Raw genomic sequence first — 288,358 nt, forward strand, 5'->3', positions numbered from 1 at the left:
TATACATACATAGATAATAGATATATACAATACAATATTATTCAACCATAAAAAAGAAGGAAATTCTGGCATTTTTGACAACATGGATCATAATGGAGGCCATATGCTAAGTGAAACAAGCCAGAAAGAGAAAGATAAATACTGCACAGTGTCATTTACCATGGATTATTAAAAAAAAAAAAAAAGTCAAAACTTTTGGAAACAGTAACAAGTGGTCACCAGGGCTGGGGGTGGGAGAAGAAGAGAGAGATTTGTAAAAGGGTACCAACTTTCAGCTATAAGATAAATAAGGTCTGAGGATCTAATGTAAAATATGGTAACTATAGTTAATAACACTATATTGTATACTTGAAATTTGCTAAGAAAGTATAACTTAAATGCTATCATAAAAAAGATAAATAAGTGATATATATGTGAGGTGATGGATGTGTTAATTAACTAGATGGGGACTATGATATACACTTTAAATATTTTACAAGTATGTTTCAGTACATACCTCAAGAAAGTGGAAGTTTAGAAAAGCACCAAGGGTCAGCAGGAATAGGGCACAATAGGGATGCTCATACACCGCTCTTGGGAATGTCAGCTGCCACAATCTCTTTGGAAAGCATGGAAAGTATGGAAGTTGGAATGTAAAGGGAAGGTGAGGAAGAACTTCTGGTGGCTGGGACATGAGAATCTCCGAAGGGGAGGGTGGGAACTGGGGTGCAGAGGTGGGTCTCTCTATTCCTCAAACATGTCCTCAATCCCAAGTCAGAAGTGGCCTACCCTCAGAAACATAAGAAGGCTTTTCTTCCCTAAAGAAAAGAAACCCCCTTTCCCACACACTCTTCTCCTCTTGCTGGGGACACTGGGGAGAGTGTGATGCCCAAAGCAGTGGAAGCATCTTGTGTTCACAAGGTGACAAGCGAGAGGACCGAGGCCATCACACTAAGGTAGCAAGTGTGGAGAGGTGGGCAGTGGCCGGGTCCTCGGTTGACAATGTTAGATAATTAAATCTGCATTGCTTAAACAACTATTTAGTGAGCTCTTCTGTAGCCAAAGCTTTCCTGATAGCACGGTTTGCTAATAAAGTTAAAGAAAAGCTGAAAATCCAGGAATTTCACTCCTAGATATTATAGACCTTAAATAATCCTCACATATGTGTCCAGACGTGCACTTGTACCATGGTCTGCAATAATAAAAAAGCACTGAACCATCTAGATATTCATCAGTTGTAAATCTAGATAAACAACTTGAGGGTTAGTCATAGAAAAGAATAGTCGACAGAAATTTAAATAAACTGGAGTTACATGAATCAACAGACCAAATCTTAAAAGAGTGGTAAACAAAATGTATAGGCTACAAAATGATTCACACAGCATGTTACATTTAGAGAGAATTTCAGAACATGGAAAACAATATATGTTATTTACAGATGAATTAACATGTAATACAAAAGTAAACCATGCATGGGATGGTTAAACATCAAATTCATTGTAGTATTTGTCTCTGGGCAGAAAGAAAAAGAAATAGTCTAGCTGTCTTCAATTCCGTCCACAAATGCTAATTATTACAGATAACAACAAGAATTGTCTAAGACTTCTCTAGAGGCACAAAAGCTGTAACATTTTATTATAAGAAGCATCAGGTCTTCCTCAGCTTATTCCAATCATCATATTTCAAAGATTATAGTATTTGAATTCCAAACTTTTGAGGCCTATCATTAGTAAGAAACAGCAGACAGAATAATCTCAGTGTATTAGAGACTCCCAAGGTAATTTCTGTTGGCACAGAACAATTCGGTGAGCTCTAAGTTTCTTTTCAACGCAGGTCGCTGTTCTTCTCAAGTGCACCCACCCACATAGCCCTGGATTCCCTGGGCATTAAAGTATTGTTTCTAAAATTTTTTTATTCTTATAATCCTTTATTTTCAAAGACAAGTTGAAAAATTGTAACATCATCATCATATTCTCAGAAAGACCCTGTATTTCAAAATCACAAACTTTTCTGAGTTAGGATACTAAGGCAAATAAAAAGCTATGAGGGAATTCAAGTTTATTGAAAAAGAAAGAGATGGGAGAAAGCACTGTCTGTACTAGGGAACCAAGATGGTCTTCATTCTACATCAAAAGCCAGATAAATATGATATAATTAATATTTCACTCTTTATGGCAGATTTTTCCAGTGTCTTAAAAATAATACTTCTTGCACAGACATGACAATGAAAACTGCAAAATCTTTTTAGACATTTCTGTGCTAAAAGAATTGTGTAGAAGCAGTTGATGCTGGAAGGGCACAACGGAATTCTATGTCCCATGGCAAGCAAACAAGAAGGGCCGAGGGATTTTGGATGAATGAGAACTGGTCAATGGGAATGCCCCGACTGTGAGTCCAGCAAGCCCAGGATCAAAGACACAAAGACTCATGCCAAACTGGTGGGAAGGGGCTGCTGGGCAGGTGACCTTGACCACTCCAGAGGTCCCAGAACTGAGCAGCTCTGCGCTGCCTCCTTGGAGCAAGTGACTGCAGGTGCCCAGCATTCCCCCGCCAGTTAGGATTCCTTAATAGAAGTACTAATTCCAATAAAATGACTATATTCTGAGTTGAAAGCACCATAAGCCTCCAGAGTTTGGACCGGAAAAACCCATCCCTTGAATCAAGAGGGTGGGAACAGGAGGGTGGTACCATATTTCAGCCCAACCATGGCACCCATTATAAGCTTCTGCTGTGAGGGCTGACTGTCCAGGGTGGGCCGATAAGGTGATACCAGAGCATCCACAAGCGTGGCCCAGGTGTCTACTCACACCAGAGAACTGGAATGTGGGCACAAAACAGGGCTGAAGAAAAGGTGTGCTGAGACAAGAGAATACAGTGAATAAGGAAGGCTCGGACTCCCTAGAAAGAGAGAATCTACAGAGGAAAACAAAAGGTGAAGTTAGGATGAAGAGAGAAAATCACAATAAAGAAGGCCAAAGGTCAAAGTGCAGGAGAAGACAATAATAACTATAATGCACAGAAACCAAAGAAGAAGCAAGTTCTGGTGGGCAGCATTAGGTGTCAAAACTACCCCTGCTTCTTGTCCAGCAGGGCTCTGATCACCCTCGCATCCACAGTGGTGAACGCAGGGTCTTGGCCTTGGCCTCAGGCTCCAAAGCCCTTCTGGCCCCACCAGCTAGAGATCCTGGCCTCTTTCCTCCTTCTTGTCTGTAGCTCAACCCTGCCCCCACCACCCCCACCCTGCTGTGCAGGACTGCTGGCAGGAGACTCCCTCCCGTTTCTCTGTACTGCACTTTGGGTGCAGACTTACCCTGCTGCGTGTGTGGTCCCTGGTGAATCTGAGCTCCCTGTTATTTCCCACTTACCACTCAGTGTTCCCACTTCTGTTCCCACAATCTGACTTCCTGACCCTTGACCTTTGGTATTCTCTGTAAAGGCCAGCCTTTGGCCCTCTTCCCATTTGGGAAAAAGCTTCCTGGCAGATGCTTTGGGGTTCTACTTGCCCTGTAGAATAGGGCAGTCATCGGCAGTCACAGAAAGCAGAAATGTCAAAGAGAAAGAGCGGGATGGAGACAACATCCTGGGCGTGTCTGAGCAGTCTGGTTCGGTAACACGAACTGGAGAGTCCGGAAGATAGGGAGGGTCAGGAAAAGAGGAAAGTAAACAGGAAAAACAAAAGAATCCCTCTGCAAAACAAGCAGGGTAAGGCAGTTTTGTGACCCACTTCGAGCTGTCTTCCTTTCCCTCCTGTCCCAGAGGGAACCGCTCCGAATGAGGGCAGAGGACACTTTCAGGGGAAGGCAATCGGACCTGGGGCCTTGGGGGACCTGCGCGGTGCGAAGAAAGCATTTCCTTACAGCAGCTTGTGATAAGGACGTGCTTTCAGCTGTTGTCTGCTTGTGCTCCTTCAAAGGAAAGTTCTAGTTGTCCTGCTGAGTTCTAAGTTTTCAAAACCCCATCTGTCTGTTTTTGCCCTTTGTAAACAGAGAAGGGCAGAAAGGGAAGCTGAGTGTCCAGGTCGCAGTCGCTGTTCCAGGACTATCTTTTCCAATCCCGTGTGGCAGTCAACTTGCGTTCTCAACATCCTCCTCCTGGCCTTTAAATCTCAGTCTGAAACAAAAGTTACTGTACTGCAGCTTTAGAAGTTCCTCAGAGAATAAAACTCTAAAGTTCTAATCTCAAGGAAAAAAATACAGTAACTATGTGTGATGAGGGATGTTAACTAGATTTACTGTGCTGACCATTTCACAATACGCAGATGCCCCTTGATTTACCATAAGGTTATGTCCCAGTAAACCCATTATAAATTGAATATCCTGCTGAAAATGCATTTATATACAACTGACCTAGCAAACATCATAGCTTAGCCTAGCCTAGCCTACCTGAAATATGCTCCAGAGCACTATACAGGGTCCAGCAGAAATAACACCCTTGAATGTGGTTGGCAGGGTACGGGAATGAACAGCAATTTAAACATTTCACCGAAAATGTCATATCATGTGCTTGAGTACAATATTGTTATGCTACAGAATTGCAGGCTTATGATTCTGTAGTAAAAGATTTGGTGTAGATTACCAGCACATAAAGAGGGGCACTATCTGCGGCAGACCCTGTCTTACTAGCCTGCAGTAGGCAGATCATCGAGCACAATGAACACGCTGTAGTGTTGGTTGTTTCCCATCCTAACACTGCCCCTGCCCAGCACCGCCAGAGAGAAACATCCCTCATACTGTTTTCCTGGGAAAAAAATCAAAAATCAAAATTCAAAGTACAGTTTCTACAGAGTAGGTACTGCCTTCACACCATCGTGAGTCAGGGGCTGTCTGCACGCATATATCCCCCCATTATGTTGTACGCCTGAAACTAATACACTGGTACGTGTCGATTATATTTCAATTTAATTTTTTCAGGAAAGAAAAGCAGTTTTTAAAAAAACAGATAAATTAGCATGGATTGTTCACATTTCCCAAAGTAGTTGCTCATTTTAAAATATACCATTACCATAGGGTCTTGTTCAAACTTACTGAACAGAGATATTTCAGTTGACTAGCTCCCTGACTGAGAGGAATGTGCATTTTCAGGGGATTATAACCATTATTTTCTACTAACCATCCATGGATAAAAATTAACATTTGAGAATAAAAATTAAGTTTACATATAGTTATAGACTTTTTCCCCTCAGGCCAAATTTGGCATCACATTTTGATTTGGAGAGAAGCTTGTGTCATAACTTTAAGTTTGCCAGAACTTCACGGAGTGTAAAGAAACATTCCTAGCTATTAAAGCTGCTTTTCCCCCGAGAAAAAAAAGCAACGCCCAAGAGCCTCAAGGATCCCACACAACACTTGTAAACCTGTGATCACGTGGTGTCTGTTCTTTCATCTGGACTCCCAACATCTGCTGGTTGGCCCGTGCTGTTAGTGCCAGATAGCACATGAGCAAACTGTACAGTTCACATTATTTTTATCCCTTCAATAACTGAACCTCGATTATCTAATTTGTGTCAGTGCTGGTTAAGAGACCACAGAGAGAGAGGCAGGGAGAGGCAGGCAAAGATCTATCAGACCCTGAGCCTCCCTGGGAGTCAAAGGTCAGGGGGAGTGATAAACTGCCACTGAGCGGCTCTTGCTGCCGATTCCAGGTTCCTTTGGTATTTCAAGTGGCCTCAGGGGATGGGAGCAGCTCACAAGCTGCGTGTGTAAGCAGAAGAACAAGGGCTTGAGGGTCCTCTCAGAACTAGGGCTGACTCTCTGCTCACTCTCATAAGAGCTGCAGCCTGTGCCAGTCAAGGAACGATTCAAAACTCCAGTTTTCTCCTCTGTACCTATCAGTAAAAATCTGTATCTTACCCGATTTGGTATGAATCAAACCAGTGCAGTTTAATTTAGTGAGGCCCCTGGAGTCAGATTCCCTGAGGGTTCAAATTCTGGCCCTACCCCTTATTTGCCTTGTGAATCTCGGTAAATTGCTTAAAGTCTTCGAGGCTCTATTTCCTCAATATACATGACATTCATAAAAATGACTCTTACCTTACGAGCCGAGCAGATGAGGTCATCCACAGAAGGAGGGCGGCACGGTGCCTGGCACAGAGTAAGTGTTCCAAGGCAGGGCCGCTCGCACTATCAAAGTACAAGTTTCCTGTTCTCTTACCCAGGTTGCAGGTTAACAGCAGACAGTTGTGCCCAAAGGCAGAGCTTTTCTTTACAAAGCATTTCTTTCTCTCTGTTTTTCTTTTTTCTTTTCAGAAATGTTCTGGTACACATTAGCAAAAGGCCTGGGGGAAGGGTGCCTAGAAAGCCTTTAAGTGTCCCTACTTCCTTCACAATGGGATCCATGTGCTTTCAGAAGGAGCAGAATCCTGGAACCGGGCCAGTTAGAGTAGGAGCCTCGGACGGGAAATAAAGCTCCAAAGAGACTTCATGGATCCAAATTAAAGATAAATCATTATTACCATTAATATCTGTGTTAATGTTTCTCTATGTATGCTTTTTTAAAAGAATAAATTGTGGTTAGTTTAGAGATTACATTTTAAGAGGTGTTAGAAAAACAAAGTTCAACTTTGTAAATTAGAAGATCTAATTGGCTTTATCTAATGATTCATGAATTGGGCAGCGTTCCATCTAGCAGATAGAAAGGAGCTCCAAAAGCTTTACATTTTATATTATGTTTTATATTTTAAAAGCAAATTAATCCTCCTAGAAAAGCATAAATATTGTTGAAGTTCTGATGCTTGAATGATATTGGTGAAATCATCTCATCAAGCTAAAATGGATTATTTTCTCTCTTTCAGAGGAGGTTGGCTAGAGTAAAGATGAGAAAGATGTCTTCACATACCTTTGTCTGACTGCAGGAAGAACCGTGCCGGGGGAGCTGTGCCTTTCTTCTCTGTTTCCATCTTTGAGTCTTTTCCTCGGCCGCCTTTCCTCTCCTATAACAGCGCAGGTGTGCACAGTGCTATAATAATTGCACTTTGTGCACATCCAGCATTCTTTTCTTCCCATTTGTTCCTTGACACAATCCTTTGAGGTAAAGGGTAGTTAAGGCAAATGTTATTATTGCCATTTTTCAGATTTAAAAATGAGATACAGAAAGGATAGTGACACATGCCTAGGTACAGGAATAGCTGGTCCTAAAACCCACGTCTTGGGACTGGGCCAGTGCTGGCTCCTCGGCTGCTGCCAGGATTCTGGGCATCATGGAGAAAACAGGGGCACAGAACCACCAGACATAAGGCTCCAGTGACTTTGACTACAGGCAGGCGTGATGCTCAGAACAACTCACCATTCGGTTCTGAAGATGCTCCTGGGAACTCCCATCCTGGCTGTTGAGTAACGTCCATCCTTCCACCCATCCAAAATGGAGGGGGTTTGGGGGGTATTTAGTGGGGGGAAGCCAACAGGCACGGTGCCCCCTGGATCTGGAGACTAGGACGCTGAGCTCCTCTTAAAGTAAAAATTGCAACTGATTTCAGCCATTTTTATTCCACATAGCAGGGGAGATATTACAATAAAATTATTTCTCAAAAGATAAATTCAGCTGTCATTTTGTATTATTATCCAGTTAATTCTAGCTACACAGACACTGGATTTGGGTAACTTAAAAAGCATGTTTCTATTTCCCTTCTCTCTCAAAAGATAAATTTATTTATGTAGAAATGCAAAAGGTTAACAAAATCACCTGATATTGTGATTATTTGATATCTGTCATGCTGAATTGTCATAACTTAAGAACTCTTCATTGGCTTCCTAAATCAAATTTCTATTTCCTCTTTTTATTATATTAAAAAATACAGCCCTGGCTGGCATAGCTCAGTAGATTGAACTAGGGCTGCGAACCAAAGTGTCGCAAGTTCGATTCCCAGTCAGGGTACATGCCTGGGTTGCAGGCCATGACCCCCAGCAACCACACATTGATGTTTCTCTCTCTCTCTCTTTCTCCCTCCCTTCCCTCTCTAAAAATGATAAATAAAATCTTTAAAAATAATACATATATATCTCCGTCTGAGAAGCCTGAAATTTTCAAGGTGCACCAAAAAGTGTCTAGCTTTTATTCTCCATCACTGTTTGCAATTACCCAAAGAAGAAAAGTTTTGTGAGAAAAATTCCACCCAGAACACACTTGGGTCACAATTCACATTCTTTTTCTTAAGATGCTCAACGGTGGCAAGCAGAAGTGAGTTCAATTTCCTCTTTGTGGCGCCCTCTGGTGGCAGTGAAGAGTCACAGACTCTGTCTGGACCCGGAAGGCCACTGCTCCTTGAGGCTTATTTTAACAATGGTCATCACTAAAGTTTCCATTCAACAATGAAAATGTGTCCAGCTCAGGAAAGCAGGAGGAAGTGGAAGGAATGTGCAATCACAAGACTTAGACTTGAGTCATAGCTCTGTCATTTACAACCTATTTGAACCTGTGTCTGGCTGATCCCCGTTTCTGCAGAGCTGAGGTTGAATCTGGAATTTTTCATCAGAAATAAGAGGCCATGTAAAACTGGAGGGGCATATGACAACATTTATTTGTTGTGCCCGGAAAATGCAACTCTATAGAGACAGAAAGTAGGTTAGTGGTTGCCTGGGGCTAGGGATGAGAATGGGGTTAACTGTAAATAGACATAAAGGATCTTATTGGGGCAATAAAAACATTCTAAAACTGGATTGTGGCGGTTGTTACATGACTCGGTAAATTTACTAAAAATCATTGCAATGTACATTATAAATGGATGAATTTTGAAGTATGCAAATTATACCTCAATAGTGTTTTAAAAAACAGCTGGAGGATGAAGCAGAGTAGATAACCCCTGTAAATCCACACACATAACTAGGAAGCCTGTCTCTTGTAACTAAGCGGGAAGAAAAGGGAATGTGGGGTGGGGAAGGGGGTGAGCAGCAAAAATGCCTAGGACTGGTGCTGCTGTTTTTTATATTGTCAGTAGCTGGTGCTCAGGGGAGTCCCCCGGAGTTAGCAAACTGAAAGGACGCACCCTCCCGGCTCAGCCTCCTATTTCAGGTAAAGTCACAGCGTCCCTGGACCCAAGGCAGAAAGTTCTGACCACTCAGGGATATTACCAAAGGAGGAAAGACTATTAAAACCAACTTGATGCCCTTGCATCAAAATGATCATTTTGAAATGTAAAACTGTAGTTTCTTTGTAACATCTCTCAGTAAGTGGTAATTTAATGTGGCTGGAGAATTAGATGAGATTTAAGGAGTGAACTGGAGAGAATGTCTTTTCTCCCCACATTACTTATTAATAGAAAACTTGAAAATGTGAGGATTTATAAAAGTTCAGGAGAATATTTCTGTAGAGTTGGGTAGAGAGAAATATGTTAAGAATAAAATTCAAAACAGAAACTCTAAAAGAGATGATAAATGTATTTGGTTAGGAGAGGAAGGAAGGAAGGGAGGAAGGGGAGGGGAGGGAGGGAGAGAAAGGAAAGGGAGAAAGAGAGTAATAAAGAAAGGAAGAAAAAGAGAAGCAAAGAAACAAAGAAGAAAGAAAAAAAGGAAAGAGAGAAAATGAGGCACGGGTGATTATATTATACATACCAAATAGATTTACTATTCTGAATATAACAGACACTTAGAAACCATAGAAAAATGGGCCAAAAAATGGGTACAAATAATTCATAAAATAAAAATAAATGAAGCAATATAATTTATCAACATATGAAATAACATTTAACCTGGTTACTAATTGATAAATGTTATTAGGAAAACAATGAGCTATCTTTCACCAAAGAAGGTAGCAAAGACTAGAAAGATCACACTGATCATTCTTGTGCCCAGGTGAGTTGGTACAGCTTTTGGGGGTAATCTGGTGCTCTGCTTCAAAGCACAATAAATATGCACACCTTCTGGCCCAGCAATTTCATTTTGGGGAACAACTTTAATTGGTAACAATTAGACATAGGTGAAAAGATATCCACATTAGAGTGTTCATGACTGACTTATTTGTAAAGGCAAAAAAAAAAAAAAAATCCAGAAAGGTTCTTAAATGCTCACCAACAGGGATTAGATAAATACTGTACAATCTATTCAATAGAGTATCTGCAGTAATTAAAAATAAATATGATTTATATTTTGCTGCATGGGGGAAATGTTTACATTATTTTGCTAAGTAAAAAATGTCAGTGTCACAAGAGCATAAGTGATATGATTACATTTTGTTTAAAGTTATATGGTGTGTGTGTGCGCATGTGTGATATGGAACTGGAAACGCACTGCACAGATCTCCTTCCAAAATCAGAGTTGTTGCTGAGCTGTGAGCCCTGCAGGAACCTGCCTCTGCTGCAGCGCTGCCTCTACCAGCGTTCTCCTCTCCCAAGGGGCGGTGGGCACGCCCTGAACGAGGCTAGTCATTTCTGCGGGACAGAGAACAACAACAACTCGGATGGGCTGCTACCACTCCAGAGCTCCCTGCGGGTCAGCGAGGCTGTCACTGGGCCTATCCTATATCACGGCCCGATTTCTCTCTACCCAGTTCCGCTTTCTTCCCCTTCCTTCCACAGGTGCTGACCTCAAGGACAGTTCTTAAGAAATGTCCAGCACAATAAACTCCATGTTAAAATTTGAGTCTCAGAAAAACCAACCAGCAATTTTTATAACCTATCCTGTGGTCAAATTCTAGAAAAAATACGCACATGTGTTCTGTGTTAAATGGGCTTTGTTATCATTTTGGACATAGAGCATTTAAAATGGGTATTTATTATTTTTTGTCATCAGCTAAAATAATAAAGTGGTTTTCATTTTGGAAAATAAAAAACATAAATGATTTCGTTTTATTCTGGTCAAAATGACCACATCAAGCCTCCATATCACAATGGCAGCGCCCGCGCCAGGTGGTGCGCACTCTCCTGAGCGGAGAGGTGGACGATTCCAAACACCCTTCCTACTGCTTTTGGTCTGGGTAGTCACAGCTTTCCTCTCCGTCACCCCGGAGGAAAACGCTCTTGTTTTCTCTCAGCATTCCACACACTTCACCCCATCCCAATCAAAAGGCATACCATTTTTCAGATCAGATCCATCCACGTAAGCGACGCCACTGAAACGGCAGGTTTGTGTCATCAAAGGCTGAGAGAGGGAAGCAGGGCCCGGAGGCTGAGTAAGCTGCAGGGTGCGAGAGGGGAGCCTGGGGAGAAGGAAAAATGTTTTAGCAAATGAGACTGGAGACGATGAACTATTTCCTTCTTAATGTCCCTGGAGAGATGCAAGTACGGATCAGAACTAATTTCCATTTGATTGCTGTTCTGTGTCCTCTGACAGTGACACCACTGAAGAGGACTGGGCTGAGGACAGCAGTTTTCTCCTACAAGAGTAGCAGCTCAAGCTCCACTAGGTTTTAACCCACCTCTTCACAAAGGGCTTCAGCTCTTCCCTACTCGTCATTTTCCAATGTGGTCTCCCTTGTCACCATACATGCTAACCCCCGCTGTGGCAGTGCTGCTCATGAAGTCACAGGAAGGCAACTCCCATCCTCCACGATGGCCACGGGGGTCCCAGTCTCTGGGCCAATGTCTCTGCACGCAGCCTGGTCTTCCTGTGCCCCGAACACCTTCTGTCCTGGTCCCCTGCTCTCTGGGACTGACCAAGGAACTGGTATCTGAGATGCAAGTCCATGTCATCTTAACTTTTCTATCAGATGTATATGTAAAAATTAAAAATAAAAAGTTCTTCTTTTGCCCTGACCCGTGTGGCTCAGTTGGTGGTTGTCAGCTTGCAAAGCAGAAGGTTGTCTGTTCGATTCCCAGTCAGGACACATGCCTGGGTTGTGGCACCAGTCCCCAGTCGGGTTGTGTCTGAGAGGCAACGGATAGATCTTCCTCTCCCTCTCTTTCTCCCTCCCTACCCCTCTCTCTAAAAAAAAAAAACTTTTCTTTTACAGTTGAAAAATGATCATGCAATTCAAACTCTTCTGGCCCTATGCCCTAACTCAAAACACAAGTCTGAATCAAGCTGACTCAAGCTGGGGCCTGGCCTTAGCATAGTTACACTAACCTGCAGCACTAAGAACTAAGCGTGAGATCCTTGTCGGCTTTTGAGTCACAGACTAAACACCCGGAGGTCAGCACCCCTGAGCTGCATGTGGCTGTGGCTCAGGCCGCAGACACAGCTGCCAATGGCTGCCTGGACTTTGGCACCTGGGAGAGGGTTGACAAACCCACTTCTGTAGTGCCTTGGTCTGATGGATTCACAGTAGGAAGACAAAGCTAAAGTTGGTTTCTGAGTTTTATTAAGCATTATTTGGTTGTGCAAATGGGCCAGAAACCTACAGCCAGATTATTACATTTTAAATATTCAGGAAATTAAGTTTAATATATGCAAGACCACTAACTTACAAAAGTGCATGGTGCGCTTGACATTGGGCAAATAGAACTTTGCTTCAGTTACTTAAGATACAGCCTCTCAAGGTGGATAAGGAAACAATCTGCTGTGATGTGCACAGCAGTGACATTTGCGTAAGGCGGGACCTTAGGGCAATCACCATATGGCTCGCCCTGCTGATGAGTGAGTTCCCTGCTAGACTGTGTGAAGAGGCACAGGTGTTAGTGGCATTTCCGTTGTACCAAGGGAGAATTAAGAAGTATTTACCGAATGGGTTTCTTGTCTATCCATATTTATTAGCAGAATTCCAGGGTATATAAGACCACAAAATCACCATTTATTTAGTATTCTGGGTGAAACATTCTGCTGAGTCCCCAAACTAAAACAGAGTATTTGCAATACCTGTCCCAATGCATGATCACCTTATGTAGGCACATAAAGCTTGTAGTGATTTCCTGCTCCCAGCTTGCAAAATCTAGGCAAAAAATGCAAAGTAAAACACACACACAATCAGTGATTTATGGGAATGGAGAAAGAGGCTAGGTTTCCCTCTAATTAAATGATATACTAACCTTTTAGATATTTGAAAGCTAATTTAAGCTCTGGAAAAAAGGTAAGACTCATCTATTAAGTGATCTATGGGATGCCCCAAGGTGACTGTAGATCCTTAATGTAATCACTGAAATGTCAGCATTTTTGGTCTCCCACTCTGCACTGATACAGAGGGTACCATTGTCTCAGGCATTCTCTATTCTCTCAGGCAGCTCTTGCTGGCAGATTCCACACGAACTCACAGAAGGCTGTTCTCCTTGCCTGGCAATGGGAAGGCTGGGGGCGGATACCTCCACTCTGCCCCTTAGTTAAGCTCACACAGCTCCAGCCCCTGGGAGGGGAATGGACTCGAGAGGACTGGCCTCAACAGGTGAGGGGATCTCAGGCTCAGCCAGGTCCCTGCCAGGACTGGAGCCTGCTGACCCACACCTCTGCCCTGACACCAGGCAGAAGCAGGGCTCCCAAGCATCGCAGTTTCACTGGGCCAGCTAAGCCCCTGTGTCTGTGCTGACACCCAGATTTGAGAAGCTCCTCTTGGATGACACTGAGAGATGACAAGGAAACTGAGTTCTGGGCAAATGGAAAGCATTTGCATGGAACGAAAGAAAACATTATATCTGTTTGTGTATGTGTGTGTACCTGCATGTGTGTGTGTCAGGTGTCCTGAGGGTGGAGGTGGGAGTTTTAAGGAGGTAGTAAGGAAGCAAATTAAGGAAGTTTAAAGCCATTCTCAGCAGATTCCTGCTAGCTTCCAGGTTATCTTGACTCTTTTCCTGGCCACTTCCGAGTGAGCATCCGACCAGGGTAATGCCCACTCCGATGAGTGGGCATTACACATTGAATTATATTAATAGTTCAATCATGCAATGAGTGTCTGTATGTACCAAACACTCCTTAATACAGAATCTCTGTTTTTTTGCTACAGTTTTGAGAGTTTGGAATTATCCCTGACCTGAGGCTGAGAAGTGTTAAGAAACTTGTCTAATATTAGGGAGTCCAGTGATAGAGGCAGGATTCCTACTGTATTCACCAGGGAGCAAAGCTCGTGTGCTTCCCACCACAACCTCTAGCCCCCCCAGTTGTGTGACTGAAGTTTCAGAGAAAAACAAGACACGTTAGTGATGATGTTGGTGAGCCTACTTAACTCCCTCTCCTTGAACGGCTACCGCACCCCGTTTCCTTCTTTGCAGCCCTGTGTTATTTGACCCCTGTTATTGTGAATCCACAGTAATTCCTCAGTCCTTTCCCATTACATCTCCTGTTGAATGTAAAGATACTAATGGTGTTTTTTTTCACAGGTGATTAGAAATCGGCTGTGTGAGGAAATGGGCTAAGAGGGATTGAGTCATGCATGATCTAAGACAACAACGACAGGAAGTCTAAGTTGAACTGACCCTTGACAGCAGTGAGAAAGTAATCCATGACCTCATCCCCCAGTCCGTGGGGTTTCACATGCATCCACCGGAAACCTGAGTGGGGAGCTCACTGTCTCCAAGTCTTCTCCGTGGGGGCTCATTTGGGGGATGGCTGCCATCCAGCCCTGCATTTCCAGGAAATGAGGCTTCGATTCCTTGTAGTGTTAACTTTAAAGGAAAGGCACTTGGATGACTCTTGAAAGAAGAGCATTTGAAACAAAGCTGAATGAAAAGAGAGCAACATCCACAACTCACTTTCATTTTCAGTCGCTGGGCACCTGCCACCACATGTGCACTGGCTGTGAAATTCCTTGTGGATTGCAAGCAGGTGGCAGAACACCCAGTAACTGAACCACCAACCCATACATTTCCAAACTCCTCTATAGTCCCAGAATTCACTAAACTCCTCAGCAGTAAGGACGCCTGGGAGCACGGAAGATTTTGAAATAAATATGTATTTACAAACTCGTCCCCACTACCGGTTGCAGTCCTGCAGTGTTTTCCCAGCAGAATTTTTGTTCATAGCTGCCTTCAGGATAATGCCAAGTGTGAACACATTTTAAAATATATAAGGATTTAATAGCTTACTGTTTGTTTGAACTATCATCAGAGTTGAATCAGCAAAAATTATACAGTTAAGAAGCCATTTGGCGAGGAAGAGAAGCCAATAGTCCAGAGAATAGAAGAGGAATAGAGAGATGTTTTCAAATGGCACAGCATGAAAAAATTGGTACGTGGCCATAACTGGATGGATCCGAGACACTAAGGCTGATCAAGGAAGCCCAGCAAAGGGCAAGCGATCTTAAAATCTTCCTCTCCCCCTTTGGGTGTCTCTCTTTCCCCAGCTGATCCCACCCCGTTGAGGCTATGTAGGCCAGGCCTCCAGAACTCACCAATGAGGGAGGAATGATACAGAAAGCAATGACCGGATGGAAGCAGGCAGGGAGCAGGCCTGGCCCAGGAGGGTGCCTCCAAGGCAGGTTCCTGCAAGGAAACAGGAGAAAAACAAGAATGAGAGCAGCTCTGAGTCTGCTTGCCCACAGCCTCTGGGCACTTCTGCACAGTCAAACCAAGCACAGTTTGCAGCCCGGTCAGCCCAGCAGCTGCTGGCCAGTGTTTTGGGAGGATGTGAATCACCATCACCACAAGGCTCTTCTCCCTGACCAGCAAGCCGAGCCATACCATGGTTCACTGTCAGAACAGTGGATTCTTCCATTATCCAAAAACGTCTCGTGTGTGTGTGTGTGTGCACACGTGTGTACGCACTCACTTGTAGAAAGAATGTTAAAGTAAGAAATCCCCAGCCCAGTTCGATTCAGCCTTCAGCATTATTTTATTTTGGCAATGAAACAAGGTTCATTTATTGTTTATGTTTTTAATTTGGGGTGTTTTGTTTTTGATTTCCATGTGAAAAAATGTGACACAGCTTTTAAAGCAATAGTATCTGAAAGACGAGGCGTAGGATGTCATGAGTTGGTATTATGACACCAATATGACCTTATTTCTCTCCTGTGTACACACGTCAGCCTATATGTCTCTGGGCCTGGGCACGCTTTTCTCGGCCTTGGTCTCTGCATCCCTTCTCTTTCACACTGTCTCTTTTTATTTGTCTTCATTTGTGTATTTCTATCTGTCTCCTTGGCTTTTGCCTCTTTTTTACCCTTTCCTCTCCTTCCCACTAATTTATTCAAAGTGAGATTGAGTGCCAACCATTGTATATTGTCACCATGAATTGTAAAATTCCATCTCTCTTAACTCTGAATCGGGTATCTTCTTCATCTTTTTCATGCAAGTCTTACTTTCAATTGATCATATGTTCACAGGTGAGTGCCCCTGAGGAAGAAACAATGCTCTTGCCCATTTTCCTGACCCGAGACGGAGTTTCCCAGGGATATACAGCATGTTGGCCTGCGTTCGTCTCCACGGAGTGTTGATGCCTTTCAAGGCTAGTAAGAAAAAAGTTGGTAAAAGGAGATCCGGGTTTTCAGATGTAAACTCTCCGGGTTTTCAGAGAGAAATGAGATAATACTTTCTGTTGAAATAAAACAGTTAACTGATGGTCTGATTTTGAACTTTTGAAAACATGAACCACATGACTCTATGAAGCATGGGACAGGAGATGCAACCAGAACAACCTGGTCCAAGTTCGAAGTTTTTCAAATCTACAAGCAAGGCTTTTCAATCTCAATGTGACTCAGACCTGGGACTGGCATACTCCCTAGTTCACTTCTCTTAACCAGTCAGGAAACAGACCTTCTGAGGGCCTGGGGCCATGAGCACTCCCAGAATCCTCAACACGAGGAAGCCTGCAGTGCCAGCCCCTCGCCGCCTTGCAGGTAGTCAATATTAACTACATGTGGGTTAAGATTTGTTAGGGAAAAAATAAATACGCTTGAAATTATTTCTCCTCTAGAATATACTATCACACTTTCTAAGAATCTCTCAATTGCCTATAATTACTGGAAGGCTTCAGGTTTCAGACCAATAATTCCAGGGTTAGTGGGACACTCGGAAGACATGAGGGAAGACAAATTCATTATTAATGAAAATACTGCCCCCTCTACGGAAGCACAGTGCACTTAATGCCCAGCCAACCTCATCTTCCCATCAATAAATCCATGCTCGGTAATTGTTTGTGGCGTCCCTTGGTAGGCCCACTGGTGAGGATGACAGCTAATTAACAAAAACACTTTGGCCTTAATTAAGCTACCTTTTCCTGTCTATGATATGACTTCAGTATAAATGGAGACTATCCCTGCTTTATTTTCTTCCCATTACAGAACTGAATTCTAGATTAATTCTTTTAAAGACATGATCCAATTAAGCTTCCTTTATCTAGTAAAATGCACATACTTTGTATTTTAAGTGAGAAGAATTCTCTTAAAAATTAATTTCCCTTTTGCTTCCCCCTTCCTTTGCTCCATAACGGATATTCTATTGAGGGTATTAGTTCGCTAGGGCTGCTGCTGCAAAGGACCACAGACGTGGTGGCTTAAACAACAGGAATTTACTTTTTCACAGCTCTGGAGGCTGAAGATGGAGATGAAGGCACCAGCAGAGTTGGTTTCTTCTGAGGCCTCTCTCCTGGGCTTGTAGTTGGCTGTCTTTTCCTGTGTCTTCATACCACGTTCCCTCTGTAAGTGTCTGTGTCTGTGTTTTCTCTTCTAAGAACATCAGTCAGATCGGATTAGGGTACACCCCAACAGACTCATTTTAATGTAATCACCTCTTTAAAAACCCTTTCTCCAAATATAGTCACATTCTGAGGTACTAGAGGTTAGGACTTCAACAAATGAATTTTGAGAAGACAAAATTCAGCCCCTAGCCGTGAAGAAGAATTGACATTTCTAAGGAGAGACAGTAGAATATGTAGTTAAGGGCGCCACCTCTGGAACCAGACCATCTGGGTTCAGACCTCACCTTCTCCACCTGCCACTTATGTGACCTTGGGCTAATCACTGAAGTTCTCTGCCTTTTAGTTCCTCCACCTGTGACTATGCTATCCCAGGCTTTTATGAAAATTAAATAAATGTTTTATAAGCCCTGTAAAGGTAGTTCAGTTGGTTAGAGTGTTGTCCCGATATGCCAAGATTGCAGGTTCAATCCCCAGTCAGGGTGTACAGAACCCACTGGGTCCTGTTGCTCCAGGTTCTGTTGCCTGCCATTGATAAGAACCGTGACTCCCAATGCCAGAGTCATATGAAAAGGAAAGGAACTATGTATTCAACAGTTAAACAGGTTTAGAATAATGGCAGAATCCTGCCATTAAATCCTGCTCACTTTAGAAACAAAGAAACACCCACAAATGCACAGTCCTGCCCAACCCTTGCCAACCCAGGCCCGTCAGAGGTACCATCTCTCAGGAAAAGAAATAGAAGTCTGTAGCTAAGCTGGGCAGATTCCTGTCTGTACTCTGGTTTCTTCCAGTTGTCCGTGCTCAGCTAACTAGGTTCCTGCTCTTAATCCCAAAACACATCCTCATGGTGGGCTGGGGAGGATCCATCTTCACCCCTTCAGACCACGTGGCTAAAACCCACACGACTGCTACATCCTGCCTTTCTGTGTGGTCCAGAGTGCAATGGCTACCCAGCGCTTGAGTTTAAATCCCAGCAGAGATCTTCCTCTGTAACCCCGTTTCCAACTCCTCCAATACTAGGTTACACCTGCCAGCACACTGGTTTCTTCTGCCTTTCTTGGCTGCCATTGTTAGTGCAGGCAGGCCTCTCCCCATGATGCAAGAGAACTGCCTCCAAGCTGCTTGTGAAGGCACAGCAAGCCCCTCCAGCTACAACCCATCACTGGGTAGAGCCATGCCCATGTTCCTGGTTCCCAGTAGGCAAAGCCATTTAACCTTGGCTTCAGTGTTTAACTAAAACACGGGCCAAGTTCTTTAGGTATGCAAAGTAACTCTCCATGGCCCTGCTCTGCTTCCTTCATCTCCTCAAGTGACAGCTGTGGGGGCTCTATCCATTTTGGGGTGCACCTCTACCTCAGCAGCCTGTTACAAGGGCATATACAAGAATTAACCAACGAATGCAGAACTAAGTGGGACAAAAAATCAGTGTGTATGTTTCTCTCTCTCCATTCTTCTCAGTCTAAAACCAATACATTTAAAAAGTATTTTATACATAAAAGGTCCTCTATAAATATTTGCTGTCAATATTTTAAGCTTTTTCCTTAAAATGCTTACACATTTTCCTCACAGGGTAAATTAATACAGTGTCAATATACAAATAAATTTGGAAGAACACCTTGAGCTCCGGGGCATAGTAAATGCAATACTGTTTTAAAAATTTATGTTATACTTGCAATTTTCTACCGTACTCAGAATATCTAATGCCCCTTGCATTAGGGCATGAAATGAACTTGGTCATATGTGGTGGATTTCAGTCCAGACTACACCCTGTCACCCTCCTCACCTCAGTTCTACGTCTTCTCCCCCTTTTGAACCAAAAGCAGGTTTGAACGGTGTGCCTAGTTCTCCCTAAGCATAACTGGACCAAGACTGGGGCCTGCCTTTACTTTCACAATGAAACCCTAATTCTGGACCAGCAGTCTTTTTACTACTACACATACATTGGTAGCTAACTGCTTCTGGAGAAAATCACCCTACATGGGTGAGACCCACTAAAATACTCTGGTCCACACTGTCTCCCATTCTCCTAAGCAGCTCTTCTCAACTCTTAAGTCTGTGTTCATGCCCTATCTTCAAAGCACACCTCTGTGACAACTTGTTTATTCTTTCCTGGGGAACACAGTGGTTCTAGCAAAAGCAGACTGCTGAATTGCACACACGCCATGCTGATTCTCTCCTCTGGGCCTTTGCTCTTGCACAGGGAAGGACTACTTTTCCTCCAGGCCCCCTTGTCTTTGTCTGACTTACTTTTACTCTTCTTTTAAGACTTGACTCAGATACTGCATTCTTCTCTCCAAAGCCTTCTTAGATCCGCATCACCGCCTCACCTGTCAGGAGTGTACACCTCCCCAGTGCTCCCACCCCACCCCGAGCATGTCTCTAGCACTGTTTTGTGACATTGTTATACGAATGTCGGTTGATCTCTCCCAACAGAAAAAATCTCTTGTCAGAAGGCCCGTGGGTTCATCCCTGAATCTCACTTCAGCATGGCAGATGCCCCAAGCGTGTCCTATCCTGCCGCCAGAACACCGACTGTACTGAAATCACTTGTGTGCTGAGCTCCTGAGGGACAGAGATCAGTTTTAATTGTTCTTCTCTCTGTGTCCATCAGGGTTCTTAGCTATAAGGAACAAAATTTTTCTCTGTTTATTTAAGGACACAAGGATTTTGCTAAAAGTGATTGGAGTAGCTCACTGAACCAGTGGGCTTGAAAACAGGTGTGAAAAAGGGAAACAAAGCAGCCAGAGCCAGCTGGAAAACCACACCACCAAGCCAGGCTACTAGACATCCAGAATGTGCTGTCTTCCCACTGGCATTGCCAACTGTTCCTAGAAACTAGGGTCGGTCACAGCATCTGCCACAGCCCTCCACCTTGGTGGGTAATCAACCCTCCCTCCTTCCTGGCCTCTCTGGCTCCCAAATCACCACAGTGCACACATCTAATTAGCTAAACCTTAGTCAAAGCACCTGTACTCACTGTGAATGTAAAAGAGTGCAGGATGGTGAGTAGCTGATGTTTTCAGCCGGGTCAGAGAGGGTGAGGGAATTCCTCAAACAAGAAGGGTGGCTCAGGTAAGAGTGGCCAGACCATTACAAATATGTTATAGTTCCCCCAGGCTTAGCACAGCCTGGCAAACAGTAAGTGAGAGCCCAGTGATATCTTGAGGTGGGGAAGAGATTGGGCAAAAGGCAGGTAAGAATATCAGAGGGCAGTAAGGAACGTGGTTCTTCTGACTGCATTCTAGGCTCTATCAGAAAGCCCACTCATGAGATGCTAGAAAAACCTCACCTGAAGGTCTCCCAACTGGCTCTGGGGCACCCCCACAGCCCTAAGCACCAAACCCACACCTCCTGTAAACTCCTAGAAGAAAACATAGTAAGTTCCTTAACATTAGTGTTGGCATCGATTTTTTTTTATTTGACATCAAAAGGAAAAGCAACAAAAACAAACAAGTGTGACAATATCAAACTAAACTAAAAAATAAAAAGCTTCTGCACAGAAAAGGAAACCATCAATAAAATGGAAGGACAACTTGCAGAATGGGATAAAATATTTGCAAATCATATGTACAAATTAATGTCCAAAATATAAACTCAAGAGCAAACAAATAAATAAAAATTAAAAGACACCAATCAAACCCCAATTAGACTTAAAAATGGACTGAGGAACTGAATAGACATTTTTCCAAAGAAGACATACAGATGACCGACAAGTACATGAAAAGATGCTCAATGTCACTAATCATCAGTGTTAGATCTGTGCAGGCCTAGGAGGGATGAAGATCACCAGGTGAGAAAATGGAACTGTGGGAAGCTGCCTACAGACCCTACCCAGGAAGATTAGGGTCCGGGGTCAGTTTATCCGGCATAACAGGATGCAGCTTTCACCCAGCAACCAGCTCTAGCCAATCAGACTCTAATACTCCAACCGCAGGTTTTTGCGTTTAAAAACCCTGATCTAAGAACTGAGCCAGTCCCAAGCTCCCTTGGTTGGCCCCACTTTCCTTTTAATCTCCCTACATTGGCTCCACTTTCCCTCTTATTCCCATCCATCTGGTTTCTTGAGCGACTCTCCCCTAACAATCAGGGAAACGCAAATCAAACCCAGGATGAGATCTCACCTCACACTTGTCAGAATGACTATTATGGAAAAGATAAGGAATAGCCCAGGCTGGGTGCTTCAGTAGGTTGAAGTGTTGCCTCATACACCAAAAGGCCACAGGTTTGATTCCAGGTCGAGGCACATACATAGGTTATGGGTTTGATCCCTGGCCGGGGCATGTATGGGTTGGCCGGTGGCAGCCGACTGATGCTTCTCTCTTACATCAATGTTTCTCTCTCTAAAATCAATAAGTATATACTTGGATTTAAAAAGAGAGATAAGGAAAACAAGTTTCGGTGAGGATGTGAAGAAAAGAAAATGCTTATGCACTGTTGGTGGGGATGTAAATTGGTGCAGCCACTATGGAAAACAACGTGAAGCTTCCTCAAAAAATTAAAAATGGAACTGTCATGTGATCCATCAATTCCACTTCTGGGTTTATATCCAAAGGAAATGAAAACAGGCTCCTGAAGAGATATCTGAGTGTCTGTCTTTAATGCAGCATTACTCAACATAGTCAAGATACGAAAACAACCTAAGTGTGAACGGAAAAATAAATAAAGATGTGAAAAATATATATATATATTCAAGTTCAAGGATATATATATATATATCCTTTTCCATTCAAGGATATATGCATATCTATACATATATACATATATACACATACACATACACATACATATATATACACACACACACACACATCCTTGAGGGGATTAAGCTAAAAGAGATAAGCCAGACAGAGAAAACCAAACATTGTAATGATCTCACTTATATGTGGAATCTGGGGAAGATGAACTGGTTAAACCAAGGAGTAGAATGGTGGTTACTGGGGGCTGGGGAGGAGGGGTGTTGGGGAGAATGCTGGTCAAAGGGTATGAACTTGCAGTTAGAAAATAAATGAGTTCTGAAGATCAAATGCACAGCATAGTGATCACAGTTACTAATACTGTATTATATACTTAAAAGTTGCTAAAAGATGAGATGTGAATTGTTCTCACCATAAATATACATATATAAAATTATTTAAGTGATGGAGCTGTTAGTGCTAAGGTGGTATCATATTTTGATACATAAATGTGTCAAATCAACAAGTTGTACACCCTAAATTTACCCAACATTACATGCCAGTTATATTTTAAAAAATAATAATAATTCGACCTACTGATGGTGTGAGACACTGCAATTTTTTTGAAGCTTTTAATCAACAAAGTGTCTGAGGACCTTGCAGACTCCGAATCGGACAGCCTGCTCCCCACCTCCCAGAGAAGTCACATTAGTAAAGGAGTCTTCTTTCACAACACAGGCTTCTCTAAAACGGGCTCGGTGTCATGGCTCCGAGGGTTTCAGAGCGCTGTCCCAGTCTGGCTCGGTACACATTTTCAGAGTCTTCAGAAGACAGAGCAATTTTCCATAGTGATCAAAAGCCGTGCCTCCAGAGGGGGCCTCGCCTGTTCTCCTGCCCACTCCTCAGCTGGACCGTGTGTCTGCTGGAAGCGCCCAAATGAGATGGCTCTGGAGAAAACGATTTCATCAGGAGAGCAGAGCGCAAGCACGCATCCAGCTTTTGCTGGTCACTGTACGCGTTCTAGTCTTTTCAGGTCGTCTAGCAGAGATGCCTCATGCCCTCTAGTGGTGAGAGCAGCAGAAAGAACAGCCGACCTTGATTTCCTTTCCAGAGCCCACTATTTACTTAGAGGAATCACTGTTCAAGGCAAATAAGCACAGGAAACAAACAAATAAACAAAACTCCTGCAAGAGGATTATCTAGGGTCCAGCAACTGAAAACTTTTTAATGAGGAAAAGTGCTCCTTGAAAAAAAGTGCACACGCTTGGTGGGAAGTGGAAGGGAACCGTGGCGGGGCCACCTGCCATCCTGCGGGGGCAGGGTTCCTGTGTTCCTTGTGGATGGTGCCTGGAGCCCAACACACCGTAAATGGCCCCGCTGACACAGCTGCATACGGCCGCCCTGCGGCATTACTGCATTTTCTTAAGTGCCAAGGCACTGAGGGCCCACTTGCTTCAGACAATGGAGCAGTTGCCAAGTCCTGCCTGTCGAGGAAGGGACCTGCTCTCAACCTGGCTCGGGGCTGTCCTAGCTTAGTGACCATTAGCGAGGGCGGTCCCACACTTTCGCTTCTGAAAGCACATGATGACTGAAATGGAGATGAGCGGAGCCCCTGTGACCTCGGCCTTGCCCTGGCACAGCCACGTTTCTTTGGGGAGCTGTCCTGATACAGCTGACAGGGCACTGGCTTCAGACTCACACACAGCTCCTCTTCCACCAGAATCTGTCTGTCAGCTGTATTTTTCAAGCTGTGTCACCTTGAAAAACTTTAGCTCTGATCCTGTTTTCACATATAAATCAGGGTTTATGATACCTTTTCAGAGTTGCTGTGAAAGGTTAATATTTGTCTGTCCATCTACCTGTCATCTGTATCTTAAGTGTATGAGGTCTGCCCAGAAGATATCCCTCCATGTAGTATGAAAGATAGAGACATTTAAGGAAGAAGATACAAGATACAAGAATCATGGTACATAGAACAATGACGCCTCAGTCCCCTTCAAAGTAGGTACCTTGGGACCTCACACAGCTCTCCCAATCCATCAGCTGCCCCATTGTATTTCCCTGAATGTCACTGACAGTCGGAAATCTCTTCTCTTTCAAAGGTGGCTTTAATTTTGGCAGGCCACAATCTCATTTGTCTATAGGGAATGGCAGTTGTCTCTAACCTGCTGGGGTTCTTATCTGACCCAGAGACTCCCAAGTTTTCTTCACTGGCTAAGAAGAATGTTAAAATTGGTTGTGGGTGAGAGAGGGTAGGATGTGGTGACAGGCCTTGCTGTAAGGAGGGGACTTACTAGAATCAGTGCGAGCTGCTCTCACCACATCCTCTCCCAGCACCAGGAGTGCGGCGCTGCCAGCCAGCCCACACCTAGATCTCTCGTGGACCCAGCGCTCCTCTGGGGCCCGGACAGGTCTCCCCGGGACAGAAAGCAAGGAGCAGAGCAGCTTGCGGACCAGTACTCTTTCCATCCGCATCCAAGTTTTCTGTTTAATTTTTGGTCCTGGAACCCTAAATCCACCTGCACTTAGGGGGTGGGGTGATTTTTTAGGAGCTGTTCTGTAGACAGTGTCTCTTAATTACACAAGCTGTCAACTGATAGCTGTAGTGAGTTAGGACAATGACAGGCAGTACATATGTCCCTTAAATCTGACGTTGAAATCAGTTAAGAAATACTTTTAAAGATGTACACCTCAAAATTGACCTTTAGAATAAAGCACACCCTGCTCTGGTCAACGGCTGTCTCTGTAGTCCAGCACAACTCCCGGAGAGTCCCCTGGCTCCCGGCGACAGCGGCCTCCTGTGTGCAGTCAGTGCTAGTGAAGAAACACCAGGGAGGAGAAAAGAGGGGAAATGGGGAAATGTAAATAAGTGGTCATTCCTTCTTCAAATGTCTCAAAAGTCTCATTCAACAAATATTTATTGATCGTAGACTAGGTTCCAGATACCCCTCTAACCATTGGGGTATTTCAGTGAGCAAATGAGAGGAAACCCCAGCGCTCCATGACCTTGTGTTCCAATGAAGGTAGACGCCGTGCTAAACTGTGTTGGAACTGAGGGAAATTAGTGATATTGATCCTGCGTTTGTCTAAAATTTTGATATTTTTCTCACCATGGATTATTTTTGCATTTCAATGTTTTAAAATATTGAATCAAAATATTTTGTTTATTAACATTCCTGTGCCTGAAGCAAAACTTACCTCATTCTTGTCCCAGACACAAGATAGATGCTAGCAGATGCATGGTAGGGTCTGAAGGGCATCGCCCACATTTCCCAGCTGCCAAGTATTGATGGCTGACAGCTCACAGCTGGATCCTGGCGCCCAGAGACTGCCATCAGCTGCCCAGAGCCCTAGCCCAAGGGCAGGCCCTATCCCCAGAGGCAGCCTACATCCCATGATGGATCAACGTGGAGTGAGAAGACCCCAGAATATTAGAGGCCCAATGACAATGCTGAACAGTCAGAAGCAAGATGGAAACAAATGTCTTGCTGAGCAACAAGGTCAGAGCAGCGGGAAAGGAGGCTGTGGAAACGGCTGGAGTCCCTACACCCAAGATCAGTCTAGACCAGTGTTCTCAGAGTGTGGTCCCCCGATCAGTCAGCATTATCCGGAAAACTGCTAGAAATACTGATCCTCAGGCCCCAACCCAAACCTACTCAGTTAAACAACTCTGAGCATAGGGATTAGCAATCTGCATTTCAACAAGAACCTCTGAGTAATTCTGATGCACGGATCTGTGCTGTGAAGAGAAAGGAACAAGGCTGAGGCAGCTGTACCAATAAAAGGTCAGAATTCTTTGAACAGCTTCTGGACCCGAGCTGATGTTGAGACTCAGAGATCACAACTAAAGGAATCACCAGTCCCTTTGAGAAGCCTGCAACGCCTGGACAATAATTGCCCCAGTTCTTCTCCAGAAGTTACTTATTTAGGTAATTGTACCCTGGGGAAAGGAAAAAACCCAGCATTTTGAAGACTGCTGGACATAAGGTCTAAGTTGACAGAGATACTGTCAACGTACAAAATGTCCAAACTTACGGAGAATTTTTATAAGAGTTTATTTTAGCCAGCTGATGGCATATGCCAAGGAGCAAGATCTCAAATGCTTTGGGGAATAACAGCTTTGCAACTTTTTTTTTAAGAAATTAATAGGGCACTATTTTCATTTTGCAGGCATAAATCTGCTAAGCATCAGGAAACTTATACAGCTGACCCTTGAACAACACAGGTTTGACTGCACATGCCCCCTTACACACAGATGTTTTTCAATATGTGCAGTAAATGTATTTGCCCTTCCTGAATATTTTTTTATTGTTCATGTACAGTTGTCTCCATTTTCCCACCATCTCCCACCCTTTTTCATGCATTTGAAATTAAGGAGATGTAAGGAAGACTGAAAACAAGGTGGGCATTGGATTTCAGGATAGTGAAGATTATTTTCTCTTGAGGGTTAATGCCCCCTTCAAGGGGTATTACTTCTGGTATTTCAAAGGTCTGTTAACCCAGATGCACAGAAACAATGGAAGGACTTTCTTAAGGCAAAATATAAGTCTTTTACTAAAGAATTTATGTCTGGGGCATACCGACCACCATAACCTGCCCAGTTAGGGATTTATGATCATATCATCCTGTGAGGTTACTCTCCATAGAACTGTTTTTTTTGTTTTTTTTTTTTTTCATCCACAATACCTGGCATTATATAAACCATGGTCCCTCTGGTAAAGTGGATGGGGGCCAGGTAATAAATGGATTCTTGGCCCAGGTCTACTTCACAGTGGGTCTAGTTGGTCCAGGGACCAACCCAGGGGTTATGTCCCCAGTTCCTGATGTGTAATAAAAACAGATAACACTTGGAATTTGGCAGAACAGCCACATAACTCATGTCGATTCCTTGCCCCGTGAGTAAAAGCTATCATAGTGGAAAGGACAGGTGGGAGCTTCTGAAGCTTCCCTATATCCCTCCTCTGGGCAAGACTGCAAATTACAAACCTCCAGAAGCAGAGAGCAGAGATCAGTATTACCCTAAAGGCCTAAAGAAAGCAGAGTGATGATCCCCATCAAATCTCCATTTATCAGTCTGGCTTCTACAAATATTAGATCATAGACGATGTCAGCAGAGCACCCCAAGTTCTATCCACTGCCAGTGCCAATTGCAGCTGTTGTGCCAGATGTGGCATGAGCACACATGCTGTGGCAAGCCCTCACCACAGCAGCTGATCTCTAGGCAGCAACTGATATTCAGGGTCTTTGTGTTACTGAATGGGGACCAGGCATGGAATGGGTCTGCTATGGGTTGGCATGTAGTGTGTGGAAATTCAGTTATAGTTGATGGGCTTAAGTGATTAATGCAAGTGGAAAGCTATTATTCCAGCAACTGGAAAGCAAGGCCTACCTGACTCCAGAAGGTGAAGAAGCAATGCAACCTTTGTGCCCCAGGAGATCTGCAAGCGATTAAGATGGTATCTGAGCCATTGAGTTCCAGGGAGGGAACATCAGATAAAGAATTACTGACCAGTAGATAAAGAAGTATAGGAAAATCACTACTGGACTGCAACTTTTTTCCCTAAACCCCTTACCTACCCTTTTCTTCTTATGAAAATGTCAGCTTGAGATGAGATGTTAAGATTTTTTTTTAGGGTACACACCCACTGTCTTCTTAGATCACTGATATTTGAATAAACTGTCCATAAAAATTCAATCCTTGTCTCTACGCACTGGTTCTGGTAGTGACAGGCGGTACAAACACCGACTTTTCTGGTTTCAGGTTCTTGACTTTGTGCAGGAAAGATTTCACACCAGGAGTCTAGTGATTTTGACAGTATGTTTACTCAAGCTGGGGACAGCGAAGCAAGGAAGGGCCTAGGGTAGAAGAAGCAACAGGGAAGAGTCCAGGCAGGGCTGCTTTGTCTCTCTAGAAATGGTATAGAGAAGTTAGCCATGCTGGGCAGCACGAACTCATTGAGAAGTCACAGGAACAGAAGTGAGCCAAGGTGGGTCTGCTTTCACCTCATTGGAAGTCAAATAAAAAGGGGGTCTTGGAGACAGGTTCAGGGGTTTAGCCCAGAAGAAGCTGCTGCTGCTTTCTGCTCCCCTAGTTGCAAGTCTCTTGAGGACCCTTAGAGTGTAGGAGAAAAAGTGAAGGAGCACTCCTGAGAGGGAAGAAAGTCATGGGCGTGTTCCAGAGAGAGCCTGTGCTGTGCCTTTGTCTTGAGGGTTCTTATCTGTCTTCTGAAGGTGGGAATTGTAAGGGAAGTCTGAGGGGAGGATCTCAATAGAATATTCATCAGGTTAATGCTAACGCACTAAGATGAGATTTATTTCCCTGACTTCACCTGTCCTTGGGTGTGGTTGGTACAAAAGGCACCAATTGGATTTCCATTATTTATATCCCTGAGTAGGGTGATTTAAGCTATCTACCCTCAGGTTGGGGAGGGGAAGTGTAAACCAATTACTCTTAAGTGTCCTAGGTTAAAGAGGACAGGCTTCTGTGATTCACTAGATAACTGTAAACTGCTTGGCTTTTTGTCTCAGTTTCCCTATTCCACTTGTCCTGCCTCACCAGCCTGCCTCATCTCTCCTTTACTGTCCATTCCAGATTCCCCTCACTCTTGGTTACATCTGTGACAGCAAAACAAATGAAGAAATGTTACCGTATTTTAGATGGCGAAAATGCTACAAAAAAACTGGATAAGGAAAGAAATGCTTTGAAATTTTGAGTAAGATAGGGTAGACTCCTCTGGGAGGTGACATTTGAGCAACATCTTGAAGAGGAGGAGGAGTGGCTGCCTCCAGGAGAAGTGCACTCCACAGATAGCACAGGAAGGGAAAAGGCTGTGAGGCTGGTTCGTGTCTGGAGAATTGCAGTAACAGCATTCAGTGTCAGAAAGGTAGCACAAAGCCAGGTGCATGGAGCCTTAGAGGTGCACATAAAAAGGGGCTACATACTAAACCTGACAAGCTTAGGGGAGGCCTGCACGGAGGCCTTAAAAACTCAAGGACCGAAAGTAACCACATAGGATGGTCTGAAATGAAAACTTAACTGAAAGTGAGTCATGACAGTCATATCCTAGGCTGGTGTGTTTCCTGACAAAGGTCAATCTTTACCTGAACTGAGCTTGTTGTCTGTCTGCATCTAAGATAACATACCTTTGGATGTCAAGTAATCCCTTTTTCCAGACCCCCCAGGGCCATCTCCCACCAGAGAAAGAACTTTTGAGATCTTGCTACCAGGCAAATGTCCTCATTGTGGCTCAGATAAACTCTTGTAAAAATTCTCTACAGGTTTAGATGTTTCTTATGTCAAAAGTTAATACTTCCATTTGTGTATTGAAAAAATGCTTTAAAAAGAGCTACCACATACTAAGCAATCTAAATAACTTTGATCCTTTATCAACAGATATACTTTTAAAGATTTTATTTACTTATTTTTAGAGCAAGAAGGGAGAAAGAAAGGGAGAAAAACATTGATCAGTTGCTTCTCTTATGTGCCCCAACGCCCATTTATCAGGGACAGAACCTGCAACCCAGGCATATGCCCTTGTGACTGAACAAAAGTGGGGTTCAGCTGCCTGCTGCCAAACACTAGCATGAAATAAAGATTGGCAGGGAAGGAAAAGGTCTTTATTAAAATGTTGCACAATTTGGGGAAGCAGGAGACTCCCCAGCTCCAGGCTCCTCTCTTCAGCAAAGTACAGAAAAAAACCCTTGGCTTTCAAAATGGATGAAACCCCAAATCATGCCCAGAGATCCTGCCCCATTCTTAACTGTCCTTCAGAGCTCAGGGCTGCTAAGTGGATGGCTTTCCAGCTTCACGCTGCCTCTCTGGAGTCTATGCGTGTGGGACTGGGACTGCCACTGCCACATGAAGCTTCTCACTCTGGGGGCTAGGCCACTGTCAACGGCTGCAGCTGGTCATGCAGGGGCTCCATCCACAGGGCGGCACCCAGGACTACCCCAGTCCCTCCTGCCCAGGAGCCCTTGGCCATGCATCTGTGCACTGATCCCAGAGGAAGAGAAGGGCTGAGTCTCTGTCCTCCTTCCCTTTAAATCTCCTGGCCCAACCTTCTGTGCACTCTGGAAAGGTCCAGCTTCCTCAGCCAATCCTATCCTTTTCCAGGCCCCATTAGCAGGTCAACACCTCCCCCTGCTGCAAAGTTAAACTTTAAGTACACATAGCTCTGTGACCCCTGGCTTCCCCTTCCATCGGGAACTGGAAGAGGGTAGGAGGGCTCTCCTCCATCATGCTCTAGCCTTGTGCAGACTCCAGGTGGGGCCCCTCCTCCCCAGATTCAGCCCGGGGGATGTGTGTGGGGGGGTGGTGGTAGGAAAATCTGTCACGTACCACACTGGTTTGGTTGCTGGGGCAACACGACCCTGCAGTGCTAGCTTGGCTAGCTTGTTTACCCTTTACCTCGGGAACAAGCCTCTCCTGCACAGCCTCAGGGCCTCTCTCTGGGCCCCTCCTCTGCCCAGCAACCTGGCCAGATCTCCCTGTATCACCCTGACCAGGAATGGGAACGACGGCCTTTTGATTTGAGGGTGACGCCCAACCTAGCCAGGCAGGTGAGGGCCATCCATAGATATTTTTAAAAGGAGCAATAGTGAGGAAAAGAGTTGAAAGATGTATAATCCAGAATCTAGCTTTCTTTCAAATATGGTATATTAAAGATATATGTTTTAAATCACTTAAATGCTTGAGTTTTCTAATTTGTAAAGTGGGGTATCACCTGAATTCTATTACTGGTTGTGAAAATCAAAGGTCATGAGTTGTTTTGAAAACTAAGTACTAGAAAAGTTTCTAAGAAACTGTGAGCCTGAGTTTCAGTGGCTTTTGGAGAAAAGTACTACAATAACTACATATGTAATTATAATAGAATTAAAATTTCCTAGTTCTTGTAACCTTCAACACAATGATATTGGCAAGAAAAATGACTGGACAGTGCCTGGCAGGTACCTTTCTGATCAAGGATGGCTTTTGTTGTACAGATACTATATTTTCTCCTCCTTTACTGGTTCTGAAGGGCAAGGTCTACAAGCAGGAGAATCTTTCTGGGGATTTTTATGCCCTAGGCAACAGTGTCATTCCTGGTTCACATTGAGTCCCCTCAAGGGCAGCAAATCAAACACCTCTGATGTGTTAGATTGTTCAAGGAAGCTTTGGGATTTTAAAAAGCAGTTATCTCCCAACAATGATAAGATAGAATCATTAAAGATCAATATTACATTAATTTATCAATTTAGAATTATTCTGGGCTACTGGTAATTCTAAAAAGGATTAAAGTAGGTCTATAACACATATGTATTTCCCTCTCATTGTAGATCTAGTCCCTGCTTTGTTGACAGTTACAGAGTTAAAGATCTGGAAAATGTTAAAATGTGTCTTAACTGCAGAGCTTATTCCAAAGTATATTTCAGAATGATATCCTTCACATATGCCCATCTATCTGGACTCCCACTAAGTGTTTCTAAACGCTATAATGTAGTGTCGACGATCAGTTTACGCACATGAAAATGTAGGCCTGAAAACCAGTGGGACAAGAGTCAGCTCCCTCTGTGGTCTACAACACAGCTGCACTTGCAACTCTGCCAAAGGGCCTGGCGATCCTGAGACACAGCTGTTTGCCATTGGCTCAGGAATTTACAAGGCTTCCTTGGGCAAGATGATCCTAGTACCTTCAGAGTCATGCTCTCTCAACTTACTGATAGACACAGTCAAGTTTGTAGAGTTATAGACCCTGTAATCAAAACACTTGTGAAGACAGGCGTGATGGACTGGCCAATCGCTGTCTCCCACCCCACACTCTTGGAAGTTCTGGCTGCTGTTTGTTCCAGGTGGCCACTTGCCTCCTCATGCTCCTTCCCCTCTTCCTCGTGAACCAAGGAGAACACAGAGCCTGAATCAGTAAGGTGACAGAGGGTGCATTACCTGAAAGGGTCAGAGAAAGGCACAGCTGAAGCCAGACCCCAGGGCAGATCAGAAGTCGCAAGGTACCTGGTGCCGGTCTTGAGTGAGCACACAGAGCTCCAGAGGGGCAGTGAATGGGAGTAACTCACCAAGCAAGCAGTGCCAAGGAGTGCCGAAGGACCTTGAGGACCCAGGAGAAGCTGAGAGAACTTTCCAGTTCCAGGGTCATGTAGCCTGGTTAGACTTTGTTTCCTGCCCTTAACCAGACTCCCTGATGTACCCTTAGGGAAAAGCCACTTTTATTTCAGCTAGCCTGTGAAGTTTCCCTTCTATGTAACTCAAGAAGAATACCTGGTTCAGGGGTCCCTAACTCAAGGAGAGGGCAGGAGTGCCTGCAGAGCTCACTATGGGACCCCAGAGTCTGAAGCCGCTGTTCACCCAGCTGTTCTGCTGCATTGCTTTCAGTTATATGACTTATCTGTGGTACTCGACTCACCACAAGGCAGCTGGGCTACTGAAGAAAGCTTCGCACACCTTTCAGACTCAGCCCATGCACACACATGTCTGCAAACACACACCCATGTAATATTTGCTGATGGGTTGATGTTAGGAAAGTGCTGCTATCTGAAAATACCTTCACCACACTCTGACTGTAGGTTGCTCTCTTCCCTTCTATAAACAATCCTTTTTTCCTACAAGTGCTTTTATGTTTATATCCTACCAAAAAAATTAACATTTGAAGTTACCATTCAGAGTATAGATTCATCAGCATGATTTTTCTCAGATGTCAACTTTAATGATGAAGAATGTTGCATTAAATATCTTTACATCTAAAAAAAAGAACACTTCACTCAGAAATGCCTAATCCTCCACTTTTATGGACGAGATCATTGCAGACTGTGAGGGCACACTGCAGAAAGTGACCATTCAGTTCTAAAACCCAGTTCGCCCGATTCCCAATTTTGCTGTGCCACCCGATCTCCTTTGTGAATCACCACGCACTGAAAAACAGATCAGAAATCTTGAGCAACTGATTTCAACAACGGCGTGGTTTATTATGAAAATCCTAAATTCAACCAAGTTTGTCCCACCAAAAAATGCATCTGATTCAAACGCCTGCTTTCTGGTGGTTGCACTCAGCCAAGACTTAAGGCTCCAACCAAACATAAAGAGTGGCATAAAAACCATTGGCGCTCACAAGGTGAACAAGTTACACCCTAGTTCTTGGTGAGATCAGGCCCAGTGGGTTTTCCTTCTTGGCTCGCACTGCAGCATTTACCTACACGTATTATCATCAGTTTGGTTAAGCCTAATTTAACACTTGAGTTCACTTTTGTAAGGGTTTTACCATTAGGCATATTTTTAAACCTCAATGAGGGGAGACAGTGGAACTGCTCATCAAAGAACTGGAGAGGGTGTCATGGGGGGCAGCTACCACAGCTTCCTGTGTATGTCCTCGAGGCGGCAGGGGAGGTGTTTCCTGCATGAACTCTGAGTGACTGTGGCGGGAATGGGTGTGGGTAATGGCTCCCCAGACACCTGGGGCACTGTGCCTCCCACAAGATGGGACAGAGATAGCAAAATCCCTACTGGAAGGAGTATTAAGGTGAGCCAGAACCTTCTTTTATCTTTCCTGAATGTTAAAAATATGGAAAGAAGACACGAAAGGTGCTGTCCTGAACACTGAGGAAAATGCACTGGCCTACCGTTCCACGTCATGAGTTTGTTAAATTTGGAACTAGCTTGTCTGATAAGCCACATCTGAAAGATTAACCTGGTTCCAGGGTAGTCCCTGCTTACCTACCTAGACTTTTAGGGTAGGTTTGTCTGAACTCCTCAAGGAGGTGCACTGGCTAAAAGTGAGCACTAAAGATTTTTCCCTAGAATTGGTTTTCCAATAATTCTACCAGTTAGGCAGGTTTAGCACTTGGGAAAGGCATAGAATCAAGTACAATATACACATAAAGAATATGTAGGTTTGCCAGAATTAAAATTTGTCAACCAAGAATAGATCTCTATTATTAAAGTTTTGGTATATCTTCAGAAAAATTTTCAAGTTTGGTTGAATCTGGCCCAAGTTAAAGATACCAGAATAATATGCTTGTTTTGTCTACATTTTTAAGAAACCCTAAAAATTACAATAATAAAATCCCTGTTATCAATTTTACAATAGCACATACACACTGAAGTGTGTATCTTTTAAAGTGTCAGAAAACTCAATTCTTGCCCTGGCTAGTGTGACTCAGGGGATTGAGCACTGGCCTGTGAAGCAAAGGGTCACTGGTTTGATCCCCAGTCAGGGTATATGCCTGGGTTGAGGGCCAAGGAGATTTCTCTCCCTCTCTTTCTCCTTCCCCTCTCTAAAAATAAATAAAATGTTAAAAAAAATATAAAAATAAAAAAAGAAACTAAAAAAAAAGAAAACTCAATCTTTTATATATTTATAACAGAATGAAATATCTGGTTTGGTCTTTTCACAAAAAAAATGAGCTTTTATTGTGTTTAAATAATTTTACATTATTAAAATGTTTCTAAGGAGTTCACTGCTCTGAAATAAAAATACTATGACATGTTGGTTCAGAATTAAGTATTATTTTGACACTTTCCTTTATTGGTCAGAAATGTGATTTCTGAGATTGTACACATTTCCCCTGAGATACCTATGTGCTACCTTGGTACATACATTAAATACCATGTAAAAGACAGTCTTAGCTGTTATGAAACCACAGGCCTATAGCACCATTAGATTCTAAAGGAAATATGTGCCATGGGGTAGCTGATTCTATGATCTGAGACAGGGAAAAACATCAAACCAGGGCTAGAACAAATAGCACGGATGTTTTTAGAAATGTCAGTCATAAAAGAATATTGGCATTACATAAAGGGACTTCCTGCTGACCAAGCCGTGAAACTTTGCGCATCAAATACAAGCACAACAAGGTAGTAAAAACACAAAAGTAGGCTGTAATACAAGTTTAATTTTTTAGTTAGTAGGGGAGGGTTCACACTGAGTATTTTATTACTTCTAGTAATTATGTCTGTTTATAATATTTGCATATGTAGTTGTTTTTATCTGGGAAAGCACATGGAACTTGTTACTTGCCCAAATGATCCTGGCAGAAGTTACTGGAATAAAAAAATAGGGTGGCTTTCCTAGCACAAATAATAGGATGCATGGTGAATACAAATAATAACCAGGTAGAAGGTGACATGGTGGTCTCATACAACTAAGAGAAACAATTCAGCACTGTATTTTAAAAGATAAATTACTCAATGTCCTGAAGAGACAAGTTAACTGTATAAACCAAATCACTCATTACTAAGAAATAAAAGCTCTAAAATCAACATTCCCAATTAAGAATTTTTAAATAGTAAGACAAACAAACAAACAAAAAGAGATCAAAATACTGTAAATGATAAGCTAATAGGTTATGTACTGTCAAACATGTAAAGCTTAATATATCATTACTGCATAAGATACCAAGTTGCAAAAACAAAAATTTATAAGAAAGGGATTTGAAAGGCAGCTCGACACTGTGGCTCAGGTTTGAATCACTCCCTCATCTACACAATTAGACCAAGTCCAGACCAAGAATCAACTATTGGTCAGTAACCCAGTTACTTTCCCTTTCCTTTAGTTTTAGTAAAATACTGAAGCCCAGGAAAGTACTAATGCTGAAAGACTAGGAATATACCACATTAAGAATCATACTACACTAGGAAGTTATTAAGTACAGAAATAACAAAGACATTATCAAAACTATAGTCTTGATGTTTCAGACTAGGTATAAGTGAACACACAATAATAAATTTTACAAAAACTGCTAATGATGTCTTTCATCAGTTGTTTAAGGTGTTTAGAGATTTCCAAAGACTCATCCATACTAAATTTGTACTCATGATTAAAACTTTTCAGTAAATTTAATCAGTTGATTTTGCAATTAATGTTTAAATAAATGCTCAAAAAATTGGGTGCCTAATGTTTTCTGTATAAATTTAATGAAATGGTCATTACACAAAGTACATATAATTTTGAGCACCCTTTACATCTAAAAGTCTCTCAGTGAAAGAATGTAAAGTTTTTTTATAATTTCGTACTTCTGAAAATAAATCCTGTAATTATGGATTCAAAAGTCCCTGCTAGAATCCAAAGGAAGGGTGATTTAAAGAAAGACAGAGCTTGAGCTGCCTTTTACTACCACACACAGTCATTTGCTTGGTTTAAAAGGCACATGAGTCATAACAGTAGGAATCACATTTCCATATTAACTACTTGGGTAGAGACCATGATACATGACTGAGACCACGGCACACTCTCTTTCCTTCCAACAGGGCTGAAGTTGTGTTGAAGGGAGGGCCCCAGAAGAGAAAAAGGATCTGAAGCACAAAATGTAGGCTGGTGAAAGAAACAAAAACTCCAAAGGTTGAGACTTCAGAATATTTGACCAATTGCCAGATCTTTAGGAATACAGTGCAATTGCAATTGTAAGGGTGCCTCTCAAAGAGGAAAAAAAAGGATTAGTCACCTTAAATCTTACACATAGTAAACAAAAAACAATATTAGAAAAATCATATGATTTTGTCAAACCATAAGTACTCACCACACTTGGCACATCAGCAGTAAAAAAAAAGGGCGGGGGGGAAACAGAAGAATTCATCTAACTTGTTAGCTCTAGGATCTCTACCTTCCTGACATTTGTTCCTGAGTGAATGAAGGGCGGAATCCTGGGAAGACCCACTCCTTAAAAACAAAACCACGAGGAACATCTTCAGGAATGCAAGTACTCCATCTGCAAAATTATGCACAATTAATTCAAGTGCTAGTATCGCACTGACCTACACTGATTAAACAACTTTTTGAGTCATGAAGATAAACCTGAAATTTACAAAACCTGACGGGGGAGCTGGTTTTTGGAAGGACACTTGATACGGCCTATAGTTCTGTACATACACAGAGACCATGGTGATATCCTAAAGGTGCTGTGTTGAGTTGGGGAGGATGGAATTTGACTAGCAAGCTTTTCATGATTATGGCTTTTTTCTCATTTCTTCATCCCAATCAAAATCTAATGATTCATCTTCTAGTTCTGGTAAAGCAAAGAGAGATTTTTTTGAAAGACTGAATCTCTCAGTTGACCCCTCTAATTGAAAAGTTTTCCTTTTCCTGCCAAGCATTGTAGCTGTGGTCGTGGGAGGAGAGCTTGAGCCTCTCTCTCGCCAGTTCTCACTTTCAGGAGGAGGCAGGGATTCTGATTTAGATTCAGAGGAGGAAGTAAAGGAGAAGTTGGCCAATTTAGCTAAAGTGCAAGCATGAACCTTGCTGCTTTTATTATTGCATGAAAACTCTTCCTTTTTGTCTCTTCCACATGTAGGATGCAAATGCCCAGTCTCATTCCAAAGCTCAGATTCAGGCTGCCTAACTCTCTTTCCAGAGGCACGTTCCCTCTCCTCTCTTGACTTGTCTTCCTCTGGTGGCTGCTGTGACACCTGTGTTGCCCGCCCTCGCAGCTGCTCTGAGCTGCCGTTTCCTGAGGCGGAGGCCAACTTTTCTGGACCCTTCACCAGCAGAGCTCCTTCTCCTCTGGTTCCAAGATGGGAAATTTTCAGACTCTGAACTGCTATGTCAGTTGTACGAGGAGACACATGGTTGTAGCCTTCAGGGGAGTGGATAAGTTTTGACTTGTGTTTGAAAGTAAATTTTGCTAGTTTGGCCACAGGAGGACCCGGACTTTCAACACTTCCAGGTTCAGGCTCTTTCAGCTGAGGAAGGGATTTCTGTCTCTTTCTTCTGGGAGTTTCCAGCATCCTTTCTGGGCTATGTACAAGGGTGGATGGAGGATGAGAAGGGCTTGTGGGCTGGGAAGGCGCCCTGGTGGGCTTTCTGCACAGCTCCTGGGCCCTCTCCTTGCGCAGCCTGTGCAGTTTCCTGGGGACATGATGAGTCAGTACTGAGTCTGGTTCTCCAGCAGTTCCTGTTGTTTCAGCAACTACTGTTGCCCTTTTTTCCTTTTTCCCTTCAACACTCTCTGGACTCAATGGAGCTTCTGTCTCTCCTGGTGCTGGAGGCTGTCCAGTTTCCAATTTGCTCCTTTGGACTGGCTCACTCTTTTCCTTACCCTGAGATTTATTGGAGCTTTTCAAAGCCATTTTCCCTCGAGTTGTTTTGAGACCAGGAGACACAGGAACAGTGTTTTTGGGTTCAATCTGATGAGTTTCCATGGAGTCAAACCAATCCAAACCATCATCTCTGCCCCCTTTGTGCTGAGCTGAATATTTTCTGCTTGTTGGCCTATTAGGCCCCACATGAGGTAGGGAATCAAGAAGCGGGCTTCCCCTGGGACTGCCTTCGGTATAAGAGGTACGTGTGCTACAATTCACTTCTTGTTGTGTTGACGTTCTGAACCTGGACTCTTCCCCTGGACCATTTCTCGAGGACCCTGGAGCAGACTCTGCCTCCACTGCCCTTGGCTGGGATTGGTACACACTCTGATTCTGTAACCTATAGCAGAAATAAGGAAAATTTGTATTGGGAAGGGAAGGAAATTTTTTTTAACCTTTTCATTTCTTCAGTGTCTGAGATGCCATCTAAGGGTTAATGCCAACATAATTCCAAGTTACCACCAAATACAGCCTCTAAGAACAGCAAGAGGAAATTATCTTTTCCATCAAAATAGAGCTGAAGTGATCTGAAAATCATTCTGATTTGACCCTGAAGTGAAGTAAAATAAAGAAAATAAAGTAATGGATTTCTACATTTTCCTTCTCCCTAAAAGTCCATTTAATTCATGTAAGATTGTTTGAAGATCAGTGTAAAATGCTCAGTATATCTCGTGTGTTAAATGTGTAACTACAAGACAGACTTTTTTAGCTATTGGCACAGTAGCTTATTGTTGATCAAGAAGGTGGGTCTAGTTGCTTAGCAACAAGTTTGCAGATCAGAACAAAAGTGGAAAACTAGAAATTATGATTTCTCACATCTCTTTACCTCATTGAGGTACTGAGTTTTAGTGCCTCTCAAACTCACCTTCCTGAGGAGTAAAGAGGCTGTGATTCCTGTGCCCACAGCTCCCACACTCACATTCACGGCAGCCCTTCCCCAGACAACGGCGGCATCTCTCCTGCAAAGCCCAGTTTCAAATGTGGTCTGGGCACCTACTGTACAAGTTGATAGGAATCAAAACCTACTGACCCTCCCTGAATGATCTGATCAGTGATATCCATTTTAAATCTTGTGCATATTAGAAACAGAACTAAAACCAGGGGCTCGTTTTCTAACGGAGACTGAAGTTTCTCAAAAGCAAATCTGTTAGCAAGCCCTTCCTAACAACCTAGAGCCACCTTTTCAGAGTAAGGGGCGACATGATCCTGCTTCCAAGTTCTAAATCTGCAAGGGAATCACATCAAAAAGCAGATGAATAAATTATTCTAAAAACATGTATATGACAGAAATAGAAGAAAATACATTAAATTTAAATACATTTTAAATTTAAATGTACTAAATACATTGACGTGTTAATGGCAGATCCCTCTGAGAAATAAGATTTTATGTGATTTCCTTATTAATTCATTACTGTTACTTTTCAAAATATTCTACAAAGAACATATATCACCTTTTACTATCGAGAAAAACATTTTATTGTGTAAATATTAGGTTATACCCACACTTGCTAGATTTGGAAACACCAATATAGCAAATTCATGTTCACTACAGTCACAACCAACCGACCAACCAAAAAAAAAAGTAGCTTTCAAAATTACTACTACCTGGTACACTTTCAGCAGCAAATTGAGGTCACAGATACTAATAATTATTAAAGCTCCCTAACAAGGTCTTAAAAGAAGATAATTTTCAGGGATATAAAAATAATTTAGCTCACTATTTTAGTCTAATTCTGACTTTGAGAATTAAATTCTCCCCTACATAAAAATGTCTGTAGTTTTACTATAATTTCGTAAAAGACAGCATCTTTGTATTCTGATTTGAGGTGGGTAGAATGGCCACCATTTGAGGCAGGATGTCACTAAAAGCATTTTCTAGAAGAAAAGTGTGATAAAAATACAAATAGTTTCATGACTGATATGTGATCTTCTTAAGGAATAGAGAATTCTTTCCTAAGGGGATGCTACTTGGGGCTTTCTCACTTGTCAAGATCAGCTTTAGATTGTGTTGTAGAGGTAATTCACTTTCATTTGCAGGGCCCCAGGTTTTGTTGCTTTGAGGATCAACACCCAACAGGCCTCTGCATTACAAAGAAATATCAGAAGAAAAGAACATCTTAAGGCAGAATCCTACCTTTTAGATCATCACCTACTCTTTTTTCTTTTTTCCTTGTAGGAGAGTCATTCTAAATTTAGTTAAGTCCAATTGCTACTTTTCTGTCACATAACACTGATTCTTAGCTTCACATTCCTTCCTTTACTGAATCCAGCATGTTTTTGGTAGTCAAAATGATCAGGTTCTGGTCAGTCTCCAAAAATGAGCAGTGTCTCCAAAAGCAAAGCTAAGCCCAGGGCAGGCCTGGAAAGGATCTGCTACAACAAACCATAAGAGAATCAAAGGAAGGGCTTTGATCTTAACACCCTACTCTCAGTCATTAAAAAAATAGGAGACCAAAAAAGTGGATTGATTTTATACAAAGTACAAGTCTAATGCAGGCTGGCACCTGGTGTATTAGGAGGACAAAGCCAGCCTCACACTTGCCCAGGAAGGCTGTGCTAAGGTTTATAAACTGGAAAGAAAAGGTGCTGGATGAGTGAGTGAGTGAATAGGAGAAAATGCCAGTCCACAGTTCCAACGTGGCCCCCACGTTCTCCTGCAGCTGCTCCACTTCCACATGCACTCCATTCACCAGACTCCAGCTTTGAGATCACCACCACTGCCCAGGTTCAGGGCAATTATTCAGCCACTTACTGATCAAGATGATATCCAAATGGATACACACTTGCTGTTCCTCATTCCTGTTTCACAGGCACAGACTTGAAGTCTAGGATTTTAGAAGCTCATATATTTAGGGACATGCAAACAAACATTCAGTTTCCAGAAACAATTCTTCAGGTAATGCATATGATACAATCCTTGCCCTATGTCCCTATTTTGACAAATCCTTGAAAAGGTGAGTTTTGAAACATTCCTTTTGTCCTTCCTGAGTTGTTACTCTATAGGAAGATTTCCCTCTTCAACATAAAATACATCTTTCTCACTGGGAATTATTTTAGTCTGACTGTTAAACATGTTACATTTTAAAAGGCTGGAACTTGGGCATTCAGGAAAGGAAAAGTGCAGCTCGGGAACCAGGAGGGCCTTTCCTGGCTGATGGTCAGTACTAGCTATCTCTATTTCTGTAACTTGCCGAGTACGCTAGCTTACGCTGGCCTAAAACCAGTCTGGGCCTCAGTCTTCTACCTGTGAATTTCTCTTACCAAGGTTATATAAGGACTAATGATCAAATATTTATTATGTTTGGAAGAAAGCTTTAAAAACAATAAGAAAATTAAAATATTAATAAACACTAAAATTCTTCATGTAAACTCCCTTCCACATGTTCTCTCCTAGTAAGGAAAAATGGAGGCCAAGTAGGTATTTCGTGTTTGGGTCTGGCCTAGGGCAGATTGCTCCTGGAGTCCAGCTCCCTCTTTCTTAACAGCAGCCCCAGCCACCTCTCTGAATGGCACCACTCCACTTCCTACAAGGAGCCAAAGAACGAGAAGAGGAAGAAGTGGTAGTAATGAACATTATGATAAAGCCCATTCACCAGGGTGTCTTGATTCCACAGCAACTGCACATCTTGGGTATGAACTGTAGGTAGCTTACTTTGGTGCTTCTCATATAATTGAGACCCAGTGCTATAAATTTTACTATATATATATATAGTAAAATTATATATAGCTTACTACATATAGTAAAGAACCTAACAGTGTTTTCCATGAAGTTCACTAGACCAGCAAATCAAGAAAATGTAGCTTTCAAAGGTAGTCTCCAAAGATGGTGACCATCAATTCCCCCATTTCCATGTGTCTGTGCCGCATCTCCCACCAAGAGGTGGTGTTCATTTCTTTCTGCTGTGCCTGCAGGCTGACCTTGTGACTTACTCTGATCTACAGAATGTGGCAGAGGCCATGCTGCTGCAGTCCTGGTCCAGCCCATAAGAGGCCTAGCAACTCCCACTCTTATTGGAGTCCTAAGCTACCGTAGCAGAATTCTGACTACCCTACAGCAGAGAGAGCCAGCCAGCCCCCAGCCATTTAAGTCACTCCAGCAAAGACACCACACATGTGATGGAAGCCATCTGGATGTGCCAATCCCAGCTGAGCTCCCAGTTAAAAGCAGGTATACGAGTAACCCCACCTGACATGATGTGGAGATAAACCATCCCCATAAGTCCCTTCAATTTCCAACTCCCAGAAAAGTGAGCACTGGAATGAGGGTAGTGTTTCTTTCAGCCACTGAGTTTTGGGGTAGCTAATTATATAGCAATGGATAACTGAAACAATCACCTACAGATAGCACAGACAGGTTTTCCACTTAATTTATCCTTTGTTTCACAAATGCCAAATAAAGATTTTCCATTATATGCCTTTCCTGGTTTTCTTTTCTCACCTTTCAAGTCTTCTTAGCTCTTCACTCAGGAGGTTGGGCAGCTCAAGTCTTTCTAGAATAAGTTCACACTGCCTCTGGTACTGCTCCAGAGGGTTTTCAGGAAAGGAGGTGTGGAGTGCATTCACACCTCCCAGCAGTGCGCCTCCCTGAAGGTATGAGAAATGGAAAAGACCAGGGAGAGTCACCAGGCCAGCCTGCACACACAGGTACACACTAGGGACCACTGAGCCCAGATAGCTAAGACCAGCCCTTCATACCCCCACCCTGAAATCAGAATCATCTGGGGGCCTTTTTCAAATTTCAGTAGTTTTCTTCCCCTATTCTTGCTAGCAAGCATTGCTCTAGGAAGCCATGTTCTCACTAGTGGGACCATGAGCATCCCTTAGGTGTGACGGAGAAAAAGGACTGAGACCCACTACTTTACACAGATAGGCAAAAGCATACTACTGATGCAGAGAATGTTTCTATCACAATATTTTCCCCTTATTTTAAATGTTTTTTTTTGGATATATTTCCAGGAAGTATGAGGTCTAGGACATGATCATTTTAGTAACTTCTGATACACAATTTTATTTACCATTTGTAATTACAATTTGAATATTAGTACAAAATGTCCTTACCTGCATTGAGGACTCCATTACGGACACCACTGTAATAGCGTCTTCCAGAGTCACAGTGTCACGAAACATCAGGCGAGCATGAGCTAAGAAAATAAGATGCATTTAAAATGATAAAGATGGAAAAGTTTTAAATATATATTTAAATACATATTTGAGGTGATATATGTAATATTCTACCTGATCCCCCTTCAAAAGAATTGTATATTCTAAATGAGCTACTAATGACAAATTAATTTTACCAGAATAAGTACAAAAGTCTAAGTTTAACTCGCTTTAACGTTATTCCTCTAATAAAGGGCCTAATCCTTCTGCACTGCCCATGGCAAGTGTATGTAATTTACATGAAAAAGTATTCTGGGCTCCAGAAAAGAAAGGGGTTATATAAGCATATATTTAATATTCAACAATTTTAATCCTTACTTTCGAGTCTATTATAGAAACATACAAAATTAAACTCATTTCTCATCTCTGGCCCTTTTCTTTATCTGTGAGCTTTTCAAAACTACCCAGCTCCTGAACATAAAATTTGGGTATTTCTTGCCCTAATGTTAGCTATAAATCCTTAAAAAGTAAAGTGTATCTGTTTTATAGAGCTTTTTATTAAGCATATATTATGTCATCATATGGTACAATTAGTTCATGTGAAATTTGTTTGAATTATTTAAACAAGGGCTAATTGTAAAAGCCAATGCTCAAAACAAAAACAAAAACAAAAAAAAACCCCTAAAAAAACCTTGAGATGCATGTAAGCTGTACATTAGCAGGAAACTCTCATACCTTGGGGATAGGATAAGGTGATTTGGTGTTGTAATGTTAGTGGCAGTTTGCTGTACAGGAAACACTTCCAAACAAGGCAGTATCTAACCCAGAATACTAATAGACTGCCACAAGAAACAAAACCACAGTAACTAAGACTTTCTAAATAGATGACATCTTAAGTTATAGGAGGTCCTGAGATATCACAAAGGTTCCTCTTTCTAATGACACTACACTTCACTCAACACCCATAAATGTCCCCATAAGAGTAGAGGTTTCATAGCTCAGAGTCTTTACTTGAATGAGCAACTATGAGCACCTTAGAGTAGAGATTATTCTTATTCATCTTTGAATTCATGGTACCAACCCCCATGCCTTGTACAAATTAGGTACCCAATAAAAAATTCATTTGTCAAATGAAATAAACCTTCTGCTAATCGTATCAAGCTCTCCAACAGGCGGATGGTGGTCCGGGCAGCGTTCCGGGAATCACTCTGCCTCTGCATCTGGTAGTACCGGAGAAGAACCTGATTACCCGCTTCAGACAGTGTGGGCTGAAGACTCCTAATGAGGCAGAAGTAGGTTTTCATCTTTTCCATGCTCCAGAGCTTCTCTGATTTGCTTGGGTAACCTGTACATATCAGGTACTGGGTCAGTAAAAATTGTCACAAAAGGCAAATAATCTCATTTTAAGACTTTTGATAAAGTTCATGCACTCATTTAAAAAAAAATAACATTTAGGTTTTGTGGCTATTGAAACCTAGACCTGTCTCTGTGTAGTTCTAGAACAGTGTTAGGGTCCAAGTTTAATAAAGGTAAGCTTCCTACAAGGGTTAAAATTAGTCAAAATAATTCTGGTCTGCCGCATATTTTAAAATAATACTTGAGAAATCAAGTTTAATTTAACGAGAAACCATATTTAGATTTTTGCTTCATAATTCAGTCCAGTTTTCCTCGTAAGAAGTAAAAATTATATTATCATAAAGTTTTTCTTGCATTCAGGAGTAATAATTATATAAGATTGTCCCCTTTCATCATGAAAAACATATTCACAACTATAACCTCATTAGTGGCAGACAGACAAAAGCCCTTTACTCTCTGATTATTCTGGGCTCACGGGCTCCTCTCACTGCTTTCAGTCTAAGCAGCTTTCTGTTCCTGGTAGGTAGGGTACCTTGGGTATTTATTTAATTTTTCTTCAAAGAAAATTTCATTTAGTTATGTCTACTTTCTTTCTTTTTCAGTTTGAATAATTTGTCTTCACATACCTTTGTTTTCTAAGATAAAGGAAGAAATTATACGATCCCAGTCTTCATTCTTGGTATCAAGCAAAACCAGGATCAGGTCAAATCGACTTAAGAGTGGGCTGCCAAGGGCAATGTTCACAGACACAGACTCGTAGGGGTCGTACTGGCCTTTTGGGTTAGTTGCTGCCAGGATGGTGGTCCTTGTGTTCAGCTTGCACACGAGGCTACAAAAAGAGAGAGTACAATTCACTTAATGTTGAGATTCAAATAAAAAACAAGATTAAACTTGCATCTTGAAAATGTAAAGAAACTCCTGTAAAAGAGAATGTGTAATGATACAAGGAGGTATCACAAACACCAAGTTCAACAAAGTACATTCACACTAGCCTATCTTGTAGAGAAGAAAGTATTCATAAACACTTTTTATGACTATGAGCAGATCCATCTGTAGGGTGCTAGGAGGAATACAAAATCAACCAAACATGGATAGTGCTTTTAAGGAGCTTTCAAACCACTATAATGGTAACACAAGGCAGAATATGGTGAGTTCCAGAACTATAAAGGTGCCAGGAGAAGTAAAGATGATGTATACTCATTGATGTGGATGGAAGAGATGATTGGAAAACATTACAAAGTTGCTTTTGAACCAGGACCTTTACGACATGCGGACTTTTGAAAGTGGAGATATTGCCCTGACTGGTGTGGCTCAGTGGGTTGAGTGTCCTCCCACAAACTGAAATGTTGTTGCTGGTCTGATTCCCAGTCAAGGCACATGGCTGGGTTGTAGGCCAGTCGTTGGCTGCGAGTGTGTGAGAGGCAACCAGTTTCTCTCACACATCAATGTTTTGCTCCCTCTCTTTTTCCCTCCCTCCCCCCATAAAAACAAATAAATAAAATCTTTTTAAAAATGTGGATATATATACACGTGCATGTGTATATGTATTCATGGGGAAGGTGGAGGGTGAGGGTGATTTTGGAGAATTTTGAGTGATTGAAGCAAAAGCTTTGTGTGTTCACTTTGATTTTTTCCTGAAAGTGAAAGAACTAAAAAACAGACATAGAGATAAGGGAGGGAAGAAGAGACGGAGGAAAGGAAGTAGAGGAAATCAAGAAAAATAAAGGCTGATTAGCATCAAGTTTTTGAGGAGCAACAGCAGAGGGAAGATTGAAGGGAACTGGAAATGGTGGCTGGGTTAGATGGGGAGGGCCAAGGATGGACACCGGGAGGGATGGGGGCAATGGTCCAGGAAGAGGCACACAAGTTCTGAATGGAGCAGTGGCAGTGCAGGTAGGGATATTAACTTATAAGTTATTGCTTGTAAACTTATTAATGATGGAAAAGTCCTCAAGATAATATGGCATGTTCATTGACAATAACAAATGTAAGATTCTTCCTCTATAAATTTGTATGCTCTGCAGTCGATGACTGTTTTTAATTATAGTGGCATGTCTGCTTCTCAGCAGTCATAGCCCTATGGCATCAGCCAACATGTGCTATGTTTATTAATCCCTGATCTATTTCCAGTTGACTGTAGTAATTACCTCATGCCCTAAGACTGAAAAAGTTTGAGAATCTTAGTTTGTGGTAAGTGGCACAAGAAGATACCCACTAAAGAAGACAAAGACAAACAAAACACTTTCACTGAAAACTAAATCTCCTTTTAAGAAAAATTACTGAAAGATAAAAATTCTGAACAGATAGATATCTTATAATTTATGTGCCAAAATGGTTTTGTAAAGGCAGAATCCAGCTTGCCATAAAAATAATGTAGTAAGTGAATCCTAACTAATCTCACAAAGCACATTTAATCCATATCTAAGTGAAGCTGTTTGCATCTATCAGAAAAAAGAAATATTGCTGCAATACTGGCATTGAAACAAAATAAAATTTTATGTAAAATACATTTTAAAAATTTATTTCAATGTGAGATAAAAATAATTGATCATTCTTCCTTTCTGGTCAACAGATCTTTATAAGCCATTTCCCATGTGCAAAGGGCTATACTGAGAATTCTGACAGGTGTCCAGCAGGTCTCTGCCCCTCATTAGTGTGCAGAACTGCTGGAGGTGGGGGACATAAGGCTGTGGACAGTGTATGTGCAGCGATGGTGTGTCAGCATGAGCATCGGTAAAGAGAAACTTCTGGGGAGAATCCTGGGTATCTGCAAGGTATGTAACCTTAAAGCAGCCCATGGGTGAGAAGGAGAATGAACTAGCAAAGAGAGAAAGAAGATGGTGAATTATTCGTGGTAACTGTAAAAAAAAAAAAAATTAAAAGAATAAACTTAAGGAAGGGGGCTAAGGAAGAATATGTGTAAAGTAAAATGTCTGCCCAAGGAGCATTAGTGGAAGTGCCAGCAATGAAAAATAGAAGGGGCAGTGGGCAGGGGAAGTGGAAATCCTGCAGGATAATAAGTCAGGCAGCTGCCAGTAGCAAAGAAAGAGGGTGAGAAGAGTGCCAAGAGGGGTGGGATGTCTCTGGTCATTTGAAAGCAGGGAAGACAGTGTATAAGCCTGATCGTAGCAGACCTGTGATACAGACATTACTGCAGTAAAAACTGAAATGAGGCTATTCAAAACACAGGCACAAAGACACAGTCCAATCCTAAGTACTTCGTGCAGAGTAACGGCTCACTAAATAACTACTGAATGATAAACTCACAAATTAGTGTAAGGTAATGGTCATTTTTCCAAACCAATATGAGCTCCATCTTCTTCAATAATAATAATAATAATAATAATAATAATAATAATAATAATAATAATAATAATAATAAAATAATGATAAACATAATACCAAGCACTGTGTTAGGCTTTATGTACATATAGTATTCCTAATCCACACAACCACCCAAAGGCAGATAGTATTATTAGCATCAACTTAGTAGTTAATGAAGCCAGAATTCCAGAGATATTAATAACTTTCCCAAGGTCACAGAGAGGAAACAGCAGAGCTGAGAGTCAAACCCAGATATGCTTGGCTCCAAAACCAATATCTCTCACGTCCAGACTGCTATCTTGGTGGTAAAACATTTTAGATAAGCACTGTCTGTGGTCCTAAAGATTCTGCCTGTTGTTTTTTATGCATTTATTTACTTACCACATTTTTTCCTATTAAATTTATTGTTACAATACTTGCACTGCCTGTGACATATTAAATGCTCAATAAACGTGAACTAAATAAGTGATAAATAAAAAAAAAATAAACCTTTACTTACTTTAGTATCAAATTCAGGGTCATTTTATAGTTACAAGCTTCAACAGTCATAAAATAATCATGCTAGAGACTTCCGGCAAGACGGAGGCATAGGTGGACACACCGTACCTCCTCGCACAACCAAGATTAGAACAACAATAATTTACAGATAGAATAACACTCAGAACTGAGAGAAGATTTATCTAAATGGAAGTCGGACAGCCAAGAAGTTGAAGTAGACCCGTACATCCAGATTGGTAGGAGACGACGAGACGGGTGGGCGGCGCGCGAAGGTCGGGGAAAATTTGGCGCGAAATCGGCGCAACAGCCATCCGGGGCGCAAGAACGCAGTGGTGATCTCTGAGTGCGCAAGCTGCGGCTGGCGGTCCCAGTGAAGCAGCGATCGTGGACCAGGGCAGAGCTCGCAGCCCAGGATCCCTGAGAAGAGTCTGAGCCCAGGAGAATGGAACTACCGCCAGAGTTCCCTCCCATCCCCGCTCCTGCCCCCGTCCCCACATATAACATCACAATCTAGCGACCGGGGTGCCCAGCCCCGGTGAACACCTAAGGCTCCACCCCCACACCGTAACAAGAGCGACCAGACCAAAAAAAAAAAAAAAAGGAGACACAGGGAAAGACATAAGACATGTTTCCAACAGAACAGATCAGTCTCCCAGGACTCATCCTTTTGAGTGACCAAGAAATAGCCAATCTATCAGATGCACAGTTCAAAACACTGGTGATCAGAAAGCTCATGGAATTGGTTGATTTTGGGCGCAATTTAGATGAAAGGATGCAGGTTACCATAAAAGAGATGCAGGAAGATACCCGGAGGAGAGCCAATAGTGAAAGGAAGGAATCTGAGTCTCAAAACAATACAGTGGACCAGAAGGAAGATAGAATCAACCAAGCAGGAAAGCATGATAAAATAAGAATTCAAAAAATCGAGGAAAAGATTAAGAGCATCCAGGACACCTTTAAATGTTCCAACATCCAAATTATAGGGGTACCAGAATGGTAAGGGGAAAAAGCATCAAATTGAGCACATATTTGAACAAATAATAAAGGAGAACTTCCCCAATCTGGCAAAGGGAACAGTTTTCCAAGAAATCCAAGAAGCTCAGAGAGCCCCAAAGAAGTGGGACCCAAGAAGAAACACACCAAGGCACATCATAATTACATTAGCCAAGGCAAAAACGAAGGAGAGAATCCTAGAAGCAGCAAGAGATAAGGGGACAGTAACCTACAAAGGAGTTCCCATCAGACTGTCAGCTGATTTCTCCAAAGAGACCTTATAGGCAAGAAGGGGCTGGAAAGAAATATTCCAAGTCATGAAAGACAAGGACCTACATCCCAGATTGCTCTATCCAACAAAGCTCTCATTTAGAATGGAAGGGAAGATAAAGTGCTTTTCAGATAAGGTCAAGTTCAAGGAGTTCATCATCACCAAGCCCTTATTTTATGAAATGCTAAAGGGACTTATCTAAGAAAAGAAGATAAAGAAAAGACATGTACAGTAAAAGGACAGCAAACTCACAATTATTAACCACCACACCTAAAGCAAAACCAAAAGAAACTAAGTAAACAACTAGAACAGGAACAGAACCACAGAAATGGAGGGCATATGGAGGGCTAGCAGCAGGGGGGTGGGAGGAGGAGAGAGGGGGAAAAGGTATAGAGAATAAGTAGCATAGAATGTAGGTTGAAAATAGATAGGGGGAGGGCAAGAATAGTACAGGAAATGTAGAAGCTAAAGAACTCATAAGTATGACACATGGACATGAACTAAAGGGGGGGAACGTGGGTGGGAGAGGGGGTACAGGGTGGAGGGGAGAGAAGGGGGGAAATGGGACAACTGTAATAGCATAATCAATAAGATATATTTTAAAAAATCATGCTAATATATGTTTTCTCTGGTTAACCTGAACTGAAAGCATTCGAGTCTCTCAAAAATCTACTTTTCCATTTTGAATCTACATGGATTAACTTTCCTATAAACGTAGTAGTAACTTTTCTAAATATTGTAGTTAGATGACATACATTATTTTTAGCATTACTGGCCCTCTGAGAAAGTGCCCTTGTTTTTGTGACTGTCTCTCTTACATCCTCTACGGGGCGATCCCCATCTTCACTCATGGCTTTAATCCCCTATATCCCATCACTTCCAAATTTAACTCTAGGCTGTGGTAGTAGCTGCTCTATGTTTACCAAAACTTACTTCCCTTTCCCCCAGGAACAGAGCAAGATTGTATTTCCCACCCCCTTTTACAGTTAAGTAGGGCTGTAAAGCTAGGTCTGGCCAATGGTGTGAAGGGAAAAGAACCTATGCTCTTTTCAGATCAGGCAACCATCCTGTGTAACTTTCCTGTGCAGCCACCAAATTCATAGAAACAGAAAGTAAGATGGTGGTTGCCAGGGACTGGGAAAGGTGAAAACGGGGGAGTTGTTCTTTAATGGGTACAAAGTTTCAGTTTTGCAAGATGAAAAAGCTCTGAAGACTGGTTGCACAACAATGTGACTATCCTTGACACCACCGAACTATATACTTAGAAATAATTAGGATGGAAAATTTTATGTAATGTTTTTTAATCACAATAAAAAAAAAGTAATGGAGGTTGTTATGGACTGAACATTTGTGTCCCCTCAAAATCCATTATGCGGAAGCCCTAAGCGCCAATGTGATGATATTAGGAACAGGGGCTTCAGACAGGTAATTAGGTTTGGATGAGGTCATGAGGGTAGGGCCCCATAATGAAATTAATGCCCTCATAAAAAGGAGAGACCACAGCTCACTCTCTCCACACTCATGCTCTGAGGAAAAGCCATGTGAGCACATGATGAGAAGGCAGTGGCCACAAAAAAGGAACAAATTATTGACACATGCAACAACCTGGATGAACCTTAAAAACATAATGCCAAGCCAAAGCTGGCAGGCACAAAAAGTCACATCTCATATAATTCTGTTTATATGAAGGGTCCAGAATAGGCAAATCCATATAGATAGAAAGTAGATTTGTAGTTGCCAGAGACTTGGAAGACATGGGACACGGGGAACGGAGGGAACGAGGAGTGACAGCTAAAGGGTACAGTGTTTCTCTTTGAGGTGATGAAAACATTCAGGAATTAGACAGTGGTGATAGCTGCATTTTAGGACTATACTAAAATCCATGAAATAATATAGTTTAAAAGGGTGGATTTTATGTGGTATGTAAACTGTATCTCAAAGCTGTCATGAGAAAAAGAGGAAAGATTCAAACAAAATGTTTGTAAAAAACAATCTTTGCTTCCCTAAAGAGGAGCATGCACAACATGGGGGTAAAAAACTCCACAAAACTATACAGAATGAAAACACATTGCCCTGGCTGGTGTGGCTCAGTGGACTGAGCACTGGACTGCAAACTGAAAAGCTGCTGGTTCAATTCCCACTCAGGGCACATGCTGGGGTGGCGGGCCAGGTCCCCAGTTGGGGGCGTGCAAGAGGCAACTGATCTAAGTATCTCTTGCACATTGATGTTTCTCTCTTTCTCTCTCTCCATCCCTTCCACTCCCTCTAAAAGTAAACGATTAAAATCTTTAAAAATATATACTAATGACAGTCTGTCTCACAATCTATTATATATATTTTTTGATAATCTTAAATGCTGGTACATACACCCTCCCTCTTTTTTTAACAGGGTTGATAAAGTTGACAAATTACCTTTCATGTCTGGATTGACTCAATGAGTGGTAACAGGAGATTCACAAGTGATGGGAATAGGAAAGAGGAAAGGGGTGAGTGCGCTGTTCATATTTGCCATCTGGAAAGAACAGAAAACTCTCCAAGTGCTTGATCTGAACTTAGGTTTTTGTATCCTGGTGGCATGCTTGAGTGCTTATAAGGGAGAATTCTCATAATCCACAACCCTAGCAGCCCATAGGAGCCAGAGCCCTTGCAGGGGTTGGGTAGAAGGGCTGGTTCCCTCCTCTCCTGGCCTTCCCCACTTAGCCTGAGGCAAAATTGGTAAACATGCAGCTTCCCAAGATCCTGGGAGGAAGTGGTAAACAGAGTGCCTAGGTATTGGTCTTACCCTGGAATTGTGGTTCCAAGCCTGCCTCTTCAATGAGAACTGAGGTAGGTTTTAACAATATAGATTCCCAGGTCCCATCTCAGACATTCTACCTGGAGGCCTGGTGTGGCCTAGAAAACTGAAGATAAGCCAGTGGGATTGGTGTTGTTAGAATCACAGTGTTCAGTAAAAGATTACTTGTCTGTCTCACTACACGGTTGTGAGCATCTTGAGTACAAAGACCTTGTCTTTTCATCTTTGTGGTGTCAGTAGTTAGCAAAGACCAGAACACTGCTTAGTGCTCAGGCATATTTACTGAGTAAGACAATAAACTGTCATCTTGCTATTTTTAAATTTTAGACTGTACTACCTACCTATACATGTGAGTATAATTAAATAGCACCAAATATATAATTGCAATGTCATATTTTCTCCTAAGATGTGTCCTCAGCAAACAGTGAGAATATCCTCTATTATTTAAGAATCTATTGACATCCTGCCCTTGATTAGGAGCTATCCCACAGTAAAGTTTGAAAAGAACCTTGCAAATAATGAACTATTATCTTTCCCAAATCATTATTTGCCTTAAAGCTCATCATCACATAAAGCTCTCTCAAATGACTTCACACGGTTGTGTGGCCTTGTGCTGCCACTCACCACGTCCAGTGACTGATCCGTACAGTTTAAAAAGACAGGTAATTCGAGTACTGGTAACCCCTTTTAAGCTCATATTGCGGCATTTGCTTCTTGGTCTCCTTTTCTATTTCATTAAGCTGCCAGAACAAATGTAAGGTATTAAAATCTCAAATTATGAAAACAGTTGCAGATTTAAGTAACATAAACAAAGAACAACAAAATGATTGGCCTTCTCAAACCTGTACCTATTCCTTAAGACATATATTTTGATTAATGACACCGCTAAGTTACCTTTTAGGAGACTGTAGGCATCCTGAGTGTCTTAGCACTTTTTCTATTCTGACTCCCCATAACAAGTTTTACACTGCAGAAATCATATTGACTGGCTCCCTTGCAGCCACTTGCACATCTGAATGGTGGTTTTAGGGCTCATGATACGCCCTTGCAGATACATGCCCACCACATGGATAAAGTTTAACCTCTACTCAAATCACAGTTTGTATGGAACAGTTAAATGCATGGTTCCTAATTTTTAAATAAACTCTCTGATTCTGTGCAGTGTATATAAAATGACACATTAAAAAAAACCTCTGAAGTGTACCAACATTCCCATTATGAGGGTGCCTAAAGGACAAGAGAGAAAGCAAAAAATTAAAAAATATAGTTGAAAAAAATAATAGAAAACTTCCCTAACTTGGTGAAGGGAATACACATACAAGTCCAGGAAGCACAGAGTCCCAATAAGATGAACCCAAAGAGGCCTATACCAAGATACATCATAATTAAAATGCAAAATCTTTAAAAGCAGCAAGAGAAAAGCAGTTTTGTTATCTACAAGGGAGTTCCCATAAGACTGTCAGCTTATTTCTCAACAGAAACTTTGTAGGCCAGAAAGGGATTGGCAACAAACATTCAAAGTGATGAAGAGTAAGGACCTACAACTAGGAGTACTCTACCCAGCAAAGCTATCATTTAAAATCAAAGGATGGATAAAGAGCTTCCAAGAAAAGAAAAAGCTAAAGGAGTTCATCACCACTAAACCAGAATTCCATGAAATTTAAAGGGTCTTCTTTAAGAAGAAACAAAAATACGTACAATAAAATTACAATAAGTATATATCTATTAATAATCAAATCTGAAAAACAAACAAATAAGCAGAACAGAAACAGATTCATAGATACAGAGAACATTTTGATGGATGTCAGATGGGAAGGGGGTTGGGAAAATGGGTGAAAAAAAGTGAAGGGATTAAGAAGTACAAATGGCTGTTACAGAACTGTCACGAGGATGTAAAGTACAGCATAGGTGATATAGCCAATAATATTCTAATAATTAAGTATGGTGTAATATAGGTACAAGATTTATAGGGACGATCACTTAGTAAGTTGTATAATGTCTAATCACTAGGGTATACAACTAAAACTAATATACTATTGCATGTCAAATATAATTGAGAAAGAAAAAATGATTTAAATTAAACAAAAAAAACCTCTGAGAAATTAGGGAGATTATAATTCAAATAAAACTGCTTTACAAATAGTCACTTGAGACATATGAGAGAGAGAGAACAAAAACAAACATTTTCAAGAGATCCTGAAAATGATATTGTAAGGTATCAAAAATTTTAAAGAAAAACTTGAAGTGGTCCGAGAGGATGACAGCTCAATAAACCACTCCTATTTTAGGATACTGAAGTCTTTATATTGCTGCTCAAAGAAAGAGAAGTCTTTGAACTGGGGAGTAAGGAATAAGTAAGGTGCTTTAAGGTAAAACTCAGCTTTTATTTTGGTAGAATACATGATAAACATTCCTTTTCCACACTTAACCTTTCTTACCTGAAACTAATTAACATCTTGATATGCTTTATTACTCAAGAGACATCTCAAGAGTTCTGTATTTGACAATTGACTGTATATTTTGTTTCAGAAATATTAAAAGGCTTCTCATTAGGGAAAATGAATTTAATATTCTGAAAACTGTTAGACCAAAAATTGGATGAGCCACTGTTGAGATCCAACGTTTCTGCAGTTACTGAGTGACACACAGAGTGAGTGCTATGAAAACTGAACATATGAGCTCAAGTGGAACTTGAAGAACATTTTCACTGGTTCCCACCATCGAGCAGATGATAGATGTAACTGTTGATTGAGGGCAAACTAACTGTCAGCCCAAGAACAAAAACAACATGTACTATTCTTGCATTTTTCTGTAAGTAATACTATGTCAAAATAAAAGTTAAATTAAAAGGACAACTTGAATGGAAGGAAAAAAGTCACATAATTGGTGGTAACTATGCTTTGGGGAGAAACTACAAAAAGTACTAGAAAGCTGGACCAAGCCACTAAGCACATGTGACTGAGTACTCACTATTTTTAAAAACCCTGCCAAGCGTTTTGTCTGTCTCTTTGAAACTCATTCAGCTCAAGATTTTTCTCATAAAGATGTATCTCCTATTTAGATTGATTTGCTAGACTCTTCTGTTTGTCTAAAATATTGTTTCCCAACACTGACTAAACTACCAGCACGGAAAATTACTGTCTGACTTGTTCTTTGGTGTATTATTTATGTGACTCATCATAGTCTTGAACAGGCCAATCCCTGAAATGCCCACTATGCACTTAAACCCACCATTCCTTCTATGTAAACTGCCAGACAGGAACAGCAGACTGGACCCGAGATTGGAACCTGGCTCTGGGAGAGTTAATCCATAAACTGGCCACATACTTCTCAGCTGGCCTTGCATAAATCTTCCAATAGGGATGACAATATTTAATTGGGCCTTTTTTGAAGGTATTCAACATAGACACAAGAGGGAGAGCTAAACTACTTAAGAGAGCTGACTGAGTCTAAAAGACCCACAAACACACAAAAAATTGGTGACAGAGAAAGCATCCAAGTCACCACAATGGGAGAGCATATTTGAAGCATACACTTCTTTTTTAAAAAGTGTATTTTATTGATTATGCTATTGTAGTTGTCCCATTTCTTTTTCTCCCTTTTACCCCCCTCCACCCTGTACCCCCCCTCCCACCATCATTCCTCCCCCTTAGTTCATGTCCATGGGTCATAAATATAAGTTCTTTGGCTTCTCCATTTCCTATACTATTCTTAACCTCCCCATCTATTTTGTATGTACCATTTATGCTTCTTATTCCCTGTACCTTTTCCCCTATCCTCCCTCTTTCCCCTCCCCACTGGTAACCCTCCATGTGATCTCCCTTTCTGTGATTCTATTCCTGTTCTTGTTGTTTGCTTAGTTTTTGTTTTAGGTTCAGTTATTGATAGTTGTAAGTTCGTTGTCATTTTACTGTTCATATTGTTGATGGTCTTCTTTTTCTTAGATAAGTGCCTTTAACATTTCATATAATAAGGGCTTGGTGATGATGAACTCCTTTAACTTGACCTTATCTAGAAAGCACTTTATCTCCCCTTCCATTCTAAATGATAGCTTTATTGTATAGAGTAATCTTGGATGTATGTCCTTGACTTTCATGACTTTGAATACTTCTTTCCAGCCCATTCTTGCCTGCAAGATTTCTTTTGAGAAATCAGCTGACAGTCTTATGGGAACTCCTTTGTAGGTTAACTGTCTCCTTTTCTCTTGCTGCTTTTAAGATTCTTTCCTTATCTTTAATCTTGGGTAATGTAATGATGATGTATGTGTCTTGGTGTGTTCCTCCTTGGGTCCAACTTCTTTGGGGCTCTCTGAGCTTCCTGTACTTCCTGGAAGTCTATTTCCTTCACCAGATTGGGGAAGTTTTCCTTCATTATTTTTTCAAATAAGTTTTCAATTTCTTGCTCTTCCTCTTCTCCTTCTGGCACCTCTATGATTTGGATGTTGGAATGTTTAAAGTTGTCCCAGCGGTTCCTAAGCCTCTCCTCATTTTTTTCAATTCTTGTTTCTTCATTCTGTTCTGATCAAATGTTTATTTCTTCCTTCTGTTACAAATCGTTAATTTGAGTCCCAGTTTCCTTCCTTCACTCTTGGTCCCCTGCATATTCTTCTTCATTTCACTTTGAATAGGCTTCACTTCTTCCTTTATTTTGTGTCTGTAGTCAGTCACTTCTGTGAGCATTCTGCTTACAAGTGTTTTGAACTCTGCATCTGATAGGTTGGCTATCTCTTCGTCACTTAGGTCTTTCTCTGGAGTTTTGATCTCTTCTTTCATTTGGACCATATTTCTTTGTCTCGGCACAGCAGTCTAGAAGAATGTTTCTTCTTTAACTCCTTGGTTGTCAGACTTCCACAGTTTGGTTTTCTGGCAGTTCTGGTTGTTTTTTGTTTTTTAAATTGGTTGTTATCCTTCTTTTGGATATGCAAGGAAGCAAAGCATATCTACCTTTGCCTCCATCTTGGCCAGAACAGAATACATTTCTGAAGCTAAGATGGCAATGAGGCAATAATACAGTTGCTATATTATATCTGCTTTAAAGAAACCGCCATCCCCAAATTATGTTTCAATCAATAAAAGATACTGCTTTTGCTAAACCCACGACCCTAGCAGACTTATCTTAGGGTCTACATCAGGTAACTTGAGCTAGTCTCATTATAACTGAAGAAGGCCTTTGTGATTATTATCCACCCTGCAGCATTCAGTATTTCATCCTGGAGCAGGAGCCTGATGATGATAACTATTCATATTCATTTATCACAATTTCAAAATCTAAACGCTCTAAAAAAGCAAGTTTTTTGTAGCTAATTTGGCAGCAAAATCAAGCCTAAACTGATGAGTCTTCATCCCACTTAGTATGAAGTTTTGTAAGTTTCACCACTAAATAATTAATGCGTGTGATTACAGGGTGCTGTCTCAGACACTCCTAAGAGGTTTCACAATAAATAACAGATGCATTGTATTACCTTCCTAAAATTAAAACAAAAAATCTAAATTCCAACATGCATTTGGCCCCAAGGGCTTCTGAAAGGAATTGCAGATCTCTAACACTTACACTTAAATAGCCACGTTCGATCCTAAGAATTCACATGGATTAGCTCATTTAATTTTTACAACAGTCCTATGAAATAGAACACTTCTCACCATCTTACAATGAGGAAACCAAGGCACAGAGAAGTCCAGTCTGCCCAACTAGTAGGTAGTAGAACTAGAACTTCAACCTAGACCTACTAGCTCTAGAGACTCTTGCTCTTAATTATTATGATAATTCTTTTAACACCAAATGTATTCTTAGGTTCATTTTTAAAAAGTGGAAGTCTTGATGTACTTTCTTGAATTTGTTCCATCTCTAGCATAGATCATGTTCAATATTTAATGATATAATATGAAACCGTATTTATGTATGTACATATTCTGCAATATACCAGCCAGCAGTTGAATTTGCTCATCATGGCTGAGTTTGTGGGCAAACCCATAATTTACAACATATCATAGGTGGCACCTTAAAGGTTATCCATTTCCCCATTAGATGCTTAATTCCTTACATAAAATTTTTCTATTTTAACTTGGAAGACCTCTGCAATCCTACAGGCTGCCTATGATCTCTGCTAAAAAGTCTTCCTTGTACTAATTCCAAATAAGCTTCACCAAACCTTGTAGCTATTGATTCTAAAAGATACAGAACAAGTCTAATTCTATTTCTCTATCTGAGTCCTTTGAAATAACTGTAGATAACTATTTCTCCAATTGTTTCTTTCCATAAATGGCTCAAAGAAAACATGGGCAATGTTTTTAAAATATCCAGCAAAAGTTGGTACTATGAGTTAAACAAGAATAACCTAAAATATAAAATGTTGACTTCTAGGTTTCCACAGGATAATGGCAGCTGATTATATCCAAATCTGGGAACATATCCCCCAGAGACCTTACAGGTAAACAAGGAGAGCAAATAAATCCATAAAACAAAACTAAAATATAAGAGAATATCACAATATTCAATTTATATGCAAACAGACAAAGAGACATTAGAAACTAGCAACACTAATCAACAGCCTATACTGAAAAGATCAGTGGGAGACTAAGTGAAAAAAAGGAGAGAGCAAAGGGTCCTCATGGTGGTAGAACACAGATAATATCAGCCTTAGAAAGAGAGTCCCACTCCACTGGAGTAGGAAATATAGAGAACAGGTTTGAAACCTCGTGAATCGAAGAAGTAACTTCTGTGGAATAAAGGGAACCTGAAAGCTCCTGGAACCAGAGGTGGCAGTCCTGCGGAGGGTGACGAGATAACTGGAAGGCTAAAATACGGGTTATGACCTACTGTACAGTTCAAAGAGGTATTAAAGTCTGGATAGTAGCCAAGACAAAAGAGAAACAGTTGAAGAATTTTATCTTGAAAAGATAATCATATAAATGTTTAGCATCATAATAACAAGACTACCAATGCCTACCAAGGTGCAATGGTTTAAAAAAGAAGCCCTACAGAAAAGTGCATTACATCAAAGCACTCAAAGTGCTTCTTAAGCCAAACTTCTTTCAATACATATTATACATCTGACCAATGTTTTAAATAAAAAACAATGCAAATTGACTGTAAATATGAGTAGCAAAATTTATCTCCTAGATATAAAAGTCCTCTCCTTTTCCAACAAAATCCAATCCAAAAATTATTCTACTAATTTAAATAAATTATTTCCTTAGGAAGATGTCAATGCAATTTAAAAAAGGGTTTTACTAATGATAAGTGTATCAGTCTCCCTGGCACTGTTATTCCTTTCCATACCCTCCCCATCTACCCTTATGTGGTGTTTCATTCTGCAAATCGCCATCAGGGCTCACAGCCTGGGCTGCAAACTTGTGCCTGTTCATATGTTGCTACCAGTCAGGGGAGAGATGGGTGCAGAGCAAGCATGTGTTTACAAGCTGTTAGATAGAGTGATTTCATGTCTGCTGAATCTAAAAATAAAATGAGTTTACCTATTTTTTAAATTAAGGATTTTGTGATATAATTTATATACAGTAAAAATTCAACTTTTTTTAGGTGTTCTTCTGCAGTCAATCTCCTCCCCTGACTCCCAACCCTTGCAATAGCTCATGTGATTTCCCTTATTATAATTTTGCTTCTTCTAGAATTTCATATAAAGGGAATCATAAACTATGTAGTCTTTTATTTTTGGCATTTTACTTCACATAGTGCTTTTAAGATTCATCCATGTTGTTGAATGTATCAATAGTTTGTTCTTTTATATTGCTTATTTATATTGATATTCCACTGTATGGATATATCAAAATGTATTTATCCATTCACCAAATGATGGATTTTTGGGTTGTTTACCATCTTGGGTGATTAAGAATAAAGCTGGTGTTTATATACAGGCCATTTTTGTAAATGGATATCTAAGTACCAGCACTATTTTTTGGAAATGACCATCCTTTTCCACTGAGTTATCTTGACATCATTCTTGAAAATCAGCTGACTTTATTAAACCTTTGGTTCTATTTCTGGACCTATATTTTCTCCCACTGATCTATGTTTATCCTTATACCAATGTTACACTGTCTTGATTACTGTAGTTTTATACTAAATCTTGAAATAAATTAAGTCCTCCAAAATTATTCTCTTATGAAACTGCTTCATCTATTCTAGTTCCTGTGCTTTTCCACATATGATTTAAAATCAGCTTATGAATTTCTGCAAAAAAGCTTGTTGGGATTTTAATTGAAATTGCATTGATTTTATAGATTGCTTTGGGGAGAACCTAAATCTTTAACAACATTAAGTCTTCTGATCAATGAAAATCTATCTTTCTATTTATTAGGTCTCTTTAATTTCTGTCATCAATGGTCTATAGTTTTTACTGTAGAAATCTAGAATGCGTTTTGCTAACTTTATCCCTAAATATTTCATGTTTTTGGAAACTATTATATAAAGTAATGTATTTTACTTCAGTTTACAATTGTTCATGGCTAGCATACATAAATACAATGAATTTTTATATATCAGCTCGAATCCTAGCATCTTTTAAATAGATTCTTTCAGATTTTCTATGTAGATGATCATGTCATATAAAATGTAGACAATCTGAACTTCTCTGTTTCCAATTTGACTTCCTTCCTTCTTTTCCTCCCTCCCTCCTTCTTTTCTTTTTTTCCTTACCAAACTAACTAGTACTTTTATTGTAATTCTTACCAGAAGGGGCAAGAATGGACATCCTTGACTTGCTTCTACTCTTAAGTGGAAAATATTCAGTCTTTCATCATTAAGTATGAAATGTTTCTTGTTAACAGTTAAACAGAAGGAGGGACTTCTCTTGTGGTTTGCTGTGAATTTTATCATAGGTGCGTATTTAATTTTGTCTAATTAAATGCAATTCTGTCAAAATGCAACTTTTCTGCATTTATTGGGATGGGTTTTTTCCTTATTCTGTTAATATTGTGAATTACATTGATTGATTTCAATGATGTTATAGCAACTCTGCATTCCTGAGATAAGCCCTACTTGGTTTTAATGTATAATCCTTTTTATATACTGCTGGATTATTTATTTGCTATAGGATTGGTAAGAATTTTCATGTCTACATTCACAGGGCACATTGGTCTGCAGTTTTATCTCCTGTAATGTCTTGGTCAGGTGTTTGGTGTTTTCATGAAATAATTTCCCCCGCCCTTTTACTTTTAACTTACCTATGTTTTAGAACTTAAAGTCAATTTCTTGAGCACAGCATTTAGTTGAGTTTTGCTTTTTATCCAATCTGACAATCCCTGCCTTTTAAATGTTTAAATGATTTATTGCTAATATAATTATTGATCTGAGTGAATTTGAATCCATCATCTGGCTAATTGTGTTCTGTATGTCCCATCTATTCATTGTTCCCTTTGTCTCCTCATCCTGCCTTCTTTTGGATTATTTGTTATTACTCAATTTTATCTCTATGCCTGGCTTATTGGTTAGGTCTTTTATTTTCTAGTGGTGGTTCTGAAGTTTACATATGTAACTTAATACAGTCTACCTTCAAATAATTTTAAATCATTTCGTGTATAGCCTAAGGTCATTATAATTGATCTGGATATTGGCACTGTTGCTGCTATCTTTACACTCAGTGCACCAGACTGCAAAATTCTTTTAGGTTTGAGCTGCCATTATTTTGTTCTTAGTGTGGGGATTGTAGTGAAGTGCTGGGAAGATTATTTTCGGTGTTTCTGCTCTACCTTCAGCTTTCAGCAGACACTGCAGACCAGCACCACAGAAGAGTCTCTTTTCCCACCCCTGTACCTTCCCCAGCAACAGACTACTGTTGCTTATTACTCAGGGTTAGGCTTATTTGGGGGGCCAAGGTAGTTCTCTGTCTCTAGGTCTTAGACAGGGTCTGTGTGTCTGCTTTGAAAGGGGATGGGCTAGATAGTTACAAGTCTTTCTGTCCCACCTGTATCAGCTGAAGCCTGCCATCTCTCTGTGTTGGTTCTTGGGCAGGAGTGTTTTTTCTGTCCCTTTCCCAATGCTACAGGCCTCTGCTTGTATGGGTTCAGAATCCTGGAACCAGGAATGTTGTCTGCCCTTCTTTCAGGGAAAGTTGGCTTTTGCCTCTACCCTCCTACCAGAAGCAGAGCCTTTTTTGCCTGGTTCCTGCAGGGTGGAAGGAAGGTTCTCTAACTTCCTCCTGAGGCAGAGGGGTTTTTTGCTTCTACCCTTCTCCCAGAGGCCCTGGGAATGACACAGTTTGTGAGCCTGTCCCCAGTCGCTTCAGTGTTTGCTCCATTTGAATGATGTGTCTGGGGAAGCAGCAGGGTTTTTGTACCTCTTCCCCAGCAGCAATCATCTCTCAGGCTTGTGGGGCTGATGAGGGCAGGGGAGGGTCTCTGATCTTCTGCTCTGCCCAATTTTTCTTGTGAGCATGTGGTGGAGACCAGTGGAGAAGGGCTTGAAAGTGAGAAATCCCCTTGTGTTTGGAGTTCCTGGTTATTCTAAACTGATATGCAAGCCCACATGTGGACTTCAGGTGGACTTCACGACTTAACATAAATTTTAGTTATTTCTCCCTACTTGCTTCAATGGCAGCCACCTCTTCCTCTCATGTGCTGTCACAGGTGACAGTTTGTGTACCTCCTCTCTTGGAGGGGCTTGTCACACTTTGGAATTAAGTTACCTTAATTTCCTTATAAATTCAGCTCTCTAATAAGTTCAAAGTTATGAATTCTGTGGGCTAACTAGATTTTTCTTGTTAGAATGGGAATGACATACCCTTACAGCTTTCTCCATCCTAAGTGAATGAAAACTTAGGCTTATATTTTATATCTCTTTGCTTTTTAATTTTAAAAATAATTTATTCTATTTTATAAAAATATTGCTCTGTGATAAACTGAAAAATAAGTATTAAAATTAGCCCTTCACCATGAATCGTGTGAAAAGCATTGTTCCAGTGCATAAAGTAGTTATAGCTATGACAAGACTGTCCAAGCAGTGGGTGCCGTCAGCGCGCTCTTTATCTACAAGAACGTTCCTTTTGGAACTTACCACACACTTACAGATAGCATGGAAGATGCATGCTAATTCACACTTATAGAGGGTAAAGGCAATAACAGTGGTTAATAAAATATTTTCACTTAGTAAAAATTTATTCTGTAGCCTATCATATAGCACCGCCAATGTTCTCCCTTACTAAAATACACTCAATAGCATTTGTCCCAATTTTCCCTTATGCCAAGGTTAATTATTTAGGATTCTTTCAAAATGTCCCTGATTTCCTCTGGAAAAGGTATATATCAAAAAAATACCAGAGTCTACTAACTAGCTGTGGTACTAATTAAATGGAGACATAATGAGAGCAGAAAGCAGCCTTGAAGACACTTAGTCAAGTATTATCTCTGATTTTCTCTGTTCAGTAGTTTTGAAACAATCATTATTTTAAAGAATGTTCTCTCATAATAATTTTATAATGGACTTAACACTTTGGTACTCTTTTATCTATCTTTTCCAACAAAATAGCAAACACTTCAAGGACAGTGTTGCATTCATCTTTGTATTTCCCAGCGTCTAGCACAGTGTCTGGCACACAGCAGGCTCTTGATAAATACATACTGACTGAATATGTATTGAATTAAATGAATAGATATAAAAATAGTTCTGTCTACTTTTTCTTGTATGTTTTTACCTTGCAGCCTGCTTTTACCTTGCTCCCTGTCTTTCCCTTTTTGTGAGTGTGCATAACAGCTCTCATAAAATCAGTATCTGCCTGGCTCCCTAGTAACTATTACTGTTTGAAGACTCTGCTGGCAGCCCTATCTGTCTGATCAGCTGGCCTCAAACTTATAGTAATGGCAATAGGTCTAAGATAGTTCTGCCTCTGTCTTTTACTTGGATGACCTGGCAGCCTGCTTAAAGGTCAGACTTTGTTGCCAAATAAATTTCCCATAACCACGTTAGGGCCTGGATTTCTATCTGAACCTCCCTATTTTTCTCTCTCATTGGTCATGTGTAGCCAAAGACCTCATACCTCAACCCTTGAACCTGCAAGCAACCTGAGTCACAACAGGTACTTCATCTTATTCTAATATATATTATTATTTAGTTTTCCATATGCTGTGATCAACCTTCCATTAAGATATGTTAGGAAAAAATGTATAGGGACAATGACATTGAAAGTAGGTATTATGTCTTTTCTTTTCAAATTTTTCAAAATTCCTAACATAATAAAGTCCCCTCCATGAATTAAATCAACTTACATTTGCCAGGCTGGTGTGGCTCAGTGGATTGAGCACTGGACTGTGAACCAAAGGTTGCTGGTTTAATTCCCAGTCAGGGCACATGCCTGGGTTCCAGGCCAGGTTCCCAGTAGGGGATGCCCAAGAGGCAACCACACATTGATGTTTCTCTCCTTCTCTTTCTCCCTCCCTTCCCCTCTGTAAAAATAAATAAAATCTTTTTTTTTTAAGTTAAAAAAAAGTGTTCAGAAAGCTTCCTCTCTTCTAAAAAAAATAAATCAACTTACATTAACACTTTAGTTTTCTCTTTCTTTTTCTCAACAATTCATTTTTACTTTCCTCACTCACCTCCTAGGGAAAATTAATATGTGTCGTGATATCTTGAAGGGTGATAACTGACAGTGCCTAAGAAGACCAAACATACCTTACAGTCCAATAAGGTTCACATTTTTCCATAATCATATATTAACTAATCTCACGACTCCCATAGATTAAAAAAAAACAAACTCTTACCCAGCCTTAGCAACACTTATGGTTTGCTGCTCCATTGCTTCGTGGATACTGGTTCTATCATGCTCTTTGAGGCTATTAAATTCATCGATACAGCAAAGGCCTGCATCTGCAAGCACTAATGCCCCAGCCTCCAAATTCCATTCTCCCGAGTCCTTTACAGCAGTTACCGTCAGACCTAAGGAAACATGCAAGCTGTGTCAGCTTTTACTTTCAAAAGCATTATCTTATTTATACCTATGAAAGGAAATAAATGCCTACATTTTAAAGGAAAGGAAAGGGCATGGAGTCAAGGCTTTTATTTGTAGTCTACCAAAAATGGATGGCATCAGGACAACTGTTTCAGGTTGTCATTGGAATATCCTATGTTCTGAAAATCTAATAGGTATTATTAAGTATTTTGTGGCAACCAGATGCCTTCAAATTATCTATCTCTTCTTGGTAGTAGTGTTTTTAACCTTTAGAAGGAGGAAATAGATCTCCAGAGATCTTATGACAAGAGGTTTTGTATTATATACTGCAGGGTCAAAAGAAAGAGGACAGCAGACATTACAGTCCAATGATGAAAATTAAAAGTTTGCTCCCAGTCACAGAGGATTTCTTCTTCTCAGATTTTAATTCATCCTTTATACCAGTCAATAAAGCAGAGTGGTCAAAAGCAAAGTCTTTGGAGTCACCTAGACTTGGATTTGAAACCTCGATTTGTCATTCTGGCTATTATATAGTAGGCATGTTTCATAATATAGCAAGGCCTCATTACATTCATTTATAAAAGTGGATAACAAAGAAAAATATTTTAGACATTCCTGGATACTCAAATAGGATATAAATAAAGCTCTTTAAAAGGTATATGATACATAATAAGTATTTACAGTAACTATTATTGATTTTAAAAATTTGTGAACCTCTGGCTAAACTGATTAAAAAAAAGACAAAAGTTACAAATATCGGGAATTAAAGACAGAACACCATTATAGATTCTATAGACACTGAACTAATAATACAGAAATAAAATAAACTACTCTATGTCCTAAGTTTAATAACTTAGATGAAAGTCATATTCTTTGAAGTATATAAACTGCCAAAGTTTATCTTAAAAAAGATAACTTGCATAATCTTAAATCCACTTTGAAAATTGACTATGTAGTTAAAAACCCTGCAACATAGAAATCTACAGGCTGAGATGAAGTCATGGTGAATTCTACTAAACATTTACAGAAAAAATAATACCAATTCTATACAAAATTTTTAGAAATGTAGAAAAACAAGAAATACTTCCCAACTCATTCAATGAAGCCTATCATGTTACCCAAAATATATACAGACATATTAAAGAAAATGGCAGATCAGTACACCTTATAAAATACATGCAAAAATACCCCCCTTCGAAAGGAAAGCAAATTAAACAATACATAAAATAAGAGCTCATAACTAAGTTGAGTTTATTTTGGGAATGCAAGGGTAATTCAACATCAAAAATTAATCAGTGCAATTCACCATATCAACAAACTAAGGAAGGAAAAACAAACGACTACCTCAAGAGACAGAGAAATAACACCTGACAAAACTTAACAATCATTCATGATTAAAACATCTCTCAGGTAACTAGGAATAGAGGAAACCTCTTTCAATCTTATACAGGGTATTTATAAAAACCCTTCAGCTGACACTTAATAAAAGACTGAATGCTTGGAGCCTCATCCCCCTTCTACTCCCAAGATTGGAAAAGGGCAAGGAGATTTGCTCTCAACACTCTTTTCCTTGAAAAGTAAGAACATTTTAAAAATATTTATAGACAATATGATTATGTAAAAAATTACAAAAACTGCAAAAAATCTACTAGAATAAGTGAGTATAGCAAAGTTGCAGTTTGCAAGTCAATGTACAAAAATTAATCATATTCATACACATTAGAAAAATTAGAAATTGCCATTTAAAGTGCATTTAGGATAGCACCCAAAAGTATGAAATACTTAGGTAAAAATCTTTAAAATTATGTGTAAGACCTGTATGCAAAAACTGCAAAACACTGATGAAGGAAATCAGAGATGACCTACTCAAACGAGAGATAATCCAATGTTTATTGAATGAATTGAAAAACTCAGTATTTTAAGATATTCCCCAAAGTGCTCTATAGATTCATTACAATTCCAAACAAAATCCTAGCAGGATTTTTCTTTTTATAGAAATTGGCAAGGTAATTCTAAAATTTATATGGAGAAGCAAAGAAAACAGAAGAGTCAAACCAAAAACAAAGTAGATCTCACATGACCCATTTCCAGATTTACCACAAAGCTAGAGTAATCAATCAGAGTGGTACTGAGAAAGGATATAAACAGATAAAGCAGTAGAAGAGACTAGAGTCCAAAAATAGGCCCACACGTACTGGGTCAAGAACATAAAGTAAAAGCAATTTAATGGAAGATGAGAATCTGTTCCACAAATAATTGGATAGCTTTATGCAAAAAGAGAAAATCAGTCTTGATCCATATCTCACATGGATACAAAAATTAAGTCATAATAAATTAAAGATCTAAATGAAAAATATAAAACTTTATAAAAGAAAACTCACAGAAGAAAATACCTGGTTTCTGGTCCAGCATTTAAGGAGCTAAGAAGTTACTACTCCATCTTAACACCGAGTAAAAACCTGAACAAACTGAAAAATCAGTATTTCTTAGATCTATCAGAGAAATGAGGTCACAGGGCAAGCCCCTCCTCCTAAAATTGGAGACATAGAGACAGAGAATCACAACTTACCAGAGCTGAAACCTCCATGGGAACCTGGGCTGGGATAGGAAAATCTGAACCGTAATTGTCAAGCTGCCGGAGACTCGGCGTGGACAATTCTGAGAATTAAAAACTCCAGAGGAACCCAGTCATGGGGTAAGGGGGTCCCCACACTTTTGTGAATTTTAGTTCCAGGAGCTCTACCAGGTTCTCACAGGAAATATCAGCAATTTTTCTTTGATAGTGTAAGCAGAGAGATGGAAAGTCTAAGAAATAATAAAAAAGAAATTCTAGAGATCAAAAACACTGTAAAAGAACTGAAGAATACCTTTGATGGACTATCAGTAGACTGGACATGGCTGAGGGAAAAAAACTCAGAGTAAGGAAAGTCAATAGAAACTTCTAAAACTGAAAATCAAAGAGAAAAAAGATGGAAAATAACAGAATATCCAAGCACTATGAAAACAACTACAAAAGGTAAAACATACATGTAATTTATGTAGTGGGAATACCAGAAGAAGAGAAGGAATAGAAGCAATAATGACAAAAAAATCCTTGAATTAATGTCAGACACCAAACTACAAATCCAGAAAACTTAGAGAACACAGAGCAGGAAAACTGTAACAAATAAACAAACAAACAATAAAATTAAATTTAAGCATATCATATTTAAACTTCAGAAAATTAAAGATGAAAAAATACTGAAGGAAACTAGAGGGGAAAAACACTCGAAGCAAAGATAAGAATATTCAATAATATCTTCTCAAAATATTTTAATATAATTTTCAAAATCCATTAATGCAACGGCATTCACAAATGAAGATATAATCACACTACGTTCTGCACTGGTTAGAGAACATCTAGAGCAGGAGTCAGCAAATCATGATCTGTGGGCAAAATCTGGCCTGGACACCTGTTTTTGTAAAAATAAATTTTTTAAGATTTTATTTATTTATTTTTAGAGAGGGAAGGGAGGGAGAAAGAGAGAGAGAGAGAGAAACATCAATGTGTGGTTGCTGGGGGCTGTGGCCTGCAACCCAGGCATGTGCCCTGACTGGGAATCGAACCTGTGATGTTTTGGTTTGCAGCCCGCGCTCAATCCACTGAGCTACGCCAGCCAGTGTAAAAATAATTTTCTTTGGAACACAGTCATACTTATTATTTACATATTGTACATGGTAGTTTCACGTTAAAATGACGAAGTTAAGTTAGTTGTGACAAACACTGAAGAGCCCTCAAAATCAAAAATGTTTTCATTTGGCCTTTATAAGGAGGTTGCTGACTCCTGTTCTAGAGCATTAATGCCTACTTTGAGGCATCAAAGTTAAAAGGAATACTAATTTTAAAAAAGAGTAAACAGATTATGAAGGACATGTTAATAATACCTTAAATTTAAGGAACAGTTTATAGCATGGGATGAGATTAGCTTGAAAGAGAGATTTAGAAAAGTAAAAATGTTTATATATTTGGAGAACTACCCTATGGAAGAAGAATTAGGCTAATTTGGAGCAAGTTCAAAAGAAATAATCTAGAACAACACACAAAGTTTTACAGGAAACTGTTGTATACATTGAGGTATTCAGAAATGAGTTAGTTACATTACAAAGTAGTGAACTTTTCCTCACAGTAACTATCTAAGCAAAAGTGTAATGTACATTTGTCAGATGGGGTGCAAAAAGGTATCCCTGCAATGAACAGGTAACTGGACAAAAAATTAGCACACATTGAGATGAAAGAAATTGAAGATACAAGATACCACAACTATGGGATGCAGCTAGAGCAGTGCTTAGAGAGTTACCATGCTATAAATGCCTACATTAAAAAGGAAGAAACAACTCAAATCAGTAATCCATACTTTCACCGGAAACAATAAAAGCAAACTAAACCTAAAGGAAGTGGATAGAAGGAAATGATTAAATACTAGAGTAGAAATCATTGAAATAGAGAATATAAAAACAACTGAGGAAATTAATGAAACCAAAATTAACAAACTTTTAGCTAGACTACCAAGCAAAAAAGAAAGAATAATCAAATTACTAAAATCAGGAATCAAAGATGAGATACTATTTTACAAAAACAAAAAGGATTTATAAGGGAACACAATGAGTAACTGTATGTCAACTAATTAGATAACTTAGATAACACTGACAACTTTCTAAAAAGACACTACCAGAACTGACTCAAGAAGAAAATGAAAATCTGAACAGACCTATAAGTAAAGAGACTGAATTAGTCATTTTAAAACTATCTGCACACAGACAGCTTCACTGATGAATTCTACCAAACATTTTAAAAGTCAAACACCAATTCTTCACAAATTCTCCTTTAGAAGTAGACTAACAGGAAATGCTTCCTAATTTATTGTATGTGAACAGTATTACTCACTTACCAAAAATCAGACAAAGGCATTATAATTATACTTAAGACCAATATCTCTTAAGGCCACAGATACAAAAATCTTCAACAAAATATTACAAACCAAATCTAGCAATATATAAAAAGGATTATACATCATGACTAAGTGGGATTTATCTCAGGAATGAAAGATTGGTATAACCCTGGAAATCAAATAATAATAATATCCCCATACTGATACAGTAAGGGACAAAAAGCACATGATCATCTTAATGGATGCAGAAAAAACATTTGACAAAATTTAACAAACTAGGAAGAGAAGAGAACTTCCTGACAAAGGGAATCTACATTTAAAAAAAAAAAGTTAACGTCATTGTAAATGGTGTAAGAAAATGTTTTCCCACTAAAATCAGAAACAAGATAGAGATGTTTACTCTCACTACTTTTATTCAACATTGTATTAGCGGTACTGGAGGTTTTAGGATGGGTAATTAGGCAAAAAATGAAATAAAAGGCATCAGGAAGGGGAAAAGAGAAGTAAAAGTTACCCCTATTTGCAAATGACATGATCTTACATGAAGAAAATCCGAAGGAATTCACTAAAACTTTATTACAACTAGTAAACAAGTTCAGCAAAGTTGAAGGATAAAAAATCAATTTTTAAAAGTCAATTTTTATAGTGTATAACTATACACTTGCAATGAAGAATACAAGAATATATGAAGAAAATACTAATTCCATTTACAATAGCATCAAAAAGAATAAAATACTTAGGAATAAATTTAATAAAACAAGCATAAAATCTTATACCTGAAAACTACAAAACACTGTTAAAAGAAATTAAAGATGACTTAAATGAAAACACATCCTATGTTCACTGACAGGCATACACTAACAGGCATTGTTAAAATGGCAATATTTCCTAAAGGGATCTACAAATTCTCAGCCGTATTCTTTGTAGAAATTGACAAAGTGATCCTAAAATCTACATGGAAATTCAAGGAATCACAAACCATCAACACAATCTTGAAAAAAATTTTTGGAGGACTCAAACTTTCTGATTTCAAAACTTACTACAAAGCTACAATGATCAATGATCAATAGTGTGATAGTGGCATAGGGTACAGACCAAAAGAGCTGACTGTGCAGAGAGGAACCCATACATTTACAGTCAACTCACCTTTGATAAGAGTTCCAAGACAATTCATTGAGGAAAGAATAATCTTTTCAAAAGATGCTGCTGGGAAATTGGACATCCATATGCAAAAACAGGAATTTGGATCCATATACTAAAGAATCATTCTAATCAAATCAAAGACTTAAATATAAGGTGCTGACAGTATAAAATTCTCAGAAGAAAAAAAGAGGTGTAAATCTTCATGGTCTTTGATTAGGCAATGTTTTTGATAAATGACACCAAAAGCAAAATTAAAAAAAAAAAGACTTCATCAAAATTAAAAGCTTTGTACTGCAAAAGACACTCCCAAGAAAATGAAAAAAAAAAAAAAATCCACAGAAAAGGAGAAAAATTCTCCAAACTTGGTAAGTATGTCTCTGATAAAGGGCTTGTATTTAGAATAAAGGACTCTTATAGTTCAACAATAATAAAGAAAAAACCCAATTTTTAAAATGGCCAAGGACTCAAATAGACATTTCTCCACAGAAGATATACAAATAGTCAAAAGCAAATGAAAAAGGCTCAACATTTCTAGCCCTCAGGGAAATGTAAATCAAACCACAAAGAGACACTACTTCACATACCACCCATGTCTATAATCAGAAAGACAGAATAACAATGGTTGAGAGAGATGTGGAGAAATTGGAATGCGCATACATTGCTGGTGGGAATGTAAGATGGTGCAGCCACTTTGGAAAACAGCCTGGTAGCTCCTTATAAAGAGTTACTATATCATCCAGCAATTCCACTCCTAAGACCCAGAGAAATGAAAACATCTGTCCCCTTCAGAAATTTGTACACAAATGTTCATAGTAGCACAGCTGTTATTTTTAAAAAGCCACTGTGTAATCATACTGGGAGTAGGTGGAGGTAGATTCTTCACATGCTGGATTCAAGGCAGTAGCAGACACAAATTTTACCAACCTAAAAATCCACTGACTATTTACCAATTAGTTCATTTATGAAAGCCTTCCACTTCCTAGCCTTTCTAGTTTTTGACCTTTTCTAAACAACCCTGAAAATAATGTGTCCAAACTCACAAAGCTTACGTGCCTAGTTTCTGTCAAGGGTATCTCCATTTAATGTCATCTGTCTCTATAGTAACCAACTAAAAAAGCCGCTATGCTTAGCAGTGGCTTTGTGCAAGCAGTGGTCTAGCCAAGAAATGTTTAAAGATTTGAGGCCTCTCTCTACTGACATTTCTCCTGGCTATCAGGAAAAGGACAAAGCCTCTGATGAATGGGAGAGGTGGACGGTTAGAAAGAAAAGAATGGAATGTAAAATGTGAAGGATGATGGATTATAAGTGGAGACTGAGTTCAAGAGGAAAATGAGTTTAGAAGGAGCTTCATATAAGAGGACTAAAAACAAAGGTAAAAAACTAGATACAAGAAACAGAAAATAATTATTAAGCATTTCCATTAAAATTCTTCTGTCAGAATGTTAACATCATCCCAATTGTCAACAACAAACATTATGGTGCTTCAGAAGTAGACAGATATCATTGATAGCTATATGAAGGGTATTCCACAGTCCAGTCCAGCTATGGATAAGGGCTCAGACACAGCTTGTATCTTCAACACAATTGTAACCTAATGGTGGGTAGGAATGAACATGAAACAGTGAAACTGTTATCAAGGAAGGGGAGCAAAGAATGGGGGAGGGGTACACTAATATGGAAACTTTATAAAAAGTATAAGGATGCATTCCAAGATTTCATTCCATATATTCTCTTGCTCCCCAATCACCTCTTCTGCAACAGGAGGCTGTACATAGGCAGTGCCTCATGGGGAGGCTCTCACAGCTTTGCTTGGCTTGGGCCTGCTCTTACTCTTAGTATTTACCTGGGCCAACCTCATTCATGGACCTTTGTTCCTCAAAAATTAGATTAATCAATTCATTATTACAGAAATTATACCAATTGCTTTTTCTACATATAAAGTCCACTTTAAGTATCTGACACAGTGAACTGAAAGTAGATAATCACTTGGTCAGCAATGAAAGGGACAGGTTTCTGAGCACCAGTGTCCTTATTTGTTATATGGGAATGATAATACAATACCTTACCATCCTACCACACCAAGGTGTTTTGAGGCTCAAAATGTACATATGAGAGCTGTCTAGAAAAAGTCTAGCCATTGTTAATATAATAAAAATGATCTGTGCAACATCGATGTAACCTGACCGCCAAGAAGAGTGGACTGGAATACTCACGGGTGAACAATGACAACTTCAATGTATTAGTCAGTGGGGGTGGTGGACACCATTGAATGAGCATATATACTGTGTGGCCATCACATTCAAAATGACTGAGCAAGTAGAGCAACAAATCTGCATCAAATTTTGCATTAAGTTTGAACATTCATCTGCGGAAACTATTCAGATGATTGAGAAAGCCACAGCTATGGGCAACTGGCGATCTGCAGGTTCATCACGACAATCAGACCCACTCATGTATCACGTCTTATGCAGTTTTTTGGTGAAACATCAAATCACCCAGGTGACTCAGCCTCCCTACAGCCCAGATTTGGCACCCTACAACTTCTAACTTTTCCAAAAACTAAAATCATCTTTGAAAGAGAAGAGATTTCAGACCATTAATGATGTTCAGGAAAATACTACAGGGTAGCTAATGCTGATTCCAACAAAGGATTATGCAAAGTGTTGTGAACAGGTCCTAAGGTGCCTACTTTGAAGGGGAATGAGATGTCATTGTCCTATGTACAATGTTTCTTGTATCTTGTACATTCTTCAATAAATGTCTCTATTAGTCATAGTAATGTGGCTGGATACTTTCTGGACAGACCTTGTGGTATGCATGCAGACCCTATCACCACAGTATGACTCATACTCTAATGCTCACAAACAACTGTGCTTGAGAAAACCATTTTTGGTAGGGCCTATTTGACTGTTTAATCCATTGACAATAAAATGGGACCCCCCCCACTCTAGTTTTCCTAAATGTCCAAGGCCTGGTAAATAGCTGTCCTGTATTAACTCTCAAAAGACCATTAGATGAAGATGTCTCATCAAAAGCAACCTACTTAAGTATGAACGATGCCCAAAGAATGGCAACTCAAAATTCCAGGCACTATACTATGAGAAAACTCTTCCAGTATAGATGATACTTAAGAATTAATTTTCTCTCTAAATTTAATTAGCCAAGTAGTCGTTTCATTCACAACACTTAAAGGAAAAATGATGGTTTATGAACAGCAAGCAGTAAGGTAAAACTCTGTATCACTTTTGTTTAGTAAATATAAACAGTTCAACAATCTTATAAGTGTGTTAAAAGCTCTCCCTTTCCCAACAATGGTAGTTAAGCAACATAAGTTATTCCACATTGCATGTTGATGAATCAAGCAAAGGCTCCCCAGAACTTGTGTTTGGTGCCATAAATTTTTATTTACTGACAGTTTAGGTCATAGATTTTGTGAAAAATTTATGATATGACTTGGTATGCCTTTGTGTTCTCTACTCTCCTTTTCCCTTATATTTGTGGCTCTTTGGTCTCTTGATACTTTCATATTCTCCTTTTACATTCCTGATATGCCCATCAAAGGGCAGAACCGTGAGGTGTAACTGATAACATCTCTAGTAATCTTTTTCTTATTCTAGGACCTTCCAGATTGGAAAGGGAGGAAAAAGACTCAGATGCAGCCCAAATATTCAGATTTTCCAAGCAAAGTGGGTGTACAAATTGTATCTTCTCGCCCCACATTTTGTATCTAACGGTGCTGTCGTGCCCAAACGCAGATATTGGCTAAGAACTAGATTTCCAAAATGGCTTTGCTCCTTTTGAGCTGGCTTCGGTCTATAAAATGTAATTTATTTACACTGCAATCCACGCTTCCCTCTACCGCAAATATTATCCAATACATACATAGAGAGCTAAACCTAGTGCATACAACCCAGCCACGTCTGTTAAATTCGGTAGAGCCGGCATAGCCATTGGACTGATGCAAAAAGAAAAAAAAGAAAACCACGAAGCAAACTCGCGGAGTAGGCATCAAAGATCACACCCTCCCACCACCGATGCAGCCGCGAGCACACCTCCTCGCCTCGGCCACGCCTCCCGCCGCCTCAGCCTTGGCCACACCCCTCAGACCCCCGCCTCGCTCGGGCCACGCCCGATGTAGGGCGCGGGAGCCGCCGGGCCGGGGGGCGGGGCCTGCGCTGCCCCACCCCCCGCCGGCGGCAGCGGCGGCAGCCTCCGCGAGGGCCTCCCAGCCAGTATTCCACTCACTTTGTTCGCCGCCTTTGTCCTAATCCACACCAGCAGGTGGAGCCGCAGTTAAAGTTTCCGAGTCCATTCCGAGAGCGGGAGCCCCTCTTGCTTGCTGCGGAGGCCCTCGCTGAAGGAGGCGGGTCAGAGCTCCGGTGCAGCCAATCGCGAGCAACGCTGCTAGTTATCAGAGCAGAATGGGCTGTAGTTTAGTGAAATAGGAAAGCTGCAAAACACTGTGGAGTGTTCCCGTGTAAATAAAAAGAGGAAAAAAAAGTTTCTCAAGTCGCCGCTGCAAGACGTTGGGCCGGCGCCGGGGCGGGGGTCTGCACTCTCCCGAACGGCCGCGCGTTGGACTTTATTGTGCCGCAACAAGCCCCCGTTCCCATTGTTTGTGTTCTTTTCAAAATATGGCAAAGGTTCAGGTGAACAATGTAGTGGTGCTGGATAACCCTTCTCCTTTCTACAACCCATTCCAGTTCGAGATCACCTTCGAGTGCATCGAGGACCTGTCTGAAGGTGAGTCGGACTCCCGCCCGCCGCCGGGCTGTCAGTTGCGGGCTGCAGACGTTGAAAGTTTCCCGGGCCCGGCCTCGCGCGGGCGGCCGCTGCTTGACGCTGGGCGAGCTGCGGGATCCGGGCTCGGCTCTGCGGAGGGAAACTTGAAGTTGATGGACGACGGCTGCCGAGGCGCCGGAGGCGTCCGGCCGTAGCCCGGGCGCCTGCTGCGGCTCAACTTGCTAGGAACTTATTCGAGCGGAGGTAGCCATGTTGTCAGCTTTGTCTGGCGGGCGGGCGACTCGCGAGACCCGCACTCGCGCCGTCGGCGCTGGCCGGGGGTCGTGCTGGGCTGGCCCCGCGCGGGGAACGGCCTCCGTGGTCTCCGTGGCCCCGACGGGAAGGCTGGGAAGGGAGAGGCATGTGTGTGGTCGCGCCGGCGAGTTAGCAGCGGAGCCATCTTATCCAGAGCAGAGAATTGGGCCACCGACCCCGGCGTCACGACGCCTCCTCTCCGCGGGTGACGAACACGGCGCCCCGCCTGCCCACCTTCCTACCCCTGAGTGGAAAGGCGAATCCATTTTTAGAGCTTACGGTGGAGTTGCCGTACTCTCCTGGGTGGCCATGCCCGGCGGCTTTGGGGAGGAGAGCGAGGCTGTCCTCTCGTTGATTTCTGGCTCCCTCGACCAACCAGCGGGGGAGGCGGGCGCAGGCTCGGCGCCGCGGGCCGGGTGCCGGCACTCCCCGGGGGCCGCGGGTGCTCCCTGGCCGGCACTTCCCGGCGGGCGCTCGGGATGCTCTGGGCGCACAGGATGCTGGCGCGCAGGCTCTCCCGGACCAACGTGGACTCCTTTTTCTTAATGACTGAAATCTTCTCTCCTCTCTCTCAGGAAGAAAAAGATTGCTAAGCTAGAAAGTTACATTTAACCCAAGAGCAGAAATAAGTAAAACACTTAAATAATTACCAGGACTAAGTAGTGTGAAAGAAGACTTTACTTCAAGAACGTGTTGAACTCTAATTAAAATAACTCCACATCCAAACACCCTGAACATAAAACACAAAAATGGGCTAGGAAATAAAAGGTAAAGTCCTAATGGCAATTCACAAATTTTTACTATTTTTTCTAAGTACGTTTTAAGGTTTTCAGAAATATTTTTTTAAATATGTGGAGTAGTATTTAGGAAGCTAAAACTTGCCAAGGTTTTAAATTTTATTAAATAAGTCAGTGCTTTATTTTCGAAATTTGAGGCGGGGTTAATTTCATCAATGGTCGTTTTGCAAATTAAATAGGGGAGGCATCTTTGAATTTACAAACTTATTTAACAAAGTGCATTTAAATTATTGCGCTGATCAAAGCATGTAAGGGATTTTCACTTTAACAACTAGTTTTTAAAAATTTCTATAAAATGTATTTTATGCAGGGTGTTTTTTAAATTATAAAAATATACACTTAGTAAACTTTGAAAAAGTTATACAGATATGAAGTAACAGTCCTCTGTACCCAATGCCTTCCCCATCTCTTACTCCTGTAAGTAACCATAGTTAACACGTTAATCTGTACTCTTCAAGTTTAAAAACATTTATAAAGCACATATGCACATGTATAATATGTAGTGCACATTTTGAAAGGCGTTTCATTTGTTAAACTAACTTCTAAATAGGCCATTGATAATAAAATTAAAGGGGAATTTTCTTACTACTTTGAAACCACTTGATTACTTTCCCATAGTAATACTATAAGCATTTCAGTTACCAGGTCCATTTTTTTTATACTCAAGTCTGTAATTTGTCCATCTTATTGCCAGTTGCATATAAAAATGGATGAATGCAAGTGAAACCATTGATCAATTCATCCCAACGTATACTAGGGTGTTTTTTCTCAAGTGATAACTTCCATTTTACGGGCCAATTCTGAATAAGGAAGATAGATGACTCAGGATGTTGTTACAGGGCCTTCATATTGGATGGTTGAAACCTGCCATTCATGGAAGAAGTGTGTTTCACTTTTGACAGAAATTTTACAATCCTAATGTCAAGAATACACATACTTCTTGTATATGTCACCCCCCAGGGCACCTAGACTGGCCTAGATTGGGCATAGTGTGTGTGTGTGTGTGTGTGTGTTTTCAGAAAGTTAAAGCTGAGTCACACCAAAGCTGCAAAGGAATCTTTCAAAAAGGTGCCATGCTTGTGTACTCCACCTAGAGGTTGGGTGATTTAAGGAAAATACTTTTGTATTACTGCAGTTCTTTAAAAAAATCTATTCTTGAAATGAAACTACAGAATATTCTGAAGAAAAATTTTCGCTTTATAATTTTGTCTCAAGTCTCAAGCCAGAGGTTGGCCACTATTTTTCATACTTGTCAGCAGTTCCCTCTCCCCCCAATTTTTAAAACTTTCCTTTAAAAGCTCTGCTTCAGGAAAAAACCTGTGAGGACTATCTGCTTTTAAAATAATTTAGTTGTTCCCAATATGGCTACATGTCAGTGGAATACTTACAATGTACCAGAATTGAGTGTGGTGCTTCATACTTTCAAACTTGAGGCTCGTTCTAATTCCCAAAGACTATATACTGTTGGGTTGGCCAAAAAGTCTTAGTACATTTTTTTTCCCATATGATGTCCCTAGTAGTGCTTAATTGTCTTTAACTTCATTTGAAACAATTTTGTTATTGTATTGTGACAGCTATCATACCTGCTTGCATTAAAAAAAACTTACCAAAATTCATGAATTTTTGTGCAGCCATTTTAATATTGAAGATAGAAGAAGAAATGCAACATTTTCATTATGTTTTATTATTTCAAGAAAGGTAAAAATGCAATAGCAACACAAAAAAAGATTTGTGCAGTGTATGGAGAAACTGCTGTGATTAATCAAACATGTCAAAAGTGGTTTGTGAAGTTTCTTTAGCCAAGTAATTCTTTGCCATGAGGCTGTCTTTTGCATTAGAAGATGTTTAGCAGCACCCCTGGCCTCTACCCACTAGAAGCCAATAGCAGGAGATAGCTGACATACTCAAATATATCCCAGTCAATAAAGTTATTGGTGAAAATGAAAAATGTGTCTTTTATTTTACAGAAAAACATAATGGACTTTTTGGCCAACCCAATACTTTCCACTAGACCACACGTTTTTTAAAAGTTCCTTTGATGATTACCCCACGCCCAACAGGATTACCCTGATTAAGTGAAACGATGAGTTAACTTTTAAAATTAACTCCTTCAACTGATAACCTGTGCAAAGCATCTGACCCTTTCCCTTCTTCCAATATAGGGGGCAGGGGAATGAAAGCTAGATTTTTTGTTTTTAATTAAGGATAAAACTGATGCTAATATATAAATAAGTACTAAGAATTTGAAACTCAGTATTTACAGCAAGCAATCCATAAATATAAAAATTAAGGTACCAGGTATTCCCTGAGTTACAGCCTAGATTATCCCCCCATGACTAGTAAGGGAAGAATTTTATGTTCTCAGTTACATTTTTGGACAGAGCCCAGGCTTTTGCAGAGACAGCTTGGATTCTGATTCTTTCATTTACTGTGTGAATTTGGGTAGCTTACTTGGCCTCTCAAAGCCTCAACTTTCTCATTTGCATAGTAGGTATATTAAATCCATATGATAAAGCTGTTGGAAGTTTAAACAATAGGTGTGAAGTGGCATGACCAACGCCCAACACATAGTAGGTATTTTATGAAAGATTTATAAATCAGGACTGTCCAACCACAGGTGCCAATTTACAACAATTAAAAGGCCAAGAACACTATGTAGAGATATGAAATGAACAAAATATGAAAACCTCACTTGGCTGGTTTAACAGGTTCACACCCTTAAAAACAGTCCTACCACTTGGCTTTTTGGGTTACGTATTTCACAGGTTTTGTAACCTTTACTGAGTCTTCCTCATCTCCCTGGCCTCTTTAACTTTGGACAGCCCCAAGGTTAGCTCCCTAGGAATCCTACCTATTAAATATTTAAAAGGCTTTACATGTTGACAATTTCCTAACTTTATTAGATCTCTTTATTTCCACTTATTTAGTGAACATCTCAAACTGCCTATGTCTAAAACTAACTCCTGATTGTTTTCCTCCCTTATCCCCTACCAAAAAAAAAAAAAAAAAAGTGACTCTTGCTATATTATCCTCAAGATTTACCCAGAATGTGACTGTTTTTCACCCCCATGGCTATGTGTGGTCCAACCCACCACAACCTTGCCTCATTTGTTGAAATACTCTGGTTCTTCCCTTGCCCTCTTACAGTCTGTACTGAACACAGCAGCCAAAATGATCCTTCTGAAATGAAAGTTGGATTGTGTCACTTCTCCACTCAAAACCCTCCAATGGCTTCCCATGCCACTTAGAGTAAAAGCTAAAGTTTTTATGATGGTCTTGAAAATTTTTCATAATCTGGCCACACCCCTTACCTCCCATGTCCTGGTGGGTAATTTTCCTCTTTGCTCATCCTGTCTCAGCAGCCTTGCTTTTTCTTGCCAAGCATGCTCCTACTCCTGGGCCTTTGTATTTGCTGTTCCTTCTGACTAGATATTCATATTGCTTGTTTCCTCTCTTAATTTCCATGAATAAATAGATGATCTGTTGAGATGTCAGATGCAGAACTCTGCATCTGGAAATGCACTAGAAGCTCGAAATAAATCAGCCTAGTCTAGGACAGAGCCATGATATAATGCGTCTCTAGAAAATGACTACTGACTTCAAAAGAGAAAGTACAATGTAAACCTAAAAGTGTTTTAGTTCCATAAATTGCGGTTAATAAATACTATATGAATAAATAGTACTGATACTATTTCTGATATCTACTTAGGGAATAAAAATACCTACACAATTACACAAAAATGGCAACACTTGGTGGCACCAACTAGATTCTCCACAAGTGATCCAGAAACACCCACCTCCTCTGGGAGGGCAGATGCAGTCTCAGGGGAGTGAATGCAAGAGCCAGGCCACACACTGCTGAACACACTGAGGGGCCCAGGCAGTCTCAGATGATTTGTATTTGTGAGTTTATTCCTTGCCCTGCTAAAAAGGAGGCTCCTTCAAAAGAGAAGTGATTTTACTGTGTTCTCACAGAGCATGCTGTAAAAGGTGCTCAATAAAGTCTGAACTACATACAATTACTGAATTACTCAGAATGTCTTGGGTTGCATTTTGTATGTGTCTGGTTCTTCCTTGTACCTTTTCCCACTCTATATTCTCAAGTGGCCAAAGGATTCTTGTTTTCTTCGTCCCAATTAAAAAAAATGTATGACATGAAGGGGTGCATTTAGCAAGAAACCAGGCTCTGGTCCTTTAACAGTTGATGAGCTGAAGTCCCTCCTGAGCAACAGGGAATTTGGCTAATGATTTTTCCACTGTGGAGCTCTTTGATTATTGGGATGTGTGCAACATAGTATGGGGAAGTTCATACTACCCCATATGAAATGAATAAAGCGGGCAGGGTATGTGATTCCATAGCCAACAAATTTGGGAAATGATGGATTAACATTATTGGTTTTTACTGGATGTCTCAGAACACACTCTGCCAGTGTGCTTTATGAATCCTCAAGACAAGGTTGAAGCATTTCCCAAGTTTTGGGCCATGTTCTTTTGTTTTTGAGGAGTCCTGGCCAGGTAGTAGTGTTTCACAGAAGAGCATTCTGAGAAACTGGTACAAAATGTAAGAATTTCTTAAGGAGCCGTTGTTCAGTGCCTTCCTGGATTTTCTGCTATGAAAAGCCAATTTTAACAGCCAATAAATGGCTAAGTGGACATTAAGAGGGTTTTTTGTGTCATCTTGTAATGTAATTACTGAATATGAAACAATGTTTTGCTTTTTAACCCTAGACTTGGAGTGGAAAATTATCTATGTGGGGTCTGCAGAAAGTGAAGAATATGATCAAGTTTTAGACTCTGTTTTAGTGGGCCCTGTTCCTGCAGGAAGGCATATGTTTGTATTTCAGGTAAGGTTATTCTTGGTCAATATATATGCCAGATATATTGCTAACAGACTGTCTCACATGGTTCTTATGCCTTTCCTTTGGTTAAATCACTTTTCTGCTGCTGCATTCACTTTTTATCTGCTTCTCTCATGTTTTAGGAAGAAGGCTCTGTGTTATAAAGGAAGGCCACCACTTGATTTTGTGTGTTGAGACATGTTAATGTGATGTTTACTTCAGGGATTGCACAGCATGCAGTAAATCTTATACTGTGTCATGGCACACGTGGTGGTTAATTTTGGGCTTTTTCTCTGAATAGACCCTTGGTATCAAGACTTTCAGGGAGGTAGCTGTCCAGCAGCCCAAAACAGGGATTCAAAATGTATTCTACTTATTAGTATAGTTAATATATATGCAGCTTGACTTTATGGTTTCAGTCACTAGGAGTGATGGTGATATAACAAAAACAAATTTATTTTAGCCTAATCAGTAAGTAATCTAGGTTAACAGGTATGTTAGAGATCTACTCTGATCTTGCCTCATTAGAATTGAAGTCTAGTTTACAAAAGAATCTAATCTACACATTTTGTAAGGGATTACTGTTACAAATCTGTTTACAAGTCTGTTTACAAGTCTGTGTGAGGGCAAATTCTAATGTAAATTATATTCTCAGGTACCACTGGCAGTACTTGGGTCTCTGCCAACACTTCATTGTCTTTTGTGTTCAAAAGTTACTTCTTTTAATCCATTTTAAATTGTTGTATAAAAATATTCAGTCACTTTCGAATTATCCATGCTTATTAGAGGGAGAGATTTATAATACTCCAGACAGTAACTAGGCCACAGGTTTTTAAAAAACCGTTAATTTTGTTGCAAGTGTTTCTCCAGCAGAGTCCCATCAGTTCAGTAGAGTCCACAGAAGAGACTTTATCCAGAGAGAAAATTAACTCTTCCTATCCCTGATTCTCCATTTTCTCACTTCACAGATGGGACCAATTTAAGTGAATGATGTAGCTGAGATAATCTCATGACATATGGGCCAAGACTCACTCAAACCTATGGTATCTTTAGAGCTGCTATCATTCCCTCTCCTCTCCTAAATAGAATATTCAGAATTTTGGTCTCTTACCTAGCCTGAGTGCTTTTTAAACATTTTATTTATTTATTTTGAGAGAGGGGGGAAGGGAGAAAGAGGGGGAGAAAAACATCGATAGGTTGCCTCTCATACATGCCCCAACCAGGGACTGACCCTGCAACCCAGGCATGTGCCTTAACCTGGAATCAGCCTTTTGCTTTGCAGGATGATGCCCAGCCAGGTGAGCCACACGGGTCAGGCCTCAGTGCTTTTAATTAAAAAGTGACAGGTAATTTACTGTACTTGAACCATTAAAAAACCTCAAATATATTAAAGTGCTGTTAACCTGGGTTGTGTGAGTGCATAACCTTGGCGAAACACATGGGTAGGTACCAGAGAATGAGTGTGTAGGGGGAATCCCTACAGTTATAGGCCTGCTTCTAATACCGCCTCAAGGCTTATTAGACATGTGTGACTTCAGACAGGTCCCCTAACCTCCTTTAGTCACCTATAAAATGTGGAGACATGCTACCGCATAAAAATGTTATGAGGATTAAACGAGGACTAAAGCAGTCAAGTACAATTACTGACAAAAATAGTGCCCTATTTCTGTATTTAGAATGAACTTTTATTCTTTTAGTTTCTTGAAATTGTTTGTTATATGAAGAAGCAATTTGCTTTGATCCACAAGCCTGGAGAACCTGTACTTCACTGATGATTATTCATGATGCATTGGGTTGGCCAAAATGTCCATTTAGTTTTTCCATAAAATAAAAGACACATTTTTCCACTTTCACCAATAACTTTATTGATATGGATATTTTGAGTATGTCAGCAATCTCCTGCATGGTATAACATTGATTGTTCTCAATTAATACCTCAATTTGATCACTATCAACTTCAACTGGCCTATCCGACTGTGGAGCATCATCTAGCAAGAAATCTCCAGCATGAAACTTCACAAACCACTTTTGACACATTTGATCAGTCACAGCACCTTCTCCATAAATTTTGGGGGTATGAATCTTTTTTTTGCACTTCAGTTGAGTTTTTGCCTTTCTCAAAATAAGAAAACATACCGAAGATGTTGCTTATCTTCTTCCACCTTTAATATTAAAATGGCTGCACAGAAATTCACCAATTTTGCTGTTTGTTTCTTTTTTAAATGCACAGTGATAGGACAGCTATCACAATAGTCTAACAAAATTGTTCCAAATGGAGTTAAGGCAACTAAGCACTATTAGAGCCATCTTATAGAAAAAAAAAAAAAATGAACTTTTTGGCCATCCCAATGGTAAGAAACTTCATTTGACATGCAGTGAGTGATATACCACTGCATGTCAAGAGATTTTTGTGCGACTATGAAAACTTGTAAATAAATCCCTTATTTTTAAAACAAACCCTTAAAAATATTTTCTGTTTATGTTGTTAAGAACATTCCTAAGCTTTGGCTTACAGTGCTATAGAAAAAAATTATTCAAAAATCTTTGCTTCTAGTGGTTTTCCACCGGTTTTACCTTGGTGACAGTGCACATGTGATTTAGACCATATGTTCAGCCTATGCATTTTATAAAATATATCATTATCAGCAGAAGGGTACTAAAATTCAGATTTTGTTTTGTGCTTTAAATCAACCGCCATAGTACTCTCCTCCTCTTCCCTGATTTTGCCTCTCAGAACAAATGTGTTTCTCATGAGTGTCAAAGGCTAGCCTAAGATGTCCACACACCTGCCTAGAACTGCTGATTAGAGTCAAAGATCTCTGCCTATGACTTCTCCACCCTAAAGGATCTGAGAGGTTTACAGGTTTTTCTACTTGATTTTGCTCAAGCTGAAACCTTTGGCAAACAAATTGTAAAACATAAACATGCCTAGAACCAATTTGCTGAGAGGATAGGAAAAACTGAGGCAAAGTCTCCATATCAGTACTGAACTACCTTTATTTCCCACCTGTACCACTTCCAGGGAAACTCTTTAGGTACCCTGTGAGTAACCTAACACCTCTGTGGAGGGATTCTCAGGACAGACCCTCTCTGTCCCTATTTTGGTATCTTTTCAAAGAGATCATGAACCACTTCAGGGCAGGAATTGAGTTATTAATGAATTTCAAAATGATAATATATTGTGTGTTCAGAGCTGTGCCAGACATGAGATTATAAAGATGAACTGGATGGGACTCTTGCCCAAGATGAAGTTTAGAATGACAGGCAAGCTTGAAAGGTAAACATTTAGGTTGTTAGACATCCATTAGTGGAGGATTTATGAATATCATAAGTGCATAAAAATATTGCTATTGATTACTAACTTTTGAATTAGAAAGGGCTTCACTAGGAAAGATACCTTTGGTGCCAACTTTAAAAGATAAATTTATCAGGCTATTAGGGAAAGGACAGTTTAGGCCAAGGAAACTATATCCAAGGCAGTGGCATGAAAGATCACTGCAAGTTAAGGAACCTGTGTGACTCCAGAACAAGAGTAAGATGTGTGGAGTTAATGGAGTGTGAATGGAGATGTTGGTTGAAGACAAACTGTTAAGAGCCTTACCAATGAAATTAAAGAACTGAGATTTTTATCTTAGAATTGGGGGTAATCATTTGAAGTTTTAAAACCTGGTGAAAGAACCAGGAATAGCTTGGAGCTTAGGTAGCTAATGTTGGTAACAGTGTAAATGATAAGCTAAGTTTGGTCTGAAAATTATGACTGGGAAAGGTTACAATCAATAAGACTATAGATTTGTTTACTGTATTTCATGAAAGGTTTTATAATTGAATATTGCATAAACCCTCATCCGAGACAACATGCTGTAGCCAGAACTGTTTTACTCTAGAAGTAGTGATGCTTTCAAGTACCCAGGGTAACGTTAAGTATACTGTGGAGAAAAATGTGAACTATATTTTCTGGCTGTAAATCAATCCCCAAAATAAGCATTTGCCTTCCCCACTATAATTTTCAGGTTTTTGTTGCTATGCCCTTAACTTATGGTGCTTAAGGTAACCAAAATTCTAGTCTTTGTTGCAATTAACAGACTTTTATGATGTATGTTTCTTTTCTTTTAAAATTATTCTAGGCTGATGCACCTAATCCAGGACTCATTCCAGATGCAGATGCAGTAGGTGTAACAGTTGTGCTAATTACATGTACCTATCGAGGACAAGAATTTATTAGAGTTGGCTATTATGTAAATAATGAATATACTGAAACAGAATTAAGGGAAAATCCACCAGTAAAACCAGACTTTTCTAAGGTAATGTTCTGACTATTCCTGTCTAATATTTTACTATGTAGTTTTTTAAGCAATTGCCATTTCATAGTACACCATGAAAATGGCTGTGAGACAAAGTAAATTTGAGGTCCATGTGCCAGCTAGGCAAACTAATAATCATGTTTCCATTACCATGGATGAACTCAAACCCTCTCTCCAGATGAGTCATAGGTATTAATAATTAATGTTGGTCAGGTACATTGAATCTGATGGTTTAGGAAATGGAAAGTGCCTCATGTAAGAAACAGACCTTTGTTTATGGCTTTCTTTATGGCATTTCCCATACATAATGATTCCGTTCATTTCAGTCTTTGGCACATTCAAATTCATGTTTGTTGTACTGATTATCCAATAATATTTTTGTCTGTAACTCCTCCCAAAATCCCAAAATTATGTGTGGGGGGGGGGAGTTTTGCACTTGTTTTTCATATGAGTGTTGTTCTCTCAGAACACCTATGTGCCTTGCTTTATGTGCTGTCCTTAAAGGTTAAACTAAAGGTCTTAAATATTCCCAGTGATGGAAAACAGCTTAGCTTCCAAGGGAGAAGCTAAAATCTATAATTCAGTGTTCTCAAAAATAATTAGTACTTTATGATTTCCATTGGAAACTGTAACAGTTTAGTGACTGGTGATTTTTGAGATTGAACACAACACTATCTGCCAGATTATGTAAGAAAACTTACATGGAGGTAAAAAAGAATGAGGCTAAAATGTTTTTTATGCTGGTGTAGGGACCTTCCATTGATCTAATTTATTAGTTACCTGTATGGCACCTTTATAGAAAAAAGAGAAGAAGCTACAATACTGTTTTTAAGAATGAACCATAATAATTAAAAGGTAGGAAACCACTAACAACAAGAGGTTATATTTGGGGGAATTTTTCATTTTCCTTGAAAATATTACTTAAGAGAAACCACATCTATCTAAAAAGCATATCAGTTTGTTAAAGAAAGCATCCTCTGAAACATTCACCTTCCAAAAAGAAGAGATTCTCTCCCTTTCATAAAACAGAAGTATTGAGGACTTAGATATTTTGTTGGATAGTATTAGAAAAGATCTGGATTCCCTCAGATTCTCCATATCTTATTTCCATTAGGCTAAAGTAATTTCTTTGCTGCAGCCCTCATCCTTGTTTATGTTTTAAGTGCTTTGACATATTAGGCATTTGTATGTATACGAATTTAGCCCTTTTGCAGTATTAATGTAAAGAACCATTTTATTAAGCTTCTGTTTGTACATGGTGATCTAACTTTTGTAGTGTTTACCATTGATATATTTCCTTCTCCCTATAGCTTCAAAGGAACATTTTGGCATCTAATCCCAGAGTCACAAGATTCCACATTAATTGGGAAGATAACACAGAAAAACTGGAAGATGCAGAGAGCAGTAATCCAAATCTACAATCACTTCTTTCAACAGATGCATTACCTTCAGCATCAAAGGGATGGTCTACATCAGAAAACTCACTAAATGTTATGTTAGAATCCCACATGGACTGCATGTGACCGCCTGCCATCCCTTTAGTACAAATTAAGCTATAAAAACACACAGAACTATTTCCCTGAAATTCCGTAATTCATAGTCACTAAGACACAATGTGAAGAATTTGTTTTAAAAACATCCTGTAGAAAGTTTATAAGAAAACCAGTATTTGAGCAAATTGTGGAATATAAATACAACTATTTTTAAGTAATTTTTTCTCTAATGTGTTATTTTGTTTGTTCTAAAACTAATCTGATTAAAACATATTATTTTCTTCTCCTATATATGTAATTAAAGCCCTTATAAAGAAATATGAATTATTAGACCAGATTGTAAAGATGTCTTAGCCTCTTGGACAATAATCTTTGGATCACCAAGTTTACTGGCCTTCAAAAGAACAAAGTACACTTCAAGTAAAATGTTTCTTCCTGTAAAACATAGTTTCGTTTAGTTAAGGAGTGGATTTCCTTTTTTTTTTTTGGCATATCCTCTAGAATTTCTTTAAGACTAAAAATGCAACTATATGCTACTAAGAACATTAGGATCTAATTTTCCAGGCCATCTTGAAGGCTTGTGTGGTTACTATTACAGTTCACATAATGTTAGACAGCATTCAGTTTTGTTTCTAAGATAATAACAAATGTGGCTAAATCTTTTAAAGTCTTTTGGCTATGGTCTGTGCTTTTGTAAGCGTTTAGGACATAAGAACACTTACTCAACCATACACATCATTATCACCCAAAGACGTCAACATGTAAAGAGCAGATACAAACTCCCTCAGTTTAAGAACAGGAATGTATTATGACTTAGGCCAGTTCATTAGCTTTATGATAATATTATAAACCTGACTCTTTAAAATTGTTTTCATAGTTCATCTGTTGGCAGCATTGATATGAAAACAGTGGATGTGGGTAGGTATATAAGTTTTATCATAACAGATAAGTTACTATTTTGGAAATATATATATTTTCACACACATAGTGCTCTTCTCCATATCCCCTGAGACTCATGCAGAATAAGATTAGGCATTTTTGTAGTTGACATATTCTGGATAGCTTTTCCAGATAAGTTTTTTAAAAGCAGTCTTGGAAAGGAATTAACTAAATGGGCCAAAAGGTTCTTTTTCTTTGATAAGAGCTAGGTCCTTCCTCAGAAAGTTTCTTATGCTTCATTAAATTAAGTGTAGAATATTCTCATGACTCTTGCTGCTAAGTAAGACATCAGCCATATGATGCAGAGTTATGCAGTGCCTTCATATCTAAAACTTTTATACTGTACTACACTTTTTAAAACTTTCATTTTGAGGAAGGGAAAGGGCATTTGTCTGAATATGGAATCTAAGTTGTACATATTTCCTGTCATTCTCAAAGAGTGAATTTGTGAAGCAGAATTTTGCTAAATGTTAAACTTTGAAATTTAATATACCAGATTATTAAAATACTGTCCACTAAACTAGTTCAGACTTTAAAAATAAAATACATCCTACTGTTAAAACTATAAAGAAAATTTTCTTTTTTGTCTAATTGCAATTAAAAGAAAATGTTAAAATATTAAAAATAAAGTAATACTTTTCAACAAAGAGCTCAGTGATTAATATAACAGGAACAAGATATGTGCTTGTTAGAAATAAAGCATATATAAACCAGATTACCAATAAAGCATTTTACTGCTGAGTTTTTATTCTGGTAGATTCTATTGGTTTGTATTGACAACCAAGTGTTAGGTTTTCACCGTGAATGGACAGCCAATTTTCACAAAAGCCTGAAACTTTAAAACTATTATTTCTCAGTAAAAGATGGTATGTTCTATAAAATAATTTGAATATTTAAAATTTAAACAGGAAGTTTAGAATTCAAAATGAGGAACAGAGAAATTAGTTATTTTCCCCATTTAGCCTCATTTACAGATACAATCGAATTATGGCGAGGTTTTGAACCGGTTTTACCCCTTTTGATCATAGTAAATAGCTGTGTCTAGAGAATATAAAATGAACAAATGACTTATGCCATGGAAGAGATAGGAGAAGAGGTCGGAGGAGATGAGAATATCATCTGAGCTGAGAAAGCATTCAGAGAGTCTGAGGAGCACACATGCATTTGTTCATTTATAACCTTATGTAATCTTGGGTTTCCGTGTGGTTATACCCTCTGGTTTTAAGATCTGGGGTTTCTAATTTTACAAAGAAGTCTATGGCAGCAGTTTTCAAAACTTCACTGTAACCCATGGTAAAAATATTTTAAAATTATGACTCCAAGCCCTGGCTGGCGTAGCTCAGTGGATTGAGTGTGGGCTGTGAACCAAAGTGTTGCAAGTTCGATTCCCAGTCAGGCCACATGCCTGGGTTGCAAGCCATGACCCCCAGCAACCGCACATTGATATTTCTCCCTCCCTTCCCTCTCTAAAAATAAATAAAATCTTTAAAAAAATTATGACTCCATAACACATGTATTTATATTAAGAGTTCTCATGAAAATGCCCCCTTATACTGCACCTTTACTATTTGCAGTAATTCTGGTATCATTGATTTCATCTTGAAAGCGCTGGTTTTGACTCACTGAATTGACTTTTATGACTCTCTAATGAGTTGTGATACACAGTGTAAAGAAGGGCTAATCTGGCTCTTTGGGTAGATGTAAGTAGCAATAAGTTTTTTATAGTTCTAAAATAACATATTCCCTCTACTTGTCTTTTTCCCTTCATATTTGGATTATGATCTTAGCATTTAGAAAAGGAAAAACTGCTAATACAGCGAATCAGTAGCCATTCACTCCAAAACTATCCAAATACTCTGGAATTACTAATAGTTAACAAGATAGACTCATTTCTTGGCACTCCATATAATTAACTTGGGAAACATTCCACATAACTACTTGGGGGTCACCTTAATGGTTTGTTGCTATCATTTTATACAGCTCTAGAACACTGGGACATACGAATTTTAAAATACATGTGAAATGTTCTTTATATTCCTGCCTACTTTTCTTCCAGTATCTTGAAACTTGTCTATGCCTCTCAAGTCACAAATCCTTTCTTGTTGATTCTTAATGTACTGTTCAGTTATATTCCAAAACCTGAGAGCATCTTAGAACTGAGCTGTCATTATGGAGGACCATTAATGGAGTATTTGCTGCTTTATGATAAATTTAAAATATAAGCTTCTCAAACCTGAGCATAGGCCATGGATGTTAGGCTTCCCTGAAAAGTAGTAAATAACATTTATAAAATGTGTGAAATCAAAGGCCTAGTACAGAATAACAGAAGAAATATTTCCCTAGTGATTGTGGTATAAAAATACAAAATGGCATCAAAACATGTTTTTTAAAATAATTTTTCCTTAAAGTCACTTTGTCATCAAATTTTGACATTCTATCTGCAAAGGCTTTTAAATGTACTTGTTGAAGAATCATTACGATGTATGAATACAGCTCCACACTGCAATGATGAAAATATGCTTTGCACATACTAAAACATTTTCTACCTAAGAATTTCCCATAGGAGTTACCATTGCCTGTGAGATCTATGAGCATGGAAATGCCCTCAGCTTGACATCATCTATTTTATGTAAAAGTAAGACTTTTTTCCCTCCTCTATAATTAATTTGACCATTCTGTTTGCTGTGTCTTTAAAAAATGTCAGGTAATACATACTTCTTCCTGCATAAGTAATCACTAGAAAATGAGAAAATTGAACAGGACAATTCAAAACTAACATGCAAAATGATATATGGAATAAGTTTTTATAAAATAAGTGATGGTGGAACTTGTATTTTCTTAGTGCTACAAAAGACATGCTATATATTTTCTTCAATTTTTGGCAGTAACTCAAAAATTAGCCTGAAATTTATTCCATTGTAGGTACTTTTCCATCGCCCCAATATGCCACGGTTTTGGATTTGATCTCCAGTCAGAGCATATACAGGAGCAACCAATGAATGCATAAATAAGTACAACAACAAACGGATGGTTCTCTTTCTCTACCTTTCCCTTTCTAATTCTACAATCAGTAAATTAAAAAAAGAGAAAAAGATCCACATTGTGTTAGCTTCTGCAGTGCCATTAAATAAAACTGTTATGTAAAATACCTGCACTAGTAGATCCGATTCCTGTGGTGAGCACAGATCTTGGTGTAATCTTTGCTGCATATTTGAGAAATTGAGATTTCCCTGTGCCAGGGTCCCCAACCAATAAAAGATGAGATTCACCTAGGACAGAGTAAATAATGTAAAATTTTAAATTTCTATGAAAAGACCCATAAACAAGTCTAATTAATCAAAAAGAAAAATGGTCCATTTGTATTTTAAATAGTGTTTTTGCTATATACTTAGGCCATGTGAGGAAAGATTAAACTAGAATATCTTTAGAAAATTTAACCGTCATCATAAATAACAACCTTAAATAGTTTTTGAATGCAACATTTAAAGTCAATTCTTTTAATAGATTTTGTGCTATTTCTAGATATTCAGGCCTATGTTGAACACTTTTTAAAAATTTGTAAATTTTCTGATTTTATTTTTATTTAAGCACTTTTTTAAAAGCAGGACTTTGTAAGTGCTTTATAACTATCACATCATTTATTTTTATTTTTTTAAAGACTTTATTTATTTATTTTTTAGGCAGGGGAAGGGAGGGAGAAAGAGAGGAATAGAAACATTGATGTGTGGCTGCCACTTGAGCGCCCCCACTGGGGAACTGGCCCGCCACCCAGGCACGTGCCCTGACTGGGAATCAAATTGGTGACCCTTCACAGTCCGGCACTCAATTCACAGAGCCACACTAGCCAGGGCACTATCACATTATTTATGGTTCCAACAGTTAAGTGAAAACCTTTTCATTTTATGAAAATTTTAGTTTAATGAACTATCTATCTTAAAAGTACTCTTTTTCAAATGTAACACGAATGAACATGAATATAGAGTGGTGTGTATTACCTCACCGATCAAACAAATTTCTTCAGGATTTATTTGAGTATTTTCTAAGTGTATTAACAGGAAACTCCTATTTAGGTGCAGCATTAAGCAGACTGCCTTGCAAACAGTAGCTGATCAAAACACCACACACATAAACCTAATAACACTTACTATTCTATACTGTACTGCATGGTTTTAGAGTACCTGCTAACAGCATGACTGACAAGAATGTACTTGTATTTTTTTGGTTTAGGTTATGGTTATTATGGCTCTCATATGGCCTACACAAAGACCATAATAAACCTTTATGCCAGATTCAGGTTACTTAAGGGTGTTAGCTGCAAAAGGGCTTTCTGCCATTTGGACATAATTACATACTTAGAGTAATCTTTGCCTCAATGCATGAACTATAGCAGCACCACATGGCAGATGGCACATTTGCAATCCACCAGCAGAAGGGGAATCAGCAGGCAGGTGACTGAGAGCAACAGTCTGAGAGAAACACACTGACAGTCACACATGGAGAGACACTGACTTGGAGCCATTAAAAAGTGCTATTTCTAATCTTTTCCTCTTGAAGAGAGATTGTGGATTTAGTAAAAAAACACAATTATAGAAATGTAAAGATTTTATTTTGTGGCACCCTGAGAGGGTAGAGCAAAACTACATACACTCATTGAAAAACTTAGGATTTCTTTTAGTCTTTGGAATTCTAGAAAGTAGCTCCTGATATGTAGATGCTGGGCTAAGTATTATTAGACAACCACACAACTGTCAGCTTTAAAAGATTACATTTGGAAAATGAAGCTCCACAAACAATTTTTATTCAGGAAAGAAACATTCTAGCTTTTCTCCTTATGTGTTACTATTTCTCAGAAATGTTAAATAGGTACTGACCTCTGACTCGTGTTCCTGTGGCATCAGTCCTTTGAATCCCACCAGCCAGCACCATGGCCACAGCCAGCTTTACTAGGTACATCCCAAAAACCTGAGGGCATAAGCTGGCCAGTATTTCATTCCTTCCTAGGAAAGGCAGAAGGATTACAAGTTACAACAACAGTTTTCAAGAAATCATAACAAAAATTTCCTTCCTACCCTATCTCCCAATAACACTCCATCATCTAAAATGATTAAGAGGACCATTCAGTAGGAGTGAATAACTTAGTTCTCCTTATTAATGCCACAAGATGAAAAGTCTGCTTTATTCCTGGTGCTACCTACTTAAGTTTCTATAAATTTATCACACATTGGAAGGGGCAGAAAAGAATCTCCTTTTCTCCTTCATCAGGCTAACATAATCTCTTAAAAAACAATACTGGCTGTATTTTATGTACAGTAATTTCAGTAAAATTACTCCATTGTATAAATAAAAAGAAAGTGTTTGATCTCAGAACTGAGTTGGATTGTGGGAGCCAATAACCTTTAAATACAGATACTTGGAGCTTCTCCAGAGGTGTAAGAAAAGTAGTAAAATCAATCCACCCTGTGAAACAGTTCAGCATATTGCTCTAAGCCACAGGTGGCAAACACAAGGCCCGAGCTCGGGCCAAATCCCTCCCTTCACCTTGTTTTATCCAGCCCGGCACCTTGTTTCTACCTGGCAGCAGCCCCGAGCTCTCACTTAACTGTTAAGGAATAGTTACATTTATACAGTCCTAAAATTACATTCAGCCCTTTGAAGGCAACTGCAAGGCTGATGTGACCCCTGGTGAAAATGAGTTTGACATCCTACTCTAAACAGTTTTGTAAGTTCTGTTTTATTAAGAATAAGTTACTAGGGTATCGGGATACTAAGATCATTATAAATTTCAACTCTAGCAATCAAAGCTGGAGATCTTAGATTCTTCGGATCATGTGCTTTAAATACGAGAATACCAGTTATTCAGTCTGAGACTCTGCCTATCCCATCCATGAATAAAGTTGGTATTTTATTTGGTTACCGGCCTAATCAACCAACAGAGGAACCTATGAGATTCTAACAAGCCTTTCCTGAGCCTCTCTTAACTTAGAAGGAACTCACTACTGTGCTGGTACTGTGTCTATGTTCATGTTACCAGTATTAATGTCTGCATGCTGGTAACTAATTTGCATGTTTCAGGACTTTTACACTCATGTCAGGTTGTACTCATGTTTAGTGATAGCTATTTTAGGAGGAAAACAATCGTACACGCACTCCTTTAGCTGATGATTCCAGTTCTAGAAGCTTCCCTTCAAAACAAACCATCAAAGAAGGGAAAGGGCCTTCCTCCACAATGTATGGCGCAATATAGAAAGGCTACTTTTTGTAATGAATCAAAATGGACTGAGTGGCATTAGCTACAGTGTTATGACCTGGGCTGGCAGAAAGGGTGAAGAAAGAGGGGGACCAAAGTAAACCCTGGAAGCAAGTTCATTAACTCATTAACTCCTGTGGTAGAAAAGCCCAGAGGAGAAAAGATGAAGTCCCAGGATCTAAGCAGATGAGAAGACCTGGCAGCAGGCAGATAAATTCTGACCAGAATCTGCAGATTACACATACAAATAAAGAAGGAATAGCCCCCAAAAGCAACTGGCTTTTGGAAGACATCCAGGCCAAAACTAAACCAAGAAGCCAGCTTTGCTGAGTAAAGGTGGATTCAGTGTCTCTTGTGTCAGAAGCCTGGATTCAAATCCCAGTACTATTACTTACTAGCTGTCTGACCTTGGGCAAGTTTCTTAACCTCTCTGCCTCCATTTCCTTGCCTTTAAAATGGAGACAATAATGGTATCACAAAGAATTATCGAGGATCAAAGGAGTTAGTACGTGTACAGCTCAAAGAACAAACAATACCTGGCACATGGCAGGAGCTATGTACTTAACTGTTAACTATTACACATTACCCACATTACTTGTGCTTATTTCTGAACTTAAGATTTCCGTACCCTGTAGTCAACACAAAGGATATAGTACGAAGGCAAGTCTGAAGTGCCAGAGAATTGTAAAGGGGAAGGGCCATTCCCCTAATTAGTTGTCTAAAGTTGAAAAACTTGATTCTTTGGATGTGACTATAGAAGCTCCCATGGCTATATCATGGAAGAAAATGTGTTAAAATGGATACCAGTTCCCATCCTTCCCTCCCTCCCAAACTTGGTTCTAGACCATGTTCATAGTGTGGCTATGGCCCTCAGCTACCCCAAAGAAGAGAACTTCTTAGATCTAAGATAACTGAGTCACTCCAGAGTGGGGTGATGGCCTAACGGACTCCATCCCTGTGTTTGGGTTTCTATCCAGTATCTAAGCGCCAGGGTCATGCAATCCCTGAAGTCATTATAAGTCAGAATAAAGGTAGGGAGCCTTTGGCTCCTCCTAGTCAACACCTACAGTATTAGGTCTTATTGAAGCAGGTCAGTCTCCAAGAGCTGAGCAGTCAAGTAATCCCTGGCTTTAGACTAGCAAAATGAAGCTACCCTGTCAGATACAGATCCTCACCTTCATCCACACTACCCACAACACACACATATATATTATTCTTCTCAACTGAGGCATTTTATTTGCACATATATATTATATTCCTAAAAAAAGAATCTCAGGATTTGCTCTCCTGTGTGTTTTCATCTCTCTTCTTCATGGCCCATGAAGCCAGCTGAGGTTGCCAGCACAATGCAACCAAACTGATGGGATGGAAGCAGGTTGTTCTGCCATTTTTCTAGATCTCTGAGTTACACATCAAGTTTGGGGCTGATTAAGTGACACTTGGTTAACCTGCCTGTGAAGTTCACAACAATTTTTCCAGATCTGTGATCATCAATGATTTCAAACTTGCCACTGCAACCCATGCTTCATCATTACAGTTAGGCACCGGACAATGCTGGAGCACTGCCTACTAAGAACCTGGCATTTGCCTCTGTTTTGGGCATTGCGGACCCTCTTGAGAGCAACAGGCAGGATGTTTGTGTGCACCATTATGACAGCATGGAAAGATGGCGGAAAGAGCTTAGTGTCACAAAAAATTTTTGCTGTGAAGACAAAGCTTATTGTTTTTGCATCTCTCCATCCCTCATCATCTCTTTTCTAGTTATCTCCTATTTTTAAATCTTCAGAATAGCGTGAAGATGTCCATATAATTTAAAGGGCATCTGAAAAGAAAGAATGGCTTTAACTTTAATAGGATAAGGTGTCATAATAAGATGAGTTTTGCCTATTAAAGGAGGAACTGTATATTTAACTGGTAAAGAAAGTAGAAAATTCTGAAACTATTTTGGTGTAACACAAGATGTTAAAATACTTAGACATAAAAGAAAAATCTCTTGAAATTCGGCCTCAGTCTTCCAGATCTCTAAACAGAAAGGGCTGTGGTAGAAAAGGGCTTCAGGGTAGACAGTGGCTAGAGGCACTGACTGACACTACTGTTGTATGAACTCAGTCACTGAGTTATGGGGCATGTAAGGCTGCCCCCCCAATCACAGACAACATGTTTAACTACTGAATTAAATGTCATTGATAATTATCAGCTTTATGCCCTTAATCACAAACCTGCAAAGGGATCACTCTTGTAGTGTTCCCAAAAATCTTCAAATTCCTTTCGGACTTCCTCATCCAGGATGATCCCTGCAGACTGCTCATTATTTACTTGCACATAGTTGGCTTTCAGGACTATCTCCACTTCACATCGCACAGCTTGCTGAAAGGGCTTCCACCGTTGCATTACGACCCCATAAACGGTGAGGTCATCACCTGGGGAAAAGCACCAAGTGAGTCCAGCAATGGCATCCTGCACGCTAGGCACAGACTCGCATGACAAACACTAGAGCTAAGACATGAACCGCTTCCTGACCAGGATGTAGAGTGTTGTACACTCATCCAACACTCATTCAGAACACAATATGGGTGCAAAAATCACTGGATTCCTGATTTTTTAAAAACAGGTACTTGTATCTGCACAGCTAAAAGCTAAAGTCAGCATTTTTTCTTAATCTGTCGCATTATAATCACACCAAATTATTATTTCACTGGGAAAATAGTTTACTGGATGATTTTTTTGTCATTATTACATTGGATGAAATGTTCACTCTCTCAAAATCTCTAGCCATATAGTTGTCATTTAAAGAAGTGAGATCTGCAACCAGAAGGTTAAACTATAATCAGTTTGCTCTCAGGAAAGAATATTGTGATGACTGATACTAGTTTTAGTTTTTTATATATTAATTTTTACTTAATACATTTGTTAACATTTAATTCACTGCCTTTTTAATGAACAAAGAAAAATGAATAAACCAAGAAATGAATGAATGAATACCTGTCCTACATTAAAGCAACTTTGAATAGACTATGAAAGCCCAGGACACGACCCTGCTTATTCTTTTGTGGTTGGTTCCCTGATGGACAAAGTAATAAACTTTTACACATTTTCCTAAGAGGACTTGGGTAGTTTACAGGAGCCTTTTCCTAACACTGATATCTATGCTTATTATTATAATTCAATGCATCAATAACAAGTCTTTATAAATGCATGGCATTCAATATTTTGGTACTAGAGAAACCCCCCCCCCTCCCCCGGCAAGACATAAACCTAATCCCCAAAGAGTTCAATCTTGTTGAACATAGGATGCTGGACATATTCCAAACCCAATCCTGGTGTTTATGTCTTGCGCAACAATATTGTCTCTGAAATTTATTTCTAAGGCTGTGTAAAATATATATTTGCTGATACAAAATGCCTTATACTCTCTAAATTTCAATGTGCAACATGTAATCCAAAGAGCTTTTGATTTTCTGAAAAGTTCTGCAAAATGCTAAATTTATGGAACTGATGGCAGCAATTCACATAATCAAAAGCCAACTTAGAGCCAAGTGAAAGTTTATTGTAACAAACAAATTAAATAGGTACTTCACAAGTTTTCAAGATCCTTCCTGAGCTACTTCCTGGATTGTTTCCAAACCCAATCAAGAATAATGATCATTTACTATATTGTCTGCTCCAAATTTTTTAGATGAAAATGACCAGGGTGGCCCTGGCCAGGTAGGTCAGTTGGAGTATTGTCCCGATGCACCAAGGTTGTGAATTCAGACCCCAGTCAGGACACATATGAGAAGCAACCAATGACTGTATAAATACATACAACAATAAAGTGTGCTTTCTCTCTCTCAAATCAATAAATTAAAAAAGTTAAGAAAAAATAAAAAGGAAAATGATTGGGGCTACTTTATATGAGCACTTGGAATAGTCCTCTACTATGGTGATTTTACTGGGTCAAATGAGGAACTTAACTTTTAGATACAGCACGTACTAGTAAAAATGTGACTTCAATAAGCAGTGTGATAATGGGGAAGCTGTGGAGTACTGAAGAATGGCCAAGATCACTAACTCATGAGTTCTGGATTCAAATCCCAGCCCTACCACTCACTTTGCTATGTGACCTTGGGCAAGTTACCTAACTTTGCTGAGCCTATGCCTTGACCTACCAAATGGGACTGATTACATTTATATCACAGTAATACAGTGAGAATTAAATCAAATAATGCTCGTAAATTACTTAACATAATATCTAGAAATATAAGTGCCCAATAAATAATAGTTGTTATTATACTAAATTTACTTATGTTTATAGACAACCAATACCTTAAAAAAGCTTTTAATATATACGTGTTTTGAATGGCAGATTCATATGATCATCAGAACAATCATATGTATAGTCCAAGGCAACAGATCCTCATTTAGTTTTCTATCATAAAAATTATAAACAATGTTATTTTCCAAAAGTGAAATTTCTTACTATCACACAATCTAGTCTCTCTGTGCCTCCTTGTCTTCTGAAGTGCATCTTCCACTGTAGCCATCCCTAGTCAGACCTACCTCTGATGTACTGCCCTGAGATGTACCCACACATGACCTCCACTTTATTACTCTGCATGTCAGTTTGGGTTCCTAACCAGACTGTAAATCCCTGAAGAGTGAGGGTTTATTGTCTTTTCATTCTCACAGAAGTTTGTAGCTGTGGATAATGAAAAAGCTGCTGACAGACTGCTTCCATACATTCTTATTTATTAGAGACATTTGAAAGAAAAATATCTTAAGAGCTTTCAGTGCAGAAAAAATTCAGTTAAAGAAACTGTATGGAAACACCTTCTTTTATATTAAACAATATTTTCATGTTCAGGCTAAGCTCATACAAGCATTGCTTTGCTGATACAGATATTACAAATTTGCGTTAAAATCTGGAGTCCTATATGAACAAGGTATTTTGACCCACATTGTCCATTTATCAGGAAATCCATGATCAAAGCTGTCATTTCTTTAGTATACTCTGAATAACTATAAACTGTTAATGTATTTGACATAAATTTCAAACTATGAGTTGGTGATTCTTGGTTGGATGGGGTGAGTCTTTTGATAAAGAATTATTTGACTGTAGATACTGAACTTTCATTTCCATAGTGTTGCCTCATCATTTTAATGTTAGTTCAGTAAGTATTTCATAGATGAGGTATCTGGGGAAGCCTAAGGTTAAGAAAAGGGAAGTGATGGAATTTGATGAAATGAAACATTTTTGATTTGTTCGGTAGGGAAGAACTGGGACATGGAATAAGATCAGATGTAGCTGCTACTGCGCAGCGTACTCACCTGTGCTATTTGTTGTTTATAGAGATAAAGGACATTTTAGAGAAAATGAGAAATATTTAATGTGGAGAATATTGAGGTAAATTAAAAGGCAACTGCTTCTACTCAGCTGAGGTTTAGCAACCATTTCCATTTTTTGACCCACCTTCAATTTAACTTAAATGTTAAAAAAGGAAGTGGAGCCATGACTGGTGTGGCCCAGTTGGTTGGGGCTGGCCCACAAAGCGAAAGGTTGTGGTTTGATTCTGGGTCAGGACACATGCCTAAGTTGTGGGTTCGGTCTCCACCAGATTGCGCACACAAGAGGCAACCAATGGACGATTCTCTCTCACACAGACGTTTCTTTCCCTCTCTTTCCCTCCCTTCCCCTCTCTCTAAAAAAAAAATAAGATAAGTAAAATCTTTTTAAAAAGGAAGTGGAATTGTTAGGCAGTTTTTTTTAAATCAACTTTTTGGAGAGAGAGAGCTGGAGAGAGGTGGGGGTGGTGGAGAGATAGGGAAACATCTATTTGTTGTTGCACTTATTTACATATTCATTAGTTGATTCTTTTTTTTTTTTTTTCCATTGGTTGATTCCTGTATGTGCCCTGACACGGGATCAAACCAACAACCTTGGCATGTGAGAGTAGTGCTCTAACCAACTGAGCTATGTGGCCAGGGCTTGTTAGGCAGTTTTGAGGTTATTTGGAATAAGAGTAAAAAAGAGAAAGGATAAGTTTTCATATCTTCCTCATAGACAAAGGTCTGGACAGGGCCTGGAAATGCATGTAGGGAACAGAAGACAGTGGCTTTAAGGGAACAGATTTCCAAGAGAAACTTATGAAAGATTTGTAGCTCTGAGGACAACTTGAAAGTCTAAAAATCCAGAAGATTATCAAGCTCTATAGTAGAGTCTTTGTCAGTATGGAAAGATGGCAGTGAGGGAGAAGAATGCATGATGATACCTGTGTTGATCTATGGAAAACATCAAGTACTTTAGTTATAAATAGTTTTTGATTAAAACCTTAAGAGAGCCCTGGCCAGTGCGGCTCACTTGGCTGGAGCATCATCCCATAAACCGAAAGGTTATAGGTTCCATCCCCACTGAGGGCACATACCTATGTTGCAGGTTTGATCCTCCTGGTCAGGGCACGTACAGGAGAAAACAGATAGATGGTTCTCTCTCTCATCAATGTTTCTCTCTCTCCCCCCTCAACTTCCCCTCTGTCTAAAAGCAAGGAAAAATTGTCCTCAGGTGAGGCTGGATAAACAAATAACTAAGTAAATAAATAAAAGTTTAAAATCATCACTGTAAAGGCAGTCTGCTCCTGTCTGTGATCTTTACCCTTCACTGACCAGTGCCCTGTAAACTTTACAGCCCTACCCTCTACTAACAGCTGAAGAAGGCCCCCTTTATTCTCTCATTCTCTTTTTGCATTATAAACACAAGCTATCTATTACTAACACATCCATTTCAAAAAATACCAAATTTTATTAAGAATATCTCATAAGATACTGAAGAAGAGGGAATAGTACTGGCTCCCTTGGCTGACACTGCTGATTTACAACATTTTCTAATACTGTAATTTTTCAAATAAAACCTTTCCCTATCATTTAAAAAATAAAAACAATAATTTAAAATTCAGTGTAGAACACTTCCATTTTATAGGCTTGGACTGAGATTAATCCTCGCCCTTCCACAAATACTTTTTAAGTTTGATTCTTCCCAAGCTCCCAATGAGAAGAGTAAGGGGGACAAGGTGATTTGAGAGGGGCAAAGGAAAGCTTAGGAATTGTTTGTTTGGCCTAAAGATAAAGATATACCTAAGAATGGCATCAGAACAACTAGGCTTCTGGAGCATCGAGGCTCACAGAGTCTTTAATTTGCCTGGAACATTTAGGCCATCTGATCATGAGGCCTAAATAGTTAACAAGATGTTGTACATCCTCTGCTTAAACTCACCATCATCCAAGGCCCATGTTGGACACCTCTAATTAGTGGATACTGAGTCAAAGTCTGCCTTCCTGCACCTCCAGCCCACTGAAACCCAACAGCATCTTCTGTAATTCCAATTTCATTTCTATATGTCCATCTTTCAACAAATGAAAGTTGATGGTCATGTCATTTCTGAGGCTTACCCATGCTAAACACCCACAGTTTTTTTCAGTATGATTCAAATTCCCTCCCAATTCAGGCAACCGGCTAGTGGAAATACTGAGGTCCCTTAGAGGACCAGAAGACGAAAATCAATGTGACTCCTACAGTGGTGTCACCAACACAGAACACAGAGAAAAAAACCACTTCCTTTCATTTAGACACCATTAAGGCCGCAGTAGCATTTGACAAGAGTCACATTCTCTGATGCATCTTATATAATTGCCCACTAAAACCAACATCTTTAAAAGATGCTGCTGTTAAGCTACAGTACCCCAAAGAGAGTCCTGGACTAGATGTTGGTAAATCTGGGTTCATGTTCCAGTTCTGTCATTTAACTTTCCAAGTGACCCTAGGCAAGTCAGGTTCTTCATCTACAAAATAAGTGGCTGGACTAGATAGCTAAGCTCCAGCCCAGCTTCTTTCCTGCTATCATGTCCCACCTCCACGCCAGTCTCTGTTCTCAAGGTAAGCAATCAAGTCTTCACACTCACTCTTGGGAAAACAAAAAGTGGTTTTTCCATATCAATATATTAAGACTTCTTGTATAAGTTAACATAAGTTAATTCTTACCAGATTTGCAAGTGTCTACTAAGTCATTTTCTAGGATAACCTTCATAGATCGTGGAATACTTCCAACGGACAGCCGTTGAACCTAGCCAAGAAAAGAAAACAGATACTGAATATGCTTAAATACATGCTAAGTATTCTGAACCTAACAATTCTTCAAACTACCACTTTTATTTCTCTGGTATTGTCATACAATAAAATTATGATGAGGATTTATGGAATTTTCTTGTAAATTGTGCATACTATCATTTTAGGAATTCATAAAATCTAGAGTAAAGTAAAAACACCAATATCTGGAAAATATCTCCAAATATAATTTACCTTATGGGTGGTCAAAATATACACATGTTCCAACTACTAAACATAATAACAAAGTTGCTTATGTATATTATGTATAATATTATGTATAATAAAGCAGCAGTTCTTTCCTGATTTCTAGTCATAAGACCTAGGACAAGTCACTCAGTTCCTTTGATTATTCCTTAGAAAAGGAACCCTGGTTATTCTACATAAACGAGTGCCCAGCAAAAAGACTGTATCTCCCAGGCTCCCTTGCATCCAGCTGTGGTCATATGACAAAGTTCCGGCCAATGAGATATAAGTAAGTATGTAGGATACTACTTAAATGCAGACTCAGGTGAGATGGTGGGTACTTCTGCCTATCTCTCCTTGTCTCTGTTCTCTGACTAGGACACAGATGTGATGGAGCTGTAGGCACTATTCTGAACCATAGAAAACCATAGAAATAGAAGCCATGAGTTAAGAATGTTACAGAAGAACAGAAGGTGTCAGAGTCCTTGACACTGAATAAGCCTTTCTGTCTCGGTGGCAAGTTAAAAAAAAACCAACAGGTTCACTCTCATGTATTAAAGAATTTGGCATACTAAATAAACTTCTGGCCTAAACCCCAAATCCTGCCCACTCCCATGTTTAACAACCAGTTCAACCCATTTAATTTTTCTCCTATCCCTTAGGTAAGTACAACTAATTTGAACTTCTTAAATGTTCACTTAATTTTAACATAATCATTAAGTTATTCCACAATCCTCTTGCCAATGCAAGATGTTTATAAAACAATGTGTTCATATCATGATCTGTAAAGAATGTATTCTGATACACATACAACAGTTTCACACTCGATCTTCTACAAAGTGATGAAACAAGTTTCATTTGTAATCTGTTAGGTGTTCCCTAGTCCTAGCAATCTGCCCATAAATTGGTGAGGGTTTTGTAGAAAACCTTACAAAACTAAGCACATACTTTAAATACAATACTTTAAATACAATATATGTTATTATTATTCTTACATTGACTTATCCATGACTAATGACATGAAAAAATCATCGTTGTATTTCAACTATAAGAATCCTAATGGCCAACATTAAAAAAACCCACCCACTCCTAAAAATCATTAATAGCTCATCTGTAGACCTACCAGCACCATCAAGCGTATCTTCATGATGAAATTTTGGTTCTTTCTTAAGAGTCTGCTTAGCCGAACGAATTTTAACAGGATTATCCCTGGGTGTGCATTACACATCCGATACAGCTACTGCATTCAACTCCGTAACACGTATCTGCCATGACGTTAACTATGGATAACACTCCTTCAAATCTGTCATTTTGCTTATTTATTTGATCATTTACCTGCTCCTGAATTTTGATTTCCTGATAATCTCTACACTTGGTTGGAGATGAAGACAAGCCTGAGAGGCAAGTGAATTTGGAAGAATTACAGCTCTCCAAGCTGGGACATGAGGATGGCCGGCAGAAGGTATAATACTGCTCAAAGTCAGCCTTGACCATAAACACATGCTTGCATTTGTTACACATGTATTCCCGTTCAAACTCCAGGATCTTCACCAGACTTGTTCGGATCACTGTCCCAGTGACAGATAAAAAGTGACCCACATCCTTGGTTTTAGGGATGTGCTCCCTCACCAGCTCAGGACAAACAGGCAAACCTGGTGAAGGAAAAAAAACAAAAATTACATCAACCTTGGCATTTGACTCCATGCAATATATTTTCCTCATATTTCCTGCGGAAGAAAGTACAATTTCAGGAAAAAAAAAAAAAACTTCATGTTTTATTTAAGAAAAAAAATCAGGTGAAATCAATTAAGATAGAAAAGAATTATTTCAAATAATTATCAGTGGACTAGCTTTTAAAAGTACATACTAGACGATATAATAAGCAGGATTAAAAAAAGGATTCATTCTCATAAGAGGGCTATTTCAATAGGATCTAAATAGAGTATATAATTATAACCGCATTCAACAAAGACTATACTTCCACCTGCCACACATATAACCAATTTATGACTCTTTGAGTAAACCACAAAGCTCAGTGATAAAGAGAAGGTAGCACAATGACCCGAAAGTACCACAGTGCTAAAAGAGTATTGTTTTTTTTTTTAGTTAGGTTCAGAACGTATTAATATGTAAGTCTGACAGTGTTTCCAACCTTTGAATTCCCTAGAGTTTTGCCCACAGCATCGTTTTAACTTTTAAAAACCTTGTGGTTTTCACTACTAGTGAAAAGGCAGCTTGATAGGTGCAAAATGCCAAAGAAAATTTTTACGTGAAAATGCCCTATCTCATGCTTGGCTCTAATATATCTTTGGAGTAGAGTAACGCTGGCTGTGATAGTCAAAGGCTGCCTCCTAACAGGCTTATCAAAGCAGCATTTGCTACACTGGTTCATGTGTCATGGTCCACTTTCTGGGCCTCAGAATTTAGTAGCTGTGAAACCTGGTAAGTGTGCACACAGAAGAAGGATCTGTCAGGTTTGTCAAGCTCAAGAGAAATAACTATAATAGATACAATTATACTTTAAGTTTCTATGGTCAGCACATTTTCTCCCCACAGGTATATCCATTCTGAAAGCCAGACAATAATAATCAGAAAGTAGTCTGAGAAACATGGAATTTTTTTAAGAAAATTAATTAGAGGAACTGAATGCTTAAGGCACCAGGCTACATTATACTGGTATTACAGGTTACGAGGTCCCAGACAGACTTGCATTTTCTGTTGTTTGCTGAGACTCTCTCTCCATATACTGTGCACTGTACAAACAAGGGAGGCACCACCAATGTTTGTCACTGTGACTTTTTCTGAGGCTGACTTGCCCACTTTATAATGAAAATATTCTTTATTGATATTAACTTGCATTGCATTTTGCCAGTAAGGGAGCCATACTTTGGCTTGGGAAAACTTTTATATATCTCTGCTTTATTATGTGCTCACTTTACAATTTAACTCTCAGAAAACAAATATTTCCAAATTTCTGGGGAATGCTTCATTAAGACGCCCCTAGGGCTGACAATTGCTATATCAACTATACAATGAATATATTTTTAAGTGTAAGTAACAATTATTTCTTAGTGTTCTATACTCAAAATGTGTTATGGTTTCTCAAAAATCTTTCTAGAGAATAACATAGCAACAAAATTCTTAAATGATTCACCTGATATCCTGGCATGAAGATTCTGCTTCATGGAGACACCCTCAGGCTGAGAAAGGGACTCGAGAATTGTCAAGGCTGATCTTCGCAGTGAGCTATCAAAAACAGTTAGCACTTCATTGGGGAATGCATTGAAATATTCCCCAATTTCCATGTTGGTCTCAAAAAGGGTCATGGCATTAACCACAACTGGGTAATGAGCATCTTCATCTTTTTCCTTCAGGATTAAAAGAATATCGTTCTTATGGTATTCCGAAACATATGATTCAAACACTTGACCAACCAGTGCAATTTGATCACTATTCATCTTGGATGTATGTAACTAAAGAAAAAAGAAAGAACTGTATTATAGCTTTGCTACACACGTTAACAAAAATTGTGTGGATATAAATCATCCTCACTTTAGGTTACATTCTAATCTCAAAATATTACCTGAATTTTAATTTTAATTAGATCTGAGTTATCTGTTACTTAGGAAATGTATTATTTTTAAGTGGGTAAAAATTTTATTGGTACTGATTATAAAATCCAAAATGGTCTAATGTCTTTCCCAGTTCTTCAAAACTTCCTCCTCATTAACCCTGCATTATGTAAAAAGGCCCTTGCTTTTTCTTTAACCAACTTTCACACTCACAGTTGCTCTCAAGTAATCTTAAATGCCAGTCTTTTGGCTAAAGTTACTCCTGGTAGAGTTTTTTTGTAAGAGTCCTGCTTCTGGGTTTTATTCATATAAAGAACATCTCTCTTTTGCTCTCTCTCTCTCTAGTTAGACACACACACACACACACACACACACACACAGAGGCATGTATATTCTGCTACATAAACAGAACATACACTATTACTCAGATTGATAGCCAGTTATGACTTGAATAGTTATCAGATTAGCTTTAGAAACTTACATTTGGAGGTCAATTTATTTGATATTTTCTCTTCCTGACCCAGGAAAACTATTGGCTTCAGCAAAAACAGCTGTCAAGAGTGTCAAAAAACTAGATAATTAAACTGAGGAAAGGAAAATTGGTCTTTAAATGCTGACTACAGATTGAAAATAAGTACAGTATATTTATATTTTACCTATTCCTCTGGCAGTATTTTTGTTAAATTTGTATCTACCATTAAAAGGGCCTACCCCATTCTATTTTCATATATACACACAGGTATCTACCACATAAAAGGTATTATGCTTTGAAATGAAAGCACAGTAAAAGGGTCTCTATCCTCTCAGAGAACTAAAGGACAGATCAATATCATAGCACTATAACAGTGGTAAAAATGCAGTATGAATAGGAGCAAAAAGGAGGGGATTACTTTAAATGCGGTGACAATCCCAAATAAACTGTCCCAACTGGATCATTTAAGAAATCTTTATTTGGTTTGAAAACAGAGAGAGCACTGGAGTACAAGTGTATTTTAATTTGACTTACTTGTTCAACTAACATTGATTGCCCTAGGTTCTATAAAAGAAAAATGATTAAAGAATCCTGACGACTAGAGGATGTCAGTGTGAGATTAACAGATGAGTATATGTGTATCTAAGAGAATAAGTGAAAATACACTACGGCCACTACACTGAGTAGTTTGTTGTAGTTAGGTAATATAAACTCAGCCAAAGGTAATGCAGAAAAGGCACTTGGGAAGGGACTAATCATACAGTATATCTATGATGTGGCCTTTAGAGACTACAAGAGAATCTCTAAGATTCTATAAATGCAGATTAAATTTGAAGCCACAAATTCAGCAATTTAAAAGACTGCTCCACCCAGGGCAGAAAGTGGGCAGCGGTAGAATTCATGGTTCAAATTCAGGTCAGATTCAATTTTGCCTAATCTTTTTAAACAGAGCATCTTGAAAAATACCATTCATTTTCAGTATCTGTACAAAACTGATCGACTGTTTCTAAGCAGTTTACTAACCCTATAAACGTGCCCACCCAGATACAGGCTGGAGGCACTTACTGTTTTACAACTTTCAAGATCCCAATGAATAGTTGAGGGTAAAATACAATCATATGTTATTTTATCCTCCAAAGTGAAGCACCTACAAGTAAAGCCAGGAGGGTCAATAAGTGGTGACCGCTCGCTAGTTCCTGGGGAATCACCGCGGAACCAGTCGCCCGGACTCACCTGCCGTAGCCACGCCCCCTCGCCCGCGCGCGCTGAGTCCTAGGGCCCGCCCCATCCACGCCCGCCTCTTCCTCCGCGGACTGCGGGTCGCTGGGCAGAAGAAGCACAGCCCAGCTCGGAGGGCTGACATCCGCATTTAAATCTCTGGACGCAGCCCTTGAACACGCAGCCCCGTGTTGTAACACGTGGCAGGTCTGTGACACTTCCCGAGCTCAGCTCCCGTGTGGATCAGTCACCAGACCAGTCCCCGAGTTGAATAGTTTTTGAACTAACCAAATGTGGGCGACAGTTGGGACCAACTGCAAAAGACAAAATAAATAACAGAGAAAAGAGGCAGCGGCTATCACTTACCGTCGCATACAGTGTCATAAGTAACCGCAGTGCCCTGCTCTCGACTCGGAGGGGCGCAGAGAACTCTGGCCTGGCGACGGGGTCGCGCCGTGGGCCCAAGGACCCTAAGTGGCCAGTGGAGGCGGGGCAAGGTGCGCACGCGGGACCGCTCGAGGTTCCTCCGGCCGCGGGAGCGCGCAGGCTCCGGCGGGCCCGCCTCGCAAGAGTGCTAAATAGGCGCTACGCGAGCGGTTCAGCCCTACCCGCGCTCACGATGAGCGCCAGGCCGCGCACCGCTCAACTTCGCCGCTCAGGTGGCTCTTCCGGGTGGGGAAGCAGGCGGGCGCGCGCCCGGCCTGGCGCCTCAGGACGCGAGAGGGCCGAGCGCAACGGGTTGGGAGGGGCGAGGAGGGTCCGGGGCGGAGCAGAGAATCGGGGCGGGGCAAGAGACGTCCTTGGGCGAGGCTGCAAAAGGGCTGCCACCCCAGGTGGAATGGGAAGGAGGGGTTGTGCTGAGCTGTTTCAGAAAGGGATTGTGTATGGGTTGGGCTTTAGATCTAGGGACCCTACCAAACCTAAAGCCACGAAGATTTTTCTCCTGTGTTTTCTCCTAGAGGTTATAGAGTGAAGGTTTTATGTTTATACCTATGATTCATTTTGAGCTAATTTTTGTACATGCGAAAAAACGGATTATTTTTTGCATATGGATAGCTAGCACCGTTTCTTGAAAGAACTTTTTCCATTCAAAAACCTTTGCACTTATGTGAAAAATAAATGTCCTTATATGTACGGCTTTAAGACTTTCCTATTCTATTTATCTACAAAAATACCACGTTGTCTTTGATAACTGTAGCTTTTTAGTGAGTCTTGAAATCAGATAGTGTTCGGCATCCAATTTTATTCTTTTTCAAAGTTGTTTGGGCTTTCGTGTTTCCATATGAATTTTAAAACCAGTTTGTCATTTTCTGTAAAAAGCTGGGATTTTTGTTGGGTTTGTATAGCATATATAGATCTGTATAGAATTTACATGTTAATATTATTGAATCATATGACCTTTGAACAAAATAAACCTCACCATTTATTTAGGTGTTAAATACGTAATGTCTCTCATCAATGTCTGATATTTTGTTAAATCTATCTCTAATTCAGATTTGTCCATAAAAATTATGCTGGAGGGGAAATCATACTTGTTAATGCTATGTAAATCATATTTTCAATTTTAATTTCTGAATGTTTCCAGTATGTAAAAATAAAATTGATTTAAATTTTTAAATTAAAAAATAACTTATTTAAAAAATAATAAACTTGTTATAAAAATAATAAATTTCTCAGAGCAGTTTTGGGTTTACAGCACAGCTGAGCAGAAAAGTACAGAGTTCTCATATATCCTGTCCCCACACATCCACAACCTACCCCACTATTGACATCCATTTATCAGACTGGTGCATTTGTCATAATCTATGAACATATGTCGACATGATTATCACCCAAAGTTCATGGTTCACTGTCTGCATTGTACATTCTATGGGTTTTTACATATGTAAAATAACATGTATACACTATTGTAGTACACAATAGTTTCACTATCCTAAACATCTTCTGTGTTCTTTCTATTCATCCCCCCCTCTCCCTCCCACCTAACCCATAGCAACAACTGATCTTTTTAGTGTCCTCGTAATTTTGCCTTTTCCAGGGTGTCATATACAGGCACAAATAACACCTCTTTTTATTACAAAATCTTGTACTACAAAATCATAAGCATGTAATTCTGTAATATAACAATATCACACTCAAGCACACCATACGGCATTTTAGGCAAAATGTTCAAATTAAAACTATAAATTATTACAGCCATATTATTACCCTACCAACCCACTGAAGCAGGTGTTACTTCTGCCACACCCTGGAGGTGAAGTCATACAGTGGGCAGGTAGCCTTTCACATTGGCTGCTTTCACTTAGTAATATAGTACATCCAAGGTTCCTCCATGTCTTTTCATGCCTTGATAGCTCATCAAGGTGATGAGCAAGGTGATTTTTGGTGATGAATAATATATCAGTATCTGGATGCACCACACTTGATGTACTCACCTACTGAATGATATCTTGGCTGCTTCCAAGTGTTGCCAATTATGTAGAGAGCTGTTCCACACATCCATGTGCAGGTTTTGGTGCAACATAAGCTTTCAGTTTCCTTGGGTAAATACCAAGGAGCATGACAGCTGAATCATATGGTGAGTATGTGTAGTTTTATAAGAAACCACCAAATTGTTTTTTAAAGTGGCTGCATCATTTTGCATTCCCAGCATCAATGAATGGGAGTTCCTATTGCTTCACATTCTCTCCAGCCTTTGGTATTGTCAGTGTTTTGGGTTTTGGCCATTCTAATAGGTCCATAATGGTATCTCTTTGTCATTTTACTTTGTATTTTATTTCTCTAATGACATTTGATGTGGAACACCTTTTCATATGCTTACTATTTTTATGTATATCATCTTCAGTTAGGTGTCATTTAAAGTCTTTTGCCCATTTTTACATCAGGTTGCTTGTTTTCTTATTGTTGAGTTTTAAGAGTACTGTCAGATGTGTCTTGCAAATATTATGTGTTTGATAGCATGTGGCTTACCTTCTGATTCTCTTAACATTGTCTTTCTCAGAGAAGCTTTTTAATTTTAATCAAATCCAGCTTATCAATTTTTTTCTTCATGAATTGTGCTTTTGGTGTCATACTTTTAAAAGTCATCACCGAACCAATGGCATCTAGGTTTTTTCCTATGTTGTAGGACTTCTGCAGTTTTGTATTTAACACTGAAGCCTGTGATGCACTTTAACTTTTTGTGAAGGGTGTGAGATTCATGTAGATTGTGTGTATGCATGTGAATGTCCAGTTGTTCTTAGTACCATTTGTTAAAAAGACTATCTTTGCTCTATTTGTAAAAGATTTGTATTGCTTTTGCTCTTCTGTCAAAGATCAGTTGACTATATTTACATGGGTTTAATTGTGGGCCCTCTATTCTTTTCCATTGATTTGTTTATTCTTTCACCACACTATCCAAGAGTGAGTATTATTAAAGTTAGGCAGTGTTAGTCCTCCCCCTTTGTTCTTCTCCTTCAATATTCAGTTGGCTATTCTGGGTCTTTTGCCTCTCTGTGTAAACTTTAGAATCACTTGTCAAGATCCACAAAATAACTTGCTGGGATTTTGATTGGAATGGGATGAATCTATAGATCATGTTGTAAGAACTGACATTTTGACAATGTTGAGTCTTTCTATTCATGAACATGGAATAGTTATCATTCCATTTACTTTTTAGAAATCCTCACTCGAGGATATGTTTATTGATTCTAGAGACAGAGAAAGGGGGCAGGGAGAGAGAGATACATTGATTGACTTCCTCCTGTATGTACCCGGATCGGGGATCAAACCCTCAATCCAGGTATGTGCCCTACCCTGGGAACAACACACCACCTTTTTGGTTCATGGGACAATGCTTCAGTCAACTGAGCCACCCAGCCAGGGCTATTCCTAGGTACTTATTATTTTTGTTGCAATTGTAAATGGGATTTTTTTCCTTCATTTCTCTGATATTTTGTCAGTGTAATATATAGGAATGTAACAGATTTTTGTTTATTGATTTTGTATCCTGGAACTTTACTGTATTTTTTTTTTGTTTCTAATAGTTCTTTTGTCTTTAGGGTTTCCTACAGATGGACTCATGTCATTGGCCAATGGTGACAATTTTACTTTTTAATTCCCAATTTGGGAATGCATTAAAAAATATTCTCTCTGGTTCAGTTTTTTGGAATAGGTTGAGAAGGACTGAAATTTACTAAGTGATGAGAGCCAGAAAGTTATCTTTTGTATATTAATGAGGTGATTTTTGGACCCCACCTAAGGATGGGGATTGGTTGCCAGGGGAACCAACCATGTGATTAGAAGGTTGGAACCCTTTGGCCTCTGAGGAAGAGGATGGGGCTGGAGATTGAGCTGAATCACCAATGGCCAATTAATTTAATCAGTCATGCCTATGTATTGTAATAAAGCCTCCATAAGACATTCAAAAAGAACTGTATTTGGAGAACTTCAGGTTGGGGACCCAGATACTTTCCATGTCCCTGTGCTGGGCCCTAAAATTTACAAGGATAGCTGCTCCATTTGGGGGGACCTTCCCCTTTCTGTTTTCATCTGGCTGTTTGTATCCTTTACTATCCTTTGTAATAAACCTGTAATCTAGTGAATAAATGAGTTTCCTGAGTTCTGTGAGCTGCTTTAGTAAAGTCACTGAATCCAAGGAGGGGGTCATGGGAACCTCTGATTTATAGCCAGGCATCAGAAGTACAGGTAACAACCAGAGCTTGTGATTGGCATCTGCACTAAAGAGTGTTGTTGTAGGACTGACCCCTTAATGTGTGGAGTCTGATGCCATCTCTAGGTAGATAGTGACAGAATTGAACTGTAGAACGAACATGCAGGTGGTGTCCTAGAATTGCTTGGATCCATAGGGAAAGGCTGCCATTTCCCACCACCACCCCAACACACACTGAAAATTTGTGATCAGACTCTAGTAAGGCAATTGATAGTATCTTCCACTGTGGTTTTATTTCTAAAATGTTAGCATACAAATAAAGTATTAAAAATGATAACGGGCATTTTTACCATTATCATCAGTCCTCTGCAATCTTCCCTTCTTCCGTTGTACATAACAAGGATTAGGGTTCTGTTAAGTGTCACCATCCATTCTTATGAACCTGCAGCCAAGTGCCAGAAGATGGCCAGAGAGCACCATCACGTTGATGGGTTTCAATATAAATACATAGCCTCTCATCTCAACCACTGCCTAACAACCCTTCTTCATCTCTCTAGTGTATCTCCAAGATAACTATTCAATATTTACTCACCTACAGTAATTTATACCTGTCCCAAACTATCTCATTTTTGTAGGGAGGTCGGATAGCAGCTATTGGTTTATTTACATGGTCCAAGAGTACAGACCTTACGACACTTGGTGGCTGAGCCAACACTCAGGAGCCTCAGAGGAAGAGAGCTTCCTAACACTGATGTATCAATCAAGTTCAGTCAGGGATGTTATGGAGGGCATTCAAACACTGTGTGGGAGATTAGAAGAGATAGCCTTTAAAGCCTCTTCTAACTCCAGATTCTAGGATTCCACATTGCTTTTTATATTCTATCAAAATAAATGTCCTACTGAAACTTCTTCAATAACAATGCTAACCATTTATATGAGACTCTTAGACTCTTTTAATGTTACATATTACCTAGTGAACAGTTGAAAGTTGTAGAATTTTTGTCTTTTTTGTCCTTTTAATCCCTGTCCTCTCTCTTCCCTGCAAGAAAATACACTAAAGCACAAAAACCCACCTTGACGCTGCATGCCAATCTCACCTCTTTCTCTTTCCCCTTCCCTGCACAGCCAAGTTTCTTCAAAGAAGGGTTTTCATTCACTGTCATCTTTCTTCCACCTGACTTCCCTGGAATCTAGCTTTTGCTAAGGCCATCTTCTAGCTGTCAAACCCAAAGGCCACTTTTCATTATTTCCTTGTCCTGGTCTCTACAGCACTTGGTTGGCTGCTCTCTCTTTGAAATCCTTCTCACACAACACCATGATTTTTTTCAGTCTATAACTCTTCTTCCCATTCTCATTCAAGTGTGGCCTGATCCCGAAATGCCGGTGTCCCCCAAAGTTCTATCCAACCCATCGGCTCTATCAATGTCACATACACCACACTTGTGTTTAACTGCTTAATTCCAGAAAAATTTTAACTTCAGCATACCTGAAATAAAACTTCATCTTTTGTCCACACTTCCTTTTCTTTCATGTCCCATACATATTTGTCACCAACTCTCCTGATTGTACATTTTTATATATTTTGTACATTTTTGTACATTTTTTACTCTTTATCCCCTCATCTCCATTCCTATTAACACTTCTTTGGTTCAGTCCACATCTGAACCAACTTAGTAAGCCTCAAACTGGTCTTGCTATTTAGGTGCCCATCTTTCCTGAGCAAACTGCAGCCAACATGCTGACTTAAAAAACTTGAAGTATCACAGCATGCTGGGGTTTTTTTGCCTGCTTAAAGTTCTAGAGTTTCCAGCTGAATTCCTTACTGAGCATTCCAGTCCATTTGGAACATAATAAAAAAAGCACAGGTTTCAACCCTTTCCAGCTGTATAATTGTGTGTGTTGGTGGCGAGGGGATGGCAAAGTAGAGAGTGCTCAGGTTCTTTATCAGATTTGTTGAAGGGTTAATGTTAAAATTGTAGTGTCTAATAAAAGGCAGGTGCCGGAGAAACGGCTACTCTGATTATGCCACATTAGTCCCATCGGCTGCACTGAATTCTCAGAATGCAGCCGGCTTGCTCTTTCCTGACTTTTATTTTAGCTTGTCCCTAGAACAGCCCTACCTTTGGTTAATTCCTACTCATCTTTCAATATTATACTTGGGTGCCACTTCCATGCCAAGCTTAGGTCTTGACACATTAGGTAGGTAGGTAGCCACCACTTAGGCAGAGTTAACCACTTCCTCTTCCCTGCTTCTGCTACCACTGTGCACCCCATAAATCTTATTTGTGGCTCTGATGTGGGAAAAAAGTTTGGTTCTGGACTACGTAAACAAGTAGGGATGTGTTCCTTGAGAACAGGTGTTCATCATTGTTGTATTCCCACACAGTTGCCTGCATGAGGACTACATCAAAACTCTGGTAAATAAATGTCCAATTACAAGACACGAAGCAACTAGGAGAAGAATGTATGCTTACAACTATATTTATTTTCTGAAATAATTTCTGAAGCATTAACCATTTTCCTGGGAAAAATTCAATCTCTTAGTTTAAGAAAAAATTTCAGAGCAAGTATTCTGTAGAAACGTTTTTATAGGATAAGTTAAAAACATGCTACCACTGTGCCTACTCATATGCAATGGTTTATCCCTTGAAAATTTTGTGAGGATTAAATGAGATATTCTTTCTACCATCCCCTTAAGTACAGTGCCTGACACATAATAACCATTTAAAAAGTCTGTCTTTAACATTACTATAATCTTTGCAGGTCATGTATTTGCATTTATCTTGTTCACCCAGATTTTTCTAAAATCTCTATTACCGAGCCAACTAAATTTGGCACTCATAGAAATTGATGTACTCTTTTAGGCTACAGGACAAAATAGAGTATCCTGCCAAAATGGACTGAAAGCTTAGAGGAAGAAAAGGTCTCTTTAACATGTGACAGTGGTTGCTTAAGTCCACGATCATGGGTCAATACTACATTGCCTATTTAGAAAACTAACAAACTGGCTTTTAAGGCAAATTAAGAAAGAATTAATTGACTGTCTCTTTACCCAATGAATTTGGCCATAAATCATATTAATTTAGATACTAACTGTACTAAAAGTTCTAGATTCTTGACTATCAGCAGCATTTTATATACCTGAAAGTCCACAATTTTCATATGTGTTTTCATTTTAGCTTTGCAAGTTTAGAGAACACAATTTAGTTATAGCTGTACAAAGTAATGGGAGAAATTAAGCAAACAAATTCACCTATCCTGATTTTGTTATGATTACTGATACCAAATAATTTAATATTTTATAATTATTATGCAGTAAAACTTTTTAGCAAATCTTATCTGGAACTAAAACATATTTAACAATTAAATACACTTACTTGAAAAAAATGAGAAGCATTACTGTTTGTTTTAGCAAAATTTATTATGCAGTAATTACAAAGGTTAAAGGCTCTTTCATTTAAAAAAAAATAACTATTGTAATTACACACATAACATAGTACCTTATAAGAATGATTCCAATAAATACCACAGGAAATACAGTGCATTTTCATATTAGAGACAAATACTTTCTCATTCACAGTGTTTGACATAGGAAAGCCTGTTCACATAATGATCTGTAAGGTCATGCTCTTAGTAACAGTCCACACAGAGCTGTGCCAACACAGTTCTTTCAGAACGTGAAGTACCGGGCAAACCACTCCTGGCGCTGGGGATCTGGAGAAGCCGCTGGGGAAGCTTCACTCTGAGGAGGACTGAATTCATAAAAAGAGAGACATGTAACCCAGCATTAAGCTATTTTGCAAAATGAAGGGTAAAGCACATAAAACATCAGTGTAGATGATCACAGGTGGTTGGCTATGTCAGAAGATGTGTGTTAAAGATGTGCTACTCCTTTACACTAGATTCAGTTCCTCACTCCATGAGGGCCTGAGAGTGCATCAGCAGCTCAGATGGAGTCAGTTAAGGAGCCATGTCATAACAAATAAAAAAAACAAAACAACCCACAAAAAAACAAAAACAGTTGAGAAAAATAATGTAATCTTCTTTGAATAAAAAAAAATTCAGGAGGAATGGGTGGGGAGTAAGAGAAAACAAGAGGACATTCCTCTTTCAGCACCTTTTCTCTTTTAGTTAATTTCAGAATCTGACACAAGCAGTTGATTCTTACAGATGTATCCTTAAATGTGAGTAAGTTAAATAACTAAACCACGGTATAGTATTTTTACTACAGGTATATTTACATTAAACTTTCATAATTCCTTAAGCAAATAGTCTAGAGGGGTACATTAAAAAGCTGATTTCCCCTCTATTTTCAAAGTTATATAATTTATACCTATCTTAAGTCAAACTACAGAGTCTTTGTAGTTGAGAGAATAAAAGGGTCCCTACCGTCTTTGGGGGAAATTACAAGGCACGCAACAATGTGTAATGGAAACTCCAGCAGCCATGTTCCTTGAGCGCATGCACATGCATCTTACTGATACCTAAACATGCCCATGCATGGGGGAAAATAAGCAACACAAAATATTTAGCAGGAGACACATTCAAAGGTGTATTTGACTAGTTTTTCATTCTTGCCATTTTTTATTTAAAATAATTAGTCATTAATTGTAATCATTGTCATTAATCACTTAACCTAGAAAAAGATAGTATACCTATCAGACTATTGCTAGTGACACTGCTGAGATTTGATAAAAATAAGTTAAAAGTAAATAAACTTAAAGCAGCACAAAATCAGTTAATATTAAAGTTAAGCATAAAATGATAGTACTTTTTGACTTTAATTTTGAATGGATAAAGAACTGGATTTTGTTTAAATTTTATTTGTTAATACATTTAATCAACAACTCTGAGATAACATATTAGAATGTTAATTACAAAAACTCTTTTCTAAATATATTTTTTGCTTATGTATATCATTAAATTCCTAGAGCTTAAATATTTTTTATTTTGGCAACAAACATATATATTTATAAGTAAGTCTGATAAACAAGGGAAAAAATAAACATAGGAAACAGAAACAAATAAAAGCCATATAAAATTTAAATCCTTTTAATTTAAAATAAATTCTTTAAATTTTGTACTGATAGATTATTAATGAAAAATTGACCATACTAAAAATGAAGAGTCTATAAATATTAAAGTTCCAAGCATGTGAATTACATTACCTCTTTAGACATTTAGAGAATTGACTAACAAATTGGAAAAATCTTTTTAATAGTCAAAAAAGAGTTCTCTGGGGAAGTGATAAACATATATTAAATATATTCCACAGTATTTTCCTAGACTGTTCGTAAAGTAGATTTCTGCAATGTAAGAAGATAAATTTCTCGTTAAAAAAGTAAAGAAAAAAGTCACTGGTGAGACGAGGCTCACCTCAAAAATGTCTTGGGCTCTTTGGATGGCACTGGCTGTGGAAGTGGCTTGCTGCTGTTGAACTCAATGTCGTGGGCTGGAGAATTAGGAATGGGATCCAGGCGGTTAGGATGTCCATTGCCCACTCCACCAGATTCCAGAGCACTTAGATTGGGAACACTCACAAACCTGTTTGTTGGTGATTTATCATTCTTCTTCTTTTGCTGCATTAAAAATAGTACATGTGAGGATAGTCCCTGCATAAGGGCAAATGAGAAAATAGGAATAGTAGAGGATGAAAATTTGTCATAGGAAAATTTTGGAAGCTTTCTGTTAAACTGGGATGTTAAAATGAACCAGTGTTACCCAAAGTGTGGTCTGGGGATCTTTGGAGGTGTTCTTTATCAATATGGAATCCTCACAGGCAGACATGCATGCTGCTAGGACAGAGAGAATGAGGAAGAAACATTTAGGAGTGGTTCATGGGGAGGAGAGGAGGAGGTGGAAAGACTGTCAAGGGGTAAAGAAAACTGAGAGGAAAAGGGGAAAAAAGAGGGGAGAAGAGTAGGTCTTCCAGATACCACAAGGATTTAGGCTAAAATTAGGAGAAGATGTAAAGTTAAATACAATTTTAAAAGAGAGTCCTGTGAACTTTAGCCAGCTGTCAAAGGGAGGCAGTCCTTGCCTGGAAAAAAAAAGGAATGAGAAAATGCTTGGCAACATAATAAAACCTAAAGTTGACTTACAGAAACAATTTGGTTTTAAATTTACTATTCCATCTTTCTGAAGAGAGAAAATTAAATCTGCATAATTAAGTCTTATTTCCAAATTAATTGGTAGTATCATTAATTGGCTCACATCTTTTAAAAAATTTAAAGTTTAAAAATAAATCAATTTTTTAAATTTTAAATTGTTCTTTAAAATTAACAGATGAAAAGGAGAATATAGTTGCAGATTAGCAAAATGTATCATCTTGCAAATTGTTAACTTTAGTCTATTTTATTCACACCTCTAGAATCAATGAGCATCATCTTACTATGCAGAATAAAAGTTAACATGCTGTTTACAACATGAATATATTTTACTAATTAAATGTATGCTAATTAAATTTATTAAATAATCTTTAGAAAATGACTCCAGAGGCTGGAAAAATACAATTAATAGATAAAATGGCTCTTTACTTACAAAGTAATAATCTCACTATCTAGACATTGTCCTCTATATCATAGACTGTAATGATGGAGTCTCTGATAAGGAGCCTATTTCAACGTAAGTAAAAAAAAAAAAGAGAATAATTTTTTCTTCAGAACTATTTGTGAAAATTGAAATCATTCTTAGGAGGCAAAAATAGTTAAAAGTTCTGAGAGATGTATGTTTTGCACTTTCTTGCTCTAGTCACCAGAGGGCATAATTATACCTACTTTAGGTTTCTATTTTAAGAAATCAAAGGTATCTTTGATAAAGTTCTATATTAATGGTTTTGTAGCTAAAATTCTAATTCCAATAAAATAAAAGGAAAATATTTTTAGTATATCTTGTTTTAACTTGTCTCATAATCTTGCTTTATAATTAAAAGCTTAGTTTCACCCTAAGTTATGGACTTAAAACTGAAGCTAAATATGTTCATTTGTTCAACAATTAGTTATTGAAAGCTTTCTACATGCTGGGCAGTATTTTAGCTCTGGAGATACAGCTATAGGCCTCCTTACTTCACTCATTCTATTTAATAAAATATTTAGGTTTAAAGTTTGGAGTGCTTTAATTTGTGAAAGAAGGAAATACTCCATGTTCTTAACAGAGAAGCTTTATGATCTTTGAAAGCAAAAATTTCTGACCAAGGGCCTAAAAGAAATTAGGCATGATGTACAAATCTATAAAATCTGAATTAAAAAAAAATCTTTAGCCTTGGCTGGTGTGGCTCAGTGGACTGAGCAACGGCCGTCAAACCAAGAGTTCACGTCAGGGCACATGCCTGGGCTGCGGGCCAGGTCTCCAGTAGGGGGCGTGTGAGACTCTCACACAGATGTCTCCATCTCTCCCTCCCTTCTGCTCTCACTAAAAGTAAATACAAAATCTTTAAAAAAAATCTGGTCCAAACTTAAAAAAAAAAATCTTTAGCACTAGCACTTTATTTCTCCTACTGATTTCTGCCAAAATATGTGTAACCCTATGAAGTCAATAAACATAACTATTCCTTATTACTTGCTTTCATCACTAGAATTCTGGTGCCTTATAGAAAATGTGATGAAATCTGCAACTGGATCAATATTTGTGAATACCCACTATACCCAAAGCACTATGAGAGGAGCCACAGGAAGCTGGGGTACAAAGATATTTAAGACTTAGCCATGTCCATTTCATTTGTCTATAAGGTAAAATACATTTCTGTCCTAAGAGTAATAAAGTATCTGGATAGGTCGTGTTCAGTTTTCATTGTTAAGGAAAGGTCATAAAGACTGATAAAAGTGAAGCCTTTCTCTCACAGTTGGTCAGCAACAAAATACACGCCCAACCCAATACCTGTTAAGATGGCAGGGGGAAAGAGCTATTGGGGACACAGTGCTGGAGTGCCTTTTCGGACCCGGCAGAGGCTAGTGAACATTAAGGAAATGACAAGAGGTTATTTTGAGGAGACTTAGAAGTTAGTTTCCTTTAGAGGTATGAAAAACAAAATTTTATAATATTAATAAAATATTATTTTAAGGAGTGTTATCAACAAATAAATGAATACTATGGGAACCTCATTCTGAAAATGAATCCATAAAGATTTCAGAGATTTTAGTCCTAGATTATTAAATTTAAGAAACCTCTTTTAGAAGCTTTAACCTATGTTGCTCTAAATATTTTATAAAATCTTAATCAAGCTTTAAACCACAGCCCTATTTTATAGTGTGTACAGCACATACCTTAGTCAATGGATTAATAACACCAACAGTAGGACTTGAATTAAACATTTTGTTGAAGTTAGTTTCTCGATTGACTAATTCCAGCTGATAAAATTTATTATCATCCTATGCAAAAGAATTACAAACATCTCTTAAATATTTTCTATTGAATATTTTAAAACATAATTGTATAAATGCCATTTCATTCAAAATTTAATAAAAACTGAAATGAAGATTCATATACCTTGCTCAAAGATTTCTCACTGACTGCCAGTGTCGTAAAGACTGCTGGGAGTAAGTTTTCAACAGGTTTCAAACCCCATGCTCCGGGACTCTTCTCAACCCCTCAACACCTTTTCCTTAAGGCCAGATCTGAGTGTTTTGTGTGGTCCCACCCCTGTTCCAAAGGGCTGACTGTGCAGTTTGAGCAGGCTTAACTTGCATTCATGAAGCTGTGTGCATGATTGTGTCGCCATATATGAAGATGGCACTAGGATATTCAGTGTTCTTGAGTACTGGAAAGGTATTTGATCTTGTCGAATCTCCTCTCGGAGACATCAACGTATGACAGCAGAGGTAACCACAGAATAGAGAAAAAGCATGTGGCCCACATAGACAGACAACAACATGTGCTCACTGAATAACCAGATGGGAGGAAGTAAACATAAGTGAATGGAAGTGTGTGAAATGTAGGGTTGTGCTCTAGTAGAACTAGATTCTTCATCCCCCTCTTAGTTCCCACTATCATTTGCATCACTTATTTCAGCCCATGTGCCTCCCAGTCCACAAATTCAGGGTGTAAAGGAAAGAGTGTGGAACGACCCTTGGTTAGATTCCTGGCTCTATCACCAACTGTGTTATTTTGGAAAGTTACTTCTCCTTTGAAATCTAATACCTATCCTGTCTGGAGGAAAAAATCCAATTATACCTGCCCAGTAAGAACTAGAAAATTAATAGCTGTTAAATAGGGGCCACAGATGAAATACACGTAATGCATTTGCTAATTTCATGCATGGAATGTAAGGTAATTTTCCACAAATCTCACTGCCATCCGACACAACCCCCTGTGAGGCCTGTCTCATGTTCACAGGGCCTTGAGGACGGGGTGCTTAGTGGGGAGCAGCATGACACACTCTCTGTCTTCCCAGTGCCTGCTCCTGGGTTCACCTACAAACCCCAGGCGACACCCTGTTGCTTTTGGCAGGAACTTCTAGACCTAGACAACAGACTTGCTTTCCTAAATGCTGAAAGAGATATGTTAAGGTAAAAGGATTTCAGACATAAACGCTCTTAGGCTCTTTTTGCATGCTCATGTCCAAAGTTTTTAGCTGAATGGATCAATGAGCAAACAGAATGATTAGCTTTCGATTTCTAGTTTTACTCTGAAAGATGCCTCATTTGTCAGTGGCAGTAAAAAGCAATATTTTAATTACTGATCAGAACACATAATTTTAGAAGACTCTGAAATGTTTTATGAATCTTAAAATATTTGGGTACTTTTTAGTCTTAATAATGGCTTTAACAAAAGTAGTGTATTTGTTAAGTCTGTATTTTTCTCTGATGGATTTCTCAGAACCCCTAATACCTCAATGTGGACTGAGACTCTTCAAGAGCCAGCCCGTGGCTTTTCTTAGGCTACGTCACAGTACCTTTCTTCACAGGCTATCTCCTGGGATCAGGATTCAGTGGAACACACTTTAGGAAACTAAGTGGACAAACGTAGAAGTACAATGCAGACAAATGCATGAATGTGTTGACTGTTCTTTCCTATCCAATTCTAATTCTACATGTATAATACAGACACTTCAACAATATATTAACTGTACATTGACAATGACATGTAGTTAAACACTTGACATGTACTAAAATACTGTAAAAAGAGGTATTAACCCCTTATCCTAATATCAAATATAAATTTTAAAATTACTTAGTATTTCTTTCCCTTATTCATAACATCTTAATAAACTTTCAATCACAATGCATGTTTCATACTTTAAATTTTCATTTAGCATTACTTAAAAATATTTCCCCATGTTCTGCCAATCAACAATCCACTACATGGTTACACCAAAAACAGAATATCTTACAATTAGCTTCTTTATGACATGGTCTCTTTCTGTAAGCATGGCTTTTAATTCTGTAATCATCTGTACATCTTCTGGTTTTGATTCTCTCATTAGATATTTTTCTTCCATTTCTTCTAATCTAAAAATAAGAAAATCTTTAGCTCATTAATATGACTCAGATGCATTCTTTTGTCATAACTACATTTTTCATATTAGTCTAGTTGAATACATACAAAAACTTAAAACCAAACTTTTTCCTTAAAATTTTGATGGTAATGGCATGACTGTCTTAAGAGCTACAGTGTTATTAAAAATTCTCCAAGAATGGATGGTATTAAAGGCTTTGCAGTTTACTTTTTTGAATAATTCACTCATTTTATGTCACTCCAAGAATATACGTGGTTGAGGTGAGGTAAGCTTTGTAGAAGAAATGATATGCAGAATGATACCAACCTAGCAAATGCAGCTTTGATGCTGGAAATGTGGCCTTACTATTAGAACTTACCACAAATACAATATTACATTATGACATAAGCCTTGGAAACATACACAAAAGAGACAAATAAAAAATACAGAGAAAAGAGAAACAAAGGACACACATATAGATAGAATCATTCTTTCCTGGTTTATAAGAAATTTACTTTAAAAATTCTGTATTATCAGCTCATCCATGTAAACTGTAAAAAGGGTTCATCAAGTATTTCTCTGCAGGCCTATTCTGCCTTGAATGAAATGATAAGGAAATAGGACTTAAAGGCCAGTGAAGACTCTAGAATAGAAGCCACATTTTACAAGCAGAGAAGATATAGGCCCAGAAAGGTCTAAAAATACAGAACAGGGTAGAATTAAGAGAATACAATTCTACAATGGAAACTGTTGGCTTACTTTGAAAAAAGCACCTTCAAATTTTAGAAAATTTAAATAATAAGAACAATTAGAATCACTGTTTTTAAAATAAAAATAGAACTTAAGCTCAATAAAATTACAGTTAATGACGACTCACAGAAAATATTATTCACTCAACAAATACTGTGTAACTTCTAGATGATCTTCCAGGAATTAGTGGTCCATGCCTATCCGCTAATCCAGAGGGGTACCAGAATCTAATTTCAGTAAATTCTTCCACTAACTCAGCCTAGGCCGAAGATGTGGGGATAACACATTTGGCTCCCCACCCAGCTCCAGGCTGAAGTTCTAACCTGGGAGTTGGGAGGGATGAGGGTGACAGAAGTGTGGGGTTAAGGAGTGACTGCCTCAAGATCAGTTGGGACTTTGTCAGTTCAGTGTGATGTTTCACTCTCTCTACTTTTGTACTTTTGTGACAATGCAGAATGAGTGAAAAATGAAATTCACTAAGTTCAGATAAAGTGACCTTGCATTTTATCACAATATGACATTTTATGGGCAAAATTTTATATATTTTTATGGGCAAGGTTTTAAATAGCTTGAGAAACAGTGATGCAGTCAAGGAACAAGGCATTTGGGTTTGACAATGGAGTAGCCACAAGATGTCACTGGAGTACTTTCTTTATCACTAAAAGGAAGGTACAAGATTTTTGAACTACTTGCAGCTGAACAAGAATGGTTGGTAATGGTTGCTTAACTAAATTTAAAGCCTTATTTAAAACTGTTATGTCTATCTTTTGTTCTATACAGCAATTTTCAATCTTTTTCATCTCATCGCACACATAAACTAATTACTAAAATTCTGCAGCATACCCCCAATTTTTTTTTCTGACAAAAAAATAGGTATAATTTTGATTCATTCACACTAGAGGCTATTGTTGTGTTGGTGGTTGTCATTTTTTAAATTTGACAATTTAAGGGAAAAGAGGCCAATGCCCCTGACCAAATAGTCAGGTTTTGCATTTTTAAAAATTTCTGTGGCACCCATGTTGAAAATCTCTGTTCTAGTAGAGTAAGAAGTTAACATAAAGTGAATCTAAAATCAGTTACAATCCCTGAACCTCCTTTTTGCATAATAAAGGTCTTCTCTGAAATTTAATTCTAATACGTGTTTTAATTTAGCTTAAACAACCTTTACCTACAAAGTTATCAGTTAATCTTCTCCACAAAATACCTTCACATCATCAAAAAATTTAAAAGACACCTGGTTATTACAGGAAAACACATTCATTAAACTGGAGAAATAGAATCCACATAAACACAAATGGGAAAGCATTAAAGGAGCAAACAAGTAAGGAATGTAACACAGATTTAACTTGTGAACATATTTCCAGAATGACTACTCTTTGGAAATTCTAACAGAAAGAACACTTGGCCCTCTTCCGATACCCGCTTCAGGCCAACGCTAGTCAACAGTCTACCGTTCTCGGTTGCCCCATGCAGCATGCTAAGCCAGCCTCACTACTTATCCTAATTTAGGGCCTAGAGGTGAACGGCCAGAGATAGAGGAGATGAGTTTTGATTTGTTCTCCTTTAATCTTTCTAACCACGAGAAGGAGAAAGTCTGTTTGGTTCCATATATCTTAAATAGCCTTGGTAATATATGCTTCTTACCCTACTTCACAACACTCAGGCAGGCCGTGAACACCAGTGCTAGCTAGAAACTAAAAACGTTATTTTATTTTCACAGAATTTATGTTTAAATAATTATAACTGAACCTTATTTAGGATAATGGGTATATTTTCAGTGGTGATAATGATTTTACTGTAGAAGATAACTGAGTTTTTCTGTTAAATTTTTAAGTAAAATGAGTCAATTAAAATATTAAGAAAATAATACTGTAAGTAGTCAGAAATGACCAAATTCCAAAAGGCTTCATAGGAATGATTACAGCCTGGGAAGCACTACCTTGAGGTAACCATACAAGTATATAAAGCCTTTTTACTTGAAACACAGAGTCCCATCAAAAGTAATATAAAGAGAGAACAGACAGAAGTAGAACATGCAAAATTACTAATTAGGGTCACTGTTGGATTCTCCCTCAGGCATTCATGTTCTGATTTTTTTTTGTTTTTGGCTCTGAATATATAGGTCAATGTATATGGACAACAGAAACCTAAAATATTAACGCCTAAAAATCTGTATAAAACTGTATCTTAAGAAGTTTCCAAGTTGAAAGTCCTCCCTTGCTGTTTTTAAAATAATTGACAAAAATATCAGTAAATTGAATGTTAAAGCCAAACAACAGTATTACTAGGCACACATATATTTTAGAATTTTAATTGTATAAAGACAAAACAACTCTGTTATGCCACCCTTCTCTACAGCCTGAAGGAAGAGTAGTAATGAAGCAGTTTAATGGCAAACATTTTCCCCAATAAATTGTGAACACAGATGACCCGTGCCAACAGGACTACTACATCCTTATCTTGCAAAGTTTATGAAAATAACCTGAATGGTAATTTAGAAGTCGAATGACAACAACAAATAGCAATTAGGGTATTACAGATAAAAAAACTCAAGCAACTTTTTAAAAAAATAAGTAATTCTGCTGTGGTGAAGTACTTCTTTTCAATTAGGGATTCTGACCTACTTAAAGTCCAAGTGCAGAAACTCAGTATTTCCTCCAAGAAGAAATTATCTCTCTGTTTCAGTATAGTGAGAAATTAATGTAAAGTAGACCTAAACAATCAATAATCACCAAATCTTTTTCTGCATAATAAAGATCTGCCATTTTAGTGTATGTTTACAGTGAGCTTAAATAAAGTTCTTAAAAACAGCCCATTCTCTCATTTGCTTCTAATACAAACAAAAATCATGACACTTTAATAGATTAAGGTTTTTTACTAAGATACTGTATCACTCAAGAAAATGAAATGTTTCTATAGAATGTCTGAAAATGTAAGATTTTAACACCCAGCTGGAGAGAAGAGGACTTCTAGTAATCATTCCGTAAGATACAGAACTCTTTTATCACTATTTCTACAATGTTCAGAGGGCACTTTCCATCCTTTAAATTTTTTGCCCCCTCTTCCCTGGAGTCCAGCAGGCTTTGGGGCAGGAACAGAAGCAGCTTCCTGCTGCTCCAGAGACCCCTTGCTCCGGGCTGCAGCCTGGGAGACTGTCCCATGTTCCTCCAGTCCTCCACTACTGCCCACTTCCAAGAATCCAGAGGTTTTCTGATTTTGAAGCTTGAAAGCCAGCATTTGGCAGGAACTTCAACAGTGTACCCTCAGTCCTTTGGAACAGGATGAGAATAGTCCAATGCTGTTCCCCCAGCTCCTAAAGCTGAATGGGCACTTCCTGCTCACCACCTCCGTCTAAATCCAAAACATTCAGCAGATCCAAGCAGGCTTCATTTAAGGATATGGGTCAGAAATATCCAATAGTCTTAGTCTTAAAACTGTGTTTTCCAATATAGCAGCTACTAGCCCACATGTGGGTATTTACATTTAAATTAAGTAAAATGAACGGATATTAAAAATTCAATTCCTCCATCTTGCTAGCCACAGTTCAAATGCTCAACAGCCATCGTAGCAACTGTATTACATACAGCAAACACAGGACATTTTTATTATTATAGGAAAATCTGGACAGTGCTGACTGAAAATATATTTGTTTTTAACTAAAAGAGTAAATATCTAAAGAAAGAGGCTAACTACATGATGGCAGCAGGTTTCTGAGGAAAAAGGAAGTATGATTGATTAGCATAAACCTAGCTGAAGCTTAAAACAAATGGTATAGGGCATCTAGAAAAGTGATAAAATATTTGACTTATGAGTAATACACTTATCAAAACGATCGTAATAGAAAAACTAAGTTATTATTTACTACTGAAAATCCATAATGTGCAAAGCCATATAACACAGAATAAAGTGAAAACAAAGACATAACCTTTACTTTTTGTAAATTCACATTCCTAAGGAGACAGGACACAGGACGGAGGTTACTTGTGGTAAGCAGGCTTGTTCAGAGTACACAGCAGAGGACGACAGGCTCTTGGCCTCTGTCTGAGGAGTAGCACTGAGACCAGGGGCAGGGAAAGCCGGGGCCCTGGTTTTTACTGTGACTCATTTCTGCAAAAAGCCTGAGGATCTGAGCTCCTGAGCTCCTGGTACACAACAGGTATCAAGCAGCAAAAATCACTGCAACTGGGGGAATTATCTCATGAGTCTCCTCATTATTTTGAAGGTAAATTCATGAGGTGGTAAATATAGGAAATCCTCAAAAAGTCATTCATCAAGCAGTCACTGAGTGCCTACTGATGTAAAAATTCTGCATATACCCATTAGAGCGCCTCACCTCAGAGGCCTCTGAAGTAAATGCCAAGGACTGGAAGTCTGCAGTCTGTTTCAGTTGGAGTGAATGCGGGTCTGTGTGCTGCATGCACAACAATATTTACTGTGAGGCTTGATCAGTTAAGTGGGTGAAATGTGAGGAGATGATTTTCAGACTGGACAAAGGCAGTTAGGTGGTAATGACACAGGAAACTATTCTGGACTGTAGAGAGCAACACAGGAGACGTTTAGAAGGCACCCAAGAAGGTCAGGGTAGCTGAGACACGGTGGTGGACAGGGCACGGGGCGACTACAGGATGAGGCAGGACAAGGCACACTGAAGGTGCAAGTTTAAGTCAGAGACCGAGGGTGATGGGATTAGTGACTACTTTGACTTTACTGAAGTGTGTGGACTTTATGGACCTTTCTTTGTTTTTAATGGACTGGAAGAAGAGAGACTGAAGATGAATAAATCATCTGCAGCAACTCAGAGAAGGTTCACTCTGAGATAACTTAAGTTGGACCAGGGTTTGCCAGAGACACGAAGTGAACGCATTGTCTATGGCAGTTTATAATTGCCATAGAAAAGGCAGAGATTATTAAATATTTTTTTAAACTTAAGCAATAATTAGAAATTTGGGTTTTAGCAATATTAGAGTTACTTTGAATAAGTAGTAACTTTATTTGTGAAGTTTCACCTTTACGGATTTTTAAAATCATAAAACAAATGCTTGTTATAGAAATTCAAACAATAGCAGAGTATATAAAATAAAAGGCAAGTCTTTGCTCTTCCCTACCCCCAATACCTCTTCATTCCCTAAAGGGAACCACTATCATTAAAATGTTGTATTTGTTTTTAAAGATCATTTAATATTTTTATAAAATATATATTATTAGTGAGACCCACTGGTCACAATATGCCCCTTTTATTTAACATTACATAGGGGACATCTTTTGAGTTTTCACCATGGCATGCCAGTTCATGACCCTGAGGGACAGTCTTTAGACAAGTATTTGTCCTATAGTAAAACTGTAGCAGTAGCAGCTACTGAACACATCATTCAACTTATCCTAATTTAAAATATACTACAATTACCATGTGTAATATGTACTTGTTTTCTTTTTAAAGTTCATTAGTTCAAAAGAGTAGCTAATCTGAGGTTAGACACAGTACTCCTCAATTTATTATCTGCATATTAATTTTCTTTAATATAATGTGACTTACGACACTTGTAAAGCTGCATTTATTTCCTTGAGTAGTTCGTTAGTCTTATTAAAATCTGCCCGCATGATATTTTTCTCTCTGAGATGGTCTGCTGTCATGACATCCAGCTCTTTTTCAAGTCTCTTGTTTAAATCTTGTTCATGCAACCTGTTTAATTTATTTTAGTTAAGTAAATGTCATTCTGAAGTCAAGCTTTCAAAACTTTCTACATTTTACCAGATTTGAAATGGTTTTAGGTATAATATATAGAAAATTAATGGAAAAAGCCCAAAGCAAGGTACTTACTTTAATCTTCCAGCTTGTTCAAGTTGTCTCCTTTAATGCTTTTTAAAATAACATTTTTTAAGATTTTAATTAATTTTGCTAATTAAACTTAATCATCCACAATTTCCAAAGTGGATGAATGCATATATACCATTCAAAATATAACATTTCATCTATGTTCTAGATCATAACATAGTCCAAAAAGTAAAAAGTGGTCCTCAATATCTTACCACAAGGCAGTCTAGTTACGTAAGTAGGCATGTATTGCTAAAAACCATCACAACAGTCTTTCAGGTAACAGTGCAGATTCCTTCTGTTGTAATTAATGGCATACCTCATCTGTTGGTTAGATTCACTTCGTATCCTGAGAATTTCCTGCCCTTTAAATTCCAATTCTTTGGTTAGGGCACTAATATTTTCATGAAGGTGCTGTATCTCCTTATCCAGGTCAGTGATGTGACGCTCTCTGTGCCTTAATTCCTCTTGTAGATCTGTTATTCTGCACATGTGCTCCTTACTCTGCAAAATGCAAACAATTCTTAAAAGCTTTCTACATATTTGCTCTCTGTGTTTATCTGAGGGAAACAAATGGCAGCCTGGAATGTCGAATGTAACAAATCTGCCATTACTTCAAAAGCGAACTGCTGATATGAGAAAAGCTCAAGGCCTCTTCTCTTTCCATGTATGTAAGAAGTGTTTACATGGATACAGTTTCAATAGTGTCAGAGCTACAAGGGACCCAAAAGACCATAAAAGCACATCTCCCTCATTTTACAGATCAGGGGACTAAAACCCAAGAGATGATTTTACCAAGGATGATTTATAGTAAGTGGCAGAGCTGAGTTAGAACACAGGGCTCTCCCATACTCAAGAAGTTACATACTCTATTGTGTAACATAAAGAATATTATGTTACATAAATTACATTAATAACATAAATAACATAAAGGTTACATGAAATGCTGGTACCATTACCCTTCAATCTAAAAAGGCCCCACACATGTGGAGGCTATCCCCCCACACACACAGGAACACACACACACGTTCCATGGCTTAGAAAGCAGACTTTGCTTCTCTGAAAGGTAAGTTTCCTTATATTTTCATAGAAGTCATTGTTTTCTACAAGTTCTGCAGTCTTGACATTGTCAATGTCAGTGTCAGCCTACCTGAAGAGAACAAAACTTCTGTCCATTATTGTAAGGTAGCTCATTTAAAATTTCCTAGTAATGCAGAGAAAATTTGGGCTGATCATTTAACACAGCTGAAAACTAACAAAGTAAGTTATAAAGTCTAATAAACCAACAATAGTCTTCATTGCACTATGTCTATAAAATTCATCCATCTAGATATATATACATTCAAAATCACAAACTATAGAATTAAAGGAAGTACATGTGGCCAAAGAACAAAGTTTAAAAAGTATAAATAGTAACAGTGCTAGAGTGACATGGAAATAAAAGTTTTCTTTCTCCTTCTTTAGGACCTGCTACTTCTATAGCTATGCTATCCAACATGGCTATTTAAATTCAAATTTAACTTCCTTTCCTTTTCCCTTTCCCTTCCTTCCCCTTTAACTTAATTTAAATTAAATTGAAAACTCTGGTCTTCAGTCGCACTAGATATCCTTGGTCCATGTGGCCAGCGGACAGGAGAGTTAAAAACATCCTGAAAGTTCTGCGGGACAGTGCTGTTTTATAGTATTCTGTGTTCACTCTTTGTGTTGTTTATATTTTATTGTTTACTTTCTCAGGATGCAAGTAAAATTCAAAATATTCAGTTAAAAGGTCATAAAATAAAATGTAAATTTTGTGACCAATATTAGTTACCTATTTACCCTTAAAAATAAAACTCTTTAGTATAGATAGTAAATAATAACTAGTGAAAATACTAGTTCCTATAAAGTATTTTCAGAAAATTGTGAACATTCAAATCTATTCACATTTAGGAAATAATCACAGAACAGAATGCTCTTCCCTACCTGTCTTCTACTGATGTCCATGCTTCTCTCTAATTCCATTTTAGCAGCTGCCAATTCTTGATGGTGATTATGCCGTAACAAATCAATTGCAGCTGCATGCTGATGGTTTAGTTCTGAGCGTAAAGAAGCTGGAATCCAAGAATTAAAAGAGGTTTAGCATATTTAAAAATATTTTAGGTACATACATAAAAATTATGTGTCACAGAATATATTTAAAATCAGGACACTTGTAGTGTGTCCGTTAAAATATCATGGACTTGTGTTTGCCTCTTAAAATATGAAAGACTACCCTGGCTGGTATGGTTCAGTGGATTAAGTGCTGGCCTGCAAATGAAAAGGTCGTAGGTTTGATTCCCAGTCAGGGCACACGCCTGGGTTGCAGGCCAGGTTCTCCAGTTGGGAGTGTGCAAAAGGCAACCAACCGATGTATCTCCTGCACATTGATCTTCCCCTCTAAGAAGTAAATAAAATCCTTAAAAACATAAAAAAATATTATAGACTATCATAGAATATTATGAATTTTGAGGTCATCTAACTTTGATAATAATTTCTAGCTGCTCAAATTAATCGAGATATTTCTATATTGTTTTCAGTGTGCAAGTAAGGCGTTAATGAAATGTTTTTAACTCGTCATTCACCATTAAAATAACATTTTATAGTTGGGCAGTACCATAACATATTTAGGAGGCAACTTCCCACCCAGGTAAGAATTCTTCCACAATATCCCTAAAAGATGTTAACCACGAGGTAGTGAATGCTTTTAGTGATTTGGAAGTCAGCATCTTCATTTGATTTTGAGATTATTTCATATAAGCTACATTTACTGAAAGTCGGGTACTATACTAAGGGAAAAGAAAATGTGACCTTGTTCTTGTAACTGCCCAGGCTAGAAGGGAGAGCATCTTGCTAGGGAATTAAGAGAAATATTAGAGATGAATATTAGTTATAATGAAAGCACAATGGTGGAAGTACCCAAATCTCCTAAGAGAGGAAAACTGAGGTTGCTATCACATAGGAACTTACAGTCACTAAAAGAATGAGTAGTGTTCTCTAAGTGGAAGAAGAGATAACACGCAGAAGCAGAAAGAACCTGACCTCCCAGGCAGCCTATGACAGGTTTGGTGTGGCAGCAGCCCACATGGCATGCAGTCATAATGGAAGGAAAATGGAGCCCAGTCTGAGAAAGTTTTTTTTGCAGTACAAAATGTTTGTTACTCTGTGTTTAGGTTCGTGGTTCTCAGGCTCGGATGTGTGTGAGCACAGCTGAGGGAACCTGTAGAGTACACATGATCGTCCTTGGAACCATGAATTTACGTGAAGAGTTTTGGGAAACCCATTATTTTTATATGAACGCAAAAGAGATATAAGTGAGTAAAATACAAATTATAAATTCTAAAGCTAAAACAGGAATCTTCAAAGAAATGTTGTGTTTGTAGCTAGTCAGTTCAGGCTCCTCCTGAGACCTTCATGTAGGGCGTAAGTTCCGTCTCCTGGTGTTAAGGGTTTCTTCAGTGGAAAAACATGACAGACAGTGAGAAAGGACATGTGGAATCACTGAAGGATTGAAAGTTGGGAAGTCACATAGTGAGATTTGAGTCTTGCACAGATTAACCTCACTGGAGTTTGGAGGAGGGACTGTAAGAAGGGAGATCAGGAAGGAGGTTATGGTAATAATCCAGGTGACAAATGATATGACCACAAACTAGGTATGGCAGAAAGGTAATCAGACATAGGGAACATTTAAAGAGAGGAACTAATAGGATGTAAAAGTGAAAGAAAAAAAGCTTAATGCATCTCCCAGGAACCTGGTTTGGGCAAATGGGTAAATGGTGATAATTAAAGTGGGTACAGAAACAGAAACACATTTTGGACCTTGAAGGAGACAGTGAACTGACATCTAAAATGTAGAGTATTAGAATATCTAATATGCTGTAACAAATATAAACCTAATCTGCAAATAAAGCAGTATGGTCTAGAAACATGTATTTGGAGTCACCAGCACAATAGATGGTAGTCGAACACATGGATATGAGTCAAATCAATCAGAAAAAGCCTGAAGACAAAAAAACAGATCAGAACACTGGGAAACAGCAATACTTAACAGAGAGGTCAGAAAGGTATGAGTAGAGCAAGGACAGTCAACTTTCATGGAAACCACAGGGAAAAAGGATTCAAGAAAGTCAAAGGGGTCAAATGATGCAGACAAGGCCAACAAACGAGAGCTAGTAAGAATACTTTGGATTTTCAAAGTACAATCGTGACCTCAGGAAGAGTAATTTCAATGGAATAATGGAACGGGGCAGGAGGGTGGGTGGTGCACATGCCTGAAATGTAGACCTAAAAGTTCCTGCCAAGTATCTAGAATATATAAAGAACTCTGAAAACTCAAGAGTAAAAATGCAAACGATCCAACTAAAAGATACACAGATGGAAATTAATACGTGAAAAAATGGTCCACATTATTAGCCACTAGGGAAATACTAAGTAAAGTTCACCATGAAATATCACTATATCCGTAAAATACAAAGTAATGACATCATATGCTAGGGAGGAGGTGAAAAACTGTGCCACTCATATATTACTGGAGGGAGTATAAAAGGGTACAACCACTTTAAAAAACAGTCTGGCAGTTTCTTCAAAAACTAAATATATAATTATCATATGACCCAGCACCTGTACTCCTGGGCATTTATCCCAGACAACTGAAAACTTAGTTTACACAAAAATGAAAAAAACCCAGGCATCCTTCAGTGGGTGAAGGACAAATGTGGTAGGTTAATACCACAGAATACTGCTCAGCAATAAAAAGGGACAAAATATTGATGCAACAACCTGAATGAATCTAGAGACTTACACTGAGTGCAAGAAAGCCAATCCCAGAGGTTATGTATCGTATGACTCCATTGATAACATTCCTAACATTCTCAAATGACAAAATTATAAAAATGGCTTCAAGGAGTTAAAAGTGGGGGAGAAGAAGAGAAGTGTAGCTATAAATGGGCAACAGGGATCCTCAAGGTGATGGGATTGTTCAGTGTCTCGACAGTATCAGTATCCTGGTTGTGATATGTACTGTCATTTTTTAAATACATTTTTTCATTTATAGTTTACACTCAATATTATTTTATATTAGTTTCAGGTATGTACTATAATTTTAAAAGATGTTGGTTTTGAAAACCATTGGGAAAAACAGGGTAAAGGGTTCAAAGCATTCTTCATATTATTTCTTACAACAGTATGTGAATCACAATGATCTCAAAATAAAAAGTTTAATTTAAAAACAAGAAAAAACCTTTTTGTCAACAAAGGGGCATTTGAATCATGTCTGAATGGACTACACAACAACAGTGCCTACAGCTGGCCTATTTTTCTCCTCACGTGGTTGCAGAAAGTGTGCTCCCTTGGGCCACATTCTACAGAGGCTGCCTCTGCATTTAACTAGAAGCTACTTGAAGGCAAAGACAGAGCAGAAGTTCATTTCTGAATCCTCCTTGATTAGCAGAGTCTCTAGCACGTAACAGATATTCCACTTAAAATTTCATCTTAGCTATTGCAATGGTTTTTGAATGAGGAAGAGGACAAAGCTCTAAAGACTTGGCCTAGGGCTCCCAGCAACAGTTGAGAGAATCAGCTGGATCAAAGGGCTTTCTCCTTGAAGCCCGTGATATTCACAACACATTGATCTTCCTTGTTCCTAGTTTCTGCTTTGGTGTGAGGGTGCTGCTGACGTGTGACAACATACGTTAAGTATATTAGGAGAATTTGGAAAAAAATCAGAAAGAAAATGAGATGGTAGGAATGAAAAGTTATTGAATGACACTAAAAAACAAACTAAAAAAAATTTTAATATATATCTACTTTTTCTTCAAAACATATCTCCTTATTAAAAAAGGTCGTGATATGAACACCTCAAAGATAAAAATCCCATTAAAAGTATCTGTCCATATTTTTGGATGACCGCTAGTGGAGGCATAGCGGGGGTGGAAGGGTTGAGCAAAAGGAAAAAGGATTTACGGACATGGACTACAGGGGTAGTGATTGCTGTGGGAGAAGAGTGTAAAGGGTACTAAATGGTAATGGAAAAAATACAATAAAGATTTTAAAAATATATCTGAAAAAATAGAACAAAAAGTCAGATCTAAACATGACTTTTCACATTAAAAAGACAAGCCCTGAAATGGAGGAATAAACCAATACGACTCTCTAGTTTACGGGTATGCGGCACCATGCCCCTCTCTCCCTTTCGTCACTGCACAGTCGGAAGCGTGAATGTCCTGACTCCATTTAGTCGGTTAACGACAGACAGAAGCACCAGTGAGTGCTGCTTACACAGCCAGTGCGTGGAGAAAGTCTGTGTTCTATCCATGCTATTCCACCACACTTGCCTCTTCATCTGGTAGCTTCAAATAAAATAAGCAGAACACTCAGATATTCATTGTGATATTTTAAAACTTGAAAATAAACATTCTGATTTTATTTTGACTTTTAAAGTAGAACAATGTTCAAATAAATATGATAATATTATAATCCACACAAAATACCAAGCATAGCCTTTCCTTCATCTTCTAATTCAAACCGCAGAGTCTGAAGTTCCTGTTCCATTTCTACCCGGAAGCCCTCCATTGACTCTCTGTGTGCATCTTTTAGTGACTGAAGCTCTGCAGAATGTTTCTGTTGTAAATGATTTTCAAGAGCCTAGAATAGGAGAAACACATTCAAATTATTATAATACAGAAAGGAAAATACAAATAAAATAATTAATGAAACTTAGTCATTATTTAAGAAAAACAAAGCATTTTTAAAAAGATTTTACTTAGAGATAGAGGAAGGGAGGGAGAAAGAGGGTGAGAAACACTGATGTGAGAAACATCAATCAGTTGCCTCTCGCACGCACCCAGGCTGGGGACCGAACCTGCAACCCAGGCATGTGCCCTCACTGGAAATAGAACACACAACCTTTAGCTTTGCAGGAGAATGCCCAGAAAACCGAGCAAGTCTGGTCAGGAAAAAGAAGGCATTTTTAATTCATTTACAAGAAAATTAAAGATAAGCCCTGGCCAGTGTGGTTCAGTTGGTTGGAGCATTGTCCCATAAACTGAAGGGTCCTGGGATGGATGGATGGGTCACATGCCTAGGCTATGGGTGTGTCCCCCCTGGGAGCATATGAGAGGCAACCAACCAATCAATGTTTCTCACATAGACATTTCTCTCTTCCTCCCCTTCCCCTCTCTCTAAAATCAATGAACATGTCCTTGGGTGAGGATAAAACATAAAATAAAAAAATAAAAAAGGAAAATTAAATATAAGATAATCACCATTAGCAAATAAATTACTAGAGTCACTACCAAACAATAAACTAATAGTCATGAAACCAAAATGACTCAATATATTGTTTTTAAATTGGAATATGGACTCTTGCCTGAAAGCAGTTTTCAATAAAATTATTTTCTAAAGATGCTAACAAGTGTGAACAAACTAACATTAATGAATAATTCTTCTGTGTACACAGACATAGACTTAGGAAAAACAGGAGGAGGAGATTAACATGAAAAAATCTTCTGATCAGGGAATCAGAGAAGGAGGCGTTTATAATTTCAACCTCATCGAATATTTTGTAGCTACTTTCTAGAGTCATTCTTTTTGACTGCATTTGTGAACAGAAGCAAAAGCTTTGAGGCCTTGACTTCTGTTCAACACGGAGGGATGGGTAAGCATGCTTCACCTCCTTGCACAACCACAAGAAGAATCACAACTAATGTCAAAACAAAAAACACCCAGAACTGCCATAAAACTGAACTGTAAGTCCAACAACCAAGGATTTAAAGCCACCACATTTATCCAGACGGGAGGAGAGGTGGAGATGGGGAGCCAGAGCAGAGAGGACACAGTGTGGCATGGAGAGGTGGCAGCATGTGCTGAACGTGCAGTCCCACATTCACGTGTGGTGGATAAAAATCAGAGGGGATATCTTGGGAATGAACAATCCCAGCTCTAGGCCAGACCGCACAGCCCAGTGTTCTAGCTACAGGAAGATAGAGCTTCGCAGCTGCAGGCTGTAAAAACCAGTGGGGATTAGGGCAGCAAAAGCAACTGCTGGTTTCTCAGGAGAGTCCCTTTAAAGGGCCCACAAGGTCCAAGAATATATGCAAACTCACCCACACTCTGGGAATCATCAACAGGGCAGCAGCTGGAAGGGTGCCGGTCACATATGGGAAATGGGTAAAGTGACTGGAAATGGGTAAGTGCCAGGCAAGCCTCCAGAGATCAGGCAGTGGAACTGTCCCCTCTCTGACCCCTGCCTCCCACACAGAACCAGAAAGTAGTGAATGGTGAAGCGGTTACCCCACCTTGGTGAATATCTAAGGCTTCACCCCTTACAGCTTAACTGGTGTACTAAGACACAGAGTCAAAGCAGCTCTACCTAATACACAGATTCAAGCACAGGGAGGCTGCCAAGCTGGGGAGACCAAGAAATATGGCCTGAATGAAAGAATAGTGACTTCCGGCAAGATGGAGGAATAGATGGACGCACCGTGCCTCCTCACACAACCAAGATTAGAACAACAATAATTTACAGATAGAATATCACTCAGAACTGATAGAGGATTTATCTGAATGGAAGTCGGACAGTCAAGAAGTTGAAGCAGACCCGTACATCCAGACTGGTGGGAGACAACGAGCCGGGCGGGCGCGGGGCTGGCGCAGGTCGGCGGAGCGCGGAGGTCGGGGAAAATTTGGCGCGAAATCGGCGTGACAGCCATCCGGGGTGCAAGAACGCAGCGGTGATCCCTGAGTACGCAAGCTGCAGCTGGCGGACCCTGTGGGGCTGCGATTGTGGACCAGGGCAGAGCTCGCAGCCCAGGATCCCAAGGAAGGGCCTGAGCCCGGGAGAACGAAACTATCGCCATTGTCCCCTCCTGCTCCCGCCCCCGCCCACAGATATAACGTCACAATCTAGTGACCAGGGTGGGTGAACACCTAAGGATCCACCCCACACCGTAACAAAAGCGACCAGAGACAGGGAAAGACATAAGACAGTAAGACATGTATCCAACAGAACAGATCAGTCCCCCAGGACTCATCCTTTTGAGCGACCAAGAAATAGGCAATCTATCAGAGGCACAGTTCAAAACACTGGTGATCAGAAAGCTCACGGAATTGGTTGACTTTGGGCGCAATTTAGATGAAAGGATGCAGGTTACCATAAAAGAGATGCAGGAAGATACACGGAAGAGAGCCAATAGTGAAAGGAAGGAATCTGAGTCTCAAAATAATACAGTGGACCAGAAGGAAGATAAAATCAACCAAGCAGGAAAGCATGATGAAATAAGAATTCAAAAAATCGAGGAAAAGCTTAAGAGCATCCAGGACACCTTTAAACGTTCCAACATCCAAATTATAGGGGTACCAGAATGGTAAGGGGAAAAGCATCAAATTGAGCACGTATTTGAACAAATAATAAAGGAGAACTTCCCCAATCTGGCAAAGGGAACAGTCTTCCAAGAAATCCAAGAAGCTCAGAGAGCCCCAAAGAAGTGGGACCCAAGAAGAAACACACCAAGGCACATCATAATTACATTAGCCAAGGCAAAAACGAAGGAGAGAATCCTAGAAGCAGCAAGAGATAAGGGGACAGTCACCTACAAAGGAGTTCCCATCAGACTGTCAGCTGATTTCTCCAAAGAGACCTTATAGGCAAGAAGGGGCTGGAAAGAAATATTCCAAGTCATAAAAGACAAGGACCTACATCCCAGATTGCTCTATCCAGCAAAGCTCTCATTTAGAATGGAAGGGAAGATAAAGTGCTTTTCAGATAAGGTCAAGTTAAAGGAGTTCATCATCACCAAGCCCTTATTTTATGAAATGCTAAAGGGACTTATCTAAGAAAAGACATGTATAGTAAAAGGACAGCAAACTCACAATTATTAACCACCACACCTAAAGCAAAACCAAAAGAAACTAAGTAAACAACTAGAACAGGAACAGAACCACAGAAATGGAGGGCACATGGAGGGCTAGCAGCAGGGGGGTGGGAGGAGGAGAGGGGGGAAAAGGTATAGAGAATAAGTAGCATAGAATGTAGGTTGAAAATAGATAGGGGGAGGGCAAGAATAGTACAGGAAATGTAGAAGCTAAAGAACTCATAAGTATGACACATGGACATGAACTAAAGGGGGGGAACGTGGGTGGGAGAGGGGGTACAGGGTGGAGGGGAGAGAAGGGGGGAAATGGGACAACTGTAATAGCATAATCAATAAAATACATTAAAAAAAAAAAGGAATAACAAAACCCCAGAAAAAGAAATAAGGAAAATGGAGATAGCCAACATACCAGATGCAGAGTTCAAAACACTGGTGGTAAGGATAAGGATAAAACACTGGTTTAAGAATACGGTGATAAATAGAAATCACTGCGTACTGCAAAAGCATAAGGGAAGAAATAAAGGCTACACTAAGTGAAATAAAGAAAAATCCACAGGTTGGAACCAACAGTGAAGGGAAGGAAGCTGGGATTCAAATCAACAATTTGGAACATAAGGGAGAAATAAACATTCAACCAGAACAGAATGAAGAAACAAGAATTCAAAAAACCAAAGAGAGTATGAGAAGACTCTGGGACATCTCCAAAAGTGCCAATTTCTGAATCATATGGGTGCCAGAAGGAGAAGAGAAAGAGCAAGAAATTGAAAGTTTACTTGAAAAAATAATGAAGGAAAACTTCCCTAATTTGGCAAAGGAAATAGACATACAAGTCCACGAAGCACAGAAAGTCCCAAACAAGTTGGAACCAAAGAGGACTACACCAAACACATCACAATTAAAAAACCAAATGTTAAAGATAAAGAGAGAATCTTAAAAGTAGCTAGAAAAAAAAATCATTGAGTTACCTACAAAGGAATTCCCATAAGATTATCTGCTGATTTCTCAAAAGAAACTTTGCAGGCAAGAAGAAATTGGCAAGAAGTTTCAAAGTGATGAAAAGCAAGGACCTACATCCAAGATTACTCTATCCAGCGAAGCTATCATTTAGAATGGAAGGGCTTCTCCATTTCCTATACTATTCTTAACCTCCCCTGTCTATTTTGTACTACCAATTATGCTTTTTATTCCCTATACCTTTTCTCCAATTCTCTCCCCTCCCACTTCCTGATAATAACCCTCCATGTAATCTCCATTTCTGTGATTCTGTTCTTGTTCTGGTTGTTTGCTTGGGTGCCAGAAGGAGAAGAGCAGCAAGAAATTGAAAACTTATTTGAAAAAAATAATGAAAGAAATCTTCCCCAATCTGGTGGAAAAAAAAAATAGACATGCAGGTCCAGGAAGCTCAGAGAACTGCAAAGAAGTTGGACCCAAGGAGAAACACACTAAGACAGATCATAATTAAATTACCCAAGACTAAAGATAAGCAAAATCTTAAAAACATCAAGAGAAAAGGAGACAGTTACCTACAAAGGAGTTCCCATAAGACTGTCAGCTGATTTCTCAAAAGAGACCTTGCAAGCAAGAATGGGCTGGAAAGAAGTATTCAAAGCCATGAAAAGCAAGGACCTACATCCAAGATTACTCCATACAGCAAAGCTTTCATTTAGAATGGAAGGACAGATAAAGTGCTTCTCAGACAAGGTTATGCTACAGGAGTCCATCAGCACCAAGTTATTTATTACATAAAATGTTAAAGGGACTCATTTAACATAAAGAAGAAGATCAAAACTATGAACATCAAAATGATGACAAACTCAACTGCCACCAACTGAATCTAAAAAAAAAACAAACACAAACAAGCAAACAACTGGAACAGAAACAGCATCATAGAGATGGAGATCATTCAGAGGGTTATCAGCTGGGAGAGGGAAGGAGGAGAATGGGGGAAAAGGTACAAGAATTAAGAAGCATAATTGGTAGGTAAAAAATGGACAGGAGGAGGTTAAGAATTGCACAGGAAATGGAGAAACTAAAGAACTTATACACGACCCACTGACATGAACTGAGGTGGGGGAAATGCTGGAGGGAAGAGGGGTAGCAGGCAGAGCGGGGCACAGGGGAAAAACTGGGACAACTGTATAACTGTAATAGCATAATCAATAAAATATACTTTAAAAAAGCTGAGAGTGGGTAGCTGAAAAAGTAAACTAAAGCCTTTCGTGTGATTAGTTTTAAAAGCCCGGCCAGAAAGAACAGACTGCATGTGGCTAGGACTGAGAAGATATATGGCCGCAGGAGAAAAAAAAAAGAACTCAGGGTACTTCAAGTTTAGAGAGACTGAACTGTTTCGGGAAGGGTTTGTCTTTCTGTGACCTATAACATGAAAGGTTCTTGAAAAACGATTCTGTACTGTAAATAGGGTAGCAGTTCTTTAATCATTATCTAAAATGCTGTTTTTAAAAATTAGTATTTGGCTACTTATATTCACTGTTTTAAAAGTGTTTGATTTCTTAAATATTGTTGGGAACCGCCCTGACTGGTATTAGAAGCTGAGACCCCCGCCTAGGCTAGGCTAAGGGAACGCCCTTGGAACCGTGAGCCAGCAAGGAGAAAAAAGCTTATCTCCCTGGCAGTAATGCTGTTTCTGCTGCTGAACCCCCAAAAAAAGCTTGGTCGGTTAGCCAAAGACGGGTAAGATTCCCCACGGGGAACAACCCAAGCCAGGCACGATCACTTTGGGAGGCCCCCCAAAAGAAGGACTTGGGGGGCTGCAGCAAAAGGGGGTGATGGACCCTCACTCCTCGGCTTTGACAAAGTCTGAGTTCTCAGCGTCCGGAAGAAAATCTCCCTTATCTCTCGGTGGCTTTAGTTCCCGCGCTCCACCTAAGCCTGAAACAATGACGGGGAAGTGCAGCTCGGTACTGGGAAGTGCGGATTTCCCGGGGTGATCGGGCCTAAGAAAGAACATGTAAATTACTGTGAAACCTTCTTTGTCCAAGAATGCTCTTAGTTGAATGAGGAGGGTCTTAGGAGGAAGCTAGTTTGTTCCTCAGCCTTACAGCTCTTTGACCCCCCAACTCAATAGACCGGCAGAGTTCTTTGTTTTATATGTTCCTTACTTCCCCTAATGAGTATTGTACGTTACCTGAGTTATTATGTAGCATGAGCCTAATAAAAGCAGGTATGGACGGTGGATCAGCGCGCTCCTCACTAGAAGGGGTGGCCATTTCGTCCCTACTTCTCCACAGAAACTAGTTTGTCTCTGTGCATGTTTTTTCTCGCGTGTTTATCGTCGAGCCATCCACAGTGTGCCGTGGTCACTGCTAGCCGGTGACCCACGCGCAGCAAAATATAAAGCATACATTTATTTGAATATAGGTAAAATGCAGGACTTTTAGTTTAGACAATGTTGGGAACCACCTTGCCTGGTTTCAGAAGCTGTAATCCCCCATGGCTAAGGCTGAGTAAAAAGATCTTGGAACCATAGGCCGCTTAGGAGACAAAGCTTATCTTCCTGGTAGGAGAACTGCCTCTGCCCCTTTCACTTCACCCTGCTTGGCCCTGGTCGGATGACTGGTTAGCCAATGACAGGAAAGACTCCTCAAAGGAGGGACTACCTAAAACAGGCATGGTTGCAAAGGGGCCCTCAGGGAAGGATTTGGGAGGCTATAGAAAAAGGGGGTGATGGACCCTCACCCCTCAGCTTTGACATAGCCTGAGTCCTCATTCTGTCTGCCAGAAGTCTCCTAATCTCTTGGCTGCCTTAGTTCCCCTACCTGATTTAAGCCTGAAACACTGTCAGAGGTGGGTGTGGCCCTGTTCTGGAAAGGGCGGGTTCCCTGGGGCAATCAGGCCTAAGAAAGAATGCATAAAATGTTGTGAACCTACTTTGCTAATACCCTCAATTTAAATGATAAGGGTCTAAGCATGAAATGAGTTTGTTTCTGGAAGTTTATGGCCCTTAAGCTATCTGACCCTAACTCAAAATAAGCCCTCATAGTTCTCTGAATGTTATCTATTGTTTGATCATTACTGCCTGACAATGATTGATGAGCTTTACGTATATATGCCCTATATTCCTATGCAAATTAAACCCAATAAAAGCCCATTGAGGAACAGGCTCCTGGCCCTTCTCCTTTGAGAAATCGGCCACCTTTCCTCCCCAAGCAGATCACATCTTGGTAGACTCATTCTCATTTGCGGCAGTTAGGAGGACCCTGCGGGCGGAGCCTCCCACCCCCAGAAAACAACATTACCTAGATAGCTTGGCTACCAAATGACAGGCAATAAAATGGCAGATTCTGATTTCTTTTTAAAAACGATTAAAGTTTTAAAAAGACTGAATGTGTAAAATTAAAATACTGATACGAGAGCTTATGTGCTATAATAATTCACAAATGGTATCCAGTAAATTTACTACTTAGCAATATAATCAGCCTAACTTTTAACCAAAGGAACTTCCTTGACCAGACCAATAGACTTCAACTTACTGTATTGGTTGGTAAGTTAACTGTTTTTAAAAGGATAAGACTTTCACCCTGGCTGGTGTGGCTCAGTGAATTGAGCGCTGGCCTGTGAACCAAAGGATTGCTGGTTCGATTCCCAGTCAGGGCATATGCATGGGTTGCAGACTAGGTCCCCAGTAGAGGGAGTGGGAGAGGCAACCACACAATGATGTTTCTCTCCATCTCTTTCTCCCTCCCTTCCCCTCTCTAAAAATCTTAAAAAAAAAAAAAAACAACGGATAAGACTTCCTTGGTTGAATTGATTTATAACATACCACTCCTTAAAACAGTGCCTGCTCTCACATAAAGAATTAAGAAACAACTGATATCTATAATGGCTATAGATACTGAAAATTATTGTTAGTAAAACTGTATTTTTCTATCAATCTTTATCATGGTTACCACAAGGTCCTTAGAAGAAACTGGAAAAATGTACTGTTAAAAAATAAACTATACCAAAATTAATCACACTAAGACTGTCAAATTAACTTTTAATAGAACTGAGTAATGCATATGGGGAGATTCCGGCATATATGATTAATCTAATAATATACCTATTTGATTTAAATCTCTTCTGAGTGATTTGTTTGTATCACTACTTTTCAAATAGGCTTTGAGCTATATATAGGGGATTGCACTATTTTAAAATGTTTATAATTTCACTGAGAATTTTGTACATATTTTTTTAAAGGTGAGAAAAAAATCTGGGTTAAAAAATATATAAATTCTTTGGATACGTGCCTTTTGTAGATCTAGCCTGAAATAGAAAAATTAAACTTTGATGAAAAATAATTATAAATTCAAGATAGTATTAAGTGATTATAGTGGTTACAGCTTGGTAGGACGCTGTCCTACCAAGGACAGCGGATGCTAAATTTACTTAATCACTGTTAAGTATATGACAAACCAGATGGACTATTCTCATCATGAACTTGGCCATATAATGGAAAACATGCAAAATGGTGTTCACAGTCTAAGTTGTCTGCGATAGTGTGTAACTAGTGTATACGTTTAAACGCTGGAAAATACACTGAAATAAAGCCATACCTAATTTCTGGGAGTTAAGAAAATGAATTCTTAAGAATTGGAAGGCTAATTATGATTAGGTTATTGGATTCCATTGAATATATGTCACATTAAACTTACTCTTTGTTCCTTTTCCTTCTCTTCTTCCATTGATTGAAATGCAAGGACATGTGCTTCTTTTAAAGATTTATGTCTCTGCTGATGTTGTTCCTCCAACTCTTCAAGCTCTTGTGTGAGTCGTTGTCGTTCTTGTGTAAACTGGGCTTGCAGTTGCTGCAAAGAAGTCTGAGACTGGGAAAGCTGCATCTCCAGATTCTGTTTCAGCAAGGAGATCTATGCCACAGAATGGTACACAATGAAGAATAAATACAAGGCATATTTCACAAATTGCCAATCTAAGAGAAAGAAGGCATTTCAAAGATATTTAGTAAAATAATTGCTGTGAGAAAATGTTTATAATACATCATAGATATTTAAGCTTTAGGTATTACCACTTTCAATTCTATTTTTAGTAGTTACCCTAAAAATACACTGTTTTAGTGGCACTGAAGTTTATAGACTCTAAAGAACACTGCAGCCCACATTTAAAAATACAATGAACTATGCTGTACTGCAGTAAATATTAACAACATGAAATAAAAAAAGACAATGTGTATTTAGTAGATTACTTCAAAGAGACCGTATGAAAAATTAAACTACTTATTTGTGAGGCAGTAATGTTGAGTGGTTAGGACTGCGGTTTCTGAGTTAAAATCCGAGTTCTGCACCTGCTATGACCAACACCTCACCAGGCTGTGTGAGAATGAAGTGTGTTACTAGGCACGGTTCCCTTAGGACAGCCCCTGGCGTGTAGTAAGTGCTCAGTGTCAGCTAAGATTATTTGATGAATGGAAAGGTATTCTTTAAAAAATTTATAAGTTCATAATTTAGAATCCTTGTGTTAAAAATGATTTTTATTTTGAATTCTGATTTAATTCAAAGGATTTGCAAAGCTTTTGAAAAATCATAAGCATCCCACAATCTGCCAGTTACATCCTTATAATGATAGGTGCTTTATTTCACTATTGAAAATTGATTTGTCACTCCTTTTGAAAACAAGTATCACCATTAATGTCTGCATGGCTTCTGGGTGTCCTAAAATACTTAAAATTAAGCCCTTTTAAAAGAATTAATATACAAAATATGTATACATTAATTAATAGACATATTAATACATGTATGTGTATAAGTATACGTATACTTATACATATGCGTGTGTAAGTATATGTATGTTGGATGAAACCATTTAGTTTGATCTATATTTCTCTTCCCCTACACAGGAAATGGTAACTTGACACTAGAGGTCTATATTTTAATGGAAGTCTGAATCTAAGGGAACTTAGGGGAATGAGATAAAAAGTTGTGAAAATGTGTTCCATTAAGTGACTTAAGACACTGTATGTGTTCATATACAAGTATAACAGCTTCTGTGGCCAAGAAAGCCAATGGAAACAGGAAGATTTAAAGTGAGTTTTTATAAATGGGAAAAAACATTCATTTGAGTGATGAAAAGCAAATAAAGGCTGCCACACATGTCTCACAAAGGAAGGTACCGGGAAAGAAAGAGAAAGGGTAGAGAATCACTATATAATTGCAACATAAGAAAGGGAAAAAAGGAGGAACTGGAAGACAGAGAATGTCAGAGGCAAGCAACAGGAAATGGCCCAAGCCTATAGTGACTGTGGGTAGGTGACTCGATGTCTGGAAGGGTTTTGGACCAAATTTTAAATCTGGATTAGTTGTAAAGGTTAGCACCTGCCTTTATGGAGATAGTCAAGCAATAGGGAAAAATGACAGAACTGATCTAGATGTTCAGCTGTTTTAATGTATTTCCAAAGGAGTGACTCCACCTCCTGAAAGTTATATGGATTCTACTTAATGATTTCTACACAAACCTAAGGTTTCAGAGGGTACTTCATAGGACTGGAGCAAGTGGAACTGCCACCAACACTTTTGACTGCCACCCTGACACCTTTAAATGGCAGCAGCACCCGTGACTCACAAACCAAAATAAACCCTGCAAGTGTGAGAAGTGCAGGAGAATGTCACAGCAACAGCTTAGGACACATTTGTGAATTACGAGGACCAAGACATATTATACTCTGACTTCTCACCATTTTATGCCAAGAAAATCAGGATGAAATAGCATTAATGACAACCCAGACATAAAAAATAAATCAAAAAAGGGTAAAGGCAACAAAAACGTGTGTTTGTAAACAACCATATGTGACTGGTAGAGTCATTTCCTTCCCAGCTAGCTGGTTCTTCAAATAAAGAACCAAACCACTCTCTTCCCAAAATTAAATCTAGTTCCAGACCTAGCATGGGGACTCAGGGAACTGCCATATGACAACTTGTTAGAATACATGTAGGAAGGTTAGGAAAAGACTATGTTACATGTACAAAATGACTGAGAGTTCAAGCTATTATCTGGTAGCTAAAGCTATTACCTGGTCCCTGGCCAAGTGAGGACTAAAACCCACCCAGTGAACAAACTGCTCACCAAGCCATCTGCCCTGGCATGCACTGCGTGCGCCCAAAGAAAATGGGCATGTATTTCTGGTTTGTGCCCAGGCACTGCATGGGCCAGCAGCAGCCCTGGGTCCCGCCCTCCAACTGAGTGTGCACTGACGTTAACAAGAAGCTAATCAGTTCACAGCTGTGGATCTGACATTCCGCAATACCTACTTCCAAAATTCGCTGCATTGAAAAGAGTTCCTATATTAATGTGACTACAATTTGACTCACAGTTGAACTATTTAAGGATGAAACTTATGAAGAAATATCACATTTAAAGTGAAGGAAGTACCACAGTAATGTAAGAGTTATGTTTAAAGTCTAGCACTCTTTCAAATCTCACCAGCTTAAATATACTTCAATATTTCACATCAAAAATATACTTTACCTTGAAAGGACTCCAAAGCAATATTTTTCATTTTAGGATCTAAGATTAATCTTTGTCTCTATACTCAAGAAAATATAAAGTATGTACAAAAAGACATTATCATGCAATTTAGTGTTTAAATATACTTGGTTTAGATATTTTACATTAACTTTTAATGCGCACCGAAGTAATATTAAGCCTATCTAAAATCTTTGGATCCATGCAGAAAGCCTTTATCATGCAATGCAGCATCGAAACTTATTTTGCTCCTTTTATAAATAGTCCAATTGCACTGAATTGACAGCCTCTATTCAGCATGAAAATGACATGAGCTTTAAAAAACAAATAATGAGCAAAGCAATGTAAAGTGAACTAATGTTTAACAGCTGAGTATAGTATACTTTATGGAAATACATATTAATATAAAACTTCAATAATTCAAAATAAAAGAGAACATAGATTTCACTTTCAATAGTTTGGGCAAATTTGATCAGTAGGTTTATGACAGAATTATAGAATGGTGTTTGTTCAATAAATGAATGAGAAACAGCAGTTGCTTCAAATTACATATTTAGATTATGGAGAATATGGCATTGGTTTCTACACATGTTGTAATTTTAAATTTTAATGCTTCTTATCTTGTTGGTTTTAAGTAAACGCAAAAAATCCTTATTTCAGAAAAAAATTCAGTCCTCATTTTAACAATTCTTACCACACCCACAGCAGTTTAGATACAAATTCTATAACATACGGGCTTGAGTGATGGGTACCAGATACTTTGCAAATAATTTTAAAGGCCAAACTGCATTGGCATTAAGTACTACCTTCTGATCTCTACCACTTAAAATACTGTTTAAAAAAATAATAAAGTGTTATAATAATTTCAAAAGGATGAAAATTAAAATTAAAACATGAGAGTACCCTTTTCTGAAGGAAGGAAAGCTTTACCTGTTTCCTACAGAGCAGTTTCACAAAGACTCAGGGCCTCACCACTGGGGCCTGAAAAAGAGCTCCCTCAGTGCAGAGGCTGCAATGTCAAATCTGAGGTGCGGTGTGACAGGATGTCAACATGGGGCGTGCCAACAGCTACCTACAGCCTTCAGGTTCTGACGCACTGTGGTGTGTTCTGTCCCCCAAAACATCAGTGTTGTCACAGAAAGTAAAGAACACATAAAGCAGGCCAATAATTTGTCCTCAGAACAAACCTGGCTGTGGATCAGCATCATCTATGTAGATTTTAATAAATACCCTTGCCTGGGACCCAATCCCTTGATATTCTGATTTAGTAGGTCTAGAATTGGGCCCAGGCCCCCTAACATATTATTATTCCAAATTAGCAATGTAGTGAATATTCATTGTAAAAAAATTTTAATATAGCAGTTATAAAGGGGAAATCTCCTTCACTCCCTTGCCTTTCCAAATCCCAGTCCCTAAGGGTAACCAGTGTTAACATTTTGGTATCTCCATAGATATAATGACTTACATCTTTTGATACATATAATTGCCTGTTTTGTTTTCTTTGGTTATTTCTACTACATCATGTGTGAGTGGCTGGACATTTTTACCAAATGTAGAGAGCACACCTGCCCTGATCTGACAGAACAGTGACTAGGTCTTACACTCACAAGTTACTTTGCAGCCCCAGGGCACACCTCAAGAGGCCAGCCCGTGCTTAACAAGCAAAGCTGCTGAAACAGACCCCTGGGGCTGCTGATTGGGTAGACCTTCCATATACTTTGCCCAGAGCAATAAACACCCCTTCAAATGTAAAACCATGAGGTGTATATTCAACATGAGGTATTGAATGTAATGGAGTGGCTTTTCATCCTTCCTTCAAGATGAGTAAACCCATAGATTTAGTTAATGGTGGTTAACTTTCCACTAGGAAGGCCAGTGCATTTGTGTTTTTATAGGTTTTTTTTTCCCTTCACACTACTGATAAAGTTACCATATCCATGATAATTAGGTATACCCCATTCTTTTCCAGGACAGCACAGACTTTCTATTGCAGGCACTGTTTTTTGCCTCCCCAAAAGCTAATCTCCCCCTTTCCTTCCTTCTCAGCTGAACTCTTGAGTTTGTTCAGGGATGGAATGGAAATCCCTGTCTTAAAAAAGGTAAGCCTGTCTCCTAACACCAAGGGATGGATTATGATTAAGATGAGCAAATCACAGAAATCTAATTATAGGGATGTGTCACCTTGTTTTGGTTAATAAACTAAAAGAAAGTATGTGGGGAACTTTGGGGAACAATTTTATTTCCTGATAAAAGTTAAAAAGCACTTAAGGAGAGCCTCTTGCATTATCATAGTTGTTCGAGAACTTAATAGCTGGAGCTGGAACAGCCACGTTGCAACTACAACATGACAAACTGAAGGTCAAAAAGTTAACACACTGAGCATGGCAAAGCAGAAGTACAGAAAACACCTAGTTCTTAATTATCTTGACAGCCTAAGCTACTGTTCACTTGGTGTTCTGCTATTTATGCATCCTAATAGACGTAGTTCCAGAATCTTTTTTAAAGATTTTATTTATTTATTTATTTATTTATTTATTGAGAGAGGGAAGGGAGGGAGATAGAGAGAGAGAAAAACATCAATGTGCAGTTGCTGGGGGTTATGGCCTGCAACCCAGGCATGTACCCTGGCTGGGAATCGAACCTGCAACACTTTGGTTTGCAGCCTGCACTCAATCCACTGAGCTTCACCAGCCAGGGCTTCATAGTTCCAGAATCTTATACACTACAAATCCCTTTCCTTCCTGATGGAAATTTCAATTGTCTCACCTAGTTTCACTATTATAAATATTATGTGCACACACCTACAAAATTCCCCCCAAATCAAAAACCAAACGGTCTGAACATGTACACATATGAGTCTATTGGAAGGCTGCACATCTCTCTCTTTTTTAAGGCTCACAGATGACTTTAATGCAGTCACAGTTGAGAACCATTGCCTTAGAATTCATGAAACTAAAAATTTTGGCTGCTTCTTTTATGATAACCTTAAGGCAATGTCTAGAGAAGTCTCTGAAGCCTTGGCCGTTCACATATCCTCTGCTTTCAGTTCATTGTATAAGATGAAAGAGGAAAACAAAACAAAATATTATTTTCCTCAAGTAATATTACCTATGGCCTTCTCTACTGTAGCTTTGATCAGTTATCAAGATACTGGTAAACTTTATCTGTGTACTTTCTGAAGAAGGTATATATATATAAATCATGATTTTTCAAAAATGATTTTTTATGGGGTTTGGATGAGAGGTTCATTCATTTTTGTAAACAAGAAAATTAGTAAGAAAAATTTTTTGAAAAATAAGATGTATAACTTTGTTTTTTCAATAAATTTTAAGTATGAGATCCTGTTGAGCTGGAATACTTACAAATTTTGACAAGGAAAGTAAAAAATTATTATAAAGTCTAAACCATATGATATGAATATTTAGTTTAATACTCTCAAATATATATAGCAACATTAAAAATTGCTAACATAGGCTTAGTAGAGGACAGCAAGGATAATTTACCACTATGAAACAACTTACATGAATGCTCACATAAAATGTTTAAAGGTGCCTGAATATTTTAATTCTTCCTAGTTTTCTCTTTTTTTAACCAATAATTTGCTATGTTTGAAGAGTCTAGCTAAGAAAAGTACATTTAAGCTTGTAAAATTATAACCATCCTGAAAAAATTCTGAATTGTTCATAATTTTTTAGTATTTTCTATGAGCACCTATAAACTGAGTTCATCAATTAAGAGCCATACAATAATGCTTACTTGATGTCCTTAAGATATTTTTGGAATATGTTCCCAATTATCTCTCATTCTTAGTTGAAAAAAGTTAGAAAGGTTTCAGAAAGAACAGAGGTGTCAATCATCACTTGGTTTTTAGAACAAGACAGGGTATATAGTGGAAACTTCTTGCAGGGAAGACTGGATGGAGACGATGTGCGAAGGGGTGGGCAGATGCTACCATGCTGAACAATGCTCTGAGAAGATCACACTCATTTGGACAACGACAGAGGAAAGAACTGATCCTCCATGACGATGATGTCACAAAAGAGAATTAATTAATGGAGACTTCCCCGTGTTACTGATCCCTTCTACTTTTTCTGTAGATGAATCAAGGCATCCCGTTCCAGTTACCAATAGATTTAACTTCACCAAGGTAGTTTTTAGTTTAATGAACACCTTTTTACTTATAATTATTAAGGAAAAAGTGACTATGTTGTTACAAGTGTTCTGAAGTACAATTCAATGAATTTTTTGACAATAATTATACCTTATTTGGGTTATTTCTATCCCAGTCAGCACATAGGTCAAAAAGGATTAATGTAACAGTTATGCCCAAATTCTTACTAGGTTCTCCATGTTCTGCTAAAAAGAACTTCTAAATGCAGCCTTATTTCACCAATATTGAGATAAATATCTTTGCTGGTTATTTTTAAGTATATTAAAGAAAATGGTGTTAAATGTATTTGTGTACTTCTAATTATTTTTTAATGTAGAAAGCAAAGCTGAATATGAAAGATAGGTAAAATTTTTCTTTCCTTGCATAGCAGAAAGAAGGGCAGTATGAGGAAACAGTTTCACTCTGGAAGTATCAAATGTCATAGGGCACCTCTAGATTCAAAGGTTTGACTCCTCTAGGACAGGAACTGGCCAACTACAGCCTGTTTGTATAAATAAAGTGGTAATGGGACACAACCACATGGCTTCATTTGCGTACTGCCTGTGGCTGTGGTGGCTTTCACACAGCTGCATCAGACTCCAGTGGCTGCCACAGAAACTGCATGGCCCACCCTGACTTGTGTCATCCTGCTAACACAAAGGATACCAGTTCAATTCCCAGTCAGGGCACATGCCTGGGTTACAGGCCAGGTCCCTAGCTGCAGGCATGGGAGAGGCAGTCAGTTGATGTTTCTCTCTCATGTCAATATTTCTCTCCCTCTCTAAAAATAAATAAATAAAATATTAAACAACAACAAAAAAACCCCCTGCATAATCCACAATGTCTAAGTAATTTACTAGCTGGCCCCTTCAGAAAATTTGTTCACCTTTTCCCTTAGATCAGGGAAAATATTCAATAATGTTTAACTCTGTTCCTATTTTAAAGAACAAGTTGGGAATGGATTTGATATGAAAAATCTCATTTTTTTCTCTTCATATATAAAGAAAAAAATTTTAATGAGTGGTTAAAGGAACACTGTTTTGAAGCTAAATTTCTGCATACCTGATGTGTACATAAGTAAAAAACAATAATAATTTTGCTAATTCTTAGGAAAAGGGTTTTACTCCATTTTACTTTAAATCTTTTAATAATTGTAACATTAAAATCTAAAACATGCTCTGAATCTAATAAACTTTCACAACTATTTAATCCTTTTAAATAAAGAAGTCTACTGATACTAGTTTTTCAAAAAAAAACTAGTTAAAAGAAGTACATTTATATTTATTTTCAATTCTATGATACTCAACTAGGTAGTAGTTTTTCAAAACCATTCCTGTATCTTACAAAGCAAACAGTAATGAATTTTATGTGTGAGATATAAAACCTTGCTTAGTGTTATAATGAAATATATGCTTATTAATACAATGTGGTAGATGTATGCACATACATGAATGGATGGCTGAAAGAAAGAAGCTTTAATTACCCATATACAACGCATGTCTTACTGAATGCCAAAGTATATTTATTATATGTTTAAGCTTTAAAGCAGTGATGATGCTTATGCAAAATCAAAAGTGCAACATGCCCTTGTGTATAAACTGTAAGTGCCGTTCACTTACATTGTTGATAGATTTATGCAAAGCTTCACCCAGAGAGTGCCTCTACGAAGAAAAGATCACAGGAATAAAGGAAAATATTCAGAAATCAACTAAGTGAAAGAAAGAGGGAATAAAAGGGAGAGTAAACACAGAACATTAATTATAATATACTCAAGAAAAAAAGGTGAAAACAGTTCTGAAAATGTAATTAGACAAAAAGAACTTTAAGACTTACAGTCTAAATTATCTGCAGTCCCTTAAAACAGTGTCTCACGCATGTGGGCTGGCAGACTTACCTATGCACAATGCCAAAGGCCAGTGCATGTAAACCAGAGTGCAGTTTAAAGAGTGATTGTTACTGAAGGACCTAGAAGGCACATGGCTGCTCTAAATTCTTTCCAGAAATCCATAATATAAGCTTCAAAGTTTTACACACAGTACTGACGTTGGTTGAAGGATTTCTCTTAAGAGAGATGAGTGGATGAAAACTGAAACACTAACCTGATTGACTACATAAGTTTGGAGCCAGAAAATAAGAGAAAAAACACCAAAAATATGAAGATTTAATAATAATCTGGTTTCATACTAGGGGAAAGAAAAAAAAGATGCCTTCCTATCTTTTTTATCCTATTTTCTAGGGCATAACTGGAAAATTTATTCATGATCTGGATTCATTTTTCAGAAGTTCACTGGAATTTCTAGTGATAAACCACTGGAAAAACCACTAAGCACTCTCTTTCCTCCCAAATATGAAAAACAATGTGATTTCTGTTTCAACTGCTTTACTTTTCTTTGCCCTCCAAAAATACAAAATACCATAAAAAATTTTATTACTAATATAAATAGAAAAGTTCCTATAAAATGATATTTACTTTGGACAAATAAATCAACTTTTCAGACAGAACATAATTATCTTTTTTTTTTACATAATGTGATTATTCCTCGGTGTGTCACAAACTAAAGACAGTTTTTATTTGGTAAACAATTTTTTACTAATAACTCAGACTAACATATTCTAGGATAGAGTTTACTAGCTGAGATGAGCTGAGCCGTAGCTGGTGAGGCTCAGTGGACTGAGTGCCAGCCTGTGAATCAAAGGGTTGCTGGTTCGATTCCCAGCCTAGGGCACACACCTGGGTTGTGGGCCAGGTCCCTAGTAGGGGCATGTGAGAGGTAACCACACACTGATGTTTCTCTTCCTCTTTCTCCCTCCCTTCCCTTCTCTAAAATGAATAGATAAAATCTTAAAAAAAAGAAAAAAGAAAAAAATAATTTGAGAAAAAAGATTAACTTTCTATTTGATTACTCCATAACTTCTCAATCTAAACTTTCTCACACTTTTATACATATTAACTAACCATATTTTTTCTTATTCTTTCTCATACTAGTAATATTCTTCATGTAGTAATGATATACTTAACTTCTCCAGATTTCATAAAACTAAGGAAAATCTGAAGAACTTTTAGTTATGGTTTTTTACCTCTTTGTAGTTCTCAGAACTGATGTCCTAGTACTAGAAATTAATATAAAATGTATGGCATTGGCTTATGAAGTAGATTTTATTTTTCACTCTTAAGGTACCATAATATAAAAACATATATATGAAGATTCCTGAACAAACTGAAAAACTAACCAATATGACAAATCAGAGTGGTACTCCAGGTCTTTCCTTAGGGATTTTAGACTTAACACAACAGAAGTATATTTGAATCTAAACTCAAATGGTCACTACCTCTGTCACCATGCTACTGCAGCCATGGTCTGGGGTGTTCAAACCGCAGCCCGCAGGCCACACGCAGCCCCGGATGTCTGTGAACATGGCCCAACACAAAATTGTCAATTTACTTACAACCTTTTTTTTTGCTCATCCATTTCATTAGTGTTCGTGTACCTAATGTGTGGCCCAAGACAACTCTTTTCCAGTGTGGCCCAGAAACGCCAAACGGTTGAACACCCCTGAACCAAAAGGCATAGTCCCTCAGCTATGACATGGGGTGACTTACGCCACAGACCTGGTTGTGGCAATCAGGAAAGGCACAACTAGTGCTGTTGGGTGGCAACGCCATTGTTGGTTAATACATAAATGAAGATGTATTTTTTTACTTAAAATATTTATTACAGTACTACTATATTCCAGGAAATATTATAAGCAGAGTGAGATAAGCAGTTGAATAAGGTAGTAAAAAAAACACATACATATACACAAATAAGAAAAAAGTTCACAATAAATAGCATTATAAAAAGAGAAAAAGATTGCTGTGACAGGAAATGACTGAAGGTGATACTGCGCTGCTGGAAAGACCAGATGTTTTGAAGGAAGTGACATTTAACTGAGAATGAATGCAGCAGCCAGCCACAAAATTAGATGGCTTTGGAGGAAGAGCATACAGGGAAATGGGTCAGTACAAACACCGTGAGGTGGACGTGAGCTGAGTGACTGCACACATGTGTGCGTGTGTGTAGGGTGCCGTCTGTGAGGCGGAAATGAGGTGGGAGATACCTGCAGGGGTAAGATGGCTTAAGGTCTTGTTGGACAACGAAGGAGTAAGAATAATTCAGTGGGGTACTGAGAGAATTTTAAGCAGGGAATGGGCTGATTTGACTTACATCATTAAAGAGCACTTGGAATGCTGTGAAGAAAAGTGAAATTGGGGAGGTCAGGTTGTAGGCCATTGTAACAATGACCTGGACTAGTGTTTACCAGGGGAAATGGGAGTGGATGGAGCTGGGTATGGTTTGGAGGTGGAGTAAAACAGGATTGACAAATTATGGAACGGGTGAAAGAAAGAGAGACAACAATCAAGGACAAATCTTCCTTTTTTGTTTGAGGCAGTCAAGCAGTGCCAGGAAGTGAAGATGTTGGGATGATAGATGGAGTGTGGGAATCGATACTTCTGAGTCAGACATGCTGTTTGAGATGCCCATTAGTCAACCAAGTGATCATGAGTTCGGGGTAAGAGGTCAAGGTTGGAGATTTAATGTTATGAGTCACTGACATATAGATAGTATTTAAGCCATATGACAGGATGAGATCACCCCAAGGGAGGGACTGCTTGAAATAATGGATGAGCTAAAAATCTATATGCAAAAATATTATTTGGCAAGCACTGTACATAAGCAAGACCCACATTAGTAAGAAGTGATGTCCTATATAATAATTTGATCTAAAGCATCTTAAGCTTTTCTTGTTAGTTTCTGAGATGAGTGAAAAGGGCCTCAAGAGATCCTCTTCAACGGACAGCACTCAGACACTTAACACAGAAAGTTTGCTGTACTTGTTTCAGGATTTTTCTTTAAAAAAAATTTTTTTAAAGAATTTATTTATTTATTTTTAGAGAAAGGGGAAGGGAGAGAGAAAGAGAGGGAGAGAAACATCAATGTGCGGTTGCCTCTCATGTGCCCCCTACCAGGGACCTGGTCTGCAACCCAGGCACGTGCCCTAACTGGGAATCCAACCAGGAACCATTTGGTTTACAGGTTGATGCTCAATCCACTGAACCACACAAGTCAGGGCAAAATTTTTATTCTTGAAAGATGAATATAATCATACTTTTTGGTAAGTAAGGAAGGAAGTTAAATATAACTTAAAAAGTTACTATACTTAATTATAAATTTAGAGCTTTGTACATAAGAAACTATGCCCTTAGGTGTAATCCATTGTGCTAAACTTTAATCATTTAGAAACTAGAATGAAGTTTTCCACGTTTATAATTTGCAAATGTACTGGCTTATAAATATTGAAATCCACTGAATAAAAATCTTTTAGAGGACAGAGACACTGTCTCATTTATATTCTGCATCCAAAGTAACAAACTTGGTAGATGGCACAGAGTAAATAATGCTCAAAAAATGTTTATTATATAAATGTTTATCAATAAATGATATGGACTTAAATGACGGAGTTAGTTTTCACTACTCTCTACCTTATTTCTCCCCTCCCCCATAATAATAGAAGCAGCAAAGAGAAAATTCTAGATAACTAAAAAGATCCTAAGACTTAGAACTGTATCTTCTAACAAATGAACTAATGAATATACTAAATATTTTATAGAGAAAATATTAGTCTGAAAAATAAAGACTGCCAAGAGGGACCAATATTCATTGAATGGAACCTATCTTGTCCTGCTCATCTCTATTTTCCATACTGCAGCAAGAGATCTGAAATTACAATACCTAGAAATTTCCCACCACCAATTAACAGCTTTCAATAGCTTCTCATTGCTCTTTGGATGAAGTCCCAACAAGGCAAAAAGGTCCTGCTCCATTGGACCCTGCCTACCTCCCCGGCCTTCTAACCCTCTCCTCTCCAGAACACAGGTGTCTGCGGGCTGCCTGAGGGCCTTTGCACTTACTTCCCTCTCTGTTCAGAATGCTGTTCTCCTTTCCCAGGCCCGACTCCTGCTTCTCTTCCAGGTCTCCGGTACAGGACCCCACACTCACAGAAGCCCTCCCCAAGCTCTGAGACTAGAGTAGGTCCACAAGGTACACATCCTTGTGTGCCATGGTTGTAACAAATTGATGGGTCACTGTTACTTCCATTTGCTTCCTTTCCAGATTGTGGCCCTGAGAAGGCAGAGATCACTGTGACTTCACTACTGGTCTGGCACAGTGCCAAGCACATCAGAAGCACTAAATTTTTGATAGATGTCAAAGTGTCATCAAATGTCAATAGAAAGAATAAAATTCTCTTTACTAAGAAAGGAAGTGCCACTTACTAATTAGTAACTTCCTTGAAAAAAATACCTATACTAATCTTACATTATAACTCAAATAAAACATTAAAGCTTAATAAAACATTTCAAAATTCAATATTTAATATATAATACTATATGGATAAAATTATTTAACCCAATATAGCCAAAACATTATCATCTCAACATGTAATTTTACAAAAAATACCAGTGAGACATTCCATGTTATTTTTCATAGTAAGTTTTTGAAACCTAATACATACTTTACACTGATGCCTCGGTTTTGATGAACCTCATTTCAAGTGCCTGACAGCCACAGCTGGCTGGCAGCTACCATATGAGACAGCACTGGTCTAGAGATGAAAGCAAAGTCTGAAACAATTCTTAATAAGAAACTGGCTTTTCGATTGCTCTGGATCATGAGCATTTGTTTTACTGCTCTAGTTCCTACTTGTGTCATTATTCTTTCCTACTTTGTGCAAAAAATTCTAAAATAGCCTGTGATTATAAAAATCAATACATCTAAAATTAAATTTACCATCTCAATCCCTTCAAGTGTAGCTTATTATGACTTTTTGGTTTCAAATAATGATCTTCTCTGCATTATTCTAGTTAATCCGGAATCAACTTTAACACTTCCTTCTGCTTTTCATGAAATTACATGATTTGTTCCTTTCTGGTTTCTCTCATATTCTCAGTGCCTCTTTGAATTATTTTCTTAATTTGGGTCCTCTTTGGCTAGAATGATTTGTACTTCACGTGTTTGACAACTTCCTCTTTGGTAGCTGTGCCTTGGTTTTTGTTCACTCCATTCAACAGTGCTTACTATGTGCCAGGCACAGTTTAAGCTGCTGGGGATCTAAGAGTAAACAATGCAGTTAAAGATTGAGTTCTCATGGAACTATATTTTAGTAGAGAAGAGAATCAATATGATGCCATGCAACAATCAATGTTGCGAGGACACACAAAGCAGAATGTGGGGACAAAGTGGTGGAGGGTGCTGTTTTAGAGAAAGTGGTCAAGGAAGCTCCTTTTGAAAGCTAAGACATGAGCACAGATTTGAACAAAGTGAAAGAACAAGTCCTGCTGATCTGGAGAAAGTGGGTTCCATGTGGAAGGACTGGCAGGTGCCAAGGCCCTGGGACGGATTAGGCATGGTGTGTGTTCTGGGAACACTGACTGGCCTAGGATGACTGCAGAAAAGGACAAGAGAGAGGGCAGTAGGTAATGTTGGCAATGCTGCCAGAGTCCAAACCCTGAGGCTACTGCAGCCATAGGAAGAGCATGGGTTGTATTCTAAAGGAGGTAAGAAGCCTATGGAAGGTTTGAAGCAGGAGAGTAGCATGATCCAACTCAGTACTTTTAAGAGCCTCACTTTGGCTGGCTAGAAAATAATTTGTAGGCAGGTAAGTAGAAACAGAGAGACCAAATGCAGACTCCAGTTGCAGTGCAGGAAAGAACTGCAAGTGGCCTGGCCTAGGGTGGCAGTGGAGGCAGTGGTGAGAAATGGGCACCTCCTGGATGTGCCCTGAAAGGAGAGTAGTAGGACATGCTGATGGACTGGCAGTCCAGGGGGAGACAGAGTCAGAGATGGCCAAGCAGGAAGTGATGGCTGCGTCTAGGAGGAGCAGTCTTAGGCTGAGCTGGGAAGGCAGGGTGCATGGTGTGCATTCTATCTCAGACACTGGGATTCAGATATTTATATTGAGATGTCTCCATTTCATCCTCACTTCAATATCACAGCCATATTCAACTTCCTAAAATAAAAATTTCAGTCAGCCCCGTATCCATAAACCTTTAACAGAGTTTTATAGTTTGAGTAAACTTTGCACTAAGCCTAGAAGTCAGTTTTTCACTATGACTTCTCTCCTCAACTATCCCCATTTCTTGTTTTTCTATTCCTCATATGCCTGGGAAATAAGAATGTATTCAACAAAATGTTTGTTGACTAAATACAAATATTTGTGTTCATCCTTCATTCTACTCAATAATCACACTCAAACTGATCTTCTCAATGAAGTCTTTCCCAATCACATGGACTATATTACTCTTTCTCTACTCTGTTCTCCTTCCCAGTGGTATGTTAATGAATGTTAAACAGTTCTCAGAAAAGCAAAGCCCTGATTTGTAGAATTTGCTAATGTATGTGCTGTAAACACCCACACCACAGATGACTGCAAACCATCAACAGGATGTCCCTGAATACAGAGCTGGGAGGACATGAACACAATCAGCTATCGTGATCTGGGAGGAGCCAGTTCCAGCACACCATTGCTCCCACAGCACAGACTGTCCAGGTCATTTATCAAGTCACTTAGGCATAGTAAATTTTACTGCAGGTATCTGTATATATATCTTCTTCCCACTCGACTGTGAATTCATGGAGGATAAACTATAGTAGATACATAGCTATCACCACCTAAATGACCTTGGGGTCTCAAAGTTAAAAATGGAGGGTCAGATACAAATTAAAATTCCATTTCTGTGTCTGAATAATCTGTGTGTCATACAAATTTCTCAGTCCACTGCCCTGAATGAGGGCACTGGAATATAAAGTCATCATACTGCAACCAAAATAAAATCAGCCTTAACAAAGGTGAAATAAAGGAATATATAATGGTATTAGAGAATCACAAACAGAAAATATGATCACAAAGGACTCCACATAGTTGCTTTTCTTTAGACAATTTGAAGAATAAGAATGCAGTTCTTTTGCTTTAAGAGAATTCTAATGTTCACAACAATAAACCTAGGAAGCATAATTAGTCTTAGACTAAAGTGTAATTACTGGAAAGAAAAAATGAACACAATAAAATATTAAAAGGAAACCAAAAGATATTAAATTACAATCCAATTTAAGCACAGAATGAAAATAATAGTGTTCAGAAAAACATCTGATTCAAGAGAAGTAAAATTCTTGTGCTTTTCTTTGACTAGTTTTTGGTAGGCAGGCCATGAAGGTTAGTTTAGATCAGGGGTATCCAACCTGTGGCCCAGAATGGCTATGAATGCAGCCCAACAAAAACTGTGAATTCACTTAAAACCCTTTTTGTGCTCGTCAGTTTTTGTTAATGTTGGCATATTTCATGTGTGGCCTAAGACAACTCTTCTTCCAGAGTGACCCAGAGATGCCAAAGACATCCCTGGTTTAAAGCAAATTTAATTCTTAAGAGTTTAAAATTCACATGAAAGAAATTATTTTACTTCTTCTTTGTTCTAAGTGGGATGAAATACAAGTAAGCTAATGCGCTAACTTGACTCAGTTCACGGAAACAGTTAAAATATATAAAAATGCAGATCTTCTGATACCTTTTATAACATATGCTTCTGCCTAAACCCTGGCCACTACAATTCTATTCCCTACTCTCAATCTTCCAAGTATCTCAACCCCCAAACCACATATGCCTTCCCCAAGTGCAGAGGTGTGTTTGCAGTGCTGGGGTCAGGGGGATGGGTGAGGCCAGCAGCCGTGAAAACAGTGAAATGGTCATGGGGCCCCAGCTGGGAGTGGTGGGTGCGAAAACCAGGGCTTAGCAAGAGTCAGGCAAGTGGTAGCACAGGCTCTAGGAATCCATCTGAAAGAGTCATGAGAACAATATCCAAAGGGCCAAGAAGGAGGAGTCCATTGTCCATTACAAAGTTCCATTAAAAAGGCTGCTGGTCCTGATACAATTTTTTGTCGTCTCGTATGTCTAGAAAGAGTGAAACCTTGCTAACATAATAGCCACTTTCATTTAAATGTGGAATCTTTTTTTCAGTTTTTTCTTAACTTTCTTTAAGAGTAGACAATTATGGAGTGTAAAAGTTATTTCCAGTTTATTTATGGTGAAGTGTATGCCCTATATATTGGAGAAGTGGGGAGGAATAAAGATATTGTTTTTGTAGAAATGGCCTAATGGCACACAGTGGCCCAAGACAGTGTTACCTATTACTGTGGAAGTAATTAATTCCTGGTTATCTTCATATTTATGATTAATCTGCATTGAAGATTGACTAAAAAATTCTGTAAAACTGGCAAAACTGGGGCCAATATGCAATAGATTATTTTATAATACATGAAAATAGAACAAGATGCAAAGCATGATGTGCTCTTACAAATGAACAAGGCAGAACCAACATAAAAAAATAAAAAAGAAAGAAAAGAGAAGCATGGATGAAATCTGACAAGACAGGTTAAATGAATAATGAATAAAATGACTTAATAGAAAATAGGTGGAAGAAGTGGTGGGCTCTCTTTACAGTGTAAAATTCAGTCAAAAAATGTCTATGTTCAATATGTCCTGACTGAAAACCAAGGCAGACTTTTAGGGGTGTTTTTCAGTTTTATGATGTAATTGAAATAGTTAAATCTTCCTAATAGAACATTACAAAGGAGGAACACCACTCTATCCAGTAAAATCTGTCCTTCTAGGTCCCTAAGTGGTGCCCAATTTCTAGTGAGAATTCTTGTTCCATTGTTCTTATTGTTGTGAGTTTCAAAGGTTTCAGGTTTATTCACAAAAGCTCATATATACATATACCCATATACACACGTATGTATATCATTATGACTATAGAATTCCAGACACAAACTAGCAAGCCCCTAGTACTTTGAAGGACACTGCATGTATGTACTTATGTAACAAAATAACTTACAAAAAGTCTATCCTGTTTATTTTGAAATCCATCAGGATCACAAATAGAAAGATAATAGTGGATTCCTAGCACTAAATTACTGAGCTGCTGCTTCTCCAAGTTCTGTGCTGGCTTTTCAACTAGTGACTCATGCAGTCAGTCCTATTTAATTACTGGCTTGGCAGGAGAATGCTAAGAATTCATAAATTCAGAAGTTGTGTAAATGAGTGAAAATTCTTTTGAGAATAGATATAAATGCTCTGGAAATAAGCAAGCATGACATAAGGCAGATTTAAGAATACCACTATGTTTTAAGTGATTTTGAAGTGCAACTGGCAACATCCTGTTGGTAAGGAAGAAGTAAACAGCTCACTTCTGGTATGTGGTTTTAGGCAATCAGAGTACAATAAATAAATTCTATCTTCCACTGTCCAAATGGTATCTAATGGTCTGAAAAAAAGATTTTATACTTTCAAAAAATAAGTGACTTTTCCATTTAAAACCTCTAACGTGTTCAAATTCAGATTTAAAAACTGCAAATGTTTCTCAATATTTAGAACTCTATGTGTAACATAATTAGTACAACTCATAAATTTATAAATATGTCTCCTTGATGTTATACATGTAAAACTTTGAGGGAACACCCTTCTAGTTGTTAGATGAGATGTTGCCTAATTCATGAATCACTTAATTAAAGCAAATTAGAGCTTCAAAAAATTTTAAATCTGCCTCATGGAAAACAGCAAAATAATTACCAATTTGTACTTTTTAATTCCTTCACATTTTTCACTCAGCTCCCCATCCCCCTTCCCTCTCTCTGTCACCATCAGTCTGACCTCTGTATGTATGAGTCTGTTCTATTTCATTTGTTCATTTATTTTGTTTTTAAATTCTACATATAAGCGAAAACATATGTTTGCCATTCTCTGTCTGATTAATTTCACTTAGTATAATACCCTCTAGGTCCATCCATCCTGTAGCAAATTGAAAGAGTTCATTCTTTTTTATGGCTGATTAATATTCCATTGGATATATGTACCACAACTTCTTATCCACTTGGCTAATGATGAACATTTTAAGTAACTGTGTATGCTGTCAAGTGGGTACTTGAAATATCACGGGTACTACTTTGTAAAGTGTATGACTATCTAATCACTGTGGGGTACACCTGAAACTAAAACAAAATAATAATGACTATAAACTATAATTGAAAAATAAAATTCAAGAGAAAAGAACAAAATGAATTAACACAAAATGTTGTATAGTATTTCCCTAGCTAGAGAATGTCAAGGAAAATGAAACTTCATAATGTCCAGACTCTTATTACCTGGTTTAACAGATCTTCTACTTTCTTCTGCCATGAGTCCCTGGCTGCATTTTTCTCACGCTCTTTTAACTGCAGAAGTTGAGACATTGCTGACTTTTTATCCTCTTCGTGTTGAAGTCTTAGCTCTTCACGAAGTTTAGAGCACTCTTGTCTAAAATAAAACAAATGCATTTCCTTTGTAAAGATAATATTTTTCTCAATAACTGCAGTATATTTGTTCACATGTTTCTTAAGTATTTAATAATTAATCCTCAAGAGTCAACTCAGAATAAGAGTTAATTACTTTATAGTTACGGACTATGAATTAAATTGGTAACTTACCCAAGATCATGGATTTATCAATTTTATTAATGGCAGAATAGGTACCAGAACAAATATGTGTTTTGATTTCAGGTTATACTCTACCTATTTTATATTCAAGGAAATGAAATCAGAAAAAAAGCAGTCTGCATTTGAAGGCAAAACCAAAGAATTCCAATTTCTTTGCATCTAATCACAGGAAAAAATTCATGAAAAATGTTGCTACTACGTCTTTAACAGTAATACAGTATAAGCCACAGAGAAAAACATTTTCTGCACATCTGCATTGAAGAGATTACGTTACAGAGTAAAAATTGTACCTGAGATTTTCAGTCCATTTTATTTCTAAGTCATGGGCCATTCTGTCCACTCTGAGCTTCTCCTCTCCTTTCACGGCAGCAAGTGCTTCTTCATGCTGTTGCCTTTCTTGTTCTAGCTCACTCTGAAGAATAAAAACTTCTCAGTAAAGACTAATCTTCAAAAGCACAGACACTGCTGGTTACTTTAAATCAGCAGAATGCATCCATTGTAACTTTTAAGTTCTTATAGCATAACAATTGATAGTGCTATCGATGAATAATTACTTGAGATATTATGACAGTAAAACAAATGGTACACATTTTATAATTTAAATGTCCCCATGTAAACTTTTATTAAGGTTTATAATTTTAAAACTATTATATTTTATTTTTAATTTAATCTTTAGTGTATTTTTTACATTGCTATTTAGTCCCCTTATACCTCGCTCCCCCAGTGATCACCACACTGCTGTCCATGTCCATGAGTCCTTTTTCCTTTTTGCTCAATATCTGAACCCTTCACCCTGCCACTGGCTGTCATCCTGTTTTCTGTCTATTTAAAAATTATTTTAAATAGTTTAAAATCAGCATAATTAAAGATCTTAACTAAATCTTCCATATTATGGGTATGTGACTATTAGACAATTATCTTTACATGTACACACATTACATAGATAAGTTATTCAAATTAATTCATATTCAAAAGTATGCTATTTATTCAAAGCTTAAGCATTATAGCTGTGCCCCACTGACATGATTAAAATAATTATGAGAAATTTAGGCTACTGAGTATTTTCTATTATATAACTTCAAACCAGTGAGACATGTGTTTAGTGTTATGGTAATATGATACCATCTGTATGAAATCCCTCTAGATTAGCATAAATCAAGGGGCTCTCTGGAGCCTGGGCTGGCGGTGACCTTTTTCGGACAACACTGGCAACCATCGTTCCCACCAGCAGTATAACTATTCTTAGGGTACAAGAAAAGAACAGATGATGGTCCATCTTTCTGTTATCACAATGACCCTTTCTGGGTCACCCACTTGCTAAATGCAGTTGTTAAGGAGTATATCCTAAATTAGTGGGAAAGAAGCAAGTCAATGTAGAAACTCCCATTCCATATTGTTGACCTGCCTCTTAAGCAGTAAGTATTGAAAACTGAATTCTGCCATGGTAGCCAACTGTCCTTTTCACTAAGTACTCTGCCTTTGGGAACTATTTTTTTCTACTCCAAGTAACATCAAATAGAGCAGAATTACTTAAAGTGTATTTCTTTCTCCGAATACCCAGTACTTTATCAGGCATTACTGGGGTGGAAAAAGGGGGGGGAAACAAAACCAAAAACAAAACACTCACTCTTAAGGAAATTTCCCAAAAGTTGTGGTAAACTGTGATGCAGCACCTATATTTTCTCAATTAAAACTGTCCAGCAGATCAGCAAATAAATAGTTGAGAGTTTTGCTTAAAATTTGTATTATGTTCCAATACTTGACAGAAGAACAATGAAAACATGAGCAAGGACCTTAAAGAGCTGAAACTGAATCCCTACGTCTAATTCTCAGTGCCAGGACAGGAAGGGGAGGGGAACAAGCAACCAGGGTAAAATGCCCTGAAGGCAGGAAATGGGTGTGAAGCAAAGTGAAGGACCTAGACCCTCCACGGTATCTTATTAAGAAATTTTATATTCTGTCAACATGCGTTAGAAATATCTCAACTTTTTATTTTTAAACACATTTTTACTATTTTGTTTTTTTTACTTAAGTATTGTTGACATCCAATATTGTACCAGTCTCAGGTATACCAGAGTGACTCAACATTTATGCACCTTACAAAATGATAATCGTGATCTAGGTAAGTACCTGTCACCATATTTGCTACTTTAAGATACTATCCTCGTGTTATTTTTGACGATGGATAAAACATCTCAACACAGTTTAGTCAGTTTTATGCCAAAGAATGCTAACACTGAGATTACAGTTAATACATTTGCCATCACAAATATATGAAGTTATATTCTTGTACTAGCTCTAAAATCCAGCCTCCTCCCTGTTATATATTAATGCCCTGTTACATATTCACATAGCCTCTAGGGACACATAAACAGAAGGAAGAAAAGATTCAAAAAGAATCAAATAGTCTGATTATTTTGCCATAGAATTTAAAAATAGAACTTAATTAGTATTCAAAGCATATATAAAATATAATTATATCTCAGATGAGATATAAGTAGAATTATATATATGCACTACACACAAGCTATATCTACTAAAGTTTCTTGTTTCTATGCATTTTTTTTTTGCTTCGGATTTTATTTATTTATTTTTAGAGAGAGAGGAAGAGAAACATCGATGTCAGAAGCATTAATCAGTAACGCTCGTACATGCCCCCCCTGGGAACCTAACCCACAACCCAGGCCTGTGCTGTGCCTGGGAATTGAACCAACAACTTTACACTTTGCAGGACAACACCCAAGCAACTGAGCTACACCAGTCAGTGGTTTATATGCTTTTGAAGTGGAATCAATTCTAACCTAAAGAAAAAATTGAAATATTAAATAAAAGGCAACATTTCCTGTGGGCTTACTGTTTTGCTAAGCACTGTTCTATAAATGTTTTATCTCATTTAATTACTACCAGAGTGGTGTGAAGTGTATTATTCCCTGCCGCCCGCATCTCCAGCATTGATCTGATGAGGAAATTGAGGCTTAGAATAAATAACATGCCAAACATTACACACTAAGTTGTGGGTCCTGAATTCATATCCAATGACTTCAGAGTCCACACTCTAATTTACCTCTCTGAACGAAAAAGTAAGAAGATCTCCCTATTATTCCCGTTGCTTTATGGATTCTTTTCTCTCCTAAGGCAGTCTAAATATTCGCTCTGCTCCATGAGAATGGAAGGGGAAGGACAGAACTTTCTGAAACAGGATGTCACAGAGAATCACTCAGTTGCTACACAGGATCCCAACTCATACCAGTAAAAGAACTCTGCATACTAGTTGTTACGGGTTGGACTGTGCCTCCAAAATATATGGAGACGTCCTAACCTCAGTGCTCAGAATGTGACCATATTTGGAAACAGTGCCAGTACAGACGTAGTGAGTTAAGATGAAGACATACTGGAGCAGGGTGAGCCCTTCATTCAGTAAGACTGGTGTCCTTACAAGATGTGAGGACACAGGGAGGACTGCATGTGAAGACAGAAGAGAGTAAAGTGATGCTGCCATAAGACAAGGAAAGCCTTGGGCTACTATGAGCTGCAAAAGGCAAGGAAGGATCTTCCCTTAGAGGTTTAAGAGGAAGAATGGCCCTGACAACATCTTGATTTATACTTTCAGCTTCCAGAACTGCTTCCTGTTGTGTTAAGCGACCCAGACTTGAGGTACTTGGTTACCGCAGCCCTAGGAAACTAATACACTAAATTATATGCAATGGGATGTTTACAATAACCTTGAAGTGACTAAATTATATTTTTACCTTGCTGATGTCTAGGTTACAGCAGGATTATGAAATTACCTCAACATTTAACAGAGCCTCCTTGGTCTCCTTCAGCCTGCCTTTAGTCGAGTCAAGCTCACTTTGAAGTCTTTCCTGGGAGTCCTGGAGACTGGCAATGAGTCCTTCGGCGGAGCCCAGACCTTGTTCGCTTTTCCTCACCAGATCTTGGAGGCGGCCAATCTGCAAGTTAATAGAGTACTTTCAATACACTGCATTGTATTCCACTAGCAAAACCTCTCATTTGTTTTCCTAAAGTCTTCTCTTTAGTTGTAATTTTACTGAACAGATCTTTCTTGATGAATTTAGAAGAAGCACTCAAATAATCATTATGGCCTTCAAGTGCTGATTTTTGAAAAGACCTTCCTATTTATGATTTCCCCCTTTCGTGACAACCATAGAAATAAATGCATATATCTCAAGCTCTTGGTTTAAAAAAGGGAACTGCTGGTTCTATTATATTACCAAATACCTATAAAAAAGAATTAAAGCAAGATTAAGACTTTTTTTGAAGTTGAGAAAAAAAGGTACCTTTTGATAAAAATATTTTTTAAAACTGATTTATAAAATTGAATCACATACTTCATTTGAGCCCAGTTCTGCTATTTATAAAGTTGATAAGCTCAGGTCAATATTGATAAGCTGGTTAAATGCATCATTAATTACAGTAACTTACGATTTCATACAAAATTTGTCTCATGCAACTGTTAATAGCTGAATTGATATACTCTTGAAATTAGGAGCTAATAGACAATTTGTTAAATAAGCAGATCAAATACCCTCAGATTATAAAAACTAAAATCAATAGATGAAATACTATCTCTAGAGATAACAATAGAGAAACAGGTAAATCTTCGCTATGGAAGTATTTCAAAGCACAGAGAAAATGGGGAACTTTCCACCTCATTTACTGAGGTTGGTGCCCCTATGTGGATATTAACTAGGTCTAATGCTGCCATCACCAGCATTATTCAGGATAGCATATGGGGTGTTGGCGCTTGTCTGCAGGGAGAGGAGACAGGAGGGCCTCGTGCTCTCCTGTCTCTATACTCTAATAATACTCTAAATTATCTAGGAAAATATCATGAAGTAAAAATTTCATTTTTATATAACTGCCAAGCCTATCAAAACTATAAAAATGAACACTAGTAAAATTTAAAAGCAGCTGAATATTTCTTGTGGTAAATAAAGACATCACAAAGGAAACTATGAACATTGTCCTCCAACCCTCTCTGATCCACAGCTCCCTCCCGCTTGCACGAGGCCCTCCTGTCTCCTCTCCCTGCAGACAAGCGCCAACACCCCATATGCTATCCTGAATAATGCTGGTGATGGCAGCATTAGACCTAGTTAATATCCACATAGGGGCACCAACCTCAGTAAATGAGGTGGGAAGTTCCCCATTTTCTCTGTGCTTTGAAATACTTCCATAGCGAAGATTTACCTGTTTCTTCAAAATTTAGTAAAATTCATCCATTCAACTCCTCTGGGCCTAGTCCCTCTCTAGATACATGTTGGACTATTTAATTTCTTTTGTAGTTATGACTGGGTTGTCTAGGTTGTTCAACTAATTTGAGTCACTTTAGAAATTTAAATTTTCATATATACATATCTTTTTCCTAATTTTTAAAATGAATGGCTTATCCATATATAGTATTCATTTCATTTACATGTTTTAAATGTTATCTGTCATTGTTTTATGACTCCTTTCTCTATTCTATAGCGCTAACTTGTATCTTCTCTACTTTTTGTGTTGATCTTGCTTGCCATAAAAGTGTATCACAGCAGTGACTGGATGAAAGACTGGATGTAAGGAGAGGTGGCTGTAACAGACTTGACAGAGTACTGACCTTAGCAGAAACTCTAGTTTCAAGTTCTGGGTTGGTCACCATAAAATAGAAGCAATAATACCTACCTTACAGAGTTATTATAATTAAATTTAAAGATACATGGGAAAAAAAATCTCTAACTAGAAAGCAACATACAAATATTGGGTACTGCCAATAAGGAAGAAACACTCAAATTTCTCAACATGGAGAGTTTTCTTCCACAAACCAGAAAATTTTCAGATAAGAATTACATGTACAAATGAAATAGATAAAAAAAACTTACAGAGAACAGTATTGTAGTTACTACATAAGTAAATAGATCTATTCAAGAAACTAAGACTTTAGAGACAGAACAAATGTTTGTTTAAACAGGCAAAAATTTTAAAATTATGCATAATTAAATATAATAAGCAAATAATGTGATAAGCATAACTGATTAAAGTTTGTTTTCTAAAAGGCAGTAAAAATGAACACGTGTGGAACACGTCTGCTGTCTTCCGATACCCAAACCTCCCTTTGTCGTTTGTGGAACCCACTCTGCTCCCTGGGGTCCACGCAGCCTCAGCAGGGCTTCCTCCAGACTGCCTGGGATTCTGGTTTTATCCACTTACTACGTGACTTTGGCAAGTTACATAAATTCTGGGGACTTAGGAAAAACTACATAAAACAATGCTTGGGGCATAGTAAGAACTAAGTAAAAATGTATTATTATTATAGTGGCTATCACACTCCATCTACACAGGCATCACTCCAATTCCTAGAAACCCCTTGTGCTTCAGGGCCTTTGTATAAGTTTTCCTTGGTTTATTCTTCTGGCGAGCCCCACGTTAATCACTTATCACTGTTTTGTAATATGTGTCAGACTTGTAATTACTTGTTTCCACATATGTCTCTCTCCATACAGCACAGACCGTATCTGACTTATTCACCACTGTAACCACAGTGTACAATGCAGTGCTTTGGTACCTAATACCACTCAATATTTATTAAACAAGTAAGTCAATAACCGAAAAAGTTTGTATATTTTACTAACAATTAAATCTTTTTTCATTTCAATCTGTAAATATTTCACTCCTAAAAGGACCTTTGATGCCTTCACTTTCTTGACCTTGTACGCAATCCCCCTCAACTCTGGTAGCAGCCCCAGAGAATGGAAAGAAGAGTAAAGATGCTTCTGTGTGGATTAGGAAAGGATTCCTATTCCTCTAGAAGACAGAATTCTACAGAAATTTAAGTTGTTTCAAAATTTCTTCCACAATAAACAGTGCTGAGATTATGTCAGTAATCCTTAAATTAATTGCTTTGGTTAAATACACAGAAATGAAACTGCTGAGTCAAAGGACATGCCCATCTTTAAGGGTTTTACATATGCTGCTAAATTCCTTTCCAAGAAAATTGTATGTGCTCTGGCTGGTGGAGCTCAGTGGATAGGGCGCCTGCCTATGACCTGAGGGGTCACAGGTTCAATTCCTGGCCAGGGCACATGCCTGGGTTGCAGGCCCGGTCCCCGTCTGGGCGTGTACAAGAGGCACCCATCAATGTTTCTCTCTCACTTCAGTGTTTCTCTCCCTCTCTTCTCTTCTATCTAAAAATAAGTAAATAAAATCTAAAAACAGAAAATTGTATGATTTTATATTCTCATCAGTAGCTTTTAAGTGCTTATTTCTTTACCCTCATCAACACTACTTGGCCTCATGTAATTTTTTAATCATTATTAATTTGATGGTAATGAAAACAACATCTCACTGATTTAATTTCCAGTTTTGAAACTGTCGTGATCTTAAATTATTTTTATTTTTTTAGCCCACTAAAAATGTGTCTTTTTTTTCTTACTGTTTAAAAAATTCTTAAGGTATTAAGGACATGAATTTTTGTTACTTATGCAATTTGCCAACCACTTTATTCCATCCTCCTAGTTTTTCCTCTCTCGTAATTTTTCTTTGATGTGTTTTAATATATGGAAATCTGTACAAATAGTCTATGTTTTTAATTCATGGCTTTGCTATCATGTTTCAAAAGGCCTTAATTGTCTTAAGATTTGTCACCTGTATTTTCATATTTTATTTATACTCATAGTCAGGATTTGCTATTACAATTCAATCCTTTGCCCATCTGGAACTTTTTTGCTATAAGTATACACACACACACAGTCTTAAAAGAGCCCTCTTACCCACTATGACTCAAATTAGACCTAACAACTCTAGCTTCTGTCCTACTTTTCTCCTGAAACTGTAGAATGGGTGTACGAGAGATCCTGCTGCACAGCCCTTTCAGGCCTCACACTCTGACTGCCAAGCATTGTGTGACACTGAGAGGCACTTCTATCCTCTTATGAGTAGCATTTGCTTTCCTGGTTTTCTGATATCCACCAATCTTTGTTCTCATGCTTCTGATTTCGCCTTCTCAGTCTCTTTCCTTGGCCCTATGAAACCAATACTGGTGCTCCTCTTTGTTATTGCAGTCTTCTCATCAGTTACTATTGGGTAAGATCTACTTCAGGGGCTTCAAGGGTCGTCTGAGCTTCAGTGCCAAGCCTGAACTGTCCACTTAGTTCCAGCCTAGATGTCTTGCAGTCCCCTCAAAGTTAGCATATCCAACCAACTCAAGGTCTTGCCATTCCAATGAATTTTTCCTCCTGTAATTCTTATCTTCCAATAGGAGTATCAGCATCTGTCCAAATACTTGAGCTAGATACTTGAGTCACTTTTCTATCAATCACCATATCAAATTCCCTAAATTTTATTTTTGAATAATACCCTCCAGTTCCAGTTTTACTTCCCTAGTCAGGATGCCAATCATTTCTTGCCTGGGCCAATGTAACAGCATCTTAAGTCATCTAGCCAACTCAGACCACCAAACCCTTCCCACACAATTCATCCTCTTGCTGCCACCAGAGCTCTCTTCCCACAATCATCTGATTGTGTGGTTGCTGCTACTCTCTTGCTATCACTTCTTCATTAAGATAAATTCCAAAGTCTTTGTCACAGCACAAGTGTCCCTCACAATTTAGCTTCAACTTTCTTTTCTACTGTATCTTTTGACAAGCCCCATCTCCATCCTGTGGTCAAGTATAGTAGTTCTCAGCTGTGGTCCACTGTGCCTCCAAAGACAGTGTCTGGAGACACTTTTGGTTGTTATGACTTGAGGGGAGAGGGGTGCATGCTGCTGGTATCTAGTGTGCAGAGGCCAGGGATACTACTAAATATCCTAAAGAATTACCTGGCTGAAAACTGTCAGCAGTGCTGATGCTGAGACACCCTGGTGCGCTGAAACTGATTCACTGAGACATTATAACTTCCATACTGATATGACTGTACTTACATTATTCCTCACACCCATACTGTATTTCATCATTCCTATATTTGGCATATTTATATCCTCCTTTAAAAAACATTTTCCATATCACATTTTTAAATTCTCCAATATCACATTCTGTAGAGCTTTTATGAAACCTTTTAGAGATCTTCCTCTGTACTCTAAAAATATATCATATTTATCACTGAATCTTAAAAGCCACTTGAAATTATGAGCTCCTTGACATTTTGTCAAAGTATCCCTACCACCTAGGAGACATGAGGTCAATAAATGTTTCCTAAATCTTAAAAATTGGAATATTACTGGTGTTACTGAACTCTAGTTCCAATTTTTCTGGAGAACAATCTAGTGATAAGTAGTGAGAACTATGAAATTATTCCTACTCTTTGGTCTAGTAATTTAATTTGGGGCAACAGCTAGACAAAAAGTAAAAAAACCTTAAAAGACAAAAGTATTTATAAACCTGATAATTTATCCATTTAGCAGCAAAAACAAAATTCTGATAACCAGGGTTGAGAAATGGCCAACTAGGGTTCCAGGCCCATAAAACATGCCTTGGCTGGTGGTAATCAGGACAAAAGGCTGGCCTTTGGAAAACCCTAACTTGCAACCCTGGCCAGGGTCTTTGCATGATAATCCTTTTACTTAAATAAGAGGAAACCTCCTTAAATTGACCACTATCCATAATTAAAAAATTTAAAATAGTAAATACTCAACAAAGAAAATGTTCAAGCAGCTATGGTAAAGGTGACAGAATTGACAAAATTGACAGAATATAAAGTGAAATAAACAAATCTACCACCATAGTATCAGTTTTAGAAATTGATCGAGAAGATAAAAGTCAAAAAGAAGGAAGAATTTTTTAAGTGAACACCTCGAAATCCTGGTTTAATGAACAGGCACACAGACTGTGGCATATTAAACTGGACGTACCTGGAGCAGCACGGTTCCTTCGTGTGCTGGGGCACAAGGTGAGCAGCCTTAAGAAGTTTCAAAAATTGTTTTTGTCCGATTTCTAACCACAGAGCATTTAAGATTTAAAAAGCATTTCAATCTCACTCAACTCTTTCAGAGAGAAAAGTGAATAAGACCTAATTCATTTTATGAGGCTAGTAATACTTGATTCCAAAACCAGAAAAGGATGTTGTAAAGAAGAAAAAGTACAATGTTACTCAAACCTAGGCTCAAAAATCCTAAAATTAATATTAGCAAACTCAATGTATTATAATATAAAAGGATATATTTCATGGCTAATTAGGATTTATTCTAGAAATCCAACACTGGTATAATATTAGAAAATTGATTAATGTAAGGTACCACATTAAGAAATTAAAGAAAAAAATATAATCTCAATATATGCAGAAAAATCAACATCAATTTGTGATATCTTTTAAATTAAGAAACTAGAATTACAAGAGAATTTTCTAAACCTGATAAAGATCATTTACAAAACAAAGCTTTAAAGAAGCATCATAAAATTAACTGTGAAATGTTGATATTCTTTTTTTTTTAAGATTTTATTTATTTATTTTTAGAGAGGGAAGGGAGGGAGATAGAGAGAAAGAGAGAGAGAGAGAAACATCAATGTGCGGCTGCTGGGGGTCATGGCCTGCAACCCAGGCATGTACCCTGGCTGGGAATTGAACCTGGGACACTTTGGTTCCCAGCCCGCGCTCAATCCACTGAGCTATGCCAGCCAGGGCTGATGTTCTTTTTTAAGAGCAGGAAACAAAACAAGAATGCTACATTGGCTGGTGTGGCTCAGTGGACTGAGTGCCAGCCTGCAAACCAAAGGGTCATCGGTTCGATTCCCAGTCAGGCCACATGCCTGGGTTGCTGACCAGGTCCCCAGTAGGAGGCATGCGAGAGGCAAGCACACATTGCTGTTTCTCTCCCTTTTCCCCTCCCTTCCCTTCTCTCTAAAAATAAATAAATAAAATTAAAAAAAATAAAAGAATGCTTATTATTGCTGGAGAGCCTAGTCAGGAAAGAAAAACAAACAACAACAAAAAGATGTCCCAAGCTGAAGAAAAGGCAGGTAGGTGCACATGGAGAAATAGGCCAGCATATTCTTGGGGAGCCATTCCAACATGGCATCAAAACACTGTCAGAATGCTAAAATAGAACTGCAAATGCATTAAGAAGGAAAATCAATTACAAATTTATTAGAACTCTTTTCAGTGAGATTAGAGTATATACACTTGAAGAATACTTAAAAGCCGTTTAGAACTGAGAGAAGTCCAAGGGATCTTTATGAGAAACACGATTGTAACTAAACTGCTTTCTAATGAGGACAGAACACCATAATTACAAAGACTGTGCTCTGCCAGGAGACGTGTGCAAATGTGCAGCCCATGGGGGATTAACTGGGACAACAGAAGGGAGGCTGTACTGATAATACCAATTCCCACATGATACCTTCTCTGGACAAATGTTTAAATACTTGTGCAATTAAATACTGAGTACAAATTATTTGCCTGCCCATGGGCACTTGTGTGTATATTTCCGTGTGGTTACTGTAAGCATGAACAGAGTGACAAGAAAGCAGGACTTAAAGATAGCTGGGGAAGAAGACTCTAGTCAGGTAGGTACAGCTAACAAGAAGTGTCAAGACAAGAACTTGTTGCAGGAAACCGCAGGAAGGGTGAACTGCAAAAGGAAAAGAGGACAATATTACGAGGCAGTGCTAGGGTACAGCTGGCACAGGGCAATTAAGGGAGAATGGGAAGAAATATAGATATTATGATTTAAATTTTTCTTTACATTTATTTTTTACAACTTTTTGATTTATAACATTGTCTTATATTTTATTCTTAGACTTTTCTAGGATAATACTAATTTCATATACAATTTTAAGGTTACTTTAGATGTCACTATCTAGAACATAGAAAGTCTTTTTTAAATGGAGACAGTAAAGAACATTAGGTCAATGTTTTGCATCTTTTCTTTCCTATACAGTGATATTCTCCTTTGTTTTGTTTTCCTTCCAACAGCACCTTGGTTCTCACGTTTCTGGTAGTAAATTTTTTCCTGGTGAGATACAACCTGGTACTGTGAATAATTCAGCATTATTTTTTGATTACTTTACTCTAGTTATTACTTTCACTGAGGCTCACCTACTTACATAATATTATCAGGTAAGACTTTATCTCTAAAACATAACATAGGTGATAGGCCTAAGGAGTTCTTGCCTCTTGATTGGCTGTATTCAGCTTGTCTTCCAGTTCTCTCTTCAGGTTTTCTAGCTCTTGTTGAAGCTGACTTTTATCTTCTTCCAGATTTAGTTTCTCCTTTTTATATTGTTCCTCCAATTCCTTAAGAAGAAGAATGTTTAAAAAATTAAATTTCAAATATTGTATACTTCATAGGCTCTAAGAAAAAGACTATTCCGTTTATATTTGGCAATTTATTCTCCAAATTAACCTTACCCATAATTAATAGTATCAAAGTTAATAGTAAATCTAATTAATCTGAGAAACTTAAGTGTTATCATTCTGAATAATTAATGATACAGCAGTCAAATGTTTTCAATGGTAAGAATATTTTGTCTAATCAACAAGGATACTGTGGCACTGAATGATACCCTATATCAAATGGAGTTAATTGATATTTACAGAGCATTTCACACCAAAGAAGCAAAATACACATTCCTTTCAAATGCACATGGGTCTTCAAAGATACACAACACGGTAGGACACAAAACAAGCCTCAACAAATTCAAGAAAACTGAAATCATATCAAACATCTTCTGGGATCACAATGGCTTGAAACTAGAAACTAACCTTAAGGAAAAAACTCAAAAACATTCAAATATATGAAGACTGAATAACATGTAATTAAATAATGAATGGGTCAACAATGAGATCAAGGAAGAAATCAAAAAATACCTGGGAACAAATGAAAATGAACAGACAACAGTCCAAAACCTATGTGACACAGCAAAGGCAGTCCTGAGAGGGAAGTTCAAAGCAAACATGCCTACCCTAAGGAAGACAGAAAAGTTCCAAGTAAACAACCTAACCCTACATCTAAAAAACTAGAGGAATGACAACAACAAACCCCAGAACGAGTAGACAGAAGGAAATAATCAAGATCAGAGCAGAGTTAAATAACATAAAGACTAAAAAAAACAATTCAAAGGATCAATGAACATAGGAGTTGGTTCTTCAAAAAGATAAACAAAATTGACAAACCTTTGACCAGACTCATCAAGCAAAAAATAGAGAGGACCCAAATAATAAAATCAGAAATAAAAGAAAAGTAACAACTAATACCACAGAAATGCAAAGGATAATAAGAAATTACTATGAACAACTATATGCCAGAAATTGGACAACCTGGGTGAAGTGGATAAATTTCTAAAAATGTATAACCTTCCAAAACTAATCAAGAAGCAGCAGGAAGCCTGAATAGACCAATAACAACTAGTGAAATTGAAGCAGTAACCAAAAAACTCCTGGCACACAAAAGCCCTGGACCAGGCGGCTTCACAGGAGAATTTTACCAAACATCTATGGAAGAGCTAACTCCTATCCTTCTCAAAATATTCCAAAAATTTCAAGAAGAGTGAAGACTCCCAATCTGTATTTACGAGGCCAGTATTATCCTAATTCCAAAACCAGATAAAGACATAACAAAGAAAGAAAATCACAGGGCAATATCTCTGATGAACACAGATGCTAAAATCCTCAACAAAATATTGGCAAACTGCATCCAGCAATACGTTACAAAGATCATACATGATCTTTGGGATATAGATCCCATGATCAAGTGGGATATATCCCAGGGATGCCAGGATGATACAATATTTGCAAATCAGTATGTGTAATACACCACATAAACAATATGAAGGGCAAAAACCACATGATCATATCAGTAGATGTAGAAAAGCACTTGGTAAAATCCTGCACCCATTTATAACAAAAAACACTCAGCAAAGTGGGAGTAGAGGGAGCACACCTCAACATAATAAAAACCATACACGAGAATCCTACTGCCAACATCATACTCAATGGACAAAAACTAAAAGCTTTTCTCTTAAGATCAGGAATAAGACAAGAATGTCCACTTTCACCACTCTTTCTCAATATAGTACTAGAAGTTCTAGCACAGCGATCAGACAAGAAAAAGAAATAAAAGGTACCCTAACTGGAAAGAAGTAAAACTGTCATTATTTGCAGATGACATGATAATGTACATAGAAAACCCTGTAGTCTCCAACAAAAAACTACTCAACCTAGTAAGTCAATTTGGCAAAATAGCAGGATACGAAGTCAATATTCAGAAATTGATAGCATGTTTGCACACCAACAATGAACTATAAGAAACAAAAGACTAGAGGGAAAAATCCCATTTACTACAGCAACAAGAAAAATAACTAGGCATAAGTTTAACTAAGGTGGTAAAAGACTTGTACTCGGAAAACTAGAGAACACTGAAGAAAAAAACTGAGTAAGATACAAATAAATGGAGACATACACAATGCTCATGGATTAGAAGAATTAACATCATTAAAATGTCCATACTATCCAAAGCAATCTATAGGTTCAACATAATTCCTATTAAAATACCAATGGCATATTTTATTGATATACAGCAAATATTCCAAAAATTTACATAGAACCAAAAAAGACCCCAAATAGCCTCAGTAATCTTGAGAATGAAGAACAAAGTTAGAGGGATCACAATACCTAAAACTATACTACAAGACCACTGTAATCAAAACAGCATGGTACTGACACAAGAATAGACACATAGATCAACGGAACAGAATAGAGAGCCCAGAAATAAATCCATGTCTCTATGGTCAATTAATATTTGACAAAGGTAGCATGAGCATACAATGGAGTAAAAATAGTCTCTTGAACTGGACTGGTACATGCAAAAAAAACAAATCTAGACTACCAACCTACACCATACACCAGAATAAATTCAAAATGGATAAAAGACTTAAATATAAGTCATGATACCATGAAAGTCCTAGTGGAAGACACAGGCAGTAAAATTTCAGATATTCAACATAACAATATATTTGCTGGTATACCTCTTAGGGTGAGGGAAATAAGTGAAAAAATAGACAAATGGGACTATATCAAATTTAAAAGCTTCTGTACAGCTAAAGAAACCATCATCAAGAAGAAAAGGGAACCCACTGCAGAGGAGAACATATTTGCCTATGACACATCAGACAAGGGTTTAATCTCTAAAATATATAAAGAACTCATACAACTCAATAGCAAGAAACAAATAAAGCAATTAAAAATGTGCAAAGAACCTGAACAGACACTTTTCCAAGGAGGACATACAGAGGGCTCACAGACATATGAAAAAATGCTCAACATCACTAGCCATCACAGACACACAAATAAAACCATAATGAGCTACCACCTCACACCTGTCAGAATGGTTACCATTAATAAATCAACAAACAACAAGCGCCGGTGAGGATGTGGAGAAAAGAGAGCCCTAGTGCATTGTTGGTGGGAATGCAGACTGGTGTAGCCACTTTGGAAAAGAGTATGGAATTTCCTCAAAAAATTAAAAATGGAACTGTCTTTTGACCCAGTGATTCCACTGCTGGGAATATACCCTAAGAGTCCTAATAAACTCAAAAGAACTTACACACCCCAGCGTTCATAGCAATGCTATTTACAACCATCTGTGTGCCCACCAGTAGATGGTGGATCAAAAGACTGTAGTACATTTATACAATGGAACACTATGCAGCAGAAAGAAGAATTCCTACCTTTTGTGATAGCATAGTTTGAACTGGAGACTATTATGCTAAGTGAAATAAGCCAATGAGTGAAAGACAAATACTATATGATTTCAGTTATAAGAGGAATCTAATGAAGAAAATATACTAACAAGGAAAATAGAACCAGAAGCATGAAAACATGGAACGAACTGACAGCAGCAGAGGGGGGATGGGGACAATGATAGAAAGAAAGGGAAGGGTCTAGTCAAAGAACATACAGGAATGACCCACGGACATGGACAATGGTGTGGGGTTTGACTGTGGGAGCAGTGGGTGGGCTGGACAGAGGAGGGCAAAGGGGCAAAACTGGGACAACTGTAATAGAATAACAAATACAAACAAATGTGTCTAGATAAAGTTGCAGTCAAAAAACCAGAAGTATGTAATATAAATGATAATTTGATGAGATAAAGAAAAAATTCTGTCTTTTAAATTCATAATTCTTTTTTATTTACATTTTGAAAAAAGTTCAGTAACATTCTTGAACTCAGTGCTCAACTGGAATATAGTGAAGAATTAATGAGTATAGAATCGAGACATCTGAAGAGCAATACCAGTAAAACTGATACTTCCTCAAGAACACCTATTTGCCAGGCATGTATTTAATACCTGTGATACAAATGCAATAAGACATGGTGCCTGTTTTTAATAAGCTCATGGTATCAAGCAATTAAAGGATATGCAATTAAAATGTGATGTAGGTAAGTTCTCGCTTAGTGGGGAAACCTTCATAGAGAAGCAATTCCTAAGTACATTCCGAAGGAGTGCACCAAGCAAGAGGGAAATATAAAGTTCTAGGTAGAAGGAAAAGCATGTCCAACAACCCACGGAGGCACAAAAGAGCACGGTATATTCCTAGTAGTTTAATACTTTAGAGAAGTAAGGTTGGAAGAGTAAAAATTAGGGTTCTTTGTCGGGAGTCCCCAAGACGTGATGTGGCGGTTAAATGCCTCAGGATCTGATACCTGAGATCTGAGTTGAAGGTCTGACTGATTCTTCCTTGTTGCATGAGCCTGAGCAAGCATTTAACCTCTCTGTGCCCCCATCTCCTCTTCTGTAAAATGGGTATTGCAGTGTTACAAGGATTAAATGAAAAAGAGATTAAATGCAAAACATCATTTCAGTGTCTGGCACACAGTGAGAAATACTAATACTTAATATTTATTTATCACTACATGCCAGGACATGTCTGGGTTCTTAACACTTTATCTCACTTAACCATCTCAGGAACATTATAAGATGGGTCTTATCTTTGTCTGTCAGATGAGGAGCCCAAAGCATAATAGCATTGGGGCCCAAGATTAAGCAGTTAGGAAGCAAAGAGGCTCAGTGTTAAGACCCAAAATCTGTCAGACACCTTGCTTTTTCTACTATGTGATATTGTCATTGTATTACTATCAGAAGTTGATGATTTAATTGAGCAGAAACAAAACAAATCCTCTTCCCAGGGAAGAAAACTGCAGATAAGAGAGTCAGCACTTCATCTACCTGAGGCTTCCGGAGGAGCAGACCTATGTTGCTGTCACATGAACAGACAGCCAAGAACGAGGGAGTGTTCCTATTATGGCTTACACAAAATGGAAATACCTCATTCAGCCTAACAAACTACATCTCATATCAAGAGCTTCTATGTACATTTCTCTTTGAACCAAGATTTATGGAGTGATCACAAGACAGCGGCCATCAAAATGAAGCAACTCATTACTCCACAATTAGGTTATACTGGATCATTACAGGAGGAACTCCACCAATTTAAATGCAATCCTAAATTGCATTTTTACTTACCATTTGCAGTTTTTTCTTATCCCTAACTGCATTGCTGTGGACAGCCTCAATTGCCATGTGGTGCTTCCAAGCCAATTCTTCCAAAGTTTTAGAATGGGCCTCATTTAATTGAGCCACCTCCCCTTCCAATCTATTTTGCAGGTTTTTTAGCTCCAACTCATAATATTCTTGCTGAGTTTTCTTTGCTTCATTTACTTTCTAAAATTAAAACAAATGAAGATCAATAACTGGCACCTGCTTTTTTCATTAGTACTATTAGTATTTTGAATACATAAACTTGATTGAACTGAGTGCCACGAGATTTAGACTATGGAACATGAAAATAATACATCACTGGTGCTTCAGAAAATGACAGGGTGGTGCAGGCAAATAAATAATTTTAAAGCAAGTGATAAAACAGAATATTATTAGGTTAGAACTAAAAGTGAATTAGCACATCTACAAACAGAAGAGAGAAAGGCTTCCTATATGTCAAAACTATACTAAAATGGCTTACCAACTTACCCACTCGAATGATATTACTCAATACAATTTTATTGAGTTCCAATGCCTTTTAAGCATTCACAATCTAATGGCAAAAAAGTGAAACAGTGGCAATATAATTGTGTAAGCTCTATGAAAGAAGTGTGCACAGCATGTTGTGAGAGTATAGGAAAGGAGCCTAATCTGGACAGGGTGGGAAAGAGGAAGGGGGAGGAAGGGGGAAGAAGGAGAGGACAGAGGGGAACAGAAGGGGTAGAAAGGCAGAGAGAGAGAGAGAGAGAAAGAGAGAGATCAGGAAGGCTTTTCAGAAGAGAAAACTTCTGAGCTGATGATGGTGACATGTTCTGCCATTTAAATTCTTATATAGGCCCATCAGGAAACTAGAGACGAGAAATTTTCAAACATAGATCAGGTGTCAAAAGCTGGCATTCATAGCCAGGTACAGCATTTTGAAAGATGAGAGGTGTTTAACCAGGTGGCGAAGTTTAGGTGTGGATAGAACATACAATACAAGGCTGGGAGCGGTCAGGAATCAAATGACAGAGGCAGGAGTCAAATGATAGGGGGTCTTTTATGCTAAGAACTCTGGATAATATTCTGACAGGAATGAGAAATCCCTGAAATTTAATTAAATGACATTTTAAAAACCAGTCATCTTGGCAGTAGGCTGGTGAGCTGACTCAAGGCAAGGAGAGCAGTTAGGAGGTTGTAATCATGATCCAGGCAAGAAAGGACAGGTGCCTAAATCTAGCATCTGTGAATGGGTAATGAGGAGGAGAGGACGGAATAAAAATACATTAGGGAAGTGGACCCAATGCGACTTGTAACAGATAAGGAAATAGTAATCAGGAATGACTCCCAGGGTTCTGATTTACCAAATCAGAGAGATTGTAGTGCTATTTGTCCTATTGAGGGGACAAAGTTCTAGGCATGCTGATTTGATGTTTGTGAGATGTAGTGGGTGTTAGATACACAGAATTCAAGTTCAGGGAAAAGATCTGGTCTAGACCAACAGATTTGGGAGATACCACTGAACAGGTGACAGCTGATGCGACTGAAATCAATGAACATGTGGAATGAGATGAAAATGATGGGGAACATCAATGGTAAGGGAACAAATGGAGGAGGGAAGCTCACAAACAAGCCTGCAAGAGCAGGAGATAGGAGGAAAAGGTGAAAGAATGTGAAATACCACAAGAGGACAATGTAAGTCAGAGAGGAACAGAGTAAGTACCACAGTAACACAAGATCCGCCAAATCCAGTAACCAGGATGTCACTGGAGGCTGAGGCAAACGCCGAGTCTGTGGAGTGGTGGTAAGAGAAACCAGACTGCACCCGAGCAAGGACTGAATGGGAGGTGAGCAAGGGGCAAGGAGAACAGACACTTTTCAGTATGCTTGGTTGCTGAGGGAAGGAGAAAGAGTGTCCAGAACTCCCACTTGGTATTGCAGATATCTGAAAAATTGGAATAGATATTCAGAATTACTCTATGAATGCTATGTCTTACTTGTTTAATCTAGAAATTCAATATGCTGGCAAATGAATTTTCAGAACTTGAGGTTTGTTATCCTTTTTGGTTTTGTAGAAGTTTCATATATATATATATATGATAATACATTTCATCCATAAGAAACCAAATACAATTAATCACAAATGTACAGTCCACTCAAACAGGAGTTTATTCAATTTGAAATAGGTTGAACTGCCTTAAGTTTTTACACTATAAATAGTTACTGACAATACATTGAACATATATACAAAATGTGATAGGTCAGATTTATATACCTTTTTTCCTAATACAAAAACAACCAGGGTTAAGTAATAGACTGAAAAGAGAAAAACCGAACTTTTCTTCCTCTCCTTTCTTGGAGGGGGAGGGATCCTCCATCCATTTTTACCTTCTCCAGTTCCAGAATCTGCTGTTTCTGCTCTTCATCCAGACTCTGAGTTTTGCTTTGCAAAAAAGCTCTTTCTTCTTCAAGCTGAGACAATCTCTCATTGGCCCTTGATTTTTCTGATTCTAGATCTTTAATTGTAACTTCCTGGGTCATTTGAGTTGCTTGAAGCATTCCAATATGACCTACTCCCCCAAAAGAAAAACCCCTCCAATTTAAAATCTGTTGCACTGTTGAGATAAAACAGTCTATATTTATCAACACAATTGTACTTAAATTGTACTTAATACCTAAGTGAAATAAAAGGTCTGCATGTACAAATAGTTCTTTGATTTCTCTACTGTGTAAAATGGAAATATTTATCACGGGAATACTTCGTACCAAGTAGAATAACTTCAATTAGAAAGAAGTGCGCTGATGTTGCTCCCTGCACCCGAGACCATGCAACTTATTTTCTAGATTTCAAGCTATACAAGCTGAAGCAGAAGCATCCCCTCGGGGTGCAAATAAAAGTATTAGGAGTAAATCAAAGTGAATGAGGATGCACTGACTAATATGATGGCACCAAAATGAGGAATTTGTTTTTTTCTAATCTCTTTTCAAATTCTACCATAGAAAGGAAGAAATCTGCATGCAGGGAGTGAAGGTGGCAAGCAGCAGTTTGGTGGAAACTGAACTGGTTTGAGACAAGAGACCTGCTAAAGAACTAAAGCAGAGTAAAAGATAAGGCCAGCAACGTTATGAAAAAATAACAACAGCAAATTCTTAAAAAGGAGATAGGGAATGAAGAGAAAGATGAAAAGCGAGTGTGACTGTTTGAGCACAATTTGCACACAGCTTGTTAGAAAGGTACTGATTAAACAAACTCGCAGACACAGACAACAGTATGGTGGTTCCCAGAAGGGGAGGAGGTGGAGGAGAGGGAGAAGAGGGTAAAGGGGGTCAAATACATGGCGACAGAGGCAGACTTTGGGTTGTGAGCACACAATGCAATAGTCAGGTGATGTATTACAGAACTACACACTTAAAACTTATGTAATGTTATTAACCAATATCACCCCAATAAATTTAGTAATTTTTTAAAGTAGTGTGAGATAAAGGTATGAAAAAGCAAGTGCTAGGGCAGCTCTCAAAGCCCCCACACAACAGCAGCACCTGGGATCTCTAGTTCGGAATGACACTCACCCAAGACCTACTGAACCAGAGACTCTGGGGCTACACCCCAGCGTCTGTGGTTGTGCATGCCTTCCTGGCGATTCTCATACATGCTCGGGTGGAAAAAAATATTACTTTAGGGAATATTTTGGATTCACTGATGAACCATCAAATCAGCTGACATCCTCAAAGAACTAGTTCAAATGGCTTCCCCTGGCCAGTAAACCCTTAGGCAAAACATAACTTCAGACCCAGCATGGTCACCCACACCCTCTAGTAAGAACTAGGAAATTAGCAGGACAACCGTATCAGGACAGGCAACTCAGCTTTGGTATATAAAGTAATCCTCATTAATAAGCCAAATGAAACAAGGGTGTTCTAATGTATATATCGTTCCACTAATTTACATACTTTACAATGCATGTTTTTAATAGGCAGAGCCTCTTAGAGTGCATTTTTATTTCAGTGACTGGCTTACTGGTGTTTCAATAACTGCTAACTCTTAATTTTTCTATAAAAACATTTCTAAAAATAAGTTATCATTTCCCTATTTATGATTAGTGAGTAAGACATTAGAATCCTTTAACACACTTGAGTCTAAATAATCTTCGACTGTTAGAAAAGACTAATTTGTCATGAATTAACGCTTAAGTGCTGGTTGTAGCTGAGGGATGCGCCGAGATCTACATCAGACGTACTGGCTTTGAGGACAAGGTCCGAGGCCTGCTGCAGCAAACGCTCTCTGGCTGCCGCTAGCTCGCTTTCCACCTCCTTGTGCTTGCTTAGTAAGGCCATCTCTCCCTCCTTGGCATCATCAAGCTGTTTTTGAAGACCCTAAGAAAGACCAAATAGCCATTACTAACATGCAAGAATGATGCTAAGCTAAATAATTAAATTATAAGCATCAAAAATTTCTTATTCAAAGGTCACACGTAACAAGGCCTAGTTTCAAATCTCTTTTGATAGGTAACTCTTAAAACCATTTTAATGAAGGGAAAAGAAAACACATAAGTAAATCCAAAGTCCAGTATTTTAATTCTCCCAAAGTGCTTATGGAAATTATTAACATGTTATTTAAATAAAACCCTTTCATAGAAAACACTCAGCGAGATTTTAAGCAATTTTGGAGGCCTTTAATATCTTTTCAGGCCTTTTGAGCCTAAAATTCTAGTAGAAAATAGCAATAACTAAAGAGTAGCAAAAAAATACCCCTTCACTGATTTTCCACAAAGGAGTACAAAAAAAGCTAAATGGAGAAAAAAATAGTTAAAGTGGTTTCATTAAAAAGAGGAAAATGGGAAAAAGAAATCCATGTGTTGGATGTAATATTCTTTACTCACCTGAACATTGCTCTCTGCCGTAACGAGGGCTACCTGAAGCTTTTGGCATTTGTCACGGAGACTTCCAGCTTCATCCTGAACCATCTGTAACTCTGTCTTCAATTTCCCTATGGTTTTTCGTAAAATTGCTTCTTGTGCCTGAAATTCCTTTCTAAGATCAGCTTCCTTTTCTTTGCTAGCCTGTAGGCTTTCCGCTGTAAAAAGCTGTGATCTCTTCAAAGTATCCAGCTCATGTTCATAAAAGGACTGAGCTTTATTCAACTTGCCCTCATAATCCTCAATTAGCTTTTTTCGCTCAAGTCGTAGCTCCTCCAGGGTTTTGTTTAAGGCCTCCACCTCCACTCTGTGCAGTTCCTCTGTTTTCTGCCCCTTGTGCACACAGGCGCTCTGATCCTGCTGGGACTTCAACAGCTCCTGGACCTCCCGTTTGTGAGCCGTCCTCAAATCTTCCAGCGCCAGCCTTTTGTCTTTTTCAAACTGTACTTGCAGTTGTCCAAAACTCCGTAATTTTTCCTCAAACTTCCTTCTGATCTCTTCAACCTCTCTCGACATGGTCACTATGCGTTGGACATGTTGCGCTTCGGCACAAAGCTGCATGTCCTCGACTCTGTGCTTGTAGGCTTCAAACTCTGACAAAGCCTGCTGCTTCATTTTCTTGTGGTCTTCTAACGAGGCTTCTAGAACCTGAATCTTTCTCTTAAGGTCTAACTCCTCTGTTACTCTGCTTTTATATTGTAATATTTTTTCCCTTGTGTCTGCAAGAATTTGTTGGATTTCTTCTTCGTGAGCATCTTTGAGGGCTTGAATTGCAGATTCATGCTCATCGTTTTTAGTGTTCAAAGCATATATGACCTGCATGGTTTTAAAGAAGGAGAAAAATTCAGTTAACATTACTCTTTTTAAATTTTTTGCTTATCTCACTTTTATTTATTTATTTTTCCAACCTGGAAGTTAATTCTTTCATTTGAATTGATATTTTTCTACACACTTAATATTGACTGATAAGCAATACTGAAACACCATGTATCATTTCTGAACTCCTAGAATGATTCACTTAGCAAACCGTTACCTTGTAACAATCTTAAAATGTACACTTGAAGACTTTTTAATTAGGATTTTAAAGCATTCAAAATTAAGAATGTTTTACTACAAATAAAACAGTGAGGAGGAGAGAGACAAAGAAAGGAGGCCACCTGACCTCGGAGAAAGGAGTCTGGCTTCCCGGGGGCGGCGGTGGGGACCTGGAGAAACCCTCACAGAAAAGTCTCTGCCCTGCACAGGCGTCCTAGAGCTGGGGAGACTTTGCATGCGTGTAAGCTCTACACCCTGAGAATTCCCAAAGGCCTCTTTCACTGGTTTAATATCATTTATTTTATGAATCAACAACATTTTAAATTTAGAAATTTCCTTTTCTAATTCCTCTGTGGCTTTTAAAGTTGATCCTCTTCTCTCCCAAGTGGTCTTAAAGCTTCCAATAAGTATTTTTCTGCTCGTATATCAAGTGTTGTAGTTTGACTCACTGCCTCACTTTCCCTCTGCCTCCAAGCAAAGAGCTTCCCTACAGCCAGAGTGTTCTGGGCACAGGTCTTCATCTTCATTTTAGTCCTTGGGTTTTAATGATTCCGTTGAGATCTTCCCAACCTTAATTCCAAATGACACGTTCCCTTTATAGCAGCACTCCCATTCTTCTATGTTCCCGAACACCTTCCATCACACACTGGCCCAACAGTGCACTGTTCATGACTATTACTTAAGGCTTCAAGACGTGCCCACCTTCTTCTAAAGTAAAAAGAAGTGAGCGCTATACAATCCAACAATCCAGATGCAAAAAAGCAGTGTCCTAGAACTGCTTGTCCTAAAACTTTGCTTGTTTTAATGTGATCTTACTTTGAGTTTCAGTAGCAAACAGCAGACACTGCCATTTAAGATGCAGAAGTACTGTCATTTTTGCAAAGAACTTGTTTATGTAACCTGGGGCAATTAAGAGAGACTACCTGGCTCCTCACACCATCCTGGCAGCTCTAGATCCTACTGCTACATCTGGGCTGTCACCTGCTGCGCCTACAGCTGCACTTTTGGAAAGAAGACACAATGGGGGCCTCACCTACAAGGGGACTTCACTCTCTCCACACAGGGCTTCGTTTTGCAGACCCAGTTCTCCTGCCATATCCTCCCTTAGTCTGCTATAGCTGGGTCTGCTACGACTATTTTATAACATCTGCTTATAGCAAAGGTGTAAAGGCCCCAACCTTTCTTAACATAGCTACCTTTGTCCTCCAAGGTCCACAGGAAAATAGATGCACAGAAGGGAAATAAATCATTACTTATAGTCTATTTTTTTAATTACCTTAATTCCTTCCAAATCCCAAGTTACGTCCCTAATGAGCTAACACAGGACCCCACGGAGGACTCCTTTCCTTTATATATTTGTAAATCCAGCAGAGCCTGCTACTCCCTTCCCCAGGGTCCTAGGACTGGGACACCAAGAAAAAACATGCCAGCCAGCCCACCCAACAGAAGTCCACTGGACAGAATGCCTGGAGCAGAGCTGGTCACAGTCACAGGTCTCAGACCTCCTCAGGGTAGGTCCGTGTCTCCTACAAACCTCAGTAAGCACATGGAAGGAAAAGAGATACCCCAAAAGACAGAATCTCCACAGAAAAACAAGTCCCGCTGTTAGCACTTTTGCTCGAGGTAATGATCCTGAAAAGGATCAGTCCCTGGTGGGACTCCATCTAACTGGGGATGAAATGCGGGAGGGAAGCAATGTGAGCGTCTCCTTGTCAGTAATTTACTGAAACATTTCCATCTTGTATTTATTTTTTAATTTTTTATGTGATGAGAATTTTAAGATTTAATCTCTTAGCAACTTTCAAATATACAATACAGTACTGTTAACAATAGTCACCGTGCTGTCCATTACATCCCCACGATGTTTTCCTTTACAACGAGAAGTCTGTACGTCCTGACCACCTCCACCCATCTCGCCTGCCTCTGGCAACTACTAGTCTGTTCTCCACACTATGAACTCAGGATTTTCATTCGCCTATCTGTTGGGGCTTTTTTTTTTTTTTAGATTCCGCATATAATTGAGGTCATATAGTATTTTTTTCTCTCTCTTATTTCCTTTAGCATTATACCCTCAAGGTCCACTCGTGTTGAAGCAAATGACAACATTTCCTTCCTTTTTAAGTTTTTTTATTGTTTCTTTTTTAAAATATTTAATTTTCTTCCAGTCTTTCAAGAGTCAGGTCAAGTCCTGCCTCCTTTAATAAGTCTTGCAAGACCACTCAAACCTATGGGAGTCTAGCCTTTCTTTTTGTCCAGCACTTCCACTTCTTTAACACCACTCACTCCTGACACTCAGTACACGTGAGAATAATTTAATGTGGGGGTCTCCACAACAGGTTGGGAAGCTGTGTGAGGATATTAAAGAGCCTGGAAAAGTTGTTGAAGGTATTAAAGTACAGCAGCACGAGTGTGAATAAAATTAATAAAAGGTGAAATTAAAAAGGACAAAAGTACGAATTACAGCCTTAAGTTAGAAAGAAGAGATTTTAAGAAAAGTAACCAAAACATCTGACAAATAATAGGGAAGGAGCTCTATTTCACTTTATATTCTAATCTGGAGGTCAGTAAACGACAGCCTGCAGGCAATACACAGCTGCTGCTTCTCTGAGGCAAAGTTTCAGTGGGGCACAGCTTTGCCATTTGTTCATGTACAGGAGTACTCACTTGTCCACAGGAAATGCGTTCCAAGACCCCAGAGGATGCTGGAAACCGCAGGGAGTATCGAACCCTATATGTACTCTGTTTTTTCCCCACACATACTTACCCATGATAAAGTTCAGTTTGTAAATTCGCACAGTGAGAGATTAACAGTAACTAATAACATAAAACAATTATAACAATATGCTGTAATAAAAGTTATGTGAGTATGGTCTCACGAAATAATTTACTGCACCGCAGGCACAGCATGGAAACACTGGACAAGGGGTGAGTCACACCCTGGACAGCACGGGGTGGGCGACACAAGACTGCAGCACATGGCGCAACTCACCATGGCACACAATTTGAAAAATATAAATTATTTATTTCCAGAATTTTCTATTTAATATTTTCAGACCATGGCTGACCGCAGGTAACTGAAATCGCAGGAAGTGAAACCAGAAAAGGGGATACTACTATGTTGCCTACAGCTGCTTTCCTGCTATAACAGCAGAATGGAGTAGTTGTGGAAAAGATGTTATTACTGACTTCTGATCTGTATGTAAGCAAGCCATCCAACCAGATAAAACGGGTAGCCAGAAATTTTTTTAAAGATTTTGTTTATTTATTTTTAGACAAAGGGGAAAGGAGGGAAAAAGAGAGGGAGAGAAACAGCCATGTGTGGTTGCCTCTTAGATGTCCCCTACTGGGACCTGGCCCCCAACTCAGGCATGTGCCCTAAACTGGGATTTGAACCAGTGACCCTTTGATTCGCAGGCTGGTATTCAACCACTGAGCCATACCAGCCAGGACACCAAAAACTTTTTTAAAATTTCCATTTACACCAACTTTCTTTACTTTCTGCTGAATAATCCAGGGATTTTACCACTACAAATAACCCTATTATGTGATTTGAAAGTATTGATATATTATATAAAAGAAATTCATTATCATAGTAATTATATATTAGTATTTCTTCCAGGAAAGAAATGTTAAAGTTTCTAAAAACTTAAAATGTAGTAATAAAAGGATACCAAACTTAATACATCAATAGCGCTCTTGTAAACAAAGAAGAAATGTATTCAGTTCACTTCAAAAGAAATGTATTTCTTTTGAAATACATCACTATTTAATTATATTATTTTAGAATAAGAATAATATATATAAATTTTCAAGTACACTTTAACTAGAGGTAGTATTCTCTAACTATTCACCTTTCTACATAATTATAAGAGTAAAATTTATTAGTATCTTTCTCTGATTAATTACTATTTCTCAGACCAACGTAATATAAATATTCTATGTTCTTTAAACACATAGCATATATGACTTGAAGTAGCAGAACTGATCCAAATTGGATTATGACCTTAAGTCAAATATCTTCTTCAAGTTTCAAGTTTCTCAATGTTAAAGGAAGATCATACTTATTCTACCCTAGGGGTATTGTTGATATAAGACCAACCTATCTTTGACATTTTTAGAATAATGTTACATAAAGTTTTGTCAAAAAATATAAAGCACTAAGATGGTAAGGCTTCCTTGTCACTGCATCATCCATTTATGGAGAGAAGGAGACTAATTTCAAAAGAAGCTTCAGTAAATGATCATAATTACCCATAAAATTGGATATTATTTTCCACACAGGAAAAGAAAACTCTCCAATATCTCTTTTTATAAGCTATTTTAACAGACACGAAGAGCCATTTACAGGTCTTCTCAAACTATGAACATTTATGTAATGGGATAGATAGTACAATCATCTCAGCAATTTCATACAATTTCACAGTTCTACTTTATTCCAATAATGCATAATTTAGCTATATATTCCAAGATGAATGAGCAATAGTAATTTTAACTTTTTCTATGAAGATTTTTAGATAATCTTACCCACAGATAAAATGAGAACAATTCTAGATCATAGTTTTTAAAATGTCACTTAGGTAAAAAAAAATTGTTTCTGAATAAGTTCTTATTGTTGACTGTTATGGACTGAATTGTGCCCCCTCCCTCAAACCTCCCACAAAAACCACAAAATTCATGTGTTGAAGCCCTAATCCCCAATATAATGATATTTGGAGACGGAGCCTTTGGGAGATAATTAAGTTTAGGCAAGGTCACGAGGGTGGGCCTTCGTGGTGGGATTAGTGCCTTCATAAGAAGAGAGCGACTTCAGGTCAAGATGATGGCCTAGGTAAACATGGCTCGCCTCCTCACACGACCACATCAAAATTACAACTACAATACAGAACAACCATCACTCAGAACCATCAGAAAATGAGCTGAATGGAAGTCCAACAACTATGGAATTAAAGAAACCACATGCATCCAGACTGGTAGGAGGGTCAGAGACATGTGGTGGGTAAAATTCAGGAGGGATACCTTGGGACTGAGGAGTCATAGCCTCACACCAGGGCCCCCCACCCAGGGTTCCAGTGCCAGGAAGATAAATGCCCATAAGTTCTGGCTGCAAAACCCAGTGGGGACTGAGTTGGTGGAAGAAACTCCTGGAGTCCCAAGCAGATCCTCTTAAAGAACCCACACATGGACTTACTTGGACTCACTCCCTCTGTGCTCCAGCCCCAGGGGAGCAGCTTGAAAAGCACCAGTGGCATACAGGGAGAAACTGAAGCATGTGGCATCAAGGCAGGAGCTGAGGGACCGCTTTCCCCAAGACAGAACGGTTGTCAGTGCCTCCACAGAGCCTCAAAGCCAGCAGGCAGGTGCCATGTCAAAGATTCCATCAACCTGGCTAATACAGTTTGCTGCACCATGGAGCTCCCCAGAGACTCTGTCCCACCCAACTCATAGGAACACCCAAACTGTTAACAGTGACTTCTCCATATGAATGGCTGGTCTTGGCTCATGCTTCACAGCTTCCTAAATGGTCTCAAAAAGCAACAGTCAGCCTCAGTGAGCCCCAGACCCATACCTTCTGCTGAGTGGCCCCAGGCAGTCTAGCAGCAGTCAGCTTATATTCACAGCTTGGATTGCCTGGGAATCTCCAAGCTCAGCACAAGTAGCAACTATCTCAGGTTGCTTTATAGGTCAGGCAGCATGGCCCCAGTCAAAACACAGGTCAGGGCTGACCCTGGCCTGCACCACCTGGGAAACCCCAGAGCCTGTGCAGCCAGCAGACAGCTACAGAACATGTCAGAGCACCACCACCCTGCCCCTGCACTGCTGATCCTCCACAGAGGGCAGAGGTTGGTGTAAGTGGTCACAGCCAATCATTGCAGCTGAGTGGCCTGGGTAAATCCATCCCATTGATCTGCCAACAGCAATCAAGGTTCAATTACAAGAGGAGGGTGCACTCAGCCCACATGAAGGGTGCACCTCAAGTACCCAGCTTGAGTGATAGGGGCGGCTGTGTCACTGGACCTATAGGACACCTACTACATTAGGCCATACCACCAAAACAGAGAATCAAAGGGAGGCTACCCTTTACTTTTACTTTTTATTGCAGTATATTGTTGTAATTTTGTAATAGTAAAGAATACAAATAGTAAAGATTCTTATCCCAATCTTTGCTTTTTGTGTGTTTGAAAATTCAGGATGCTTATTTACTTTTCCCTGTCTGATCAATGTCAGTGACAGACAAACAGGCCAAGTGCAGAGAGAGAGAGAGACAGACAGACAGGCACTCCCCCTTACAGTGCACAGGTACTACACTGATACACAAGGGAACTTACAAAGTAGTAAAGGGGAAGTCTCAGACACCATTTTTAAAAAAAGACCTGGTACATTTTAAACAAAGAAAGGATATATTTTCATAATTCTATTTCTATTATAAACCTTCGGTTCTACTAGCTGAGCTAGTCACCAAAAAATTAGTTGGGTTTTAAGGCACCAAAGTTAGAGAACATTGAAAAGAGGCTCTCGGACCTCTCACTCAGCAACAATGGCTCACAGACCTCTGCCAGGCGGGCTCCGTCCCGCCTGCCCTAGAGCAGTAGCACGGTCCACAGCTGTGGACCGCAGTTTATATGGCACTTCCAGGCCGATCTTGTAAATAGAATGTTCACAAATTATCAAACTTTACTGATGAACTGTAAACGGCTTGCTTAGGGAAGCTAATGTTTCTATGGAATGGTTCGCCTTTTAGAACCTGTGCCTTAGTACTACGTAAGGACATGTTAAAACTTCTTTTAGAGGTGACAGAATCATCCTTTCTTTTTCTGAGTAGAGTTTGTAAGCCAAAGACCAGGTATGGACTGTTTCTAACTACAGACAGAATTTTTAAGAGGCTGTGAAAGTAGTGGGAAAAAAAAACAAAAACAAAAACAAAACAAGGCAACTGGCAGGCTGAATATCTAAAGAGCACTTTAACAGTCTTTTATACTGTGATGTGAGAAATGAACCCTTGAACCCATATTCTTACAAAACACTCAACACACATTTATTTGGCACTAATGAAACAAAATTAGATCTAATAGGGAGATGTGCTGGAGATCTAAAGTTCAAGGAGAATCAGAGGGGAACATGTGATACCCATAGTCCTGACAACGAACTACCATTTTTCTTTATATCTCGGTCTAGTTCTCTTGTTTTAAGTTGAAAAAGGAAAAAAAAAAGGCTGCTCTTCATACATTACATAATCAAATTAATTCCAGCTACAGACTTACATCCAAATGAAACATTTACAAGGCAGTTAACAACAAAACAAAATGCTCATTTGGATTTATTTAAGCCAAAGGCACTCTAAAACTCTAATTTAAAAAGAGCTTAAAAATCCAATTGCTTTGGACATTACCTTTAAAGATATGTTTGCTCTTTCTGAGTTTCTATAATAATTATTGGAAAAGTCTTATTGAAAAATACATCGAAGTTGCAATAATAATATTTCCTATATTTCCATGTTCAACTGAAACAAATTATCTTCTCAAATACAATAAAGCCAATTAAAAGAGTTTAATGAAACTTTTTAGCAGAAACTTTTTCTTATTGGAGATAGGTATTGCCCTCTATGGTAATGTAGAATATATCTGTTTCGCCAGAAAATTTAATTTAACTTCTAAAATAGCAAACAGAAGTCTTCTTATAAGGCTTATAAGAATGCAATGGGATTTGGCTACCAAACGTAACAAAAAAAAAATCAATCAACAAACTTGTAGTGAATGCCTTACTATGTGCTCAGTACTTTTCAAAATGCAGTATGGCCAAAAGAAAAAAAAAGGATAAATATTCTCACTTAAATAGAACTTACTTAAATATTATAACCACTTAAAGTAAAACACAAAATAACAGCAGACAATTTCAGAGAATATACGTTAAGCGTCAAACTGTAGAGTACAGAATACTGTACCAAGCATGAGAAGTTTTCAGTGGAGACGACTGGATGCAGACTGCTGTGAGCAGAAGGGTGTTGCGGAGAACTGTGAGGAAAGCAACTTGAGTTCAGGCACGGGACAAGAATGATTTTAGTGGCTGGTGTGGTCACATAATCCTGAAGGACGAGTGCCAGGGAAACCCAGTGAAAGTTAAAAAGTTCCTGGAGACACATTTCGTCCCTGCAATTTAATTGAGAAATATATCTCTCTACAAATTTTAGGAGATTAGAACCTATATATATTTTTCTGTTTTTATGATCACAATGGTACTGAATACTGAATGATTCTAAGATACATTTTATCACATTTAAACATCTCTTAAATTAAATGCATCTTATAATCAATGGTGTATTATAGTTTGACTGCCTTTTTTCTCCCTTAGTGGGACATAAAATTATAAAATAAAGATGCATCTTGAAAATCAATTGCTATTATGAATACAGAGCACTATGAAACCATTAGAAAGAATGGATGAGTGTTTTTACAATTAAGGAAGAGGATAATTCTGAACTCTACAAAAAATTGCCTCAATTTCTCACTCACAAGGAATAGAAGAGACCAGATCCGTAGAGCAAGAAGGAGAAGGAACATCTAAACTGAGTCCTTATACAAAGCAAAGAGTTCAAGCCAGAGAGACCAGAAGATGCAGAAACAGTAAATAATTTGTCAGGAGTAGAGAAGCTGTGAAACGAAACCTGTGTAGAGAGGGAGAAATGCCACTGACAATACGAAAGCTGATTTGACTAGCCGAGTGCTGGAAACCATGGGGTAAAATCTGGGCCTGATGAGGTTGTTTCCAAGGTTGTCAAGAGCAGTTAAGCCCCCAGGTTATCAGTTCGAGCAGGCAGACAATTAACTGTCCTCTTTCCTGGTAAGAAATGGAAGGGCAGTGAATTGAGAAAAGTGACCAGGAAGAGCTCTAGGCTTGAGGACAGTGGGCACAGAGGGGGCAGGAATGAGTCAAGGGACAAAGAGCAAAGGATTCAGTGAAAAAAATCTAACAAGACACAGACTGGGAGAAAACATCTGCAAAAGACACATCTGATAAAGGACTGTTACTCAAAACATACAAAGACCTCTTAAAGCTCAACAACAAGAAAATGAATAACCTGACTGCAAAATGGGCAAGAGTTGAACAGACACCTCAACAAAGAACACATGCAGATGGTAAACAAGCATATAAAAAGACGCTTAACATCACATATCTTGAGGAACATGAGATACCACCACAAATTAAACAATGCAATACCACTATGCACCTGTTAGAATGGTCAAAACTGCTACTTTGTAAGACAGCTTAGCAGTTTCTTAAAACACTAAACACATTCTTACCATGTGATCCAGCATAATGTTTGGTTTTTACCCAAATGACTTGAAAACGTTATGTCCACACAAAAATCTGCAAATGGATGTTTATAGCAGCTTTACTCATAATTGCCAAAATTTATAAGCAGCCAAGATGTCCTTCAGTAAGTGAATGGATAAACTGTGGTATGTCCAGACAATAGAATACTATTTAGTGCTAAAAGGAAATAAACTATCAGACTGTGAAAAGACATGGAGGAACCTAAGTAAAAGAAGCTAATCTGAAAGGGATTCATACTGTAGGCATATGCATTGTGGAAAAGGCCAAACTATAGAAACAGTAAAATAATCAGTGGTTGCCAAGGATGAAAAAAGAATGAATAGGTGGAGCACAGATGAGTTTTAGGTCAGTGACAGTATTTTGTGTGACTGTAAGTTGATACACGTTATACATTTGTCGAAATCCATAGCATGTCCAAACCAAGATTGAACCTTAATGTAAAATAAACTACGGGCTTAGAGTAATTATGATGTGTCACTATGCATTCACCAGTGTAACAAATGTACCTATCCAGCGTAGAACGGTGATAGTGGAGGAAGTCATGTTTGTTGGGGGAGAGCGGTATATGGGAAGCTTGTACTGTCTGTTCAATGTTTCTGTGAACCTAAAAGTGCTCTAAAAGATAAAGTCTTTAAAAACCTGCATCCTGAACAATGAGTCCCCAGTCCTTCTCACCTGCCCAGATTCCAAACGCCAGGAGTCAGGCTTATTGGTCCCAGGTGGTAAATTAAAAAAAAAGACCTATTCATACTGACATTTAGGTGTACTGAATTAAAAAGAAAAAATTTGATGGACTTCCAGTTTCCACCTAGAATGTAGAAGGATGAAGGTAGCAATGCTCTACAATAAAAAAAAAAAATCCAACAACCTACACAATCTTGAGTTTTCTTGGACCCATTTGAGAGCTGAGATCACAACGCAACCTCCTGGCTTTAAATCTAGGACAGGCCTCCAAGGTCAGGTGGTTTACAAGCACTGGCTCCACTATGGCAGAGCACAGAAGGAAGATGAGTCTCTCATACAAGTGGCTAAGAAGAATTCAACTAAAATTTACGACAAATTGTTAAAAGTAAATAAATCATGGTCGTTGAGAGTTGAGCGAAACTACTCCATACTGCTGCCTTGACAGCCATTCTGTGTAGTCAAGGGGCCTTAAAATGACACCAGCCCCTCCCTCAAGTGCTCATGTCCTACATAACAGTCCAAAGAGTGATCGAAGATCACTCCAAAGAGGATCGAAGCCTCTGTTAGGACTACCCCAGCTGCCCTTGTGATAAGCACACTCCCCGTCTCCCAAGGCCTTGTGCTTGTGCATAGTCCTTAGATTAAAACCCCACAAAGCCTACCAAACCTCGGCTCCTTTTCGTTTGAATGGACCTATGTGGACTTAGCCGAGGCACTCCAAAACATTCTACCCATGAACCCCAATAAAGGCATGTGCCCCAAGTCCTACCCTGCTGCCTCTCTCTGTACCTTGCCTTAACCTCCCTGAGTGGCCTGCCAAGGTACTTCAGAGCCTGTGAGCAACATTTTGTTGAGCTGAGGCTCACCACTGGACACTCCAGGGCTCTACTTAACAAATGTTAATTTGACAAAGTCACAACCATGGGCAAGCATGAGAATACAGAACCCATGGATGCTGCACAAACAGGGAACTGCACCTACCTACAACAGTTGCTATAACCATTTATTTACATACTGTATTATCTACTAACTGCTTTCCACGGTAATGGTAGAAATGAGTAGTTGCTACATTAAAAAAAGATTTCAAATAAATAATTTAAATTTACAACTCAAAGATCCAGAGAAAGAAGAGCAAACTAAACTCAAAGTTAGCAGAAGGAAGAAAATATAATAAAGATTAGAGTGGAGATTAATGAAATAGAGAACTGAAAATGATAGGATCAATGAAACCAAAAGATGGCTCTTTGAAATGGTCAACAAAATTGATCTGCCTCAGGGAAGTCCATTTCACCATTGCTAGTCAACATTGTACTAGAAGTCCTAGCCAGAGTAATTAGGCAAAAAAACAAATAAATAAATAAATAAAGCATCCAAATTAAAAAGGAAGAAGTAAAACTATCATTATTTATATATGTAGAAAATCCCAAAGAATCCACAAAAAAATTTTAGAGTTAATAAATGAATTCAGCAAATTCGGAGAAAACGAGGTTAACATACAAAATCAGCTGTGAACCAACAATGAACAATATTAAAAGGAAATTAAGGAAACAGTTCCCTTTGCACTGGTTCTATAGATGTGACTTGCATGCCCCAAATAATTTAATGTTAATTGTTAAGAGTATGAAGTTTACAAAAGTAAAGAAAAAGAAAGCCTTTTGGGCAATGCTTTGGCAACTGCACATAACTCTTAGTTTATCTCATCTACGTTGCAATTTGTAAAGAATGATATTTACTTATATCATTAACGTGTATGGTGATTAGAAATTAGACTGCTTTATTTTCTCTCAAAATTTTACAGGGTTGATCTGAACCAGGCCCTGTCTATTGAACAGCATCCATCATGCATATGGACACAGAAAAGAGATTGACAAGGACCATAATTGTATGAACTCTTCTAATCCAGACTATTTTAACAACCTCTGTCTGCTTTCAAAGCTATATGATTTCACAACTGATTATTGCTCCTCCAACCATTTCTAGGACTTCTGATCTAAGGTGGGAGAGAAGTGGACCCAGAAATGGCATTCCTTTGTTCATCTACTTATGTAGTCAGTCCATGGCTATACGGTGATATCAAAGAGCTATGCAAAAGAAAATTACCCACTAATTACAAAGAAGTTGAGAAACCCTTGCTATATTGGCAAAACAAAATACCAAAAAAAAACAGATTAAGCAAAAAGGAGGGCTTGTTCTTCACTTCCACCCACCAGAACAAAATGCTATGCTATCAGTTTCCCAAAACCCCTTTGCTTTTTTATTGTTCTATTCTTCTCATTAAGTCAAGGAAAGGGACCCTAATAGGAACTACATTTGTTTTCTGTTTTTCAACACTTACTGGCATTGTCCCTCCTCTTCCTAGCTGCTAAGCAACTTACCTGAGCAACTGCTGGAACTGGCTTTGGCTCATGCAGATCCCATAAAAAGCCACTCTGGCATTACTGTATTCCCTATCAAGTCCAATTTCTCCAGTAGAAGGATCATCTCCAAAGCAACAGTGACACAGTGACTTACAACAGGAGACTTCTGTTCTTGGTGTTGTGTCTCAGAGTAGGAGGAAGCAGGAGAGTAGCAGGCAGAGAGAGAGTGTGGTGCAGGCTACAGAAATGGCAGGAGAGACCAGACTGCCCGCCATCCTCATTCGCAAACAGTTGATGCATCATTACCACAATGAATTTAGTAACGAGAGTAGAAATATTCAAAGCTGCAATAACAAAGGTTTCCCCTATTTCCATGCTCAAGTCAAATTATCTTCTCAAATGCAATAAAGTCAAGTAAAAAAAAATTTATACTGAAAAAAATATGGATTAGGAAAAAAGGAAAGTATTTTATAACCAATTATGCCAATACTAGTGTTCTCCCTGAAATGTCCTCCTTTTATTATATCCAGTTATCTAAAACTACCTTTTTTTAACAAAAATTTTTAAAAGATTTTATTTATTTATGTATTTATGTATTTATTTATTTATTTGAGAGAAGGGAAGGGAGAAAGAAAGGGAGAGAAATATCAATGTGTGGTTGCCCCTCACATGGCCCCCCACTGGGGACCTGGCTGGCAACCCAGGCATGTGCCCTGACTGGGAATTGAACCAGTGGTGCTTTAGTTTGCAGCCTGCACTCAATCTAATGAGCTACACTAGCCAAGGCTAAAACTACTTTTTAAAAAGTTATATGTTCTATGTATTTTCTGATTACTAATTGTTGTTCATTGTAGAAACTTTGGAAAATAGATAAAAACAACAAAAAAAAGGAAAAAATATTTGTCACCCTCTGTCTTATTACCACTGCTTTCCTTTTTTTCTTTGCACCTCTCTCCTTATGAGAACTTAATGAGATTGGACATAGGGAACAAAATAAAAAGAATTAAAAGTCACACCAATATCTGTGATCTGAAAAGTTAGCAAAACAGTTGTGTCCATGATGAAAAAGGTGTGCTTTGGAAAGTTACATAATTGCACCAAGTTGATCCTCAGATGAACAATTTTGAAGTAATTGTTATAACCAAATATGCACTATAATTTTTATCCTACTCATCCAATTCCTTGACAGTATTATTGCTATTGCCCACTTCTATTTTTCTTTTCAAAGGAAATTCAGAAAGGTGATAATATATAATTATACCAATCAATACTGTCTAAACTGTAAGATGATGTAAAAATATTTTTTAAAAATCTGTAACATCATCTATGTTCCAACCAGCATTTGAAGTCTGGGGAGACCCACAATATGTGGGTTCCTATAATATTTTTAACACATCTCTACCTATGGTACATATTTAACAAGCTATAACATATTCCATCCCCATATGCATCTATTTTTATCCTATATTTGGTGTCTTTGCAATAACGGGATATTGTAGATATAAATATGTATCGGGCACTATTAGCAAATTGTCAGCCAACACTTTACACAAGGCTTAGATTGGGGGCGTCCAACCCACGGCCCACGGGCCACATGCAGCCTAGGATGGCTATGAATGCAGCCCACACAAAATCGTAAATTTACTTAAAAACTTTTTTTGCTCATCAGTTTTTGCTAGTGTTTGTGTATTTAATGTGTGGTCTAAGACAACTTCTCTTCTTCCAGTGTGGCCCAGAGATGCCAAAAGCCCGGACACCCCTGAAAGGTTCTATACTGGATAAACAAAACAAGAGGACACTAACACTCCAGAATTCCTATGCCACTGAAACAAGATGGAGAGTAAAGGGTCCTCAGTCAGGAGGGAGGAAGATGAAGCCAATGTAAGGTTCCAACAGCTGACTGGTACCTTCCTTTTGGGAAGCCAGGCAGGGAGCCGATTCTTCTGTGACTTTCCTGCCTCTGGCTTCAAGAGGCAGTGCAACAAAGCATGAACCACGTGTGCAACCACAGACCAAGTGAGGGAAGCCACTATGCCTGGAATTTCTACAGTGTTTGAGGGAGGCCATCTCGGACCCCAGCGCTGCCCTTACACATCCTGATACTGTGCCTCTCGACAGCCAGTAATGCAGAACGGGCACTAAGAGGAACAAATGCCACTGCAATGGTTACCTGGTACATCACAGGATCCACAAGACTGTAGAATCTTTATTGGTGAGAACATCCTGCCGTTAGGCTGAGAGGTGGAGTCAGAATGGGAGGGCTAAAATGTGTTACCTCGTTATACTGCAAGGATAAGTGCTTGGATGTCAGCAAAATTTACCAAGCTAAGTAGGGTAGGATCTGGATAAGATTATTCTATGCAACATATATAATATAGGCTGGTGAATTTGGTGAGATACCCTCCTTGGAAAGCCAGGGCCTTCAGAGCCCGTGGGTATCAGAGGCCCAGTTTCCCAGACACCAGTATCAGCCCACAAGACTCAGGCCCCGAGCTGAGGTCCGGACTCCCTGGACAGCTCCTGAGAAAGTCCGTCAGACGGCGGCAGCCTCTACTATGTCAGCCTTTGACTAGCCCTCATGTTCTCCAAGTCACACATTCCCTTCCAGTCCCTGAGGCCTGCTACCTAACTGAAGCGTAATTCAAAGACTTAAAATAAGTTTAATTATCTCTTTTGGACAGACACCTATATTTTAATTTTCTCATTTCCTCCTTTCACACCTACATGTGCTGTTAAAGAATGAAAATATACAAATGTGTCACCTAAGAGTTCCTTCTGTTTCCCTCACCCTTTTAGGTCCTATCAGTTATACTTCCAAAACATGTCGTGAACCTCCTCACATCTCTCCGTCTCCATTGCAACCACCCTAGTGCAAAGTCACCAGTGTCTCTGGCTGCAGGGCCAGGGCCCCTGCAGTGGAGATCTTACCCACCACCCTGCTTCCATTTGAGCTGTCTTGCAATTCATTCCTCACTTAACAGCCAAAGTGGCCATCTCAAAATATAAATCACAACATTAACTCTTGCTTACAACCCTACAATAGTTTTGATCACATGCATACAGGGGGCGGAAAAGCTAAGATCCTTTTTGTGGCCTTCAGAGTTGTACCTGATCTGCTCCCCCCCCCACCCCCGCCTCCCGTACAAAGCCTAAAGCGACTTTCGCAGAATGAACCAACAAACACCACCACAGGCAGGATGGAAGCAGCACCAGCTGAGAGAGACCAGCACCACACAGGCTGTGTTGAGAGGGGCTTTGTGCAAATCCCATGGGTAAGATGAATTTGTATACATTGAATTTTCTCCATACAATAAATAAGCATAATATAATATATAATAAATCAATCAAAAGTCAAGATAGCATCATAACAGCATCTTCTACTGAAATCAACAAATAAGCCTTTCTTTGTAGGTAATGAGAATGAGTGGAGGATTTTAAGCAGAGAAGTAACTTAATTCTACTTGCACTTTAGAATGAAAATTCTGGTTGCACTATAGAGGATATGATGGATGAGGTAAAACTATAAAGAATAGTGAAAAGGCACTGAAATAACTCAGGAAGCAGTCCTGAGGTTTCTAACACAAACCTTGGCAGGGACAGAGGACACATGAGTGAAGAGCTATTTAGGAGGTCAGGCATGGCCAAGGGAATCTGGTGGTTGATTCAAAGCAGAAGAGATACCCTCTCCCAGCTGTTCAGCCTCTCAAGGAGGTCATGTATCTCTACAAATTTCATTCTGTCTTCAACCAGGGCTCGTACCTATGAGTCACAGGGGGGTTTTATAGCACCCACTAACTGAGATTACTCACATGCCACTGACATCCCTGCAGTCCCCACGGTGACTGCTGTTTCAAACAGACTTGGGATGGACAGATGTAACTCAGGAGCCTTTGACTTCCAGGTCTACTGTTCTGTTCTTCACTCCTATCTCATCCAGCAGATCAGACACTTCTAAAAACACATCACCCCAAATTTCACAAGCCTTCTCCAAGGTTAATCATGCTTAGCCATTTTTCTGCCCAACAAACAAGGGGGTTTACACTACATTAATAACTTCCGATACTGTGGCAGCCAACCTCAATTTGATGTGGGGTAGGAGGTGATACAAGACTCACCAAGTGGCCTTTTATAAAAACTACATGTTCAGCTCCCTCCATTATGATGGCCACCCACACACGCACCAAGAGGATTCAGTGAGCAGAAAAAAGGTTGAGAACCACCCACTGCTTTACTTAAATATGAAAATAAGGGCCTATAAAATTAATTCAGCAAAGAAAAAGAAGAAATACTTTGCCAACCTACTTTATACAAATAAGAATTCTAAATTATACAGTGGTATCCCATATTGAATTCTAAGAGAAGTTACTCTGTGCTTTTGAAATGTTTTTTCTGTTTCCTATGGTGATAAACATTTTCAGGTCTCAATCTACTTCTCAGCAGGAACTACATATAGTTTAATGAGATAAATATTATGATGTGCTCCCTACCGAGAAAACCTCAGTGCCATTCTGTAAGAACCCAAAGTTAAGGTAGTGAAATTGTAGGGAAGAGCTTTAATGCTGTCAATATTCAAATTCTTTAGAGAAATAAATATCATATTTAATGGCCAAAAAAACAAAAAATACATATTCCTCTTTCTACTATCCCATCTCTACTTTTTTTACAGAAAATTTTAAAGAAAATTTTGTATATAACCTTGAAAGGGAAGTTAAGGTAGAGGAGGAATTACAATAAAAAATAGAGTATGCTAGCTTGGCAGTTACATAAAATAATTCAGTTTCCCAAAGTGTGGCATGGAGATGACTTTAAGTAACCAATACATTTACTTCAATGGTAACTAGAAATAACACAAGTAAGTCACCACATCTGTGAATCACTTATTACTGCTGAAGATAAGATTAAAGCAGGCAGAGGAGTTCACAGAGACTTCTTGTCTTATAGGCCCTACGCTCGGGAATACTCTCAGCTTTGAGCCTTGGGTAACTGACCCTTGCAACCATTTTTTTAATTAAGTAATAAATTAAGTAATAACTTTCAGACATAACTCACATATCATAACATTAACCCTTTTAAGTGTACAATTCAGTGGTCTGAGTACACTCAAAAGGTTGTACAGCAGCTACCTGTAATTCTAGAACATCTTAGCTACCTTAAAAAGAAACCCATTAGTAGTTACTAATTATTAGTTATTACTCCCAATCCCTTCTCTCCCTAGCCTCTGGCAACAGCTAATCCACTTTCTGTCTACGGATCTGCCTATTCTGGATATTCAAGAGGAACTGAATCATATAACATCGGTAGCCTTTTGTGTTGGGCTCCTTTCCCTTGCCATGTTTCCAAGGTTCATTCACGTTTGAGCACATGTCAGTGCTTCGCTCCCTTTCAGAGCTGACGAGATTCCATTGCACGAACATAGCACATTTTGTTCCCCCATTCATCAGCTGAATGGGTATTTGAAGTGATAGCTATTATAACTAATTCCATTATAAATGTTTCTGCACAAGTTTTTACATGGACGTATTTTCAGTTTTCTTGTGTATATACTGAAGAGTAGACGTGATGAATCATCTGGTACATTTATGTGTGTTAACCTACAGAGACACTGAAACACAGTTTTCCAATATGGCTGTATCATTGTACAATCCCACCCGAACTGCCTGAGGATCCAATTTCTCCATATCTTCACCAATGCTTTTGTTATCCTTTTATATTATTATTTGTTATTATTGCCATCCTAGTGGATGTAAAGTGGTATTTCATGCAGTTTTCATCTGCATTTCCCTAATAACTAGTAATGGCTACCTAATTCTTTGAAAGTATTCATGATACAGATAATATATCTCCTGTGTCCAATCTCATATACTTCGTTTCTTTGGGCATTACGTGCCTTTTTAACCCACTGCTGCTCTCTGCAATGGGTGTGGTTTATTATAGGTTCCTCCCACCCATTTCAGCCTCTGCCTCAGTTACCTCCCCAACAGCTATGCACTTTGACTATTAAGACTCCTTTCTTCTTCAACAGAGCCTGTGGTCCCCGCTTCTCTGAGGTCTGGCCTTGATCATGTCCCTGCTCCCATCCTGAGAATACCTACCCAACTCTTTCTCACACAGCCCTGCCCTCACCCCAGGAGCCTCCCTCTGATAGCCTTACCTCTGCAGACTTCAACTTTCCCCTTCTTCTCAGTTCTCTCTTCTGTTTCTCAGTCTCATTTCCCCATTTCCTACGTCCTTTCTAGCTTTTCCACATGCCAAACCACCTCTCCCCTTGACCCCAGACTCGTCCTGCCCCTCAAGTCCTCTCCATGCCCCTTCCTCCTAGTACGTCTGAGGCTACACGCACCACAGGCCTCGTCCCTAGCGTGTCCTTTCTCCTTAGCACCCGTACATGTTATCCCATTCACTTCGTCTACTCCTCCATTTCCCAACATGGTCTGAATTCTGTCTGCCCTTCGATTTGTGAGTAGAAGCAATGATGGAAGAAAACTGTTTCCAACTGAAGCGCTGTGATGGCTAAGGTATGTTTGCCCAACTGGGTAGTGCGGTACCCAGACTTCATGTCTAACAGGACATGAGATTAATGTCTGAACTGGTAGACTGAGTAAAGCAGATTGCTCTCCCTAATGTGGGGGGCCTCATTCATTCAAGTGAAGACCTAAATAGAACAAATAAGGCTGAGTTAGGAGGGAAGTTCTTTGTCCCTTTGAGCTGGAATATGGGTCTCCTGTCCTGACTGAAGCTACACCATCAGCACTCCTGGGTCTCCAGCTAGCCAACTACAGACCTCGGGATTTTCGGCCTCCACCATCCCGTGAGCCAATCTCTTACAATAAGGCATATTTATATATCCTGCGATGTATTGCTAAAAGAAAAACTGAGGCATATTTAAAATTTTAAGAGTTATTTGAGCAAAAACTGATTAGAGTCTGGCAGCACCACCCAAAGTGGCTGACAGGAGCGAGGGAAAGACTGTCACAGAGGAGAGCGGGAAGCAAAACAAGGAAATTATTTGACTGCCTACAGTGTAAAGACTAATTGGCTGTTTGTGACTGGGTGTCCTTAGGTTTAGATTTTGTAACCTTGAGGCATTTTAAGCTTTAGATTTTGGTTTGCTCACACAGGGCACCATGGTGTCAAAGCCAGCTCGGCCTAATGGCCACCCTGCTTAATTAACTTAACAATCTCAATTAATCAATCTCTCTCTCTGCTACTGGCTCTCTTTCTGCGGAGAACTCTAACACAGGTCCTAAAGCCCTGGAAGCCCCTCACCCCACAAACAGGCAAGCAAGCAAAAAACACACAGAGGAGTTTAGACTTGGTCTAGTGCACGGTGGCACACACAAGGCCTGTGGGCCGAATCCTGCCCTCCTCGTTTCATCCAACCCGGCACCTGGTTTCTACCCGGTGGCATCACTGAGTTCTTGCTTAACAATTAAGGGGTGGTTACATTTATGCAGTCCTAAAATTACATTTGGCCCTTTGAAGGCAACTGTGAGGCTCCTGTGGCCCCCAGTGAAAATAAGTCTGACACCCCTGGTCTAGTGGACAACAAAGAGAAATGAGCACTTACGCAGGGGATTACACTTACTGAGAGCACCATGGCACTAAGCAAGACAAACTGAAATGAGGGAGCATGAAAGTAAGGAGACTACAAAAGCAAGGTCTACAGTGATCCTCCCTGGGAGAATGAAAATGAAAACCTAAAGGATAAGGGAGGGAGGGAGGGAGGGAGGGAGGGAGGGAGGGAGAGAGAGAAAGAGAGGAAGGAAGGAAGGAAGGAAGGAAGGAAGGAAGGAAGGAAGGAAGGAAGGAAGGAAGCTACTTGAAAGACAGAAAAACAGAAGAGAAAAATTTAATTCCAGTGTTCTACTGTAAAAGGAGGGTAGAGTCAGATGGAAATGATAGAATTGAGAAAGGAAAGTAGGTTTTGGGGGGGTTATCTCTTAATTCTTTGGCATGTGGGAGATGTCTGATGGAGAAGAAGATTAATTCAATTTTGGACATGTGGCATTTGAGGTGATGGCAGATATCCAGGTACAGATGACGGTCTTCAAAGATGAAATGGACAGAAGTTTCCTAAAATTAATTTAGAGTTCTACCATCCCATGGTGACCTTTTATGCTCACCAGAATATGTCTTGTCTTATTCAAGGGCATCACTTGACATTGGGCATCAAAGTAACTGGCCACGGTTCTACCGTGCAGTTAGTTTATCAGCTCCATCACTAAAATCTTCAAATACAAGGTAACTCCCACACTAAAGCTATTCAGATAATTTACTGAGAACTTCCTTCCTTTCTGAAGCGATAAAAATTTGGGCACTCACATATCCTGAGCATTTACACTGTGATAAAATGATGCCAAGAGACAAAAACAGAAGAGCTCAACTATCGCAAATATTCAGCATTGGAACTACAAGATCATTACCCTCCCAAAATCCCCCTAGGTGGGACTACGTCCTTACAAGCCTGGTCTGGTGGACAATTCACCAATGTGCTAAAGACTGGGGTTTCTTCCTTCACCACACAACCACCACTTCTGTAGCCACCTGCTTCTCTTTCAGAGGGGCTAAGAGGATAGAAATAAGAGCTTAATCAGATTGAAATTTTCTTCCACAATACGGTTAAAAATTAATGCAGTGTAACTTAAAACCAATAAAGGCTGTTGCCCAAATACTCACATAAACACTATTAACCATTCAAGCAAAGATCCAACATCTTAGAATTAATCTCCAAAGGCCTCGATAGTGTGATCCTTTGCTTATTGGTCCTAACAGGTAAAAGACCGGCAAGTGGCTCGGCAGTGATATAGCCACAGGGCACACCATTGCACAGCGTAAGCTCTAACACCTGCTAAGTTTATAAAAAAAAAGGCCTTCTTAGTGAGATATATTACCATATACCTATTAATACCTTTGTTAAATGCTGAGGGAAACTGTCTGTACTAATCTGGAGATTCTAAATTTGTGTTCAAAAATGACAGAATTCCTTCCTGACAATATGTATTAGGCTATCATCTATTTTATTATTATTATTTTACTCCCTTAAAATTCTGTGGCTAATTATTGAAAAAGATGTAAATGAGGGTTAAATTTTTACCTGTCCCCAGGACATATACATTTTGGCAGACTTAGGCTGTATTTTCCAAAAGTGGTCACAGTGTTTCCCACCTCACATGCATTTCTGATATGTGACCCTGCCACTCCCCCAACAAGAAGTAAGGTCCAATTCTCCTGCTCCCAAATCTAGGCTGGACTCACTGATTCACTTGTAACAGTAGCATACAATAAAGTGATAACAAATGACTCTTGAGTCTAGATTGGTAGAGACCTCAGGGCTTCTTTCTCAGTCTCTGGAAGACTCAGTCTGCAGATGCCACCATGGGGTGAAAAGCCCAAGTACATGGAGAGGGCAAGCCGTCTCAGTCCAGGCACCAGATGATTAAAAAGTCATCTTGGAAGTGGATTCTCCAACCCCAGCTGTTTCAGCTCCCAACTGCTCAAGTCACGCCCAGCCAACTCTATCTAGTCATCTTATCTGAGACTCCAGATACTGTGGAGCAGAAAAAGCACCCTCTCCTGTGTTTTCTTTAAATTCCTGACCCAAGCACTTGTGAGAATAAAATGATAGTTGTTTTATACTAGCTTTCTGGGGGTGTGAAAGCATTGATACCTGGAATTTTTGTGTTAGCTAATGTGGCCATCCCTTTTCTCTATTGACAAGAGTCCACCTTATTCTTTCTCTTGACTGAAACTCTCATCCCCAAACAAAATTTTTTACCAAGGATAAATGTCCACTGTTAATTTCCCCATTTATTCTGAACGTTTAACTTTAGAAACCATCATATCCAATAAAACATTTCCTAGGGTTTGGTGTCTGGCTTATTTGCTTTTAAAAGCTTCTTTCTAACATCCTCTTTACTTACTGGAGTTATTTCAGTTTTTTCACACTTTTATTCCCATCTGTTTGAATTAGGTCACGTCTAAAGACAGGACTTGGAGCAAGATGCTGTGCAGTGAACTCCCATGATACGTGAACACTCTGTTGGGTACACAAATTACTCAGCACATACCACAACCAAAGCACATCTTTTGCTTTTTTAAATATATTTTATTGATTATACTATTACAGTTGTCCTATTTTCTTCCCTTTATTACCCTCCACCCTGCACAACTCCTCCCACCCGCATTCCCTGCCTTTAGTTCATGTCCATAGGTCATACATGTAAGTTCTTTGGCTTCTCCATTTCCTATACTATTCTTAACCTCTACCTGTCTATCTTCTACCTATCATTTATGCTACTTATTCTCTGTACCTCTTTCCCCCCTCTCCCCACCCACGCCCCCGCTGATAACGCTCCACATGATCTCCATTTCTGTGATTCCGATCCTGTTCTAGTTGTTTGCTTAGTTTGTTTTTGTTTTTGTTTTAGGTTCGGTTGTTAATAACTGTGAGTTTGTTGTCATTTTACTGTTCATATTTTTTATCATCTTTTTCTTAGATCAGTCCCTTTAACACTTCATGTAATAAGGGCTTGGTGATGATGAACTCCTTTAACTTGACCTTATCTGGAAAGCATTTTATCTGTCCTCCCACTCTAAATGATAGCTTTGCTGAACAGAGCACACATTTTAATGTTTTTAACAAAAAGACTATTCTTGTTTGATAGATAATCTTTTATAAATTTATTTATTTATTTATTTTGAGAGAGGGGAAAGGAAGAAGCAAGAGAAGAAGAGAAACATCAATGTGTGGTTGCCTCTCTCACACTCCCTACTGGGGACGTGGCCTGCAACCTAGACATGTGCCCTGAATGGGAATTGAACCAGCAACCTTTTGGTTCTCAGGCCAGCACTCAATCCACTGAGCCATACCAGCCAGGACTGATATATAATCTTTATATAAACTCTTTGAACCATTGCGTTTTCATAAATATAGTCTATTTTATAACTTGCTACTATATTTACAAGGTACAAATTTGCCACTCACAAACAACAGTGTAAAAAATCAAGCTCTTCATTTTCCTGATAGAACTTTGTTTTCCTTGCAGTTTTGTAACTAGTTGGCAGAGAAAAACTTAGCCTGTTGTTTCTAAGTGTTAAGCCACTTCTACATTAAAGTTTAGTCTTTTCAGAAGATATTCTGTTAAAATCAGGTATAATCCTCTCAGTTACAATTCAAAGCTTCCTTCTTAAGCTCTTTCCCATGCAAAGGTCTCCCCTCCTAGGGTCACTGCTTCCACCCTGCCCAGCTGTGCCCTCCACGGAAGGCAGCGCGGCTGCCTGGGGATGCTTTTTTACTGGCCCATATTTAGGGTGAGCAGGATGTACATCTATCTGGTCAATATGTCCTCTGGCTGGTTCTGGAAGATGTAGCAGAAAATCATGGGGCAAGGAAGCTACAGGCACTGGCAAGACAGTAGCTGACATAAGAGCCTGAGCATCTGGGACAGATAGAGAACGAAGTGAAGAAAGGAGGGGGCTGATGAGCAGGGAGAAAAATGAAGGCACAAAGAACCAAAAGGACTGGAGACGGGTGAAGTTTGAAAGAGGAAGACAGAGCTGAAAGGTTAAGAATGTCATTCATTTAATCAACTATTTGCAGAGTACCTCTGATGTGGTTATTCTGGAGTTTAAGATCAAAAGGAAAAGTGTTTGAGTAGCGTGAAGAGGTCAAGAACTGGAGGCTCGGATGATAGATAGAACACGCAAGGACAGGGACTCTCCGTGGAGTGTGGGAAGCAACAAGAAGGTGTGCAGGTGGAAGAGACAGTGGCCTCAGCCTCAAGAGCTATATTCATAGGAGTCCAGGAGCAATGGTCCTGGAGCTGCAATGAGAGCTGGAAGAAAGCTGTCATCTCTAGGACCTCGGGTAATGAGATGTGTGAAAAGAGTGGTCACCTGCAAAGAAAGGCAGCAGAAAAAGCAGTATCCTGGGAGGAGAGCCAGGTTTTCAATTAAAGTAAGGAGATAAGAGTAGTTCATGAAGAGATGTGGCTGCAGAGACATTTGTTCCACAAGGAATAAGAGGTCTAGAGAACAAGTATAAAAACCTGAACACTGGGAAAGAGAAGCCACCTCCGCCTGAGGGTAAGCTAGATACTGCAGAGGACTGCATTCTGCATTCAGAGACAGGGTTCTGAGACAGAGACAGGAGCCTGCTGGAACCTTCTGAGATGCATTCTGGTCTTGCCATTTTGGACAAGACAGACTGTGGATTTTACACAGGATTCCAAATATGTTAACAGTCATGACCAGGGTTAGTCTTCTTACTTCCAATAGTGCAACTGTGAAAAAGTACCTTAAACCTCTTTGAGCCTCAGTTTTTTTCTATAAAGTGAATTAAGTATACATCAAGAAGTTATGATAATGAAACAACACGATGTACAGTGTCTGACATGAGTAGTGCACAATACACTTTTCAGTTTGTTTTTATGGTCCTCCCAAGAAATCGTGACCAGGTACCCAGGGGATCAGACTGGTCAGTTCTACCGCCTCTCTCCTTGTGGTAAAAGCTGTGGTGCTGAGCTGAGCAGAGGAAACGAAAGGGCACAGAATGCTCTTCCTGATCTGGCCTGAGTCCCACTCAGTCAGCACTAGGTGGTAAGGGGTCTACAGAACATCTCGGTCCCAGGTATTTTCTCCCCTGTGCATCTATTACACCGCAGGCTCCTGAAGGACGCGCTCCTCCAAACGGAGGAGCCATTCCCCACGGGGCTTAGTCTTTATTAGACACTCAGAATGCCTGCTGCATGACTACCCACACAGAGATAAAATGGAACGGGCCAAGTTCCATTCCTCAGAAATATCAATTCCAGACGCTACATTTAGCCCAGTATCTCTTCTTTTGGTAAATGCTTATGGTAGTGTTCTCAAAGATGTCTAGATTTTATAAAATGTCATTTCCAGATTGAAGATTAAGTATCAACCAACAAAAAGGTGACAACCTAAAAAATAAGTCCATATACGGAGCACCCACTGAATAGGAGAATCCTGGGATGTTCATGTATGTTACTCATTATTTAGGATGACAGGCTATGCAGATATTTTGTATTAACAAATTATCAAATTAATAAAGAAGTTAGAAAAGAGAGTTAGATCAAATAATTCACTTAAGTACATCCCATTTTTCTTAAAAATTCTAGTTTTTAAAAAATTATATATTTTATTTTTAAAGAGAGGGCAAGGAAGGGAGAGAGGGAGAGAATGTCAATGTGAGGTTGCCTCTCACGTGTCCTCTATGGGGGACCTGGCCTGCAACCCAGGCATGTGCCCTGACTAGTTTTTGTTTGACATTTATTGAACGCCTATGATGTCCTCGTTGCCATTAAAGACAAAACTTTAGCATAGCAAGATTCTGGATTCTAAGACCATCTATCCCACCTTATTTGGCCATTTGATCACAGAACACTGCAAGTTAAACCCAGGATCCCTCCTCATCACGTGGTTCCTCCACCACTGACACCCCTCCTATTACACAGGCACATCTCACTTTACTGCAGTTCACTTCGCTGTGCTTCACAGATGTTATGTTTTTCACACGTTGAAGGCAAGACCCTCCACTAGCAAAAAGATTACAGTTTGTTTTACTGTGATGGTCTGGAACCTAACTCACCGTATCTCTGAGGTATGCCTGTGCCCTTTGCAATCCCTGAGCCCGTATTTACATAACACAACACAACACACACACACACACAAATGAAACTGATTCCCTACATCGTCAGAAACCCATTTCTGCCCGTCTCAGCCAAAGACATGAGTTCTCTTCCAAAAGAAGCTGTACATCATGCTGTGCCTAAGTCTTTGTGGGATTCGGAATTGATCTGGGCATTCACCTAGATGCCCAATGCTGCCTCTAACAAGGGCAACTAGCACAGTCAGACCCACTGAGGTTCCAGTCCCAGCTCTTCCAGCAGCATGGCCTAGAGCGAGTCACTTCAACTCTCTAACACCCAGCTTCCTCACAAAGTCTAGTATCAACCTCATGGGGCTCTGACGAGAACTAAATTAAGTATCGTAAGAAAATAGCATGTAATGGTTGCTTTAAAAAGTATTTACTGTTATTATTCTAAATCATTATCCTTCCCCCATAATGAAAAATGCCACTTGCTTGATGGCTCATCCTATTATTTAATTTTGTCACTTGACCTGACTCACCGCAGTAATAACCCCGTCACTGCCCACACTCCGTGTAGGCCTGGGCAGGGACTCACGAGCTTCCCTCTGATCCCAAGCCTGCTACAGTATTATCTTTGGAGGTTTCAAACAATGCGTGAGAAATCTGCAAAACCAGACTGAGTTCTTTGGGATACATAAGCCTGGTAACCTTCTTTGTCCTATAAACATTCTTAAGACTGTGCCCTGGATTTTCTGATACTGCATTCCACCTGAGAAGTCTTAACCTAGCCCCTGTCATCCCTGGACCTCTGGGAACTGTCTATCTACACACCAACGGTCCTGTCAGTTCCTCAGTTTTCCTCAATCTGCTGGCTCCATTCTAGCCTCACTTCCTCCCGGGCAGCACATAACTAAAGGTAAATTAACCAGACTACTCTCTATCAAAGCTCTTTAACTCTCTTCAACCCCAGTCCTTCTGCTCTATCTGGCAGGCGAAACTCCGACTCTGAACTAGTCCTTTAGCAGCCTGCCTCCTCTCCCACATTTGGTGAACAATGCTCCTCCCCGTAGGACTGCATAGGACTTTGCGGAAAACTGCAAAGCATTCAAATTGATACCAAATGTCACATCTAATTTTTCCTTGGGACAACCACACGTCTCACTGATTTTTTATCTTGCCTCTGGTCAGCTATTTTGTCCTCCTTCCTCCAGCAATTATTCTACACGTTTTCTACTCTGCTTAAGGCCTCAAGCACTGATGATTTTAATCACCACCTACATGCTAAGAACTTTTAAATTTTTACTTCTAGTACAGATCTCTCCCTTTAGCTTAAGATACATAACCAAATATTTGCTAAATATTTCTAACTGAATATACATGGTCATCTCAAATTCTCAGCTCTTTGCAGCTCCCCCATCAATTCTGCTTTTCTTTTGCTGCGACCAGCTTTAAATGGCCTCCAACGATCTGTCTCCTCATATTCAAATCCTTGCACAACCACCTCCTCCATTATACCATGGGTGGTCTATGCAACCAACACAAAAAAGGTGATGCTACATCATTATGAGACTGTTATGGAAAGACTACAACTTCCACCTTGGTCTCTCTCCCCTACCCCCTTGGATCACCTGCTGTGGAGAAGCCCATGCAGTGCAAAGTCTCCTCCCAACAGCCCCGTGAGCTCAAAGGTGGCACCTCTGGCCCAGTCGAGCTTCAGCTTGACTGCAAACTCATGAGAAGCCCTGAGCCAGAGCCCCCAGCTAAACGGACACCTGATCTTCAGAAACTGGGAAATAATGTTTGTTTTAAGCTGCTAAAATTAGGGGTGGTTTATTACACAGCAATAGATGTAGGGATAGAAAACAATAAGACTAATTATCTGCCAAAGACAGTCAATATTCAAACAGATTTTTAAAAGCTGTCTTTATGTTGCATAAGTTAACCCAGAACCTCCAACTGAATGTGCTATAATATAGCTTCAGAGAGTATAAGATTCCTAACAGTTATCTTAGGTACCTAGACAAAGACTTCCAACAAAACCAACTCCCACACTGACAGTGTGTGCTAGGAAGGAAGTAACTGCAAACATATTTTAAGCAAATGATAAACATAAAAAACTTTAACAAGATTAAAATGTCAACATTATATTTTTAAAGGTTTCACGTCACCCCATGGAATAATTTATAGACTTTATTTTTGTATGACCTAGGGCAACGTGGTAGATTCAAGTTCAGTTTATGAAGATTACAATTTACATACAAGGAGAGAATCTGTTCGCAATTTTATCCCAGGCTTATGATTGCAGGGTGGCTGCTAGGTGACTGGCAACTCGCACAAAAGATGAGTATTCCCGCCCCCACTGTCCCTCCCACCCCTCTCATCTGACTTTTTTTAGGGAGACAAGAGTCACAGTCACACTCATGTGAGAGTGTTTAAGGTGGTAATGAGAGTCACAGTCACACAGGCCATGACAACAGCTGACAGCCAGAGTGGGGGCTACGGAAACAGCAGGTGCATAGTTCTGCATCCATTTTTAGATGCAGTAGATCCTCATTATTCACGGATTCTATACCAAATCCACTCACTTGCTAAAATTTATATGTAACCTCACAATCTAACACTCACAGTGTGTTAGATAAGCTTCATTCTGGCATGAGTTACAGTGTTGTTGGCTGTGAGTTCACTGTTAATCAAAACTGTATTAAACAAGGTGTCTTTAAACAGAAACACACCTAAAACAAGGTTACATATTGTTTGATGAAGAGGTGACCAGAGAGTGTCAGAAACATAACCCTATACCTCCCTAAAATAATCTGATACGATATAACTACCTCAAATAATGAGAATCAACTGTATTTTTTTTAAAGTTTATTTATTTAGTTTTAGAGAGAGGGGAAGGGAAGGAGAGAGAGGGAGAGAAACATCAATGTGTGGTTGCTTCTCACATGCCCCCTGCTGGGGACCTGGCCTGCAACCCAGGCATGTGCCCTGACTGGGAATCGAACCTTGACCCTTTGGTTTGCAAGCCCACACTCAATCCACTGAGCTACACCAGCCAGGGCAGAATCAACTGTATTTTATATTTGCTGTTCCAATTTACTTTTGGTAGCTGTGGTCCCTAACACTGTAGACTACATCTCCATCAAAACAGAAAAACAATACAAAACACAGTTGTTAGACTGTGTCAGCAGAGGCTAAACCAAGGGGGTGGGCCTTGGAGAATAGGTAGAAATTAACCTTTACCAACCTCCTCTCCTACACAAGTTATCTCATTTAATCTTTACAATAATTCTATGACATGGGCTTTGTTACCTTCATTTCACAGATGAGGAAACTGGGACTCTGAGAGGTTAAAACAGTCAAGATTACATGCTAGTAACTAAGGGAGCCTGAAATCCAAACCAGAGTCTCTCACTCAGCGAACCACATCTCCGGCCCGTCATCCTCTGGGCGCTGCCACCGCACTGGGTCACAGGGCTCTGGGCGGTGGTTCTGACTGCCCATGACAGACCTAACTTAACACAGACCCGTGACCTGCTGGGGTTCAGAAGACTGGAATTCCCCTCTGGACCCCAGACAAAGATGTTACAGAGCAGGTGTCAACACTATTCTTTAAATTATTCTTAAAACCCTCATTAAAGAAATTGGAAGGCACTAGCCTAGTTTTTTTTTTATCTAAGAAAATCAGATGTATAAATTCTATCCAAAATAAACCACACAGAAAAAGTTGCTCATAACTGAAGAGTTTAAATTTGTTGCATAAAATTAATCTACTTAGTCCTGGCCCGGCAATTCAGTTGGTAGGGGCATTGTCCCAGGCACCAAAGGGTGAGGGTACCACCCCTGGTTGGGGTGTGTATGGAGGGTGGCCTATCAAAGTTTCTCTCTGTCTCTGTGTCTCTCTCATCAATAAAAATATCCCCGGGTGAGGATTAAAAATAATGTAATAATCACTAGTTAATTTATTAAAATGTTCACCTGCTTTATTCTAGTCACATTTTCTCAAAAGTCTATTGAAAAAAAGAAAAATGTATAGACTAAAAATGGAACATTAAATTAATATTGTGAACTAACAGTACCTGTATAGTATTTTTCATGGACTAGCCATTCAACAAAAGTATACTCTATTTTGGTCATATTTAAGTATGTCTTCTTTCATTACTCTGAGCAGACCATTAAGTTGAACACACACACAAACAGGCACAACTTCTTCCCAAACCAAACACATTCTGTTTATACAGTGTTCCACCAGGCAAAAGATCTAGGAACAAGAATGAAATACTACTTAGTGCTTTGGTTATGAATGTTTTTTTTTTTTGACAGAAATGAGATTCTGTTAAGACTGTGCTGAAGAGAAAGAGGATGAAAAATGCAAACACCTATGAACCCACAGACACACTCAGCAGAATAAACAAAATCTTTCCAACCAGAAAGTTCAATGTCTAGGATATGTAAATATTCAAACTTTGTACTTCATTTTATAAGAGAGACACCCAAAGAAAGTAACAGAATTTATTCAGAAATAAGATTTCAGTATTTGCCATGGGATTAACAGGGGCGTGGCCTCATCTCCCATGCATGCACCCTGATAGGACAATGACTGGCAGGTGACGAAGGACTCCCTGTAATTCATGAATAGTGTGGTTTCAATATAAGCATGTTACTGTGCTTTGGAAGGTATAAAATTATTAATCCTTTTAGTAACTTCTAGTTAACTAACTCGTTCTCTAACAATTTAGAATAAATAGGAATGTATCCTAATATTTCATTAAAATGCCCAATTATATTGATAACTTAAATATTAAGTGTACTTCATGATCCAATTTCTATTTTTAAACTGCCTTAAGCCTAAAAATAGAAATGATACATATCAATAGGAAAACACAGATTAGTAATTTTTAAGTCATTAAAAAGACTATCTCCTTTCTAGTAAGCAAGGTGGTAAACAGCAGCTGAGTCTAACACCCAAAGCCCAAGTACTATGCTTGGTCTCTGCCTCCGTTTTTCCATCTCCCATCAGTCCTGGGCGGTTCAGACTCCCGTTGTATCTCCAGTGACAGTAGTACAAGACACAGGACAATAACCTTACAGATTCAAGTTCACTACTTTTTATAAACTCTGGTAAAATTTTTGATAGGAAAGAAAATTATAATCCTTAGTGAAATAAATTTGAGGCCTACAAATGACAGTTTTCACTGCTGTAGTTTTAACAGAAAACTAAGAATAAAAGGTTTCTTTTCTCAAATATTTGCTCAGCTCTCAAGCGTTATGTATACCAACATACTGGCTACAACTGGTAATCTCCAGTGGTGCAGAATGGTGTTTCCGAAATTCACTGTCAGGTATTAACAGACTGGTGGCACAAGGCTACTTTCCAATAACATTTTAAAGCACCGGTAAGTTCCCACGTCAATCTAAAAAAGTCTCTATGGCTCGGATCACACTTGAAACATAAAATAGAAATTTGATAATAATATTTCTCCCACACTTATAACACTGTATTTATTTCCAAAAAAATTCCTGTATTCAGTTGGCAGTTTTCTCCCACGTCTCTTCAAGAGTTTATTTCCAAGAAGGCAGGGAAAGACCAATCCTGAAAGCCTCACTGAGGGTCCTTTCCACTGAAAAGTAGCCTGCAGGGCAGACACTTTCTGTGGTAAAACAAACAAACAAAAAAAAACACAAGTATGGCATTGAGAATTTCCATGATTCACATCAATCCTGTGTCATGGCACAATATCTGAATATTCACAGGTAAATTCTTTTTTAAATCTCATAAGATAAATTGAAAGGGCAGATTATCAATATTTTACCAAGTTAACTGGCTTTATAGACCCTGGCTACTTTTCATTCTTATGTCAGATTTAAGATAGATAAAATTTTCAGAAATACTAATAATTTAAGAATAATGTATAGTAATTTACTTATTAATTCAATTAAAATGAACAGATTGCTTCAATCACATTTGGCTAAAACTTTACCCTTCATTCCACTTTTTAAAAGGTTGTCAATTAGAAGACCACAAAGAATTTCCAGAAACCAGAGAGAGAGAGAGAGAGAGAAAGAAACTGGAAAACTTCCCACTGACCCGAACACAGGAATAGTTCAGGAATGGGCCTAAGCAACAATCCAATTAAGAAAGCAGACAGTCAAAAGAAACACATTTAAAATAACCACACAGTAGTAATTTTGACAAGTACGATAGTCTCTAAATCAATGCAATTAAAAATTTTTTTAAGTCTGAAATGACTAAAACTGTTAATAAAAACATGAAAATATTATGACATTTATCTGAAAATACAAAAAAAAAAAAAGCTCTGTTACAAGTTTACCAAAGCCAGTTACATTCTCTAACATCTATAAATCCAGAAGTCCTGTAATGCATGATGGGAGAGGGACAATGGTTTCACTCTCATCAGACATCTGTGATTCAGATGGTCCACAAAACACGGCTCCAAGATGAAGGGAAAACCACCACCACCAACTCTGTGGCCTCTTAGGAACTGAGTGAGTAATATAAGCTAGAAAGAAGGCAGACACAGAGAAAAAAGACCTGCTGTTATAGCTGCCCCTCTCCTAAACCAATCCAGAGACCTGGGTTCATGTTCAGTTTCTGCCAGTGACAAGCTGTGTATCTTCAAATGTCTTTGGGCCCTCGGCTTTCACACCTAATAAAATGAGACGGTTAGGCTGGTCAGAATCTACGGTTTCTTCCAACTCTAAACCTTTTAACTCAAGTTAGTCCCTTTCTACGAATTGTGGACAACTGATAAATATTACATCAGGCTTTTGTGCCATTAGTAAAATATAAGAAATCAATACAGACCACTCAACTATGACTAAAAGATTACACTTAAGCTGAGGCATAATAAAATGGCAAAGCTACAATGTAACAAAGAAAGAAAAAAGATACCGCATTTAGCGTGTTCTAAACTAAAGCAACACAAGCCATAACCAGAATTAAATATATTATGAACCAGTACGCAGATAATTCAAACACGCCAACTAGTGAACAATCAGTTGTATTTAATGTACAGAAAATGAGACTATTAGAAAATTTTGCTGGTTTTAGTATTATCTAAACACATTCTGATTTTGTATATAGTAAAAAGAGTAAGAGTTAGTATAAATAATTAATCATAAGACTTTATTTGTTAAAAATCTCATATATCAATTACCTTTTGAAATGACAAGTGATACTTATATTTTAGGCAGAGTACTTTATATTTTTATTTTTGTACCAAAAATATAAGTATATTATGAAAGCAGTTTAAGAGGAGGCCAATACATATTTAGATATTTAAGAGTAATTTATAACTCAGCTGAAATGATCTAGCATCAACCCGGCAGACAAGCAGACACAATTCCTCAGAATTCTTTACTACTGCCTTTCTCCACTCCGTAACAAAATTACTTGATACAACATCAGCAGCATCACCATCATCATCTTCAATGAGTGTTTACTAAGCTTTTATGCTATGTGCAAAGCATTCATATTAAAATTACAGAAAAATATAAGATATCAGTCTCTATAGCTGAGGATGTTAGTCAAATTAGAGAAACAAGGTATATTTATAAACACAATAAACAGTATTTTACAAATTTGTATTATTAAGTATCAAAGAAGTAATATAGGTAATGTACGTTATAGTAATTCAGAGTAAGGCAAGCTTTACAAGGCCTAATTGGTCAGGGCAGTTTCAGGAGGAGGAATGCAAGCTGGGCAGTAAAAGAGGAGGAAGACCTAACGCTAAGCTTAGGGAACACGAAGCAGCTCCTTGCTGCTGTTCGGAACCTTACAGTACTCTCCTCATACTAATTATGCCTGAAAGGGATAAACAGGCTGAACTACATTGAAAGTGCAGTCAAGTAAAGAGGCACCGGGTCAGCAGAGAACACAACAGGATATTAAAAAGGAAGTTTCTATTGAGAACCAAAGACAACTGATGTTCCAAAGCAGGTGCCAGAACACTCTCAAACTTTCCAAAGGCAGTCTAAAGACAGGAGTGTTTAGGTGTGTTACCCTCTACTCCCAACACCAGTGGGAAGCGTCAGGATCACAGAGGGGGTCCTGGAGAAGGGTTCCTTGGGGAGTGCTTTGGGAATAAGTATTGCCTTCAAGGGGGTGAGTGGAGGTGGGTGCGTGTCCTTCACCTACAGCCTAGGGGGAGAGGCTTTGATGGAACCACTTGAAGAGCCTGATTTGTGTCTCACACACGATGAGGGACATAAACTAAACAGGGACCTGATTCATCCCTGGGAAATCTAAAGATGAGGAGCTGGATGAAGAGGTAAGTGAGGGCAAATGAGAGATGGCTGAGCGGGGACCACTTCCAGAGTTTGCCTGGGCAAAGGAGTGCTACGTATGGAGCAACATGGCCCTATGGAAAAGATACAGAGCAGGCTGGAGTGGGGTCACCTGAGTCCATCCAGAAGGTTACCTGGAGCTTGAACGGACCTCAGCAAAGTAACGTGAAGGTCCTGCCAGATCCAAGAGGCTGAGGAAGGAGTAAGCAACCAGACAGAATTTAGAGACATTCTCACTTCCAAGCAAGTTGAGGGGAGGAATCTTGAGCAACTGAGGTGGGAACTAGAGAAACCACATCTGCTGCTCCTTTTTCTTCTCTTCCCTTCTTCCCTGCCCACCTTGGGAGGGGTCAGAACCCAGGATGGCAAGACAGAGGAAGAGCAGAAATGCCCAGTCAGAAGAAAAAAGTCACTGATGCCCCCTTCCCAGATTTCTGGCTTCCCTCTTGCAACTGGCAGAGTTAGGGAGTGGGCAGGGGAGAAGCTTCATCCTCAACTCAGTCTACTGTGCAGTGTTTATTCCTTGGTGTTAGACATCTTAATAATCAAGCTGAGACCTTTGCAACTTACCTACCAAAGGACAAGTTGCATTATCTAAAAGCAACCAGAAAGTCAGGTTGATCCACGGGAAGGGGACAAACCAATCTCACAGAGTAAATTGAAAGGGACAGTGAGTGACAAAAAAATAAAGCTGCTTCATAATTATATCCCACAAGTGCTGCTTCTCAACAGAATGCATTAACGAGCCAACAGTGTAGTGTAGAAAAAGTACATGAGCGATCCTATAAAACAGAACTCACTCCACCCAGCTTCTCTGCCAATTCTGAGATGCTTCAGTCATTAACAAACCCAGAAATCTGACACAACGTGATTCAAGAATTTCAACATGAACAACCTAAATATAACTGACGCGCTTCAAAAAAAGAGACTGTGTCTCGCTCTCTGCTGTGTCTCTAACACTTAGCAAAGTGCCTTCGGCATAAAAGGCGCTTAAAGAGCTGCTGCTCTCCCATGTGGCAGTGGGTCTGTTGGGTTCTTAGGAAAGAGAATCTCAACAATTATGTCTGCAGCTGAGACGAGACTGCTTTTTAGATAAAAATATATTAAGCCTACTGTGTGTAAAATTATAATATACATTGTTTTCACCCTTATCCTTAAATAGCCAGCCAAACTGCCGCAAAATGCATGTTGTATTTTTCAGTACTGTGCTATGACAAAGCAAATTAATATGAAAAATTTAAACTTCCAACAGAAAAAAATTATTATACATATTTTTTAAAAGTGTAGCAGAAAATTCTCCAAAGAAATACAAGCTCACATAAGCCTATTAAATACAGAATGGCTTATTTTAAAAAGAGAGAAAAATTTAAAAACGTATTATCCAGCGTTTTACTAATATTGTACTTTGTTGGCACCTCTTCTCAGTCACAGCCTGAATCAAGAGCCTACTACCTCAGAGAGTTACAGAAGCATCGCGCCTCTTTAAAGACTAGGGAACTGAGGCTCAAGAGTTTAGTGACCTGCCCAAGGTCACAGAGCAGGAGTTTTAACTCAAGACAGTTTGTCAGGTTCCCAGGCCATGCTGACTATAATGCTGAAGAGTTGAGTTCTACCAACTCATTCCAAAAGAAATAAAATCGTGTTTGCGGTTATTTGAAATATAAGCTATTGTCAAGTTCCAACCACAGTTCTATTAACAAACCTATGCTGATGTGAATTTATTAATGAATTCATTACAAGTGAAAATTCTATATAGCAAATACCAGTAAAGACTAACAGCTGATTTATTTATACTAAAGCTACCATTCTTATGATAGAGTATTTATTTATAATGTGTATGTAACTGTCAAATTTGACAGTTTCCAAAATGGTGCATTAGAGAAGCAGGTCTTACGGTAGGTTTCAGAAGGTGAAGGGTGTTACCTGCAACAGAGTCCTTTTACCAGACTGTTTCATTCTCACACCTTATCTTAGAAATAAAGACAAGAGACAGGGTGGGAGAAACTCTAGATATTTCAGTACAACTCAGTGTTTCTCAGTCTGGGATGACCCCCCCACCCCCACCACCACCACTCTCACTGCAGGAACATCTGGCAATATCTGGACAATGTTTATTGTCGTGACTGTGTGTGGGGAGAGGGTGTTACTGGAACCTACTGTGTAGCATCTGCTAAACATCCCATAATGCACAGGACAGCCCCACCCATTTCCAATACAGGATTATCCAGTCCAAAATGCCAACAGTGTCAAAGTTGAGAAACTCCAGTGTAACAGAATATCTGAAGCACATAGCAGGGTAAGTGATGCAAGTGTAGTGACTGTAACTATAAACACTGAACCTGAAGTCCACGCCACAATCAGTAAAGATCGGGTGCAGTACTCAAGGCAAGATGCCTGACACAGGGGCAGCCGCCTGCTTCCTTAGAATCAAGGTAGGTAGTGGGAAGAGTGAAAGTGACAGCAACTTCTATCAACACTCCCACCTTAAACAATTGTGCGATGTTATTTTTTTCTGATAAAAGAAAAGGAAATTGAAAAAGCATAAGTAAAGAGAAAAGTAGTTTACTGGAGAGATGAGAAACTTCTTTTATAGAACGGTACACAGTTCCACCACCAACTCCTGAGGGTTTCTAGGACTTAGAGCAGAGCTCTGCAGGGTACAGTCTAATAAAATAAGAACAATGGATGTTGTGGACACACCGTAAGAGAACATCAGAATAAATAAATATCCACGTGCTTCGTTCTGGACATCAATATTCTGAAGATCCAATACAATTTCAAGAAGCTTGGCTTTCAGCTCCCAAATGCACACATGATCTGACAGTGTACTACCATTCCTTCTTGGGCCTGCCTTTTTCTGAGTTTGGGGACTCTGTCTTAAGAAGAAACAGTAAAAGCTGGGCCAATAAGCAACCTACAAGACAGTGCTGACATAAAACAAAAAAACAAAACTTTGCCACGCGTTGCCTTGCTCTGCACGGTCGACTGCATGCATCCTTTCCTGTGCTCTTCCTCTCGACCCCTCGTCCTTCAGTTCTTTCATTGTATTTGTCTTTCTACCCTCAATCACATCTGTTCAACAAAATCTTTTTATCCTCCCCATCCCCTTTCACTCCCGTCTCCTTCTTTTCCTCTCTTCCAACTCTATCTTACTTTCTCAAAAGTGCCAACCAGTAATGGAATTACGTGAGAATTTTAGAGATAAAGAATCAGACTTTCAGGCAGGGGTGTCCAATCTTCTGGCATCTCTGGACCACACTAGAAGAAGAGTTGCTTCAGGCCACACATTAAATACATTGTGACACATAATCACATAAATATCTCACAATGTTTTAAGTAAATTTATGATTTTGTGTTGGGCCACAGCTACCCAGGGCTGCATGCGGCAGGCGGGGCTACAGGTCGGACACCCCTGCAGTTTAGAGGTTCCCTAGTAATAAACCCCACAATGCCCACCTTACTTCAGTATACCAACACTCCTAACAAGTGGTTAGCTGAATCAGCTTAATGCAACAAGGTTTGTTACCTCAATTAACTTTCAGAAACCACCAATCTCTTCTTCTCACTTAATGGGTATTGAAAGATTGCACCTGAGATCTCAAACAGGGCACAATACTCCATCTAAATTGCTCCTGCCTCACAGATACCAACTTTCTCAATATCAACATTTACGAAACCTGTAAACACTCACCATCCAAGTACCACCCTGAACTACAGGTGGCCAAATTTGCAGGCCATTTGCTTCTTGATAATTATCTACTGATAGATTAAAACAGTTAACTAAATACAGACATATGACTCATCTAATAAACCTTATTTGACATTCTGTCAGGATAAGGAATGACTTACTAAATCACAAAAATGTCAGGCAAGGTATGTTTCACCCTCCTACACTGCTTAGAACGTTTAAACTCCCGTTAACTATGTAACCAATAAGAGATAATGACTATTCCGAAGATTTCGGGTCATGTTGGGTAAATACGGTACTGTACTTCATAAGTGTAGTGTAATGCCTCGTGGAGGCTTGGCGCATGCATGAAAGCAAAACTAATAGGACTGATTACTGTGAGATAAAGGAATTCGATCCTGAGTTGCTCTGTGCTGGCTTGCCCCTAAATGGCAGAGGTGCCAGCCCCACTCACTGGGTCGTGCCTCTGACCTGTCTCGTTTAAATTAATGTCACCAGCATTCTACTGAAGTTTGAATGCTTCTTGAAGATAAGTCTCTCGCTGTTGCATCCCCGCAACAGCCCCCATCAACTGGTCCCGGGCGCAGGGCTCACAGCTTCGCTGCCCAAAAGGTGATCCACGCGCAGCCCCCGCGGGTCGCCGCGGTGCCGACCCCCACGGCCGCCCTTACCTTGGTCAGCTGGGCGATTTTCTTGCTCATTTTCAGGTGCAGGTCCTGGCTGTAGTCCATGCTGTGCCCCGCCTGCTGCGCAGCGGCCGGCGAGGGCACGAATTTGGCCGTCCCGGCCGCCGAGCCGCCGTAATAGTGCTGCTGCCAGCTCATGCCCGGGGTCGCCATCTTCCCGATAGACCCCGGCCGGGACACCTGTCCCCGCGCCCGGGCGGCGGCCCGCGGAGCCGCGCCGTCTGGTAGGCAGGAGCCGGAGCGGCCGCCTCTGGACCCCACAGCCGGCGCTCTCCAGCCGCAGCTGCAGGCGCCCTCCTGCCCGCGGTCCCCGGGTCACCCCCGTCCAGGGACGGGGCGGACCCGCCAACCTGAGGCCGCGGACGACACCAGCGCGGGGCAGACGCCCGGGTCCGGCAGCGACAACCCGGGGCCCGGCCCGTTCTCGCCCACTCTTCTGCTCGCGCCTGGCGGGGGCGTCGTGGGCAGCGTGTCCCCGCAGGTCCCGCTTCCACCTGGCACCAGGGACCCAGCGGGACGCCGCGGCCGGAGGGCCGAGGGCGGAGGAGGCGGGGCGGGCTGCTGCGAGGGAGGCGGGGACCTGGAAGAGGACGCGGGAGCCGCGGAGCCGCCGTTACCCGGGCGCGCGGCTCCCTGCCCGCGGAGCGCGCGGGGATGGCGACGTCATTTCCCCGCAGCCAAGCCCCGCCCCGCCGCCGCCAGCTGCACCGCCCCGGGTCCGCACGGGCGCCGCGGGAAGGCCCTCCGGGACTCTCCCGCCAGGTGTTTCCTCCTGCTGCGGGAGCTCCCTAGCCCGCGGCGGGTGGTAAGCCATGCGGCCGCGCGTGCGGCTATATGTAAAAAAAATTCGACCAGAGAAGATGGGGTCGTGGTCACCTTCAGTTTGCAGAACGCGGATCGTTGGATGTACTTAACCTTTCCACGTGCAGCGTCGCGTGCGATGGGCCCGACTGGCTCTTCCCCAAGAGACTCGAGCTCACATGCAGCCACCCACCGCCCCCCCCCCCCCCTGCCTGGAGACCTGGGCACTGAAGTCACGGAGAATTAAATAATTCTTTCCAAACACACAAATATGATTGTTACAGTGCCTTAGTCTGACCTATTAGGTGCTACACATTGCTCTTCTTTCAAAGCCAAGTGTCCATGTGTGGAGAGAGCACGCCTCATCAGTCCATTGGTATAGCATCGCTTTTCCCCAGTCGAATGGAGCCGAAGACAATATATATAAAATCTACTTAGCTCAAAGTAAAGGGAAAAAACAAGATGAAACAAGATGTCAACTGGGCCAAAACGTGTCACTGCATGTGCATTTTCACCTTCCTAAATGTGTTTATTTCCTACTGATTTTTTTCCTAACCTTTACTCCAAGGTCAAGTGATTTTTCTTTTATAGTGTACCCCGTGTTAAAGTAAATAGGTCATTTTGGGGCAATCCTAATACAAACTTCAAAAATGTAGAATCGTGCCTATTTTTAAAATACCTGTTACCCATGCACTTCTGCAGAACTGAATCCCCCCATTTATGATATGTGATTTCTCTTTAGCACGAAATTAATCATCATATAAACCTAAGATTATTAACAAATTCAAACAGGACCCAAATTAACAAAGTGGTTGTGATAAAAATCTATACCAACAAAATGAAGATTGACTAAGATCTTGAAATATTTTCCAGAACTGTGGGAATTTCATAAAGGAAACCTGAAATTGGCTCCATCTTTTCCCATGTTCTAGGTACTCAGCCCATCCCCAAACCTCCAACCTGGAATAGACCTCCCCCACCCACCCCCAAAACAGAAACTTGTCTAGTTCCAAGATTCTGAACAGAGCAGATGGCCAGAAACAAACACCAGGAGAATTGTGTTTGCTTCTTAAGCTCTAATGATTAAATGAAATTAAAGAGAATTAGAAGCTAGTATTATTCAAATTCTAGGCATGGAAGAGTCACAATCATTTTAGCACTCTCATATCTCGTGCATTCTAAGCACATGTGTATGCTGAAAAGCACCCACCACACACACACACACACACACACACACACACACTCAGGAAAGAGTATAGGACTAGAACCAAGGAGACCAGGATGTTGTCCGAGCTGTGTCACTGAACCTGCTAACCTCCTTAAATATCTCCCCTGAGATATCAGTCACCTCCCACTTTAACTTGGAGTGAGATGCAACCCTTATCCATTGGTAGCTCACCATGAACCCTATCATGTGAGTTTCCACCATCGGTATACAGTATAGCTCAAGAGGAGCCTTTTTCAAAAGTCATTCAGTGTCACTTCAACGATTTGTTATTTTGCCCTATCACAATAGGATAAAAACAGGTTATCTGATATAGAATTCTATTTAATTATAAGTAATGCATAGAGACATAAAGAATAATATAACATATCCACAATCTTATCACCAAGAATCTTACATTTTAAAAATCCAGTAACAGGGAAAAAATGGGAGACACTAAACAAGAAATCTTTGTTTAGTACCCATTTCTCTCATGGTTTACGTGGAAATATTTAATGAATGCCAGTTGTGTGTCAGGTGCTGTGGTAAATCCTGGGGCTGCAGTGATGACTAAGAATCAGTCTCTGTCCTCAAGAAATTAGGAGTCCAGTGGAAAAGACAGATAAGTAAACAATAAGGTGTGACACAGTGTGGTAAGTGTTAAAGAAAAATCACAAGAGAGGCACTTAGCCTAGGCTGGGGTGTCAAAGAAGGCTTCTCACACACAAAAAGGCAATGCTTGAATGGACTCCTAAGGGACCTGGGGAAGGTGGACTGCAGGCCCTGAGGACAGCATGTGCAAAGCCCTGGAGATGAAAGAGAACAGAACCCATTTAGAGAACTGTACGTGAAGTAGTATGACTGAAACAAAGACTTTGATGGGATGTCAAAATATGACATAGAGCAGAGCAGATGTCAAGATTTGGGAGCAGTGGGGGACTGATTTTCCTTGATAAGGAGGCTAAAACTCTATTCTTAAGGCAATGATGAGCCACTGAAGGGTTTTAAGCAGGAGAATTAAATAATCAGATTTGCACTTGAGTAACATAATTCTTATGACTGTGGGAAAGGGATTACAGAAGCAACGTTATAGATGAGGAGACTACCGTATTTTTCAGACTATAAGAGGCACTCCCCAATTTGGGATGGAAAGGGGCTATGTCTTATAGTTTGAAAAATACGGTAGTTAGCTAGGCAGCTCTTGTGTTTATCCAGGTGAAAGAGAATGGACCACTGACTTAGGAAATGGCAGTGAGAATAGAGGAAATTATGGATCTGAAACATCCATAAGGTAAAACAGACAGGAGACATAGTAGAACTCCTGTCTTGAAATTCTTTGATTAGCAGTTTCTTATACTAAAATGTATTATGATTATGATTTACATTTGCAGTGATGTCTCATAGGCCCCCAAGTCCCCTATATACTTTCTGATTTGTTAGAAATGGTAGGGGCAGGGATCTTCCAGCCAAGATGGAATTATATGTAGACACACTTTGCCTCCTCGCACCATAGAGGCAACCACACATTGATGTTTCTCTCCCTCTCTTTCTCCTTCCCTTCCACCCTCTCTAAAAATAAATTTTAAAAAATTTAAAAAAACAATAAGAACTGCCAGAAAATCAAACTATTGGAAGTCCAACAACCAAGGAGTTAAAGAAGAAATATACATCCTGACTGCCACAGTGTAGTGAAGGGGGTTACCCTGCCCTAACAAATACCTAAGGCTCCGCCCCTTATAACATAACAGGTGTGCCAAGACAAAGAAATATGGCCCAAATGAAAGAACAGATCAAAACTCCAGAAAAAGAACTAAGCAACAAGGAGATAAACAACCTATCAGGTGCAGAGTTCAAAACACTGGTAATCAGGATGCTCACAAAAATCACTGAGTACAGTCACAAAAAAGAGGAAGAAGTGAAGGCTCTTCAAAGTGAAACAAAGGAAAATATATAGAGAACCAACAGTGAAGGGAAAGAAACCAGGACTCAAATCAAAGATTTGGAACAGAAGGAAGAAATAAACAGTTAACCACAACAGAATGAAGAAACAAGAATTCAGAAAAATGAGGAGAGGCTTTGGAACCTCTGGGGCTACTTTAAATGTTCCAATATCCAAATTAGAGGGGTGGCAGAAGGAGAAGAGGAAGGGCAAGAAATTGAAAACTTATTTGAAAACATAATGAAGGAGAACTTCCCCTATCTGACAAAGGAAATAGACTTTCAGGAAGTTCGGGAAGCTCAAAGTCCCAAAGAAGTTGGACGCAAGGAAGCATATACCAAGGAACATCATAATTACATTACCCCAGATTAAAGATAAGGAGAGAATCTTAAAAGCAGCAAGAGAAAAGGAGACAGTTGTCTAAAAAGGAGTTCCCATGAAACTGTCAGCTGATTTCTCAAAAGAAACTTTACAGGCAAGAAAGGGCTCAAAGTCTTGAAAGGCAAGAACCTACATCCAAGATTAGTCTATCCAACAAAGCTATCCTTTAGGATGAAAGGGCAGATAAAGTGCTTCCCAGATAAGGTAGTTAAAGGAGTTATCAGCGAGGAGGGGGAAAGGAGAATGGGGGTGGGGGGAGGTAGAGGGAATAAGAAGCATAATTGGTAGGTACAAAATAGACAGGGGGAGGTTAAGAATAGTATGGGAAATGGAGAAGCCAAAGAACTTATGTGTATGGCCCATGGACATGAACTAAGGTGGGGGACGAGGAATGTTGGTGGGAGGGCGGGTTCAGGGCTCAGGAGAATCAAGGGGAGAAAAAATGGGACAACTATAATGGCATAATCAATAAAAACATACTTAAAATAAGTTAAAAAATGGTTAACCAATTAACATAATGGTAGGGAGAGGGAAGTAGAAAGCAGTAGTGGCTGCTGATCAATGATGAAGCTAATAAAGCTTGCATGGCTCCTCCTAGGAGGCATCCTAGGAAATGATGACATGGGTTCCAAAATTTAATAAAAAGTTATAAAATCACATTTGTTGTATTTTTTTCTATTAAGCCTCTCAGAATACCTAGATTAACCCCAGGCAGTAGTATCTAAAGGCAAGAATTTAAGTTAAGATTTAATGTATTCACGTATCAGATCTGTTCAAGACTTCACAGAAATACATAAAATATTTTCTATTAAACATTTTCCAAATGACAACTGTTCTGTTGGTGCAAGTCTCCAAGTATGAGCATCAAAAGAGTGTCAGAATCCTGGTATTTTTTCCAGGCCTGGTATCCAGGCCTGTTTGTACCACTCAGCCACCTCATGTTCTTCATCTGTAAAATAAGAATATTGGCCTAAATGATCTTGACGATTTCTATTTATTTATTTACTTACTTACTTATTACTGTTGTTCAAGTACAGTTATTTGCCTTTTTCCCCCACCCCTCCCCACCATCCCACCCCTCCCCACCTCCTTCCCCTGTTTCTACCCCCCTTGTTATTGTCCATGTGTCCTTTACAGTTGTTCCTGTAAACTCTTCACACATTGATGATTTCTCATATTTCTGATGGATGACATGAAGAATTACTTCCTATTTTAGAATGTAATTTCACTGTGTTTATTTGGAAATACCACAGATCAGTCACATCCCAACCTTCACTTGCACCTCCTAACACGCCCAAAGCCTGATATGCAGTACAATCCTAAATCAGGTTGTAGACCTATGCAGTTAAATGGTAAATCCAGATGGCTGCAAGCTGGTGTACATCAGTATGGAGGAGTCTGACTGTCACTCACTGATGTCTTCCTATGTGCTCCTCTCTTGTTTTTCCTTTTAGTTTATTCCTTTCCCATGAGTTCAGAAAACTCCTCATTGTCACAACAGTCAATTGAAAGTGATATGGAACACCTTTTAAAATGTTCAATACATAAAAAGTGTTAATAAGGGTTTGTTTAAAAATTTTGGAATACTTAACTTCCTCCACCAAAAACTGTTGTTACCAAACAAGTGTTTGCTGCTTGATGTGCACAGAAGTCAGTAGTATGGCACCAGTTTCTGAAAAAAGAAAGAGTTTATTTGTGCATTGATTGGCCAAAAGACAGGAGGCAAGACTCAAATCTGTCTTCCTGATCCAGGATTCAGGGCAGGGTTTTAAGGAGTAGCAGTTAAGGGTTCAGAAGTTACTTTGTGAGAAGTTACTTTGTGAGGAGTTACTTAATCTTTGGTCCCAGGTTTTGTTGCTTTTCCTTTATGAGCAAAGCCAGCCCTTTCTCTAAATATTATGATCAACCAGCAGCTAACTGTTTTATACATATACCCTGGGTTTCTCCGAAAGCAGAGACTGAATCAAATAGTTTACTTGGCAGGTGACCTTGGAAGCACAGAAACTGACAGAGATAAGAAAGAAAAGCCAGAAGATTTGATTTATTGAGCTGGCTACCACTTTGATCAGTTGGGATGCAATTCTACTGGGGATTCTCTAAGGAACCACACAGAATGCATCTCAGAATTTTTCCTCCCAAGGACAAAAGGCTGGTACATTTATCCACTGACTCCATTCATTCCTTAGTTGAGGGTAGCTCCCTGGTATGTCTGGTCATTCATAATGGGCTTAGGGAGCCACTGAGACTTTGGAGAGAGTCATGGGATGGGAAGGTAGAGATGCAGTTGAACTGAGGGGGACTGTGGCACGTATAGGAACTGTCCAACACCTTTGCTGCTGAAATCAAAGGAACTGGCAAGGGACACCAATTTTCAGTTCTATTTTTGCCCTACATAAAATCCATTCTGTCGCTAGTTTTTTTTTAGCGAATGGCTAGCTGATAATTATCAAAATGATTTAAGCCAAGAAAGTAAATGTAGCAAACGGATGTTCCTTGTTGCAACTTGTCTAAAGGCCATAATTGATATGCATCAGGTCCCTTCTCCACCACCCATTCTACAGTCTCCTCACCCTTGGCAAGCACCCCCCTGGCCCAAGTTATTTGCTTGCTGAAGAGACCCAGGACTTTATCCTCAGGGAGTCTAGGCTCTTGGTTTGCTTGCTCAGGTCAGGCTGAGATTGCTACAGTTTTTCATTCAACACTATCACTAGTCGTGGAAAAGTAAGGCGAATCCCAGTGAAACTTTTGAGATCTAGAAATACTCCTTCTAAAAAGAGTAAAGAAAAAAGAAAAACAAATACTCCTTGTCCCCATTTTTAAGCAACAATCCTAGGTGTTTATGATGGTCTGATGAGTTACCCTGCCAACATGTTTAAAAATGCCGTTCTTTATCTGTTAGTCATCTGGTGTGAACAGCCAGTGTGAGCAGGCGGTTTTCACATCTATTGGTTCTGTGGAAATTTATTGTGTCCCTTACTAGAAGTGATTTCCCCCTCCTACACTCTGCAGTAACCAAGATCTGCAATCTAACAGAGCTGAAGGACGTGAGGATAGGAAACAAATTCTGCAAGTGGTTCAGTGCGTGTGATGGTGAGAAGTGTCATTCCTTCTTCCCCGCCTTAGCTTTCAGCTGTATACCACGTCCTATGTGACAACTCCCAACCGTGCTGAGTGTTGTTCCTGAACTAACTGAGCCTCAGATAGTCATCTTAAAAGACATTTTTTAAAAATATATTTTATTGATTATGCTATTACAGTTGTCCCATTTCCCCCCTTCTCTCCCCTCCACCCTGTACCCCCTCTCCCACCCACGTTCCCCCCTTTAGTTCATGTCCATGTGTCATACTTGTGAGTTCTTTAGCTTCTACATTTCTCATACTATTCTTGCCCTCCCCCTATCTATTTTCAACCTACATTCTATGCTACTTATTCTCTGTACCTTCCCCCTCTCTCCTCCTCCCACCCCCCTGCTGCTAGCCCTCCATGTGATCTCCATTTCTGTGGTTCTGTTCCTGTTCTAGTTGTTTACTTAGTTTCTTTTGGTTTTGCTTTAGGTGTGGTTGTTAATAATTGTGAGTTTGCTGTCCTTTTACTATACATGTCTTTTCTTTATCTTCTTTTCTTAGATAAGTCCCTTTAGCATTTCATAAAATAAGGGCTTGGTGATGATGAATTCCTTTAATTTGACCTTATCTGAAAAGCATTTTATCTTCCCTTCCATTCTAAATGAGAGCTTTGCTGGATAGAGCAATCTGGGATGTAGGTCCTTATCTTTCATGACTTGGAATATTTCTTTCCAGCCCCTTCTTGCCTGTAAGGTCTCTTTGGAGAAATCAGCTGACAGTCTGATGGGAACTCCTTTGTAGGTGACTGTCCCCTTATCTCTTGCTGCTTCTAGGATTCTCTCCTTCGTTTTTACCTTGGCTAATGTGATTATGATGTGCCTTGGTGTGTTTCTTCTTGGGTCCCACTTCTTTGGGGCTCTCTGAGCTTCTTGGATTTCTTGGAAGACTGTTCCCTTTGCCAGTTTGGGGAAGTTCTCCTTTATTATTTGTTCAAATAACTTTTCCACTTGTTGCTCCTCCCCTTCTGGTACCCCTATAATTCGGATGTTGAAACGTTTAAAGGTGTCCTGGATGCTCTTAAGCTTTTCCTCGATTTTTTGAATTCTTATTTCATCATGCTTTCCTGCTTGGTTGATTCTATCTTCCTTATGGTCCACTGTATTATTTTGAGACTTAGATTCCTTCCTTTCACCATTGGCTCTCCTCCGCGTATCTTCCTGCATCTCTTTTATGGTAGCCTGCATCCTTTCATCTAAATTGCGCCCAAAGTCAACCAATTCCGTGAGCTTTCTGATCACCAGTGTTTTGAACTGCGCATCTGATAGATTGGCTATTTCTTGGTTGCTCGAAAGGATGAGTCCTGGGGGACTGGTTTGTTCTGCTGGAAATATGTCTTATATCTTTCCCTGTCTCTCCTTTTTTTTTTTTTTCTGGTCTGGTCGCTCTGGTTACAGTGGGGGGGCGGAGCCTTAGGTGTTCACTGGGGCTGGGCACCCCAGTCGCTAGATTGTGACATTATATGTGGGGGCGGGGGCGGGGACGGGAGGGAACAATGGCGGAAGTTCCGTTCTCCTGGGCTCAGACACCTCTTCGGGATACTGGGCCACGAGCTCCACCCTGGTCCACAATTGCTGCCTCACTGGGTCCCCCAGCCGCAGCTTGCGCACTCAGGGATCACCGCTGCGTTCTTGCGCCCCAGATGGCTGTCGCGCCGGTTTTGCGCCAAATTTTCCCCGACCTCCGCACACCGCCAACCCGCGCCAGCCCCACGCCCGCCCAGCTTGTCCTCCCCTACCAGTCTGGATGCGGGTCTACTTCAACTTCCTGGCTGTCTGACTTCCATTCAGATAAATCCTCTATCAGTTCTGAGTGATATTCTATCTGTAAATTATTGTTGTTCTAATCTTGGTTGTGCGAGGAGGTATGGTGCGTCCACCTATGCCTCCATCTTGCCGGAAGTCCCCCTTAAAAGACATTCTATGGGCAAGGAAGCCAAGAACATATACAGACTAGAAGATGCTTCCCGTAAAGAAGAATCACTTCCTCCCCCGTGTGTGTGTGTGTGATCTGATATAATCAACTTGCCATTAATTTGCCTGGCTATGCCCTTTCCAATGTTGAGTAAAGGTCTGTACTATGGACAAAATAGAACTTCAGCAGAAGTAGTAGCTATGTTAGCTTAGTAAGAAGGAGCCAATACTATTGGGGTCATGCACAGCCTCCATACTTTCCAACAAGGCTACTATGTTCATGGGTCCATTGCACTAGTTTGGGGGTGTCAAGAATAGAAGCTCACTAACATTGACCTGAGGAGAATCCTATTTGCCTAGTGTATAAGAACTTCCCTGGTGATAGATTTTCTCTAATACACATTAGTGTGAAACATAAAGATGTGCACATGTATTTCCACGTGCCTCTTTTCCAGATCTTTTTATGCAAGTTATATAATCTCACTCATTCTAGGTCTCTAGGCCAAGTACCCATATTTTGCCATGTGTAATGCACACCCACATTTTGGTGCACATTATACAGGATTATTATACCCATGGTATAAAATAATTATACCCATGCATAATGCGCATCCTTATTTTGCCCTCAAAATTTGGGGGAAGAAAAGTGTATTTTATACACGGCAAAATACAGTAATTCACCACTGCACAAGAGAGCATAGATATCCTTATACGAGGCAAGCTCTTCCTCCCTATTCCAAATGCCTGTTCTAAGCTCAGAGAGCACTGTGAGAGTTCCTCCTCACCATTATCTCTTAGGGCTAGCTGAGAATGCAGCACAGTGTGGTAGCAGGACATTTGCACTTGTACCACCTATTGAGCCAAGTCATCTTTACAAAAGGCTTGGATTTTTCCCCCTCCTTTGTCAGATGGTCCCAGGGAACATCTCACAAGGCCTTCCTTAGGTGTGGACTGATAGAGAAAACGGATGCAACAGAGGGCAGTGACATAAGAATCTGGTCACCTGTTTATGAAACTTACTTGTGTCTCTGGACTTTCTCAGTCCTGATCGTATATGTATCATTTACATCCTATGATGGATTGCTGCTACGCAGACTCACCATATGACTAGATACCTTGAGAATACACTTCCAGTTGCACACACCTGATGTCCCGAGGTCAAATGCTCAGTCTCTACCAGGACACTGTAGTATCCCAGGAATGGCTTTTCAAACGGCAGGTGGTTCTCTGCAGCAGGATGCAGGTCTTGCCTCAGGATCCTAGAGCTCTGAGTTGCCATGTCCAAACCCTTGCTCCTGGCTCCCAAATCCATTGCCCAGGAAATAGAATGTTGCTTTACTCTGAGAAAGTTTCATGCTATTCTCTGATAAAATCTCTCCCAGAGATGATATTAAAATATCTAGATAAAAGATAAAACAGGTTTGTCTAATCTTTTGTGAATTTCTGATCCCTTTCTATCCTTCAGAGAGTGGAAAGAATAAAAAGAAAAGCATAATACTTAAGAGCTGTTAGTGTTGTTTGTCTTATGCTAGGCTAAAATTCAGTGTGAGGGAGACAGCATTTGGGTAAATATTTAGAATGTGTTTATCCCCCTAATTCCTCCTTTGGTTCCCCTCCCCCACCCCATACTTGCTCCTCTCAGGTCCCAGCCTGTCCTTGGCATTGGTATATAATGGGCTAGTCTCCAGGCAGCCCATCCAAGTTTAGAACTTAGAGACAAAGCAGTGCATTTTGGCACAGTCCTGCTCGAAGCTCCTTCTCTTTCCTAATTTGAAGATTTGATTGTGTCACTTTGTAGGATGAGAAATGTGGTTTAGAAGGAAGAATTTAGGGAGTACACAGAGTGGGGGCCAGAAGAGGCAATAATGAGAAGAGTCCAGATTTGGGGAAATTGTATCTAAAGGGATGTTGGGGTCACAACAATGACGGTACTACCTTCCATTCTTTCTATCCCGTGGTTCACACTGTTCTCGCTCACCTCTGCCTCCTGACTGGTTCTGTTCACAGCTTGAAAAGTGTTACTTCCCTTTTAAGAAATCTTTATTCACTTACATAAAAGAGCTTAGCTTTCAATTCTCCACCTCTTTTCCTCTTTTCTTCTTCCTGTCCTACTCTCCAGTTTCTCATGTTACATTCATAAGAAAGAACAATGAGAAGCAATGACAAAAGGTGAGCCATAGCAAACATATCCACTTAACTGAATTAAAAAGCAGATTGTGCAACAAGGGTTTGGATACAAGCACTTTATTAGGAGAGCGGTCACAGAAAACATGGTGAGGGAAGAGAAATGGGGAGAGACAGCAAAAGGCGGTACCTCGTTACTGTGCAGGTTATTGTGTGAACAACTGGGGTTCACAACACTGTGAACAAGAGACTGTAAAACACATCTGAAATAGTCCCAACAAAGGACAAGGATGTGGGACCATTTACCCACCAATATCTACCCATTATTGGTTGAAGTTTGCTCTCAGGGCATTATCTCCCCAGGCAGAGAGATGCTTAAGGTAAAAAGTCATTGGAGGTAAGCAAATTGTCTACCCAAGCACAGTTGACCACCAGGGTGGGCTGAGGGGATGTGAGCAGGCCATTGATGTCAGAATTGCATATTTTTGTCTGAAAAGGCCTTCTACTAATTTAGTTTTCTTCTCTCTGTGTTAACTGTTTTAGTTTTCTTAAAATATTAAAAACCGTTTTCTATATCCTGATTATGTTTTTGTAGGCTCTGTGATAATAGATATACCCTATAATGTCTCATGTTTCTCAGAATGCATTTTATTATCAATGATTTCACCTACTTTCAAAACTGTTCTTGAGATGAATATTATTAGCCTCACTTTACTATAAAAGGATCGTGGCCATGACAAGTTAAATATTCCCCCACAAGGCCACACAGCAAGGAAGTTGCTAATGCTCAAACTTGTTCTTTTGATTTTGACCTTAGTGTTTTTCCCACCATGCCCACATTTGTCTCCTATCATAGCTCTAATTTCTTGATCATGAGTCTGGGATGTAATATACTAATAATGCTTAAATATTAAGTAAAAATCATGTTTATGTTCCTTTTTTAAATATTTCTTAGAAGATTTTATTTATTTACTTTTAGGGAAAGGGGAAGGGAGAGAGAAAGAGAGGGAGAGAAACACCAATGTGTGGTTGCCTCTCATGTGTCTCCCACTGGGGACCTGGCCCACAACCCAGGCATGTGCCCTGACCAGGAATCGAACCAGCGATCCTTTGGTTCGCAGGCCAGCACTCAGTCCTTTGAGCCACACCAGCCAGAGCTAATGTTCTTTATATGAATCTTTCATACTCAAGTCCCTGGCTGGTGCATGTGGAATACATAATAGAAGACAAGAAGGCACCATAAAGACATGAATAAAGGATATAAATCCATTAAAAATATGGAAACGCTAGGAAGAAACTGATCAACATCCTACATGGAATGGTTGTCAGGGCAGCGCATACGAGAGGAACCGCAGACCACTTCCCTCCCCACATCGGATTTTCATGAGGAGAGTCAAGTTAATTATAAACACAAGATACTGGCCACGTAGGACCTGCTGTAGGCCAGCAGTCAGTGGAGTTCTTATTTCCCCAAAGTATTACTGACAAGCGGGGGAGAGAAATGCTGGGGCGAGAACTGTTGAGGACAAGGAGAAGATGCCAGGTGGTGGTGCCATTTCTATGTTCTCAGGATGGTTGTGGCTCGACTGCACTGAATGCCTAAGGCAAAGTTAAGAAAGTATATAAAGTTAAGAGGTACACAGAATGGTCTTTAAAGGTACATAACAATGAGTTTTATGTTTCACTGTTGAATAGCCAGAACGCCTCTCTTAGCCTCGATGGACAATGCTCAGTGCATCTTCATATATCAGTTCTGAGCATAGGAGTGGACTTTGTGGAAGACAGAAACAGAGGGGGTGGGTCTCATCTGTGGAAAGTTCAATGGACCCAGCTCCTTAGAATAAAAAGCAAGTACTTGTTTTTGAGCTGAGATGAAGTGGGAAATTATCCACTAACTTATTATAAACTAAATACCAAGAAGGCATGAGAAAGGAATTCTGTGCCTAAGATAATCTTTAGAACCAGGCATACAAAATAAAAGGAATTATAGGAAACATGAGCTTCACTATGTATCAGGAAAGCAGAGAGCTATTAGCTTGGAGAAAAACTGATTTTGCAAAAATCCTTAAGAGAAGGCGGAGAGTAGCAAAGTCAGAAAAACAATATGACCTGTACAAGCAGGTTCGAACCAATTCATCTGCCAGGGAGCACTGGAAAGAGAGTACAGGACACCTTGGTTTCCTGCACAAGATCCATTCCCCCCTTATTGTCTCTTCACAGGACCCCAGTTTTGTTCAGATACCCAACTATCCTGTGTACGATTCCAGAGTAATCCCAGTTCAGGGGCAATCCTGATGGGTCTGAGTCAGCGATGATATGCTTACTCCCTTGCCAGGAACTGTTTTGTGAGCATGTGGTCCAGGGATCCAGTTATCATCTTGACAACAGTGGGTGAGGGCTTCTGGGTAAGGTCCTCTGTGCTGAGACACAGCCCCCTTTCTGCCACTGGACCTTGCTGTGTCTATACGTGATACTTGGAGCTGCTACATGAATCCTGTTACCAGCCTGATCTTGAAGCCAGGGCCTGGATCATGGCAAGTGGAGAGATGGAAAGAAGCTGGGTCCATGATGACCTTGTTGAGTCCCCTGAAACCCTGTTTACTGAGTGCTTCAGGACCCCTGGTGACATGAATTAGTGAATTTCTAATATTCAAGTCAATTTGACTGAGGGATTTTTGTAACTTGCAACCAAAGACACCTTAGCTGATGTAAAAACTGGGGCAGCAGTGATAGGTCTTCCACGCCAGCATGCAGACTCCGCTCCTCCAAGTGCAGAAGAGGAGCAGGACGAAACTAGGGACAGCACAACGTATTCCGTGTCCAGTTCATTGATTAGAAAGGATCCAGGGAAAGTTTCCTTCCCAGGAATCACAACCATGTTTCTGTAAAGCAGAAAAAAGAATTTTAAGAAAAGAGGGAGGAATGATAATTCTTTTCCTCAGCAATAACTCATTGTACCATATATTTCAAAATGAGAATAGTTTTTTCCTCAGAACTATTGAGATGTAGTGGACATATAACATGGTGTAACTTTAAGGTGTACAATATAGTAATTCTGTATATGTATACATTGCAAATGTTTACCACAATAAGGTTAACACATATATCACCACATAGTTACAATTTGTGTGTGAAGTGAGAATTTTTAAAATCTATTCCTTTAGCAACTTTCTAATATAGGATATTGTTGGCTGTAGTCAGCTTGCTGTTCATTGCACCCCAGGACTTACCTTATAACTGGGAGTTTGTCCCCTCTGACCACTTGCCACCCATTTCCCCACCCCCATCTCCTGCCTCTGCAAACCACCCACCTATTCTGTTTCTATGGTTTTTGTTTCTTCAGATTCCACATTTAAGTAAGATCATTCAGGATTTTTCTTTCTCTTTCTGACTTATATCATTTTGCATAATGCCCTAAAGTTTCATCTATTTTGTCACAAAAGGCAAAACTTCCTTTGTTTTTATTGCTGAGTAATAAATATTTCAGCATATGTGTGTGTACATGCATGTGTATCACATCTTTATCTACAAGGGGGACCCCCAAAAACCAGAATTATTTTCTGGAAGGTGAGCTACTTGTATTGGGTTGGCCAAAAAGTCTGTTGTATTTTTTCCATAAAATAAAAGACACTTTTTTCATTTCTCCAATAACTTTATTGATTTGGATATTTTGAGTATGTTGGCCATCTCCTGCTATTGGCTTCTAGTAGAAGGGGTCCTGCTAAACATCTTCCAGTGCATAAGACAGCCCCACAGCAAAGAGTTATTTGGCCAAAATGTCAATAGTCTCAAGAAACTTCACAAACCACTTTTGACATATTTGATCAGTCACAGCACCTACTCCATACACTGCACAAATCTTTTTTTGCTTTTCAGTTGCATTTTTATCTTTCTTGAAATAATAAAGCATAACATGCCAAAAATGTTATGTATTTTCTTTCACCTTCAATATTAAAATGGCTACACAAAAATTCACCAATTTTGATATTATCTTTAAATTCATGCCGATATGACAGCTGCACAATACAATCTAACAACATTGTTTCAAATACAGGTAACGACAACTAAGCACTACGAGAGCTGTCTTACAGAGTAAACGAAAAGAACTTTTTGGCCAACTCAATAGTATAGGCTTCCCCCACTAGGTGAGTGTTCTAGGAACCCATGTGTATTAGTGTACTAGCTGGTGTTGTGAGAGGCTGCATTGGGCTTCGATGAATTTTTTTGAAGGATCTTTCAATGCGTTTACCCATTTCATGATGGGTGATTTATGAGCGCATGTTCCCACACCATGCTAAGGGTTCGGCAGTTTTTGACCAAAAACAGCATGACTCCTGTGGCCCACCCTCCCTGTTCATCCTATTTCACCATGAGCTATTTTGTTTGTTTGTTTGTTTGTTTTCTCAGATGAAAAAAGTCCTCAAAGGGAAACATTTTGCAGGTGTGGAAGGGAAAAAATGGCAGAAGCACTTTAAGGCATGAAAATTGATGAGTTCAAAAACTGTTTTGAGGAGAGTAAAAAACATCTTGACAGGTGTGTATTGCATCAAATGAAGAGTACTTTGAAGGTGAGTGAAATTTAAATACACAATGTTTTATAAATAATTTCTGTTTTTTTTTATGTGTCCCTCCTTATATTTGTCTATCAATAGGCACTTAGGTTGTTTCCATGTCTTGGCTGTTGTAAATGATGCTGCTATAAATGTAGGGGTTCATATATTTCTTCAAAATAGAGATTACATTTCTTTCAAAAATATAACCAGAGTGGGATTACTACTAGATCATGTGGTAGTTATATTTTTTATTTTTTGAGGAAACTCCATATTGTTTTCCATACTGACTGTACCAATTATAATCTCACCAAAAGCACAAAGGGGGTTTCCCATACCATACTGTTTTGATTACTGTAGCTTTGTAATATAGTTTTAAATTGGGACGTTTGATACCTTCAGCTTTGTTCTTTCACAGAATTGCTTTGGCTATTAAGGTCTTTTGGGATTCCATGTGAATTTAGAAATGCTTTTCCTATTTCTTTTAAAAATATCATTGAAAGCTTGATAGGGATGGCGTTGAATCTAGTATGGACATTTTTAAACAATATTAATTCTTTCAAATCGTGAACCTGGATATTTTTACATTTATTTCTGTCTTCTTCAAGCTCTTTCATCAATGTTGTATAGTTTTCAATGTACAGATCTTTCACTTCCTTGGTTAAATTTATTCCTAAGTGTTTTATTATTTTTGCTACTATTGTAAATTTGTTTTTACTTCTTGTTTAAGTAATTTCTTATTAGTGTATAGAAACACAACTGATTTTTGTATATTGGTTTTTGGTCATATAATTTACTGTATTTGTTTAATAGGTCTAACTTTTTTGGTGGGGTCTTTAGGATTTTCTACGTATAAGGTCATGCCATCTGTAAAAACAGACAATTTTACTTCTTCATTTCTGATTTAGATATTTTTATTTCTTTTTCTTGCCTGATTGTTCTAGCTAGGACTTCTGGTACTATGTTGAATAGAAGTGTTGATAGTGGGCACATTTTTGCCTTGTTCCTAATCTTAGAGGAAAAGCTTGCAACATTTCACCATTGGATATGATGTAACTGGAGATTTGAGGGTAGTTTTAAAAGATATTTGAATTTGCAAATATTGTATTCCAGTACCATAGCAAGAGAAATGAGGAAAATTTTGGCTTTCAGGATGTGGAATCTTTAGGATGGGCAATCTTGAAGGCAAGGATGATGTTTTAGATTTATATTCTTAGAATCCAGAATAGTGCCTGACAAATAAAGATTTGTCAAACAAATAATCTGGAAAACTGGGAAACTTTGGTAACACATACAGTATCCTTACAAAGATTTCAAGATTAGGACCTTGAGTGCGCAAAGTTTCAAGAGGCCAAAACTCATCAGGACTTTCATAATTTCATTTTTTTAAAAAATGGTGCATGCTTTCAAAATTATAAATTCCATTTTATTTACAGGTAAATGTACATAGGTATCTACTTCTTAGGTGGGAACAGCGCACTTCTTTCCAAAGTTCACTATGGAAAGAAAGAAAAAGTAGCTTTAGAGTATAAAAACTGACAACCACTACATTAGCCCAGTGATCAAGATCAACATCAACAGTGATAAGTCATTTTGAAAGCAGGTACCTTTCATATGATGTGATGAAGTGGCAGTTTAGCTCTGTGGCCTTCCTCCCCAAAACTCATAAGCCCAGTTTCATTATGAGAAAACATAAAGCAAATCTCAGGACTCCACAAAATTGTGAAAGTCATCAAAGTTGAGGAAAGTCTGGGAAACTGCCACAGCCAAGAGAAGCCCAAGGAAACATGGCTATTAAAAGTAATGCGGCATCCTGGACGAGGCCCTGAGACAGTACAAAGATGGTGGGTAAAAGCTCAGGAAAACTGAGTGAAGTATGGACTTCAGTTAACTATAATTCATCATGCATTTATATATAATGTTAACAATAGAGGAAACTGGGTTCAGGATATTGGGAACTCTCTGTCCTATCTTAACATTTTTCATGTAAATCTAAAATTGTTCAAAAATAAAATTATTAAACAAAACTCTAGCTATGTTTTCTCTTTTTTCAACAACTTCTATCTAAAGGAAGCTGGTTTTGCCCTTTAATAATGAAATATGCATGAAGACAGATTCATATGACATAAATTTATTATAATCTATGCTTTGATAGTAAATATCAAGTATATTTATTGCCAAGGTACTAGTAAGTTAGTTGGCAAGCATTAATTTTAAGTAACAATGTGTATCTAACTTAAAGATGTCAGTCATGAATAGCTCATTAAATTACCCATTCTACACTTAAATTGTATTATTATTCAAGGTCACATAATTGTCTTGGATAGTTGGCATGCTTTTTATAAATGGCCATTTGTGAACTGAATATCACCAGAAAGTGAAATGCTATTAAAAAGTCAAACTGATTTATTTAAAGAGGGAACATATCAAACAGTAATTTATATAGCTATTCCTCAGAGTGGGACCTTTTGTCTTTTTATCTGTTTTCACAGCCTCATGATTTTGAAAAAAAGTGAGCCAAGAACAGACTATGCCACCAGGTTCTTTTAGTGATTTAACTTCTATGATTAGAGGTCTTATGAATTATTCAGAGTAAACTGTATCTACTTAATTGCTTGGCTCTTATCTTAGTTTTGAAACTAATTAACTGGATGAACTTTGGTAAATTACTTAATCTTTTTGCATCTCAGTTTCCTCATTTCTAAAAATGACAAATAGTAGTTATTTCATAGGACACAAAGTTGTGAAGACAATAAGTAAAGTAATAAGGCATGAAAAGTGTTTGGTAAGTAAAGTGTATTTTAGAGTACTAAAAGTTCTCTGTAAATACAGAATTCATTGAAAAAAATCTCTGAGAATTTATGGTGAATAGCAAAGATTCTACAAAAAGAGGGATTGGTAATTAGGACTTTTCCCCCCAAAACCCACAGAACCCCATAAAACTTTCCAACCATACCCATTTGTTACTCTAATTTATCCAGGTTACTTTGTGAAACATTTCTGTACTCTTTTTTTTTTAAAGATTTTATTTATTTATTTTTAGAGAGGGAAGGGAAGGGAAGGAGAGAGAGAGAGAGAGAGAGAGAGAGAGAGAGAGAGAGAGAGAGAAACATCAATGTGTGGTTGCTGGGGGTTGTCGCCTGCAACCTAGGCATGTGCCCTGCCTGGGAATCGAACCTGCGATGCCTGGATCACAGCTCGCGCTCAATCCACTGAGCTACACCAGCCAGGGCTACATTTCTGTACTCTTTATATCCCTTTCACAGTAGAATATCAAAATTTGGGAGCAAATCCATTATCTTAAAGTTGTAATAAAATTAATTCATAGAAAAATACCTCTGTACATATAATAAACATTAAACATTTTCCATATAAACTGCATTTGGAAAATAATTTCTATATGACCTCTGTTTGCCAAGGCCAGTGACCTCTCTCATAGGTATTTATGTTCATACTGCTTTCCTAGGTATCATGGGATTGCAAAGTTTTAAAAAACTTCTATTTCTTAATGTACCTTAAATATGAACTCAAGGTTTCTGAAGCAGAACAGATTATTACTTGCATATGGCAAATAACTAGGCCAGCCCCTATTTGCCCCAATTCTTAACCCTATGATGACACAATGGACACAATGAGGGGTTGATCTGTGTCATCCTACACGTAGTGAAGTTTGCAATGTAGGCTAAGAACCCCTAAAATATAAATCTGGGTGTTTTTATAGGGAATGAGTGCTGTTTCCTCTCTCCTCCTGAAAGGTTGGGACACAAACATTTGTGAGAATTATCCTAGATTCTTACTCTTACCCTTTGAAATGTAAATAGACCTCTCCAGGGGAAGATAGAAGTAGTATCTCCCGCGAGGGTTTGATAGCAATTTTATGGCTCACCCAAGTGTTGGGCTGGAACGTGAAAGGGTGAGCACTGCATCTCTGTAGGCTACAAGGGTAAATCTGAAAAGCCCAGATCAGGAAAGAGCACAGAACAGAGAATTTCCTAACTTTCTTCTTCTGAGTAGGTGATATAAATAAAAAGGGTGTTGATCACCTCCCCCACCCTGTATTAGTAGTCTGAGGAAATTTAAGACATATTCATTATTAGTTAGCAACATTCTTCACAAATATCAACTGAATTGGAATAGAAGGCCCACCAGGCCAGGTTCTCCAGAAAGCAGGATCAGGATTTCTGGGAGTGAGGTCCAGAGCTCTCCTCTAATGAGCTCTTCACATAATTTCTATGTACTCTGAGGTCTGAGAAACACTCTGAAGAATGGTGGTTTTTGGTGCAGGGCTCTTGCATGATTGCCATGACATTCCTTTTCTTTGCGTTTGTGGTTAATATATGTAGCTCATCCAGACCTAGCGATGCCTTGATGTAGGGTGGGTAAATTCCCATTGGCACCCTTACTAAATAGTCCCTTTTTTGTTCAATGGAGGTGGAAGTGAGGAACTGAAGAACTTGCCTAGAGCAGAGTGGAACCATTTCCAGGGACTTGGCATCCTTTCTCTCTTCTAAAATGATGCCAAATACCCTATACCCCATGCAGGCTGTACTGCACTCCTCCGGACTTCAGCACGTTCCCTCCGGGTCAGGGGCTGAAGGAGGAGGCAAACCGTGGTGGCTAGTCTTGCCTAAGTTCCAGCCACTTGGCATTGTTAACTCTTGAAAATTTTTTCTTGACTTTTTTTTTCAGTATCACATGTATACTTCTCCTCAAATTGCAGAAACCAGCTGGCTTCCCAGCCCCTCTCCATGGACTGCAAATGACTAGCTCTGGAGGTTGGGTTGGCTCCTTCCCTGGAAGGGGCCCTCCAGGCCTTGATATCAGGGCAGTTTGATGGAGAGTGAAGAGAGCTGCTGATCCGTGAGCTGAGACGCAGGAAAATCAGGGGCACCCTGGGATGCTGCTAGGCTTTCGGGTCATCAGAGGGTGGGGTGGAGCTGGGAGTGCAGGAACTAATCATCCCTGTTTTCCAGGAAATAGGATGGACCTCTCCTAGTCAGCTCAAGGTGTTTTCTTCCTAGCTCTTGAGAGCATCCACACATTGACCCAATATTGCAAATCTAAATCTGTTCTCTGCGATTTCCCAAAACAAGATTCCTCCTAGTCCCACAATTAAATCAATTGTGTTCATATCTCTTTGGCTTTCCTTCCTTTCTACTTGTAAAGTTTTTTTTTTAACCTTCTTTCTTCATAAATTGTTTCCATTCCCGTCTCCTTCATGAAGACTTTCTCAACTATTCTTGATCTTAACTATTCTCAATTTCTATAGCATTTACCCTCCAAACTACATAATTTAGCTATTAATTACATACTGGGCTACATAATTTGCTGTAGCGTAATATGTCTTAGTTTTTTTATTCCCCAACTCAAGTGTAAGTGTCGTGAGACATTCTATACCTCTCACCTTACAAACTCAAAACCTGCACTTAGTATAGAGAAGAAATAAGGTCACAGACTTAGAAGTGGTTTTAGCCCTTAAGCTTTTGTCCCTACTCCCCTATCCTGCACCTGTTTAGTTCTGTCCCATTAGGTGCTCTGATCTGGAATATTTTCTCCAGACTTTCTTATTTTACTTTTGAAAATGAATCATTCTCTTTCTCTCTTTTGGATGTTATTAAATGTTCATGTCACAGAATGGATATATTAGTTATGTGTGTGAACCACCAAGTGCTCTCATAAAATAGAATATGGGTGGAAGCAGAATTATCTCAACGGTGTGGCATTTCGTAAATGAATTATTATAGCATTGTGGTAAAATATGACAAATTGAACTCTGTAATGAATAGGGACTCTCCCCATTCGAGTATTTTTATGAGAATATTAGGAAACTTAAATCTACTTTTATTATTTAAAAAGTCATTTTCTCCTCCTTTTTTCACTCCTAAACACCATTCCTTCATTTACCTGAAGGTTTACTAACTGGTTACTTTAAATATCAAACAGTATCTGCCTTAGTCAATTATTTTTAGATGCACATCTGATTACAATGTAATTGTACACTATATTTTAGACACATTTTCTCAGTTAAAAAACAAATATGCTTAGTGTTTCTGTCTTATATTTTTTTTAATCCTCACCTGAAGGTATGTTTTTATTGATTTAAGAGAACAAGGAAGAGAGAGAGAGGGAGAGGAAGAGGGAGAGAGAGAGAGAGAGAGACATGTGATAAACATTGATCAGTTGTCTCCCATACAGCACCCTACTGGGGATCGAACCCACAGCCTAGGAATGTGCCTTGACCAGAAATCTAACCCACAACATTTTGGGGTACAGGACAGTGCTCCAACCATCTGGTTCACATGGCCAGGGCTAGTATTTCTGTCTTTAAATACACCTTTAACTCTTCTGCTCATCTGAGACAGTATCCATCCCTCTCACTTAGGGATTAGGTTCTGCTTCTTCTGACAGAAATCTGAATATGTAAATCTAATCCAATAGGGCAATATTGTTCTCACAAAGCAGGAAGTAGGAAGTTCTACTGGAGAGTAAGGAGCCTGAGATAGAGGTCGGTGGCTAGATGGCATAGGGATGATAAGCACTTAACCTGAGTCAACTTCTCCAGGCTTCTTTTCCTACTTTGCCATATGGAACATGTGGCTTTTATTTTCCTGGTAATCTCATGGTTTCAAAAGCTGCCCCATATTTTGTTTCCCACCCAAGTTTAGGTAAGAAGCAAACAAATCAAACACACGAAACAGGACAACAAAGAAAACAACAACAAAATGACAAGGGAAGGAGGAAAAGCGTACATCAGGAAAGTGAACCCTTTGCTCCACAGCAGACCTCAGTTTGCTTCCCAAGGACAGAACTCTGCCATGTGGCCCCCTTTGGTTGCAACGGAGACAGGAAATGCAGTGTTTTGTTGTTTTATTTTGTTTTGCTTTGTTTTAGTTGGGTACATGTGGGCCCAATACAAAAATGTTTTTTTAATTATTAGGAAGGAAGGTGAGAAGGGTATTGGGTACAACAACTAGCAGTGTCTGTCACGGAAAAACCAGAGACAAGTCATTCATGAATCACTGAATCCTAGTTTCAAAGCTCCCAGGATGTGGAGAGGAGATTATAATGTTCGTGTGCTTGGCTGGGACATTTCAGGCAAGGTTACTGAAAGCTCTGAACAAACTTGAAGCAACCAGATACTGCCGCCGAATCATTAGTCTTTTATACTTCACAATTAAAATACTCTTTATTATAACTGATTGCTTTAAATTAACCCAAATAACTGTTTCAAGTGTTCCTTTCATTGAACGTAGGAGGCCTAGAGAAAACTGTTGATTCTGATAAAGGGCAAAATTGAACAGCAGGAAGCTGACGTGCTTTCGGTCCACTGTTATGTTTGGTTAATTTATATTTGCTGCCACCTACTGTTTAAACCTGGTATTTATCCTGGTCATCACTAGTAATGAGTATAATGACTCCAGAAGTGAAAAGAAGGAAAACTGCAAGGGAAGAGTCCTTGCCACTGCTACAGCCATGTGCATATTCAAAACTGAATTTCCTGTTGGCATACCCAGCTTCATGGCAGCATTCTGTACAATAACCAAATGGTGGAAGCAACCCAGGTGTCCATCGACAGATGAATGAATGAACAAAACATGGTTTATACGTATCATAGAATATTATTCAACCTTAAAAAGGAAGGAAATTTTGACATATGCTACACTATAGACCCATGTCTTTGAAGACACTACACTCAGTGAAATAAGCCAGTCACAAAGGACAGATGCTGTGGAATAACACTTACATGAAATGCCTAGAATGGTCAGCATCATAGGGACAGACAGAAAGTAGAAGGGTGGTTAACAGTGGGTGGAGGAAGGCGGGGATGGGGCAGGGGGTTAGCGTTTAACGTGTACAGAGTTTCAGCTGGGGGAAGAGCAAATTGTTCTGGAGATGGATGGCGATGGTTATACAACAGTGTGCATAGACTTAATGCCACAGAACTGTACACTTAAAAGTGATTAAAATGGCCCTGACCAGCGTGACTCAGTGGTTGTGCATCATCCCCAAAAGCAATTGATTCCTGGTCAGGGCACATGCCTGGGTTGTGGGTTCAGCCCCTGGTGAGGGGATATGAGAGGATCAATGTTTCTCTCCCAGTCTTTGTCCCTTTCTTCTTCTCTCTCGAAAAAACAAACAAACAAATAAATAAATAAGTAAATAAATAAATGTTAAAATGGTAGGTTTTATGTTACTGTATTTTACTGCAATAATTTTTTTTTAAATATTAGTTTTCCAGGGAAGGAAGTGAGCTGATTTTGTGGAAAGCAGAAACTGGGCACACTCTAATTTGTATCACCATGTAGTAACAGACTGGCACTGCCTTTTAGGTTCCTTCTACTCCTGAAATAACAGGTCCCTTTTTGCTGATGAGAAAACTGTCATGTACTAATGATCTCTGTGAAAATAGCTTTGGCAGCATCAGGGATGCAGCAGTTTAATGTCCTACAAAAAAGAGTGCAGCAGATTAACTTCAGGGTAGAAGACAAATAGAGTAATTTGGGCAATTCATATTTCTCTAAAAAAGCCATTTCTTAGTATATGGAGCTGAATATTTTCATAACAAGAAATAGATTTTGGACTGTTTAACAGCCCTAGAAATATTTTTTAAATTTCCTATGGCTGTTTGGTAGTTTTAGAACATAGTACAAAAATAACACCATGGCTATGCATATATTATTTTAACTGTTAAAAACTATAAAATTCCCGAATTTTATTTATTCCTAGAAATAAAGCATGTGGATGCCTCCTATGTCCATGAAATAGCTTATTATGTAGGATTCATGAATGATCATATTTCAAATTGAACATGCCATCTATAACGACTTCCATCCAGGTTATGTTTGAATCATTAAAAACTCTTTTAAGGTAATATATTTTCTGTTCATGCAAAATTTAATGGGTTTTGACATATAGCAGTCTCCTTATTCCCTTTCCTCTTTCAGTTTAACAGGGCCCCACCCCACAACGGTGAGTCAGGTTGCAAGAAGCTGCTCCCCTGAAGAGGGGCCCACCTGACAGGCCCCACTAAAGAGAAACTGAATTTTATTCTTATAGGAATAAAATTAGGAAATTGACTGCACTCCTGTTTCATTGCTTCAGAGAGTCACACTATTTTTTTTTTAAAGGACAGGTGTAGGAAAGATAGCAAGTGAATTGAGAAGTGTATTTTAAATATTGGAAACGAGGAAGGAGGGCCGATGCAGCACCCAGGACATCGGGTGAGGTTTGTCTGTGTGGGGAAGAGGAAGAGCAGCTTCTGCAGGGAACAGCAATGAAATTACTAGCTGCCAGAAAAGGCCATTTAAAACACTATTTCCTTATTGGAAGTGCTAAGTGCAGCTGTTTGAAAAAAGAGGGGGAAGTTCTTTTACTTGCCAGTATCATGAGGGAGGGGAGCAGAGTTGGCTGAGGGCCCCAGAGCCGCCCCAGCCCCTGACATTGCCAGGCAGAGGCACCAGTGATGCATCACAGCTCTCGTGGGCACTTGGGTCAGCAGGTCTGAGAGCTGTGCTGGGCTCTGAGACTCCCACACAGTTTTTTTAATCTGTTAATTCTTTAGTTATCAGTGTCATTACATTCATATATTTGCCTGCCTTATACCAGGACAAACACCATATTTTATAATCTTGGCATTAACTACTGTTCTAGTTTTGTTGGATTTATTTCTAAGTATTTTTAATGTTATTTAAATATTTTTAAAAAGATTTGATTTATTTATTTTTAGAGAGAGGGGCATAGAAGGAGAAAGAGAGGGAGAGAAATGTTGTGTGCCTCCTGTCGAGGACCTGGCCTGCAACCCAGGCATGTGCCCTGACTTGGAATCAAACCAGCAACTCTTTGGTTTGCAGGCCTGCACTCAATCCACTGAGCCACACCAGTTAGGGTTAAATTTTTTTTCTTTCCTAGTCTCCTTTCACAGGTGCAGGACCTGCACTGCCCTCTGAAGCCTCTCTCCCACAACTCTGGCTTTCTCCCCATTACCTTTACCAGTCCTTCCCCTAATGCATCTATTGCACATCTCATCCATCTTGCTGTTAACTTTTCACACCAGTAGACACACCAATTTACCAAGCTCTTTCCAGGCCAATAATGCCGTAGTCAGCCCTTCCCCTGCGAGGGAATGGACCCAGCCCCAGACTGCTTTCCCCCTCACCGCAGGCCGCTTCAGCAGCCCTGCATCCCAGATCTCTGTCGCTTTCAGCTTGTTTCACACAACTCTCCCTCTTAAATGCTCTCACTGTTGCCTTTGAAATTCTGCAACTGTGTTCAAAACAAACGCTCACATATGTTCAACCTACTGTAAATTCCCCCAAATCTCTCTGGATTCCCAACATCCTCCCCCTTCATTTCTGCAAGGACACCTGGCAGAGGCCGGCGACCCTTCTGTGCTGTCTGCCTCAGGGTCAGGGTGTGGGCTAAGAATCCTCCTCTCTTCCCAGTCACTCTTCTGAAACCATTTTTCTTCTTCCTTCCGTCTCCCACCTGATCACAGTCCTGTGAAGCCCATGCTATACAGCCATACACGCTGCTGTCATCCCTTAGTCACAGAAAACTTCAGCTTCCTGCTCAGTATTTCTCACCACCTAGTGTTGTCAGACTGAACAAATAAAAACACAGGATGGCCAGTTGAATTTGACTTTCAAACATCACACTTTTAAAAAAAATTTGGCAACCCTCCCTTACTTCTCTCATCAGTTTCAGTGTTTCCTGTCCACATGGATGATCCCACTAACTGTTGGGAACCGCCCTGACTGGTATCAGAAGCTGAAAACCCCGCCTAGGCTAAGGCTAAGGGAACACCCTTGGAACCGTAAGCCAGCAAGGAGACAAAAGCTTATCTCCCTGGCAGGAATGCTGCTTCTGCTGCTTTATTCATAACTGAACCCCAAAAAGCTTGGTTGGTTAGCCAAAGACGGGTAAGATTCCCCAAAAGGGGAACAACCTAAGACAGGTATGATCACTTTGGGAGGCCCCCCAAAAGAAGGACTTGGGGGGCTGCAGGAAAAGGGGGTGATGGACCCTCGCTCCTCGGCTTTGACATAGCCTGAGTTCTCATCGTCTGGGAGAAAAATCTCCTTATCTCCTGGTTGTTCCACCTAAGCCTGAAACAATGACAGGGTGGTGCAGCTCTGTGCTGAAAAGGGCAGATTCCCTGGGTGATCAGGCCTAAGAAAGAGTATGTAAATTACTGTGAAACCTTCTTTGTTTAGAATGCTCTCAGTTGAATGAGAAGGGTCCAAGGAGGAAGTTAGTTTGTTCCTTAAAAGTCTTACAGCTCTTTGACCCCGACTCAAAATAGACCCTCAGACTTTCTTGTTTTCTATGGTTCCTTACTTCCCCCTAATGAGTACTGTACTTTACCTGAATTATTATGCAAAATGAGCCCAATAAAAGCAGGTTTGGATGGTAAATCGGCGTACTCCCCACTAGGGGGGGGTGGCCATTTCGTCCCTACTTCCCCACAGAAACTAGTCTGTCTCTGTGCATGTGTTTTTTTCTCGCGTGTGTTTTCGGCGAGCCATCCACAGCGTTCCGTGGTCACTGCTGGCTGGGGACCCACGCATCAACTAACACCGGCCTTTTGGTTACTAGGCTCCTAACCTCAGAAGATCTTTCTTTCTACTACACTTCAGCAGGCATTTCTACAGTCACACTCAAAACTTTGCCACCTCTAAACATCAGTTTAAACAAACATTTTCTATTTCTGCCTTTTCGTCTTTAGCTTATGAGCTCTAGAGCAGGAGTTGGCAAACTACAGCCCATGGGCCACATGCGGTTAGAACAGTTTTTGTGCAGCCTGTGAGCTAAGAATACTTTTCACATTTTTAAAGGGTAGTAAAATTATAAACAAGAATATGTAACAGAGACTATAGATGGGTTACAAGGCCTAAATATTTAGTATCTAGTACTCTATAGAAAATGTTTGCTGACTTGTTCTGGAACCTTCTTCTTCTTCTTTTTTTGTTAAAGATTTTATTTACTGCTACTTAATTTTTAGAGAGAGAAGAGAGGGAGGAAAACATCAATGTACATGAGAAACATCAGTTGGATGCTTCCCATGTGCCCTCAACCTGGGGCCTGGGGCCTCAACCTGGGACCTGGTCTGCAATCCGGTACCTGGCCCGCAACCTAGGAATATGAAGAAGCCATCTTTCTGTTTGCAGGCTGTTACTCAGTCCACTGAGCCACACCAGCCAGGGCAGAAACTTTCTTCATTACAGTTGTTTGACCTGATTGAGACTGCCAATTCATTGATGTCATTTCTTTCTCAATACTTGACTTCTTTCTCCTGACTTGACTTTCCTTTCTGTCCAGTGCAGATGTCCTGCCTCTCTCCCTGTATTGCTCTAACTTAACCAAATTCAACCCCACTCCACTCTTTGTGTTTGCACCCCAGCAGCAGAGTTTTGCTCAGGAAAAATCAGAAAACCAGGCTGACAAGGACAACATGATGATAGACCTCATATGCCTATTCAAACACCTATAATTCTACCACTTTTCCCTCATAAATGGACTTTCCTGCCCTCTGAGATCACCACTTCATAGTTTCTCTCTTGTCATTGCTCCTGAAGGTGTTGTCCCATGCCCTTGTTACTTTACACCAAAACTTCTCAAAATAGTTGTGTATGCTCACTCTGAACGGATTCTTAAGTTTTGTCTGCACTCTAATTCTTCCCTGCAGCAAGATTTAATGCTAAGCTATAAGGTGGCAGGAAAAGGAAAGCAAAGCAGTGTGTCGTGGGAAGGGATGCTGCTGCTTCCCTGGCCACAGAAAAGAACTCAACCATGTGGAGTTTCTTGGGCAGGTAGAAATCATGTCTGGGAATAGGCCAATGTCAGGAGAGAGGTAATTTATCTGCATACTTTCTCCTATGTCCTATCTCCCATTGTCAAAGGGACAGGAGAAGCCAGAGACCCTGGGTGTGTGGTTAGTTGATCAATCTCAGTGACAGAACAGTTTCAACCCACTGGGTGGTTGAGGCAAGTCATGCTATGAGCGGGTTCAGGAGACAGGCAACTAAGGCTGAGGGGATCTAAGGAAGTACGAAAGAAATGCCTATGTCTCAGCTCAGGCTATTAAAATGGAATGCCATAGACTGGGTAGTTTAAATTAAAAAACTATATATATATTTTTCCCTCACAGTTTGGAGGCTGGGAATTCCAAGATGAAGGCTCTGGCAATCTGGTGTCTGCTGAGAGCGTTCTTCCTGGCTTGCAACCAGGCATCTTCTTTTATCCCAACATGATGCTGCAGAGAGAGAAGGGAAGCAAAACTGGTCTGACAGCACCCGTGAGAACCCTGCCCCACCCTTCTCTCAGCTCTTTGCATGGCTGCCTCCCATCAGGATTTCTTTTTAAGATTTTATTTATTTATTTTTAGAGAAAGGGAGGGAGAAAAAGAGGGAAACACCATTGTGTGGTTGCCTTTCATATACCCCCAACTGGGGACCTGGCCTGCAATCCAGTCACATGCCCTGATTGGTAATTGAACCAGTGACCCTTTGGTTTGCAGGCTGGCACTCAATCCATTGAGCCACACAAACCAGAGCTTCCCTCAGTATTTACCTGAAGTATAACTTCCTCAGTGAGGCCAGAGATAGACATCTCCAGGTATTCTCCATCATAGCACCTTTAATTTCCATCATAGCAACTGTTTTTTTTTTTTTTTAGTTTATGTATTTTGTTATAATGCTTATTGAAATTAAAGATCCATGAGACAGTTGGATCTGTCTGTTATGTTCCCTATTGCATCTCCACTGAATAGTACAGTGTCTGGTATAATAAGTGCTTAGTGAATAATTACTGAGTAAATGAAGCTCAGCCAGGGTAACAAGAACCCAGAGGTGGAAGGGGATTTCTACAGAGGGAAAAACCAAACAACTGCCCACCTTAATCTCAGTCTGTCAGTTCTGTAACGTGGATATTAACACCTGCCTCCATCAGGAGGAAGGAGCAGCAAACAGACCAGGAAATGACTTACCAGGCTCGCTCCTGGGTTCCTCTCACTGGTCCTTGGAAAGGCCTGTTGGAAATGGTTCCCACCTGCCCCCCAGGTTACAAACAGCAGGAGGTGAAGAATCACATGAGGCCAGAGTCAGCATCGTCTGCTCATTGCCTTCTCTTCTCTCTTCTCCTTATTGGATTGAGGAAAGTTTGGGGGTGGCTGCAATGAACTGTGGATGTGACACTTATTTTGGAATGGTTTGAGTGCATTAGTCAGGCAGTTCCTGGTTCTAATCAAAATAATCATGGGCTAAGTGGAAGAGAGACACAATTTCCCATTTTGCTCAAACGTACCTCTGGGCCAGAGGTCTAATTCATGGAAACAATGCAATAGAATTGAAAGCAAAAGCAGAATAAAATAAATAGTAATGATTCCTCATTCCCTTCCAATAATTGTTCGACATTAGAAAATAAGAATACATGAACATATAGAATATTATAAATCCCTTAAAATTATAAATGTGTGGATTATATACACAAATGGGCTAATATAACCTGATATGTGAAAATAAACTGTAATTAATATAATGTACATGTTAAATATAATTTAATATGTAATTAAATGTACAGTGTACTTCCTAATATGAAATATATATTAACATGAGTAAGGAATTAAAATAATGTGCAATATGAAAATAGTTTGATTGTCACTCTGGGGTGGCTCAGTTGGTTGGGTATCATCCCACAAAGCTGAAGGCCTCCTGATCAGGGCACATGCCTAGGTTGTAGGTTCAATCCCTGGTCAGGGCATGAACGAGAGGCAACTGATTGATGTTTCTCTCTCACATCAGTGTTTCTCTCCCTCTCTTTTTCCTTCCCTACTTCTCTCTCTAAAGATAAATAAATAAATAAATAAAAGAAAATAGTTTTGTCAGAGTAACAGATACAGTAAAAGTTTTAACTGTCCTTTTATGCTGTTACATTTTTTAAATGGAAAATCTCTCGCATCCCTGCAGTGAGCCCCTATGTAGAAGGGCAGCATTGTGGACAGTGTCATGTGTTGTACTTTGTGTTCAGCTGCTGAAGAGTCATCTGTCTGGACTCAGACCTGTGGAATCGCCTTTTGCAACCCATTTGTTCATTTTCAGTGTGATGCTATACTAGTTTCAGTGAGAATTTCTTTGAAAATACCCCTACATTCATGCCTGCATTCATATAGATGTATCCTCTGAATTTCTTTGGAGAGTCATGATAGAATCATGCAAGTGCTTGAGTTTAAGACATCTGTACATCAACTATACTGAAGAGAAGATCTGGGAAAGAAATTTCTGCAAAAGAAAAAAGTGGTCTGCATTTCTAAGCCAAGGGATTAGAGCAAGTTCCTGGAAACCTCTCTAGAGATCTGATTCTGATGATCAGCGATATTTTCTGAGAACCTTGTGCTTCTCCTGCTCATGAAGCTGCTGTTCTCCTCCAGGCAGCTTATTTGTTCACTGTTTATTCAATATTATACCCTGTACCAGCAGGTCTGGCAGGCGCCAAAAGTGCAAATAAGAGAATATATGTCTCCGCCCTCAGTCACCTTGTGGTTTTTTCCTGCAGCCTCTCTCATGTGAGTGTGGTTGACATCTACTGCCCAAGAGTGGAAGTTGTCTGTTGGCAGATAATTGAGCTTCACTTATTTTTACAGGGCTGGGATTTAAACAAAATTAAAATTGTATAATTAATTTGTGTAATTAGTGTATGATTAAAAACAGGATAGGAGACCTTTCGGACCTATCTGTGGAGGCAGAGGAAGAGGGACCTTCAGCAATCAGCATTTCTCTGAGGATTAGCGATGTCACACCTGTATGTGATAATTAGCCTTTTTTCATGTACCCATTGGCCATTTGAATATCTTCTTCAGAAAAAATGTCCATTTAGTTCCTTTGCCCATTTTTAATGGGATTATTTCTTTTTTTTTTGGTACTGAGTTGTATGAATTTCTTGTATATTTTGGATACAAAACCCTTATTGGATATGTGGTTTGAAAATATTTTCTCCCCTTCCAAAGGCTGCCTTTCTTTTTGTTGATAGTTTTTTTTCTTGTTCACAAACTTTTTCATTTGATACAGTCCCACTGTATTTACTTTTGGTGCCATATCCATTGCCAAGACCAACATTAAGGAGCTTTTTTCCCCTATGCTTTCTTCTATAAGGTTTATGGTTTCAGGTCTTATATCTAAGTCTTTAATCCATTTTGAGTTAATTTCTGTGAGTGGTGTAATATAGAGGTGTCATTTCATGCTTTTGCATGTGAATATCCAGTTTTCCCTGCACCATTTATTGAGAACCTTTTTTTATTGACTATTCTTGGCTCCTTTGTCAATAGTTGACCATGTATGCATGAGTTTATTTCTGGGCTTTCGGTTTTGTTTTGTTGGTCTCTGTCTCTGTTTTTATGCTAATACTATACTGTTTTGATTACTGTAGCTTTGTAATGTACTTTGAAATAAAAATGTGTAATACCTCCAGTTTTGTTCTTTCTCAAGATTGCTTTGGCTCTTGAGGTCTTTTGTGGTTCCATACAATTTTTTTAAATGCAAATATACCTCATCTTTTTTTTAAAATGTGCTTATTATTTTTTTAAGTAATTCTGAAATGTCAGAATTTTATTTATTTATTTTTAGAGAGGGAAGGGATTTAATTAAATTAATTAATTAATTAATTAATTAATTTTAAAGATTTTTAAAAATTTATTTCTAGAGAGGGAAGGGAAGGGGGGAGAGAGAGAGAGAGAGAGAGAGAGAGAGGGACATCAATGTACGGTTGCTGGGGGCCGTGGCCTGCAACCTAGGCATGTGCTCTGACTGGGAATCAAATCCATACAAATTTTAAGATTGTTGTTTCTATTTCTGTAAAAAATGCCTTTAAAATTTTGATAGGGATTACATCTGTAGATCTCTTTGGATAGTATGAATATTTTAATATTAATTCTTAAAAATCATAAACTTGGAATATCTTTCCATTTATTTCTATCTTCTTCCAGTTTTCATCAATGTTTTATAGATTTCAGTGTACAGATCTTTCACATTGGTTAAATTTATTCCTAAGAATTTCATTCTTTTTGATTATATGGCAAATGTGATTACTTTCTTAGTTTCTCTTTTTGGTAGTTTGTTAGTGTACAGAAATGCAACTAATTTTGTGTATAGATTTTGTATCCTGCAACTTTACTGAATTCATTTTAAGTTTTAACACTTTTATGGAGGAGTTGTTGCTACTTTTTAAAAATAATAATCTTATTAACATATAATTCTCATACCTTAAAACATCCTTTTACAGTGCACAATTCAGTGGTTTTTAGTATATTCACACAGTTGTGCAAGCATCACCACTGTCTAATGTTAGAATGTTTCACCCCCCCCCCCCCCCCTCGCCCCAGCCCCATAGCCATTAGTTGTCAATGCCTACTCCCTTGCTTCCTTCAGCCCCTGGCAGGCAGTAATCTGATTTCCATCTCTACGGATTTGCCTGTTTTAGCAGCAGCAACATTCTAGTGTAGATCTCTAAGATTTTTGCTCTCTGCTGAGTGATTATTTGATATTTAAGTATAAATTGACCCATCACCGGCATCACTTAACCTGGCTTCATGCTAAATAGATTAGAAGGCTAAGTGGAGTGAGAAAAAGGCAAAGTAATTTCTCAAAAAAAAAAAAAAAGGCATAAGATCTGAACCATCAACGAAATGGAACAGTGCGGTACTCTGTTTTGCCAAGAAAGTGATGCAGTACCTTACAGAATTTGGCTGAGTTTATTATCCTTTCTAAGTAGACTCTTTGTCACTTTTCAGTGCACTTTTAAATTTGAGAGTGAATTAATTGACCCATCACCTATTTGAGAGTGAATTAATTGACCCTTTCTGTACAGGGTTGCAGATCTTTATAGATGGGCCAGACGGACAGCCCTCCCTGAAAAGTGAGGCGCCAGCCTCAGTGACCAGAGGAAAGTGGAAAAAGGCTTCCAAAGGGCATGCCTCACATTAACAGGGCTTCTAGGGGAACTCAGGTATCGCTGGTCTAATGAGGTCAAGTTCTGCTTTTAACCTCTGCTGTACAGGTTGACAAGCTGCTTGCTGTTTATACTATAAGCAATATGAATAGAGGTCTTGGTGACCGAATCTTTGGGGAGACAAATAGGTATTTAGGAACTAAGTATAGGTGGTTATTTTTTAAAACTGCAGAAAAATACATTGGGAACTTTTGTTTCCTCCTTACTCTAGTTTGAATTCCAAGTCACTCATTTGCTGATCGTGGGGTTACATTCCAGGTGTACTGTGTGGGTCTAGACGGATCTTCAGAAAGAAACGTGGAGCACAGTCCCAACATACATTCACTCCTCAGCTACTATTTATGGACCCATGCTACCGATTATAAGTAAACCGGGTGCTGAAAATGCTCTATTTCTTTTATAAATTCAAAATGTTCTTGGCTAGTCATTGTTTCAGTTAATCAGTGTTTATAGAGTTAAAGATGATAGCCAAGAAAATTTTAAAAATTTAAACTTTTTATTTCACTTGGTTCAATTATTCGACCTGTAAAACAACTTATATTCTGGCAGGGTTACTATCACTCCAGTTCTAAGCCGCTGTGTTGAAGACTTTTTACATATTTTAACTCTGCAAAAAGCTTTACAACATTGAAGTTCATCTTACAAGTTCAACGACCTTTATTGACTGGCAACATTTGATGTATTTTTAGAATTAAGTTTTGTCAAAACTTACGACAGCATCTCTTAAATGCTTATGTCAAGGTAATAATGATTATAATTATTCCACTGTTTTAAGTTTATGTCAGTAAATATACTTTTTAAAATCTACATTTATTTATAAAATCTTACCTGGGGGTGTAAAAGCCCTCTCAGATTCTCATAAAAGGATGGTAGTTCTATAAGCTATAAAAATGAGTCATGCTGAAATCATTGCCTAAAAGGGCTTCATCTACATGATAATGGGCACAAAAGTAAGTTCTGCCCTCGTAGTAAAGATCTTCTTTTTCCATTTGATGTATCTAATAATACTTGAAAAGACATAAAGTCATGAACGAACGAATGGCCCATTTAGAAGATCAAATAAACCATGACCCTAATGGTTTATTTTATTTTACATTTTTAAAGTACTTTGGTATCAATTACTAATCTGTATAGCCCAAAGGGACACAGCTTCAGAAGCTGCAGCATAGCAGTTGGTTTTAGCTTTCTTGGGTTACATATCTGATGAAAATGATGAAAGGATGATAAGGAAAATGACTAAGGCGCATTCAAAGAACTCTGATTAGTTCATTATGATCTAAGTTGGTACATGTCGGAGCCAGCCTTACAAATCATGCTAATGAGTTTGGATTTTTATCTTAAGCCAAATGGGATGCCATGGAAAAATTTTAAGCAAGAGCGACTAGAACAGATTGATACTTGAAAAGTATCAGTGTGTCTGAACCCTAGCAAGTGTGGCTCACTTGGTTGGGCCTCCCTTGTCTCATGAACCTAAAGGTCCTGGGTTCGATTCCCAGCCAGGGCACATGCCTGGGTTGCAGGTTTGGTTCCCTAGGGGCACATATGGAAGGCAGCCTATCGATGTTTCTCTCTTACATCAGTGTTTCTCGACCTCTCTTGCTCCTTCCCTTCCCCACTCTCTAAAATCAAAATTAAAAAAATATTTTTAAAAAGTATCGCCCTGTCTGTAGTTTGAAAAATATAGTGAAGAGGGTGACTATGGAAAGCCAGGGATACCATGGCAGTTGGCGAGGAGCAGGATAACATCAGTGGGAGAGAAGAAGGCCAGCTTGGCAAAGATGCAGAGAGAAGCTCCAATAGCACAGTGGTTGGTTGGGGTGAGGGGTGATCCGTATATCTCCAGCCACAGGAGTTACAGGATTAAATGTGGCTGCATGTATTTTAGTTCACAGTTGCTCCTCTATACTGCTAAAGTTGTGTCTTCTCCATTCACAAGATTTTTAGGTTGCAGCAAGACAGTGAATCTTCTGTACTCTTTTGGAGTACTTATTCCAATGGTTTGAAGTGTTTCACTGTGAATAAGTACTTAAGCAGGATATGGAAGATCTGGATTTCAGTGTCTCGTTTCCTAATGTATTAAATGAAGAGGCTGAATTGCAAGCCTCAAAGACTGGATCTAGGCATGATCCCTCTGAACACATGGAAGCTAGTCAGAGGCAATAGGCTCTCTCTGGTTTCTTCCTAGTCTGACCTGAGTTGCCAGCTGCAGTAATAGAGGAATTGGTAGTAGCCCCTGAGGAAGAACTTTTGTACTACTCCAGCCCCGGGAGGCATGCAAAACTAGTAGTCAGATATAGCCATGCCTATACATTTGGCTTCACAGTCTGGTCTCTCTGGAACTTGCCCAGGGTGTTGCATGGCAGGGTGATCAACCTTGAGCACAGGGGGTATTTAACCAGAACCTATTTCCTTTTAATTTACCCTGTCTCAGTGAATGACATGAATTCAACATGAAATGTAGAGTTCTAAAACTTTGTTTTGGTCTGTCCTCAGAAATTGTAATGCATGCTGGGACTCTGCTGGCAGAGACTCCTGGATGCAGGGTGCCAGGGAGCCCACTGAGAGAAAGCTCTTCCCGTGGCTCACCTACCCAGCGCCAACTGGGCTCCCCCAGTAAAACCGGCCGTGAAGCAGATGTGTGGGGCTTTCCCGCCCTTACAGAGCCCTGGTCCATTTCACTGGGATGCATATTGCCTCCTGAACTCCTCTCATAGTTCGTCCCTACATGCCTTTAAATCTAATTTCCCTCTCTGAATTGCTTAGATGAATTGTAGTAAGAGCATTTTATTTTAGTCCACTAGAGGGAACCAGAGGGATTTAGATGTTGGAGCCAACAATACTTAATTGTAGGTTCTTTTATTTTTATTGAATGTATTGGGGTGACATTGGTTAATAAAGTTATTCAGGTTTCACTTGTACTGTTCTATAACACATCATCTGTGTATTGTATTGTGTGTTCACCACCCCAAATCATTCATCCCCCTTTTACCCTCTTCTACCCTTCCCACCCTCCTTTCCCACAAATAATCACCATGCTGTTGTCTGTGTCTATGAGGATTTTTTCTTAATTCCTTTTTAAAGAATGGATTTTATTTTTTTCAGCAGTTATAGGTCCACAGAAAAACTGAGTGCAAGAGAAGTTGTTAAAATATATAGCTTTCCAGACCCTGCCCCCAACCCACTGAATCAAAAGCTCTGGGGGTGAGCTCTGGGACTCAATTACAAGGGCTGGTGGAAGCCCTGCCTTTGTAAAAAGTCTACTTAATTGTATAAACCTACAGCCAAGAACAGGGGCAAGAAAGCATTAAGCATTACATGCAAAGCATTTGCAGCAGGATATAACACAGAGGCTCATGATGGATGTGTTTATCATCTTGATGATGTTGATGCTGTTACATTTATGACATATACATGTCACGAACTTATCAGTTTGTACACATCAAGCATATGCAGTTTATTTTATGTCAATCATGCCTCAATAAAGCTATTTTTGAAAAGTACCTAAACAAAACCACGTGTAATTCCTGCAATGTAAAAATATAACATAAACATAAAATATATATTATTAACAATATTATATTGTAATAATAATAAATAATATAAAAATGTAAAAATACCAGAGGCTCAAAACCAGGTGTGTCCAACCTTTTGGCGTTTCTGAGCCACACTGGAAGAAGAGTTGTCTTGGGCCATACATTAAATAAACAAACACTAACAAAAACTGATGAGCAAAAGGAAGGTTTTAAGTAAATGTATGGTTCTGTGTTGGGCTGCATTCATAGCCATCCTGAGCTGCACGTGGCCCATGGGCTGTGGGTTGGACGAGGTTGTTAATATTTGGATATGAGTCATACATTTTTCCAATTGAACGATTTCATTTGCTAAATAGAATCCACATCATATATGTACAGTCAGAGGAAAATCTGAAAAACTACCATTAGAGTAAGACTTCCAGCTTTAGAAATGAGATATCAGGAAACTCCCAAATCAGGAAATAGCATATTGTCCCTCAAACAAGCACTTTAAGAAAGTCGGCCAGATTCCAGTGGACCTTACTCAGGGACTAGAAATAAATACCCTGACACAGCTGCCATGAGGCACAGATGTTTCCACAGCACCACGCACATCCTGCCAAAGGGCCCAGGGACGCAAGCTGCTTAAAAAATATCAGGGAGAAAAGAGGGCGCAGAGATCATCATACGAAGGAATTTAATAATCGTTTTCCTCATAAAAAGCAGTTTAAAATAAAATGGAAGTAATTTTATTGATTTACAGGGAAGTGTGTTAGAAAACACAAATGATGTAAAAAAAATTAGTAGTTTAGTCTGCCTGCTTTTTATGGATGCTGATGGCCCTGTGGAAATTTATTTGTTTAAACTGACATCAAATAGCCAGAATTCTTGTGATCAGAGCTGGTCTTCACAACAGGCCTCTGAAACTCAGCTTGAATATCAAATAAAAACTCATCACAACATCCCCGTCAAGGTCCACCTTAGCCTGGTATTTGCTACAGTCTCATGGTCAGAATTGTGTTTTTTGATGCCAAAATATTTTCTAAGCCAATGATCACAAGAATGCTCCATTTAAAGACATAAAAATTCTGAGCAGAGTCAACCTTAAAACAACTCTCCTAAAAGACTGTTTTGGATCAATAACTTTAAGAAACGAATTTTATTATGATTATTTTTTAATCCTCACTGAAGAATTTTTGAAATTGATTTGAGAGAGAGAGGAAGGGAGGAGAGAGAGACAGAGAGAGAGAGAACGTGAGAGAGAAACATTGATCAGTTACTTCCCATGTGTGCCCCGACTGGGGCTTGAACCGCAACCTAGGTAGGTGCCATGAGTGAGAATCAAACCTGCAGTCTTCTTGGTGTAAGGGATGATGCTCCAACCAACTGAACCCCTGGCCAGGGCTAAAACAATAATTTTAAAAAAGTTACAAGGCCCAATAGGGCAATAAACCCTGACAAGTGTGGGCAGATTGGCAGCAATCACAGAATTCGTCAGTGTTCCTTCTTCAAAGGTTACTTTGCTGTGTATGGAAGGTCCTCCTACAGTTTTATAGTCTGATACGCTCAATCATAAAACATAGGCTTGTATTATGTTTTCTGTTACAGATATATTTCAACTCAGAAAAACAGTAGAGTATTGGGAGATGAGGTGGAAGAAGTTATAAATGTAAGTCTATTCTTTTAAAATTATTCTCAAAGTAGCATTTGGAAGGGAGGTTATGTGAGGGAGAGCAATATAATAATTTATACTGACACTTAAAGCATGCAAATGAATAAAATTCCATTTCTAGCTAACTTGGTTATATATAGTCACACATTGCTTAATGATAGAGATAGGTTCTGAGAAGTATATCATCAGGTGATTGTTGGAAACCGCCCTGACTGGTATCAGAGGCTGAAACCCCCGCCTAAGCTAAGGCTAAGGGAACGTCCTTGGAACCGTGAGCCAGCAAGGAGACAAAAGCTTATCTCCCTGGCAGGAATGCTGCTTCTGCTGCTTTATTCATGACTGAACCCCCAAAAGCTTGGTCGGTTAGCCAAAGACGGGTAAGATTCCCCACGGGGGGAACGACCTAAGCCAGGCACAATCACTTTGGGAGGCCCCCCCAAAAGAAGGACTTGGGGGGCTGCAGCAAAAGGGGGTGATGGACCCTCACTCCTCGGCTTTGACAAAGTCTGAGTTCTCAGCGTCTGGAAGAAAATCTCCTTATCTCTCGGTTGCCTTAGTTCCCTTGCTCCACCTAAGCCTGAAACAATGACAGGGTGGTGCAGCTCGGTACTGAGAAGTGCGGATTCCTCAGGGTGATCAGGCCTAAGAAAGAATATGTAAATTACTGTGAAACCTTCTTTGTTTAGAATGCTCTCAGTTGAATGAGAAGGGTCTTAGGAGGAAGTTAGTTTGTTCCTCAGTCTTACAGCTCTTTGACCCCCCAACTCAATAGACCGGCAGAGTTCTTTGTTTTCTATAGTTCCTTACTTCCCCCTAATGAATACTGTACTTTACCTGAATTATTATGCAAAATGAGCCTAATAAAAGCAGGTATGGACGGTAAATCAGCGTGCTCCCCACTAGGGGGGGTGGCCATTTCGTCCCTACTTCCCCACAGAAACTAGCTTGTCTCTGTGCATGTGTTGTTTTTTCTCGCGTGTGTTTCAGCGAGCCATCCACAGCGTTCCGTGGTCACTGCTGGCCGGTGACCCACACGCAACAGGTGATCTTTGTCATCACGCAAATGTCGCAGACTGCACTTGCATAAACCTGCATGGCGTAGCCTGCCGCACACCTGGGCCAGAGGGTCAGTTCATTGTTTTTGGGATACCAGCCTGTAGAGCATGCTACTGTATTGAATACAGTAGGCAATTGTAACACAATGGTAAGAATTTCATATCTAAATATATCCAAACACAGCAAAGGAACAGTAAAAATGTGGCATACAGAAATGTGTCACCCATTGGGGCACTCGTCATGATGGGAGCTTGCAGGACCGGAAGCTGCTCGGTGAGTCAGTGGGTGAGTGAGTGTGCAGGCCTAGGACAGTGCTGTGCACCACTGCTGGCTTCATAAACACTGTACATGTGTATTTTTCTGTCATAAATTAACCTTATTTCTGTAAATTTATTTTATAAATTTTAAAATTAAAAAAACTTTAATTTTTTTGTAGAACACTTAACTTAAAACACAAATGTATTGCAAAGCTGTACAAAATGAACTTTTCTGTTTATCCTTATTCTATAAGCATTTTTCTAGTTTTATTGTATTTTTTTCACCTTATAAACTTTTTTGTGAAAAACCAAGACATGAACACACACATTAGTCTAGGCCCTCACAGTGTCGGGATCATCACTACCATTGTCTTTGCACCTTGACCTCTGGTCCTTCCAGCAGGCCTTCCAGGCACTGCACACACAGGACTGTCATCTCCTGTGGTGGCCACGCCTCCTTCTGGAATCACCTCCTCAAAAACCTGCCTGAGGCTCTGCTTGAGGAGGTGTCACTCTTTTCAGAAATATGTCTACCATAGTTTGCTTAATTTTAAATCATAGATTTACTTGGAAGCAGATAATTTATTATGAACATTCCTCTGTATTAATGAAAACCTGTTGGTGTTGTGGTCATGTGTTCAAACTTTTTAAGGAACTTGTTGAGGTCTTCAACAGCCTCTGCTAATCACTTCACCACCAGGAATTTTCTTAGGAATTCCCCTGCCTTGCCCCTGCAGTTTCCTTTTCTCTTGCCTCTTCTTCAGCTGTATGTTTTTGTTCCAGTTCCAACAACTCAGTGTTAGTTTTTCAGGAACCACCTCTCGGAGCTTTTCAAGGTCATCCTCATCCACCGCCAGGTTAAAGCTGTTTGCCATCTCAACAACAGCCTTGTTGGTTTTTGCAGCCTCCTCATCCTTGGCAGATTCTTTGAAGTCATGGATGAACTGCTTGAGTGCCTTCTTCCAGATGCCATTATACACTCCTTGGTGACATTACCTCAAGCCCAAGTGAGGTTCTTGATGCCATTATAAGGGTAGTAATTCTTGCAGAATTGCATCAGCGTCTTCCTCAGCTGCAGCAATAGCCTGAGCAGAGGTCCTCAGGAAGAAGGACTTAAAAGCTGGTATAGCTCCTTGATCCATTCGTTGGATCCAAGAGGTGGTGTTTAGAGGGTGAAACATCGCTTTGATATTCAGATGAAGATCACCAATAAAAGAAGGATGTCTGGGAGCATTATGAACAATAAGTAAAATCTTGAGAGGTGTGTTATTCTCCAATTTGCTGGCAAAGCAATTCAGGAGGGCATCTGGGGAGAGGAGCTGGGTCATCCATGACTTCTCATTACTCCTGTGGTACACTGGCAGTGTGTGCTGGTTGATATGCTTGAAGGTCCCAGGATTCTCACTGCACCAGATCACAGAGGGCTTCGATGTGTAGCCTGCAACATTGCTCCCAAGCTTGACTGTTATTCTGTCCTTAAAAGCCTTGAGACCTGGCATGGACTTGGGCTTCTTTTGGATGAAGTCCTTTTAGGCATCACTTTCCAGAATAGGGAGGTTTCACCCATATTGAATATCTGTTCTGGCAAGTAAGTTTCTTCCTCAATCAGCTTACCTAGAGTTTCCAAAAATTCTTTGTCTGCTTTCACATCAGCGTTTGCAGACTCACCACTCACTTTCACATTATGTAATGAATAACAATTCCAGGGCTAGCAGTGAATTCAGCATCGTGTTCGGGTCTGGGCTTTTCTTTCAGCATTGCGTACAAATTTCTGCCTTGGCAGTGATTGTAATGGACTGAGAAGGATACACTTCTACATCTGGTCTTCAGGCCAGGTCACCAAAAGTTTCCCCATGTCTGATATAGGCCCTTCTCGAAATTTTGCTAATCTCCTTGCCTCAAATGAAGCAGATCCTTTCACAGGTTCTGTCACTTTGTTCTTGTTCCTCGAGATTGTAGGTATGGTGGAATGGGACGTGCCTGACTGGCCAACAATAACCCTTCTGATTTTTCATTTCTGTAGCCTTTCATCACTTTAATTTCATGTTCAGATCAATCACTAGATGTGACCTCTGACTGGTAACAATGGAAGCACGCACAAGAGAAATGATGCAATCAAGAGATGAGGCAAACAGGTGTGTATGAGACTGCTGCTGCTGCAATAACGTGGCATACTGTTTTTCAGCAAATTTTTTTTAATAAGAAAGAGTACATTTCAAAATAACATTAAAAGTAGAGTAAAAGCATAAACCAGTAACAAAGTTGTTTATTATCATTATCAAGTATTGTGCATTGCACATAATTGTGTGTGCCATACTTTTCTACAGTAGTAGCACAGTCAGTTTCTTTACACCAGCAACACCACAAAGATATGAGTAATGCATTGTCCTATGATGCTACAATGGCCATGACATCACTAGGTATTGTAATCTATGGGACCCCTATTCGACATGTGGTCCTTCAATGAGAGAAATATCATTATGAGGCACAAGACTGTACATCCTTTCCTACGTAATCATGTCCCTTTTTAAGAATAAAATTATAAAAAAAGTTTTTTCCAATATAAGTATTCTATTAACATTATAATCTGTTTTGAAACAGCTGATGTCAAGTTTCCTATAGATTTTAATGATACTGAGTATCTGAACATATTTCTCTCTCAGACTGATGGATGCCAGATGGAAGGATCATCAGGTGACTGGGTGGAAAAGGTGAAGGGATTAAGAAGTACAAATGGGTAGTCACAAAATAGTCACGGGATGTAAAGTACAGCATAGGGAATGCAGTCAATAACATTATAATAACCATTTGTGGTGCCAGGTGGGTACTTAAATATCAGGGGGACCAGTTTGTAAAGTATATTATTGTTTAACTGCTATACTGTACACCTGAAACTAATACAAAATAATATTGAATGTAAACTGTAATTAAAAAATAAAAAAGAATATATTTCTCTTGTAATAAAGAATAAATTTACACTGTTAGCCAGCAGAATCAATTTTAGTCCTTTGCCTGTCCCTATCTGAAAAGTATTTTTCTCCTTTCAGCCTATGGTTGCAAATGAAATACAATTTGCAGTAAGTCAGTTGGCTGCAAACCCCGGTAACTCCTACTAGGCTGGCTTGGCTGGAAGACAACAGCTCTTGTTGAGGTTCTGATATAGCTCCAACCCCACAAGATCATTCAAATTGTCAGCTGGAGCTACAACAGCTGCCTGAATCCTAGTTTCAAAAACTCCTACACTGCAAACCTATATTTAGAAGAGAAAGGTTTCCCAATTGTAAATGCCACTTCTCATTCATTTGCTGATTTCTTCTCTAATACTCAATCTCTGATTTTCTTGCACATTAACCACTTCCCATTGTGCCCCGTCTATCCCAGCCAGCAAGTGATGTCCCTGATGGTTTACATCTCTCTCTTCCTTGGCATGGGGATGTAGCCCTCTGTTCCTCTATAGCAGAGTTATCCAAATCATTCCTACCAATCACTGGAAGTTGGAACTTGAGGTGAAATCTATTTTCTACCTTGGCTTTAAGTTATACCTTTCAGAAGCATTAGGTTACAATGAACTTTTTCCTTGGTAGTCAGAAGCTTAGAGGATGGGTTGAACTATGATCCCTATACTCATACAAGACAACCGATGTCAGGTAAGAACAGAAAAATGCTACTTACTTGGGGCTGTGTGGTCACTCTCCCAGGAAATGAGGGTGACATCTCCTAAGGGTGCTGGTGTTTTTGAAGTGGAGAGTAGAGTCTCCACCGAAGTCCACAAGTGAGCCAGGGACATGCAACACTGATGAAGTAGTAGAGGAACTGAGGGTGTTGATGCTGGAATCCTCTTTGTTCTATCTCAGTTAATACAACTAACATCTGGAAATTATTCTGAATTAATCACCAGGGCCAGGCCAAAGTGAAAAAAATGAACTTGGGTGGCTGAGCCACTAAAGATGGTTTAAGTGGCTCAAACTGGTGTTCTGGGTGGTAGAACAACTGAAGTTGTAGGAGAGTGCAATACAAAGCTGACAAGAGAAAAGTTAAGCACTAGCATAATTTGCCTCCATGGAGGAAAGTGTTTGCTTCAAATCAAGCCTGAGCTGGAAGACAGTGTGAAGAGAGCAGGAGTGGCTGGGGCTGCAAACAACCTGCTTCCTAAGAAGGGACACAACTAATTACAAATACTCCTTTCCTTTTAATCAGTAATTAGAGTTGAAAACATCAGGTGATAAAGAGCTAAGCCTGGCAATAAAGAAGGCTTTGTTCATAAATATTACTGGTGTGAGACCTCTCACAAAGTTGAAGACTGGGTCCTGATAAATCCTGTTTGACTGTGCTTGTTTATACTCAATTGTTGCTTGCTAACTCCCAGCAGTTTGGAGAGCTCTAGTCTTCTAAAGGCTTCCCTAGGCCTGGAAGACCTGCTTCCAAGATGGCTCACTCACATGGCTAGCAAGTTGCTGTCGGCTGTTGCCATGTGGGGAAACTGCTTGAGTGTCCTTACCACATGGCAGCTGGCTTCTCCCAGAGCAAGTGATCCAAAATTAAACCAGGCAAAGCTATGGTACCCTTCACAACCTCACCTCAGAAACCAAAACCTGTCCTTTCTGCAATGTCTTATTGTTTATGCAGATCAGCTACTATTATTGTGGGGGGTGTAGTCCATAACAAGGTGAATACCAAGAGGCAAGGTTCATCGAGAACAATCTTGGATGAGAGATACCACAGATACCATCACATATCTAAAAGACTGACAACAATTTAAAAGTCCACCACTCGCTGTCATGAAAGGGACACAATTACACTCACTAGGACAACAAGGGGGAAAACTCAAGGTAGAAGAGTTATGCATTGTATGGGTCCCCTATCCTCTTGATATTTTCTGGAGAGAGAGGCACCAGACCATTAAGCCATGTTGTCTCTCCTCAACCCAAGAATACAGAGTAATGGAAACTGTTCCCTGCATATGAGAATATAAGCTGGCCCAATCGTGTCAAAAAATACTTGCATTTCCTAGGAGAGTTGAAGTTCTGCACAGTCTGTGATCTTTTGTAACAATTCCACTCCTTGTATGTACTTTAAAGATTGTTTTGCACATGTGCAATAGAAAACAAGTTCACAGAAGCCTTACTTTTAAGAGAAAAATTCATAAATAATTCATAAATGCATCAACTAATATTTATCAAGTGACATAAATACTACATAGAATGCAAAATCTTAAGTAACCTAAAAATCAATGTTGAACAAAAGAGGTAAGTCACAAAGGAATATGCACACGATATTATTCAGAGTCCATACACGGAAGACAGAACTATAAAGAAAAGTGAGAGAATGGTGAATACAAAACACAGGATGGTAGCTGCCTCTGTGGGCGAGGGACCGGGAAGGAGGTGGAGAGGGGCACACAAGGGGCTCTAAGGCACAGGTCACGCTCTACTTCTCAGGTGCCCAGCAGTTTATGATGATCCTTCCAACTCTACGGACACATTATATACAGCCCTTTTGTAAACAGAATAAGCTTTACAACAAAGATTGCAAATTAAAGTGTTTTTTTAAAAGACCATTTTAAATGTCAGGGCTATTTCAGTGAGCAAATGGATTGTTCTTAAATATTCATCATTATGCACCAAGTGCCACCCCATCCTCCATTCCTCCTTACCAAGATAGAAAAGCACAAATGAACCAAGGCTGGAAAAGAGGGCTGACTTTCCTCAATTCATAAATGTTACCACAAAAGTCATGGTAATTTGCCCTCAGAGCTCCCTGTGATTCATTGTCTGGCCCCAGATCTTTGATGCAGATTTTCAGGAGGACTGCTGAAATAGACTAAGAATAATAAGCCTAATACAAACTTCATGCAAAAGATAGAGTGGAATTTAACTGAAATTGATTTGCCAGGTGAATTCTACTATTTTTCAGGTCTGTGGCATCAATGCCATTTAAAAACAAAATCTTCACCAGAGGATATGCTTATTGATTTTAAAGAGGGAGGGGGGAAAAGGGGGGGAGAGAGAGAGAGAGAGAGAGAGAGAGAGGGAGGAGAGAGAGAGAGACACTTCGATTGGTTTCCTCCTGTAGGTGCTTTGACCAGTAATCGAACCTGCAACCTTTTTGGTGTACGAGAGGATGCTCCAACCAACTGAGCCACCCAGCCAGGGCCATCCATGCTGTTTAATATTAAAATGTATAGCACCATCTTGATTCTTCTCATTGTTATGCAAAAATTTTAGAATAGAAATCTCATGAACTCTAGATGAGTTAGACAGATGCCCTGTTTTATCAACAGGCTTCTCCTTTTGATAAAAAAAGTATTAGTTGAAAGAATATTTCCAGAAACAGTGTCTATTTTTTCTAATGTATGTACTATCACTAAACTCTTTTTAAATGAAATTCTTTCCAAATCATATGTATCTTTCAATAATGTATATTTATTTTAGTTGTATAATTACATGAAAATCATTCATTGGCATTAATAAGGCCAGTAGCACAGATTTGACAGACCCATATGTCAGTCAGCATTCTTTGTAAGCAACCAAAACTAAATCTGACTGATTCAAAGTATAAAAGAATTTATTGGAATGAAATGCGGTGTCTCATCAAGGTGAAGAAGCAACTGACCGACCAGACTTTGGAATGGGCAGGAATTAGAGTAACTCCAGGAATCTAGATAGTAGGATTTATTGGGCAATATTTTTTCCTAGGTACTATCATCAAAATAAATTAGGGTCAGTATTTTTCAGTTGTATCATTGTGCTCAACTTTGAAATGCCTGCTAAAGACTGGGTCATGTGGGTCAAGTTCTATTAATAGAACTTCTTGGCAAGAGGAAGATGTAATTGACAATTCCACCTAGACTGCTGTAGTAATATAAGTCTGGGGTGGTGATGGTAGGAGATCCAGTATTTTCCAAAGTAAAATCAGGCGCTGTCACTAAAACAGGGGAATTGATGTTGGGCTAGCAAAACAGCCAATATCCACTATAACCCTTTGTAGCAGAGTAAATTTTGTTGTACTTTTCTTATCCAGAACCATAACATAATTTAAATTAATGCCACAAACATTTGGGCACTGTCTTAGTCTGCTTGGGCTGCCATAAAAAAGATCTATGGGAGCCATAGAGTGGGTGACTTGAAAAACAGACATTTATTTTCTCACAGTTCTGGAGCCTTGCAGTCTAAGAGCAGGGCGCCAGCGTGGTGAGGTTCCTGCTTTCAGATGGCTGCCTTCTCCCTGTGTCTTCACATGGCCCTTCCTCTCGCTCTCTCTTCCTCTTCTTATAAGGCTGGCAGTTCTGTGAGATTAGGACCCCACCCTTATTATCTCAACTGAACTTTAGTTGTGTCTTAAAACTCCAAATACAATAACCTGGAGGATGAAGGACTCAACATAAATTTTGTGGGGGCACAGTCTAATCCATGGTGGGTGGGTACTCACTATGGGACTTTCAACTTACTAACTCAATTTGGATAGTCTTCTTGATCCCATGCACAAATCTGATTGCAAATTCTGGTGACTATGTGCCATTTTCTAAGTAATCTGCCAGGGGATTGTCAGGATCTGTGGAGAGCCCGCCTTTCCTCCTCCTGGACTGAGAAACACTGTGTTTAAAGCCAGAGGCCCGGTCTCCAACGTCCATGTGCTCAGACTTGTCTGAGTCTACTACTTTCTGCAGTTCTGCTTGACAGCCATCACTGCCTCAGTCTTGGTAGTGTTTCCTTTTCTGTTTTTTCAGACACCTCAACAGGACTTCCTTAGAGAGGCCATGTGGAATCATGGAGGGATGTGGAAATCAGAAACCCCGTGTTCCATCCTAACTCCAGCACTACAAGTTGTGTGACTTTAGGGAAATTATTGAACTTCAGTAAGTTCATTTATGCCACAAATGTATATTACTTTCTTACTTACAAGGTAGGGGCTGAGTGTTGAGAAGTCAGTGATACATGCAATGAAAAAAAAATGTAGGATGCTATGTGGGGAGGGTGGGGAGACTTCAACTGACCTGGTGGTCTAGGTATTTCCAGAGGAAATCACCTTTGGGAAGAGAAATGAGCAGGAGTTGCCTAGGAGAGAAGGGGAAGGAAACACATTAAAAACAGAGGGAAGAGCATGTGCGCAGGCCCTGTGGTAGGAGGGATTTGGCACTCTGAGCTTCTGATTGGATCAGAGAGCACAGGAAGAGATGAGGCTGGGCAGGAAGGCAGGAGCAAGAACATGTAAAATCCTGTTGAAGATTTTGTTCCTTGTCCCAGGATTTGTGGTGGGAGAAGGAGACAGACAAGCTCCAACATGTTTTCAAAGGCCACTCTGACTAGAATGTGGAGGTGTTCAGGAGAGACGTGAGGTAGCCATGGCGAGGGCAGTGACGTGGCCCAGGAGGACAGTGGTTTGGAACAGGATGGGGAGAGTAGAGAGAAACAAATGTATTAGTCATTTCTAACCAGGATTACAATGGCTACAGATGGTTCAACTTCCTCCCTGTATTAATTTCCAGTGGCTGCTGTAGCACATCACCACAAACCTAGTGGTTTAAAAGGCTCAAATGTATTACCTTTGGTTTTGTAGGTCAGAAGTCCGAAATGGGTCTCACCGGTCTAAAATCAGGGTGTCGGCAGGGCCGAGTTCCATCTGGAGGTTCGTGGGGGAAAACCTTCCTTGTTTTTTTTCCCAGCTTCTAGAGGCCACTGGCATTCTGGGCTCAGGGCTCCTGCATCTTGAAAGCCAGCGATGGCCAGGAGAGTCTTTCTCATATTGTCTTACTCTGAATCTTACCCTTTTCCTTCCCTTCTCTTCACTTGTAAGGATTCTTGTGATTACATTGATCCCATCTGGATAATGTAGGACACTCCATCTGAAGATCCTTCACTTAATTACATCAGCAAAGTCCCTTTTGCTGTGTAACACGTTCACAGGTGTGGGGTTAGGACACCGACATCTTTGAGGGTGGGCCATTATCCTGCCCACCACACTGCCAAGTGCAGCTTCCCTAGGTCCAGTCATGAAATGGAATCGGGTTCTCTCTTCCCTCCTTTAGGTTTGGTTTCCAGTGTGTTACTGAGCAGTAAAGAGACTGAAACACAGGGACAACCAGAGTTAAATTGGTCTCTTTTTTCCGTGTCTGAGAGGTTTTAAGAGAATCCCGGAGAGCTGCTTCTTGATGAGAGGGGCTGAGTGTCAGAACCACAGGCCTCTCCCAGCGCTGCTGGGCAGACACACTCGGAGGCTGTTCCTGGTTGTCACGGCTGACTCACTGTTCTCAGAATAGTCTATTCGGCGTCTGGAAATCTCTAACTGCGAGCGCTCTGTTGAGCAAGATTTCCTACCTGCAGGGTTACTAGTGGGAGAAAAAGATATGTAAAGAATATTTCCTGACACATTTTTCCTGAACATTTCCTGACAGCACAGAGGCAGGCAAATATTCAGGTGAATAAGAGAGGATACTGAACTTGTACCCTCTTTTTGGAGAAAAACATTCTAAGCAAGTCCTTAAAGTATCACACTTTCTTATAATGCTGCTATTAAAGTATGAGGAAAGCTATGACTGGGGATTTTTAGTGACCTATTTAAAACTAAATTAATTGGCATTTCATTATCAGGGACCAGGCTGCAGTTTAGTAAATCTCTCCTGTGGCTGTTCTGGAGCAGTGGCTCTGAGAAGGAAGCAAACGATGGTATCCAAGTCCTCTCTTTTCCTTCAAGCAAATGACTAGGGTTTCCTGACTCCAGGCGAGGAACTGCCAGCACAGTGAGAGGAGGTGACAACGGACTCCTTCTAGACGTACAGTTGTGTGAGATGCGTGTGAGTCAGCGTTGCTGCAATGTCACGCTGCCCCTCAGCCCTCCGCAAGCACAGGGCTTCAGGACTGGCCTCGGGCCGCGGTTGAAATCTGTGAGTGGAAATGGGCCTGAGAAGAAGCCTGGGTACTGCCTTGCTGATATATCACTGTCAGATGCTTCTCCGTGTGTTCCAGAGTGTTCTCCAAATGGGACACACGGAACAGATTTACTGGTGGCAGGAATGGAGATGATTAACTCTCAACACTTTGACTATATTGCTGCTAAATGGCTTGCTTACTCATGTTCCCTGTTCTCTAGAGGAGTAACCATTTTCCAACATACGAAATCAGCATTTCCAAAAGAAAGAAAATTAAGGGAGGATTGTTTGTGTTTAAAAAGGATTCGTTAAGTGATTCATTAAAAGAGAAGACTATAATAACAATAATAACAAGATTTCACTTAAATTTTTTCTGGGTTCATCTCTTGAAAAAGGTGTTACTCTATCAATTTCATAGCTTCTCTCTTGGGCCAGGACACGACTTGTAAGGCATTTAGCTGATCTCCCCATTCAGGGACCCAACAACCCTGCCCACAGGCCGCTGGGGTTGCTGCCTACCCTGCATCCGACTGCTGAAACTGCATACAGCCAGAGGGAGAAGTGACAGACCAGGGGACCAAAACTTCACAGAAGCTTGGACGGGGCCGCCTGGTGATTTATTTACAAAGGCAGCTTTGCTTTAAAATCAACACTAGGGCAACCTGACCAGGCAGGTCACTAAACCCGAAGGCAAAGTCAGAGTTTAAGTGTTGTTATTTCATGCTCTCTGTGTCTAGATGGTTTTAATGAACCATGGCTTTCTAGTGAAAGAATTAAAGGGGGATTCCTCATAGGAACAAAACCAGGAACTCCGGGCTCTAAGGAGTTCCTGGCCACATTTTCCTCTGGCCCTGCCTTCTACTCGCAGCCATAGGACCTAGCCCTGGCTTTCACACATCCAGACGCACAGCACACCAAAGCAGCTTATCTGCAGTTGTAAAAGCCTGCTAACTGCTACTAATAGCAGAAGTAATTTTGCTGGAAAGCCTGGGGAAGATTCTTCCATTTATTACCTCATGAATCAATTCTAGCTTTAATAGAAAGATATCAGCTGTAGACCACAATGCACAGTGAAGCAGAACGTGTAAATCCTGGCAGGGATTTGATGCCAGGATCCTGAAAGGGGAAGAGAGGCTCCTCCACCCCCCATCACCTTCCTTTCACCCATTTTCCTGCGTGCAGTGTGGGTAAAGGAGACGCAGTTTCTGGGGGAAGCAGCCTCTGTTCTGCTGGTGCCCTTAAGACTTAAGACTACAGCCACCGAGAACTAAGGCGGGCAAACCAGGTTGCAGGCTTTGTGGTGCCAGCACCTGAAAGGTGCAGATGAGATGATGGAAGAAGACTGAAAGGAAGCAGAGAGCAGCGTTCTGGAAATGGCTAAGGTAGGCAGGAAGAAAGGCCCTGTGAGTCCAGGAAAGTGGATATTGTGTGTTGGGTACCTCTAATGCATTTTTCCTTCAAAGATGAGGCCCGTCCCCACGTGGAGTTAGTTTGGCTGCTTCTCTCGAGGACAAAGAAAATGGAGAATCATTGTCACTGAAGATGCAGGTCTGACTACAAGACCCATGAGTGTGGCACGTGGTAAACGATAAAGACACGTGGCCAGAAAGGTCACTCTCCTGCCCCCCTTTCCAGCTCACCTTTACATTGTCAACTCCTGTCCCTGTGGCTTGGGAAGCAATTCACTAGGGCAGATTACACCGTTCCTCAGATAATGGCTTTGCCTTCTTATGTGCCTCTCTGGGGCATGGCGTTTATGGAGGTTGCGACTACTGAATGGTGGGGAAGGATGCAGTGACCCTACAGCCCCGATTTGCTTCCTGAGAGCACCCCAGGCATGCCGGCTTTGCCTCCGCCTGTCCTCTTGGAAAAGGGGGTACTGCAAAGCAGCAGAGAGTGTGTTTTTTAGAGACCAAAAGCAACAAAAAAATATCATAAGGGGCTGACTTTATCTAGTAAAGTCCACACTTAATGTTCTTTCTTCTCCCAGGGATAAAAATGACATTGAACATTTAATAATACACAGAGAATGTAGTCCCAGTTGGAACCAAAGGGATACAGTAAACAAGAGTGGGCTTAACACTCTAAAATAAACCAAGCAGCTCAGGGAGAAAGAAGCTCTTGCTGTCAGAAGACACACAAGCTAAATGTCAGCTTAGCGGTGATCATTACTCCCATTCAGTATTGATGCCTCAGCATGTACAAAATGCAGGTAATGCTCACAGAGGTCCTGGAGGGTAGGTGTGGGTTGAATTATGTCTCTCCAACAGTAATGTTTAAGTCCTAATTCCAGCACCTGTGATGTGACCTTATTTAGAAATAAGATCTGTGCAGACATAATCAAGTTAGGACAAGGTCATACTGGATTAGGATGGGCTTTAACCCTATGTTGGTGTCCTTATAAAATGAGGAAAATTTAGACACATAGAGAGAGGAGAATGCTATGTGAAGATGCAGGCACACGAGGGAAGACAGCCATTAGAGATGTCTTTGGAAGCAGACGTTAGAGTTGTGCAGCTGCAAGCCAGGGAGGCCAAGCCTGGCACCAACCACCAGAAGCTAGGAGAGAGGCATGAACAGATTCTGAACCGCCAAGAAGAGACCAATCCTGGTGACACCTGGATTTCAGACTTTTAGCTCAAGATCGTGAGAAAATACATTTCCATTCTTTGAAGCCACATAATTTGCAGTACTTTGTTATTGTATCCTTAGGAAACTAATACTGTGGGTATTATATTTTCATTTTAGAGGGAAAAAAGCACAGGTTTTAGAGATGTTAGGAAACATGCCTGAGGTTACATAGCCAGTAGAAGGTTGACATGGAGACTTAAAAACCAGGGCTGTGACTTCAAATCCTAGCCCTTTCCCCCCATGACTGCTGAAAACAGTTGACAGAGAGATGACTACAAAAGAGATGTGCCCCAATTTCATTTTTGGGTCTATACTTAAAAGAATCGAAAGCTGGGTCTCGAAGAGATGTTTGCACACCCACATTTATAGCAACCTGATTCCCAGTACCCAAAAGGTGGGAGCAACCCAGATGCCCATTGATGGATGGATGGGTAAACAACATGAGGAGGAAAAGGAAGGACATTCTGACGCATGCTGCCACGTGGATGAACCCGGAGGACACTGTATTGGCTGAAATAAGCCAGTCACAAAGAGACGAATACTGTGTGCTCCTGCTTACAAGAGGCACCTGGAGTAGTTGCATCCATAGAGACTGAAAGTAGAGTGGAGATTGCTGGGGCCTGAGAGCAGAGGGCAAAGGTGGGTCGTTGTTCAGTGGGTGTAGGGTTCAGTTTTACGTGACGTGAAGAGCTCTTGGTTTTACCACCACATAAAAGAGTTCTTGGTTTTACAGCAACATAAATGTGCTTAGTACTGAACTGTGCACTTAAAAAGGGTTAAATGGTAAATTGCATGTGTATTTACCACAATTTAAAATGAAGCAGTGATATGGATGAGCTGGTTCTGATGGCAGATGAAGAGCTCGGCCTCACCACAATGAGGCAGTCAGATCGGTCAGGCTGGCTTCCTCCTTCAGGAAAACACTGTTTCTGTCAGCCTGGGACTTGCACACTGTCACCTGCTCTCCTCCGGCAAGGCCTGGAAGCCCATACTGACAGGTACCAGCTTTGCCCTTCATGCAAAGTAACACTTTGCCACTGTTACTCCCACCTGCTGTTCCAGGCAACTTGGCTCAGGTCTTCAGCACCTGCCCCTGAGACTTATAGTGCTAGGTTCTCGCAAAAGACTTGGGGAAACACTCCCTTTCTTTGTTAACAGAGAGCAATTTTGACTGTGCTGCTTCTGGAGTTTATTAGCTTGAGGTGACGCTGAGTCATGAGGGTCCTTCCTATGGACTACTCCCTTCACTTCCAAAGCATGCTCCTTGGTGGCAGAGCTCTGGCTAAGAAATATGGCTTGGGTACTGTGTCCTGGATGGGACCTGAGGGCTATGGCTCCTGGCCCATAGAGGGCACTGTCCCAGGGGTTTAGAAGGGTGGTACATGGCTCTATTTTATTTGCCCCCATCTCCCAACTTCTCTTTGGGTCACTGATGCACACATGTACAGTCTATTCACTTGACATTACAACTCATGCCACAGAGTTTAAGGGGTGCAAGAGGGCATCACAGATACATGAACAATGAAATGCTATGTGTATGTGTTGGTTATTCTCCATCTGGCCCCTCTACAACCATTCTTGGCCCATCTAAGGATGATGTGTTTAGTGCTCCCCTGTCCTCTGGCTTCCAGTTGGGTTCATCCCCTGGGAGGCACTGGCAGGGGACATTAGGTAGGAGGAGAATCCACCCATAGAAGCTTCTTCCTCCCTGCTGGCTCCAAGGCCCCAATTGCAGCAACCTTCCCAGAAAATGAATCCTCTTATCCACAATAAACAACCTAGAAAGCCAGCCTGCAGCCTGAGTCAGATTTACAGTAAGCCTGATTGCTATCTCTATTGACAATCCAGGAAGCTCAACAATAACTCCTGTAACAACTGACCCCAAATGGCTAGGACTTGATTAATAACTGACAGCTTCCCTAATTTATGTCTCTACTTCCAACTTAGGATCAGCCAGAGAAAGCCACATATGAGAAGGGAACCCCCACCAAAAGAAAAAGAATTTATTTATAAAAAACTGTATATTTATGCTTGCATGTTTAAACTCCAGTCACCTTCAAAGTACTCTCCACTTGATGCAGCACACATATCGAGATTTTTTTTCAATTGCTCAAAACAGTTTTTTGAACTCCTTGATTTTGATGCCTTTTAGTTCTTCTGTGATTTTTTGTTTCACCTCTTCCACATGGGTAAAATGTTTCCTTTTGAGGACTTCTTTCATTTGGTGAAACAAAGGAAAAAGTCACTCAGGGTGAGATCAGGTGAACAGGGAGGGTGGGGTATAGGGGTTATGTCGTTTTTGCTCAAAAACTGCTGAACACTCAGCGTGGTGTGAGCAAGTGTGCTCATAAATCACCCACCATGAAATAGGCAAATGGGTTGAAAGATTCTTAAAAAAAAATCACCAAAGCCAAAAGCAGCCTCTCACAAAAACGCCAGCTGGTGCACTGAGACAGATGGGTTCCTAGAACATTCATGTAGCAGAGGGAAGCCTGAACTACAGGGGGCCCACCCTTCAGAAGATAATTCCAGGTTTGGTGGGTCCCCTTTCAAGTGTTCCCCAACCAGTTATAGGACACTCCACTTCTAGTTAACCCTGTCTACAGCTTCCCTAGGCCAACAGTGTCCCATCACCACATGCCTGAAGTCTCCTCTGTTTCGCTCTGTAAAGGTGTCCCACTCCTCTGCCTGCCCGGGACCCCGGACAGAAGGACAGTGACGGTGGCTGGTGCCCTTGCTTTAACAACCTGAGAAGGAATGCCTCTGCTTTCCTCATTTGGTTGGTCTTTGTTTATCTCCACAGAGCCAGTAACCCTCTTATCCTCCTGGTGTCCAGATCAAAGATGATGAGACTCAGGCCCCAGATTCTCCTCTGTGGGCTCAATTCCCTCCCTCTGCTGGGGAGAAGTGTGTGGCCAGTGGGGCTGCAGCCTGAGCACTGCCCTGGGGAAGGCCCAGGCAGGGCTTGGCAGGACGTATTACAGCAATCTCCGGAATGAGACACACGGGGCACCGGGATTCTTTTAAGAGCCAGGGATCAGGCAAGGCCACAACTGAAGTTTAACTCCAAATCCTACTTTATTTTCTAGTTCCATCTACCCCATGAGGGTTGGGGCCTATCCTTACTCTTGCCAATGAACCCAAGCTCACTAGCATGGCCCAAATCCCCAGTGGATACATTTCCTCTCTGCCAGCTGCCCGTCTCCGTGGCCAAGTCCGGCTGCCTGCATTCTCCTCGTCCCACCCCCGCTCTCCTCCAGGGATCTCAGCCCTTTCTTTCCCTCTCCCCCAGCACACACACTCTGGCTTCCTCTATCAGATGCAGGATTAGCCAGCACCATTCTCATCAGCCACCTGACACAATCATATCTGAATCATTCTGTTTCCCTGCCAAGCTCGGCTCTACTTGAATTTTTGAGCAGATTGGGAAGTGACCACATGATGGCACTCTAAAGCCGCCGATGCTCTCAGAAGGTACTTCGTAAACTGCAGAGCTCCAGGGAGTCGAGACCTGTATTCTTCTGATTTTTGTGAATGTCAGAAAATAAAAATTGATAATGGTCAACAGCTGCCAGAAGATCTTCATATATTTTGCCCAGGACTCTTCCTAATCGATGGCCATTGATGTTTGACACTTGCCAGCAGGAACTCTCCTTCCTTAGCACATGTCCCCACCGCCCTGGGTCCTCTTCTCCTTGTGCTCAGCACCTGCACTTTCTGCCCTAAATTGCTTGTCAGTTGCTATGGCCCCAAAAATACACACAGTGAGGTTTAAGAAAGATGAAAACATCTTACCTAAGCATGAGTAAAATGATCCCTTCTTTTGTTTTGGCACATCATTCTGCTAAATAGATAGATGTCTTTTCCCCTTCCACATACACAGCTGGGCAAATCACATGCAGAAGAGTGAAGACTGGCCCCATGTAGCCAAACCCCTCAGCTGCCCCGGCTGCTTAGTCATTACCTATTGATTGTGCAGAGCAAGGTTGCCCAGGTAACCCTACAAATGTTTGATATTTCCCCACACCTGTCCTATCTGATTTAAATTCTTAGGAATTAAAGTTTGTTTGGGGTACACCTTTAAATACAGCACTGGTGAGACTGACGTGGATCTGATTTTTTAAAGTGACTAAATGATAGTCTGGTAGTCCCCGAGTGCCGTGGGAAAAGCAGCAAAGCACAGTGGGAAGAAATACACCTTCAGGATGAAGACAGGGGAGGGGGTGACTCGAATCCTGCCTCAATCCTTACTTCATTTATGATCTTGACCAGATACTCTCAACTTTTGTGACCTTTAATTTGTTGATCTGTGAATGGGTGTAAAGAGTATTAGGCTCCTAAAGTTCCCCCCCACCTCCCCTGAGGAAGGGAGTTACATGAGATTATGCAAATATTCATACTAGGTGCCCGATTATTGGTAGCTAGTATTTTTGTGAGTAGATTGGATGATTACAGAACATAAACAGTGTCAAGCAGCTGAAAGTTCAGGAAAGTTCCCCAGGCTTCATTGGAAAACCTTGGTGGTGAGCAAGAACATTATCTTTTGAGTCAGGCAGTCTGGCTCTGAACCCTCGTTCTGCCATTTGTGAGGTAGATGGATTCAGAAAAAGGAAGCAAGGCTTTCTAAGCCTCAGTGCCCCAGTTGGAATGGCAATGATCACAGCCCCTGCTTCAACATTGAGTGAGCTACTGCACATGTTATGGGTTGAACTGTGTTCCCCACAAAGATATCGAAATCCCAATCCCCAAGACCTGGGAAGGTGACCTTGATTAGTAATAGGGTCTTTGAAGATGGTCAAGTTAAGATGAGGTCATTAGGGTGGGTCCTAATCCAATGCAACTGGTGTCTTTATGAAAAGAGGAAACTTGGATGGAGAGAAACACTGACACAGAGAGAACACCACGTGAAGATGAAGGGAGAGATCAGAGTGACGTACCTACAAGCCAAGGAACGTCAAAGATTCCAGCAAACTGCCAGAAGCTGGGGAAGAGGCATGGAACACAATCGTTTTTAGAGCCCTCAGAAAGAGACAGCCATGCTGGTACCCTAATCTCCTGCTCTAGCCTCCAGAACTGGGAGATGATGACTTTGTGTTAAGCCACCCTGTTTGTGGAACCTTGTTATAGCAGCCAGGAAACTCAAACAGCATGGATGCACTGACTCAGTGCTGGGCACCTAGTAGGCATTCAATAAACATTAGATATGATTGCTGTTTCTGTGGGCTAGTAAGATTTCTCACCTTTTCTAACATCCACATGAGTATCCCCACCTGGTTTCTCTTGCCTGGTCACTAGAAACTGCATTCTATTGTGATGCTTAAATGCTTGTAGAAAGGCATGTACAAATGCAGATTTCAATTGAACCGTTGATTAGATTTTTTAAAAATGTAAACACTTTGAGCAGAGCATCACTAATAGAAAGCCCAGTAGAATGATTTTTATACCAGATGAGGGTAGATCCAGACAACTTCTGTGATTAAATTTAGAGGTGTTTTAGCAGGTGTCAGACCCGTGGCTGGCAGGAGACAAACCAGCAGTATGCATCCTGATTTGCTATTCACACATCTCCAGGGAGTGGAAATTCATCCCACGAAAAGCACAAATTTCCTGGCAAGGCTCGTCCTCGGTGGCTGCTTTATTTTACACTTGTCCTGTGACAGCACAAAGGAAGCAGTGTTATTCTCTCATTTTTTGACATGACCTGTCTTGCTGATGACAACTTTACAGAAGCCTTGTCCAATCTGGCCTGTGACTCGATTTTGGATCTAGGCATCCAAACTGCCTGTAAAACCACTTGCACAGCAGAGAAGGTCATATGGCTTCCAACTCACACAAGGTGTTCAATAATAAGTATGTGCTGTGAGAATAAATGAGCTGCAAAAATAAGTAGGTATTTTACTAATATTTCATTCAGGGCCTTACAGATCACTAAGAGAGCCTCCCAGGGAAATCATAGTTAAAAGTTTGAGGTAGAAAGCGTGGGTGGTCTTTCTTTTTGGGGAAATTAAAATTATAAGCATTTCCATCCTCTTATACATGCCGTGTATAAACACAATCCCTAGAAACAAACTGCCTGGAGTATTTTATTTCTTAATTAATCCAGTTTTGCTATTTGGTATAAATAGGATGATGTTCAGGCTGAATGAAAGAACAGGGAAGTTTAGGGGGTACAATCCAAGGAGGAATTTCAACTCCCTCCACATCTGCTGCTCCATTTTGCTTTAAATTAGATTTTAAATTAATTTAATTTTTCATTTGAAATTACTCAGCTCTCCCTCACCCCTTCTTTTTTTTCTTCCAGTAGCTAGTCCCCTTGTCTGTGTCCCCAGTCTTTCTCTAGAAAAACAAACTCTACTTTCTACATCATCTGACAATTTTTCCCCATCATTTAAGAAAATCACGTAGGCTCTATAGGTCATAGCTTCGTAAAAAGAGCCATTAGATCAGTTGACAGGACTAGGCTTATCTGCACATGAAAAAGACAAAGATCCCCCCCACTGATGTTAGAAATTCCATCATGGATTTATCTCTTTCAGCATGCAAATATTCATGGTAACACAATCGTACACAACCTGACACAACGTTATCTTTGTTTCCTCATCTGGCAAAACCGAGATGTAGTGAGGCTAATTGTGTCACAGGGCTATTGTTGGGAATTATCTTTTCATGTCCTTATTAATACTTGGTTTCCCACCAACCAAGACTTTTGTCTGATGGCCACAGATATACAAGGAAAACAGTGGTGAAATAAAAGGAAGGAGTCAGCACCAAGGAGCTCATACACAATGGTAGAAAGCCAAGACTAAGGGAATACACGTTCAGAGGTTGAGGTGGGGTGACTACATGGTTTCTGTAATTAAGCTTTAAATATGCCTCAGATTCTTGAAAGTTCAGGGGTTAAGGGTCAATTACATGGTTTTCATGATCAGAGAAAGAATAAAGCTCTTAAGAAATGACATGTGGATGTCAAATGTCTGTGTCCTTGCATGGTGGAAGGGGCAGGGAGCTCTGGGGGTCTCTTTTATCAGGGCACTAATTCCATTCTTGAAGGTTGCACCCTCATGGCCTAAGTACTTCCCAAAGCCTCTGCCTCCTAACACCGCCTAACAGGTTTCTAACATGTGAGTGTATGGGGGTGAGGGTGGCACAGACACTCAGTCCATGGCAGTGGCAGATTCCTCTGCTTAGCTGTATGGTGGTTATGGTCCTGGAACCTCCTATTTTTCATTTCTTTTTTTTCAATTAAAATGGAACTCTTTTAAAAAGTAGGTTATTTTGAACAAAGGTAAACCCCTCCAGTAGGAGGGATAAGGAAACATTTAGCAAGCTCATGTAGGTCACAAGAAGGAAACCATGAGGCAGTTACCTGCATTTGTCCTGGGCTCCTAACCAGCAGCCCATTCCACCCCCTTCCTTCCTTTCTTGGCAGAACTCCACAGTCCACACCCTACACCCTCAGCCCGCACCTGTGTGCCCTCAGCGGCCTTGTCTGTACGTTTGGATTCCAGAGGTGCTTGAGGGGAGAGCTTCTCTTTGTTTTTTTTTTTTTGTTTTTTTTTTTTAATCTCAGATTTGTAGTTCCAAGGGGGTAGAGAATCCATTCTGTTAGTTTCTGTACCTCCTGCTCAGTCTCTAGTAAGTATTTATTTCATGAATAAATAAATTACCCTGCAATTTTTAGACACTTAATAAGTATTTTTTCAACTGAGGAATTGTACTTAAAATTAAATCATATTTTATGCAATTGGGAAGTTAAGAATTTTGAGAAAACTTTAATATATCCTATATAAAGTGACTACCTTATTTAATTAAACTCTCTAGTCCTCTCTTTAGGCTTTCTGACTATACACATACTATATGTTTTTTGCAGAAAATCTGGAAAACCCAGAAGAA

At 39.6% G+C, this 288,358-nt stretch overlaps 4 protein-coding genes and 1 pseudogene across 12 annotated transcripts; 1 reads left to right on the forward strand and 4 right to left on the reverse strand.

Annotated features, from left to right (window-relative positions):
* Positions 1-5,570: 5,570 nt before the first annotated feature.
* LOC123821847 lies at positions 5,571-15,221 on the reverse strand. Its single transcript, XM_045843564.1, has 7 exons — positions 15,157-15,221; positions 14,243-14,458; positions 12,699-12,771; positions 10,979-11,103; positions 7,261-7,421; positions 6,814-6,907; positions 5,571-5,755 (listed from the first exon to the last, which is right to left on the reverse strand). Exons 2-7 carry the CDS (start codon positions 14,304-14,306, stop codon positions 5,571-5,573), a joined length of 702 nt encoding a protein of 233 aa, XP_045699520.1. The 5' UTR covers positions 14,307-14,458; positions 15,157-15,221.
* Positions 15,222-34,934: 19,713 nt separating this feature from the next.
* On the reverse strand, positions 34,935-109,362 carry MCM9 (minichromosome maintenance 9 homologous recombination repair factor). 2 transcript variants are annotated; one of them, XM_045842687.1, is made up of 13 exons: positions 109,035-109,362; positions 106,561-106,879; positions 104,742-105,058; positions 103,098-103,179; positions 97,306-97,506; positions 93,711-93,836; positions 91,989-92,108; positions 65,176-65,350; positions 45,215-45,417; positions 44,482-44,577; positions 43,191-43,273; positions 42,571-42,716; positions 34,935-38,472 (listed from the first exon to the last, which is right to left on the reverse strand). In XM_045842687.1, the coding sequence occupies exons 1-13, from the start codon at positions 109,050-109,052 to the stop codon at positions 37,002-37,004; spliced, it is 3,357 nt and encodes a 1,118-aa protein (XP_045698643.1). In that variant the 5' UTR covers positions 109,053-109,362; the 3' UTR covers positions 34,935-37,001. The 2 variants fall into 2 exon arrangements, with proteins under 2 accessions (XP_045698643.1, XP_045698642.1); XM_045842686.1 differs by having other exon boundaries at positions 44,374-44,577.
* On the forward strand, positions 75,684-88,189 carry ASF1A (anti-silencing function 1A histone chaperone). Its single transcript, XM_045842688.1, has 4 exons — positions 75,684-76,177; positions 81,997-82,112; positions 86,231-86,407; positions 87,718-88,189. Exons 1-4 carry the CDS (start codon positions 76,069-76,071, stop codon positions 87,928-87,930), a joined length of 615 nt encoding a protein of 204 aa, XP_045698644.1. The 5' UTR covers positions 75,684-76,068; the 3' UTR covers positions 87,931-88,189.
* Positions 96,345-96,735, reverse strand: LOC123821356 (annotated as a pseudogene).
* A 7,359-nt stretch (positions 109,363-116,721) lies between the features above and the next one.
* FAM184A (family with sequence similarity 184 member A) lies at positions 116,722-227,970 on the reverse strand. Of its 8 annotated transcripts, XR_006786097.1 has the most exons (20): positions 227,427-227,970; positions 187,707-188,558; positions 187,065-187,200; positions 185,215-185,396; positions 184,550-184,771; positions 182,833-183,030; positions 177,482-177,604; positions 169,168-169,329; positions 165,670-165,791; positions 165,050-165,200; positions 145,849-146,061; positions 136,817-136,970; positions 132,276-132,403; positions 130,633-130,817; positions 130,035-130,181; positions 123,647-123,764; positions 121,581-121,685; positions 118,696-118,898; positions 117,709-117,803; positions 116,722-117,071 (listed from the first exon to the last, which is right to left on the reverse strand). XR_006786097.1 is itself a non-coding variant. In XM_045842513.1 (19 exons), exons 1-19 carry the CDS (start codon positions 227,592-227,594, stop codon positions 116,990-116,992), a joined length of 3,651 nt encoding a protein of 1,216 aa, XP_045698469.1. In that variant the 5' UTR covers positions 227,595-227,970; the 3' UTR covers positions 116,722-116,989. The 8 variants fall into 8 exon arrangements, 7 of the variants coding, with proteins under 7 accessions (XP_045698469.1, XP_045698472.1, XP_045698471.1 ...); XM_045842513.1 differs by lacking the exon at positions 117,709-117,803; XM_045842516.1 differs by lacking the exons at positions 117,709-117,803; positions 184,550-184,771.
* Positions 227,971-288,358: the final 60,388 nt, after the last annotated feature.

Source organism: Phyllostomus hastatus, unplaced genomic scaffold, assembly GCF_019186645.2.
Source record: "Phyllostomus hastatus isolate PE091 unplaced genomic scaffold, TTU_PhHast_1.1 phas_contig_40, whole genome shotgun sequence".
In the NCBI taxonomy this organism is placed as follows: domain Eukaryota; kingdom Metazoa; phylum Chordata; class Mammalia; order Chiroptera; family Phyllostomidae; genus Phyllostomus; species Phyllostomus hastatus.

What these genes read in the sequence shown, in the direction of transcription:
- LOC123821847 (XM_045843564.1), bottom strand. Translation starts at nt 14,306, where the DNA reads ATGCATGTGAAACCCCACGGACTGGGGGATGAGGTCATGGATTACTTT. An exon ending in GTGATCATGCATTGGGACAG is followed by an intron (nt 11,104 to 12,698) that starts GTATTGCAAATA and finishes CCTTCTCCCCAG; the next exon opens with GCTCCCCTCTCGCACCCTGC. An exon ending in CTTCCTGCAGTCAGACAAAG is followed by an intron (nt 5,756 to 6,813) that starts GTATGTGAAGAC and finishes TGACTGGCACAG; the next exon opens with GCTGCAGCTCTTATGAGAGT.
- ASF1A (XM_045842688.1), top strand. Translation starts at nt 76,069, where the DNA reads ATGGCAAAGGTTCAGGTGAACAATGTAGTGGTGCTGGATAACCCTTCT. An exon ending in CATCGAGGACCTGTCTGAAG is followed by an intron (nt 76,178 to 81,996) that starts GTGAGTCGGACT and finishes TTTTAACCCTAG; the next exon opens with ACTTGGAGTGGAAAATTATC. An exon ending in TAAAACCAGACTTTTCTAAG is followed by an intron (nt 86,408 to 87,717) that starts GTAATGTTCTGA and finishes TTCTCCCTATAG; the next exon opens with CTTCAAAGGAACATTTTGGC.
- MCM9 (XM_045842686.1), bottom strand. An exon ending in AGTAGACACTTGCAAATCTG is followed by an intron (nt 97,507 to 103,097) that starts GTAAGAATTAAC and finishes GCTTTTCCCCAG; the next exon opens with GTGATGACCTCACCGTTTAT. An exon ending in CACAGGAACACGAGTCAGAG is followed by an intron (nt 92,109 to 93,710) that starts GTCAGTACCTAT and finishes ACTCTGTCCTAG; the next exon opens with GTGAATCTCATCTTTTATTG.
- FAM184A (XM_045842513.1), bottom strand. Translation starts at nt 227,594, where the DNA reads ATGGCGACCCCGGGCATGAGCTGGCAGCAGCACTATTACGGCGGCTCG. An exon ending in TGAATACAGCCAATCAAGAG is followed by an intron (nt 169,330 to 177,481) that starts GCAAGAACTCCT and finishes ATTAACTTGCAG; the next exon opens with ATTGGCCGCCTCCAAGATCT. An exon ending in ATGTCATAAAGAAGCTAATT is followed by an intron (nt 121,686 to 123,646) that starts GTAAGATATTCT and finishes TCTTTTGCATAG; the next exon opens with GATGATAATAAATTTTATCA.